We start from the raw sequence: 249,017 nt of genomic DNA, 5'->3' as shown, positions 1-249,017 counted from the left end.
CTGTTATGAATCGTAATGTAAATATCTGATATGCAGGATGTATTTTCATGTTACAAATTGAGCATAATTAAAGCACAGTGATTAATCACAAAAACAATATGTAATTATATATGTGGTTTCCGATGGTCTTAGGCCACCCCTGTGAAAGGGTCCTTCGACTCCCAAAGGGGTTGCGACCCACAGGTTGAGAACCGCTGCTGTAGAGCTTACTGGTCAAGACTAGTGCTTTGTTGGTCTTTATTTGTACCCCACACTGAGTTGTGTTCTGCGCAATTGTGTGACTAATGATCTTTATTTGATTTGGAAATGAAAAAATGTTCTCATTAAATACTTGATAGAGGAGTCATAGATACACTAGGGTGAGCTCTCAAGGTTCTTATCAGCTCAGAGATTCTTTAAATATAAAAATCGTTAGGTAACATATTGAACACATTATCTGGCAGGGCACTATGCAAATCACTTCACATGTATTGCCTCATCTAATTAAATACGAGCTTCCCATTACAGACTTAGACATGATTCCTGTATATCCCAACTTGATTTTCTCCTGATCTTTAGCTCTGGTGGATAATTGAATGCATTTGGAACAGTTTTCAAAGTAGTATGGCTAAGAAAAAAAGTCTTTAGATGTTTGGTTCCTACCTCGGGTATTATATGTCATGAAATTTGTAATATTGTAGAAATTGAGATAATGGATTATAGCAAGTTTGAAAGTAGAATAAAGGTCAAAGCACTTTGGCTTAAGCATGGAAATGGTCCATATCTTTAGATTTTGTAAGTTTCTGAAAAATAATGGGTTTTTTTGAGGTCAGCAATTTAGAAGTTTGGACCTTCCAGAAAAAGAAATAGATTAGATAAAGCTCTCTTGAAAAATAGTTACCAGTTATAATTGTACCTTGTTTTATGCCATACATGTTATTAAAAATGACATGCACAGATAATTTTTATATGGAATCTATTTTTCTGTTGATTTTAGAGTCATGGTTGTGAGCCATAAGATGTCAGATGTACAAGGGTGAAGCTCCAAGAAATTATCTAACCAAGTTACACAAGAAATTAATAGCTGAGCTGGGACTTAAGTCTCATGATTTTTAGTCCAAATACTTACATGGTCATATTTCAAGTAATCCTACAGAGAAAAAATATTTTAGTGCCTAAAAATACTTGGGAATTTAACAAACTTTGAAAAATCATAATTCTTACATTAATCCAACAAGTATTTATTGAATACCTACTACTTGTCAGGGACTGTTCCCAGTGTAAGGTGATTGCATGAGGTTATATTCTATTAGGAGAAGACAGACAAACCGATTGAAAACAAACACCCATGGAGAGAAATAAAGCAGGGAAAAATTGAGCATGGGAAGTGAGCTGAGTGGGTGGGCCTTGGTGCAGGAGTAGTTCTTTTGATGGGGTGTGCAGAGAAGCTTCTCTGACCAGGGGGCATTTGAGCAGACACCTGAAGCAAGTAAAGGAATGAGCCATGTGGATGTCTAGGGGAAGACCTAGGGAGGCAGGGGAAGCAGAAAATACAAAGGCTCCAAGAGAAGACCAGTGTTATGGATTATACCAGGCAGTACTGTTTAGTCAAAGCTTGGCTAAAGTCAGTATCATTTTATTTTTTTTAATGTATGTTTATTGATTTCAGAGAGGAAGAGAGAGATAGAAACATCAATGATGAGAGAGAATCATTGATCAGCTGCCTCCTGCACGCCCCCTACTGGGGATCAAGCCCGAAAACCGGGCATGTGTCCCTGACTGGAATCAAACTCAAGACCCTTTAGTCCGCAGGCTGACACTCTATCCACTGAGCCAAACCAGCTAGGGCAGTATCATTTTAAGGAGGGATATTTCTTTAGGACTTTTTTTCTGCCCCAAATAAATTAAACATGGTTTTCTTAAGCACCTGCTTCTTTTTTTTTTTTTTTTTTTTTTTTTAATTTAAAAAGAAATTTACTCTCCTGCCCAGCCGGCAGGCGTGGCTCAATGGTTGAGCATCCCCCTATGAACCTCTAGCTCATGGTTCAATTCTAGGTCAGAGCACATGCCTGGGTTTCGGGCTCAATCCCCAGTGTGGGGCATGCAGGAGGAAGCTGATCAATGATTCTTTCTCATCATGGATGTTTTCTCTCTCCCTCTCTGAAATTAATAAAAATTTATCTTAAAAAATTACTCTCCTATTACAGATAGTAGTATATAGTAGAGATGGAATTCTTTGCACTTAGGTTAAAGTAGAGGTGAGGCCCGGAGTGAATTTCCAAGGACTTTCTGTTAGTCTAAATTTTTGTTTCCTTTCCCCATAATCTTATCATAGAAGATTACTGGACAGACTCACCCCTAGAGCAACGTTTCCTCTAAGTTTTGGTGAATTTATCGACTCAAGCCTGCAGAATAAAAAATATAATAAAAGTAGAGTAAGAAAGAAGGGAAAGAAGGAAAAGAAAATCCAAAACAAGACTCCAAAAGGCACAATTATTAGTGTGGGAATCAGGAGGAAACTTCACTTTGGTAACATGGCCAAATGTAAGTTGAGTTAGGACTATAATTTATTTTATGTAATTATATTATTTTGAATTAATTGAGCAGAGACTTAAATGAGAATGTGAGGTGACTAGGTCAGAGTTATTTATGACATCACAGAAGTTAGTGGTTATGTGGCTGTACGGGTTTGGTCCCAATTTGGTTGAGGAAGACATACTGGGTCCTGGGAACCCTGGGGTCCCCCATCTATTACCCATTTTGGCCTTCCTCAGACTATCTGTGTCTAGGACAGGGGTGGGCAAACTTTTTGACTCGAGGGCCACAATGGGTTCTTAAACTGGACCGGAGGGCCGGAACAAAAGCATGGATGGAGTGTTTGTGTGAACTAATATAAATTCAAAGTAAACATCATTACATAAAAGGGTATGGTCTTTTTTTTTTTAGTTTTATTCATTTCAAACGTGGGCCGTAGTTTGCCCACAGCTGGTCTAAGATGACCTAGTATAAGGCCAAACCTCTCAAAATGTTTCCAAGCTCAAATTGAGAAATCTGTCCCGGCCAGTCAACTAACCAAGACTCAGTTCAAGGCTCATCCCCACAGTGAAGTCTTTCCTAATCCCTCTATCATTGGTAGAACTAGTTTGTAGAATATGTCTAAATTTGGGGACCACAGGGAGGCATCATCCTCCTAAACACATGGAAATGGGATAGTAACAATGCCCCTACATACTCTACAAAAAAATGGATGGAATAAATCACCTCAAAGGAGAAAGAATAGTTCCCAGGGTCAGTGTGAAGTCTCATGACAAAAAACATGGTCTCTCCTTCCCCTGCAATAACTGCCCAGAACTGCAATGGTGAAGTCCCGCCCCCGCCCCCTCCCCCCCCAACACACACTTTTTTTTTTTTTTTTTTTTTTTTTACAGAGGACATGGTAAGATTCCATAACTTTTCAGCTACTAAAAGTTTCATTTTGGCACTTAAGATTTCATTCAGGGATTTGGTATTAAGTACATTTTAAACTTCAATTTCAAAGTCAATCAACCTCCCTCTTTCTCCTCACCCTTCAGGCAACCTAGATCTGTCCCCAGCTCTGGTGGTTTGGGAAGTGGGAGGGAATTGGTGTTTTGCTATTTACACCCATCTCCTCTTTTTTGTAGGTACCAGCTCCAGTTGTCTTAGGATGAGCAGGGGCTGGAGAGGAAAAGGGCCGAGTTGAAGTCTACAATATTGGTCTCAAGTGCTGTTCTTGCTCTGTGTCTGTGGGCTTCATGAGGAGAGTGTTGGCTCCAACCTGCCCAACAAGGGGCTCTCTTCTAGGCACGCTCCTGCACAATAACAATCTCTTGTGAGAGACTGTGGGGACTAGAGGTTAGGAGTGTGGGCTCAGGAGCCAATTACCTGGGGTCAAATATTCTGCCACTTAATCCTATATAATAAAAGGCTAATATGCAAATTGACGGAATGGCAGAACGACTGCCCTAGCAGCAGTGGCAGGAGCCTCTCCTGCCTTTGCGGCAGCGCTACAGATGTCCCACTGCCGGCTTAGGCCCGCTCCCAGGGGCCTAAGCCGTCAATCGGACATCCCCCGAGGGCTCCAGGACTGTGAGAGGGTGCAGGCCAGGCTGAGGGACCCCCCAAGTGCACATATTTCATGCACCAGGCCTCTAGTAGCTATATAACCTTGAGCAACCTTTTTAACTTCTTGGTGCTTCCATTTATTTATATGTAAAGTGGGAATAACACAGTAGTATCTATCATGTAAGGATTGCATGAGTGAATAACATACTGCCTGGGACTTGGTAAGGACCCAATTAATGTTAGCTGTCATTACCATTTGACTAGCTGACCTCCAATTGATGAAAATGACACCCTTTAGTACGTGGGCATCTACTTACCTTGCTGCACTGATCCCTGCATAACTATGGTGCCACCGCTGATCAGGTTGAAAACCAGCTAAGGAACTAATCTTGTGCTCTATATGATTGTAGCTCTTTTACATAATTTTTATATTAGTACCTTCAGTAAGAGATTATTGTATAAAGGTTTGTTTTGTTTTTGTTTTTTTATCTTGGTAGAAATGATCAGTTGGGACTTCTAAAACCCAATTTAATGAAACTTTTTAGGGGAAAAACTTCAAGATAACAAAAGCTGACATCACTAAGAGCATGCTTTGGCAAAACTCTGCTATGAAATCTGTATTAAAGTGAGAGGCCAAAATTCTTTATGGAGCTGAGAGGCAGGGCTGAGTGGATACAAGAATTATAAATCTGGGAATAAAAATGTCCTAAAACAAATTAACCCTCAGATCTGTAAGAACTGTATAAAAATTGATAGCAGTACATCTAGCAGTTTATAAATTGAGGTGCTTTGGAAAACATCATCTTATCACTTACCAAACACCTCTGTGTGTAGAGCACTGGATATACATCTGAGGGCACAAAAGAATTAAGGCAACTACTTTTTTTATCTGATTATCCCAGGTTAAAGTATTCTCTCCTCCCTCTAAACACTGAATTATGTATTACATAATTCTTTGACAATTATGTACTAACCTTGTGATATTTTATCTCTTAAATTCTTGAATTGTTACTCAATATTTTGTAACTTTTTATGTCTGTTATTTATAATTTACCTCCCCACTAGAGTACTGTAATTGTTCCCCAGAGTGAAGGCAGGCAGCAATCTTTATGAAGACCAGATTCCTTCAAGCTCATCCTTACATTCAGGAGCAGCTCTTTGGAAACTCATAATCTGGAATTAGTTTAACAAACCCTCATCCTTGACAGAAGATGATTCTTTTGCCCTCTAGCCCCATCGGGTTGCCAAAAGTCTAGCCCAGTTTCAGCTGACTCTTGTAGATCAGCACACACTTGGAAGCAGAAGAAATCCAGGCACAAAGGCAAGAGAGAGAAAGCAACAGATGGCACACAACTAGGATGCTATTTAAATGCAAAAATATCAGTAATTACATTAAATATAAAAGGGCTAAATACTCCAGTTAAAGCTCAAAGATGATCAGACTGGATTAAAACCCAAACTCAAACCATATAATTTTCAAAGACATATATCTGAAACTAAAGGATATACCAGAGGTGGGCAAACTTTTTGACTTGAGGGCCACAATGGGTTCTTAAACTGGACCGGAGGGCCGGAACAAAAGCATGGATGGAGTATTTGTGTGAACTAATATAAATTCAAAGTAAACATCATTACATAAAAGGGTATGGTCTTTTTTTTTTTTTTTTTTTTTTTTTTTAGTTTTATTCATTTCAAACGGCCCACTGGCCGTAGTTTGCCCACGGCTGGGATATATAATGGTTGAAAGTAAAGGAGTGGAAAAGTTATATTGTGCAAGTGCTAACCAAAAGAAAGCCACTGTAGCAATATTAAGAACAGAAAAAATACCCACAACCCACACATATGCCCTTGATTGGAATTGAACTTGGGACCATTTAGTCCCCAGTCCGATGCTCTATCCACTGAGCTGCTGGAAGCTGGTCCATCCTTGCTGCTTGACACAGTCCCTGCAGGGAAGAAACATCTGCAGGACATATGTTTCAAGGGACCTGGCGTATATGGCATACTGTTCTTAATATGTTTGCTCCCCTTCCTGGCTCTATGTGTTTTAACCAAGGTCACCTCTCCGAGAAAGGTAGTTTCTCCAGGTAGGGATTTTTCCCTGAAGTTAGGGATGGAATAAAACCCCTTAACTAAGTGCCGGGTGGGTAGTTAATCACTTTAACTATGAACAATCACGCTTAAGCTACGTAATCTTTACTCCTTGGAATGGAGATAAGAAACGCCCTAACCTTTGGAATAGAAATTGATAGGATTAAAATCAACTGGTATAAATACAGATGTAACGAGACAGTAAAAAACAGAACCTGGAAAAAAGCCGTTTGGTTATTCGTTCGGGTGGTCTGTGCACTTAGCTCCTGGGCTGCGGCTCTTGTTTAGACAGCGGGAGCGGCATCACGGACTAAGAAGCGGCCTAAGACTTCGGCGTTGAGTGAAAGAAAATGGCCCGAACCAAGCAGACTGCTCGCAAATCCGCGGGTGGGAAAGCGCCCCGCAAACAGCTGGCCACTAAAGCTGCCAGGAAAAGCGCCCCCTCTATGGGCGGGGTGAAGAAGCCCCATCGCTACAGGCCCAGGACCGTCGCGCTTCGAGAGAAATCCGTTGTTACCAGAAATCCACCGAGCTTCTGATCCGGAAGCTGCCTTTCCAGAGGTTGGTCAGGGAGATCGCCCAGGATTTCAGAACCGACCTGAGGTTTCAAAGTGCAGCCATCGGTGCGCTGCAGGAGGCTAGCGAAGCGTACCTGGTGGGTTTATTTGAAGATACTAATCTGTGTGCCATCCATGCTAAGAGAGTCACCATCATGCCCAAAGACATCCAGTTGGCTCGCCGAATACGGGGAGAGAGAGCTTAAGGGAAAGCAGTTTTCACAGTGTTTTGTAGTAAATTCTGTAAAATACTTGGGTTTAATTTGTGACTTTTTTGGTAATAAAGTGTTTACAATATGTTGCATTTGTACTTAAGTCATTCCATCTTTCACTCGGGATGAATGCGAAAAGTGACTGTTCACAGACCTCAGTGATGTGAGCACTTGCTCAGGAGGGACAAGTTGCTAATATGCAGAAGGGATGCGTGATATTTCTTGCTTCTCATGATGCATGTTTCTTTTTTAAAAATTAAATCTTTATTATTCAGATTATTACAGTTCCTCATTTTCCCCCCATAGCTCCCCTCCACCTGTTTCTCACCCCCCCAACTTCACCCCCCTACTCCCCTCATCCATAGGTGCACGATTTTTGTTCAGTCTCTTCCCGCATCCCCCACACCCCTTTCCCCCCCAAGAATAGTCAGTCCACTCCCTTTCTATGCCCCTGATTCTATTATAATTACCAGTTTATTCTGTTCATCAGATTATTCACTTGATTTTTAGATTCACTTGTTGATAGATGTGTATTTGTTGTTCATAATTTGTATCTTTACAGTTTTCTTCTTCCTCTTCTTAAAGGATACCTTTCAGCATTTCATATAATACTGGTTTAGTGGTGATGAACTCCTTTAGCTTTTTCTGATCTGTGAAGCTCTTTATCTGACCTTCAATTCTGAATGCTAGCTTTGCTGGATAAAGTAATCTTGGTTGTAGGTTCTTGGCATTAAAAAAAAAAGAAAGAAAGAAAAAAGAATAGAAAAAACAAAGAGGCAGAAATCTTTGCTAACCATAAATTCATTTCACAAGAATAAAATATTTTATTCACTAGGAATATATGTATAATAATCCTAGATTTGTCTATGTACCTAAAACATGACCTTAAAATATGGAAAACAATATTAACAAAATTATAAGGAGAAATGGGTAAATCCATAATCATGATGGGATATTTTTATATTTTTTCTCAGTAATAGACCAAAGGAACAAAAAAATAATCAGTAAGAATATAGAATGTTTGGACAACATGAATAAGAAGCTTGAGACAAATAGACACATCATTCAAATTAAGACCTGATTCAGTCATCTTTCTTTTGTGGAAGAATACATATTTAGGGTCATGAGATCTTTTTTTCCCCTATCCATTCTTCCATGCAAGCAAAGATATGAAAAAGCCTCCAATACACCTGTTTCTACATCACACAAGAGAATATATTATACTCTGAATATGCACATTGTAAAATTAATTTTAATCCATCTCTATTTCCATCATCTTGGTATTAGTATTACAGATTGTGTTCTTTGCATTGCTTAATTTTGTGAATTAACTTTGATGACAACTATCTTATTGTCTAAACTTACTTCCATCGCCTGGGTTGTTAGGACATAGAAGTAAAAAAGTGCTAAATATTTTTTAAGTTACAGTAACTTAGTTAATTCTGTCATTCTAATGGGCAGGATTTAGGGACTGCTCAGGAGCTCTGGACTCACCATTTAAAACCTTTATGAGAAAAGCCTCAGATTTCAGATCAAGTAGTGCTATATAGATATGCAAAATTACTAGGTAGAAACTCCTTTGGATTTAAATGTAATTGCCATTGCCTTGCTAATAGTAATATTCTGCAAACAAAGGGTATATATTTAATGGGTATCTACACTAATAAAAGAGAAACATGGTAATTAGCGTACTACCGCTACCCTTCCCATTGGCTAATCAGCATATCCTTATGCAAATTAACTGGCAGCCAAGATGGCGGCCGGCAGCCAGGCAGCTGGAAGCGAACATGAGGCTTGCTTGCTCCAGTGACTGCAGACTCCAACGTTCCCCGCCTGCCTTGCCGGCCTCTGAGCTGGCAGTTTGAAACATTCTAACAAATATAGGCCGGGATCTCAGAGCTGGAGTTATACATTGTTTCAATTATAGAACCGAAACAAACCAGATACCTGCTCTCAGAGCTAGAGCCAGGGCTAAAGCTGGCCCAGAATAAAATAAAAAAAAGGAGCGGTTGGGAGCTTCAATCAACAACCGCCAGCCTGAAAGCAGCCCTCAGCCCCTCACCCAGACTGGCCAGGCACCCCAGTGGGGACCCCCACCCTGATCCAGGACACCCTTCAGGGCAAACCAGCCGGCCCCCAGGCCTCTATCCTATATAGTAAAAGGGTAATATGCCTCCCAGCACCGGGATCAGCGGAGCCGCGAGGCCTCCTGGCACCGGATCAGTGTGACGGGGGCAGCGCCCAAACCCCCTGATCGCCCTGTGGCTCTGTGTGTGACAGGGTGTGGCATCCCAACCCCCTGATCGGCCCTGCTCTGTGTGTGACAGGGTAGAGCCATAACCTCCCCATTGGCCCTGCCCTGAGTGTGACAGTGGCTGTGCCCCAACCCCCTGATCGGCTCTGCTCTGTGGGTGATAGAGGGCGGTGCCCTAACTCCCCTATCGGCCCTACTCTGTGCGTCACAGGGGGGAGCTCCCCTACCCCCTGATGGGCCCTGTTCTGTGCATAACAGGGGGAGCTCCTCATCCCCCTGATCGGCCCTGCTCTGTGCATGACAGGGGGGAGCTCCCCAACCCCCTGATTGGCCCTGCTCTGTGCGTGACAGGGGGTGGCGCTGCAACCTCCCCATTGACCCTGCCTTGAGTGTGATAGGGGGCGGTGCCCCAACCCCCCAATCAGCCATACCCTGAGCGTGACTGAGGGTGGCATCGAAACCTCCCAATCTGCCCTGCTCTGTGCATAACAGGGGGCAGCGCCCCAACTCCCCAATTGGGCCTGCTCTGAGCCTGACCAGGGGCTGCACCCAGGGATTGGGCCTGCCGTCTGCCACGCAGGAGCAGGCCTAAGCCAGCAGGTCGTTATCTCCCGAGGGGTCCCAGACTGCGAGAGGGCACAGGCCGGGCTGGGAGACCCCCCTTCCCCCCCCAGTGCACAAATTTTTGTGCACTGGGCCTCTAGTTTCTACTATAAAAGAAACTGCTTTTGGGGAAACAGTACTGCTATCTTCGGAGCAAGAAAGGTGGTGTGTGACAATACTGGAATTGACAAGGAGGATGGAGGAACATTTGATAATTTCTTTTAAAGAAGAATTTTTAAAATCTCCCTTTTCAACCTTTTCCATACATATTTGGTGAGTTGTTAGAAAAATGCCCATAATAAGTTTTTACAAAATATGAAATGGCTTTTCTTCTTTAAAGGGCGAAACCAAGGTTCAACCTGAAGAATACATTTTGCTCTGCGGTCATCTTTATTACAACCAATATAACTCCTATAACCAATATAGCACATAAAAAAACAAGTGAGGCAATGGCATTTGGAGGAATTCCATTTATTGTGGATGCATTTTCACAATATATACTTATTGCAGCGATCAGTTATCAGTGAAAAACATCAAGTGTTTATAAAATTTTTAGGAATGGCAGATTCACAGAACATGCTAGTCACCTTGCAGTTTTACCTCTTAAAGATAACACAGAGAATTGTAATCAGACAAGTAAACAATGGAATTTATTTTTTTCAAAAGATTAAATCCGAACTGAACAAAATTCTACCCTAAAACTTATTCCATCCAAATATCGGAATAAAAGTCAGGATCGATATATTCTCTTCTCAACTTTAGACTTTCTAGAAACAAATATATATACTAGTGATCAGGAGAAGCTCTTGTTCAAAATTACAACAAAGCAATGTTATATCGCCATGGGCCTTAATTCAAACTTCGATCCATGTCACTCCAGTGATGGGAGTCGATGCTAAATGAGGCACTACATGTGGGTTCTAGGTTATCTTATCATAGACTCATATCTATTCTGTCACGGGTGGATGATATGTGTGATCTTGGTGGTTTTCCTTCCTTTGGCCCAGGTGTGCTAAAAGCTAGAGAATTCAGCTACTCTTTACTGATTTTTGAAAAAAACAGACTCTGCAAGGCAGTAGTCACTGCTCATATCAGCCCTGCCCTGGCTGGCTCCTCCAGGGAAATACTGTAGGTTAGAAAATAGTCATTTGTGAGGCTCCCTCATTGTGGTAGAAATTGAGAGTAGGACACTTTTGGTTAAGTCAAATGAGGTATAAGTTTATAGAACTATCCTATATATCTCTATGCTAAAACATATTGCCAAGACAGAGGAGTACTCTTTTATCATCTATTGTGAAGAATAGATGAACACTTATAAGCTAAAGTAAGATCTGATGTCTAGATTACGTGTATAAAAAAAGATGATTTGATAAAGACTCTTGGGGAAAATAGTAAAACTACTAAAAGTTACATATATTTTTTGAAAGTTCAATACATTATCAACTTATGACAAGTACCAATGACTAATAAAAGTAGAAACTTTTAATTTAAAAAATGGTTTCGTATAATAAAGATGAAGGACTATCATGACTCTTAAATATTGGAATTTGCTTACTTCTCTTCTCTGCTTCCAGACATTAGCCAAAGCTGGTTTTTGCATACCCACACGTGGAATTTCGATCTGGACAATCTTGTCACTAAAATCCTCGTCTTTAAATTTTAGACAAAGAAGAGACCTCAGATATCCTCAAAGCCAACCGATTGTGAACTTGATTGCTAACAAAATAAAGTTCTCAGCAAGCTTTGAGTGTGATCCAGGTGGTAGTAAAATTCACATTGGACTTCAAGATTGCTTTTCATTATAAGCTAAATACTATGCTTTATAGAAAATATCAATTCATTTTGACATTTCAAATCTCTCTTTTTTTTCTTACAGTTTATCTATTGGGCATTGAAGATATATTGATACCTATTCTGCCATGTCTCTATTGGCAAATATGAATATTAATATAACGTGATTTTTAATTTTTTGAAAAGCTGTGATATTGGCTAGTTACAAGGACATACTGCTAAGTATAATAGTCTAGCACATAAAAGAAGCTTTCTACCATTAGTGTGTTTGTATACGTGTATGCACATACATACATGATCAGGTCATCTAAAATGTGGTTCACTATCACTACCAAAGAAATCCACAAAGCAACCAACCTAAAGATATCAGTACCACTGTCTTCTAACATCATCATCCAATTTAGATAATCATCAGCATGAAAAAAGTAATACCTTAACAGTACGTTTAAAAAAAAAAGACAATCATCATTGCAGAATCTCAAATCTGAAATGCATTACTTTCAGAAAGTGTTACAATTGCCTACTGAGATCATTTCTTCCATGCTTTATTCTAAAGTGCAGAAACAACATGACTTCTGTATGTAAAACAAAAAACAAAGAACAAAACCCCAAACCCCACTATGGTTTGTTTTTCTGGACACTGCACACATTCCTCAGGCAAATTTTCAGCTTGAACCTCCTCCTGCTCGACTTCCGACGTGGTTGATGTCACCGTTCAGAGTTAGGATGATCAGTAGAAAGTCTCTATTTCACAGCATGGGTTTCTTTAGAAACAGGCTCCTGTGCAAAGGCAGTACTTTTACCATGAACTTCTCTAGACTGTGATTATTAAATATAGTGAAAATATACATGGGTTTACTGGGATAATGAAAAATAAAACAAAAGGAAATTAACCCAATTTAGTAAATCAACATAAATATAGAACAGAGCACATTAACCCTCTTCAGCTGAGCTGGTCCAGCATCTTGAGTGGCTACTCTGGCTTCTTTCTTGAATGGTCTCACACCTGTTAAGAGAAGAGAGCTCTAAATCGGCAGGCCACAGTGTTTCAATCAGATGTTTATGTCAGAAGAAAAAAAAAAGATAATATGGCAGGAATAAATATTTATGAAAGGGAGGATTATTGTTGGCATTCTATTCAAATATGCTCCTCTTAGTCTTTCTCTTGTTGATTTTTTCCCCTTCCCTTCTCTCCCCTCCCCTCCTCTCCCCTCTCCTCCCCTCCCCTCCCCTCCCCTCCCCTCCCCTTTCCTTTCCTTTCCTTCCTACCTTTTTCTCTCTTTCCTTCCTTCCTCTCTTTCTGCTTTGTATTACCTTTTTTCTAACTTGATTTTTAGCCTTGCTCAGGGCATTCGGAGGCAGTTTTATTTTTAACACCACCCTAAGGGCCAGGAATCTATGGTGTGCATCCAGAACAGGCACACATGATGGAATGACAGTCTCGGCCAGACAAGGCAGGAGGGTGAAGTGGACTATGCTTACCTTTAGTTTTCTTCTGTTCTTTATTTCCTCCCCCCTGTACTTCTATCCCTACTGTTGAAACTTATCTGACATTTGACTCATAGTCTTATTTGTATATCATTTCTTTTCCCCAGCTAGCTGCTAAAAATCCTTGCTGAGGTGTTCACAAGTATTAAAGTACAGTTGTCCCTCAGTATCCTAGGGGGACTGGTTCCAGGCCTCCATGGACACCAAAATCTGTGGACACTCAAGTGTTTTATAGAAAATGGCATATTATTTGCGTATAAGCCGTATACTTTAAATCATCTCTCAGTTACTTATAATACCCAGTACAATGTAAATGCTGTATAAACAGTTGTTATACTGTATTATTCAGGGTATAATGATAAGAAAAAAGCCTGTACATGTTCAATACAGAAACAACCATCATAGGCCTAACTGCATAGTACACACTAGCAACAATGTAATTTTTTTCAAATATTTTTGATCTGGGGTTGGTTGAATCAGTGGTTGGTTGAATCCGCGGACGCAGAACCCGAGGACACTGATGGCCTAGTGTAGTATTGTGAATCTGCATGTTCAAATGTGTTGTGTGTGTTTTCACTTCAAATGAATCATTGCATGACATGTAGTGAGTCTGACATTTTGGAACAAAGGAGCTACCTACTCTGCTACCTCATAACCTCAGCTGTGGGCTTGGTGGTTATAGAATTATTACTGTAGGAAGGGTTTGTGGGCTAGATCAAGAAGGAGGGGGCAGAGCCTGTGAAGACTCACCCTGTCCCCCTCCCACCTTGTGCCACCATGCTGCACAGTTCCAGGGAGAGCCACCATTCCTGCTGTGTCGTATGTGAGTGGCGTTCTCTGGGTCCTACCATTCCAGATCATACCTTTACTCCACGTCCCGGAACCCTGGCTCAGGAGAATGTTACCTATGATGATGGACATTATACCTATGACGATGGGCAATGGACAGCTGACATTCTCTACTCCAAAAGGGGACTATAGAAACATTTGGACTGACATTACCTTGGCAGGGGTTGTGACCTTATCCACGGATTGCTTTTCCCAGAGGTTCCGCTTGCCAGATACGTCTCCTGGCCTCAAATCCTAATGAAGAGAAAGCAGAATAAAATTAATACGTGGCCCTATATATTCTCTGCCACGTCTAAATAAGTCACCACATCTGTGTTTGTTGGTTTGAATCGATTTCTTGTTAATACACTTTATCCTAGTGATCAGAAATGGATGGCATTGAAAGGACCATGAGCCATTGTTTTTATAATAGATCTGGACCAGGTTATGACATGAGAATGGGCTGGAACTATCCAGCCTTTAGGGCCTGTTCTTCATCAAGGACTTATTGCTTATGGATCAGTAAAATTGGAACACAGGCATATTTAAAATAATATAGCCTATTTTTAACTTTCTATGCTCTTAGAAGTGAATACAGTATAGGTTGGTTTTAAATACAATTGACTCTTGAACAACGTGGGGGTTAGGGGCGCCAACCCCTCCTCCCCACACCTCTGTGCAGTAGGAAATCTGCATCAAACTTCTAATGGCACTTCCCTCAGACGAAAGTAATTTTGTGTTTCCTCCGGAGTGAGTGGATAATTCAGAAGTGCATCGGTAGAACCTAGCCCCATCAGAGTAAACACTGACCACAAACTGCACCCGTAAGAGAAACTGACACTTAATAACATATGTGAGAACATGTGGAAATCTCTGGGAGAGAACAGTTATATAGCTTGGATTCTTTATTTGCTACCTCGAAATTAATTTGGTTTGGACAAGGAGCCACATTTCTGTTTCCATTTACTTTTCTTCCAGCATGTGCTTGGCAAAAGGTAGTTTGTAGAATATAAATGTGTTTTAACTGAAATAGTCATGTTTATTTTGGCACATCCTTTTCTCATTAGGAAGGCAAAGCGAACAGCAATTGCATTTATCCATGGACACCAGTCTAAATGGGCATGTTTTGACAGATAGTAGGGAGGGCTCAACACTGAAAGTGCACTGGTTAAATGGTACCATGTGAAGCATTTCAGATTTTTAATTTTAATTTTTTTTTTTTTGCATTTCAGATTTGCCTTAATCCTACTGAGTTTCTGGAGTTCCACTGTGGCACGAATTCCTGATATTCTATTAGAGAGCTACACCTATTTAACTTGGAACTAGTAAGCAACAAATCAGGTTGTTTTTGAAGGGTTCCACTACTTTTGCCAATGTAGGGAGAAGCTGCCAAATCGTCTGGAAGACTGTTTTAAAGTTTTGGAAACTATAATTAGGCACATGCTGATGGAAGCTCTGGAAAGTGGCTATTATTACTTTATTTATTTGATTCATAGAAGGCAAATATTTTTCTTTCACATGAATGTTCTACAGAAGAAAACGGACTGTAGTTCCCTTAAATCTCCCATATGAATCTTTTGAGATCAATTAAAGAGCTTATTTTAAGAAAATATGAACATCCAAGTGGTGAGTTGGCATTTTAAATCAAAGGGGAAATAGAAACGCAATTACCTGACCAGACTACATTTTAGACAAAGACCCAGTCCAGGAGAAGAGGGAGAAATGAAGGCAGGAGAGGCAGGTTTCCAGTCACCCAGAGATCAAAGAATGAAGAAGAGAATTCAGCTGAGAAAGACATGGTTGTTGTTGTTGTTTTATTTTAAACAAAAAGAAAGACAAATTAGCATTTTAATTTAGCTGCATGTAACATGTAGTTTAGACAACAAAGAACAGACAAACCAGCTAAAACAGGCATACTCAGAATTGAATTCTGGTTACAAAATTACACCGAAATCCCGTAAATTCTGCCCACAAATAGCAAAGCGATGCCCCAGGAAGGGATCAGATGTGGATCAATGTTTGTTTTTAAATAAGTTAATTTTCAGGCCCCCCCCCCCCCCGCCCCGCCCAATAATATTGGTTTGACAAACTATTTTGAGCACGTTTACTTCCTAGCATGTTTGGAAATTCTTATACAACTTGGTAAAGGATGGTTGTTCTGTCCAGTGAGTTTTGGAACTAAACACTCATCTCAAAAGAAACACTAATTTCCTTCCTCTTGAGGTTTCACTGGGTGAGGACCATTTCGGTGAAAGAATCTCCCTCTGTTTTTCTTCAATGGCCACCTGCCACATACCTGCAAACACAAGCCCAGGCTTTCCCCTCCAGCCACAGACACCAAGGAAGGTAAGCAAGGGACAGGGAATAAATCCCCTCGGGCCCAGGCTCAGACGGCACCTTCGGGGGCCTACCGTTTGCTGTTGTCTTTAGGCAACCTTAACATCGTGGGCTCAGAGCTCAGAGCTCAGAGTCAGTCTGGCTGGGGACCCAAAGGTGTCAAACTCAGAGGCCTGCCATGAAGGGCCAGGCTGGAAACGCAAAGGCCTGAAAAGGCTTGTTGTGAACAAATAAGGAAAAGAGGGAATCAACCTATTCAGGAGTACATGCCTCCACACTTCAAAAATGTGTTCAGATTACAATTTTTAAAAGGAAAATAAAACACAATGGTGTGGGTCAAACTACACAAATCTTAGCTTCGGGCCACTCCTGTGAGGCCCCTGATAAGACTCGGGGAAGATCTTCGCTTGACCTGCCTATTTATTTATTTATTTATTTATTTATTTACCTGCCTTTTTAAGCTGCATTGCTGGACTTAACCTTTGGCCAGCCAAGTTTTATGCATCTGTAGGACCCTTCTAGGCCTTTCTGCAGCTGGGAAGTGTCATCTTTTTCTGCTGGATCTGTAGTGTCTGTGAGTTACCCTCCTGCCTTCCTGGGTCCAGGCCACATCTTTCCCAGGGAGACTGCCATGCTGCTATTCAGATCTTGACAAGAGCTGGCTCTGTCACCCATGAACTGGGCACCAAGCTGAACGTTGCTGGTTAAGTTTATTCACACTGGCTTTTCATGTACAACAGCAACTACCTACTGCTCTCTTCCAATCCGGCTTTCACTCAGGAGGTTACCTTCGTCTGCAAAGTCCAGTGGGTCATAGAAAAAGAGATCACTACAACCTGTGTGAATTGCCACTCTTCTTTCCTTTGCCTTTTGTCCTTTAGGAGATGGTCTAGCACAGTGATGGCGAACCTTTTGAGCTCGGCGTGTCAGCATTTTGAAAAACCCTAACTTAACTCTGGTGCCGTGTCACATATAGAAATTTTTTGATATTCGCAACCGTAGTAACACAAAGACTTATATTTTTGATATTTATTTTATATATTTAAATGCCATTTAATAGAGAAAAATCAACCAAAAAAATGAGTTCGCGTGTCACCTCTGACACGCATGTCATAGGTTCGCCATCACTGGTCTGGCAACTCAGTCACTAACTGGTAGGTAAAGCAGGCAATGCTTTCCTAATTTCCCTGTCCTTTCCAAGACCTTTTTGTCCTGCCGTTTTTATGATGCTATCAGTTACTCCAGAGAATGGGGCTTTTTGTGGAAGCCTTGACATAATAACTGAACTGAATTTTTTTTTTAACTCTCCCATTAGGATGACATAGACGGTGATAGGCTTAGTAAAATCTGGTACAGAAATGAAATATGTCACAAGTAAAATAAACACAAAAAAGTGACCAGGTTCTCTAGCAATGTGCCAAATTCATCAAAGAGGAAAACACACCTCCCTCTCTTTATCGTTGCTAATTTGAGAGTTCTTCAGTGGGTCCATGAACTTCCGGAACTTGAGTGATATACATGTATTAGGGGAGAAGGCCCTCAGATTCATAGGTTTTCAAAAGGCTCCATAATTCAAAAAGGTTAATAATCACTGGTCTGGGGCCACAAAATTTACATAAATTTCCATTAAAAAATAACTTCTACTCTATATGTCACCTTGGGTTCGGGGCAATAAAGAGCAAACACCTTGTGGGTATGACCCCTCCCCCCTCGACTCTCTCCTTCTATAGCTTCCTTCCCCTCTATTTACCGGGAGAGGGGAAAATATATATTTTTCAATATATCAAGACTTTCTGATTGTAAATTGGGTTTGCATTAGTTTTATACCTCATGTGAGCCCTTATGCAAAAAATCCTGACTATTAATTAGGTGACTATAAGGGGTTGCACTCAAGAAGTGTAGACAATATTTCCATTTTTTCTTCTTAAATTGGAATTGATAACCTCTAGTGACTTTGGAGATTAAATATGGAGCCACTGGATACAATGAAACGCTCAGTGGCACAGAGGTCTAGGATTTGGAAAGCGTTACTCTACCTCTGCAATGGGATAGTTAGGACAGTTGAGTCTCTGCTCCTTTGGGCACCGAGGCATATATAAAAGCCAACTTAACAGAGAAAGCTCACCAATGTACACAGTAGGAGCTTAATAAGGCTCTTTATCATAATGATAAATGCAAGGCAATTATCATATACATTCAATGAAAAGGTTAAAAGAATATTTTTATAGTAAATAGTCACACTTAATAAATATTAAGAAAAATTTAGATTTCCAAAAATAACAAGCTCTTATAGTTTCCAGTTTTACTGTGTTTTTCAAAATGGCTTTTCTTTGGAGGTGTTGACAAAAAAAAAAATTATGGCAATTACTTCAACAACTACCTAAAAATGGTATTTTTTTTTTTTGTATTAAGTTACATAAATTAGGCAAATTAGAAACCATGGGTTCAAAATAGCCAACATACACTTCCTTTGGGGAATAAATTTAGAGGTGCTTTCCACAGAGAAGTGGCCAAGATAATTTGACATTTTCATTTTCTAATTCCCAGCTGTAATTTATAGAATAGGAGCTAAACACACAGACCAGGAAAGAGTGTAAATTTGAGCGGCCTCGGAGTTCTGGTTAATTACGGCCTCTGGGCGATTGTGGGGCAGCTGCTTGGGGCTGTTCTCTCTAAATCTGAACCCTTCCTTGTTTGTTCCTCAGCAAGGACAGCAGAGACAGGAGCACTGCCTTTCCCAGGCAAACAGACCAACAGCCTGATTTCTCCTGCTGCTGGGAGCTGAGAGCTCAAGGAAATCCAGAAAACCCGGAGCTACTTACCGACGGTTTGGGAGCAGGTGACCTGTTCCCGTCTGGGGTCTTAGTTAGCCATTCATTGATGCGGCTGGAAACCCCCACCTTCAAGCCAGCAGTTTCCTGCAAGGAGTCAACCATCCAATATTAAAGACAAAGACAAACTTTACCTGGAAAGAAATCTCCAAAGAAACCTCAAATAATACTATTGCTTATTATTTCATGTAACCATCCCGTAACACCAAGGAATGATTGCTCGTTATAATCAATATTTTGAGTGAAATGAACCTTAAACTTGATATTTAAAGAATGTTATCTGGTTTGCTTGCCGCCGCACCTCACCCTAACCCCACCCCACCCCACCCCACCCCAACCCCAAGATTGATGATTAATTTCAAGAACTCAATTTAGGAAAGTGGCCTGAGCGTAGGAGTACACACTGTCTAGCATCTGTGAACTTGCTTTTATGGTTGTTGCAAAAGAAAGTAAGAATGACACCTTCTCCGCTGCTTTTATAATGAGCTAATGTGGTTTGCTAAAAAGGAAAAAGAAAAGGAAAAGAAACCCACCCTCCAAAAGTAAAAGACGGAACTCCGGAGCTCACCTTGTTTGGCGTGCCTGACGCGGTGGGGGATGAAAACACATTCCCTTTCTCCCACATGCTCTTGATATTGCGGACACCCTCAGCAGGAACAGGAAGGTCCGAGGCTGCTGGCTTCGTGGGTTTTGCAGCTTTTGTCCCCTGAAGTGTGTGAATTATCTTTAGGATTGTGCTAAGTTTGTTCTTGTCAAGTACTCTCTTCCTCGACAGTATCATTTAAGAGTTATTGTCTAAATGCCTTCACCAAAAACTGCATTCTGATGACATATGTACCAAAAAATCCACCCTGAGATCTAGATCAGAGGGTCTTTCAAAAATGAAATATGCTTTTTTACTGGGATGCCATTTATTGTTTAAGTGATATTCTACTTCATTTCTTCAACAGATACCTCAGTGCCTACTGGGTGCAGGGCACTGGCGCTGGTGTTATAGTGGTACCCAAAATAAGACAGTCTGCTCTGTAAGCTGCAGTGGACTTACATTTTAATAGGACAGGAAGATAGTAATTGATGACATAAGTATTTATTTCACATTTCGGTGTGTTATGAAAGATAAATGTAGTGTCATAAAGCATGCCACAAGAGCACACAATAGGGGAATAATAATAATATAATAGGGAGCAAAAAAGGCTACTGTGAGGAAGTGACATTTAAACCCAGATTGATGGGAGACTTGGAAGTGGCTAGGTAAAAGGAGGCACACACACCATTCCATGCAGAGAGAACAGCATATGCAAAGGACCGGAGACAGGGACACGATAAAGGACTGACAGAGTGAGAGGCCACTTTATGGAGAATATCCTGGGAGGAGGAAAGAATGGATGTAAGGAAGAAAAGTGTGCATTTGAGATACTTTTCCGCAGTAGTGACGGGCATGCCCAGAATCATGCAATGTCCTGCCTGGTCCTGCTTTGTAACCGGTGGCCTGTGTGGTCAAGGTGGTCAGCCCTGGTGAGTGGCACCATCACCGGACCATGTAAAGGCTGAAGCCACAGTCTTGGCTTCATCAACCCTCTTAGAGCTTATAATAAATGTAACCACAGAAAATAACTATCTGCAATTTGTCTTATATTTTAGTGGACATTTAATCTTGTGAAAATCACCTCTTGAGTATTAGGACTTGGTTATTCATTTGATAAATCATTCAGATCTCATTTTTATTCCCTCATAATTTATTTGATTGTGAATTATTTTATACTTATGCCCACTCTGCAGTATAAAGGAGAGGAGGAAATCAAACCAAGCTTATCCAATTCCTTCAGAGCAGATGTTCTGACATAGAAGCGGGCTAAAATCAGTGCCTAGAGTCTACACAAAGGAGAAAAAACTAGGATCACACATGGATTAATGGGATCCTACCCTTTTAGAGCTTTGGTACTTGGAAATATACATTATTTCTAAATGTGGTAGAACCCCTGGGTCAACTTTGTGGGAAAAAGTTGGAATAGACAGAAGCATATAACTATGATCCTATAAGCATAAAATAATCAATTTGAAATTCATGGTGATTAAACTCTAGCTGGCAATCATCTTTATATTAACTCATACTATCACTATTACTGTTTGAACATAAAAGTATTTATAGACAAATAAGGATTAACCAAGGTTACATGGGACCTGTTTAACTACATATAGGAACATATTTTATAAGGAATTAATATTAGAGGATACACATACTAACATATAAATAACATAGTTGAATATCAATAAGCCTATTCCTTAAAAGAATAATATCTTCATTAAAGAATACTCAGGCCGAAGGTAGTAAACAATAATTTATTTAAAACCTTTCTATAATTTACCTTTATTACTGTTTAAAGCATTATTAATGTTCTAACACTAATGTGGTTATTAGACTTGCTTATTGTCCTAAATGTTTCTATGATCATTTACACAATCAGAGCTGATTTCTGTTTGAGCACAACCCTGCGGACATCGCTCACCTCAATGGCACTGGTGTATTGCTCCAGTCTGCTGTCAATCTTGGAAACAACAGCCGCTTGATGAGTTGATTTGACACCACTGTTAAGTAAATAAACACACAGAGAAAGATATGAGAGAAAAATCTTTCCATACATATGATGGCTGGTGATTCTCCAGTAAACAATCGACCATATTTACCTTTTCTGCACAGACTTATTCAAAAATTCTGCTCGCTCTTCTATCTAGGAATTAAAAAACAACAACAGTTAATATTTTCAGCTCATAAACAGTGTCCCTGACCCTGGTGAAGGAAAGCACCAAAGGGTGTCAAAGAGTTTTAATTCGGGTGCTGTGCCAGAGAGGAAAATGCATGTAAGGTGTTTGATCATGAGAGCTGAGAGATGAAAAAAAGATTGGCAGAGGATAGAGAAAGTGTGGAGAGAAATATGAAGTTCTGGAGGCAAACTGAAGACCAGACAGAAATGGAGTAAAAATGCCTTTGAGATCATTTAAATCAATGGTAAAATAATTGCATTTCATAGCAATAATTTCTTTTTTGCCTCCTGGCAGACTTTAAAATTTTTTCTACTTATTTCTTTATTAAGGTATAATTGACATGTAACATTATATTACTAGTAGTTTCAGGTGTACAACATAATGATTTAATATTTGAATATATTGCAAAATGATCACCACAATAAGTCTAGTTAATATCATCACCTGACAACATTGTTTTTTTTCTTTTTGTGATGAGAACTTTTAAGATCTACTTTCTTAGCAACAATTTAAAAAGCAATACATGCTGTTACCCTTTAGGACATGTTTTTATGAGTATAGATATACCATGCTCTTTGATTAAGAAAAACTTCCATAATGTTTTGACCATATATTTGGTATGTAATAGGGTCAAATAAGAAAGATAACCAGGGACTGGGAACTATTCACTCAGGGCCTAGTCTGGTTTTTGATTTGATAGCTGTCAAGCTGATTGCTGGACTTAATTTGCCCTGAAAGTAGAAGATGGGGTGGGGGTGGAGTGAGATCGGGGCACAGCTCATCAGTGATGGCTGAGGCCTCCCACAAAGCCCCCATTAGCCCAAATGGGAAACAAGAAAATAAGCTCCGAGAAACTGTGATGGATATACACTAGATGGGCAGTTCATTAGTCTTTAATATATTCTTTTTATTTTTTTAAAGCTAGGAACTTCTTTTTGCTAAAACTAAAGCTACTAAATCAAACATTACATTTCACTGAAATGGCACCACCTAAATCCAGATGTTCTTTATAGTCAGCAAATATCGTTGGCTCCTTGTGACACCCAGCTCCAGGCTGGGAGTAACCTCTGCCCCACACCACCTGTCAGTATTCGCAAACAGTTGTGACCAAGAAAGTGCTACAGGTGTCCCTGAGATTACGGGCTGTAGAGAATCTTAAATCTTAATTTGTTAGATTTTAATATAAACTTAGAACTTTAAACTAATATAAACTTCTAGAGAAAAAGTTCCCAGTTGAACAAGCCGAAATACACACAATGCCCTGGAATTTTTAATATTATCCATCCATCCATCCATCCATCCATCCATCCATCCATCCTACCTTTAACCTTGTCAGCCTATCAGTCAAACAACCAACCAATAAATTATGTTGAAATCCTACTACATAAAGTTCAACACCCAATGATGTATTAGATTCTTTAAAGAGAACACATTTTAGTAGGAGAGACTAGTAGAACCTAGAAATAAAATATTTAAAATTCAATGCTGGTACCATATTAAGGATAGGACAATGCTGTAGCTATGGGAGAAGTGACTACCTGGGCATGGGGGGTGGGTGGGGTGGGGGGGGGGGAGTAGAGAAGGTTTTTGAGATATTTTGATACCTGAGCTGAGATTTGTAGTTTATTGTTTACATAGTTTTATAAATGAGTTTATGAAAGTGAGGGTGGGAGTGCATGAGTTAAAGGGCAGAGGACATTTCTGGCAGACAGAAGCACAGTGGAGGGTGGTGCCAGAGGTGAGACTTATTCTTGGTAGCACTTCCAGCATCATTCTGAGTCAGGGATCATTTTGTTAACCTTGGCCATCACATATACTCAAACTACAGAGGTTCTCAGATTCCACCTTCTCCTTTCCTATCTACAATATTTAATACAGCTTGACTTCATTATCACATTTTGTCCGGCCTCCCATCTATTTACTGATGCACTCTTGTTGGAAAATTCCTGAACTTGGTGACTCTAGGTAATATAACAATACGTAAATTAAACGTTCTGTGTAATTTTAATGAGGAACATTGGTTCTTCTGAAGGCCAATGGTAGCAGTGTTGTCAGGATAAAACTCGGTGAAAAAGCATACTATTATTTTCTCCTTACTCCATACTCCCTCCACCACCAACATATGAAAACAGTAACAATAAAAACAAAATTTTAAATTTATTTTACTTAAAATTTATTCTTTGCATGTATTATGTAAAAAAAAAAAATCAAACCATCACTGCTAACATCATTGAACTACGAGCAACCAGGTTCAGGGTTTTCCAGACAATGAATAGAAGTCATGAGACTTAACAAAATACATTAGTTGATACTATTTTGAGGTCAAATATAATATGAAGTGTTTTTCCTCCCACTTGCATTCTAGAATGTTAACTTGTGACCAGTTATAAAAGTTGCAGGGTCAAGAGTATCAACAATTGCAAAAATTCAATTGTAGAATATGAAACTGTTACTGTTGTAATTAGCTAGTTATCAATATTAAAAAGGGAAAGGAGCAAAGGGAAGGCCAGACATTATAACAGTGATTCCCAAAGTGGGCGCTACCGCCCCCCGGTGGGCGCTGCAGCGATGGGGGGGGGGGGGGCGGTGATGGCCACAGGTGCATTTGGGGGCGATGAGTAACTGCTATTAAAATTTAAAGAAAATTAATTTCCAGGGGCGGAGTAATATTTTTTTCTGGAAAGGGGGCAGTAGGCCAAATAAGTTTGGGAACCACTGCATTATAAGCATGGTCATCTGGGCAGCTTCACCAGGAAGCTGCAACTTTACACTCCCAGGGAACCACTGGTCCATTCCCTGCAGTTCACTGTGGAAGGGATCGAACAAAGGGGAAGATGGATGCATGCGCAGTGAAGTCGGGGGTGACATAGGGAAGGTGTTTGCCTGTCAGTCTAACCTAGAAACAAAGATAATTGGTTAGAAGGGGTGGAGCCACTGTAAGCGTACGAAATCCTGAAGGATTAATTGGATAAGGCCGTGGTTAAAATCCCCAAACAGAAATACTCTCTCTCTCTCTCTCTCTCTCTCTCTCTCTCTCTCTCTCTCTCTCGTTCCACTTGCTTCGCTCTTGCTTCCTGACACTTGCTTTTTCCATGATCTGCGCTAGCCTGCCATGTGGCCTGAAGCAGTCGCATGGCTCATGGCCACGCGGACCCCATCTGCAATGGACTGCAGCTAGAACACAAGCTAGGCTAGCCAGATGCTGGACTGGACTGGGCTTCAACATGGAGCAGAGGCTCTGGGCAGTGGCTTTAATCCTAGCTCTGCTGTAGACAACATGGGACTTTTTCATGGTGGGATTAGGGAGATGGGATCCTGAAGGTGAACTCCCTTAATGTTACCTCATCATTAAAGCGTTCCATAATACCTCATCCTCCCGTGGGGGCCTCAGGAAATTCTTATTCCTGTGGCATCCCAAGAAGCCCACTTCTACCAGCAACAGGTTAGGAAATTAGAGGACACCCACCCATAACAAAAGCAGAGCCACACAAGCTCTTCAAAGCACACACTATGGTGCAAGGCAAGAAAATTGTCCATTTCTGAAAGCATGTCTCTGTTGTATAGAAGTTTAAAATGTTTTGCTTATGCAAATGCATCTACTTTGGCTGCTCACACATGCCTCTCTTCTAGAGGAAGTAGCTAAATGGCCCCCTGGGGGCCCAGGAGTCTGGTTGATGGAAAGACTAGAGAAGTAAGTTGAAAAACCTGGTTGAGAGGAGATATTTGAAGGAGGAGGATGGACCGTAGTTTCCCCTGAACAAAGAGAGTAGAAATGAGAAGTCTAGGTCACTACCATTTTCCAAGTGTTACCAAGACTGTCCAAGGAACGTTCAGCTTGGGTGGGATTTAGAGGGAGATAGAAAGAGAAAATGTGGCCCTAGCTATTATGCCTCAGTGGATAGAGCATTGGCCTGCAAACTGAAGGGTCCCAGGTTCGATTCTGGTCAAGGGCACATGCCCTGGTTGCGGGCTCAATTCCCAGTAGGGGGTGTGCAGGAGGGAGCCGATCAATGATTCTCATCATTGATGTTCTGTATCTCTCTCCCTCTCCCTTCCCTCTGAAATCAATAAAAATCTATTTTTTTTTAAAAATGTGGTTTTCTTTCAATATTGATGAGTCAGGAACAAAAGGGCCTGGATCAGGAGCAGAAAGGACACCAGTGGCTGCACGGAGGTAGCCTGAACCAAGCACGGTTCTGACTTGCAGGCCTTGCTTTTCACATAGCCTTCAAACTAAGAATGTTTTATATTGTCAAATGGTTGAAAAAAATCAAAAGAAGGATAATATTTTGTGACACAAAAAAATTCTGTGAAATTCAAATTTTGGCGTCCATAAATGAAGCTCACTTACTCTACAAAGCTGCCCGCTCCTCATTCTGTCAGCTCTGAGATCTCACTTCTGTGGTAGTCTGTATTAAATAATAACATTCCCCGGTGGCTTAGTTTGGATTCCCCCTCAAAAAGACCTTGCCCATAAGTAGTTTCTTTGAGATGTATCAGAACTATGAAGGGGCCCAAAAGAACATGAAGAGTAAGTGAGGTTATTTAGGGATAAAACATGCTGATTTTCATGTGAAACAGGTAATAACTGTAAAATGTAACTGTTTTTTGGTTGTTTTTGTGTGTCAAGTGATAAAACCTCACACACATTTATAGACACACACACACACACACACACACACACACTTTGACCGTCTGGAGCCTTGCTGTGATTCTGTACTGGCTTTGCCCATTGTCAAAGCTTTGTAACCTAACAAGGTTGATGGAAAATGAAGGTGAAACAAAAAGGTTAAAAGTTCCTATCTCTGGAGTCATTCATTCATATATCCATTCATTCATATATCCACATACTTATCTTCTATATATATAAAAGCCTAAGCAACTGGAGAGCATTATGCTAAGTGAAATAAGCCAGTCAATGAAGGAAAAATACCACATGATCTCACTCATTCATGGATAATAGAGACCATTATAAACTTTTGAACAATAATAGATACAGAGGCAGAACTGCCTCAAACAGATTGTCAAACTGCAGCGGGAAGGCCGGGGACGGTTGCGGGGCAGGAGGGAGGGGGGGTAAGAGATCAACCGAAGGACTTGTATGCATGCATATAAGCATAACCAATGGACATAAGACACTGAGGGGTAGGGGAGGCCAGGGGATTGTCAAGGGCGGGGAAGAAAAAAAAAGGACACATATGTAATACCCTTTGTAATACTTTAAGCAATAAAAAAATAAAATAAAATAAAAAGCACATTCTTCCTCAAAAAAAAAAAAAAAAAAAGCCTAAGCAACCATTACGCCAGGTTGACAAAATGACTGGTTGACTGGTCCCTATGATGCACACTAACCACCAGGGGCAGACGCTCAATGTAGGAGCTGCCCCCTGGTGGTCAGTGCACTCCCACAGCCAACCTCCCATGGCTGGCCAAACTCCCCCGCCCCCCCCCCCGCCCCCCCCCCAACTGGGTGAGATAGCCCCGATTGGCCCCAATTGCCTGCCAGGCCAAGGGACCCCACCCGTGCACAAATTTGTGTACTGGGCCTCTAGTTGAGTATATTAACTGTGCCAGGAGCTCAATGCATGTTAACTCTCATGAACAGAAAATATATTTAAAAGTAATGGCAGATTGAATGTAGATCATAGTACTTTCTTGAGTCTGTGCTCTTTTCCCTTCTCAACCCATTATTCCCTTAAGTCAGTTTTTCCCGCTTGTTCTCGTCTGTCAGCACTTCTGTCTGACGTCGATTAGGAGCTATGTTCCCTGAAGGCAGCAGTAGGACCAAACTCATCCTGGCAAAGGACCCTTCCAAGTCGCATTTCGTCTCCTCCCCTATAATAGCTTTCAAATTTGAACGGTACCATTTCCAGCTGCCCTGTTTTAATAATGACAAAGAAAAAATGATTGGCGAGTGTGAAAACAGCATAACTTTTACAATGTATTTGCCATTTTTATAAATGTTTCCCTTTCCAACTGCTCAAAGCAACGAGGCAGCTGGGGAGCATGGGTCAGTGAGATCCAGAGATAATCGCTGATGGCCTTTTTAATGTGTACCAAAGCATCTAATAAACAACAGATATACATTTCCCCACTTTATTTCTCTCTTTTGCATATGTTGAAAACAAAGGAAAGCTGTGAAATAGCTGAACGAAGGAGCAAAAAGATGAATGGAGCAAAGGCTTGGGATAATCAATAACTTAAAGGCTAAAATCAAGTTTCTAAGATACTATAGTAGCGGTATTAAAAGGAGGATTTTCTGGGGGGGAAAATACCTTGAGAGATGAACCTTTGGGAGTGAAACATTTGAAAGGTTTCTTGTCCTCGGCTAAGCCATCTTCGGGCATCTTCTGCCGTTTCTCAGCAGCTTCTGCCCTTCGCCTTTCAATCTCCTCCTTTAGCCTCCTCTTCTCTTCCTTAAGAGGGAAAGAGGAAGTAACAAGGACATCAACATCAGGTTCAAGGCCAGGGGAATGGGTGCTGTAGAAGAAAGGGCACAAGTCCCAGAGAAAAAAGACCCAGGTTCTAGAGTGAATGCAAGGGTGGTCACTAGAGGTTAAACCTGGTGCTGCCACTTCCCAACTGAGACCTTGACCACATTACTTATCTGCTCTGTGCCTCAGTCTCTTCATCTGTAAAATGGGCATAATAATAGAAACCACTGAACAGGGCTTTAATGAGCCCATGTAAAATGCTTAGACTAGTGCTCAGTATGGTGATCACCATTATCATCATCCTGTCAAGTCATTTAACATTGACCTTTCACTTCTGAATTATGTGAAATTCATATAAATATCTCACCTTCCTAGTTCCTAGGAGAGTGTGAAGACAAGTGAGACAACTTATGTGCAAAGTTATATAAATCTATGGAACCACATTTGTCAAATTGTACAAGAGATGATTTTATGGTTGTGCCCACCTCAACAGAGTAGATTATTTGACAAACCTGAAATGAGGTAGGTATTGCACCATAGTGGTGAAATCACAGATATTCACAACCTGTCTCATTACCCCTCTGTGCCTTCATTCCTGGCCTAAAATAGTGTCCCCTGCCTCTCTCTCAGGCAAAAACTCCAGATCTCTGATTAAGTCACACATCCTCTGTGAACGATTTTAAGAGATTTAGGTTGTCTTTTGTAATTTTCAAATTGTGAGATCTGTTTCACTGGATGTTCTCAAGAAGAGAATTTGTGTCCACCTGTCAGAGGATGTTGCAGAAGGATCCTGTGTGTTACAGACTATATGTTTGTGTCTCCCCAAAATTTATAGGTTGAAATCCTAACCCCCAGTATGACAGCATTAACAGGTGATTAGGTCTTGCAGGTGAAGCTCCCATGAGTGGGGTTAGTCCAGGGGTGGGCAAACTTTTTGACTCGAGGGCCACAATGGGTTTTTAAACTGGACCGGAGGGCTGGAACAAAAGCATGGATGGAGTGTTTGTGTGAACTAATATAAATTCAAAGTAAACATCATTACATAAAAGGGTACGGTCTTTTTTTTTTTTTTTTTTAGTTTTATTCATTTCAAACTGGCCGTAGTTTGCCCACGGCTGGGTTAGTCCCTTAAAAAAGACCCCAGAGAGCTCCCTGGCTCCTTCCACCACGTAAGGACACAGCGAGATAATGGCCATCTATGACCAGAGGCTTCCCCTCACGAGGCACAGAATCTGCAGGCCTCGTTCTTGGACTTCTCAGCCTCCAGAATTGTGAGAAATAATTTCTGTTGCTTTTAAGCCATGCAGTCTACGTTTTATTGACAGGAGGTGAGAAAAAATAATCTCCAACTCAATCCAATCCTAAGAATTCATTCTGCCTTCACTGGTAATCTCCTCTAACTAATAATAACAATGATAACAATGATTATAACTGCCACTTCCTCAGGGCCTATGAGGTACCAGGCGCTGTGAATACAATGACCTATTTAGTCATCACAACGATCCTGAAAGTAGGTGTTTCACAGATAAGGAAGAGAAGGCTCAGAGTCGTCTAGTAACTCTCCTAAGGTCCCAGCTTGCAAGCGCTGTCAGGATACGAGCCCAGGTATGTTTGGTTCTAACGCTCTGGTTCTAACGCTCTTTCATCCCCATTACTTCCCAACCAGAGATCATTGGTGCATGGACAGCTGGACTTGGAAGAGATTTTGGAACCATTTATCCAAACTTTCCACACAGTTTAGGGAATGTTTACATAGGACCCAAGTCAGAAAGAAACGAAGTCTTTCTGCATCTTTTGGATGATGGGAGATCAGTGTTCCCTAAGATTAGTGAGAAGAGTTCCAGGCTGCCAGAGTCCATTCATTGTCTTCACTAGCTGAGTTTAGACAGAGACCCCCAAAAGCTAGTAACCTTTGAAGTCCTAGCAAAGGTCAGAACTGTGCACCACCCAGTTAATCTAGGAACCACCCAGTTAATTTAGGTAATAATAGTTGAAGCATCATCCCCACCCTAGTTCACTTAATTCCTTAGATACTTATGTAGATCCTTGTTGATTATTGTTGATCAGATACTCTGCCTATTCCTGGAAATCATCTACTGATGAGCTAATCAGATACTTTGTCTATTCCTGGAAATTGTCTGCTGATCTGTGTGTCATTGAAACCTCCTTACCCTAAGGGCTACTCCAGATCAATAAAAGATTGGAGCAGCCTGAGCATGGGTGGAAGTCCTTCGGGACTTGCCCGCCTGGTCCTCCAATATTGCAAAATTACCTCGTGTCATTTCTCTCTCATTTGTTGTGCGGCTCCTCTTTCAGATACCGAACCCTACTCCACGCAGAACGTGGAGGGAGTGTTACTCGACACGGGCTAATGTGCAGAAGCTGGGTCCCAATACTGATCCGACCATGTATTAGTCAAGTAACTTCACACAAGCCACTCAAACCAATTTCACTGCAATGAGCTAATTATTAATATTAATAATAGGAAAGGAGCCAAGGGGAGGCCAGGCATGATAAGCATGGTCATCTGGGCAGCTTCACCAGGAAGCTGCAACTTCATGCTCCACAGTGAAACACCGATCTATTCCCTGCAAATCACTGGGGGACAAAGGAGAAGGAGGATGCATGTGCAGTAAAGTCGGGGTGACCGGGGTGACGTAGGGAAGGTGCTGTCTGGCAGTCTAACCTGGAAACAAAGATAATTGGCTGGAGGGCTGAAGCCACTTTAAGTGTGAAATTTTAGGTTAAAACCCTGAGGCAAAGGGATTCTCTCTTGTTTCTCTTGCTTTGCTCCTGCTTCTTGCACTCACCCATGTTCCCTCCATATTCACGTGGCCCTAGAAGCCACATGCATGGCCCACAAACATTCGAACCACACATGCAATGGACTGCAGCTGGGAACACAAGCTGAGCTAGCCTGGTGCTGGCCTGGACTGTGCAAACGGAACGGAAACTCTGGTCACTGGCCTTAATCCTCGCTCTGCTGAGGATGAAACGGGACTCTTTCCTTGGCGGATGGAGGGAGATGGGACCTTGGAAACTCAGGGGTTTAATTCCACAGAAATAAAACTTTCCACGATACCTCATCCTCCCATGGGGCCTCCGGAAATTCTTATTCCAGCTGCACCCCAAGAAGCCCACTTCTTTTGGCAACCAGTGGGGACACAGAGAGCACCCCACTGATAACAAAACGATTGGATTTCCATTTCTTTGCTCATAAAATGAGAATAATAATGTACCTCAGGATGAAAGAAAAATGGGCACCTTGTAAAAAAATAGCAATGTAAGTTGTAGGTGGTTAAGCACTTTTTCAGTTTTCAAAATAGCCTTTTGGTAACTTTATTTGTTGTTTTCAATTCTGTCTTAAAATATGGAACAAATTCATGGGCTCATGATTACTGGGTTCCTGCTACATGCCTGGCACTGTGTTTGTGTCCTGTGTATACAGCGATGAACAGAGCACATACTGTCCCCTGACTGAACATCTAGACTCTTCCACTAAAAAATCCCAAAACCTAATTTTAAAAACTTCTCTGTAAAAATTCTTCAAATGTCCAAAAAAACAACCATCATGTGACTCTTGATTCTTGTAACTAATCTGCAGACCCTTTTTCATCCTTCTCTGCTCTCTACAGTTCTTTATGGAGGGACAGTATAGGGTAACGGAGTAAGACAAGTGGGGCCTTGGGAAAATTACAAAACAAACAAACAGAAAAACATGTCTCTGTGCCTCACTTTACTCATCTGTAAAATGGGGACAAGACTACCTGTTCTGATGAGAATTGGATAAATTAATATGTATAAAGGTTTTGGGACCATGCTTAGCACACAGTTAAGTTTACTATCCTTAAAATGTATTCGTAGAGTCCATGCTCAAAAGAGCAGCAGCATTTCATTTCACCAGGGAAGAAATGGTCCTCTGGGCCAGAAGGGTCACCAGAGATAGGCATTCAGGGGCTGGAGTGAGTTGGGGTGCCGATGGCTGGGCGGGCTGCGCTCTCCTTACCTCCTCTCTGACTTTTCGCTCTGCTTCCTCCTGCTTCCTCCTCTGCTCTTCCTCCTCTAGGACCTTCCTTCGCTCCTCCCTCTTTTTCTTCAGCTCCTCCAGCTCCAGGGCTGCCTCTTGTTGCTTCTGTTTGAGCTTCTCAAACTCTTCGCTCTCAGTTTCCCCACGACGGCGGCGCAGCTCTTCCAGGCGCTTGCCAGCCTCCACTTGGGGAGCCCCTTCCGCCTCCTTGGCCTCGCTGGCCCTCCCTCCAGAGCGGCTGGTGGGGGGAGAGAAAGGGATGCAAAGGGGTTTGACACATGTCCGCCTGCAGCCTTTCCTGGAGGGAGGGGATGTGGGCCTGCAGGCTTGGCCTCCCACACAGAAATCTCCACTGTCCGTCATTGGGCAGGAGACCCTCACAGCGACCCAAGGGGTAGGCTGGGGCCCCGCTGGCATCTCCAGGTCTGAATCTGAGTCCCTGCGCTGCCACTTACCCTGGGTTTTCTCAGCTATACAATGGGGGCAAGTGGGATTGTGAGGTGGTGCAACCACTATGAAAAAAGTAGGGAGGCCCCTCAAAACATTAAAAACAGAACTCCCCTATGATCCCACAATTAAGGAAAACACTGATTCCAAACAATATCTGCACCCCCATGTTCACTGCAGCATTATTTACAACAGCCGAGATATGGAAACAACCTAAGTGTTCACTGATGGATGAATGGGTAAAAAAAAGTGGTACATATTTACAGTGGAATATTATTTAGCCATAAAAAATCTTATTTAAATACTCATGAACAAGTAGTGAGGGCATTCTTAACTAGATCTGAACATAGGTAGCCCGTGTCCAACACTTTTGTCGGAGTAACAGATGAATTACCACTGTCTAGCGCAGGGGTGGGCAAACTTTTTGACTCGAGGGCCACAATGGGTTCTTAAACTGGACCGGAGGGCCGGAACAAAAGCATGGATGGAGTGTCTGTGTGAACTAATATAAATTCAAAGTAAACATCATTACATAAAAGGGTACGGTCTTTTTTTTTTAAAGTTTTATTCATTTCAAACGGGCCAGATCCGGCCCGCGGGCCGTAGTTTGCCCACGGCTGGTCTAGCACCATTTATTCCATGTGGAGAATGGCACAGTGTTTCTAGCTAAGAAGCAAGAGGAAGAATAAAACAGAAAATAGTTCAAGATGACACAATTACTAATATTGATCTTATGTGTTCATCACATGCTTTTAAAACACTGAGGTTCTGAATATACTGTGCCCTTTAGAATGACGCTTTTCAAGCTGCAGGTCAGAAAATTAATTCAGTGGACTGTAATCAGCATTTACAAAAAATGAACTAGGAAACATCAGAGTGCATTGCAGAGAGCAAAGGAAATGACCGTTTCTTGACATGCTGGTTCCAGTTATGCATGTAGACATCACTGACTGGGTCATGATGTAAAATTTATTTCTTACTAAGAGCTGAGGTTAAAACGTTTAAAAATCGTATTCTAGCCCTGGCTGGTGTGGCTCAGTTGGTTGGGCATCGTCCCATGTATGGAAAGGTCTCTGGTTTGATACCTGGTCAGGGCACATGCCGATTGCTGACTCAGTCCCTAGTGGGGAATGTGCAGGAGGCAGCCAATCAATGTTTCACTCTTACATCGATGTTTTTCCCTCTCTTCCCTCTCCCTTCCCCTCTCTCTAAAATTCGATAATAAAAAAAATCTTATTCTAGGCACTTGATGGTTAAAAAAAAAGTAAATTCTTTTATTTTGGACTCAATCAAAGTTAGACGGCCCCTTAAAACTTGATGTTGCTCTTTCAGGTCTTCTAGGTTTATAGGCTTGTGACTTCAGAGAGGAAATCTGCTCTCTCAGTTAATCTAAGGTCTTTCCATCTTCAGAGACATTTGCTCTGTTGTGTTCATTATGTTAGTGCTCAATTGGACGAGCATAACACATGCCTTGCATAAACTTCTCTAGATTCCACTAGATGTCGCTCAGTCTTCATTTTGGACATTCAGAATGCAACCATTAGGGACTGGTTAAATAAATCACCATACTTCCATCCAGTGGAACAGGCTAACATCATTCGCTGTAGACTTATGTTTGTTGGTATAGAAGGCTAGCTAAGGTGCATTGCTATGCTAATGCAAGAATCAATTTAAAATGTAGATTTATAATTACACTCACATATACATGTTACCTATATATGAGTGTCTATTTTGAATGTATACACATAAAAAATATCTGCAAAAATGTTACTAATGTTATCTTTGGGTGGTGGGTACTTATTTTTGTACTTCTATTTTCTGAATGTTTTATAACGAGTACAATTTTTCCGATAATCAGAAACAACTTTAATTCCCACATAAAAAATAAAAAGAAAGCAAAACAAACGCTTGTTCTGTACTACCTATAAAACCATGGAATAATCTAGCTCTATAAACTTGTTCCTTGAATTGAGATTTTAATGTTATCTCTTAGAGAAAATGATCTAGTTATAAGAAAACAGAAATAGCAAAGGGGATAATAATTAAATCAAACACAGGAATTATGCTCAAAACAGGAACAAGAGTTTTGTCCATATTACCTCTGCTCACATGTGCTGGCATGCCCTCAGCATTAGGATGTCATGAGTAATATGAAAATTTCTTCTAGAAGGCTCTCTCTGCTACCCTTGGCTTCATTGGGTTTTAAGTCAAGAAGAACATCAGACCTTTCACCAATAAAAACACAGCTGTGTCCTGGCCGGTGTGGCTCAGTGGTAGAGCATCGGACTGCACACTGAAAGGGTTGTAAGTTTGATTCCCGGTCAAGGGCACGTACCTGGGTTGCAGGTTTGCTCCCCAGCCTGCCGGAGGCAACCACAAAGATGTTTCTCTCTCTCTTTCCCCCCTCCCTCCCTTCCACTCTCTCTAAAAATCAATGGAAAAAATATCCTCGGGTGAGGATTAACAAAAATAAATAAATAGCCCTAACCGGTTTGGCTCAGTGGATAGAGCATCGGCCTGTGGACTGAAGGGTCCCGGGTTTGATTCCAGTCAAGGGCATGTACCTCGGTTGCGGGTGCATCCCCAGTGGGGGGTGTGCAGGAGGCAGCTGATCGATGTTTCTCTCTCATCGATGTTTCTAACTCTCTATCCCTCTCCCTTCCTCTCTGTAAAAAATCAATAAAATATATTTTAAAAAAATAAATACATTTTCAAAAAACACACAGCTTGTTTTTAGTTAGGCTGGTAGACACTCTGCCAATCTAAATAGAGGCTCTTCCTCCCCAGCTCCTCACTTCATGGAGCAAAACCAGGCATTTCCGCTTCTATCATCACCGATTTCTATTGAAACTAAAACTAACACACGTTGGCAGCTAAACAAAAACTTTATGTTTCTGTCATTTTTGTCTGCCCAAAGATGAAAATCAAAGAGTTACATTTCAGAGTCCTCAGTGTGCAACGTGTCGGCATCCCTGCTGACTTTTCTCTTGGTGGAATTACCCAACTCCCTGGATTTCCACACAACGGACATGTTAATTATTAATTTGAATCTGGCTAAAGCTGGTTGGCAAGCTTGCTAATTGTTAACCAAACTTTCTACTGACAGATTTTTTTAAAGCATTATTTCTCTTAACAAAAAATGTGTTCATACCCACAAAACAGGTTTTAAACTATCAAACAACAAAACACTAACACTGTTAGGTAATGTTCATTGAACACGTCTCATGAACTTGACGCTGTTATAGGGCTTAAAAACATTAACCTGCTGACACTTAGCAAGCTCTGGGCTCGGCTTACCTGCCCGAATCAACTTGCTTTCTAGATTTTCCATAAATTCCTGATAAACTCTTAAGTTTTCATATCTACTTTCTTTTTCTTTTTAAATATATTTTATTGATTTTTTTACAGAGAGGAAGGGAGAGGGATAGAGTTAGAAACATCGATGAGAGAGAAACACCTATCAGCCGCCTCCTGCACACCCCCCACTGGAGATGTGCCCACAACCAAGGTACATGCCCCTGACTGGAATCGAACCTGGGACCCTTCAGTCTGCAGGCCGACGCTCTATCCACTGAGCCAAAACAGTTTGGGCTCATATCTACTTTCTTGTCAATTTAGGCTTTCTATTGGTTAAATGTGATGCGGTTTCTGCTCAAAGTTTTGTATAGAAAAATTGTTTGGGGGCAATTATGCTGACCCATCTCAGCTTCTTAGAGGGGCTGGAAACATCCCTCCCCAGGAGCCGTGCTTGCTTCTGTATGTGACAAAGGCTTCATTGTGAGGCCCACGTCTGACTTCTACACAATGCCTGCTTGGGACTTTCTTATTTGAAGTGTTCAGAAACACAGGGTCTACAGGGAAGGCTGCGTGGAAATCCACGGTATAGGGACCCAGACTCTTCCAGAACATGGGGCACAGCAGGAATGGGGCCCAGAGGTAGGAATGGGGCCCAGAGAATTGCCTGTAGTGGGCATCTGCAACTTGAGTCCTACAAAATTGGTTGGGAACTCTAAGTGTTCATTTACTTGTCCTAAAATCAGTTGCCCAGATTTTCAACATAATGGGATGAGGAGGAGAAGCTGAAGCTATGCAAGAGGGGTTCCCAAAGGGTACTAAATGGAGTATTAGTCGGGTGCCTTCTTCTTCCCCCTCAGAGGTTCCCAATACAAACTAACACCAAGTGCTTTCCAAGTCCAGTGGCAGAGAGAAATGATTGACTCAGTTTAACCGGATGTTTCCCAAATATTTGGCCATAGAACAATCCTAGTTTAATGCAATATTTATCCACAACCTTTAGAAAATACAATTTTGAAAATGGTATTGAGAAGGTCTCTTAGGAAGTCGCCTGGACCATACAGAGAATAAATCAAAGATATGAATTCCAGGCATACTGTTTTCTACTACACTGATCTTCCATGAGCGTATCAGGTCAGGGACAAAAGCTTGGATGCCAGGCCTAACCTACGTTGCTAAATTATGGGAAAGGTGGATTACACTTTGCCTGAGCAATGACCGTGGTCTTCTGTTAGTGATTGATAGCCCGGCCTGCTGACTGAGTATCCCTGAGACAATGGCCAATGACCTCACAACAAAAGCATGTTGCCTGTTCAGCACTTTCTGTCCAGAGGCACAGGATAGGAGGCTGATTTGTTTTTCACATGTGAACACAGTCACTGTGAGCCACTACATCTTACCTGAAGGTATTCTCCGTGTGTTTAAGCTTGGGGGTCATGAATTCTCCATTCTGCGACTTCACTTCTGTAAACCCCTTCTTTCCATCCAGGAAGCTCTTCACTTCTTCTCTGGGCTCTTTGTCCTTTTTAATCTTCTCATCTTTGATCTAACCAATGGTACACATCAGGAAGAAACATAACAATAAAAACCGTATTAGGTTTTGGTTGGTATCACCAAATGAGACCCCAGAGTGCTAGGAAGCCAGAAACCTCAGAAGTAAAACAAACCACCATCGAACAGTGTGGTAGAGATGGGGTCAGAGGAAATTCTTGGAGCATGAGCGACGGTTCTCCAGCCTCTGAGCAAAGACCTTGACCACAGTTTTAGGAAGTCAAGATCATTCCTGATTTCACTGGGGGCTTTATTTTAGAAAGCATTGGAGGTGTTACCATTGAAAACTATTACATTCTTAGAACTCCATTGACATGAGTGGTTTGCAGTCCCCAGTGGAAAGAACGATGATTGGGGTGGCTTTGATGGGAAAATGCCCAGGTTGCTTGCACAGGTTTCTTCTTGGGTGAAGAACACAAATGAGTTGAGGAGGAAAGAAGAGGAAACCTGACAGGTTAACCAGATCTGCCGAGCCAGTTTTAGCTGCTATCAGAGGAGGATGACCCTAGTATCCTAATAAAAAAAGTAACTAGGGCCCTGGCTGGTTTGGCTCAGTGCATAGGGCGTTGGCCTGTGGACTGAAGGGTCCTGTTTCGATTCTGGTCAAGGGCACATGCCTGGGTTGCGGACTTCTACCCCAATAGGGGGTGTGCAGGAGGCAGCCGATCAATGATTCTCTGTCATCATTGATGTTTGTATCTCTCTCTCTCTGAAATCAATAAAAATATATTTTTAAAAAAGTAACTAGGATCTTCAGGACAGAGGACACAAGGGGATGACTCAGAGGTCTGTGGGACTATGTTTGTAGTCTCTAAAGCACTAAGTTAGAATGGGATGGGAAACACTCCAGGGTTTACCTTGACTTCCAGTGCAGGCAATAATTTAGTCTACAGAAGTGGTTTTGTGATTCTTGTGGAACACAAAAGGTCATACATGAAGAACAGGTATTAACTAATATTTACTGGATTTCACGTTACAAGTTCCTCATGGTAAATAAGAGATTATTTCAAAGTAAACTGAATTTACATAGCCTTTTTTGGGGGTAAAGGAGTACAAATTACTTTGCCTATATCATCTCACCCATTCTTAAAAGATGAATGTGAAAATGGGGGAGGTTCCACATTGCTCTTTCCAAGAAAACAGAGAAAGCACTAATGTTCTAAAGGAGCCTACGGAGCAAGGGTGGGGCATAAGAGCTTAGGATTTTAGGTGCTGCTTAGATGGTCTCCCCTTCCCTGAGAACTCACTTCTGTCCAGTTATTCTTCAGATACCCCCTGAACATTTATTATTAATGTGCATGTTTTACTAAATAGAGTACTTAAAGAAAAAAAATCTTTACTGATGAGCCTTCAATAGTCCTTTCCCTGACTTCCTTCTTTGGGTATTATTTGATTAAATTACTATGGATGGACTATTCTGCAATAATTTAATGGGCAACTATCATGTTGCCCTAATTAGTTAAAACTTTAACCTTTCTCCAAGGGGTATGATATGATATCCCTTGGACATGCTCAAGAAGGGTGCTATTGTTTTGCCATGCTCTCTGAGAGTTTTGTCTGGAAGTCAGGAAACCTGAATTTTGGTTCCAGTGCTATTGACAAACTAGCTGTGTTACTTTGATTATGTCACCTAACTTCTCTGAGATGTTGACTCCACATACATAAAAAGTGGAGGTTAGGCTAGATGATTCCTTCCTAATCCTTCATCCTTTCATTTCTCTCCTATCCTCTCAGTTGTCATGAGGGGCTACAGAGAGGAGAAGGAAGCTCCTGGCTTGTTCTACAGCTTGGTGGCTGTCCTGGCCCAACCATAAATCAGTACCCATGGACAGGCAGGAGCTGGCAGGGTCTCTTCTTGTCTTAGTCTACCATTTTTGGATACAGCCCAGAAACCATGGACTGGATTATATATCTTGGTTAAGAAGTATCTGGGGATATAAATTTGGGGATGAGAGGGGTCCCATTTTAGAAAACTCATGAAACAAATGCGGAGTCAAATCTCATGGGTTGTGAAATAGTTGAAATACCCTTTAACTAACTTTTCCTATTTTGGAGTTAGAGACATTTCCATTCTTCCCAAATGCTTTATCTAATTTACTGACCAAAAATGTATGTAAAATAGATTTGTAAAACAATACATGTTTCCTTCAAGCTCTGCCTTTATTGGCAAAGGCTATGGTGGATGTTATGTTTATATTCTTTTTGGAAGACTTCCTTATGAAAATTCCCAGTGAAAGCATGATAATTTGAGTTTGCAAATTATTTTATCTTTTTGGGAAATGAATAAGTAAAGCAATTCCACAACGTATTTACATATTACTTTAAGGAGCACAGTGGATTGGATTGGATAGCAGATTTAACCCAAGCTCATGGGATTCTGAATCATTTGGGAAAAGCATTAGATCTAGGTCAGAATGTTATCATTCAGGAAATCTGTGCTGATGGATTAATGGGTAGCCAAGTATTCTGCAAAAGTTAATGTGCTTCATGGACAGATAACATTAGCAAATGAAAGGCTGGCCAAATATGATCATTTGGCTAAAACTGGGTATTTAGGATATCCAATGGGATAACACATGGGTGTGTGTGGGCGGGAATTCCAGCAACATGACCCTGTGCCAGAGACGTTCCAAGTGTCAAAAAGGACTGCTATGTCAGTCTTTGTGGTTTATTGTTTTGCATTATTTGATTCCAGAATAGTGACAAGAACGGGTGCAAGTTACTGTTCTTTTCAGGTTAGGTTTTAATGCACATTTGTTAGGCTCAGAAGCCTCAGTTCCTTCTTTGGGTCCAATATATAACTCATGAATGTTCTTGCTACTGAAAATCTGGTCCACGGACAACACAGACCTCACCAGAAGCTCAGACTCTACCCAGAGCCAGTGAGTCAGGTTCTGCGGTCCCTAAGATCTCCTGGTGACTCGCATGCACACCAGCGTTGGGGAGATTTGGACTAGATGCATGAATGTCAGTTTCAACATTGTAGGAACAACTTCCCCGGAAGCTGTTTTTCTGTTAGAGGTGGGCGAAGGCTGTGTGTGTGGGGAGGTTGGAGGATGGGGGAGGGAGAGAGCTTTAGGGTGAAGAACTAAAAAGAACTTTAATCAATAAAGAAAATAAAAGAAAGAATAATAATAATAATAAAAGAACTAAAAAGAGACATTTTATGATTGGAGAGGAGAACAAAAAAGCTACATTAAATTTCAAGGTTGGTGATCATCTGCCATCCATTGCCACAAGCAATAAAATGTTTCTACACTTAAAAAAAAAAGAGTTAAACCGCAGTGGGAGAAAGAAGATGCTCTGTAAGGTGTTGGAGCGACTTCTGGAAATGTTTTCTCTAAGAAGGCTTACATGATGTTTGTGTTTATCGTGGTTGACCGATCCTGCATTGCTCCTTGAAAGAAAAGGCTTCTTAATTTTTTTTTAACAAAAAGGAAATTAAAAAAAGGAGGAGGGTGTTTGAAATGGCTAAATCACGTAAAATAGGATTTAAAGTCGTCTATATAGAGCAACCACGCAGCTAGCTGGAGAGGGGAAAACCTAGTCATTCAGCTAGTAGTTTATGTACGCCACGTTAAAATAGGAATGGCAGATTAACAAAAAAAAATTTTTAATCCTGTGCAGAGGAGCTTATCTGGCCTCGTATAAAAAAGGGGCCACGGGTTTTGGGACAGTGGAATGTGCTATAGAGCAAACTGGGAAAGAGGCAGCTCTGAAGGCATTGTACTGGGGACAGTGTTGAATGGGGGGGGGGGGGGGGGGGGCCTTATCCGAAAGAGGCAAAGGGAGGATCTGGATGGCGGCGTGAGCTCTTCCCAGCTCCCACACAGCACACAGACCAGAATGCTCTGGTCACTGAAAGCCAATCAGAGCCTGTGAAATGAGTTACATTTAGAGTACAGAGTCCAAACGTGCTTTCCCAGCTCCCATCCCCAACATAAACTTAATCACTGAGCTATGGTCTCATGCCCTCTCCTTCCTGTAAAGATTTCCTCACCAAACGCTAGCTCTAGAGAAGAACCCTGTGGGACGTTTCAGCTTGAGTTTAGTGCCGAGGTAACTTGCATTTTTTTGTAGTGTTCTTCTGTTACAAAATGAGAACACTGTTTTCCCACATGTTCAACCATTTCCTTAGTTGCCTCATTTGAGCCAAATTCGGTTTTCCAGTTATTAGCATTTACGCTTTCTCCTTCCTTTAAATGGACAGAGTTCACATTCAGTGTTCACTCCCAAACCACCATGCATTCTTTTAGAAGCACGGAGGAACAGGCATCTTAAACAAAACAAATATAACAGAAACGAGGGGTTTTTACTTTTTACATGCATTTTAGAAAAAACGCTTAAAAAAACAATCACCCCCTATTTAATCTGGTTATCTATTTTCCAATTATGGATTTTTTTCCTGTTTCTTTTTATTTTATTTATTTTTATTTATTTTTTATTGATCTTTTTACAGAGAGAAAGGGAGAGGGATAGAGAGTTAGAAACATCGATGAGAGAGAAACATCGATCAGTTGCCTCCTGCACACCCCCCACTGGGGTTGTGCCTGCAACCAAGGTACGTGCCCTTGGCCGGAATCGAACCTGGGGCTCTTCAGTCCCCAGGCCAACGCTCTATCCAGTGAGCCAAACCGGCTAGGGCTTCCTATTTCTTAACATATGCCACAGTGGGTAGAGAAATGTAGCAAGACCCCATTTGAGTTGGCGCCCAATAGCTTCAGGTCAGCTCAGCCGGTGTGGCTCAGTGGTTGAGCGTTGACCCAGGAACTAAGAGGTTGCCAGTTCAATTCCCAGTCAGGGCACATGCCCAGGTTTTGGGCTTGATCCCCGGAGAGGGCCATGCAGAAGACAGCCGATCGATGATGTTCCTCTCTCATTGATGTTTCTATCTCTCTATCCCTCTCCCCTCCTCTCTCTCTAAAAAAAAAAAAAATCAATAAGAACATATTTAAAAACAATAGCTACAGGTCAGTCCACGGGCAAAGTGCTTAAACTCTTCCATTTTTGATAATTTAGTTTTACCATGTTCACATACGTTGACCTGATTAGATACTGTCGCACCTTTTAGGATTCCTTGGGGCTAACATAAGCACAATGGATAAAGCAAAACTGGGCATTGTGATGTGGCACTTCGAGGACATTAGGTCATGACCTTCTCTTTGCAGCAGCCTCTGGTCTGCTTATCGGTTACTTACCTATACAGTCCAACACCCTGGCACCAGTGCCTGTGTGTGCCTCAGAAATGCAATGCAGAACATTTTGCCCAAGTTTTCTTTCGGAAACCAAATATCATCTTCCATGCATCAAATTTTCTACTGAGATGTGGGGGGTGTTTTTCCTTTGAGAAGTTAAATCATTAATCAAAGCCAGTTGGAAATATTTCCTGATGGGAATGAAAGCAGGATGGCTCAAGGGGGTGGTGGGGAGGGATAGCCCTTAGAGGAATAGAAAGCGGGGAAGATTGAGCAGAGAAGCGTTTTTCAAGCTTTTGACTATGACCCACAGTACGAATGAAAATTTATGTCACTACGCAGTGCCTACCGCCTACAATGCTCTCTGACAGCTTCTATTTCTTTTTTTTTAAATGCCGGTGGACACATTTAACTACTTTTGAAATGCTCTAAGCTGATTTCACCATTCAATGAATCGTTGAGTCATGGCTTGAAAAACATCAGAGGTCATCCGACCTGAAATGCCATGCACACTCTCTCTACCGCTTTATCATTAATGAGGTCATTTCCCAATAATATTTACCTCTTCTTTTTTGAAGGCAGGCTTGTCATCTTGGGACTTTTCTCTTTTAAGCTGCACTTTAGCCCCCTTTTCTTCTTCCTTTTCATTTTCAAGAATGGTAAGATCACTCATGTAAAAGCAGCCCTTTCTAGCTCTTACTCGAGTGAGAAGGTGCTCAGGTCACTCGGCATGTGGCGCAGGCTGACTTCCCTTTTGCCGTGTCAGTGCTCACGTGGCCCCCGGTGGTTACAGACAGCAGCCGGGGGCATTTTCCTCCCGCCCCCGGTTGTTTTCCCGGGTGCCTGCCCTTGTGCTCACTGATATCTAGCGGGACATGGTGCTCCTTGGGCGTGTTTACAAATCTCGTGTGTGGTTTGGTGCATTTGGTTCCTAATCCTCTCCGTAGTGACTGTGTTCACGAGTCCCTCATAACAAGCAGGAGTGAAAGACCACTTCAGTGCAAAGCATACTTAGACAGAGCGTTCTTCTGGGAGGTGAGCATGCGAGCAGGTGGCGGTTAAGCACAGTGCTTTGAATGCAGACTTGCAGACAGAAAAACAAATCTCTTGCCGCTCACACCCCTCCCCTCAATTTCCACCCTTCCTCAGGCTATGCCCGTTTATGTGTCACTCAGATGGTAAAAGAAGCAACACCTATGCTTTTAATTACCCGTCAATTATAGACTGATGCCACCCCAGGTGACTGGCTTTCTGCAAGTTTACATTAAGCTCAGGTCTACATGATGCCAATCATGGTTTTGACATTTTTTAAAAAAGATCCTCAAACTGACTTCTTTCCCTCCTTTATTATCAGTTGATTGCGAGGGTTTTATATTTGCCTTCTTAAGATGCTATTTTCTGGTCATGATTCTCTTCTTGTCAGTTTCCCACCCCAACATGTGTAATTTCTTATTAAATGCCAAACCCATGGGTAAGGCTGAGGAGTTAAGATGCCTTTGCCTCATGTAGACCTATGGGTAGAAGTAAAGGTGTGAAAAGGAATGCGTTTAGATGCTGGCGCAGAACCACAAGCCAGCACAGCACCGCCACAGTTGACCACCTTTGGGTTCATTCATTTTTCTGGTGTTCATAACAAGCAAGCCCTGAACAACAGTAAATTTGGTTGACCGACTATTGGGCCAGCGATCGATCGCCTCATGCTTGCACAGTGCTATGGCCTAAAAAACCGAACAGCTTGCCAAATGATCAAGCACGTGGCTTATAGGAATGCGGCCTCAGCCCCAAATTTGATGTGCGTTACATTTCTCACATGTCGCAGGCATCACACACACACACGGTGCAAAATGTGTACTGTACCTGTTTCTTTTGGACAGCTGTCTGATGTTTGTCTTCTCGTCCTTTCTTTTCATTGACCCATTTCCCGTCTATTTTCTCTTCTCCCTTTTCCCCTCTGATCTTTTTCTCTTCTGGCTGCTCTGCACGGTTTTGCTCTTCTACCTTAGCCTTCTCGGCTTTCTCTGCCTCTGCTCTCTGCCTCTCCTCCTCCGCCCTTCTCGCCTCCTCCTCAGCCCTCTCCCTCTCCTCTGCCTCCCTCCTCTCTCTCTCTTGTGCAGCAGCCCGTTCTTCCGCTTCCCTTCTTGCTTTCTCCTCCGCTATCTTTTGGGCTTGCTCAGCTTCAATTCTTTCTCTTTCTTCTGCTTCCAACCTGACCCTCTCTGCCTGGGCCCTCTCCCTTTCCTCCTCCTCCATCTTTTCCTGAAGGGCAATCTCATCTGAGCCTTGTTCCCTCTCATCCTCTATTTTAGGCTCCTCTGCACCGATCTGCCCATTTTTCAAAGGCATTCCCACTGCTTCTTCTCGAGTTTCTACGGGTTTCTCTTCCACCGTCACCTCTACCTGATTTTCTTTGATGCTCCCTCGCTTTGGCTTCTCCTCTTCCTCCTTTTCTTGGTCTTCTTTCTTTTTCTCTTCTGCCTCCCTCCAGTCGTTCTTCTGGTAGGACTTGGTGACTATGTCTGTTTCCTCCATCTCGTATCTTTCTCGGCGACTTTCGCCTTTTTCTTCCTTCTCTGCCGAGTCATCTTCTGTCGTGTCGTTCCGCATCCTTCCCCCGGACAGAGACAAGCTGGCGTCGGTGATCGTGGGGTCCAGCTCCTTCTGCCGCTCCAGCGCCTCCTGCAGGCGTTTCTGGCGCCTCTCCTCCCGCCGAGCCAGGCGCTCCAGTAACGCGGCCTCGTCATCGCCCTCCACCTGTGTGTTGGAGGTGGTGGCGGCCTTGACCTCGTCCGGCACACTGCACGGCAGAAACAACACCAGAGACAGCGTGCTGCTGGTTAATCCGTCAGCGGATCCCCCGACCCACACTGGCCCTATGGCAGAGGCTGGCAGTGCCATGCCCATATACCCCCCTCTCCTCCCCTCCCTTCCCCTAACTGACAGCATGTGCAAGTCTGTGCCCGCCGTCTTTCTCTGGCCACTGCAGTCTACTCTACAGGCCAGACGTGCTTTGGATATGAACGTTTCCTGGGAGCAGACGTCATTGATGAGCACTGGTGTATACAGACCTCTGCTCCCCACACCTTTTGGGCTGTATCATTCTGAGTGCCTGTGCTGCCTGGATCTTAGAGTTCCCCGGGGAGAGAAGCTCCAGGTGCCCACAGTGGTCCCTTGCTTGGCAATGAAACCTTTCTTTGGCTGCCGTTCCTTCCCTGTGTCACTTCCCCACACCACTCCCAGTGTTTTCTGGGGTCATTTTACAAATAAACGACTTGTGGTCAAATCCTTGTTTCAGGATCTGCAGCTTGGGGAACTCAAACTAAGACAAGGACCAAACTGAAATAATAAGTGAATTCCTCTAGTATCATGCAGTATTTTCACATGTCACCAAGTCATCTAGAGTTCTTGAACTGGATTTGTGGGACACAAAGTACTTGGAGAGGGAGGGAATGTACTGTACATGATGGCATGGACATGTTATACTCACACCGAAGACCCCCGTGGAAGAGACATGTAACTGTCCACCACAAATCATGCTCTTCCTTCCATAGCCACAGGAAGAGGTTGTCGGTCAAATATTATATTCTCTACCCTCCCTTCTTCCTGGCACCTAGGTAGAGCCATGTGACCAATAATTTCCAGCTGAATGTGAGCAAAAGTGATGTGTCCAGACCAAGATAATTAGGAAGCAAGGGTGCATTCTCTACCCTCTCTCTCTCTGCTGGCTAGATCAGAGGGCTACAAAGCCCTAGGAATTGAGTCACAAGAGGAAAGAAAGTAGGTGACCAGTTCTACCTACTCGTCAGAAGCAACCACACCGGACTGGTATATATTATTGAATTAAACGACTAAAATGTGGGGGCTCATTGTTTTAGCAGCTGACATTCCCCTCACTTATATACACACCATCTATGTTCTTTGTTAAGATTTTCATGGATCTGGGGTCTTTTGCCCTTCTTTCCACAGTAGACAAAGAACAGTGAAATGTGATGTTTATTTAAAAAGAAAAGAAAATCTCTAAAAATCATGTTGTACCATGTCCATCACCTCACTCCCTATTGCAGGGCGCTGGACACTGCCTGAGCCAGGGGTGTTGGTCTCTGCTGGCAGGAAACAGCCAGCCATGTGATACCAGGAACTGTGGCCAGAGTTGGAAGAATATGTCTTGCAATGTTTAGAAACTCCATCAAATGTCATGGTTCATACTGAACTTGGCCCCTTTGAAGTTCAAGTTCACTTAATTTTGGAAAAACATGTTTCACATTTAACAACAAGAAATGGCAGAGCAAAGGCTAGATTTTAAACTTTCTTGGCCTTAGCTTGTTGCTACAGGACACTGTCTCCATGAATTGGACATGTAAGGATTACATGTCCCTGGAAATACAAATAGTTTAGAATTTAAGGGGGAAAGTCTATATACATAGGCATTTGGATCAACTGAATTTAAATAATTTTTAAAAGGTACCCCAAATTGTAAAGTGCTAGCCAGATGAAAGTACTCTGGAGTTAAGAAACCAACAGATTCTGCTGAATCTTTCTTCGCCTGTTTATAAATCATGACAGCAATCACCAGTAGTTAAGTACCAGTTAGGGTTGTTTACATTTTAGAGGTAAATCACACATGCTTTACTGAAAAAAGAAAAGAATTTTTTGTGTTCAACCAATAGCATGAAATAACTGTTATTAATAAAATGTGAAAAAGGAGAGAAACTCAAGTAGAAGAAATATTTGAAAAGCAAGAAAAACTATAGACCATGAGTAACTTTTTCAGCAATTGTTGATCATTCACTGATAACCAGATTCAGGCAAGAGCTATTTTAAAGCTCTTTTCCCCCTTCCATCCTCAGCTCAAAAGTCGGAAAGGCAGTGAATGACTATGCAGCCTTCCTCTGTAAGACTCTGACACCATCTTCCTAATAATAATTAAAACTAGGTGCCTACTCTGTGCAAAGCACTGTGCATTTTACATGTTCTATTATCTTATTCAAATTCAGCAATGTTCCTAAGAGAAAGGGATAATGTTCATTTCCATTCATTTAACTGAAGAAATACAGTTAGTGAAAGGCCAAGTTCAGATTCAAAGCCAAGTAGTGAACCTCAGAGAATATACCTACAACCCCTTTGCTATATTCTCTCCTATTTAGGATCTACTTCTCAAGAGACATGGTCTCTATTTCTCTACCTAATCATTAAGTTTTCTTACTGAATTCATTCTGCCTACCAGCATATTCAAGACTGCCTTCAGAAACCTTCTGTGTGCCCACTCAAATTTGGGCTAAAGAGGCCAGAACTCTTCCCATTCAGAATTTTCTAGATAGATTGAATTAAAGAAACTGTCAACAGTGCCCTTAAACACACAAAATAAAACAAACTAAAACCAAAACCACATACAAGATCTTATATGGTGGTTTCATTATATTTAATCAGTCCATAATTATACATTAATATTAACGTTTTCCCTCCCTTTTCCCCTTCTCATCTTTTCTACACCTTATGGCATATAAATGGCATACACTAATCATTGGCATAAGGGACTGTGTGACCTTGTATGTGTGAACTTGTAAAAGCCCTTTTAGAAGAAGTTGAATTTCTTAGGTGCTCTCAACTTTCTTCATTTCTATCCGGGCATGTATAGAAAAAAATGTAGAAGTAAACTCATAAGCTTGTTGGAATAATTACATTAAATTAAACAGGATTTTTGCACCTTGCTGAATATTGTAGTGATCACAGAATATCGATTCAGTCTGACCAAGACATTTGCAATTCATGACTATTTTTAAAATTAAAGTATTATTTGCTGTTGATAGGCACAGAAAACTACTGAGTTAATAAATCTTTAGCTCAAAACAGATAGCAATAGCTTAAAGAATGAATGTAAATAGTTCCCCTTATTTAAAGCTATAACCCACCATATTGAGTAAATAAAAATGATTAGATTATAAAATAAAATCATTCCATTGGGGTATGTTTGGGCTGGGGGGGGGGGGGGAGAGAAAGGAATAGTGGTGTCCTATAGCTGATAACAGTTTACTGTTCAATCTGATTAATTGCCTAAAATGGCCATGAAATAATTAAACAAATTAGACTGAAAAGAGTTGAGTTGGGCTGAGAAGGGAATGCTTTGCCCAACACATTCCATTCATCAAACAGGCTAAGAGGCAACTTAGACATTTTCTATTCTGAAGAGGACAGTACCTGTTCTGGGCGTGAACCTCCACCTGGTCGGTCACCTGCCCCAAGGATTCTTCCTCTTGCTTCTGCCGCAGCCTTTCCTGTCGGGCTCGCCGGCGCCGTTCCCGGGCAGCCTCTTCCTCATCATCATCATTCCTCTGGTAGGCGATTCTGCAACATCACAGAAACAACCTCTTGAGCATGCCAACTGCCAACCATGCTTACCATCTTCTTGGCAGGATCCGCCCCGAGTCGTTTTCTAAACTGGACTCCTATTGAACCACAGAGTTCTAAAAGGAAGGTTCCGTTCCTTACGTTTAGAGACCTAATCTCTAGTTTTCAAACTTTTACAGATCTGAAAAGCACTAACCCAATATCTACAGAAGATAATTTGCAACGATCAAATAAACAGCTTAAATTTAAAAACCTACACAAAAGCAAGCTGCCTTCAGAGACTACATTAGCATATGTGGTCTTTACTAAGCCCAGGACCAGCTTGTAAACTTTAGAGACAGAAACCCAAAGCATCAAAACACATTTGAAAATAATCAAAACACTTATTAAAAAGATTCAAAGCATGTTGTACTCATTATCTGTATAGACATTGTCACAAGGTCAGAAAAGAATCAAGTTGAGTAACCAAACCAGGACTTTGACATTAAAAAGCCCAAACCCCTAATTAAAATCGAGAGCAGAATAGCCTCTTTGCTTGGATTTTATATTTTCCTTTTAGTTCCTTTTCACAGGAGAGAGGTGACAACTGAAAGGAGGCCTCCAAGTCAGTGCAGTTCCCTCTAAGGCTCCTCTTTTGTTCTAAAAACATATGCCAGGCACATCATCGTAGCCCACACATGTGCATTTACGTAGACACTTAAGGGCTAGGGCAGGTAGAAGAGGCACAGAGGGCTACATATACATCTATTTTATTTAGCGTTCATAGTTTCAGCTGAAGCAAATGCCTATTTAGGAAAATGATACAATCAATACCATCATGTTAGATGTGTTTTCCTTATTCTCCAATAAAGAACCGGAGCTGGGAACGACAGATGCCCAGACTCAGGAGGAAATGACCTGAATGATTGACTTGAGTACATTTGAGAGATTAATGTGTATGGAGATACACAGTGCAGAGAAGGATGGATGTGCTGGCCCAGGGACACGCTGGCCTGATGGGCCCATGGGTTGGGATGGAGATGCGATGTGCAGAAGGCTGCTTTTTACATTAGTTAAAGTGCTTTTATTACAATACTAGAGACCCAATGCATGAAATTTGTGCAAGGACCTTGGCCCCCATCCGCCTTGGCTTTGTTCGGAAGGACATCTGGAAGGACATCAGGTCTAATTAGCATATTATGCTTTTATTATTATAGATTACTTACATATCTATAGATATCCTGATATGCAAAAGTTTCATGCTTGTACTTCTTATATAACAACAAAGCTAAAATAATGTACAAATGAAAGAAAATAAAAATATAAATTGTATGTGGAACCTTACAATTTATACCAACAACATGAACCTAATAACTGGGAGTGGTTTGCTGTGGTCAGTTTTACAAACCAGGCATGTTTAGGCGTAGATCCGAAGCGATTTGACTTCAGTAATACAAATGCTAAGAATTTTTTTTTCCACCTAGGTAGCTTATAAAACACAAAATGAACAAAACCTAAGGTTGGTTGGTTGGTTCTTTGCTACTTCAGAAAAATCTGACTTTATACTTACTAAAATCTGCTAGTGTGTAATACTCAAATTCTAATATAAATAAAATGTCACCAGCTGGTTTATTTCTGCAAATGTGGTGACAAGAGCAGTGTGATATAGTTGAAAGATAACTAGGTTAGAACTCAGATAACCTGGTTTCTAGAACTGGCTTCTCACTCTCTGGCCGCCCTTGATGAACCGGAGTGAAATTGCCTTGTCTGAAAGTGTGTGCGAGTCTAATGAAATCATGGGCGTTGTGGTAAGGCCTTCTCCAGCAGAGTATGTTATTGCTCTCAGGAAAGTGCAGTCGAGGAGCTGCTTTATGAGGAAAGATGAGTTCAATTTTAGACTCGTTGAACTTGAGGTGACAACATGACACAATTTGAATGTTCCCTTCTAATTAAATCACATTGTCGTTTGCAGTCAAAAGACCTTCCCAGTGGTTTGGCTTCAATCTTCAGATTCTTGGCCTAATATTCCTTTGGCTTATTTCTCAGTAGACAGCTTTAACCACAGCAGGGTCCTTAATGACTGCTTCCCAAGCCAATCAAACACAAAGTCTTAATTTGTTCCTCTAACATCTCTGGATCAGCCACGAGGTCTTGGCTATTACTGGGACCTTCCTTTTCCAAGATAAGCAAGAGACATAAAAGCTCCATATGGGACATCCTATGCTACAAACAGAACTAACCCCCTTTCCTGAATGGAATTTCATTTTTAGCCCTTAGTTTCCCACTATGCTTGAACAATGAGAGATGTTAGTGTCTTCCTCCCACCTACCCATGAGCTTCGCAGCTGGATGTTGTTGGCTTTTAGTTCTGACACAAACTTGATTTGCCACTGAGGCTAAATCACACTCGACCTTTCTTCATCTTAGAGTTCTCATTGGAGGAGTGGCCGGAACAACCAGATTATATACCCAGTCTCCTTTAATTCTTTTCACTTGGTAGAGCCTGAAATTTACAGTCAATCACTCTGCATCGGTAGCCCCTTGCCTAGGATATACAGTTACCAGAACTAGATTTTTAAGGATCTTTTATTACTACTGATGAATATGCAAATTAAAATTGTTTTCAAAGAACAAAAAAAGAGGTAAAAGGACTGCATGGCATTTTGAATCATAACATGCCCAGTTGCTGGCTCGATAACATATCAGTTACTTTGTAAGTAAAGTTGTGTCCATACCAAACGACTTGACATGCGTGGAAATTCTTCAAATGTGAGGCTCCCTGCATTAGTCCTTGGCGTGCAAAGCCAGGTAGTTTCCTGCTTTTAGGTCTGTCCCACAGCAACCTGCCTTTCACATAACTACACAGGTTTATATTTTTTCCTTCAAAATTGAAAAGAACTTAATTGTTCATTTCTCCTGATTCTAAAAGTAACATACACTTATTTTCTTAAATCAGACAATACAAAATATATAAAAGAGAAAGTGAAAATGTGTTCCTTAATCACACAACTCAGACATAGAAATGATTAATACTTGATGCGTCCTACCAGACATTTTCCCATGTATCACAGATGTTTTTTTTTAACAAAGTGGAATTATGTTTCATATATATATATGTGTATATATATATATATATATATACTTTATAAACAGTTTTAAATTTACCTCATTTATGATTATTTTTAACATACTAGTGAAATGTAATTTTCACAGCAACACAGTATTCTATGTACAGATGTATACAGTAATTATATAGATGTATTATAACCTATTTAACCCATTTTTTTCCTGATAAGATTTTTCCAAATTTATGTTCTTATAAACAATGCTGGGAAGGACATCATTATAGCTATACTTTTAGCACTTGTTCAATTACTCACCCAGGAAAAATTCTCCGAAGTTAGCATGTCTGTGTTTAAAAGTATGCTCACTTTAAAGGCTTTTTTTTTTTTTAAATATATTTTATTGATTTTCTACAGAGAGGAAGGGAGAGAGATAGAGAGCCAGAAACATTGACGAGAGAGAAACATCAATCAGCTGCCTCCTGCACACCCCCCACTGGGGATGTGCCCGCAACCCAGGTACATGCCCTTGACCGGAATCGAACCTGGGACCCTTCAGTCCGCAGGCCGACGCTCCATCCACTGAGCCAAACCGGTTTCAGCCACTTTAAAGGCTTTTGATACACACTGACAACTTGCCCTCCAGAAAGGCATGCAACACCAGCAATGTATGTGAGTGCTAATTTCATCATAAGTAGAATTTATTAAAAAAGACATCCAAATGCTAGCTCAACATCTAGCTTATGCTCCTGCTAAAGACAAAATGTTAAAATTTCTAACCTCCCACACACCAGATAAAATGTATTTGAAAGGCTGCTGACTAGTAAACATCAGACCTAACCACCCACTGGATTGTAATAAAAGCACAACAATCCATTCGTTCCTTCTGAGAAACGCCAGCAGACGCGGCATTAACCAGGGTACTGGTGCTCTCCACTACAAACAGCTGGTGTTCCCAGATGATTCAGAGGCAGTGTGGGGCCCGAACTTCCTCTGACTCATCTGGGAAAGACAAAACCATGTTGATTACAGTTTTAATTGAACGCATTTTATTTGAAAAAAGGTAACCCCAACTGATGTGTAAAGTACCTCTCTATTAAAAAAAAGTTTGACAAGAAGAATCCATGACTTCCCCCGCCCATGCTGAGTGTTAGCAGGTTTAGTATGGAATACCGTGCCCTGTTTTTTGGTAGCTGCCTTTGCTTGTCTGTGGAGGCATGAACACTCGGAGAAAGGTATGATCGAGCTTACTGCAGGGGGCCAATGCTGCATCTTATAAACCATTGCAATTAAACATACGGTATTTGCTTTTACTGCAGAGCAAAATGGCTCATCAAATATTCAGGGGGAAAGAAAGAGAAATGGGGTGTGTGTGTGTGTGTGTGTGTGTGTGTATGCATGAATAAGTGTTAAACAGCCTCAAAAGTCCCTAATAATTACGTGATGTTATTTGACTGTCAGTGGTATGAACAAAGTAGAGAGAACTGGCTTTTCTTCCATTCCCAGAACCACTGCTAGAAGGCTCTGGTGTTAAATTATAAGAAAAAACAGACCTATGCGATGGGAAAACTCTCTTGGAATGCTGTGGCTTTCACAGCAAAGAGGTACTCTACCACCAGGGCGCTGCAGCCTCAGTATATTCAAGTCATAAGACAATCATGTTACACGCTGTACCTTTTAGATAGAAAGTTCAAATAAATGAAAGTATTGCAGATATGGGGGGAAAAGGTATTGCAGATGTGGCAAAGAAGGGACTCTCTGAGGAACTGGTGTCTTTATGTCTGGATGGGCCAGGATCTAAATGTACATCGATGACAGGAAGAGGAAGTAACAGGAGCTCCCACAGCTAAGACATTGGAGCGGGCACTCCTTGTCACCTTGCCTGTGCCCTCCTCACCCCCTCCTCCTTCCCCATCACAGATTTCTTAAGGCTTGTGCAACATTGGCAGCATGTCATCTACAATAAAGGTGGTTTTATTTTGGTTTCACCTCATGTTCCCCAGGGTTTGAAGAATGTTGTTCTTATTTCCTTTCATTTTGTCTTCTTTCCATTTTGTTATTTTCTGATTTGAGACGATAGTACATGATCCTTGAACTTTCCAAGTAAAAATGCTGGCAATAGTATTTTATTAACAAAACAAGATCTCTTATCAGGAAACCATGTTTAAAAATAGAGTAAGAAAAAGTAATAGCCATTTTTAAATGTCTTTATTGATTTTTAGAGCGAGAGGAAGGGGGAGGAATAGAGTGATGGAAACATCAAGCCCACAACCCAGGCATGCGCCCTGACCAGGAATCGAATCAGTGACCTCTTGACTCATGGGTTGACACTCAACCACTGAGCAACACTGGCTGGGCAGTAATAGGAAGATTGATTTTTATGAGGAAGATTGATTTTATTACATGTTAAGAGCATTAAAGACCCAGAGAGAATGGGGGTAAAGTGGTTGTCTATACTGAGTGCAAATTTACTCACTTTATGTTGACATTCACAGTACTACTCTGAGTAATTAATTGGATAGCTAAATAGTTCATCAAGTTTGGATTTGTAATCTTGCTATCCTATTTTTTTACATACATATATGACATAATTATTTTACAATTAAAAAATTTAATAACATGTTTGATGCTTTTTCAAATTCACTCCACCAAGACATCACTTCTTTCTGTCACTTTCTGTAGAGGATCCCACAGTTAATGTTACCATTCTCCTATTGATAGGCATTTGGTTCCCCAACTTTTCTCTACCATATACAGTGCTATAACACCTTGGGCACACGTGTTTCTCTAGGGTAGATAGTGTGAAGTGGAATAGTATATGTTCATTTAAATGTAAAAGATCCTGTCAGATTCCCCAACACAATAGTTGTTTCAACTTACACCCCTATGCTCTGTCACTTCAAATAACCTGGTTGGATTAACATATAGTGATACAGTCCTCTGCTAACTGACAAGAGTCAGAGAAAAATTTAATCTTTTACATCTTATATAGCAGTAATTTCTAACATTTGAAGGATGAGGATCCTTTTAAAATATCAAGAAAAAAATTAAGGTAACACGACAATTGCTTATACTTTTGTTATTTATGAATAAAATGTTCTGTGAAGTGCCTGTAACATCCATAATGCATTAAAAGGAACCTGTATCTTATAAAACATTGCATTTATATTTAGACATATTTGAAGAACAGTCCTTCACTCCTGAAACAGTTGTTTGCCAGACTACAGAAAATACTTGGTATGGATATAAACTTGGGAATCTCTTTCAATGACTTTACCACTAGAGATCTACTGTGGATAGAAAGATTTCCAGAGCCACTGAACAGACTTTGAATTGCCACCTTCAAATCCTTTTGTGTTCTTTGACATCCCTCATGTTTGGTAAGCACACATACATGTGCAGACACACATGCAGACTCATAGGTTATGTGAGGAAAATCTGGGAGAAAGAAAAGGCTCAATCCCTAAAATGAGGCCAATTTATGAAAGACTCATGGACGTCCCATCCGGATAAAGGTTCCCAAGTCTCTTTTTCTTTCATTGTTTTTTCAATGTCCTATATTTTAAAAAGAGAATGTTGCACCCAAAATTGCAACATTAAATAGTTAGCTGCACCCTAAGACCAGCTCCCATCTCTCTGCCTCGCACTGTACCTCCACTTTCATGTAAGGAGTCGTTTGAAGAAGGTGGCATTTGTTGAAGGAGTGATCACAGGATGTAAGTGAGCCACTCAACCCCAAACATGATCCTGTCCCAGCTTTCTGCAGCGGGACACTTCCCACGCAGGCCTCACCCAGGAGGAAGACAGCCTGGGGTTCACGGACACTCAGGACAACTTCTTAGTCAATTACTTTTCTTTGATTTCCATCATTCTTGGTTCTGCCACTATCATTGTCTTAACCTGGGTCTTAAGATGGGATCCAACTTAAAGAGTTAACATATCATGTGGGTTGAAAATGTGCTGGTCCACCGTTAGAAGGCAAAGTGACTCATGTCCTTTCATTATTCCTTGTCATGTACCAAACCTCCCCAGTAATCTTCTCTCAAAACATGAAATGCAAGCAGATTCTCCAAAGTATCCAGTCAAATCTGTGAATTGCTCACACGCTCTCAGCAAAATCTCAGGCCATGCCGTGATCAGGAGGGAAAAATCCTGAGCTACTGAAATGAGTCATATTCGCCCCATAGATTTACTGTATGTTTGAAAGTTAAAAGAGGTTTATAGAAACATTCAAGGTTCTTTTTTTATTTTTTATTTTTTTTTTATTTTTCACTTAAAGTATTACAAAGGGTATTACATAAGTATCCTTCCCCCCCCCCCCTTGACAAACCCCTACCCTCCCTTACCCCCCAGTGTCTTATGTCCATTAGTTATGCTTATATGCATGCATACAAGTCCTTCGGTTGATCTCTTACTCCCCTCCCTCCTGCCCCCCAACTCTCTCTGGCCTTCCCACTGCAGTTTGACAATCAGTTTGAGGCAGCTCTGCCTCTGTATCTATTATTGTTCAAAAGTTTGTAATGGTCTTTATTATCCATGAATGTGTGAGATCATGTGGTATTTTTCCTTCATTGACTGGCTTGTTTCACTTAGCATAATGCTCTCCAGTTCCATCCATGATGTTGCAAATGGTAGGAGTTCCTTCTTTTTAACAGCAGCATAGTATTCCATCGTGTAGATGTACCACAGTTTTCTAATCCATTCATCTACTGATGGGCACTTAGGCTGTTTCCAGATCTTAGCTATGGTGAATTGTGCTGCTATGAACATCTGGGTGCATATATCCTTTCTGATTGGTGTTTCTGGTTTCTTGGGATATATTCCTAGGAGTGGGATCACAGGGTCAAATGGGAGTTCCATTTCCAATTTTTTGAGGAACCTCCATACTGCCTTCCATAGTGGCTGCACCAGTCTGCATTCCCACCAGCAGTGCACAAGTGTTCCTTTTTCTCCACATCCTCTCCAGCACTTGTCGTTTATTGATTTGTTGATGATGGCCATTCTGACAGGTGTGAGATGGTACCTCATTGTTGTTTTGATTTGCATCTCTCGGATGATTAGTGACTTTGAGCATGTTTTCATATGTCTCTTGGCTTTCTGAATGTCCTCTTTTGAAAGGTGTCTATTTAGATCCTTTGCCCATTTTTTGATTGGATTGTTTATCTTCTTTTTGTTAAGTTGTAACATTCAAGGTTCTTAACTATGATTTTGCTTATGTGTGGTGCCTGCAAAATGTTGTGGTTTCATTTAATGCACATGAGGCCTAATTCTGAATTTTTCCCCCTTGGATTCCTTGGAAAAAAGGCATTAAAAATTATAATGGAGGAAAAAAAATCCAGAAAATAAAAATATTTTTCAGGTCAGAATATGTTTAGAAATGGATTGGCAGCCAATCAACAATTGGTCTGTTATTAATATAAAATAGAATGAAAGAAAACCCTCCTGATTTATAAAATCAGGAGGGTTTTCTTTCATTCTATTTTATATATATATTTAATGGGGGAAGGAATGTCAAAATATGCTGAATTTCACTGTAGAATGTGTTGCTGTATGTGTTCCTGTATCAAAGGTGTGCCTTTTACTTGGTGAAGACATGTGAGGTGATACGTTATTATGAAGAAATTTACCTAGGAAGAGAGGCATGCCTCACTTCATCTATTTCCCCTTCTGCCACCACATCTCCGCATACATACACACATCTGAGAATTACTAAAGTTGCAAACCAACCATACATTTATGGTTCTCTATAGCAAGAGGTTGTGTGCTTCACATGTTGGTGTTCTCTTATATGCTGTCACCACAAGTTTTCACCACCAGCCTACCATATGCTTTATACAGTGGTGTCATCCCATAATCGCATGAGTTTCTGTAACCACAGACCATGGTGGGTAAACATGTGCTCTGAGCAGAGGAGAAAGAAACATCAGACAGTGGAAGAAAAACCTCTTTGCTCGCCTCTGTACACTATCGCAGCAGGCCAGTTCTTAGCGTCTTTATGATTGCAACGCCCTGTCAAAAGAATAGGTTAGGTCTGATTGATCATGGAGGTGAGAAGAGTTCTGTGAGTTCTGATTCTGACTCAAGGCAGTGTGGCTTACTAAGGTTTACTGGAACATAGTTCTCAGAATGGTCCTGCTCTAGGGCAGGCAGAGCCCTAAACTTAGTGACTCATTTCCAAATCAGTAGTACAGGTGGTCACAGGAAATATTTATATATATATATTTACTTACTTACTAGAGGCCCGGTGCACGAATTCGTGCACCAGTGGAGCCCCTCAGCCTGGCCTGCAGGATCGGGCTGAGACTGGTGCTCACATCCCCCAAGGGGTCCCAGATTGTGAGAGGGTACAGGCCAGGCCATGGGACCCCACCTGTGCAAGTTCAGGGCCGGGGAGGGATGTGGAAGGTTGGCCAGCTGGGGAGGGAGCGTGGGAGGGCTCCAGGATGTGTCCGGCCTGTCTCGCTCAGTCCTGATCAGCCGGACCCCAGCAGAAAGCTAACCTACTGGTTGGAGTGTCTGCGCCCTGGTGATCAGTGCACATCATAGCAACTGGTCAACCAGTTGACTGTCTGCCCCCTGGTGGTCAGTGCACATCATAGCCAGTGGTTGAGCAGCCTTAGCATATCATTAGCATATTATGCTTTGATTGGTTGAATAGACGACTAGACACTTAGAATATTAGGCTTTTATTATATAGGATTTATTTATTTATTTTAAATATATTTTTTATTGATTTCAGAAAGGAAGGGAGAGAGATAGAGAGATAGAAACATCAATGATGAAAGAGAATCACTGACTGGCTGCCTCCTGCATGCCCCCTACTAGGGGGGATTGAGCCTACAACCTGGGCATATCCCCCTGGCAGGAATCAAACCTGGGACCCTTTAGTCCACAGGCCGATGCTCTACGCCCTGAGCAAAACCAGCTAGGGCCACAGGAAACTTTTTAAACAATGGGTTCTAATTGTTTTGGATCAATATTTTAAATTAAAAATATGTTTAGTATGAAACATACTGTGCCTATAAATGAAGGTGTAGTACATGACCATTTTAAATAACTAGAGGCCCAGCCCACCCTAATCAGGGTCAACTGGGCCAGGTTGGCCAGGGGGAGGGGACGCAGGAGGTTGGCCGGCCGGCCCTGCCCCTGATCAGGGTGGGTGGGGCGATTGGGGGTGAGGCTGGACAGGGGAAGGGGTCATGGGCTGTTGGCCAGCCGGCCCTGCCCCCTGGTTGAACTCCCAGTAGAGGGGACAATTTGCATATTAACCTTTTATTTTTATTTTAAGTAATAATACCCATGTGCCTACTACCCAACTTAAATAGTGTGAGCACCTTGGAGATTCTTATGTGCCCCTTTCAATCCCATCCCTATTTCTTTTTATGCCACTAAATAACCTCTAGCCTGAATTTGGTATTATTTTAATTGTTCTCTTGATTTTCCTTGTAGTTTTACCCCCAAAGTATGTATCCTTAAATGATTCAATTTTTAGATTTGCCTTCTCAGAAGCTTATATAATCATACTGTATGCATTATATTTCTGAGATTCTCCATGTTTAAATAAATAGCTGTAGCTTATAATAATAGATGAGGCACAGGATTTCCAAGCATTTCTTTTTAAAAAAAAATAATTCTCTAGTTTCATTTTTTAATTAAATTTATTGGGGTGACATTGGTTAATAAATATGTAGGTTTCAGGTGTTTAATTCTATAATACATCATTTGCATACTGTATTGTGTATTCACACCCCAAGTCAAGTCTCCTTCCATTTCCATTTATCCTCCTGTGTCCTTTATATCTCCCACATTTCTTGAGAGCATAGTTTGGATAAGATAAATGTCTAACTTTTTACTTAACTGGTCTCATTTTCTTTTTAAAAGTCCATAGATAGTTTGTGATATTTGGTAGAAATAAAATGAATAGACTCTGGATTTACTTTCTTATTGAATTGCTACATTTCCCCAATTTATTTTTAAAAAGAACAGTGCATCTGCCAAACCTATTAAATACAGATTTTGGAGGGTAAGTTCATGACCGATCCCCGAGATAAACTAAAATCTATTCATTTTGCCACAGATAGGACTGGATTTGTATCACTCCCGCTATTCTACCCCATAAAAGCAATAAGTGTGGCCTGATAGAAACAGTTCACTTTTTAATTTATAAATGTTTAGAAAGGGGAGGTATGGAAAGAGAAGGTTGATGTTGGAGAAGACACATCTTCCCTTTCACTTGGTTATTCACGTTAAACTTTGGTTGAAATGAATGAAAAGAAGTGAGAAATGTTTAAGTGGCCAGTAAGATAATTAAAATAAAGCAATCAAACTCTCTTCTCTTTCAACCCTTATTTAAGATTCAACTGGTAAAAAGATGTGGCTGATAGAGATAAACTCAATTACTATCTGAGTTTTCATAAACATTACTTTTCTTCATCTCCAATCTAGGATTTTTTTTCTTTTGTCTACTAAGAATCAAATAAATATTATCATCAGTAAACTTAGACTTTAAAAAATGCTGTGAATCAAAAGGAAAATCTGAATTGGGGTTATTTTCTGACTGTTGTAGCTACTAAAGGACAATCTTGCTTTAATGCACGTTGTAGATGTGGACAATAAACCTTGGGCTTTTTTATTAAAAAAAGTAAAACATGATAAGGCAATTCAGATCCAGGTGTCAATGACTTGGCAATACTTTATCTCTCTCTCTCTCTCTCTCTCTCTCTCTCTCTCTCTCTCTCATATAGGTCTGGACCTGGATATACAACCAGCTTAGCAACTGTCCCAGACTAGGGTGCAGGGTAACCTCCACATTCCTACTGGCTCATTTAGATGCAACTGCCTCTGACCACAGATATATAAACAGATTCTTTTCATAGTCCAAGACAGTCTCCTAGAAGCAGAAATTTCCATCTCTCTCTTCAAATCTAAAAAATGTGAACACATTTTAGACGAGCCTTACACCTAGTGTGATCTAGAAATTCAAGTCTTGCCACCAAATCTGAAATATTTGTGCAATGCAGTACAATGGTCCACAATGTCATGTGGTGGAGCTTCAAATTAGGGGACCCTATCGCACTGGTAAACATTTAGAGAAAGAAATGAAGTGATTGGAAAAATGAAAACAAGATGTCCGTGAGTGGGGAGATTACGAACCTGTGACTAATTAAAGGATCCCTGTGAGGGGAGAGTGGTATTGCAGACAAGCCGATGGGAAAGTACACGCATGTGGAGATGCTAACTAAAGTCGCATGTCCCGTGTCAGCTGAGAGGATTCTCCGCAGCCTCTGCAGACAAGCAGTGCCTAATGCAAGGAAATTTATGTGTAATGGATTTTCATAACAGGCTTTTTATGATCCTCCCGCCCCCCGCCAAAGTGCCCTCTGGAGCTTTCCTGCTTCCACTCTCATTTTTCTTAATTGGAAAAAGATTTACTATTCATTTCCTCTTCCTCGGTCCTCTCTTTTGGCTCCATTTCTTGCTATTCGGGTGGCATAGCTTTCCATTGTTTTTTTTTTTTTTGCCTCTTTTCTCTTCTATTTCATTTTATTTTATTTATTATTTTATTTTATATTTTATTTTATTTTATTTTATTTTCATGGGCCAAGGCTAGCAGCCTGTGCTTTTCTTTAAGTTTATTTTTTGTTGTTGATAGTTATTACAGATGGCCCCTATTCCCCCCCTGTCCCCCCACTTCCCTCCTCTACCCAACCTCGCCCCAATGCAGGCCTTCACCTCTTCTTTAGAAACACAAAGCTCAAATATACTGATAGGATGACACTGGAGTTTTGTTTCCAGCACCTCTGGTAAAAGAAGTGACTGTCATTCTAACAGGAAAGCACATTTTGGGGTGATTGCTACCTCCCTGGCTTGAGAGGTACTGCGGCAAACTTCCCTCACATCCAGCTGGCTCCCAGCTCCCCCCCACGCGCTAGAACTGCATGCAGAGTTTGTTTACAAGCAGTAGCAAATAGAAAGACAAACCTTGAGTGGAGACAGGAAATGAACGCTGAAGGGCCAAATCCTGGACATTTGGCTCTTTGGAAACAACATTTATTCTTGCAGGGGACCTGGGAGCCAACCACTGCGAATGGGTCCAACCTCCCTACTGTTGGGAAAGGAAGTCACGGAGTCTTCCCAAGTCAACGGAAACCTTACCTAAGACGGGGCCTGCTCCACGCGAGGGGAACAAGCAGACACCCACTGGCAGTGACTTGGTAGAAAGCCAGCCTGCCCAAACCAAACCAAATAATAACCTTCCACACTAAGGCTCCCTTTGGATTAACAGGAGACCCCCATAGAAATGGGGATATTTTAGCAGGTACAGTAATATGAAATAGCTGAGCACTTAGATTTGGGTGTGTTAATTGAATTAGAATCATCAACAGCTTAAGAGCCAGACAGCCAGGGCTCTGAGAGGGAGGACCTGGCCTGTCTACACCTGCAGATTTCTATCCCAGCATTAGATTATTAACCAGCGAGGCTCAGGTGTCTCCTGACTAGATCTCAGTGCAATCACTAGTTCCTTAAAATTGTTACCTAGACAGGAGACACTGTTTCAGTAGGGGAGATAACCTACTTTATTCTTAAAAGTGTCCTATCTTCTAATTACAAATTACAAAGTTACAGCACTGGCATTGGCTTAAGGCAGCGGTTCTCAACCTGTGGGTCGCAACCCCTTTGGGGGTCGAACGACCCTTTCACAGGGGTCGCCTAAGACCATCGGAAAACACATATATAATTACATATTGTTTTTGTGATTAATCACTATGCTTTAATTATGTTCAATTTGTAACAATGAAAATACATCCTGCATATCAGATATTTACATGACGATTCATAACAGTAGCCAAATTACAGTTATGAAGTAGCAACGAAAATAATTTTGTGGTTGGGGGTCACCACAACATGAGGAACTGTATGAAAGGGTTGTGGCATTAGGAAGGTTGAGAACCACTGGCTTAAGGGCTTCTAATCGTATGTACCTTCCTCTCCCCAACCAACCCACCAAAGCTTCTAGTCTTTGAGGGGAGGTCAGTTCAGTTCAAGTGGGACATCAGAGTGGAGAACTCTGGGCAGCACTGGGGGCTGCATCAGTGGCTTAGGTTCTGAGGATGAGGTGGTGGGCAATGAAGGTGGAGTCTTAACTTGTGACCGTGGGATGCTGGTGGGCAATGCCGCTCCAACATGCAAACTGACACCCAGGTGGCCGGAATTAGCACATCCATTCAACAGCTATTTGTCGAGCATTTACAATATCCAACCACTGAGGGTGAAAATCAAGATGCATTAAACTCCTGAAAGGCATTTATAATCTGGTAGGGAAGCTAAGACACGTGGTCAATGCCATAGGAGACTTATTGGTAAAGTGATTTAAAGTTTAGAGGAGGAAGGAGACAATTCCAGCTAAGGGCTCAGAGAAGACTTCATGGAGAAAGTAGTATTTGAGCTGGGTCTTTGAGGATTCTGGGCTAGGAGAGGGGGTAGGGGGTGGTGGAGAGGAGAGAAGAGGACTTTTCCACACACAGAGAGCTCAAATAGCAAGGCTGCGGAGTCAGGAAATATGGACATGGAAAAGCAAACAGTTCAGTCTGGCCGGGGCGTGGAGTGCATGGAGGGCATTAGGAAAGCTGCAGTTGTGCTTGGCACACAGGCGGCCAGCCTCTAATAAATGGAGAGTAAACCAACCGTTTCCCTCAGCGGAAGGAGAGGCTCCTTCCGAGGCGGTGGCCCTAGCAAGTCCACAGGCAGGATTTTCTAGTTTCAGTCTCTACTCCAGGTGTTTCATGTCACTCTGCAGCTTTCCCCATGAAATAAAGGGCCAGCTACCCAATATCAAGGGCTCCATCAATCCTAGCTGCAAGAGGAGACTTCAGTTCAGCAAATCCTACCATCACTTAGAACAGAAGCACTGTAGAGGATCCTCCATGAGCAGTAACTCCGACTTCCCACTTTTCAGAATGGCATGGATAGCCCTTCCTGTTCTTACCATCTTCTCCACTTTCTTGTACTCACTGTGCCCACAAAGAATTAAACCAGATTTTCACTTATTCTGCCTCTCAATCAGACCCCAGGTGAAACCTGCACTGTGGTGATACTAGAACTACAGAATAATTCAACTAGAAGGGATTGTGGAGGTGATTTTCAATCCAAGTGCCACATGTCATACATGGTAACCCGGGGTCTGAGAGGCGAAGTGACTCACACAGTCAGGACCAGACCCAGGTCTTTAGTTCCCATACCTGTCTGCTTTCTAAACTATGTCACCGCATGAGCTTTCTTAGGGTGCTCTGCAGATTAACAAAGAGCTTCAGTCATCTGGGCCAGGGAACTGGCTCAAGGGCCAAATCCAGCCCACATCCTGTTTTTGTAAATAAACTTTTATTGGAACACAGCCATGCCCAGATCGTCTATGGCTGCTTTCACACTCCAATGCCACATTCCAGTAGTTATGACCGTAGGTAAAAAAAGTTTGCAGATCCCTGATCTAAGCCAATGTCTTAAATTTTTTATATCGTACCACTATCAGTCAAAAAAATTAGGCATGCTCTCCTCTCCTCTCCATTTTTACCTAGAGTGATCTTCTGTCTCCACAAGGCCAGCTCAAATGCTACACTCTTCTGTGATGTCTTACAAGATACAATGAAGGTCAACTGGAAGGAACTCTTTTCCTGTGTCCCACATATTTGACATACGTTGCCTTAATCTTGTTATGTGTGTTATCATTTTGTCTCCCATATTATGTCATGTTTGTTGAAAGCAACATGACCAGTACTGGTTAGCTACTGTACATTAAAACACACCCATGCTGAAGCCTGGAATACTACTATGGCATTCTTAAAGGAATACCTTTTAAGAGTATCCTGACTCCCTTCACTCCATTTCTCTGTTTATCAAAGATTGATGATAACCTATAACGGGGTCTTTTTCTTTGTTCGAACCTGTCTCTCTTCCTCCACCCCTATTCTCTCAATAGGGAGGACCCTGTATAAATTATGAAGATGGTAATTTTGCCAGTTATATTTACTGTTAATTAATAAATTACCTTTCTAGTTTGAAAGAAAATTCTCAGTCATATCATCCTATCTTTGCAACAGATAGCAATTTCACATCTTAGGATGTGAACGTGGCTTACTATTAAAAGAAAAGTCAAAATATTGGCACACAAACTCGCAGTCACAGGCACTTACCTTGGGCTCTGGCAAAGGGATAGAGGCTCGAGGGGTGCCAGGGACATACAGGGAAAAACCGAGTTGTGTGGCTTAGAGGTAAGAGCTGGAGGAACAGCCGCCATGGTCCCTGTGTTGAGCCTTCCTCCCCTGCTGCGGATGGATGCCATCTTTCCAGTGTTGAGCTCTCCCAACACAGAGCAAATCCGAACTCCTCTAACTCCACCCTGATGACCTGAGACCCTGCCCTATCAAACACGAACATGGCCCTAGGCTCTTTCAGCAGCAACCAGCCGCAGCCTGCGTTGCAGGCTTTCTTAGAAAACTCTTGAGGAATTCCATCAAGACCAAGGGATGCCAGAGACCAAGAGGGAAAAACTGAGGGAGGGATGTATACCACTGCCCCTGTGTTGAGCTCCCCTCCCACACTGGCCAGATTTGATTCTGCATTAGGCTACTGAACACCCTGAAGACTGCCTGAGACCCTGCCCCACCCAATGGCACAAGACCTAACGCTCTTTGGGCAGCAACCAGCCTGGGCTTGCATTGCAGTCTTTCTTAAAAAACTCTCGAGGAATTCTGTCATGTTCAGGGATGACAGAGACACACAGGGAAAAACTGAGTTGTGTGGCTTCAGGGTGAGGGTTGGAGGGACACATACCATTGTCCCTATGTTGAACCCTCCCCGCATGTGACCAAGTCTGAATCCGCATTAGCCTGGTGAACTCCACTAGCTCCACCCTGACCATTCCCCGAGACCCTTTTCAGGCGGCGGCAGCTGGCCCTGGTGTACTCTGAGACTTTTTTACTGAATGTCTCTGCCTACACTGGCACCAAATCTGAATCTGTATTAATCTGGTGAACAATATTCACCCCACACTGGTGACTCCCTGAAACCCTGTCTCACCCAATTCATATACCACCCGAGGCTCTTTCATCGACTGAGCTTTTTAGGCAGCTGGCAGGGGTTGGTAGGTCTTGTGGTGCCTTGGTCCTTTTGCTGACTGACCCTAGGCCCATACTGTAGGTAGTCAGCCTTGGTCCTCAGCATGGCCCTTCCCAAGTGCATCCAGATCCTGCATAGGCAGCTACCAACTGTAGATTACTTTGCATCTACTAACAGGTAGCCTTGGGCTGCTCACAGACAATATCTGACATTGACCTGCAAGGGAGTCCTTCTCAAGTGGCACCAGAATCAATACACCTGCTGGCAGGCTTCAGACCACAACAGCATACCACCTAATTAATTCCACAGTGGCGCTCCCAAAGAGAGGTCTTGGCAGACATCAGAACCTAATGGGACAAATCCCACTGCATGTCAGGCCCTGCACAGCAGCTCATATGCTGTGGTTGTGGCGAATCCTCACAGTCAGCCAGCCTGAGGGTCAATCACATTAACTGATGTAGCAACAGTAATCAAGGTTCAACTACAACAAGAAGGCACATACAACCCACACAAGAGACACCTCTGAAGCATCCAACTAAGGTGATCAGGGAGACTCTGCTACTGGGTCTCACAGGACACCTATTATATAAGACCACACTGCTAAGACTGGGAGCCATAACAGATATACATCTAGTTTGTTTCTAAAACATAGAAACAGACACAGAGAAGCAACCAAAATGAAGAGTCAAAGAAACATGTCCAAATGAAAAAACAGAAGACATATCCAGAAAACAAAATACATGAAATGGAAGCAAGAAATCTACCAGAAACGGAATTAAAACCAAAGGTTATAAGGATGCTGTAGAAACTCTAGGGGAAGAATAGAAAAACTCACTGAGGACTTCAACAAAGAGATGGTAAACACAAAAAAGGACATAGAAATGAAGAATACAATAACAAAATGAAGAATACACTAGAATAAATCAATAGCAGATTAGATAAAGCAGAGGACTGAAACAACAATTTGGAAGACAAGGTAGCAGAAAACATCCAATCAGAACAGCAAAAAGAAAAAAGAATTTAAAAAAGAGGATAGTTTAAGGGACCACTAAGACAATATTGAGCATAACAATATTTGCATCATAAGGGTACCAGAAGAGAGAAGCTAGGGATTGAGAACCTATTCAAAGAAATAATGACTGAAAACTTCCCTCACCTAGTAAAGGAAAAGACATACTCATTCAGGTAGCACAGAGAGTCCTAAATAAAAGGAACCCAAAGCAGCCTACACCAAGGCACATCATAATTAAAATGGCAAAGTTAAAAGACAAAGAGAGAATCTTAAAAGCAGCAAGAGAGACGCCAAAACCGGTTTGGCTCAGTGGATAGAGCGTCGGCCTGCGGACTGAAGGGTCCCAGGTTCGATTCCGGTCAAGGGCATGTACCTGGGGTTGCGGGCACATCCCCAGTGGGGGATGTGCAGGAGGCAGCTGATCGATGTTTCTCTCTCATCGATGTTTCTAACTCTCTATCTCTCTCCCTTCCTCTCTGTAAAAAATCAATAAAATATATTAAAAAAAAAAAAAAAAAAAAAAGCAGCAAGAGAAAAACTGTTAGTTACCCACAAGGGAGCTCACATAAGACTGTCAGCTGATTTTTAAACAGAAACATGTCAAGCCAGAAGGGAGTGGAACAAAATATTCAAAATGATGAAAAGCAAGGACCTATAACCAAGATTACTCTACCCAGTAAAGCTATCATTTAGAATTGAAGGACTGATAAAGAGCTTCCTAGACAAGAAAAACCTAAAGGATTTCATCACTACCAAACCAGTATTACAAGAAATGTTAAAGACTCTTTAAGAAGAGAGAGAAAAAAAGATCAAATATATGAATAATAAAATAGAAATAAATACATATCTATCAACAATTACTTCAAATGCAAATAGATTAAATATGCCAGTCAAAAGACATAGGGTAGCTGAATAGATAAGAAAACAGACCCAAGCCCTGGCCAGGGTGACTCATTTGGATGGAGCATTGTCCTATGGACTGAAGGGTCATGGGTTCGATTCCCAGTCAGGATACATACCCAAGTTGTGGGTTTGATCCCCAATCAGGGTGTGTATGAGAGGAGGCCGATTGTTGTCTACCCTATTTTTCCCTCTCCTTTTCTCTCTAAAAAAAATTAATACAATAAAAAGAAAACAAGGCTCCTATATATCTTGTCTAGAAGAGACCCACTTCAGATAGAAAGACACATAGACTAAAAGTAAACAAATGGAAAAGGATATTTCATACAAATGGAAAGAGAAAAACACTGGGGGAGCAATACTTACATCAGACAAAATAGCCTTTAAAACAAAGGTTATAATAAGAGACAAAGGACATTACTTAATGATAAAGGGGTCAATTCAACAAGAGGATATAACCCTTGTAAACGTTTATGCATGCAACATAGGAGGACCTAAATATACAAAGCAAATATTAATATACATAAAGGGAGAGAGCTATAGTATTAGGCACAGTAGAGGACTTATACACACCATTGATATCAATGGATAGATTTGCCAGACAGACAATCAAGAAGGAAACAGCAGCCTTATATAACGCCTTAGACTGGATGGATTTATTTGATATTTTTAGAGCATTTCACCCCAAAGCAAAAGAAAACTGAAAAACACAAAAATATATGGAAGCCAAATAACATATTACTAAATAATGAATGGGTTAACAATGAGATCAAATCAGAAATAAAGATACCTTGAGAAAAATGTAAATGAAAATACAACAACCCAAGATCTATGGGAAACAGCAAAAGCAGTTATAAGATGGAAATTCATAATAATACAGGCCTACCTCAAGGAACAAGAAACAAGAAAATTCTCATACAATCTAACCTTACACCTAAAAAAGACTAGTAAAATATCAATTAACAGAGCCCAAAGAGAGTAGAAGAAAGGACATAAATAAACAAAATACTCTAAAGAAATACACAAGATCAATGAAACCAAAAGCCAGTTCTTTGAAAAGATAAACATGATTAATAAACTATTAACCAGACTCATCAAGAAAAAAAGAGAGAAGACCCAAATAAATAAAATCAGAATTAAAGAGAAGAAGTGACCACTGATACCACAGAAATACAAAGGATGGTAATAAAATGCTACTAATAATTATATGCCAATAAATTGGACAATCTGGAATAAATGGATAAATTGCTAGAAACACACCTTTCAAGACTGAATCAAGAAGAAACAGAAATTTGAACAGACCGATTACTATCTACAAAATTGAATGAGAAATAAAAACAACTCTTAACAAAACCTTAAGATTCTATCAAAAAACTACTAGAACAGATAAATGAATTCAGTAAAGTAGCAGGATACAAAATTAATATTCAGAAATTAGTTGCAATTTTATCCATCGGTATGTCATAAGCATCTATAGACGCAAGCAGCGGACCTTTTTAATTAAACTCAAAATATCATGGCAGTTAACTGGTTACACATCAATAATGAGCTATCAGAAAGATAAATTAAGAAAACAATCTCATTTACAATTGCATCAAAAAATAAAATATATAGGAATAAATTTAACTAAAGAGGTAAAAGACCTGTACTTGAAAAATTAGAAGACATTGAAGAAAGAAACTGAAGAAGATACAAATAAATGAAAGCATATACTAAATTCATGATAAGAAGAATGAATATCATTAAAATGTCCATACTACCCAAAGCAATCTATAGATTCAATGTAACCCCTATCAAAATACAAATGGCATTCTTCACAGAACTAGGACAAATAATCCTAAAATTTTTATGGAACCATAAAAGACCCCAAATGGCCACAGCTATCTTGAGAAAGAAGAACAAATTTGGAGGTATCACACTGTATGATATCAAAGTATACAACAAGGCTATAGCATGGACTGGCATAAAAACAGACACCTCAACCAATGGCACAGAATAGGGAGCTCAGAAATAATTCCAAGCCTACATGGTAAATTAACATATGATAAAGGACATGAAGCCATAAAACTCATAGCATAGAAGAAAATATAGGCAGTAAACTCTCAAACATTTCTCTCAGTAATATGTTTCCTGATATACCTCCTCAGGCAAGGGAAACAAAAGAAAAAATAAACAAATGGGAGTATATCGAGCTAAAAATTTTGCACAGCAAAGGAAGCCATCAACAAAATGAAAAGACAATCGACTGAATGGGACAACATATTTGCCAATGATACATCTGATAAGGGGTTAATGTCCAAAATTTATAAAGAACTCATACAATTCAACACCCAACATACAAACAATCCAATTAAAAAAATGGGCTCAGGACCTGAATAGACACTTCTCCAAAGAGGACATTCAGATTGACAATAGATATATGAAAAGACGCTAATGTCACTAATCATCAGAGAAATGTAAATTAAAATCACAATGAGATACCACCTCACACTTGTCAGAATATCTATCTCCAATAAAATCAATAAATGACAAATGTTGGCGTGGATGTGGAGAAAAGGGAACCCTGGTGCACTGTTGGTGGGATTGAAAATTGCTGCAGCCCCTATGGAAAACAGTATGAAGTTTCCTCAAAAAATTAAAAATTGGCCCTGGCTGGTGTAGCTCAGTAGGGTAGTGTTGGCCTGCACACCACACAGTCCTTGGGTGAAGTTTAAAAAAAAATGTAAAAAATTGAACTACCATACAATCCAACAATTCCACTTCTGGGTATATATCCAAAGAAATCCAAAACACTAATTCGAAAATATATATACACCCTTATTTTCATTGAAGCATTATTTACAATAGTCAAGATATGGAAGCAACCCAAGTGCCCATCAATAGATGAGTGGATAAAGAAGTGGTACATATATACAATGGAATATTACTCGGCCATAAAAAAGAATTAAATCTTACTATTTGCAACTACCTGGGAAGACCTAGAGGGTATTATATTAAGTGAAATAAGTCAGACAGAGAAAGAGAAATACCATATGATTTAATTTCTATGTGGAATCTAAAGAACAAAACAAACAAAATAGAAACAGACTCATAGATACAGAGAACAAATTGAGGGCTGCCAGATGGGAGGGAGTTGGGGATGCTGAGTGAAAAAGGTGAAGGAACTAAGAAGTACTAATTGGTAGTTACAAAACAGTCCCGGGGATGTAGACCACAGAATAGGGAATAAAGTGAAATGATACTGTAATAACTATGTATGATGCTAGGTGGGGACTAGAATTACCTGGGGATCATTTTGTAAATTATAGAATTATCTAACCACTATGCTACACACCTGAAATTAATATAGAATAATATTGAATGTTAACTGTAATCCTATCTAATAAAGACAGAATATGCAAATTGACCGTCACTCTGCGACAAAGATGACAGTGCCCATAGCCACAAGATGTCAGCGCCCAATCCCCTCAGCACCACCGGAGTGCCCCAGTCCGTTAAGCCCTCACTGTGGGAGTGAGGGGAAAGCAGCGCCCCAGTCCCCCGCAGTGAGCAAACAGCAGGGCGCTGCTTGCCCCTTGCTGTGGCGCCAAAGGACAAGCAGGCCCCCACAGAGAGCAGACAGCAGGGCCTGCGGTGGTGTTGAGCAGGCAGGTCCACAGAGAGCAGAGAACCATGGGGAGTGGGCCTAAGCCATCAGTAGGACACCCCCTGAAGGCTCCCAGATTGAAGAGGGTGCAGGTCGGGCTGAGGGACCTCCCCCCCTCATGCATGAATTTCGTGCACTAGTTGAAAAATAAAATTTAAAAAAGAAAGACTAGCACAAAATAAAACAGTTGGCAACAGACATGACCAACCATGACATGATCTGTAAACGTTTTATCTATAGAACAAAGTCTGGTTAAGAACACTGTAATATAACCAAGAAAACCATCAAATAATAATTTGTCTGAGGTAACAAGGTTTCTTTATTGTTCTATATACATTCTAGACAAAGAAGAATACACAAAGTGAGCATTTGTTGCTATGCCTTTCCTGTAGGATGGTTCTCATGCTATAATTCTCATGACCAGTACTGGTTAGCTACTGTACATTAAAACACACCCATGCTGAAGCCTGGAATACTACCATGGCATTCTTAAAGGAATACCTTTGAAGAGTATCCTGACTCCCTTCACTCCATTTCTCTGTTTATCAAAGATTGATGATAACCTATAATGGGGTCTTTTTCTTTGTCCGAACCTGTCTCTCTTCCTCCACCCCCATTCTCTCTATATAAATTATGAAGATGGTAATTTTGCCAGTTATATTTACTGTTAATTAATAAATTACCTTTCCAGTTTGAAAGAAAATTCTCAGTCATATCATCCTATCCTTGCAACAGATAGCAATTTCACATTTTAGGATGTGAACGTGGCTTAATATGAAAAGAAAAGCCAAAATATTGGGGGAACACTTTGTAAAGTATGTGATTGTCTATGCTGTATATCTGAAAACAATACAAAATAATATTGAAAGTAAACTGTAATTAAAAAAATTAAAAAGCAAAATAAAGAAGTATTTATTAATTAAATACCGAGGGATGAATAACTTGCATAAACACAGAGAAAATATTAAAAATATATCTTCATTATTTCTGGATTTGAAACGGATATACTGTTTTTCAATTATTTGGCTGAGAATTTTACCCCTTACATGCATGGGAAGTAAGGTTTAAACAATTCCAATGTGTCTAGAAAGAAGTTGATTTTGAAAGCACAATTCTCTACTGTTAGGTTTTAAAAAACTGGATTGAACCTATGACCTGAGAAGAAACCCATCTAACTTGTTTATTTATATATATATATATATATATATATATATATATATATATATATATATATATGGTATGTTCTTTAAAGGTTTCAAAAACTCAGGAAGAAAAGGAGCCTGGAAGCTGGGGGATATAATAGAAGAAGCATTTAGAGCAGTGGCTGTCAGCCTTGGCTGCACATCAGAATCACCTGGGGGAGCTTTCAAAAATCCCTCTGCCCGGGCTGTGTCCCAGACCAATTAAATCAGACCCACTGGGGGTATGAGCCAGGCATTAAGGCTCCCCACGTGATTCCAGTCTGCAGCCGGGATGACACACACTGATTCATAATGAGTGAACCGTCCCAGCCAGAGGCAGTTATGGCAATGGCAGTGTAGAGTCATTCAGAACATAGAGTGCAGAGAGCAGTCATGGGCAAGTAAAGGTAGATGAAGCCACTCACCCTTATGATCCTAAATGCTGGGCTCTTTTTGCTTTATTTATTTATTTTTTAATTGGGGAATATCAATATTTACCAGCAGAAAGTAATATTGTTGTACAGATCAAAATTTTAAACTTATTAAACATTGGTTAAATACATTGTGTGGTATTTCCCTTGTTCTCTCCATGACCAAATTTGACTGAGTCTGACACCACCACCTTCATTCGCTGGTGGCAGTCCCTGGAGTGCCAGGCCTGGTGCCTGGGAGGGTTTAACCTATAACTTTAACCTCCTTTTGTGACAAAAACATCCTATAACCCCCAGTCCCTATCTTTCCCCCATCAGGGGTAATTTGCGTCAGGATGCTATTCTCAAAGCTCAGCTAAGGATCCATGAGAAAACAACTGTTAAGAGTCTGTTTCATGGAATTTGAACTGTAAAAAAAGAGAAAAAATGAGGTCAGGACCCAGCCAAACCAACAAGGTACCTGCCAAACCACACCTTATCCTCCTCAATCAGCAAAAATATCATCCACCGCCTGACTCCTCTTACCTCACCATTAGGAGCTCATTCATTCCCTTATTAGGACACTGGCAGTGGGGAGAGGGACTGCTCGTGTCTGAGGCCCAGGAGTGGCCTCCACAACATGTGCAGCTCATCAAAGACGAGAAGAGGGTAACAGCCACTGAGGGAGGAGACTGGAAAAATTACATCCTCGCTGCATGGAGGACAATCCATCTTGGTAGGCCATAATTATGGTTTTGGATTAAAAAATTTTTTTTGAAGGCCAAACCAAAAAAAAAAAATCAATCCTAATATATTTTTTTTAAATGCATTTTTTCCCAGAAGGGGTTTCGCCGTAGAAATGCAGTCAAGGAATTTCAAGTTGAATGCTTCTGGGGAGTTGACTACGTAGTCAATGAGTTCCTGGTCTTACCCTTCTAGAAGGACTGGGCTTGGATGGCTTCTCCAGTTCTAGAGCACACACCTGAACCTAGCAGTGTCATTTGCTTTTTTATTTTATTTTTTTAAACCCTGTAACAATAAAAGCCCTGTCCCCCTTCTGTATTTCTGCTTCTCATATGTCTAAAAGGTCCTCTCTCCATGTTCTGACCCTTGTCTTAGCTTACCGCTTCTTTTTTTCTCTCACAATATAGCACCATTCACACCAGGCTTTTTTCTATGATATTGGAGTAGCTTCCAAATCAAAATAAGAAGCCTCCCTGTTATGATCTGTGTCAGCAGGGCTGTCCTGTTAATCCCATCCTGTTTAGTGGCTAAGCTGTTTTCAGAGCCAACTCATGAACTCACATCCATTCAAGCAATAACAGATGACAATTCTAACTTTCTAGAATTTACAAAACACGTCCATCGTGGGCATGCTCTGATATGATTGCTAGAACACCAGTGAGAGAGACACTATTATTCCTACTTCGCAGCTGAAGAAGTAGGCTTGGCAGAGCTGGGCGGTTTGCAATCGGCCAGGACATCAGTAGAATTTGGGGCTTTTCTGACTGGTGCTCTCACCCACCTCAAGGATGTCATAACCGTGTGGTTCTGCTCAGACAAGGAGCTCTGAAACTACCAGAGAGAATTTACATCTTCAAGTTCCCCAGGTTCCTTTACTAGTAAATGAAGGGTGTTCAGGTCCCTGGAAGATTGTGGGAGGCCCCAGGACTCACGTCACTCCTCTGGGGTTGGCCTGCTTGCCGCTAAAATTGACTCCTTGTTCAAGTTGTAGTAACATTTCTAAAGCTAAAAAGTTGAACACAGCAGCCACTGTCTATTTAAAAACAAACAGTAACAATGGTGATTAAAAACTAAGTAAATAAAAGAGGAACGTATTAGACCAGCCAACCTTGACTTTGAATGAGTGAAGCAAATGAACAAATTGTTTAAAAGGACGAGGATGCTTATTTAATGGTGATTAATTCCCATGTGTGCAGTACTTCTTACCTGCCAGGCAATCGACCGGATTTCATCTAATCCTTACAATAGCATTGAATAGACATGATTATTCTTTTTCCCCCACCCCACAAACAGGATTTTCTATTTGTCACCATTAAAAGTCTGAATTTTAAACAGATGCTTGGACTGAGGATGCATATCCATCAACTCGTTCAACTTGAGCACCTGTCTTATCCCCAGTAACTTTTCCAGAACTATCTTCACCATGAAGCGCCATGAGTTTTCCTAGTTCAAACTTAGACTTCTTCAGCCTTCTGACTTTTCTAACAAAGACATCATAGAGCTGACAGTAGATTGGCAAGCCTTTTCTGTGTCTTTTCCATTGCTATCTGGATTTCAAGTCATTAGTCTACAACTCTCGGGTCACAATTTCCATCATCCTCTTCCAGATTTGGCAGACATGTTGATGCTGAGCATCAGAGGTCATCTGAATCTGATGGTTGTGTTTTTTTTTTTTTTTTAGTAAAACCAACATAGAATAGATGAAGCAAATAACCATCAGTAGTCTTGACATTAACGCGAGCTTCAATCATGGTCTGCCATTTTTTGACCATGGAGCACAGTTTGTCTCCACTGGGAAGATCCATGCCATGGAAATTACTCAGGCAGTTTTTGCCCTGAACATCCTCAGTATTTAGCTTGAATTTTCCAAGTGCAACTTAATCATTCTGCAGATCAGCTAGGCTCACTTCAAAAACATGACCCTTGATACCATCAGATGTAATTTTGGTTCCTAGAATTCCCCTGACTGGTGCTTTTCCAGCGTTTCTTATACTGAACACAGCCAGTGCTTTCACATCATGCCAATCTTCCTTAGAAAATGGATCAACCACTTTCTTCTTGGTTCCCTTTTTAGACATGATTACTCTTATTTTAAGTCTAGATGAGCAAACCTGGAACAAATCACTTGCCCAGGATTACACGTAGGATTTTAGCTACCATGTGGCTGACTCAAAAGTGTAGGCTGTTTGTACCGCTACAATATAGCATATCTATTTTTTTTCCTCAGGCCTCAGTTTTTTGACTTTGACAGGACAAGACTTAAAAGTTAAGATCTGGAGAAGTTTAAAGTTATTCAAAGAGTTTACTTTCTTTTAATTGACATAAGAAAGTCACGCGATATTATTAACAATGAAATGAGAGGAGTTGCTAGTGGTTTGGAAGTCCAGCTCTCCCGCTGGGGGAAGAGGTACACTCATTGCCTCTTCATAGGACTGGTGAGGCAGTATGTCGTCCTCTGGACTGGTTATTGAAGGGAATGCATCACGAAAGTTCAAAGACCCTCTCCAGACCCTCCTCTCACCCTCTCTTGGCCTGTTCTGCCAGAAGGAGAAGCTTGCTCATCAAGCAGGATCTGATGTCATATTATAATTGCTGCCAGATTCTCCCACTCACAGACCAGAGGTGAGAGCTGTGAAAGCACAGGCAGGGAATAACATCCGCTAAGTGTTAAGCTGGAGACAGTGAGGGAGCTACCAGAAGCAGCGGCAGGCCTGGAGCCAGGAGCCAGTCCACACACACACCCGGGCAGGGAGGAGGTGGGCCAGTCAATCAACCTCTCTGGCCTCATTTTCCTCATCTGTAAAATGGAGCTGGTGATACTTGTAGTGTTGTTGGAGGGTTAAGTGAACTAATATTTGCAACGAACTTAGAACTGCATTTGGCACATAGTAAGTAATACGAGTGTTAGCCGTTTTTATTGTTTTGTTTATTGTTATGAGCCCCCTTCTCTCCCTCCTCCTCATTATATGGGAAATAGGTCTTCCAAGGTATGCTATCTTTCCAAACATGAAGGGGAGAACTGGGCACTAAAAATACTTCTGACTCGGGATTATAAATTCCTCTTCATTGAAAATATTAACACCAGAGAATACTGAGAAATGCAGAATAAATGTAGGGGAAATTCTTATCTTTTGTTGGTAGTCCCTTATTCTTCCTTTCTCTCTTGTTCTCCTTCCTCCCTTCCTCCCTTCCTCCCTTCCTCCCTCCCTTCCTTCCTTCCTTCCTTCTTTCCTTCCTTCCTTCCTTCCTTCCTTCCTTCCTTCCTTCCTTCCTCCCTCCCTCCCTCCCTCCCTCTCTCCATTCCTTCCTTCTTTCCTTCCTTCCTTCCTTCCTTCCTTCCTTCCTTCCTTCCTTCCTTATCCTTACCCAATTGATTTTTAGAGAGAGAGGAAAGAAGAGAGAGAGAGGAGAGAGAGAGAGAGAGAAACATCGATGTGAGAGGAACATTAATTGGTTGCCTCCTGTAAGTGCCTCTAACCCAGGATCAAACTAGCAACCTAGGTATGTGCCCTGTCTGGGAATGGAACCTGCACCCTTTTGGTGCATGGGATGACGCTCCAACCAGCTGAGCCATCCAGCCAGGGGTATCTGTCTTTCTTTTTTGAGCAGTGAGGAGGGGGGGGGGGGGGGGGGGGGGGACACGTGTTATAGCTAAAACGTCCAAAAATGCTTTTTATCTCTCATTTTCTCTGTCTCTCTCTTACTCCATGTCACCTCTCATTAAAATGTGAAGGGAAATTTATCATCAGACAGCCTTATCTTCCCGTGCCAGAAAATGCACGTCTCCTGGCCGAAGAGGATACTGCCCTATTCTATTCTTCTTTGGGGCTGGCTTAACACCCAAACTTAGAGGAGAGTTGGTGGATCAGAGTTCTAGGCATGGAGGTTGCTCTGACCCTCACTGGAGCGACTTTAGACAGATTGCCTGGCAGCAGAGCATCCACATGTCCCCACCGTCCCACTACCTTTCAGCCAGCAGGCATCCTAATTGTACTCGAAAATTATTCTACTCATTGCTTGTGAATTCAACTACAAAATGTGATGTCAAGGTACTTGAACTCTTTCTGGACTTGTTATGGGTTGAGTTGTGCCCTTTAAAAATGAAATGTTGACACCCTAACTCCCAGGACCTCCGAATGTGATCTCATTTGGAAATAAGGCCTTTATGGAGGTAATCAAGTTATGATGAGGTTGTAAGGGTAGGCCCTCTGCCAATGTGACTCGTGTCCTTATAGAAAGGGGGAACTTTGGACATAGACAGACATACATGGAAGGTAGACTATGTGAAGAAACACAGAGAAAACGCCTTGTGAAGGCTGAGGATCGGAGTGATGAATCTACATGCAAAGCCACTAAAGACCGCTAGCAAACCACTAGCAGCTAGGAGAGAGGCATGGAACAGCCTTCAGAAAGGAACAACCCTGCCTGTTACTTTAAGATACCTAGTACGTAGGTCTTCGTTACCGCAACCCTAGGAAACTAATACAGTTCTCAGTTTAAGGATCGAATGGTTCTACTTTAGTAATACATTTTTTCCCGACAATTTCTAGCACCTTCTACTGCCTATTTAGGTGAGTGGTTCATCACATTGAACCAGCAGCCCATCTGATTCATGAAGATGCCTTCCGTTGTAACTCGTACCTCATTCTCTCCTATGCTCAGATTTCACCTTTGCTATGTTCCTTTGCTTCTCTGGTATCTGGGGATCTTGGTTGGAGATTTACCCGTAGCTCTGAGGTGGGCTCATAAAACTCTAGCCTTCTCAGGCTCCCAGGGGCAGCCGGTGACAGAGCCTCCGTTCTCTGGGTGGCGGAATATTTCATAGGATCTCCCTCCCAGCCCATAAATCGTTGGGAGAGGCAGACTCATAATACTTCCCTACGTCAAGTAACATCAGAAAATTTAAAACGTATGTAGGGGAGGGAGAGTACAGTAAGTGGGAAACAAATCTTTCGCAGGATACTAATTCCTTACAGACCTGGGGCGGTTCAGTCTATGAGTTCAAGGCTGTTCCCCTTGGGATGTGTAGAGATTGTACGTACTTCCTGGGTACCCTTCACTCAGTGAGGTTACAGAATAGTCCCTGTCTATGCTTGAGTCTACGGAGCTTTTGTCCTTTTGTAGCTAGGGAGTATCCACTACTTACCTGACTGACATCAGAATACCATTCATTTCGCATCAGGCCTCCCCGGGATGTATAGGGTTTGCCCAACTTGTGGAGACCTCAGCAAACGGAAACGTAGAGGTGAGGGCCAGGTTTGTTGCACTGAATTCTAGGAAGTCTGTATGCTCATATTATGGGTCGAACTGTACCCCCTCCAAAAATATGTTGTAGGTTGCGTTGGTGGTATAGTGGTGAGCATAGCTGCCTTCCAAAAATATGTTGAGGTTCTAACTTCTAGTACCTCAGGATGTGACCTTATTTGGAAACAAGATCTTTACAGATGTAATGGAGTTAAAATGAGGTCATTAGGGTGGAGCCTAATCCAATATGAGCGGTGTTCTTATAAAAAGGAGAAATTTGGACACAGAGCAGGACACACAGAGGGCAGATGATGGGAAAAGAAGCAGGGAGAATGTCATGTGAAGTAATGGAAGCATAGGAGCTATGCTGCCACAAACCCAGGGGCACTTAGGACGCCCAGGATCTGGAAGTGGCAAGGAAGGCTCCTCTCCTTACAGGACTCAGAGGGACCATGGCCCTGGTGACACCTTGACTTCCCGAGACAATAAGTTTCTATTGTTCTAAGCCTCCCAGTTTGCGGCAGTTTGTTATGGCAGCCCCAGGAAATTAACACGACTCTCCACAGTCCTTCATGCTTTTGTGATTACCCGAAAGCTAGGATTCATGCCCCAGGCACCCAGTTCATGCCAGTAGTTACCATTGTTAATCAACACCGCCCCCAACACACCCCTTTGAGTGCTGACTCAGTGCCAGTCACTGTGCTAACCACTTTACATATGTTTTCCTCTTTTTGTAGAGAAATAAACTAAGAAACCCAGTGAGAATTAATAATTTGCTCAAGGTTGTATGATTAATAAGATGATGCAAATAAAATCTGAATCTGAGTTTACCTGGAATTCGAATTCTGAATTTATACTCTCCTCACCTGTGAAGATTCCTTCAAGAGTGGTGGCATCCAAATCCCTGGCAAACAAACTCTTACTTCTTACTACACCCTCCTTCACAATGGATGTGGTTTAGGCCAACTACGAAAAATAGCATTTCTATACTTTCCCCCAAAGTCCATTTTCAGCAAGTTTCATTCAACGTCAGAGTGTAGCAGTGGGTTATCCTTTCTAAGCAGTAAGTAAATGCAACAACTAACATCCAGATGACAAGCTCCTCTGAGTTTTCTAAAGTAGATGGATGTTTTCATGAACACATGTCAATCCCAAACTGAATTGAGCTGCCTTTCGCCCCGGCATCAGTCGTCGTGTTGGCATAAGCCGTGTCTCCTCTGGGGGCCTGAGGAAGGGGAGTGAAGAAGGAAGGAAAGGGCAGCAAATGTGTCACTGACTAAGCAACCACGGTGGTCTACACACATCCACGTAGCTCGTTCCTTCAATTTTCACTAACCCTGCAAGACAGGGATTACACTTGTGTTTTACAGATGAAGAAACTCAGGCACAGAGAAATCAAACGACTTGACCTGCTCAAGGTTCCACACTTGGTAATGTGGCAGTCAGGGATCTGGCTCTGGCTCCTCATCTGGGAGGAATGTGCCTGTTCTGTGCTCTGAAGGGTGGGTCTGGCCCTGGGAGGACTGAGCCCCCTTTTCCAACAAGCAGGGCCACCGCACTCCAGAAAGGCTGCCTGCGAGATGGCAGAGGGGAGGGCCGGGCTCCTCGCTAAAGCCATTCCTTTCGCTCCTAAGGTTCCGTGTACCTGAGCCCCAGGCCTCACTCACTCATTCAAAAGTTGCACGAACACAGTCTTTTTCAATTAAATTCTTAGGCATATCATAACAATGTATTAAATAGCTGTGAAAATTATCTACGCAAAAGCTACAAATGTCATGAAATCACATTAAAACTAGGTGTTAAAAAACTACTTAAATTTTACACCTTTTATGTATTTTTCTCTGGAAACTATGCAGAGTAGTTATGAGCTGTGGCCTTTGGTGGGTACTGCTGATCTGTGTAAAGAATGCTTTTGCTATTTAAAGAGTAAAGGTGGCAAATTTATTTCCTTCTCTTTGGGGTGAATATAGTCTTTCTTTTATTCTATCATTATTTTATATGACCTCTGCTACATACAAAGGGAGTGATTTGGAGAATCAAGTTCTAGGAAAGGTGAGTGTAGACATTCCTTGCAAAGATCAGAAAGTCAGGGAAAGGTAAAGAAAAGACACGGAGAGCAGGCAGAGCTAACCTCTAAGAGACAAATGTCCAGTATGGGTTAGGCCCTAAAGCAGTTCATCGGCATAAAAAATATCAGACAAAAATACTACTTTCACCCTGGCTGGTGTGGCTCAGTTGGTTGAGCATCATCCTGTGCCCCATAAGGTCACCGGTTCGATCCTGGTCAGGGCACATGCCCAGGTTGCGGGCTCGATCCCTGGTCAGAGTGCGTGCGGGAGGCAGTTGATCTATGTTTCTTTCTCTCTCTTCCCCCCTCTCCTTTCCTCTCTCTCTAAATTAAATAAATAAAGAAAGAAAAATACCAGGCCCTATATAGGAAATTCAGGACTTGAATGAAATATTCTAATCAATGTCAATGTGACATGAAGTTTATAATACATTTCTAAAGAAAAAGTGAAACATGAATGAGAAAAGTACCATAATTTCTCTAGCAATTTATATGTCTTAATAAAAGTATCTCCTTTACCGGTTACTTTTGTCAGTTGTTTTTAATAAAAAGTCATCTTAAAACAGTGGGAATTAGTGTTTATAAACCCAGTGGGCAAGAGCAAATACCAGGCAAAGCATACTCCTTCCAACCTGGCTCCTGCGTGAAAAACCCACTGACCACCTAGCTGCTTCCTTGAGTGTATAACCGGGAAAAGTATTTAAGGGCGGAGGAGTGAGGGTGACCTGACTGAGCTTCTAGTTACGACATCATGAACAAATGCCACTCGGAGATTTCTATCTATGAAGTTGCATAATGTTATAGCCTGTGCAAGAATCTTTTCCCAACTCGACAAAAACAAATGGTCTCTCTAAGTTGTTCCTCTGATCTTAAATTTTATTTGGGAAAAATAAGGCTCTTTAATAATAACGTTCATTTGTCTTAGACTTAATATCTTCCTGTATCCTTGAATGCATGTCATTTTAATGGCGGCCTTGACACGCTGCACGTTACACAAGCAGGATGAGCCTGTCCATTTTGCAGCTGTGCCGCAGGGAGATGAAGTGACTTCACAGAGCTGTTTATTAAAGGAGCTAGGCCAGAATCCAGACCCTCTGATTCCCACACGCAAAGCCTCTCCTTGCAGCTCCGGGCTGACCCCTGAGCGGGCTGACCCGGAGCAGGGAGCCAGGGGCTCACCGGCCAGCGGAGCTTCCTAAGCTGCTCTGAAGGCAGGGACCAGGATACCGAGATTACGCAGTAAGCTCAGTGGTTTTCAAACTTCAGTCTGCAGCTCCTGAAATCTCTTTAGTAGGTTGTGACCACCATTTTTAAATGAAATAAAAACACACACAAACATATAGAGAAAATATCAGACAGCAGGAAACTAAATAAAAAAGATATCTGTATTCCCACATTTTTGTAGCATGATTCACAATAGCCAAGGTATGGAAACAACCTACATGTCTGTCAACCTATGAATGAATTAAAAAAATGTGTGTGTGTGTGTGTGTGTGTATATATATATATATATATATATATACACACACATATATACATAGTATATACACACACATATACATGGTGGGGCATAAGTGGGTTTACAGTACATGAAACACAGTTTATTTTTGTATTATTATTTATTATTGTATTATTTTCCAGACGACCAACTGTAAACCTACTTTTGCCCTACCATGTATATACATATTTATAATACATATGATGGAATATTATTCAGCCTTATAAGAGGATGAAATCATTTGCAATGTGGATAAATCTAGAGGACATTATGCTAGGTGATAAAAGCCGGACAGAGTGAAACAACAACTGTATGGTATCACTTTTGTGTAGAACTAAAAATAAAAATGTCAAACTAGAATGGTGTTTACCAGGGGTTGGAGTTTTGGGGAAATAGAGAGAGGCTGGTAAAAGGATACAAACTTTCAGTTACAAGATGAATAAAGTCTGAAGATCTACTGGTAATGTACAGCATGGTGATGATAGCTGATAATACTTTATTATATAACTGGGATGTGCTAAGAGACTAAACTTACGTGTTCTCACCAAAAAAAGAAAGAGAAAACAAAGTAAATATGGGAAGTGATGAATGTGTTAATTAACTTGATGGTGGGAATCCTTTCACAAGGTATAGATATATCAAACCATCATATTGTACACTTTACCGACAAAGCTAAAACAAAATCTGCAGTAAAACATAAAAAATATCAGGGGCATTGCACATAGCAAGAGTGAGCACTGTTTTGTGAAATATTTGTTTCAAATACATATGTGTGTATGTGTATGTATATACACTGAGTGGCCAGATTATTATGACCACCCCATCAGTACTTCATTGACACTTCCAAAAATACTGAATATTGAAAACTTCCTAAGCAAATACTCTCAAGGTTTTATTATTATTATTATTTGCATAACTAATTCACTTCATTGTACTGATGGGGTGGTCATAATAATCTGGCCACTCAGTGTATATAGTACTGAGTCACAATATAAATTTAAGTTTATTACATTTAAAGTTATTTTAATTTAAGTATAAGTTAAAAGAAACTTGCATTTCCTTCAGAGGATCAGAGGCAAAAAGAAAACTGGAAAAGACTGATGTAGCTAATGCCTGATCAGAGGCTGTGCTGGGTCTGAGAGCCGCCACGGTCCCAAAGGGAGTAAGGAGCTTTGGGTGGTGAGTGTGGGGAGAGGATAGAAGAAAGATGCCTGCAGTGGGCGGGAGGTGAAAAGATTAGGTAATCTTAAAGCTTGAGCCTGTGTTTTATCTTTTTGTGTTCTTAGTGCCTAGTCCAGCAGCACCAACGGGCACAGGAAAAGCCTTCATGAATATTTGTTGAGTAAATGCATAGAAATGAGTGAGGTTTACAGATTTTTTTCAGGCTTCTCTTAAGAATTCAGTTAGGCTTGGAAATGAATCCAGGCAGTCCTGCATTTATGAAAAGTTTGTTTCAAGAACCTTAATTTGCAAATTAGTTTTTGGAACTTCAAACATCATTACACATGGCAGCTGGGATCTCAGGCCAGCCCACAATCACCTTTTTAGACCCAAGTTATAGCGCAGGCTGGTATGAGAACTGAAGCTACGCTTTTTAATGGGAAAAACACATCCTCGCGGGTCCAGTCAGGGAGGCCAGGAGCAAATTAGCCTCCAGATGGCAGAGGAGCACCTCTCCAGCCCCCAGTCCTCTTGCTGTGGTTAGACCTGCAGCTGCAAAGCCATTTCTGATGGGCTGGGAGAGATGTGAGAAGCAGCAGGAAGTGAGGGCTCATTTCAAGGACACGCAGAGGTCAAAGGTAAGGAGAGGGAAAGAGAAAGGAGCAGTGCCAATAGCATCAACAAGGAGGGAAAAGGCTGGGGCCACCGACCACCTAGCCCAGTGGTCGGCAAACTGCGGCTCACGAGTCACATGCGGCTCTTCGGCCCCTTAAGTGTGGGTCTTCCACAAAATACCAACTTCTATGCATGGGCCATGAAGTTTCAATTGCACAGTACATGCGCGCCCGCACGTGGTATTTTGTGGAAGAGCCACACTCAAGGGGCCAAAGAGCCGCATGTGGCTTGCAAGCCGCAGTTTGCTGACCACTGACCTAGCCAAGTGTGATTGTGGCCTGGTGGCCAGAAAGACACATGGAGAAAGGTGAGGTCACCTCCATACGGAGTTGGTGTTGCCATCGCACAAGCAAGTCAGTGATATTATGTAACAGAGTGCCCAGTATGTGGAAAGCACAATTACCTGTTTCTCTGACTGTCTTTCTTATTTTTTCATCCATAAACAGCAAGTAATAATTTCACTCTTCACCAGGTCAGAGACCCAGAAGAGTCCATCATTTAAAACCAACCATTGAACCTCAAAGTGAGCAAACATGGCCTGTTTGGTAAGTACAGCAAGAGTCACAAAACTCACTTGCCCTTTACATTGTAGGAGAGAAGGCCCCTCGCTGCTCCTCCATCTAGACCAGTGGTTCTCAACCTTCTGGCCTTTTAAATACAGTTCCTCATGTTGTGACCCAACCATAAAATTATTTTCGTCGCTACTTCATTACTGTAATGTTGCTACTGTTATGAATCGTAATGTAAATATCTGATATGCAGGATGGTCTTAGGCGACCCCTGTGAAAGGGTCGTTCGACCACCAAAGAGGTCGCAACCCACAAGTTGAGAACCGCTGATCTAGACTATTGACTTATACTTTGAACATAATTCTAACAAACGGGGTTTCCTGATTCCTTGGCTACAGCAGAACAGAGAGTGGGGTCCTAGAGGTGGGCGCTTTACCAGCAATTAGAAGAAACAAAAGGCATAATGAGAAGAGGGAGGATATTCCTTAATAACTGCATCCACTTTGGGATGGGAGTCTTGTTATCCAAGGAGGTATCACTGTTTCATAGCATGATTAAAAAAAACATATTCATAATGACAATCCTCACCAATTGGAGAGCGTTTCAAATGTGTTATAATATCTAATTTAAAGAAGGGAAAGAGGGAGTTTCTATTAAACGTTGCTTTTTTTTTTTTTTTTTTTTATCAGCACAGAAGTCTTTTTTATTTTTTCCCACTTATCATGCCATGAATTCTTAGGGAATGGGTTCCAGCAGCTCTGGCTCCCTTCCATTGGTTCTCACAAAGTGTGCTTCTCTGGGTGGAGCAGGCTGACGCTTCAGTTGAACCCAGGTACCTTTCTCTTTGGCTTCCTTCTTTTTGTGATCATTTTCCTTCACACATTTCAGGAAGCTATCTCAGCTCTCTGTGTGCTTAATATGCTCAATACGTACATTCATTCTCTTGGCAAGAATCTTGCTCTTAACTTGCTTGCTCACAATAATGCCCACTGCATGCTGGGTGACACTGTAGACTCTTCCAGTTTTGCCTTGGTAACACTGTAGGGCATTCCTTTTGAGCAGCGCCCATTCCCTTGATGTCCACATTATCACCTTTCTTGTAGATTCGCATGTATGTGGCCAAAGGAACAAGTCCATGTTTTCTAAGAGGCCTAGAGAACATATGGCGGGTGCCTCTCCTCTTTCCCTTTGTGTTAGTCATTTTGGTGAATTACTGCAAGATGGCGGTTCCGGCCAAAAGGAAGCAAACGTTGCTTTTTTGTTATAAAATTTAGCAGGCTGGAACACTGCCATCTACATTCCCCAATAAGATTGGATAATCTAGGTATTCCTATACTTTTTACAAATCTGAACATTTTTATGTACATTTCTTCTATCATTTCTGCTGAATCTTATATAATTATGCCAATCACTTAGTTCCCTGCCATGTTTTTATCTTCGTTTCCTTAGAAAACAGTGGGATGAACTAATTCCCTATGTTTCTTTGATTGCATGGTTTTAAAATTTACATACCCTTCCACATTTGTTCCAAAGTGTTGCACAAAAATAAAACTTTTTCATTCTCAGGATACATCAGAGCATACTGGTTTATGAGTTTAACTGTTAATGGACTCTAAAGCATGAAGATTAACAAGAAACCCAAAATCTTGACTCAAGAAGACTTACCAGGGCTTTGAGAAAATGAGAAAGGTAGTGGTGAAAATATTAAGACTATAAGTGACAGAATCTCTCAATAATCTTACAAGAAACAAATTAAGCAGCATCTTGAATTCTAAAGAACTGAAGAGCCATTCACACCTGCTCCTAAAGATAACATGGCTCTGTGTAGGTTTTGACATGTAGGAATTTTAATGTGTTTCATTAAAAAAAAAAAAACAGACAAAAAACACTGCCAATCTTGCAGCTGTAGGTGATGACACTGATAATTATCTGATGCAAATGCAAAGGGAATTAGAATTCATTTTGTTGGGCACCTGCTTTGGCATTTAACCTACTACTGCTTTCAAAGCAAAAGGTGCAGAGGCTTTGTGTGTTCAAATGACTCAAACGAAAAGTGTGAACTTAGATGAGCTGCTTTGTTTATCTAATAACAGGAAACTTAACGAAGGTATTTTGAGCATCAGCATCATGCTGGAAACTGAAGGTTTAAAGATTCAAAATGGTTCCTGCCCGCAAATGAATTACCATCTATTAGGGAGAGAACAGACATGTTCACCACTAACTTTAGTGCAAGGCTAATAATAGGAGGATGAACAAGGGTTGTTAGCATGGAGAAAAAAGAGGAACTGAAGAAGGCTTGTGGAGGAAAGTAGCATTTGATCAGGGCCTTGAAGGACAGGAAGGAAGTCAGAAGCAGAAGAGGTAGATAGAGTTTTTCATCACCCCCTTCATACACACACACACACACACACACACACACAGTCCTCATCTCTTCACTCCCATAGACCCTACCCACTCCACCAAAACTTCCTTAGAATCCAAGTTCTGCATTGAACAGTTCAGAAACCTAATCTTATTTAATGTCTCTATTTCCAATGAGGAAACCGAGGCACATAGGGTGTTCCTCATGTAGGGAATTGAGGGGGCCAAGGAATGGAATTGGTTTGTACATGATGAGTTTGGGGAGCAGCAATGAGTGGTCCAATTTGGCCAGAGGACGGGGCGGTAAGAATGGGAAGAAACATTAAAGGCAGATTGTGGAGAACTTTGAATACCATATTAACAAGAGTGGGCTCTATCCTCAAAGGTAGGAGGAGGCGGGGCAGCAGGGACAGGATCTGAAAAGGGAGAGAGACTGAGGCTGGGACCAGATGAGAGGCAACTGCAATTGTCCAGATGGGAGGCAATGACTGTTGAAATTCAGGAAATGACAGAGTGAGCTGAGAAGAGATAGAGACACGAAGAAAGTACAGTGATAGAACCACGGATCCACACGGATGATGGGGTGGAGAAAAAGTTGGGAGAGAGAGAGAGAGAGAGAGAGAGAGAGAGAGAGAGAGAGAGAGAAAAGAAGAAGAAGAAGAAGAAGAAGAAGAAGAAGAAGAAGAAGAAGAAGAAGAAGGAGAAGGAGAAGAAGAAGAAGAAGAAGAAGAAGAAGAAGAAGAAGAAGAAGAAGAAGAAAGAAGAAGAGGAAGAAGAAGAAGAGGAAGAAGAAGAAGAAGAAGAAGAAGAAGAAGAAGAAGAAGAAGAAGAAGAAGAAGAAGGAGGGATCTTTTCCTAGAATTCCAGGCTCTGTTGTTGACCAGCTGTGTAGCACTGGGAAAGCCTTTCACGCACCATGTGCCCCAGTTTCCTCATTAAAAATGGAGGCATTAAACAAGATCAGTGATTTCTGAACTGTTCCATGAAGACCTAGGATTCCCAGAAAGCTTTGATGCAGTGGGTAGGGTGGGTGGGTAGAGAAGGGGTCCCCAGGGAGTGTGGGGGGTGAGCAATGGGGCGTGACTGGAAAGTGTAGTGGAATGAGGAGCTCTAGATCCACCTATTTAACAGAGCATCTCCTTTTTGGAACAGAAGTCCTCATAACATTAAATTTCTAACAGAAACCCCCAAACAAACAAAAAAGCCCAACTAGTTTGATAACCACTGAATGACACAGATAACCTCTCAAATCCCTTTGAGCTGACCACAGAAACTGGTTATCCAAGAGACCTGCTAATATAGTAGACGTGGGTCTCATTTTTAAGACCCCGTGTGTTCCTCTGTTTATTTGATTAACTGCTGCACAAATGCTGGAAACAACTGGAACAGCAATTGTCGTGCTGAATCAGTGCCAAAACTCTCAAAAATGGGAAAGATTTACTGAAAGGCCACTTGGTGTTCTTACTCTCGAGCGCGGTACCTTTTTCCAGGACTCAGTAAGTTTCCCAAACCTCACAAGCGCCAGTGTGAAGAAGTACCTGGCCTAGGAGTACAAAAACACGGCTTCACTGCTGACTGCTGTCAGGCTCTGGGTAAGCTGAGTTACAGCTCTGGGTTCCGTTTCCTTGTCTGTAGAATGAGAGCCTTGCAGCAAACAATCCTAGAGGCCCCTTCCAGCTTCAACATTCCAGGATTTCATGATCCTAAACCTTGGAGCCTCTTATCTCAGCAATTCCCAGATCAAGAGCATGTGCTCTCAATCTCTCTCTGTCACAGTCAGATGGTCAGTATATTAAGGGCTTTGGGCTGTTGACTTTAAGGATTGGGCAATGTGTGCTTTAGCCAAATCTGAGTCCTGCAAATGGATCATTCTGAGCAGAGGGCTCAGGTCTAAATTAACAGCAGATCTTCAGACACACAATGCTTTGTGGGCCAGTATTTGGAGTAGAGAAACCCTGTGCCTAGGGAAAAACCCCCCATAAAAATGGAAACCAATCAGAACAGCTGCAAAGTTTAGACCAGAAAGTCTCACACAGGTCTGAAACTCACATACTCGCTGCCTCCCTTTGCCTGCTGATTTCTCTTTTTTCCCCTCCCACTCCCACAATTAAACACAAATTTTTCTTTTACAACAACAATTCCTTTGTAAAAAAAAAAAGAGAGAGAGAGAAAAAGAGGGAGAAAGTTAAACCAAAGAGGCAAGGGAACACTCACTGGGAGAGCGCGGCCAGGCTGTGTCTTCCCTTCGAACCGGATCCCCTGAGCATGTCTGCAGCTGGAAGGGGCGGAGGTGCTGGAGGTGCTGAGACCCTCTGGGCGGTCAGGGTTGGGGCCGGGCCCCATGAGGTGCCATGTTATCTGTGGCTGAAGTGCCGTGTGCAGGATGCTCCCGCGTTTTCCCTTTGTGTTAACACTTTTTGGTCTGTCCCTGTGACGAAAGTCTGGGCTTGTCCTCTGCCAAATCTACTCCTCCCCACCCTTCCCTCAGCATAGGATCATCAGAGAGCTGATTGTTATTTTTTACTGTAATGTCTCTAATAGAAGCCCATCACGTTTAGTTGGGAAAGGGCACCGTTTGCTTGGAGATTTCCAGAATGTTATTACTGAGTAGCAGGGGCCAGGATCCCCAGAAGCTTTCATGATGAAGACTTTATATGATTAATGACAATGAATTATTCCAAGGCAGAGAACTGCTTAAAGGAAAAGACGCTGATCCATGTGGAAAACAGGGATCATGGTATGACTTGCATACACGATCCAATTCTGAAGAGATCAACGGAAGTCAGCCCACCGAAAAGTTCACGGGGTGCAGTTCTCAGGCCCTCATTCTGAGCTCTGTTCTCAATTAGCATCGGTGTAGGTGGCGTCCAAAGCAAACAGTTCCCACTGAGAAATCAAATCTGAGAAACTCCTCTTATCCCTTTTATTCCAGGGAAAGATGCAGGATATAAAAATGCGAGGCAAAGGCAAAGGGAAGAAGAGAGACTGCCAATCAGCGATACACTGGGTTATGCAGGACGTTGGGTGCTCCTGCCCCTCCGTGAAATGAGGGCGGCAGCCTGCCTAGCATATGTTGCAACAGCGGCCCAGTCTGCACCCATGGCGCTCTGATAGTGATCTCATCAGCCACGCTGAGCAAGGGAGCCGGGTCAGTAACAGCTTGGAAAGCAACCAAATTTGAGCCCCTGAGGATGGGGTGGTGTTGGCTCTACCTGGAGATGACCCTCATCTCGGCCCGAGTTATGGCTACATTTCTTTATCTCTAATAAGCAATGAACAGATTGGTGCTGGGGCACTGAGCTGCTTATGGGACTGGCTTCCTGTCAAAGGAGAACAACCCAGATCTTCACAATGGAAGGTTGAGACGGTCCTTTCGGGAAGTAGCAGGAGAAGCAATCAGCTTCACACACCGAGGGCCCCTTTACAGAATGAAAAACATCTTCGAGGGCTACAGCTTTGTCACAAACAAGGACACAGAAGCACAGAACATTAAACAATTTGCTTCATGTTATGGAGAACTTCAGTAGCTCCTCCTGTGCTCAACGTAAAGACGTTTAATTTAATTAGGTGAAATGCTCTCTTCACTTCAACGGCCTAGAAAATTTTGGTTGTTTTCCTACTTAAATACTAGGCTGTCATCACAGTCATAATTTATAGAGTAAATACAGTTTAATGAACTTCAGAGTTAACTATTTCAATATATCATGATGCACATACACATTTACATATCTTTTTGATCATGTATATTGTCATTCAACATATACTGACTATGTAACGTAAAGGAAGGCACTCACACTCACTGACTTGGCATGAGTTTATCGCTCCAGAGCTGAGAGAGAAACGTGTCAAGGCATTTTGCTACTCTCCTTTCTACCGAATTTTGCCCATTTCATTTTTTTCCCTTCAAAAACTTCAGGGGCTTGCTGTGGCGGGCAGAATAATGTTCTCCCAAAGACATTCATGCCCTAATCCCCAGGGTTTGTGAATATGTTACTTTACATGGCCAGAGACTTTAGATGTGATTAAATCAAAGGCTTCGAGATGGAGAGATTATCCTGGATTAATCCAGATGTGCTCAATCTAATCACATGAGTCTTCAAAGTCAGAGAACCCTCGGGCCGTGGTCTGAGGGAGATAGGACTACCAGGAAAGAAGAATGGCCAGAGAGATACACCCCTCGCTGGCGCTGAAGGCAGAGGAAGGGGGCCAAGAGTCCAGGAGTGTGGCAGGATCTAGAACAGGGATGGCGAACCTTTTGAGCTCGGCGTGTCAGCATTTTGAAAAACCCTAACTTAACTCTGGTGCCGTGTCACATGTAGAAATTTTTTGATATTTGCAACCATAGTAAAACAAAGACTTATATTTTTGATATTTATTTTATATATTTAAATGCCATTTAACAAAGAAAAATCAACCAAAAAAACGAGTTCGCGTGTCATAGGTTCGCCATCACTGGTCTAGGCTAGATTCTAAGCTGGAAAGGCAAGGGAATGGATTCTCCCCTAGAGCCAGAGCCTCCGGAGAGGAATGCAGCCCTGCCCACACCTTGATTACAGCCCAGCAGCCCTGCCCTGGACTTGTAACCTTTACAACAGTGGATAACAAGTTTATGCTGTTTGAAGTCACCAAGGTTGCGGTTACGTGTTCCAGCAGCGATAGAAAATGAATACATTTGCTTATGGGGCTCCTTTGAGCTTGGGAGTACACTTCATCTCCCGATCCTCCATCCCCTCCCAATTCTGAGGTGACAAATGTAGTTTTGGCACATTCAAAATAAGCCCATAAGATCGTGTGAAAAATCCTGTGGTTCTTTCAGGGCAGTCAGATTCCCACCTCCCAACCTCCACCACCACCACACACATACATGCTTCTTAACTCTCCACAGAGGAGGGCAAGAATTTAGTAACTTCTGCCACTATGCAGGCATTCAGGTACTAAAAGTATGCTGATGGCCAGCTGTATAAAGCCACCCACCAAGCTATTGTCCAAGTCGTAAGGACAGGGAGAAGGAAGTCCCAGGAACCCTGAGTTGGCCCCTTGTCATTAAGGGAATGAATTCATCTGGGAAGTAGCTGTCTGCCTTTAGTTTGAGATAGCAAAACTCATGGGTGTCCAAACTCATGCTAGCTGGCAGGGAACTGACATAACAAGAGTGAAGAGAGAAGCCCTAGCTGGTTTGGCTCAGTGGATAGAGCGTCAGCCTATGGACGGAGGGTTCCTGGGTTTGATTCTGGTCAAGGGCACATGCCCGGGTTGTGGGCTCCATCCCCAGTGTGGGGCGAGCAGGGGGCAGCTACATGGGAGAGGCAGGGGATAAGAGCAGGCTGGAGTGGGCCACAGCTTCTAAGGAGCCCCTGAGGTCCGCTGGCTGGGGCAGAGAGGCAAGGTGAGAGAAATTAGGAAGGACATACCAGAAGGTAATTTGTGAACAGAGTTCAGATCCTGCAGAGACCGACAGGAATACATGCTTTCATTGTGTAGCACAAACGGGTGGGTGCTCAGAGTCCCGCTTCCAGAACTGTCTCTGAGAACTGAATTAATGATCTTCTATTGGCACCATGAACAACTGGGCCCATCATCCTTCAGCAAGATAGTAAGTGGCACACATACGCCATTTCAGGACTGACTAAAGGGGAAACGGGCGTCTGGGCCACGCTCACAGCACCCTTTATTTCTGGATATTTTTGTCCAATTTTTCATGAAAGAGATTCTGAATTAGGAATGTTTGAGGGAGGTCAGTGAAATAGAAAGGAATAGCTCCTACCACGGGGTGGTCCTTCATTAATAAAATATGATGAAAAATAACTTTCCTTCATGGAGGTAGGAGACTGGGCCACATGATCTGTTCCAGACTTTACCGTCTGCAGTGGTGGAGAACAGCTTCCACCTTGGAGCAACTCCCCAGGGAGGGGAGAGGTATGTGGGAGGTGCCCGCATGCACTTAACACACACACACACACACACACACACACACACACACTCACACAGCTGCTTACCTCCTACAGAAACTCAACTTACACCCAAAGAAAATCTACTCAACAGTTCAAGTAATATAAAGGCATTTTGTAAAAAGGCTCTTAAGGAAAATTTTTCTTATAAAGAAATTCATAGACTTTATACTCTTAGCATGAGGCTAAAGACCTTGCCCCAGACAGCTGCTCGCCATGGGCTGAATAGGGATGGAGGTGAGGGGCTAACTACATAATGGCAGGCAGAACCTCTTTCGTCCTTTCCTTGGCCCTTAATAGTCTTTCTTCCCCAGCTGATGATGTCTCTCCCTCCCCCCAGTCCCTACCTCAGGCACTGGACATATTCATTGAAACTATATTGCTTCGTGGTGTCCTGTGATATTGCTTTTCTAATGGGTCCTCCTAACAAGTCTTCTCATGAAATACTCTTCCCTTTATCCATCTTCCTGTGCAGAAAGACAGACTCGTCTCTATCTTCTTTCCTTCCTCTCCTTCCCCATCTTCTCTGCTATTGTCTTCGTGGTTTCACTGTATGTTCCTTTAGGAATATGTGGTGGGCTGGGAGGGGTGGAGGAATGAATGTATGGAAAGTCATTGCTTATCCCTCATCTTAGTCTTCCTGTGTCACCCCCTGTCCTTGGCTAGAGTCCTTAAGGCGTCTGCTGACAAATTCTCTGAATCATTCTTTGCCTGGCCTTTGTCTAGGCCCATAACGTCTCCAGTTGCTACACTGTCCTATCTCCCCTACAATGGTGTCCATGGTTTTGTCCCAGCATGCTCCCCCAGCAAGTCGTCTAGTTAAGTGCTGTGGAGGATCCAAAGATAAGAAGGTCAGACCTAAATGGAGATATGTATACAAAAATTTTAATACAAGATGGCAAATGACCATACTCTGAAAGCAGGAGAGCTAAAGTCCTACGCTTCAAAGGTGACCTCCTGTTTCCAAGGTGCCAGTGTTTGACCACCTTTACGCTAATTTATTCTGCTGTTGAACTAGACTTCCCATTGCCGAAATAGAAGTCCACTTATCTCTATTATGGCCACAGGAATGAAGTCATCCTTTAGTCTCATCTTTTCTAGGCTAGATGCCAATGCCGACTTTCCATTCTTTTAATATCAGCCTGAACTATAACAACCCTTCCAACGAGAAACCAAAATCGGAGACAATAAAGGCTGACCAAGGTTGCATGTGCCTGGACGAAGTCCCAGTGCTGCCCGCCACGTTCCTGTTAACACATCCTAACAGCGTTTCGTACTGACAACAGCGTCTCTTACAGAAATCATTCATTCATTTTTGTGCTGAATCCAGGTTTCTCCTACTTAGTCTATTTCCAGTATTTATCTTAAAGCAATTTTTGTTATTATTTGCTTTTAATAATAGAGAATGTCCTACTGTTTAGAGGCCCATTTTCCCACTCTTCCACGATACTCTGTATTGCATTTGTCATGTCTGACTAAGCTCTTGGTAACATAAATAGAAAACTGAGGAACACATAACCCGATTTCAAAAAGGGAGGACAAACCTTTCAAAGAGCCCCTCCCTGAATTTCAATCTGTGGAAAGTCCAATGATCTATTTGAGGCAACATAGAGTTCAAGTTTCTAGATTGCACTAATACTGTGCTTATATATTTTTGTCTCCCTATAGCAGCGGTTCTCAACCTGTGGGTCGTGATCCCTTTGGGGGTCGAACGACCCTTTCACAGGGGTCGCCTAAGACCATCGGAAAACACATATATAATTACATATTGTTTTTGTGATTAATCCCTATGCTTTAATTATGTTCAATTTGTAACAATGACAATACATCCTGCATATCAGATATTTACATTATGATTCATAACAGTAGCAAAATTATAGTTATGAAGTAGCAACGAAAATAATGTTATGGTTGGGGGTCACTACAACATGAGGAACTGTATTAAAGGGTCGCGGCATTAGGAAGGTTGAGAACCACTGCCCTATAGGCTGGAGCTCTTACTCATCTGTGTGAACCTCTCTCACCCCTGTTAGCACAATACCTGGTACAGCCAGCCATGGGCAAACTATGGCCCGCGGGCTGGATCCGGCCCGTTTGAAATGAATAAAACTAAAAAAAAAAAAGACCGTACCCTTTTATGTAATGATGTTTACTTTGAATTTATATTAGTTCACACAAACACTCCATCCATGCTTTTGTTCCGGCCCTCCGGTCCAGTTTAAGAACCCATTGTGGCCCTCGAGTCAAAAAGTTTGCCCACCCCTAGAATAGGCCTTCTGTAATAGATGTGCTGCATAAAGGAATTAATGCACATGGCTTCATGCCACTAACGGCCTTGACCAAGTTAACTTATTTTCTTCTGTGATTGAGGTTAAGTGATGTGAATGGTGGCCTCGCCTCAAGTTTAGCTGTGCCCTCCATTGGCACTGTATGTCTGAGTGCTGGGTGGGCCTAGGGAGGCAACTTGCAGGGGGGCCTGGGGAGCTATCTGCCCTGGCATTGGTCCCTCAGCCCAGCCCCACTGCCCTATGTCTGTGAAACGTAGGCTGCAGGGAAGCAGAGGCTGTTTCACAGTGTTTCCTGAGCCGAGGCCAAGCCTTGATGTGCAGTTGACCAAGAGTCACAGAGCAGAGGAGAGAGTCACTAGTCCTGCTTCAGCACACAGCAAGCACAGCATGGTTTCGGAATTCTGCAGGACTAGAAGGAATGCACGGCCGCTGTGGAATCTTGAAAGATTGTATCTATCACAAGGGCATGAGACAGAGTGACTCAGAGGCCCAGGGTCAGGTGGGCCCCAGGGCAGTGGCACTGGAGGGTCCTGCGCAAATGACTCCATGACAGAGGGGGGCAGGGCCTCACTGACGCAGGGGCCCAGCAGCAGGAAGCCATGGAGATGACACATGGTGGTGGAGCGTACCATTCGTGAGCTTGTGCGAGACAGACTCCCAGAAGCAATCAGAGGGGACTTCTTCAAAAGCATTTTTCTTGGGGCTGTGGTGGTAGTCCTGCAGGAGCAGGTAGCACTCAGAATTATGTTATTTATGGAATTATGTGGGGTTCTACTGATAGCCAGGGGCAGATTCTAATGGAAGGCACATGGGCGACAGCTATAAGATTTCTGTACCTTTTTAAAATGAGATTTTATTTTGAAATCTTTTAAACAAGCTAAAAGGAATAAGGAAACTATAACAAACATCTGGGTGCTCACCATGCAGCCTAAGAAAAAACCGTTCACAGTAACTGAGCCCTGTGTGCTCTTCTAGGCCAGCTTTTCCTGCTGCCCACCCGGGGGTAGCTGTTCTCCTGAATCTGCTTTCTGCCCACTTTCTTCCCCTCCACTGTCCCTCCCATCTCTGCTCTCACCCCCGGGGACCACCATCAAGGCCACCAGAGTGTGGATTTGGCTCTAGGATGAGACAGGATGGGAGTGTGGGAGTGAGATGTCCTTTCGCCCTGTCTGGATGCTTTTGTATTTTTCATGGTGAAATGCAGGTTCCCTGATCATGATACTACCGTTTAGGTAAAAAAAAAAAAGGGGGGGGCATTTTTTTTCCCTTTCCCAGGCCAAACTTTGAGTCCCAGCATTCCTTTGCTAATTCTTCCCCTTAGCCATACCCTGACCTCCGGTTAGATCCCCACTGGCCATCGAACACACATCTTCAATCAGTGCAATACACCCGAACATCTACCTAAAGGGAACATTTGTTCAGGGAAAAGTTTATTGGCATTTGCCACCATTTGCCTCATAGTTCCTGAAGCTTTATGCCCTTATGCGACAAAGGTAGTCCTTCTCTTTTTGCCAAGATCCTTTGCTTCTCTGAACTATAGTAATTCTAAAAGAACCAGTATCTGGCCCCACCTCTATGAAGTCTTTCTAGGTTTGATGGTATTTCTTTGTAATTTATCCTCTTAGGAGGATCGAGGAGAAGGTTTGAGCCACTCGTGTTTGCATGCATTTGGTAAAGTTATGTTGTCATGTATGAATCGGCCCCTCCAACTAACTTGCAGGGAGGACACTCATTTCTGTTTAAACTCTTATAACAGTGATGTAGGTCTACTGTCTAAGCTCTTTTTAAAATCTGGGTTTTTGTTGTTGTTTTTTACCAGCTGAATTATTTCCTTTTTCTGGAGAGAGAGGTTTCTCTGTTGAAGGAGCGTGCCTCCAACTCCCATCTGCCCTCCAGCTGGAAGCACATCTTCAATACAATGAAACAGAAGTAGATTCTGAGTTCCAGTCAAGACCGTGGAGTAAGTGGACACTGCACTCACCTCCTCCCGTGACACATTGAAAATGACAGCGAAGTTATAAAAAATCAACCTGGATAAGCATCTGAACAGAAGATCCATGACCAAGGATATAAAGAGAAAGTCACATCAAGACTGGTAGGGAGGTCTGGCCTGTGTGGCTCAGGGGTTGAGCGACGACCAAGAGGTCACCATTTTCATTCCAGGTCAGAGTACATGCCCGGATTGTGGGCTCGATCCCCAGTAGGGGTGTGCAAGAGGCAGACGATCGATGTTTCTCTCTCATGGATGTTTCTATCTCTCTATCCCTTCCCCTTCCCCTCTGTCTAGAATCAATAAAAACAGAAGCTGCTGGAACCCCAGGTGTGCTCTGAAAACACCAGCACCAAAACTGTGGCTCCCAGGCACTCACCTTAGGCTCCTGCGGAGGCGGAGGGGCAGTGGCTCCAGGGGCGCCAGAGACACACAGGGAGAAACTGCGTTGTGTGACTCCGGGGTGAGGGCTGGAGGGACAGCTGCCATTGTCGCTGGACTGAGCCTCTCTCCTGGGTGGCCAAATCTGAGCCTGCATTAACCTTGTGAATTCCACTAGCTCCACCCTCAGGACTACCTGAGACCCAGCCCTACCCAACCTGCACATGGCCCCAGGTTCTTTCGGAGATAACAGGCCTGGGCCCGCATTGCAGTCTTTCTTCAAAAACACTCAAGGAATTCTGACAAGTATAGGGGGTGTCAGGCACAAACTGGGAGAAACTCAGTTGTGTGGCTTCAGGGTGAGGGCTGGCGGGACAGCTGCCAGTGTCCCTATGTTGAGCTCTCCTCCCATGTGACCAAATATAAATCTGCACCAGCCTGATTAACTCCACTAGCTCCACCCTGAAGACTCTGAGACCCCACCCCACCACAAAGGGTAGCAGGCCCCAGGCAAGTGGCAGCTGGCAACAATGTACCCTGCAACATTTCTTTTTTTTTTTAGTTTTTTAAAATTTATTTCTATTATTTCATTATTTTTTAAATTTATCTTTATTGTTGAAAGTATTACAGGTGTCTCTTTTCTTTTCCTCCACTGAGAGAGAGGGAGGGAGCGGGAGAAACAATGTGAGAGAGAAACATCCATCACTTGCCTCCTGTACGCACCTCGACTAGGGATCGAACCCACCAACTCAGTATGTGCCCTGACTGGGAATCGGACCTGCCACCTTTGGTGTAGAGGACAATACTCCAACCAACGGAGTCACACTGGCCAGGGCTATCCTGAAATTTCTGATGAGTGGCCACAGGCCCAGAACTGGTATCAAATCTGAATCTGTATTAACTTGGTGAACACCACTCACCCAACCCTGGTGACTCCACGAGACCCTGACGCACCCAACTCACGTTCTGCCCAAGGCTCTGTTCAGCAGCGGAGCCTATGGAGTGCCGGCAGGCAGTGGCAGTGGCAGATCTCAAGGTGCCTTTGGCTTTTGCTGACCTATCCCAGATGCAGTACCCCAGTAGTTGGCCTCGGTTTATTGTGTGGCCTCTCCAACGTGCATCCAGGCCCAGCAAAAGCAGCTACCAACTGCAGATTGCTTTGTAGCTCCCAACAGATAACCTCAGGCCAGTCATAGGCAGCATCTGACATAATCTGCACTGGAGTCCCTCCCAAGAGACCTAAAATGCCTGGTGGCTGGCTTCAGACTCCAACAGAGCACCACTCAACTGGCTCCATAAGGGACAGACCCAAAGGGAGGTCCTGGCAGGCACCAGATCCAGTTGGGGCAAATTACACTCTGTGGTGGCAGCCCCCACACAGCAGATCCTATGCTATGGTTGTGGCCAGTCCTCACAGCCAGCCAACCTGAGTGTCAATCCCACCCACTGAAGTGCCAACAGCAATCAAAGTTCACCTACAACAGGAAGGCACACACAGGGACACTCTTTAACTAGACTTATCAAGAAAAAAGAGAGAAGGCCCAAATAATAAAATCAGGAATGAAAGAGGAGAATTAAAAATGACACCACAGAAATATGAAAGTTTATAAAAAAATACTAGCAACAATTATATGTCAACAAACTGGACAATCTGGAAGAAATGAATAAATTCCTAGAAACACAATATTCTAAGACTGGATCAGGAAGAAACAGAAAATCTGAACAGACTGATTACTACCACAAAATAGAATCTGTATAAAAAAAAACAACACCCCAATAATCAAAAGTTTTGGACTAGAATGGTTTCACAGGTGAATTTTACCAAACATCCAAAGAAGAATTAACACCTATCCTTCTCAAACTATTCCAAAAAAAATTCAAGAGAAGGGAAAGCTCCCAAGCTCATTTTATGAGGCCACCATTATCCTGATTCCAAAAAATATACAAACATACTATAAAAAAAACGAAATTTATAGGCCAATATCCCAATGATCATTGTTGCAAAAATCCTCAACAAAACATTATCATACCAAATACATTAAAAAGATCATACACCATGATCAAGTGGGTTTTGTTTCTGGGATGCAAGGCTGGTTCAATATCTGCAATCAGTTAACATGATATACCACATAAGCAAAATGAAGGATAAAAATCATATGATCATATCAAGAGAGGAAGAAAAAGCATTTGACAAAATCCAGCACCCATCCTATATAAGAAAAGCCAATACGCTAAGTGTCTGGTGGACCGGTTGGCCATTCAACCAATCAAAGCATAATATGCTAATGATATGCTAAGGTTGCCCAAGCACTCGCTATGACATGCACTGACCACCAGGGGGCAGACAATTGACCAGTCAACCAGTGGCTATGACATGCACTGACCACCAGGGGGCAGATGCTCTGACCGGTATGTTAACTTGCTGCTGGGGTCCAGCCAATTGGGACTGAGCAAGATGGGCTGGAGCCCTCCTGTGGTCCCTCCCTGGCTGGCCAACTTACTGTGTCCCCCCCCCCCCCCCCCCCCCCCCCAGCCCTGATCGTGCACCGGTGGGGTACCTCAGCCTGGCCTGTGCCCTCTTGCAATCTGGGCCCCCTTGGGGGATGGTGGAGAGTTGGTTTCAGCCCGATCCCACAGGCCAGGCTGAGGGACCCCACTGGTGCACGAATTCGTGCACCAGGCTTCTAGTTTATGATAAAAACTCTAAATAAAGCAGGAATACAGCAAACATACCCCAACATAATAAAGGCCATATATGACAAATACACAGCTAACATTATACTCTTTAGGGAAAAACTAAAAGCAGTTTTCTTAAGATTAAGAACAAAAAGGGTTGTCTACTTTCACCACTTTTATTTAACATACTGTTGGAAGTCCTAGCCACTGCAATCAGACAAGAAAAAGAAATAAAAGGCATCCAAATTAGAAAAGAAGTAAAACTGTCATTATTTGCAAAGGGCATAATACGATATAGAGAAAACACTAAAGATTTATCCAAAAAACTATTAGAATTGACAAATGAATTCAGTAAAGTAGCAGAATACTAAATTAATATTCAGAAATTGGTTGCATTTTTATACACCAATAATTAACTACCAGAAAGAGAACTTTAAAAACAATCCCATTTATAATTGCATCGAAGAATACCTAGGAGATAAAAGACCTATACTCAGAAAATTATAAAACATTGAAAATAGAAACTGAAGAAGATACAATTAAATGGAAGCATATACCATGTTCATGAATAGGAAGAAAGAAATAACATTGTCAAATGTCTATACTGCCCAAAGCAATCTTTAGATTCAATGCAATCCTTACCAAAATACCAATGACACTTTTCACAGAAGTAGAACAAATATTCCTAAAATTTATATAGAACCACAAAAGACCCCAAATGGCCACAGTAATCTTGAGGTAGGAGAACAAAGTTGGAGGTATCATGCTATCTGATATTAAACTATACTACAGGGTTATAATAATCAAAACAGCATCATTTTGGCATAAAAACATTCATAGATCAATGAAACAGAATAGAGAGCCCAGAAATAAGCCTACACCAATATGGTCAATTTATTTATGACAAAGGAGGCAAGAACATACAATGGGATAAAGACAGAAACATTGAACAGACTGTCAAACTACAGCGGGAAGTGGGAAGGTGAGGGGTGGATGTTGGGGGGGGGGGGTAAGAGATCAACTGAAGGACTTGTATGCATGCATATAAGCACAACCAACAGACACAAGACACCGGTGTGTGTGTGTGTGTGTGTGTGTGTGTGTGTGTGTGAAGGCAAGTACCGGGGGGTAGGAGGGGAGGTTAATGAGGGAGGGGGAGGGAGACATATGTACTACTATTTGTAAAACCTTAAACAATAAAATAAAATAAAAAAAAAGAGATGCTAAGGAAAAAAGAGAGATGCTAAGAAAAAAAGATAGTCTATTCAATAAATGGTGTTAAGAAAATTGGATATAAGCAAAAAAATGAAACTAGGTCACCTTCTTATACCATATATAAGAATAAACTAAAAATGGATTAAAGACTTAGATGTAAGACCCCAAACCATAAAACTCCTAGAAAAAAACATAGGCAGTAAACTTTTGGACATTTCTGTGATATATTTTCTAGCGCAGGGGTGGGGGACATTAAGCCCGGGGACATATAAAGCCTGCAAAATCATTTGGTCTGGCCCTGCCAAGGCATTAGGGTGAGTTAATTAAATGTTTGACCAAATATAGCAGGCTAATTTTTAAAAAAAATATTTTTATTGATTTCAGAGAGGAAGGGAGAGGGAGAGAGAGATAGAAACATCAATGATGAGAGAGAATCATCAATCGGCTGCCTCCTGCATGACCCCTCCTGGGGGTCGAGCCTGCAACCTGGGGAAGGGGCCCTGACCAGAATTGAACCCGGGACCCTTCAGTCCACAGGCCAAACCAGCTAGGGCTAATTTTTAAGTTGATAATTTTGTATGGCCCGTGAATGATGTTATTAATATCCAAATGGCCCCTGGCAGTAAAAAGGTTCCCACTCCTGTTCTAGGGTGAGGCAAACAAAAGAAAAAAGAAACAAATGGGACTATATCAAACTAAAAAATTTTGCACAGCACAGGAAACCATTAACAAAACAAAAAGCAAACCTACTCAATGATGCCTCTGATAAGGGGTTAATATCCACAATTTATAAAGAATTCATGCGACTCAACACCCCAAAATCAAACAACCCAATTAAAAAATAAGCAGAGGACCTGGAAAGACACTTCTTCAAACAGGACATACACATGGCCAACAGACATATAAAAAGATCCTGAATTTCAGTGATTATCAGAGAAATATAAATTAAAACAGTGAGAAATCACCTCACACTTGTCAGAATGGCTATCAGCAATAAATCAACAAACAGCAAGTATTGGCGACGATGTGAAGAAAAGAGAGCTCTCGTACTATTTGTGGGATTGTAAATTGGCGGAGTCACTATGGAAAACAGTGTGGAGGTTCCTCAAAAAATTAAAGAAAACTAACTACCTTATGACTCAGTAGTTCCACTTTTGGGTATACAGTGGGGCCTTGACTTACGAGTGTCCCGACTAATGAGTTTTTTGAGATACCAGCTGTCTCTCGGCCGATTTTTTGCATTGCGTGGTCTGGGAACGAATTAAACTCGTAAGTCAAGGCCCCACTGTATATCCGAAGAAATCCAAAACACTAATTTGAAAAGATATATGCTCCCCTGTGTTTATTGCAGCATCATTTATAATAGCCAAGATATGGAAGTAACCCATGTGCCCATCAATAGATGAGTAGATAAGAAAGATGTATATTACTCAGGCATAAAAAAGAATGAAATCTTACCATTTGTAACAACATAGATGGAACTATAGGGTATTATACTAAGTGAAATAAGTCAGACAAAGACAAATACGTTCCTTATGATTTCACTTATATGGGGAATCTAAAGAACAAAATAAGTGAACAAACAAAACTGAAACAGCCTCATAGATGCAGAGAACAAACTGAGGGTTGCCAGACAGGGCTGGGTGAAAAAGGTGAAGGGATTGAGAACGATAAATTAGTTACAAAACAGTCATGGTGATGTAACGCTCAGTATACAGAATAAAGTCAATAATATTGTAATAACTATGTATGGTGTCAGGTGGGTATGAGAATGATTGGGGGATGACTTCATAAATTTTATAATTTTTTAATCACTATGCTTAACACCTGAAACTAATATAAAATAACTAGAGGCCCGGTGCACAAAAATTTGTGCACTGGGGGGGGGGGTCCCCCAGCCCGGCCTGTGCCCTCTCGCAGTCTGGGACCCCTCGGGAGATAACGACCTGCTGGCTTAGGCCTGCTCCCAGGTGGCAGAGGGCAGGCCCAATCCCTAGGTGCAGCCCCTGGTCAGGCTCAGAGCAGGGCTGATTGGGGAGTTGGGGCGCCGCCCCCGTCATGCACAGAGCAGGGCGGATCGGGAGGTTGCGATGCCACCCTCAGTCATGCTCAGGGTAGGGCCGATTGGGGGGTTGGGGCACCGCCCCCTGTCACACTCAAGGCAGGGTCGATGGGGAGGTTGCAGCGCCACCCCCTGTCACGCACAGAGCAGGGCCGATCAGGGGGTTGGGGCGCCACCCCCTGTCACTCACAGAGCAGGGCCAATCAGGGGGTTGGGGCGCTGCCCCCTGTCACACACAGAGCAGGGCCCATCAGGGGTGTTGGGGCACCGCCCCCTGTCACACACAGAGCAAGGCGGATAAGGGGGTTGGGGTGCCACACCCTGTCACACTCAGGGCAGGGCCAATGGAGAGGTTATGGCTCTACCCTGTCACACACAGAGCAAGGCCTGTGGAGGGGGGTTGGGGCGCCACCCTCTATCACCCACAGAGCAGGGCCGATCAGGGGGTTGGGGCGCCGCCACTGTCACACTTGGGGCAGGGCCGATGGAGAGGTTATGGCTCTACCCTGTCACACACAGAGCAGGGCCCGTGGGGGGGGGAGGGGTTGGGGTGCCTCACCCTGTCACACACAGAGCAGGGCCGATCAGGGGGTTGGTGCGCTGCACCCTGTCAAACACAGAGCCACAGGGCAATCGGAGGATTGGGGAGCTCCCCCCCATCAGGCACAGAGGAGGGTGGATAGGGAGGTTGTGGTCCCGCCCCCTGTCACACACAGAGCTGCAGGGTGATCAGGGGGTTTGGGCGCTGCCCCCTGTCACGCTGATCCTGGTGCCGGGAGGCATATTACCCTTTTACTATATAGAATAGAGGCCTGGTGTATGGGTGGGAGCCGGCTGGTTTGCCCTGAAGGGTGTCCTGGATCAGGGTGGGGGTCCCCACTGGGGTGCCTGGCCAGTCTGGGTGAGGGGCTGAGGGCTGTTTTCCGGAAGCGAGTGACTGAAGCTTCCAACCGCTCCTTGTTTTCTTTTTTTTTTTTTTATTCTGGGCCAGCTTTAGCTCTGAGGCCTCACCTCTGAAAACATCAATACAATGTTGCTAAAGCCCGGCTGAATGAAAGCCGGTTTCTGGTGTTTTGTTTATCTTCTTATTTGCAACATAGTACATAGTTTCTTAGAGTTGTAGCTCAGAGGCCGGCTAGTGAGGTGGGGAACGTTGGAGTCCTCCTTCACTGCAGCAAGCAAGCCTCATGTTCGCTTCCAGCTGCCTGGCTGCCGGCCGCCATCTTGGCTGACAGTTAATTTGCATAAGGATATGCTGATTAGCCAATGGGAAGGGTAGCGGTCGTACGCTAATTACCATGTTTCTCTTTTATTAGTGTAGATATCAAATGTCAACTATAATTGAAAAATATTTTTTTATATGTTTATTGATTTCAGGGGGGAAAGGAGAGGGAGAGAGAGATAGAAACATCAATGATGAAAGAGAATCATTGATTGGCTGCCTCCTGCACCCCTCCTCCCCCACTGGGGGGGTCGAGCCAGCAACCCAGGCATGTGCCCTGATTGGGAATCGAACTGTGACCTTCTGGGTCATAGGTTGAGGCTCAACCACTGAGGCATGCTGGCTGGGCGAAAAATATATTTTTTAAAGAAGTCAATTCTCTCTATCGCCCCCCAAAATAAAACAGTAAAACAATGCTTCAAAATAATACTGCTCTGACATCAGTTTCTTGAATGAATGGTTGCTGGTGTATGTCCATATAACCCTGAGGCTGTCTCAGTGAAAACAATAATTCTAGGAAAGAAGTTTATATACGAAGGATATAATTTCTATCCATAGGAAACTGAATCTAGGCCTTTGTGACACACTTTAGAATATAGATTTAATTATAGATACAATTAAACTGTGAAGGAAAAATAATAAAGTTATCATGGGGACTCTAAGAATATGTTTTTAGTGCAGAGGAAAGGCCAGATCTTCAAGGAAGCGTAATCATTCACAAGCCACAGAAACCTCAACATGTACTGCTCTTGTTAAAAGTATCTAAGTATTTCTATTCCATAAACTTATTTTCTGCTGTTCACTTTATGCATCTGGATAATAAATTTACACATGACTTTTATAGCTGGAATCAAATCCTGGTTTTTTTCCTGTTATACCATAAAATGTCTAAATAAATATTGATTTCTTTTCTGGGAAGGTCAGACCTGGATGAAAGCATATATTTATTCTTATTGCTAGAGAAATAGTCCATTATGTGCTTTGGCTATTTTGAGTATAGTGTTTATTATTTATCTTATATATATGACACTTTGTTAGGTGCTGTCCTATTTTGTAATTAATAGATCACACAGATCGGTATATGATTATGATTTCTATGTATAGGAACAAAAAGAGAAATGGATTCACCATCTTACGTATCCATTGTCCATGTGTATATATCTTTTCTCACTAAAGTAAATTATAATCTTTTTGCATGCAGGGATATTTTCTAACACCTCTTTTGCATCTGATACAGCCTGGAATAGTGTTCATTCAGCATGTAGCAGATGCTCAATAAATACTTGTCATTTGTTGTCTAGGTTCAAAAGGGACAATAATGGATAGAGGTGCCCAAGAAGGCCCGTTGGCTGGTGCTCCCAGAGGCTCCCATGGAGTGGCCTTTTTTGGAATATTTATCATGGTAAGCATCTAGAAGCTCTGCTGCACCAGCAAATGGAATTTGGGAGTTCTTAAAGTTGACACTGATTGGCTCACAGACTCATAAGAGACTGATGTATACATCAGAATGACAAATAATGCCCATAAATGCCAGTTAATTAAGATAGACCACTCTTCAGTGCTCGGAGAGCTTTCATTTGCCAACCAGGCACCACCGTTCCCCAAGTCAGAGTGAGGAAGACTCATAGTCATCAGAGACTGCAACAGGAGTGTGGAGTCAGAGAAAAGGGAGGTGAAATCTCACCTAAGCTAATCTCACCTCCCTTTGTGGAGAGCATACTTATCATGTCACAAGGCTGAACGAGCCCTGAGGTGCAAGGTCTAGCTATCTAATCTGGACATTCCTGGATGCCCAGTGCCAACCCTGGTCTTAGACTTGGCATTGATACAGACCTCTTCTACTGGCCCATTCATTCTTCAGATTTACTAATGACATAGATGATTTGGACTGAAGGTTTGAGTCCCCCAAAATTCATATGTTGAAATCCTAACCCCCAATGTGTTAATAATAGGAAGTGGGGCCTTTGGGATGCAATTAGGTCATGAGGGTGAAATCCTCCAGAATGGGATTAATGTCCCTCTAATAAGAGACATGTGGAATCTTGCTTTTCGCTCTCCACCATGTGAGGTTACAAGAAGACAGCCAACTGCAAACGAGGAAGTTGGCCCTCATCAGACACAGGGTTCTGCCAGGACCTCGATCCTCAATTTCCCAGCCTCGACAACTGTAAGAAATAAAAGTTTCTTTTTTAAGCCACCCCATCTATGGTATTCTGTTTAGCAGCCCAAACTGACTAAGACAACAGATTTCAGTTATACTCCACTTGCTAACATCTGGGAGACCTACCACGCTAGGACACTTATGTGTTGAATTTATTTGAAATGTTTTTTGGTAGAATTCTTGGGTGCTTTTATGGTGGCAGCTTAAGAAGAGAATAGAAATAGACTAGGAGAAAGCTTTTCCGCTTTAGGATACTGTGTTAGTTTGAAGTTACTGAGCAATGAAACCAATTTATTATTAGGATCAAGGAAGGAAAAGCAAATGGAGCTCTTCTCTGCTCATTAATTGATAGAATAGAACCAGGCAGGTTTTCTAGTGAAAACATTTAATAAGAAAAATCATTTTCGTTTTTCTTATTTAAAGGCCAAAAGCCATCTGGAAAGCTTTTTAATTTTAAGACCTCATGAAGACAGCAAAGAAAGTAAAATAGATGACACTTATACAAAAAGTAGCAGACAGTCACTTCTAATTTGAAAGCCAGTGACCTGAAATATGCATTCAGCTTTCTAAAACATGTTGCAAAGTAGCGAGGGCTGATGTAATTCGAGATTCTCCTAGGTATTTTAGAATTCCGAGTCTTCCTAGGATAACTTCAAATTATCTTTCCTTCTGACTCTTTCCCAGTGGGTAAAAGAATTAAAAACGAAAAGCTTGAATTCTAAGGCTATTTTATAGTGTTTCTAGGTGTTTCGGTTCACTAAATTTATTTTAATTACAAATTTTAGGGTAACAAATTAACCAAAAGGTATACCTGTATAATTAAGAAACTCAATGCCTCGTATAGAACATAAATATCATACGTAGTCAATGTTAGCTGAATTAATCTGAATTATAATTTAGAGATTTGACTAATAGTTACTTAGAAATATTCCTTTCTCTTCTAAACAGTACTTTTTGTGGTTCATAAACACTATGAAAGCAAAAAAAATATTGCTCCATTTTATAAAAAAAAAAAAAGATCAACCCCCCCATATCTTGGTTAAAAAATCTTGGGTTCTGCCCTGGCCAGGTGGCTCAGCTGGTTGGAGCATAGTCCCACACACCAAAAGGTTGCAGGTTCAATTCCAGGTCAGAGCACATACATAGGTGGGGGGTTCCATTGCTGGTCGGGGAGTGGATGGGAGGCAACCAATTGATGTTTCTCTCTCTCTCTCTCCCCCTTCTTTTCTCCTTAAAATCAATAAAAACATATCCTCAGGTGAGGATTTAAAACAAATCTTGGGTCCTAATACTTTTCGTTATTCCATTAAAAAAAAATTGATGTATTACTACATCCCAATACTAGAAAACAATCCACTAGTTAGAGTTTAAACTTGAGACCCAACTTGTATGTTAAGCATTCTCTATTTCAGAAAAAAAAACACCAAAAAAAAACTGGTCTGAGGTTGACCATCCTGGGATTAACTGAAGAAGTTTACTCCTCCAGACCACAAACTTGGTCTTTCATTAGAGAAATTTTCTACTATACAGTTTGTTCACTGTTGGACTTCTGAGAGTTTGGTATAAACCCTGTAATTTGGTGATTATCTGGTCTTACAATGCCCATGTTAATTGCAAATAACACTAGAGACTTGAGTATTAGAGCAAATGGGCCAACTAAAGGGAATTGACTCACCATATGAACATCATTTGCCTTCATGATGCAACTAAATAAGCATAATGGTCAAAATTATCTGATGTAGAGGTCCAATGACTTATAATAATAAAAGTGTAATATGCAAATTGACCGAATGGCCGAACAGCAGAATGACCATCCAGACATTCTTCTGGATGACCTTCTGGACGAAGCCGGGACTGTGAGGGCCGAGGCAGCCAGGGCTGCGAGGTGGTAGGGCCTGTGAGGCAGCTGGGTCTGCGAAGGCCTACTCTTGCACGAATTTTGTGCATTGGGCCTCTAGTTCTTAATAAAAAGATAAATACATGAGATGAGTTTCTTCATATCTAGAGAAAGAGATATGAAGTCAAAATTCCAGTGACTCAGCAGGGGAAGGATGGAATTCCAAGGAAGGGGTGGGTAGTGTTAGTGCACGGGGAATTCCACAAAGGTCGATAACATTTCCGCCTCCCCGTAACCAGCTTAGCAAATAGAGCAAAGCTCTGCCTGGATACACAGATAGGGTTTGAAGTATCTGTTCATTCCTTCATTCAACATTGCATACTGGCCTTTGGGGAAATAAAAGTGAATAAAATGTAGTGTTGTTTTTTAAAATCTAGAGTTGCCTTCAATTTGTCAGGGAAAACAGACCTGTGAACAAATAAATATACCAAGTAAGTGATAATAATTAACATAGATAAAAGGTGCTATGGGAAATCCAAGGTGAGAAATCAGTTGCTTTGACGGGGGACCTCTGGGAAGGTATTTTCCAGAGGATGACTATTGAGCTGGACTTTTGGGGTGAGTAAAAAAGCCATCATTTAAAATCTTTTGAATTTTCTCCTCAATTTATGACTACAGGGAAAGAAAAGATAAAATGGCTTTGCTTCTTCTAATCTGCAGTTGGCATCCTAAGTCCTCTCTAGGGGCGATAGGCTCTAGGGAGAGTGACAGGTAACATTTTATAGCATTTTTTCTGTCTGACTTTTGAAAGCCTGGAGTGCCTGAGCATAAGATAGAGTGAGAGGTGTGAAAGCACAGGATATGGCTAGAAAGGAATTTGCGACTCCATATAGAGTTAAATAGAAGTGAATCTGATTTAAATGAATCACACATGATTCTTGTGCACCATCCTTTACCCTTTGGATGGCATTTGTCCATACCTCATTTAATTTTCTCAACTACCCTGAGAAGTGGTAGTTCTGTTTTACAGATGAGGAAGCCCAGATCTGCTAAATCTTTATCCAAAGTCAGAGTAAAAGACAAGGTTTCCAGATTTAACCCTGCTACTGTGCATTCCTGGATGTGTTACTTTACAAGGCTGGGCCCAATGATGGATGTCCAAACCCTTTTCAGAGAAGTGGGAGAGACAGCCTTCATTTCTGACCACATAACCCAACAGGATACCAGAGTTTGTCTCCTAGCAGTAATTCCGCAATTCAGGCAGAGTTCCCACGGTAAACTAACTCCTTTCTGAAGGGTATGCCTCCCCAGTTCAGCTCTACCATAGCGCTGACAAATGCCTTAATGAGATGGAATTTATGTTCATGAAAGAATCAGGAATTTCCATCCTGCCTCAGCCCTGAGTTTTACAAACATATCATCCTGTTCTGTTTACAAACTATGGAACTTCTGTATTAATGATGCTTCTGAGGATGCTGACTCAGAAGACATACATTTGGAATGTTTGGCTTTCATGGTTACGTGGGAAGAATTAAAGACTCTAAAAAGGGCAGTAGCAGGAAGGAAGAGCATCAGACAGCAACACTTTCTGTATCACAATTTTTGTCCAAACGAGGCCCCTAAACGGTAGTTTCCCATCTTCTTCATAAAGGAAAGAGAAATGGTGAGGGAGTATTAGATCCTCCCTAGTGGGTCCCCACTAAAAAAAAATAAAAAATCAGGAACTACACAACAGTACTGATTAGAGAAACAGCAGGGCTGTTCAAGGAAGGAGTGGGCAGAGGTGCACACCTACTGCAGTTGCAAGGGTGCCTTGGGAAGGAGGCGGTGGAATTATAGTTGCTGAGGTTGCTTGTCTCCGAACCAGCACGATAGCCCATCCTGCTCCTCTGTTTGTTCGCTTCCTGTTTAGTTATTTCCCATATTAGTCCCTGGAGTTGTCCAGAAAGACCTGCCAACAAAGCAAGGTTTTCTGTGGGAATCGAACATGGGCGGGCTGCTGTTATTCTAAGCAAGCACAGGAGAGCAACCGGCTCCGGAAATAAAGGACTCTTTCATTACCTAGTGGCTGGTGCCGGCTCTGGGAGTCATCAAGCTTTCGTTTGGAGAGCCCTGAAGTGTGCAAAATTCCCACTGCATAGCAAGGCCGGAGAGCCTTCGGAAAATAAGAGCACATACTGAGCCATCTTCGGCATCTCCCAGCTGGATTCCTGAGCGGCCCAGGAAGATGGAAGCCGGAGCGGTGAAGATGTGACACGGGATAGTGTATGTCACTCACAGTGGAAAATATGAACATCGAAAGAATTTCCTATTCTAAACAATGTGCAGTTTATAATACACTCCCCGGAGACGCTCCTGAATGTACAGGCTGACGGCTGCTATTTATAGTGGCTGATGTGTACTTTACCGAGATTTTTATTCCAACAAAGGAACTGTATGTGATGCAGGGAGTTATTAACATGGAAAATAAACCCTCATATTTTTAACTTAGTCCATTGGTACTAATCTCAACTACAACATCACTGTTCACTGATCTACACTAGCTGGAAGGAAGGCCAGGGCTAATTATGAAATCTGTTACAAGAAATTCAGTTTTGAAAATATGTTCAGTCTACCTGGTGACTTCTGCCAGGCTAGCAAAACATTAAAAACTTGTTTAAAAACTGCATAGATAAAACTGATTTATAATGAGCAAATTAGGCTTTTAAATGTAAATGTGAATGCTTCCAAAGTTTTTTTAAAAAGTTTTAAAAACTAAGTGTTTTTAAAATTCAAGTGTTTAAAAACTACACCGTGGAATGTAGCTTACATATTTAACATGCTAATCAAATCCTTTACTTATAAATAGTGTAAAGTTATACTTTTCTACGATCTCAGAATAAATGATAAAAATAAAAAAATGGAGGAATCTGAATTACTGAAGACTTACAATAGACTGAAACTGGTTTTCCAACTGCTGATGAGCGCTGCTATAGTTAGCAAACTAGTGAAAAGCACTGATTTTAGTCACAAATTATGCACATGATTCCTCTTTAACCTCATTCACAGATGAAGGAGAATCTATTTACATAGCCAAACCATTCCAACATGCTCATGTGTTATGCCCAGTGGTACTTTTTTTTTAAAATAAATTTTTATTAATTTCAGAGAGGAAGGGAGAGGGAGAGAGAGACAGAAACATCAATGATGAGAGATCAATCATTGATTGGCTGCCTCCTGCATGCTCCCTCCTGGGGATCAAGCCTGCAATCCAGGCATGTGCCCTTGACCAGAAACGAACCCAGGATCCTTCAGTCTGCAGGCCGATGCTTTATCCACTGAACCAAACCAGCTAGGGCATCAGTGATACTTTCTTGTAACACTGTTAAGGACCTTTGGAATAATAAAGATCAAGAACTTCCCCAGAAGACTTCAAGTCAATTGAGGTAGATTTCCCTTGACCAAGAATTTGAAATAGTCTAATCATTCCCATCTGCCATTCCCACCTGGCCACATGATGGCTACAAATGCAGACCTCCTCTACCTGGTTTATCAGTGAGAAAACCAACAGGCAGGGTAGATACAGTCAGCATACATATTTGATAGTCTTCATTCCATTTTTATTTGATTTTGATGAGAATTCTTTGCTCGTCAGACTTCTTCTAATACTTCTCCAAATTTCCCAGCTTGAGACAGCAGAAGGACCCCTTTGGTCCAGTGTGTTTAGAAAGGCAGGCTTCTTGTCCTCTCTAAAGCAGTAACGAAAGTCTCTCAACAATATATATATATAAACTCGTACTAATAATATAGAGAAAGTTGTGTGCCTGGTTCCCGCTGCAGGGAGTTCCACTGGTGTTGGAAATGCTCTAGTTCTTAAGCTAAGTGTTAAGTTTACAGTGTATGCATTTTAATGATTTATAACTTCCATGTACATTACATATTATATGTATTGGCTTTTTCATTATTAGAATGAATAAAATCAGTAATGTAGACTAAAATGGCTAAAAGTCATTTTGCAAAAACTAGGCACATCTTTCTTTATTAGGACAGTACTTAAATATAAATTGTTGAGAGGCCTTTGGTTACTGCTTTTGTGGTACTGAAACCATAATTATGTAATATGGAAAAAGAAATAATTCCACAAGGCAAATAAACTATTTGAAATATATGATTAATTGAATAATAGATGTATAGATGATTGAGAAAAAGGCCTTGATGTGTTAGATACCAAACTATCCTGCATTTTTATCTTGATTTTAAACCAGGAGGGGAAATGAGGGAAGAGTCTTAAAAGCAAGGAGCAGGTTTTCTTTTCAGTATAGAGACTTCATATCCATAATTCTCCCATCATGTTCAAGGTGGCTGCCAAAACAGGTTTAAACAAAGCAGAGATCAGACACCAGATTGTCTGAAGATATGGGGACTGGGCCCATGTTCAGTGATTCAGAAACCCCAGAAGGAAGCTGCTGAGGAGCTGAGTTTCTTAGGAGATGACACTGGAGAGAGCTTTTCTGATAGCACCTCCCTTACCATGTCCTCTACTCAGCTGAAAATAGCGACAACAGGTAACATTAATGAGCACTAATCATATATTCATATATAGCTATAATAATAAAAGCATAATATGCACATCGACCAAACGGCCGAACAGCGGAATGACCATCCAGAAGACTTTCTGGATGAAACCCGGGCTGTGAGGGCCGCTGAGGCAGTCGGGGCTGCGAAGGCCTACTCTTGCATGAATTTTGTGCATCAGGCCTTTAGTATCATATATTACCTAATCATCCATCCATCCATCCATCCATTTATTTCAATCTATCTAGTGCTTTATAGTCTACATGAAACTTTATGAGGGAGAACTGTTATAATGGCCATTTTCCTGATGGAGGAAATGGGCTTAGAAAGACTAAGTAGAGTTATCCTTGGTGACCCACCTGGGATTCAAACCCAGGTCTGAATGATCCTGCTTTCTGGAAGGCAACATGTCTGTGTCCGTTCCCATCTGCCCTATCCTCCCAAAGACAGTAGCAGTAAAGGTAAAACACCAATCCTCTTAGGATTCAAGTCAGTTTTTATTTCTTTCATATTTAGAGAGAAATATCCTTTGAATTACTAAAATGAAACTGGTAAGGATGAAGAAATCCTACATAATAACTAAGTATCATAATTAAGCTTTGTTTAAAGAAATCTTGCCAAGACCACATAGATCAAATAAAAGACTTCCAAAATTGATGGCAAATCAGGTTCTATTAGCAAAATGATCACAGTTTTTTTCCCCTTCTTGACTCTGATGGCAAAGTCTAATTCCCAGTTTCCTACCAGTTAACTGTTTTCACTCTGCGTAGCCACTTACTTTTCTTTGCTTTTCATTTTATTCACCATGAAGTAATCTGAACTAACCTCCTTTTATTTAGAAATATCCATAAACTTTTTAAATAAAAAAATTCTACATGCAATACACTGTAGTATGCACTATTTATCCTAAAAACATGCTCTATTTTCCTAATCAATAGCCATGGCATTTCTTTCTTTCTTTTTTTTTTTTTTTTTTTAACAGACAGATCCATTCATTCAGGGTCTGCTCTGTGCAGGCAGTCTCTGCCTCGGCTTAGCTGCCTCTGCTTATCTTGAACAGGTCATCATCCCTAGACTTAAGTTTCTTCATATGTAAGATGAAACGTTTAAAATTCATTAGATCAAGGATTTTTGGCCCAGAGTTCGTGGGCCCCCAGAAGGTCTGTGGATGGAGGTCCATGACACCACTGAAAAGAAGTGCCAAGTTTTGTGGGTGCGTGTGTGCGTGTTTCTTGGAGGAGAGTCTATGGCTTTCATCAGAGACTCAAAGTAGTGTGTGGTCCCAAAATGAAAAAGCAGCCTTCACAGCAGAAGATTATCTATCAGGTCATTGACAGCCTTAAGCCTTTCTGAGTGATGATGTGACTAAGTCCCTGTCCTAATGGCGAATCCAGTCTCGCTGAGAGAAATCCAGAGGAAAGCCAGGAACAGTTATGCCAACAGCCTTCTTCGGCTTGAGGGGGAAAACTTGATCTTCTCTGTTTTTGTTTTTCTGTGAAATGGGAATATCATGGGAGATTTTTTGAGGGTAGACAAAACAATGACTGTCTACACATGCAAGCAATTTACCTGAATGACCACAAAGAACAGTGCAATTAGGCCCAATAGCTTCATTTAGTCTGTGGCCACAAAACTGCTTTAAATGATTTTTTCCCCCCATCTTAGGGAGTTACTTGGAACCTTCAACCAAGACAACCACGGAAAAATTCTGTTGATCAATTTATTATAGCGGAAAGGTTTTTTTAAAAAAATATATTTTATTGATTTTTTTACAGAGAGGAAGGGAAAGAGATAGAGAGTTAGAAACATCGATGAGAGAGAAACATCGATCAGCTGCCTCGTGCACATCTCCTATGGGGGATGTGCCCGCAACCCAGGTACATGCCCTTGACCGGAATCGAACCTGGGACCTTTCAGTCCGCAGGCCGATGCTCTAGCCACTGAGCCAAACCGGTTTTGGCTAGCGGAAAGGTTTTGAGATTTGGGATAGGCAAACCAGATTGCACTCCCTAGTGATACGAAGGTAGATATGTTAATTAATCTTTCAGACCTATAGATTCCTCAACTGTAAAATAGGGCTAAAAATAGCCATGTCTACTGTGGACTGAATGTTTGTGTCCCCCCAAGTTCATATGTTAAAACCAGACCCCCAATGTGATGACCTTTTGGGAGGTGAGTAGGCGGAATAAGTGCCCTTATAAAAGCGACTCCAGAGAGCTCCCTTGCGTCTCGGCCAAGAAAGGACACCGTGAAAAGATAGCTGTCTATGCACCAGTAAGTGGACCCTCACCAGACACTGAGTCTGTCAGCACCTTGGACTTGGACTTCCCAGCCTCCAGACCCACGAGGAATACATTTCTGTTATTTGTAAGTCACTCGGTCTATGCTATTCTGTTAGAGGTGCCTGAGGAGACTAAGATAAAATCATAGGGTTGTTTTGACAATTAAATGATATAAAGTGCATCACTTCTCCCAGCACTTGGTTGATGCCAATCAAATAATGGTTCCTTTACTGTCCAACACTAGATGAAAAATCTGTCCGATACTTTTTTCCACTTAAGAACTAACTATTTTTGCTGAACTGCACTCTTCAGGTGAAATTCTGATTTATGTTTATATACTATACTTAAAGTAAATGATATATCATTGATGACTTAGAAATTAACCATATGGTTACAATATGTGATTTTAAAATCCTCATATGCCAATTATATTTGTGTGGTCCACTTCGATGTGACCAAAAGATTGAACTCTTTCCCAACCTTAATAGAAACATCTTAGAATGTATCAAGGTCAATGTAGGAAAGAAGCTTTGTAGTGAGGGTGCAGCAAATTATAATGACCGAAGACAAATGAGTACAAATTCAAAATCTGTAAAATATTATTTTGTACCAAATGTGGTTTGAATAACAACATTAAACATTTGTTGAGCATGTACTACGTGCCAGGCATTGGGTTGATTTCTCTGTGTGGGTTAACTATCTTAACCTTTACAATGACTTTGTGAGGCAGAATAATTATTTGCATTGTTATACATAAAGAAATAGAAGCAAGAGATGTTTAAGTAATTAGACACAAGGTCACCCAACTAGTAGGTTGCCAAATTCAGGATTCGAACCCAGGTCTGTTAGACTGCGTCATCCACACACGACACATCATCCTACCTTTCCTTAGGTGACGGAAGATTTATAATTATAAGTGTCACATATACAGACTGTAAAAATAAATTCACTGCTGCTTTAAACTGTAAGTGTATTAATCCATAGGTATGCCACATTTTTTCCAGCTAGGAATGAAGCTATGGGCCAGCATGTGAGATACTTAATCTAGATTTTCAATTTTTATTAAATGAATGTCACCTTGGGTGGGTCCTGGACTCCTGGTGCTCCACTGATCACCATAAAGTGGGTGCTTTTAGGACCAGAGGAGTTGTTAGGTCAGTGAAAACTGGTCTGAAGGGAAGTTTTGGACAAATTTAGCTACTCTAATAATTCAGACAGTTTTAAAGGAATATGTTATTAACTTCCTAATGGAAAATAATTTTCTGATTACAGAATAACAAAACATTGCATGTGAAAAGATTCTGATTTACAGTTTCAAGGTCACAGTGCTAAGCATTGTGACTAAAATGTTTTTGTGTGTGCATGCATGCTGCATAGTCATTGATTGGCCATGCTATTAAATCATGTAAAAGATTTTGGTGATAGCATTCTGGGAAAGGACAACTTAGAGCCCATGGATTGTTGAAAACTGTTGTTGTTTTTCCAGTGTAGTATAAATGTTTACTTTTGCATGTCTAACCATCAGTATTTCAGAGGCCCATAAAAATGTATGAACGGTGACAACAGCGAGAGTGTTTTCATTCCCTTGATTTATGTCTGTGAGCCTCTGACTCTGATAACCCAATTCTACAATAGAGCCCTTTCTTCTGATCAGAAAGAGAAACTCACATTGGGTGTGGAGAGCATGAGCTGGGAATGTAATGAGTTCACGTCTTGAAAAGTGAGAGAGCTGCTTGTTGTGAAAGCAAACCCAGCACTGGGAGCAGTAACATGTGTGAGTCCAGATCTCTTCATGGATAAAACGGCACTGCAGGTTCCCGGCAGACACGCCAGAGCTCAAACATCTCTTTGGCCAAATGTAAAAGAAGAGCTCAACTTGAAATGATGTGAACTCTTCTAGCTGAGACAATGCAGTCCTTCCTCAGACTGGTTACCAGTCACACTCACTCAAAACGTCACTCAATAGCAAATTCCTGCTCTCCATCTTCTTAAACTCTGTATCTCTGATAAGTATAGAAAGAAAGGCTCCATGTTTTGTTTTTGTTCTTTGTTTTTTAATCCTCACAGGAGGATATTTTTTCCATTGATCATTAGAGAGTGAAAGGGAACTAGGAAGGGGGGAGAGAGAGAGAAACATCAATGTGAGAGAGACACATCTATTGGTTGCTTCCTGTGTGTGTTCTGACCAGGGCCAGGGATCAAACCTGCAGCAGAGGTATGTGCCCTTGACCAGGAATCTAACCCACGACCCCTTGGTCAGAGGGCCAACGCTCTAACCACTGAGCAACCAGCCAGGGTGAAAACTTTCATGTTTTGTTTTGTTTTATGGTAAATAGAAAAATATATCTTTAATTCTTTGTGTGTTGCAGGGAATTAAAATAGGTCATAGTAATAACTAATAGTGATAATTATTGAATCCTATATAATAAAACCCTAATATGCAAATTGGCTGAATGGCGGAACGACCAGTCACTATGACATGCACTGACCACCAGGGGGCAGATGTTCAATGCAGGAGCTGCCCCCAGCCCACAGAATCCTACCGGCGACAGCAGCAGCGGGGGGGCGGGGCTGGCGAGCGGGCTGCACCAGGCCAGCCAAGGCAGGTGCCAGTGGTGCCTCCCAATCGCACCACTGGTCGCCCCGCAGATTGGCCCTGATCGCCGGCCAGGCCTAGGGACCCTACCCATGCACGAATTTCGTGCACCAGGCCTCTAGTAAATAAATAATAACAGTAATAATTCAATAATAATGATATACTATATTATATAATATATGTAATATATTATATAATATATTACATATTACATATTATCTAATAAACACTAGATGATTAGCATTGTTACTACTTTCACGTATTATCTCTTTTTATTCTCACACAACTCCTATGAGATGGGTACTATTATTTTTCCCCATTTTATAGATGAGGAAAACGGCAGACCTGGTATATGAGAGCACAGCTGCCTAATGCAACAGTCCATGCTCTTAATGGTAAGCTTTTTACTACTTCCCACCATTATGATTCTCTGTGTTCCTTCAATGATACAGAACATATATGTTCTATTCAGACTTACCTATTGTTGGTGCTGTGATCAGTTCATCTTTGCAGATACACATAAAAGGCCTAGCATGCTTTTGTACTTGTTGCCTAGGAAGAGAGGTGAATTTGAGCCCTTTGAAATTGTTCCTCCTTCCCCTACCAAAAGTATCCCTTGAGGATACTAAAACAGGTGCCTACATAATCCAGAGCAGACAGATTAGGTGCATGGATGGGAGGACATATGAAAACAAGCCAATAAGTGTTGAAGACGCACATGGACCAGAGCAACATACATTAAGACGCACTGAGAAATACAGAGACAAAGGCAGAGAGGGATTTAGATAAAACACAGTAACAGAAAGAGAAGCAGAATATACCTATTAATTTTTTCTTCCCATGAGATAGGTGCAGAATAATAAACAGCAAAACTAGTTAGTTCTTTGTATCTTCAAATACGTAAACGATTAAAAGATATAGTTCAATTTGTGATGTGTACAAATAGCGTCTTTTTGCCAATTTTTTTCTGTCTCTTTTGGTAAAGATTGCTCTAAAGCAGTGATTTCCAACTGGTGTGCCACAAGAATTTTTAAAAAATGTAATACCTGACTACTTAGGCAGGGGTACTAAATTCCTTTCCCTTAGATAGTCTATTAATAACAAAATGACAACAGCTAACACAACAATACCTTTTTTTGGGTCAGATCGGCAAAAAATATATATTTTTTGGTGTGCCACAGAATTTTAGCAATTAGTTAATGTGTGCCATGAGATTAAAAAGATTGAAAATCATTGCTCCAAAGTTCTGATCCACCTAGAATATGAGCTCGGTGACTACTGGGACGTTGCCTGGACTGTCCACTCATCGCTATGGGTCAGTACAGTGTCTTGTACTTTGTAGGTATTCACATATATATTTTTGATGACCGAATGAAGTACCTTCTACCAATCTAAAGACCTCATCTGAAGGACTCAGTGGGAGAGCCAAATGAAGGACAGGAAAAGACGAATAGCAAAAAGATGCACAGGCTAAGGCTCAGGACAAAGAAGGGAAGATGGTGTTATTAACTAGGTTTGCAGGCTAGATTATAGAAAGCTGGATGACTTGAAATGGACTGGACTGTAACTCTCAGAAAGAGGTGTGTGTGCACCAGTTTTAGGGCAGCCATGATGCGGTGAGTAATTGCCAAGCACGTGAAAGCCAGCATGGCATGAAGATCTGTTTCTGAGGAATAACATATATGAGAGTCTGGCTTATTTTAATTTGTGGTTATAACATCTGGTGAGAGTACAAGTTTTAAATTATTTATCATTGCAAAGTAGAACTGCACCTGCTAGTCAAACTCAATAACAACTAATTAAAACAACAGGGCATTTTTATTTGGAAAGCCTTTGTGGGTAACAGATGGAAAATCACAGCCTTTCTTTCCCCACACAGTCTACAGGGGTACAGCACATATATATGTTTTTGTTGATTTTAGAGGAAAGGTGAGGGGGAGAGAGAAACATCCATCACCATCTCCTGCACACCCCCTACAGGAGATCAAGCCCACAACTCAGGTATGTGCCCTAACTGGGAATGGAACATGCAACCTCTCAATATATAGGATGACACTCAACCAACTGAGCCACACTGGCCAGGACCATATTATATTTGAAGATATAAAAATGTAGTTTCTTGATCACCACTTGGTTTTATAAAGGCTGAAAAGCATTATGCACACTCTTCCCAATTCTGTCATTCTGTTGCTCTGTCCTCAGTGCTCAAAATAGAAATTGGAGCTGAGTAGATGCCCAATAAAAATTTGTTGAATGAGTGTGTGAATAAATGAACCTGCAGCTCCAAGCCTTGGGGCCACTGTACTTCTGCTAATTTACTCCACCACCACTCCAGATTGGGGTTGAGTTCTTTCTTAATTTCCCTAAATCCAAAGGAAAGTTAAGTTTTCTTAAGCATAATATGTAGGACCATAGAATCACATTTTCCAAAATATAAAATTGCCTTATTGTTTTGTTTTTAACTTGAGTAATATATGATCATTGTAAAAGAAACTTAGATAATACCAAAAGTAAAAGGAAAGTAAAAATTACCACCAATCCCCCAAAGAAAACGCCGACTCCTACTACAGATGAGAAAGCCAAAGTCTAAAGGTAAAGGAAAAGGGACTTGCCCAAGGTCTTACATGCCCTTTATCTTCAGATCAAAACCACGATTTTAGGCAGCCCTTGACTTCTGGTTCTGGCCATCTGTTTCCTGTACACACCCTCAACTTTCCCCTCAAAGTTGGCTGGACCACAAAGCCTGACCTTCACTATTCCCATAAATGATCAGATTTTACAAAATCCCAAAAGGTAAACATGGGCTTACATACCAGAACCCAGTATATTAGAATGAGAAGGTTCACCTTGAAACATGAAATAATAAACTTAGTACCAATATAAGAACTTACTTAAGTACTTCTCTAAAAAAAGAAAGAAAAGAAATCAGATGGAATATAATACCCCAAAGAACTAATATAGACAGTTAAACAAGGTTAGGATACATTTGTATAAATTTATTTTAGGTTATTAAGGGTACCTACCTACCTAAGATTCCCCGAGTACATTCCTTTTAAGATTGACATTAAAGAAAGACAGGAAGACATATCCTTCCACATAAAACAAAAAAAAACTGGAAGGAATGAACTATGCAGCTGTGTGGAAAATTCTTAGGCAAACTGCTAGTTCTAAAGAGCCCTGGCTTATTCACTCTAATCACAGTATGGCTCTAACCACAGCAAGTTAGTTCTAACATTCCTCTCACATGGATTCCCTGTCTCTTTATTCACATATGAAGCAAAGAAACTGATGACACTGATCTAGCCTGATGCCCAATTTCCTGCCCTCATTCCTGAGCCCCTCTCACCCCCATTCTGGCCTGGCCTGATTTCTGACCCTGCTGTGCTTTGGTTTCCTAGCTTACCATGAGGGACATGAGGGCAGAAACCATATCTATTTATACCTCACCATTATTTTCCCCGTCCCTAACACAGACACTGAAACTTGGTTGGTGCTTAATAAATCTTTGTTGGGTAAAGATATTTTGTGGACTTGCAGGAGAACCAGAGGCCAAATACCACCTTGTTGGAGAGAATAAGAGGTGTGCTCCACTGGGTCTGGGTGCTGCCTACATGGCCTCAATGTCCACTCAAAACTGGCGCCCCCATACTCTCCCTGGTTCTCCCTACGTCATTGATTTTGTTGGGTCTTCTTGGATGGCTTCCATTATGTCTTTATAGCCTCTTGCTCTCTCTACACTTGTTTTCTCATCAGCATCACTGCCATCCATCTTCAGCTTTTGTACTACTACTGGCATACTAAGTGTGCCCAAACTTATTTCTCTAACTAGAGGCCTGGTGCATGAAATTTGTGCATGGGGAGGGGGTTCCCTCAGCCCAGCCTGCACCCTCTCCAATCCAGGAACCCTTAGGAGATGCCCGACTCCTGGGGATCGGGTCTAAACTGGCAGTCGGACATCCCTCTCACAATCCAGGACCGCTGGCTCCTAACTGCTCACCTGCCTGCCTGCCTGATTGCCCTTAACTGGCCCCCCTGCCACCCTGATCATCCCTAACCACCTCTGCCTGCCAACCTGATCGCCCCTAACTACCCCCCCGCTCTCCCGCCGCCTGCCTGGTTGCCCCATGCAGCCTGCTGCTTAGTCATTTGGTCACCCCTCACTAACCCCCCTGCTGGCCTGGTCACCCCACACAGCCTGCTGCTCAGTTGTTTGGTCGTCCCTCACTAACCCCTCTGCTGGCCTGGTCACCCCACGCAGCCTGTTTGGTCATCTGTTCAGTTGTTTCGGTTGTGACGGTCGCTTAGGCTTTTATATACATAGATAGTAATCTCTCTCCTTTTCTGAACAAACATTGAAACTTTCTATCGCCAAAGGCCTGTAGGAAATCCCCACTTGTATGTAGTTTCTAGAGGAAATTAAACACTCCCTCCCATACTTATCCAAGAATGGAACCCATCCCAGTTTCCCAACTGGGACAATGCAGAGACCTTTCCAGCTCCTCAGACTTATATTCCTTGGAATTGTCTTTGAGTTTCTCCCTCTCCTGATTGGTTAGCTAATTCTCCTGCTATAAAGACTATCATATTCGATCTTTGTTTTCATACTCGCTACCCTGAGTCAGACTCTCATTACTGTATGTTTAATACTAGCTCTTCAGTGCTGGTATCGCCATACTCTAGCTCATTGTAGATAACGTTTTCTAACATTTCATCACACACTGCTCCCCTGATGAGTCTGTCTATTGCTCTTTGTGTGAAATAGAAACATCCAATAGGTGCAAGTCCCACTTACTCTTCCCCAAGTACTCAACAATTTCTTGCACCAGGAGTCTTAGTTCCACCTCTAGGCTTTTGCTGGTGTGATTCCCTCACCTACATGGCTCCCTTCTCACTCTGTCTACATCGTGGCTTTCCCCATGGCTTACCACTTTCCAGGAGCGTTGCCTGGCTAGTTTCATCACAGAATGAGGACTGCTTTTCCTTCTCCTGGAGTTCATGTTTAGTTCTAGCTATACTGATATTTTGTTTCTTACGTATTTAGCTAGTGCTACTGGTTAAAAAAGAGTAATAACTACCATTTATAGAAGCCTCCTATGTGCCAGGGACTGAGCTAAGTCATTTATGAAGTTCCATAATCTTCACAAGCACACAAACTATGTAGATATTATGCCTATTTTACAAATAAGGTAACTGTGACTGAGAGACAAGTCACTTGCTCATTCATGCTCACACAGCTCAGAAGTGGCAGAGCTGGGATTTGAACCCACAGAGCCCAGGTACCATGCATGTATGTGCATAAACATTTCATGAATGGCAGCCTACTCTGATTAAGTTCATCAAAGGCAGTAATTTCACCTTCTTCTTTTGCATTCTCTAGACAAATAAGTAGAGCCTATGGACCCCAAAACTTTTTGTTTTAGGTGTAAGCTCCAGTTTTCTCCTGCAGAATCCCTAAGGTATCACCTTATTAACAACTTTTCATTTGTGCACTGGAATTACTGTGAGGCAACATTGATTTGATTTTAAGATCATCGTTTAACATTTTTCTTCCTGCGAATGCCAACTCCACTTTCTCTAAAGACCCTCTGGGTTAAGCCACTTTTAATGCCACTGTCCTTAGCTCTGAGGTCAAAAATTTAAAATATGCATTTATATTCCGTGCTTCACATGGCATTGTTTCATTTCCCCAACCTGCCCTTAAAGTCATCACAACAGAGGCCTCCCACAAGGTAGCAGCTTCCAACTGGACTCAAAATCTGCACGGTAACATACCCACCGGCTACAAACCCATAATTCACAGTTTCCTGCATTTACATGCTTTTCTAATAAGAATAAAAATGTGCCACAAGATCCAGCTCCTATTTACTACCTTTACTTTTTTAAACCAAGGACTCCCATTTCCTGAATACTTTCAATATTCAATTCTTGTCATTTTTATGTCATTTTAACAGTATACCTGCTTCTGAAACTTTTCTCCACACATTGCCTTTGTCATTTAAAAATTCCACTCTGAAAGGCACTGAGTAAATGCAACTATTTGGTTCTTCTCCAGTCTCTCTTTTTTCTTGATGTTTGTTTGTTTTTTAAGGCAGAATTTGGAGGACTAACGGGAAAACTTTCCATAACCACTGCTGCAAGCATTTCAGTGTGCCACACACTTGGCCCTGCAGCGTGATGATCTGTGAGGCCTGAAACCAACATTGGCAACAACACAATACAAAAATATTTTTTAGATCCTTACCTTTCTGCTTCCAGGCGCATCTCTTCCCGCTTTTGCCTCCTCAGTTCCCTGCGACGTTCAAAATCATCCATGGTGTGGTTTCAGGTTTAGGGAGACCAGATGATGTCTGGATCTACAGAGGAGGAGGTAGAATCAATATCATCGATGAGTCGGAGTTACTATCTCCCATGAATTGCTCTGGCCACCCCCACCGTTTTTTCATTCCCTCATTTTTTTCTTTACGCTTAAGAAAAACACCTTAGAAGTCGGATCCTGTAGCCACGGATCAATTTCTGACTCCCGAGCTGAGTCCTTTCTGTGTGAAATTCGGTCTCATTCATGCAACTATTTGAGGCAAATAAGTAAGATTCCAGGATTATAGTTAAAAAAAAAAAAAAAAAAGACCTCAGGAGTCAGAGAGGTTTTGAAGACTAGAAATATCGATGGGACCACTTAAGAGGTACTGAAAGGTTTTGTTCTTTGTGACTTGCTGAGCCACACACAGACAAAAGTTATGGAAGAGTGAACAAAGAGGAAAAGAAAGTTAGAGGGAAAACAGAAAAGTGGCAAGAAAGGGAACATGTAGGAACGAAGAGAAAAATAAAAGACAAATAAAATCATACGACTACCCAGGCGTAATTTGCATATCCTAAAAAAATATTAGCATCAGAATGATGATAAAGACCGCAGCAATAATACCACGAATAAACATAACGCAGCAGCATTTTTGTAAAAGCGGTTACGTTAGGATCAAGCTGTTTCCAGAGCTTAAAAGTCCCGGCTCCTGGTAACGCAGGGTTTTATCCTCCCCTACCTCCTCTGTGATGGTTTTAATCCCAGAAAGATCCTCCCTTTCCAGCTCTTCAGCTGCGGAGCCCGCTTCCCCTGCGCTTCGGTGCCATGGAGTCAAGTATTCCAGAATTCCCCTGCAGCCCCCGAACCCAAAATGACTACCAGAAAAGGGGAAGCGGGCTCTTTTTGTCCTTGCTTTGTTTACAGAGCTGTCAGTGGTTAGTTAAACTCGGCCTGGAATCTGGCATTTAAGGCCTGCTTGAAGATTGTTTCCTGTGTGGAGCGGGAGGCCTCCACTTCCTCTGGAATCCTAGACTCTCTGCTGCACTCAGATCACAAAAAATATTTTCCAGCCTTTCTGTGCACATGAGACGAGCCATTTGCTCTGCGCAGGAAAATAAGGAGCCTCGCACAGCCTAGAGCCATCCCCGAGTGCAACTTGGTTGGAGGGAGCAAAACTGAGATTTTGAAGCCAAGTCAGTGCCCTCCTTAAATGAATTGTCAGGTTTTCTTCTTTCTTTTCAAGCATTCCTCTCCCCACCCCCACCTGCCTTCAAAAACCCCACGCAAACAAAAACAAAACCTCAGCCAACAAAAACAAAACGATCCAATGTTTGGATGTTTCTCTTTTCTCCTCCCCCAGGGTATTACTTATACTGCTTATAAATCTTTTAGAAATTTGAATTCTGGTGTTTATTTGGGGCTTTTACATTGGAAGGTGTTTTTCTATCTTGCTCCTACAGAAGGTACATTTCTAAAATGTTGCTTGTTATGAAGGAAAGGATCAATTTTCCTTTTTACAAAAAAAAAAATTATTTCATTAACCATAAAGAAATTTTTCTACATTTCCCAGCCTGGTCTCATCATAGGAATCAGAATGAAAAAAAAAAAGTGAGTTGCGGGTCCCTGGGATGGGCTCTTGTTCTGGGCGCAGTGCAGTGAGAGAGTCAACGCTGCTCTTTCCTCTCTTAAATAAAGCCTTTTGTTGTCTACAAGCCACTTCTCAATAACTATAGCAACAGCAAACAGAAATGGGGAAAGAGGCCTGTCCGGAGGCAAACAATTCGACTTTTCTTAATTTATCCAAGTAGCTTGAAGAGCATCTTCTGAGCCTCCGCTCCTCCCTTATCCGAGCTAAGCAGTCGGCCAGCCCTTTGGGAGCCACAGGGGTTCAGCTTCTCTGCCGGTACCTCCAGGGGAGGTGCTAATGGGCAGGGGAAGAAGGAGTCCGAGCCGGGAAGAGGCGCGGGTGGCGTCTTGGAGGACTCCAAGGGGAGGGAGACTGACCAACCTCCTGTGGGCACTTCGGCTGGGCAGCTCCCTGGCTTTCTAGTCGCACAAATTCTCTTTCTCCTCCCCATCCTTTTCTTCCCACTCCTCACCTTTCATTACTTACTAATCATTTTTCTTTTCCAACCAGAGAAAAATTCTATTCCTATCTAATTATTTACTCATTTAAATGCTGCTGATTATATATGTGGGGCACTTCAGGGGTAGGGAGAGAAAGAGAGAGAGAGAGAAAGAGAGAGAGAGAGAGAGAGAGAGAGAGAGAGAGAAGGAGAGAGTCAGTCTACATAGACAAGTGCCTTTCTGTGTTACCCTTTGTAGACATGTGGTGAGTCTATCTGAGGGAGAGGAGACAGCACATCTGGGTACCATGTGATGTGACTCTCCATTGGAGTGTGTGTATGTGTGTGTGTGTGTGTACGTGTGTGTGTATGTGTGTGTGCGTGCATGTGCAGGTGAAAATGGTTCCTGGTTGGTCTCACACCAGCATGGAGTTGAAGATCTTTCTTAATCCTCACACCCTATATCGCAGAACTTCTGAACTTTGCTGGCATGTTCTTATATGAGGTGAGCCACGTCTGGGTAGAATTGTGAGTGACTTCCCCACCCCTCCCTCTTCTGAGAGCAGTAGCTTCCATGTCCCCAGCTAGTAATCTCTCATTTCCTCCCCTAACCCCAGTCAAGGCCGAATTCCTTCCAGCAACATTGATTAGGAAACAGATTCTCAACCAATGAAGTGATAAAATGTCAAGGCAGAGAGATTCTTCAAACTGTGGCGCTCCTGAGTGTCACGAATGGACAGGAGCAGCCTGAAAGAGACATGCCAATGAATGGGACAGATGGGTTCTTGAAAAGTTTTATGAAAAGCTAGATTTTTGTGCTGGGGGGATTGTAGTCATGCTACTGAAAGAACTCTGATGCGACTTCTTTTGTAAAGGGGAAAAAGCACTTCACAAAGGCAAATGAACCATTACTTATTGATATATCTGTCTTTTCAATATGGGTTCTCAAATATGGGATTCTCTTAAAACAGGGCACACCAGCCCTGGCCAGTTTGGCTCAGTGGATAGAATGTTGGCCTGTGGACTGAAGGGTCCTGGGTTCAATTCCAGTCAAGGGCATGTGTGGGAGGCAACCAATTGACATGTCTCTCTCACAGCAATGTTTTTCTCTCCGTCTCTCCCACTCCCTTCCACTCTCTCTAAAAAGCAATGGAAAAATATCCTCAGGTGAGGATTAACAATAACAACAACAAAAACAACCAGGGCACACCCAGGCTGCCATAATCTATACTAATAATAGCCTAGGGCCATAACGACCTAAATGACCAGATGGATGACCGGTCAGCAGGAAGTGCATGGAGCACCTCTCAGTCCTTCCCCCACGGTCCACAGGCTCCTATCACAGCAAGGCTGGTGACAGGCGGTGGGTGGGGTGGTGGGGGGTGGGCGGGGAGGGATGGGGATCAGGCCTGTATATAGGCCTGGAGAGAGAGGCAGGTCCTGATCAGCAGCTGCTGCGGAGGCTATGGATCAGGCCCAGAGATAGGCCTGGAGAGAAAGGCAGGGCCTGATTCACAGCCATTGAGGAGGCTGTAGATCAGGCCCGGAGATAGGTCCGAGAGAGAGAGAGAGAGAGAGAGAGAGAGAGAGAGAGAGAGAGATAGCTGGAATTCCCAGAAGAGTCAATGGCTGCCTAGGAGGTGGAGCTTTTGATGCTGACTGGCATAGAAACCAACCAATCAGAACCAAGTCTGGGTGAACTGCGAGGAGCCAATGGCTGCCTAGGAGGTGGAGCTTTTGATGCTGACTGGCATAGAAACTGACCAATCAGAACCTAATCTGGGTGAACTGCAAAGGCAGAACCTAAGGTGGGGGCTGAGGAGGGATTTTAAGGGCAACAGCTGTTTGGTGTGAGGTGTAAGAAAGTGGTTCAATTTTTTAATAACTGGTTTGGCAGTATAGTGCATATGGCTGGCTATCAGTCCAGATATAGGGATTATGTATTTTTGTCTGCAAAGAGCATCTCCTCCTGCTGAAAAAGGCCCCCCCCCCCCCCATTTAAGCAATCCTATCCTATATAATGTATCTATTCTAATAAAAGGGTAATATGCTAATTAGACTGGGTCAACAGGCCATCTTCCAGATGTCCGACTTCCTTCCAGACAAAGCCATGGTGGTGGGGGCCAAGGCAGAGGCAGTTAGAGGGGATCGGGCCGGCAGGGAAGGGCAGTTGGGAGCGAGATCAGGCCGGCAGGGGGTTAGGGGCAATCAGGCCAGCAGGGGAGGGCAGTTGGGGGTGAGATCAGGCAGGCAAGGGAGGGCAGTTAGGATGATCAGGCAGGCAGAGGCAGTTAGGGGCGATCAGGCCAGCAGGGGAGAGCAGTTAGGGGTGACCAGGCTGGTGGGGGGGCAGTTAGGGGCAACCAGGCAGGCAGGGGAGAGCAGTTGGGGGCAATCAGGCAGGCAGACAGAGTGGTTAGGAATGATCAGGCAGGCAGGCAGGTGAGCTGTTCGGAGCCAGTGGTCCCAGATTGTGAGAGGGATGTCTGATTTGAGAGGGTGCAGGCTGGACTGAGGGACCCCCCCCCCCCACCCCCGTGCATGAATTTCATGCACCGGGCCTCTAGTTATTAAGTCAGTGTTACAGTTTTCAAATCACTTAAACACGCTGTCCTTCCTTTTGGTAATGACACTGTAAGTACTCAGTTATTAGGGGGAGAATCATGTGGTAAAAACTAAGTCTTATCTACCCTCAAATTATCATACACTGAATGGTGAGCGGGTGGGGGAAAAGTCTTTGGGGACAGTACCAATATTGGTCTTGAAATACATCAAGAATAAAACCTGTAGTCACAGGGACTTTGAATAAGTTAATTGAGTTCTAAAATAACTAACATTTACTGAACATGTACTATGTGCTGGGACTTTTTAAAAACTTCTATTTAAATCAATTAATTTTATTTCTTAGAGTAGATTTAGGCTTTAAAAAATATGAACAGAAAGTACCAAGTTCCCGTATATTCCCTTTCCTTCACCTCTACCCACAATTTCTTCCATATTTGCATTGAATTGTGTACTCCCGGTTAGGGTAGAAATCCTGACTCCCAGTATCTCCAAATGTGACCTTATTTGGAAATAGAGTCTTTGCACATGTAGTCAAGTTAAGATGAGGTATGGGCTCTAATCCCATATGACTGGGATAGTCCCTCCATTCATTCATCCTTCCCTTCCTCCCCCACCCCAACCTGTGGCAACCATTGATCTTGTCATTGTTTCTATATCTTTGCCTTTTCCAGAATGGCATATACTGGTAGTTGGAATCATACAGCATGTAGCCATTTCAGACTGTTTTTTTTTTTTTTTTTTTTACTCAGCAATATGCATTTATGTTTCCTCTATTTTTTTTTTTTTTTTTTTTTTTTTTTTTTGTGTGTGGCTTGATAGCTTGCTGAGACATTTTAAAATATGTAATCTTATTTTATCTATATAATAAACCTATGAGGTAGCTATTATAATCCCTATTTTACAGTATGTGCTCTTAACCATGATAATATTCTTGGACTAAGCCACTATTTCCTTTTGGGAATTGTTTTTCCTTTCAAGGAATAAGTAAGAGCACTACAGGGAATTCCTGAGAATATTATTGCCAGTGATCTCTGGATTAATTCATTCAATCATATAAATTCGGGTATGAAGTGATCTTTAAAATTACCCATGCCTCTTTAATTTCAAACCCATATGGAAAATCATAAAATTATCATGTCTCAGAGGCATTAATTAAATTAAACTTTGCAGATATGTATTAAGCCCTTATAATTTTATTGTTACTTCTTTTTTTCTTTATTGATTAAGGTATTACATATGTGTCCTTACCCCCCACTGCCCGCCCCCATTGTTACTTTTTTGTGAGATTCATAGATTAGAATGGCCATATCCTGGAGAGCATCCTTGCATACTTTTTTTTGAGATGTTAAGAGTTTTTTCTCTTGGATTGCACCTTCCTCAATACATGCCTTTCTCCTCTGACCCACTATACCCTCATTCACAACATAACAATTTCTCTGTTATTGCAAGGAACTCTAGTCTTTCAACACTCCTAACCATTATTAGACAGATCCTTTCTGACTATTCATCGTACTGTGTCTACTATAAGTTGCATGGTCCAACTACCTCAATGAAACCTCATGACAATATTTATACCTTCAATATTCAATGACTATTTACTGAACATTTATTATGTACTGGGTTCTGCTCTAGACACTGGGGATTCAACAGTGAACAAGATTGAAAAGGTCCCTGCCTATCTGGAACTTATAGTTCAGACTTTCTTGCTTCTTTAAGCTTCTACCAGGCCTATCAGACACAGCTCCCACCTTGGGCCACACCCATCACTGGCTTTTTGTGTTTTGTTCATGAGATTTGGGGGCTTGGGAAGGAAAGTCAGGGACCATGTTTTGTCTCTCCTAAAGGTCTGAGCTAGTTTTAGTTGGGTCATCACTGTAACTCAGTGATGCTTCTCTTCATACTACACATACTGAGTAATTTCTGGGTGTAACATAATCAGATTCCCCAACCTCTGCTCTTCAAATTATCTTCACTCACCCCAAATACTTCCATTGTTCTCCTCTACAAATCCCTGGCAATCAATGACCTGGACTCAGAGTTAGGAGACCTACTGACCCTCTTCAAGCTTTTCTTCTTTGGAAAATGAGATGATTGGACCAGATGATGCCCATGGGGTTTCATTCGACCCCATGTAAAAGCATGGGTCTATACGTACTCTCTAATCCAGCAAAGATGGTTGCATCAAACAGGGCATGTCTATGTTTCTTCCTTTTCAGGCCCAAATGCTTTGATATCTAAGTGCATTCTTTTCTAATTTGCTGATTTAGAAAGCATTAACCTTCTTTCAAGCAGATCATCCCATGGCATTCTAGGTAAAAATATTTTATTGCCTCTCAAATGTGTCATATAATTTTTCCCTCTGTGCTTTCATTTTTAACTAGAGGCCCGATGCATGAAAATTCATGCAAGAGTAGGTCTTCCTTCCCCCAGCTGCCAGCACCAGCTTCCCTCCGACACCCGGGACCCAGGCTTCCCTCCTCCGGCCGCCAGCAGGCACTCAGGACTTGGACTTGCTTCCTTCCAGCACTGGCTTTGTCAGGAAGGACGTCTGGTCTAATGAGCATATTACCCTTTTATTATTATAGATACTATTCCAGCCACGGGATGGGCTCCTTATTGTCTTCACTGTTCATATTCAGCCATGAATTTTTGGCTCAGATTCACTTCCTTCATGATGCCTTTTCTGAGGACTCTAACTTGGAAGTGATAGCTCCCTCCTCGAACATCTATCATTCATTTTGTTAATTAATAAGATACCGCCTTGCCGTAGCTCCTCAATTACTCTAGCTGGTACTTAAATATTTTATTGATATTTTATTTTCTACATGCTTTGTTCTTAAGTCCATTTATGAATAGATTCAGTCTTTAAAAAATCTTTTCACTATTGAAACATGATAGGCACTCAGGAATTATAGCTGATTTGAACCATTAGACTTTTATTATAGAGTTTATCATTCTGAGTATAAAAAATGTAACTCAAGCTGATTCATCTCGGTATTTTATTGATTGATCAGTGTTTACAAAAAGAATTAAAGACCTTGGTAATAGATTAAATATGACTCGCAAAGTTGAATAAACCCACATTTGCAGTAGTTACACAGTAAATCTGGCAGTGTTTTCTTTCTGACTGTAGAAAATGAACTTTTGTCCTTTAAAAAAAATTCAATTTATCAACCTGCTTTGCTCTTTTCTGAACCAAATGGTTCATTTGGGACTCAAAAACCAAATAAACACATGGATTCTAACATATAGTTTGGACTTAACTTGAGCTCAACCTTCACCATCTTGTTCCAAAAATCTGTGCTACTTTAAAAAAAATACATGAAATCACCAAGGCACATCTGTGAAGTCCAGCAACACAGAAATAAGAGTGAATGAGATCAACCTGAGGAACTCTGCCTTCTCCAGTTGTTTCTTTTCTCTAATCGGTGGAATCTAGAACACAAAGCCCTACTAAAAACTAAAAGGTGATGTCCTGTTTCTTCTTTCTTTCCCTACTCAGCCTTTTATCATTACCTTTTCTCTATTTATATTTTCCATTTGTAAAACATCAGAACTGACAGACTTACGTTACTAAAACCAATGTCTGTGTGCCTTGTTTGTCCTATTTAGTGAACACTTCAGGCATTTTAATTTTTTAATACGTTTTTTATTGATTTCAAAAAGAGGAAGGAAGAGGGAGAGAGATAGAAACATCAATGATGAGAGAGAATCATTGATCTGCTGCCTTCCGTACACACCCTACTGGGCATCAAGCCTGCAATCCAGGCATGTGCCCCTACCAGGAATCAAACCGTGACTCCCTGGTTCATGGGCTAATGCTCAACCACTGAGCAACACTGGGCAGGCAATACTTCAGGCATTTTAGATTTGTAAAATGATGGTGTTTATATATACTGACTTCAACACTTGGGAAGACACCACATTTAGAAATTGTAGTTGCATCTTAAAATTTTATCACAAATACTACAACCTTATTCAGAGCACTTTTTATTATTCAAAACACCATGGCTATCATTGTTTGGGCCTCCCAAGTAAGAAAAATAGATATATCTCCATTTAAAGAAAGGCGACTAAGACATACAGAACTTTGGCATCAGCTCCTTAACTACAGCCAATCGGTGGAAAACCAGGATTGCTATTTGGACTGGTCTCTAAATCAACTGAAGGGTTTTCCTAGACGAGGGAGGAGAAATGACAATTTGGAACACAGTTCCTTCTGTGCCCTTTTAAAGAGTTAAAAATACTTTTCCCTGGCAAAGTCAAGGAGAATTAGAGTGAAAGACACGGGTTAATACCAAATCAGAATAGACATGTGGCCACTGCTGCTCTCTTGGACCCCAGAGAAGAGCAAAAGGCATAGAGGTAGACCTTTAGGCAAAAATGGAGATTTCCCAACCTGTGTCTGTGTGAGAAAAAACCACACACGTAGCTTTGCTAAAAATAAATAAATAAAAGGTATAAATGTGCTTCTAAAGGTATGCCTGATAACAGAGGCTAGTTCTGATGTGGTGAGGCTGGTTGTTCTGGCCCCACCAGAATTCTCTGACAATGGGTAGGGCTGCTGAGAAAGTGTGAACCCCTATTACTGGAAATAGGTAGAGGTGAAATGACCGTCTGTTTAGGACTGTAGTGAAAGATATTTTTAAGATTCTATTGATGTGCCGTCCAATCAGTAGCCTCTAGTCACATGAAGCAATTTAAATTAAAATTAATTAAAATAAAATAAAACTAGAAATTCAGTTCCTCAGCTTCGTTAGTCCATTTCAAGTGCTCTATGGTCATGTGTGTGTAGTGGCTTCCATAGAAGACAGTACAGAGAACATTTATGTCATTACAAAGAGTTTGGTTGGATAGTCCTGCTATAAGGCTTCATTGTACTGTGTGAAGTAATGTTATGTAGTTCAGAGGCATGAAGGTCTGTAAGACGTGGTGTCTGTTTTCAAAGACCTTATAATCTCCTCGAAAAGCTGGAATAAAATGTGTGGTGTGGCACAGGTCAGCATCTCACAGCATGGATGTGGTCATCTAATACCATCATTAGTAACCTATCTCTTTTCCTGTTGAGGGTCAATCTCACTGTGACTGGGGCTGGCTACTAAGACAGTGAAATGCCTGGCAAATGCAAAAGAAATTCAGAGCCTGTCTGAAGAGAGATCACACTTCAAGTTGCATAGTAAGGCCTAAGAGTGGTTTATTTGGAACAAAAATCAGTGGTCAGAGGTCTTTATCAATCATAAACATGGTATAGGGATTGTAATATTTTACATAATAGCAATTATGCTTGTACATGACCCTTGGGCCTTTCTGGTCTACTCAGCTGTAAGTACCTATGAGTCTGCTTTTTGTGATTGGTTTTTTAACTAACCCTTCCAATTACTGATTAAAAATAAGATCCAGAGCCTTAGTCAGCTATCTTGTTAATACAAGATTATGGCAAGGTGAGGGAGCTTAGATGGCCTAATGCAAATCCATTTACACTGTTGGAAACAATTCAAAGGTATGTCCTGAAGGTACTTTGTCAAAGGCAACATTTTGGACATGAAGGATATGTTATTATTGACCAGGGACTAATTACTCCCTGGTGAAATTTTTTCAACATCTATTCATCATGGTTATCAAATGCATTTATTGAGCTCTGGTATCATGAAGCAAGTTAGAGACAATCTTCTAGGACTTTATAATCTAAGATGAAAAGCTTTGAAACAAAACCAAGAGACATTATCCATTATGTTCCTTGGACATAATAGATACATAATTTAAACATATATATTTACACAGCAGTCAAATAATAAATTGAAAAGCACCTAGACTGCTTCCTTTTTGTTTTCACATGAATCATTTAGGTGGTCGTTTCAGCAGTTTGTTAGTTTGGGGATTCCTGGACTATTCTTCATGTCAGGAATGGCTCACAGTATAGGCTTAAGACTATCTGACATGAGTTTGCCCTGATACCCACATTATACTTCTACTGCAATACTTAGTCTGTGGCTTGTATTTTAATTACTAAGGACATAGCTGTCTTTCTTAGAAGATTGTAATCCTTCAAAGATCTGACTGTTATATCTTATAGTCAGCATTGGTTCACATTTATCGAATGGAAATGGATTCCAGGGCAGTCCTTATTCAAAGGACTTAACCGGTAAACAGACAAACTCTGCTAACACATGATCAAAATGCCATGTCTCCATCTGAGCTCTTAGTAACCTTGGGGACGGTGGCGGTTCGCTATGGAGCTCCATTTTATGTAGTGATTTGGAATTGCTGTTTTCCTCTAGTGAAGTGGTCGGCAAACTCATTAGTCAACAGAGCCAAATATCAACAGTACAACGATTGATATTTCTTTTGAGAGCCAAATTTTTTAAACTTAAAATATATAAGTAGGTACACTGTTATTAACTTAATTAGGGTACTCCTAAGGCTTAGGAAGAGCCACACTCAAGGGGCCAAAGAGCCGCATGTGGCTCGCGAGCCGTAGTTTGCCGACCACGGCTCTAGTGGGAAAGAGCCTTGTCCTAGAAAGACATTCTGATTTCAGGAAGAGGGGTGTTAGGCATTACTGACGGGGGGGGGGGGGGGGGGGGGGATATGTTTGTTCTGGGACATTCAAAGAGAAAGAAGGACAAAGCAGACATATGATGAATAAGAAACTGTAAGAATCAGGGTTGATCTGAAACACCCCAAATTTCCCAGGCCTTTGGAGATTCCTTGCCACTCCTCCATCATAATTAGAAAATACTGACATTCAGAGCTGATTTAAATGCTTCCATCAGTCTCGAAAGAAGTGTTGCCTGATTTGGCTCCCTAACCATGCTCAGTAATTAGAAACAGAAGGCCCTGTTCTGGATGTTTGCTTGGGAACCTACCCTTCCCAGGCTGTGTCACTACCCATTGGCTATAGGACTTTTATCTTTTCTCACCATCTCTCTCAGGAGCCCAAGCCCAGGTCACAGGAAGAGTATGGGGCCATGGGCATTCCTGGAAAAACTGGAGACCTTCGGCGCCACTTCAGACTTGAAAATATGAGAAAGAAACTCATTTTGCCTGCCCACTGCTTGCCGAAGCTCTATGAATCTGTATTATATTTGAAAGGCAGATAGTTCAAGTATGGTAAGGTACATATCCAAATCAAAAGAGACAAAAAGGGGGATCTTTGTGACAACCGGCTTGAAATGGCATCCTTGTTTGTTTCTGAGAACAAGAAAGCTGTCCTGACGGCTGAGGCTAGAGTTCCTCACACTCTTGCTGGAAAACCATGACCTTGAAAAATCTAGGATTAGAATATAATCTAAGAAGCAGCAGCAGCAACAGCAGCAGCATTTTACTTCTGACAAAATCCACAAAGAAAACAGAAAAATACTGTAATCAAGGACTTCAGCAGACACCTAGCCTGTCAAATTAAAACATGTGGCAACCACCTGTTAAGCATCTTGAGAAAAATGTCACCTTCTTGTTTTTCTACCTGACCTAAAATCTCTTTGGAGCACATTTGCATTTCCCAATTTTTCACACTTAAACAATGCTGTCCACACTATGTATAAAGATGACTAAGCAATTTTGCATTAAGTAACCAAAGTGAGTTCTGCCAATTTTAGAATAATTAAGTTTCTGCAGTCTAATATAAACAGTTCCAAGAACTAAATGTGGCCTACCAAAAGTATATATTACAAGTAGTCAACGCGGTGGCCAGCTGGCAGGCAGATCAATCTATTAAAGTAGAATTGTTCAGAATTCAGAGTATTATTTTTCTTTTCTCTCATTCTTTTTTCTGCATCCAACTTTGTTTCTTTGGGAATGTTTTCAAGTATACAAAGCAAGAAACTATTGTGGAATAGCACCTCTTGTAAACTAATGAGCATTTCTCTAGAGAGCCTTTGGAACTCACAAATCATTCCCATTTCAACCCCGTCTACACAGGCAGCCAGAGCAAAAATGGAGCAAGTGAATCCAGTTTGTTCCCACTCAAGATGAAATGTTTATATTTTGTGTGACCTCCAAAAAGGTCTACAGGGACCACTAGACAAATGAATGTACATATTAAGCCATTTGCCCTCCCCGCTGGCACCCCAAACATCTTTCTGACCAGAGATCCTTGCACTGCCTTTACTGGCTGGTTTGGTGGGCCAAAATTTAGCTAATATGGCTGAAGCTATAGGTTTAATTCCACTAGCAATTAGTTAACTATTTGAGAGAAAATAAATCCTAAATTTCCACGTGTTATGGCAGATATAGCCTGACAACTTTGAGAACATAGAGATGGTTAGACCAACCCACCCCACCATGACCTTTGGTAGAGTGTATGGTCAAATGAATGTATGTCATCACACAAAAGGCCCCTTTATATTCAAGTGCATTATAAGCCCTGTTGTTCTCCTCATTGTGTTTAAACTCATATATAGTTAAGAGTGGTTAAGGCTCTACAACCATGAAAACTTGGTTGTTTCATAATGAAAACTTCATTAAAAACATTCAACAAGTGTTTTGAAGTACCACTCATATAGCAGCCACATTGTTTGGTGGGGCACATAAGTTGTGACTACGACTATCCTGCCCTTATCATGCTGGTAGTCTGACGGTGGAGACAGGTGACAAATAGCATACACATTGGGATAAGGGTTACATAAGGAAAAACATAAACTGCAATGAGAGAGAATGACAGGAATGACCTAATAGTTTTGGGGGGGCTAGAATAAGACATAGGTAGTAATAGCTTTCAGGAATGATATGAACACACATACAGATGTGCACTCACACAGGGAGCATGAAGACCAGAGTTTGTACTCATTAAGCAAATACATATCGATTCTGTTATGTGCCAGACACTCACTCTCCTCGGTGCTGATAAATCAAACTCCTCTCCACTTTTCTCTCCTAAAGAAGTGGGTGAGGAGTGAAGTAGTCAGACAGGTTTGCGGGATGGCGAACTATTCTCACCCCTTCTTTCCCACCTCAGGTCCCATGTGAGTAATATAAAAGTAATGATTTATCAGTTGCTGTCGGCTGGAATTTATACTGACAGCGAATTCACGTTAGGCATTATCTTCACGTAGCTCAAGTAGGAGGCAGAGTGGGGCATCTTTCTAGAAGCCATCCAGCGCAGGGACCTTCTGACAGTACAAGCACGCTTCTCACCCACCATCAAGCAGAAATTTGCTGATTTAAGCGAAGCTGGTCCACTTATTTTTTCAAACTTTGGTTCATGATTCCAAGAAACAAATAGTCCACAATAAATCTCCCCCAGTGGCAGAGCAACTCACAACCAGCTCTTCCACTTTGAATGCCGCAAACAGACCTTTTATTTGTTGACACACAGCCTCTGGACATTCATGAAAACAAGATGTTCCCTTGCTGCTTTTTAAGTTAAACAGATTTAAGTCAGGGTCTCAGCTGAATTTCAAAAACAGATGTTAAACAGTAGAAGGGCTGAACTGACCCCAGCAATGAGAGGCTATTTCACTTGAACTTGAATATTCTTTCTTAGTAGGAGAAGCGATCGAAGAAGCTTTCAACTGGAATCAGGAGCAACCCAAGGTTTACTACTGTGTCCATTCAGTGACTGCCTTGTGGGTCTGGGAAGCTATTGGGCATCTGGGACTCTTGGTTTGGTTTTAGAGAAGAAGGATGATCTTTCTTCCACATGCCACCATCCTGTTTCTCAGTAGACCTCAGAAGTCCTCCATGGACTGGCTCCACCACTGTATCCATCACCTGGTTCCTCTCCTTACCCCACCCTCACATGCGAACACAAGCCAGGACAATTCCTTCGTCCTGCAATAATCTAGCCCTCATTTCTGCCTCTGGGCCTTTGTTCCTGCTTCCTCTCTTCTATAACCCAAAGTGCCCTCCACTCCTGCAAATCCCATCTATTTTTCTAGGGTCTAACTCAGTCCTACCTTTATTCTAGACCCATCCTCTCTTTCAACTGCAACATTGCTATTGCTGTTCTTTTTGGTGATACATACTATATGGCTTTTTTATTCAAATGTTCAGAACATCTCCTCCAGAGCAAATCTGAAGCTACTCAGTGTCAGGGCCTACATCTCCTTTGCTACCCCCTCACAGTGTTGGGTTATTTGCTGCGCCTCTATAGATACATGGAAATATTGACTGAGTTGAACTTACTGAAAAGCTTCTGGCATGAGAATCCAAGTTCCAAATAATGCCACAGCGGTGACATCAGTGCTGGTTGTCCTATGTTTCTGTTTTGTTCTGGGCACATTATTGAATGGTACTTGCTGGCCTCCTTGTGGTCAGCTGGGGCCAAGTGACTAGTCCTGGCCAATGAACTGTGAACAGAAGTGTCATATCACTTCTGGGACAGACCATTAATTGTTGGTGTGAGACCCTTCAGAGATTTCTTCTCCCTACTGCAGTGAGCAGCAATATCCCCAGACAGCAGCTTTCAGCTGAGGTGCCCAAGTAAAGATGACAACAAGATGGACTTGAGACCCTTGCCTATCCAGGGTTAGAGAGAAAGCATGAGTGACAAACCTTTTTTGTTTAAGTCACTGAGCTTTTGAGTTGCTCCTGACCCCAGCATGATCTTGCTTGTCATGACCGATATAGCCTCAGTCAACTCGGCCCATGATGAATATGATCTTCTGACATTAGGTAGCGCACATCTCTGTTTCAAACAGGTTCTTATTCAAGTTATTTTTTTATTTCACTTTTTTATTTTCCATTTTTTATTTCACTTTTGTGACTTTCAGTATAGATACAGGGATGGGGAGGTCAATTGGAACACTGCAGGCAGGGCCTCAGGGAGTGAAAGTGGCTCACATGGAACCTCCTTGTTGGCACCATCTCCCTGCTCCCAATATAGGGGCCATAACTGTGGGCATCTTCACACGTGTTCATCCCTTTACATCAGGAATGACAAATTCAAATGCTTTCAAGGACCAAAGTGGTCAATATTTGGGGAGTGGTGGCCTATGGGGAAATGAAGAATGTGTGCATCCCTAAGAGCATTCAACTACAAATTTAAAAAAATCTATGCTGGGCAAAGGAAGCACATTTGCAGGTCAATGTGGGCCTTAGGCTGCAGGTCTGTGACCCTTGGTCTAGGGAGTCCTTCATTAATGGCTGATCATGGGGCGGGCCAGGCACTGTGCAGAGTTGCAAGGGTGAACTCACAGTGAACACATATCGGGTTACAGTCCAGATGGAGAAGTTTACTTATTCATGCAATGGTAATGTAGCATTTACTATTTACTAAGCCCACTCCTAACAACTTTATGAATATCGTTTTAAATCTTTATAACAATCTTTTAAAAAAAATATCTTTCTTTATTGATTTAAGAGAGGAAGGGAGAGGGAGGAAGAGATAGAAACATCAATGATGAAAGAGAATCATTGATTGGCTGCCTTCTGTTCGGCCCCTACTGGGGATCAAGCCCGCAACCCAGGCATGTGCCCTTGGCCGGAATCAAACCCAGGACCTTCCAGTCCGCAGGCCGACGCTCTATCCACTGAGCCAAAACGGCTAGGGCTATAACAATCTTATTGTTTCCATTTTATAGATAAAAAGACTGAGGCCCTGAGAAGGCGAGTCTTTGCTCAAGATCACAGATCTAGTAAATGGTAGAGCTAGAATTTACATCCAGGCAGCCTGGCCCCCAGAGTCTGTGCTTCTAATCACAGTCCTATGCTCCATCTCACAAGACCTGCAAATGCATAATACAGGGCAGATTGTGGCTAGAAGCGCAAGGATGAAATGATCGTGGTCGCCTGGAAGGATTTCTGCTCCTCTACTAACGCCCCTTCCTAAGAGGGTTTGGCCTGCTCCATGTTAGGGTGAGTTCATATTTGATGTTTAGAAATGAAGTAAAAATTAGTGTTCTGTTTATGTCCACTTGTGCCTTGGCAAACTGAGTTATTATTTCATTTAAGTGGGTTTTGCTTTAGAAAACCAGTTGAATTCATTCTAAAACCTTAAAAAAAACCAATTTACACTTCACAGTGTTAACCAAGTCTTTGTTTTACTTATTTAATTACCTATAGACATTATGCTGAATCACCTAAGTTTATCTGTTTGTGTCCGTCTCAGGGCAGACCCAGGTTTTGTGGGACCTGAACATGACTTGGGAGGCCTTCTTTAAGAAAGAGAACACACTATGAAATGTAAAAAGTTAGGCAGCAGGAATCTGTCCAAGGGAAAGGCCTTACGGCTCAAGCTCCATTGGATTCATAGCAAATCCACTTTGAGTCTCTCACCTTTGATTCTTATGAGCATTCCATAAAACTATCACAGCACCCTTACTTTGACTTTAATTTTCAATTACTTCAAAACTACAGTTATATCTCCCCTTTAAAAAAATGTTTCATGAAAACCAGAATTTAGAAAACCTAGCATCAGGGGCAATTATGCATCATTCTTCAAAGCTATTTTCAGAAAAGTAGAATTACAGATATAGCCAGTGCATTTGCAGTGTTTTGCCTACAAACCACATAATTAAGTATGATAGGTAGATGAGGGGGCAGAGAAATTTAAAATATTATGACTCTTTGCCAAGATGAGGCCAATGAAAAACAAATAAAAGTATCAAAAATCACAATTTACGTCAATGAATGCATTATTGGATTCACCAAATTTTCCATTGCATTGAACAAAACAAGAGTCCATTTGATAGGAGAGCATGAAGGAACACTAGAATTGCTAATGCAGCCCAGACCTAATACAGCACCTGGGTTGGAGAAGGTCCAATTCAATACAGGGTGAATAAATTAATGAGTGGCTGAATATATGTTGGAAGAACAAGAAAAAAGACAGATGGTGCTAATAGTGGTTCCAAGTCTCCCCGACAACCCTAACTTACAACTGCATCTTTTATTTCTAAACCATTAGCAAGCAATCTGGGGGAGGCAGTTAGATGTGTCCCCAGAGTCTGTCATTGTAACAAATGTCTTTATGTTTATAAAGTTTGTAAGCCTGTGATGGAATCAGATTCACAGTCATGGGCATAACATACATATGAGTGGAATTCTTTGAAGAACTGGGAGAAAATGCTTTTAGAAGCACTCCTTCCTTCCGCCCCCCTCCCCCCACCCCTGCATCTCTGGATATGATCAACACACTTTTTCCCAAACTCAGGATGCTCCACTTCATGGTATATCATTTTGGGTCATTAAATAACAGGACTCAATATTAATGTTGGCCTTTTCCATCCCTCTTGAACAAAGTGTGTTCAGCCAAAAATATTAAACTAGTCAACCGCTCTTTTCCCCTGTCAGAGAAACAGCCAGCATCCTGAAATCACAGTTCATTTGTACCACAGGGGCGTGAATATTCAGACTCCATTTGTCTCCAGCTCTTAAAGGCTGGTGTTAGAGTGAATGATAGACGTTTTGTTTTGAATTAGCAAAAAGGAGAGAGAAAAAAACCCTAAGAAATAAGTTTGGCCTAAAATATCTATTTCAGGGAATGCAGCTCTGCCATCTCCTCTAGTAAATGTTAATTTTAAAAATCTAGATTTAATTTGACATTAAGCTGGACCAGGGAAAGAGAGAATAGTGGGGAGGAAAATGTCGCAGATTTTCCCCCTACCCGGATTGAGTGCTTGTTCTACTGCATCCCACCGGAGGTCTGTTGCACGGAATAGTGCAAGATGTTCACAACTCTGTTTTGTTGAACATCCCAAAGCAGCGCTTGGAAGCAGTTGAGTCTGTGTCTTTTAACTGTACAAACTCTTCACGGTGGGAACCTTGGATAAGACTTGATAGTTTGGGTTGAAAACTATACAGCACAACCATTCTGTCCCTCTTTACGGAACACTCGTGCTTATTGGAACTAAAGGCTGGAAGTTCTAGAAGAACTTCGCCTGTTTTCCTCCCTGCTATCTTTGACTCCCACCTCTTAACCCTTTGAGTGCCAACCAATAGCCTAGGAATTATGCTAAAATTGCCAAGGCATTTTTGCTGACTTTACCGCAGTTTAGGAAAAAAATTATGACTCGCAAGTAAATAAAGTTACATATTCAAAACCTTAAGGAAACCTTTACTACATAAGTAATCTGTACTTAGGTGCCATCTGTCAATAAAGAGTGAACTACTAGCATCTAATAGTGACACTGCAGGAGGAGCGCCATAGTGCTCCCGGCACTTTCGGCGAAAGACAGGAGGAGCGTGGTTGCGCTCCCTGGTACTCTAGGGGTTAAGGCCAGGTGTAATTCCCTGGCCAGGAAAATGCCATCATTTGGCCAAAGTTTAAAAATCGGTATGTGGTAATGCTGGAATGTCCTCTTACCCTCTTTACTATGAAGGTCTCCGGAATGTCAGGAAACCTTGGGAATCCGCCGTGTTCCTCATGTCCGCTCAATCCCTCACATGAGCCCAGTGTATATTTTCCTCCTTTGGCCTCATGACAAAAATCTGAAAGCAGTGCCCTTGGGGTAAGACTCTTAAGGAAGTAGTGCAGTGGTTCTCAACCTTCCTAATGTCGCGACCCTTTAATACAGTTCCTCATGTTGTGGTGACCCCCAACCATAAAATTATTTTCGTTGCTACTTCATAACTGTAATTTTGCTACTGTAAACAATATGTAATTATATATGTGTTTTCCGATGGTCTTAGGCAACCCCTGTGAAAGGGCCATTCGACCCCCAAAGGAGTCGAGACCCACAGGTTGAGAACCGCTGAAGTAGTGGATTCAAGGCTTTCTCACCTATGAGCTTTGTTCTACAACCACAATCAGAAACTCATAGAAAAGACTCCTAGTGTGATAAAGACCCCTTTCTATCTTATTCTAAGAAGTGTTGGCCCATTTGCACTGAACAGAAGACCCAACACTTTGTCAAGGGTGTCCAGGGAGGCTTGTTCAGCAAAACTCAAGGAAAAGGGAAGAAAAAAACCTTCTCTTTCCACTCCATCTGGAGTTTCAAGGGACTCCAAAAATATTGGCCCACAGTGATTATAAAAATCTCCCATTTATGCTGTTCTAAAACAAGGGCAAAGCCTCACACAACTCAAAACACTTCTTTTAAATGTTCATAGGAAAATTATCTTTCTCTCCAAGTCCTTTAGCTGGCTGAAATTAATGAAACACTGGCCACCATTCATTTGGAACACCCCACCTAGGCCATTCATAGATTGCAGAACAGTTTTCTCTTGACTTCAAAATTTCTCCTTTCTCCTTATATGCTGGAAGCCGATCCACCCTTGCTGCTTGATGCAGTCGCTGCAGGGATGTTTCAAGGGACCTGGCGTATATGACATACTGTTCTTAATATGTTTGCTCCCACTCTTAACGCTATGTGTTTTAAACAGGACCACCTCTCTGAGAAAGGTTGTTTCCCCAGGTGAGGATTTTTATCAGTAAAACCCCTTAACTAAGTGCCAGGCGGGTAGTTAATCACTTTAACTACAACAATCACGCGTAAACTACATAAATCTTTACTTAGAATAACCTCCTTAGGACAATAGAGTAACCTTGGAATGGAGATAAGAAATCTTTGGAATAGAATGGATAGGATTAAGATCAAATAGTATAAATATAGATGTAAAAGGACAATAAAGGGAGGAACCTGGCTAAGAGGAACCTCGCCATGGTGATCACCTGAACTCGGCCTCCGTGTCTTTCCTTCCTCGCCTACTCCGTCCACACCTTGGGGAACACCTGGACCTGTTGGGGCTGGATCCCAACAGTTATACTAGTAGGTAAATAACAACTTGCATAAAAATCACTGACGCAGGTGTCATTGACATTTTGGGTAACTATGAGAAAACCGGCATTTTTTTCCTGGCTACTCAAAGAACACCAAGAGGAAAGTAGAGAAGGAGGTACCTGAAAGAGCTGATATCTCCAAGTTCATTATTTAAAAAATGGGTGGGGTTATGCCAACAAGGAGGAGGAAGCTTCCAGACCTCTGATAGCCTCTTTTGCTAACAATCAGATAATCCAAAGGAAGATCAAGGTTTCTGCTAAGGAAAGAGAACTAAAGGAGAGAGAAAAAGAAAAAAGAAAAAAAAAAAGAAAGGAGAGAACTTAAAGGAAAAGAGATAACACTTTAGAAAATAAAAGAGAAACAAATATCTTTTCCCTTTTTACTTGCATCACTGGAAGGAGAAAAAATTATGGAAATTCAGTGCTGGGGTAAACATGACCCCAATAGATAGTGGAGCCCAGAGAGAAGTTCGTTATGGCTGTCATGACCCATGGCCCATCTATACTCACTAGCTTCTATTCTGGCCATGCTGTGAACCCTAAGCTATTTCCAATGCTTCTTCTAAAGCACATGTGGTGCAGAGAGACTAGCAGGGACCAATGAACTAAGGAGGGAGTTCAGGGAGCAAAAGAGGTACATTTCCCCCAACTTGCCTCTTTACTGTCTGGACAAGACAATATTCCATGGCACCTGACTCTGAAAAGGACCTGCCTTCTGTCTTTTGGACATTAAAGGGCTAGTCCTGGGCCTCTCCCACAGTCCAGTCTGATCAGTTCTCATTGGCTGATGAAGAAAATGGTCCCAAAGGAAGGTATTGATGTGTGAGACTCCTGGAGAGGAAGCTGGGGAGCCAAACACATGCTCATGAGTGGAGTTAGCTAGAAGGGTAGGGTAAGCCCCCAGAATGGTTTGAGGCATATCCCACAGAAGTGAGGAAAGGAGAAGGAATAAAACAGGACCAAGACATTAGAGGAGAGAGAAATAGATAGACATATACATTAGAAGTAGCCTGAAGATTTCTTTCTCCTGCCCTAGCTGGTTTGGCTCAGTGGATAGTGTGTCAGCCTGCAGACTGAAGAATCCTGAGTTTGATTCCAGTCAAGGGCACATGCCTGGGTTTCAGGCTCGATTCCCCAGTAGGGGGCATGCAGGAGGCAGCGGATCAATGAATCTCTTGTCATTGCTGTTTCTATCTCTCTCTTCCTCTCCCTTCCTCTCTGAAATCAATAAAAAAATAAAAATGAAAACAAAAAATAAGATTTCTTTCTTCTGTCATTTATCAGTGAAACTTCTTACGTACAATTTTTGGTGGCATTTTTTAAACCACAGCTCTTCTCCCTCCACATATTCTCTCTGGGTGGCCTCACCCACTGTCACGATTTTAATTCCTAAGTATAGGTTCTGACTGTGAACATCTCTGTCTCTAGTTCTCACCTGAACTTCAGACTTGCATATCTCTTATGTTCTATACATATGTCCTTGGATGTCCTTTCAAACTCAATGAGTCTCAGTGAAAACTCACTGCTCTTCCCTCTTGGTTCCCAAACAGTGTCCTCAAGAAAAATGACCTTATCTGGGCAAATTCATGCTATTTTCGGTCTCTTGCCTACCTCTCTGAGGAGAGCAGTAACTCTCCTGCTATCAGTTAATCAAGTTTCTTTCGGCCCTCTCCAGCCTTGACCTTGACTACTTCTATCTGTTGTGGGGACAGAAGGGTGGCAAGTGAAGGGAAAGCACCACTAGTAATCATTCAGAGATAGTCTTAAAGCAAATAAATTGTAGTTCAAAGGTTCCATCTAATCCATTCATTTATTCATTCAGTTAGTCAGTCGTTTAATCAATATTATTAGATGTCTATTGTATACCAACCTTCTTCTGGTGCTCTGAGAAATGTAAAAGGCACACTCTTCAATTTCAAAAATTATGAAATGTCGATGGGAAATGACAGCTTTACATACAAAGGACTATAACAAACTGCAGAAAAGACAAATGCTCTGAGAGTGATATAAATGCTAAGGGAGTTCAGATGAGGAGAATTAGAGAGAGGTCCATGTGCAATAAGCTACACATCAGCATACTCGTGAAAGAATGATGATGGGGTGTTATGGACTGAACTGTGTTCCTCCCAGATCCACATGTTGAAGTCTTAATCCCCAGCAGCTGAGAACAGGACTGTATTTGGAGATCAGGTCTTCAAAGAAGTGATTATGTTAAAATTAGGTAATTGGGGTGGGCCCTAACCTGATATGACTGGTGTCTTTTAAGAAGAGGAAATTTGGAGAGAGAGACGTCTGACATATACATGCAGCGGGATGGTCATGTGAAGGCACAGGGAGAAGATGGCCACCTGTAAGTCAAGGACAGAGCTCTCACAAGAAAACAAACCTGCTTGACATTTTTTTTTAAATCCTCACTGGAGGATATATTTATGTTGATTTTGAGAGAGATAGGAAGGGAGAGAGAAACACTGATGTGAGAAACATCGATCAGTTGCCTCCCATACACATGCTGAGTATCGAATCCACAAACTAGGTATGTGACCTGACTGGGAATGAAACCCATGTTCTTTTGGTGCATGGGGCGACTCTCCAACCAACTGAACCACCCAGCCAAGGCTGCTGACATCTTTATCTTGGACTTCTAGCCTCCAGAACTCTGAGAAAATAAATCTCTGTTGTTTCAGCCACCCAGTCTGTGGTATTTTGCTATGGTAGCCATAGCAAACTAATACAGGGTGTAACTGATATAATCCTGCAATAATATTTGCCTGAGAACCATGCTAAATTCCTTAAAAAACTTTCATCCTACTGATGCCCACTTTGGTAAAATTGTGAACAAGTGAAGTTTCCTTTAGTTTCTCCAACCCTTGTCTTTTAAAATCCCCTCTTCCTGCTCCCCAGGTAGACTTTCTGCTGGTAGAAGTTCTCCCCCAGCTGAGAAGAATTTGCCGAAAGTGAGGGGTACTTAATGCTCCTGACATCATCAGTGTTTGTGCAAAGGGAGCTATTCCCCCTGAAAAACTGACTCATCTTCTCTTCATTACCTCAAGTCATCAGCATTCTTTGCAGGAAGTAAGGACTTCATTATTGAAAGGGGACTGTTTTGCTTAAGATATTATATATGCAAGAAAAAATAAAAAATAAAGCAAAAAAACTTATTCCAAAACAATTCCTTCCGAACTTGATAGATTGCCTGGTAAATAAATGATGAGGGGCATTGCAGAAAGCTTGGCTTCTCGCAGTGCATCTTTAGGTCCAAGAATCAGGCAGAGGGGCTATATAATTGATAAGAGCAGAGTACCAATCCTGCCCCCAGTCACATAAACTCTACTCACAGTTAAGCAATCAGATATCCACGTCTGAGCCTTCTTGTTGATCACCAATCCCTGTGGAATTGGATTGGGTGAACTTGGAATGTTTTAATGATACCTGGCATAAAAGGAAAATGGAAACATAATTAAGAGAATGAACTTTTGTTAATATAGACAATATATTATAAAATATCACTTTTACTCATGTACTAGTGTTAGAACTTAAAGGGGAAATGAGGCATAGCTATAAATATATATTGTGCATTTTAAAGAAAATAAATAGAATTATTACAGAATCAATCCCTAAATTATTCTAAATAATAGGGCAGAGAAGGTGGTATAGTTAATACAAAACAGAGAGTACTACACATGCCAATAGTCCAAGGTAAATGCCTTAGAACAAGGTCAAGGACACCCCCTCTCTAAGCTCAACCTTCAAGCCTTCTAAGCTTCAGACTTCAAAGACCCTTTGCTTTGCCCAAGTTCTTCTGCTGTTGATGGTTAGGGACTCAACCAGTTGGTAGAAGAGGAGGTACTGGAAGGTTAAACATAACTATAGAAATATGCTAGTAGATAATCTAGAGTTAACTCTCTTGCAACTTGAAACACAGCAATAAATATTTAACATTAGACCAAAGAAATAATAACTGTGACAGTAAGTCACCATCACACTGCTAAACCTGCCCCAACACGATACCACAAGGGATGCAAATGAGTATGGGTGTGGGAACGGCAGCTTTGGCCTTTTAATGCTTGCCTTTCATTCAGTAGAATAATGTGAGTCTCAACTGGATCTTAAGAACATATCTTGCTTTCCCCCACCCCTACCCCACCTCTGTCATTTTACACGGGAAGAAAATCGAAGTTCACAGAGATCAAGGGATTAGCTCGAAATAGCACTGCTAGAGATTGGTCCTGGAGTCCTAGACTCTCATTTCAGGTTTCACAGGTAAACAAACAAACAGCAAATCAAACTAAAACCTGCCTAGTGTGTTACCTATGGTTTGTATGTATCTGAGGAAGGCTGGTTTGCAAACTAGGAATCAGGGCTCCTAAATTAGTCAGCAAATCCAGGTGCCACCCTTTCCTTACTCCGAGGAGTCACTCGGGCTACCTTTAGCTCCCTTCCCTGAATACCTACCATCTCTCCCTACTCATCCCAAATGCCTGCGCCAATTATTGTATTGTCGATGCAGCTAATGTACCCTGCTTAGCATACAGGGATATGGGCCCTGCCTTAACAGAGCCAGAAATCTAGTTAGAGTGATAAAACATATAATTATACTTCTAAGTTACAAAGCCAGAAAGTGGTAAGAACTCCAAATCCCATTTAAATTCCTTTCCTTCTACCGTGGGCCAAATTTTGGAGGCCTTTTCTATAAATCTGAGAAGGGGACAAGAAAACCCATGAGCCATCCCCATCTGGAAAGCTTGCCTAAACCTGGTTCATAATCTGGTTCCTTTCAGCTCTGAGCCCCCTGCCAGCGCCCAGTAGGGCATTACAAAATGAGTATTGAGCGAATGAATAAACAGAAACCACGAACGAGTTTCAGGGAAGATTGTGAATTCCCCGAAACTGTAGGCCAAATTTTGTGTGTTTAAGCTTTCATTAGCTTTTGCTGATTTCCCAAAGCAGTCTCGGCTCCTTCCCTGCCCCCTCCCCCAACTAAGAACCACTTGCTCAGTGATTTGAAGGGTAGTAGAGGATGGAATTTAGATAAGACAAATTACAAAGTGTGTTCCTATGAGTAAATGTATAAACAAATATGGATTTAGTGCCCTCTACGTGCCAAGAACGGGGCGTACAACAAGGAGCAATTAGCCGTTGTATTTGGCCTGGTGGCACTTATGCTGGGCTGTCACCCTAAATGGGGATTCTCAGACTGGCTGCATATCAGCATCTTCCGGGGATATTTCTTTAAAAAAAAAATACACCAAAATATATGGGACACACCTCAGAGGTGCCCAGGAATTTGCACCTTAAATAATTCCCTACATTGGAATGCTGGTGCAGATGATAGCACCCACCCCAGGAGGCCTCCCACCCTTGACCCTCAGACTGCAGTGAAGGCTAGGAGATCAGAAGAAAGCAAGGAGTGATCTGTCTGGATTGTAAAGGAACACACAGAAAGACACTGAAATTTGTAAAGAAAAAATTCACAGTACCTTTGAGGGGGAACTCAAGAGGTTAAAAATTTTTAGCTTTGGTTATACAGTTAATAGACTTGGTGATTAATGCACTAGAAAGCCATTGTTCCAGCAACCTTTGTGCCCCAGGAGGACTGCAAGCAACCAAGATGGTATCTAAGTCAGTGTGCTCCAGGGAGAGAACGTCCAGTCAGCAGCCCAGGACACAGATAAGGAATCACTGGTCAGCAGATGAAGGGATGCTAGCAAAAGCGCCAGACTGCAGCTTTTATCTGATTCACCCTTTTCCCTGAATTCCAACCCCCTTACCTACTTTTCTTCTGAATTCCAAACCCTTTACCTACACTTTTCTTCTCCCTATAGAAAAGGTTGGCTTGAAATGAGATATAAGACAGTCTTTAGGACACATATTCCTCCATCTTCTCAGATCTCTAGCCATCTGAATAAAGCGCCCATAAAGATCACTTCTAGGAATATATCCCAAGAAACTAGAAACACCCATCAGAAAGGATATAGGCACCCCTATGTTCATAGCAGCACAATTTACCATAGCTAAGATTTGGAAACAGCCTAAGTGCCCATCAGCACATGAGTGGATTAAAAAACTGTGGTACATCTACACAATGGAATACTATGCTGCGGTAAAAAAAGAAGGAATTCTTACCATTTGCAACAGCATGGATAGAACTGGAGAGCATTATGCTAAGCAAAATAAGCCAGTCAGAGAAAGATAAATATTACATGATCTCACTCATTTGTGGAATATAATGAACAACATAAACTGATGAACAAAAACAGATCCAGAGACAGAGAAGCATCGATCAGACCGTCAAACCTCAGAGGGAAGGTAGGGGAGGGTGGGGGTAAGGGGAAGAGATCAACCAAAGGACTTGTATGCATGCATATAAGCCTAACCAGTGGATACAGACACCAGGGGGGTTAGGGCATGAGAGGAGGGGTGGGGGGGAAATGGGGGAGATAAGGACACATACGTAATACCTTAATCAATAAAGGAAAAAACAAAACAAAACAAAAAGATTCAATCCTTTTCTCTACTTATTGGTTCTGGTAGTGACAGGTAGCACAAATGCTGACTTTTCCGGTGTCACCTTCCCCAAACACTGAGAGGGTCAGTATTTATTTGCCTAATTTTCCTTTCCCTGCTTTCTATTTCCTCAAAATTTTTATTTTAAAATTTGGGGATGAATACAGAAAAAATAGAGGAAGAAAATGGTATCAGTAGAAAAACATATTTTTGGTCTATAGAGTCTGTGTATATGCTTAGGAACTATCTTGTTAGTGAGACAAAGCTTGAAAGGCTTTTAAGAGAAACCATAAAGTGAATGGCAAAGTGACTAAGAATGGAGTTGGTCTTCAGATATACTTTCCTTTCTATTTTCAGATTTAGGATCAAAGGGCCAGGAAGTTGATAAAACTCTCACCCTTTGCTTTAAGATCTTTCTCTACCACCAGTTAGCTTACAACTTCAAATAGATCCCTTAGTCCACAGGGTTTAATTCACTAGCCAACACACAGATTGTGGCTGACCTGGCTCAGAGATAGTCGCTAAAGTTCTCTGCAGGCAAGGCCTGGTCGAGACTGGACATGGTAAGGAAGGAAAGACCTTGATGAAGGAAGAGAGAGAGAGAGAGAGAGAGAGAGAGAGCGAGCTGGGCTGAATTAGGCAAATGAGTGGGTCTTCCTTCCCAGCCAGTGACAAACAGCCAGGGGCTAGTCACTGCTCCTTTGCTTGAGCCAGCAGTACGTGGGGAAATTTGGGTTTTGTGTGAACATTTATTCACTGTGGGAGAATCGAGGTGTAATAAAGGAAAGGAGGCCTCTCTCTCCTCCCAGTGAGATTCCTAGTCCTCCAAGAGCTGTGATTTTCTGAAAACCCTCAGGATGCCTCCAGCCAAAGCCACTCAGTAGCCCAAGAAACAGAAAGTAGCACCTTCCTGGATGACACAAATGGAAAACGTTGCCACTACCTACGTAGTCGTAAAATGTGTTTAAAATTCTACTTTGAAATTCTGATCACAAGTGTTCACAGAAAGATAGCATTTTCCAAATGGATACCAAGGGGTTGGGTGAAGGAAGCCATCCTGAAGGATCATTTATTATAACAGGGAGTTATCACACAGGTTGAACTAGGGATCCTTTATAAAAATGAATAACTTTGTATAGCCAACAGGAAGAACCCGATTTTCATTCATTTAAAAATTTGCCTTATGTGATTGAATTAGGACCCTTTGATTTCAACTTTAATATTTATATACCTTCATGACTCTTTTTTAAATAATATGGTCTATGGACATAGTGATAACTACTGTTCCTTAAGGTCCTGTTCTAAGCACATTGCACACGTCTATCTTATTTAACCACTATAACAACCTAGTGAGATACACACTTTTATCTTAGGATAAGCACTGAGGAGTTCCTTGTATTTAAGTCGTTTGTTTAATTCACCCAGCGAGTAAGTAGCGAAGCCACTATTGAAACCCAGCCTGATGGTTGTATTGGAAGGATACATGCCCACATGCACTTATTCTAAGCCAGACTGGGACACTGTGATGAGCAAGGACTCTGCCTTCACAGAGTGTACATTCTGGTGGGGTACAGACGACACACACGTTTCCTATAGTGAGTAAATACATGCGCGTGCTGTGATAGAGGGCCACTGGAGGTTGGATGGTGAGGGATGGTCTATACGAAGAGGAGACATCTAGGCTGAAAATAGCATTTTCCAAATGGATACCAAGGGGTTGGGTGAAGGAAGCCATCTTGAAGGATCATTTATTATAACCGGGAGTTATCACAAAGGTTGAATTAAGGATCCTTTATAAAAATGAATAACTTCGTATGGCCAACAGGAAGAACCCGGTTTTCATTCATTTAAAAATTTGCCTTATGTGATTGAATTAGGACCCTTTGATTTCAAGAGTAACCCATGGGAAGATCTGGGGAAAGAATGTCCCATGAGGAGCCCTTGGGAATCCTGGTGTGAGGTAGAGGCTTTTATAAAACGACTGTGTGCTCTGTGATCATGAAACTCTTCCAAGTTATTTGAACCACATGGAATTCAGGCTTATTTGTCCTTGAGTAGAATACATGCTGCTAAAATGTGTGCTAAACGAAGGGGCTTACCAAAAAATGATTCTCAAAGTGTTGCTTTTGCTGGAAAGCATGAGGGTGATGGCAATGCTGGTAACCTGCCCTTCCCATAGAGGAGGCCAGTGCCCAGACGGTAGAGGTCCTGAGCCCCCTTTCAGTTGGTAAACTTGAAAAGAGCTGCTTTCTGTGGGTTTTTGTGAGCTCTTCTCTGTCTTATGCATTGGAGGGTAAGACAGACTATTTCTTAATGATAGGGAGAGAAAGAAAAGCTACAGGACATATCGTTGGAATGGGAAAGGAATGGTAAGTAGCTATTTCAGTCTTAGTTGGCAGGAAGTCACATAATTTGTGTGGATAGAAATTAAAATAAAATATTTAAAAAAATAAATCTATGGGTTTTAGAATGAGCCAGTAACAATAAAACATTAATAATTGTCTCTTGAGAATTGTCTCTGTTTTACATTTACAGTTGACTATGGGAGCAAAGAGTATTTTAGAAGGGAAGAAATATGTGATCTTAGGGGAATTTGGGTCACTTAAATAAATACTAACGAATGAATTGACCTTGACAAAGTCATTTAATGACTCTTGGCCCCTCAATTCTTTCATCTGTAACATGAAGCATTTGGAATAGATTTTTCAAGATCGCGCCAACTCAGATGGTTTGTGTATAATTCTATGATCTTTTAAGGAAAAAAGCATTGTGTATGTCTTGTTACAATTGTGAATAAAGAAAGTTCAATCAAGTTCACTGTTCACAACATCTAACAGGGTGCTCAGAGAAGGGTATTGCTTTCCCACCCCTTCCCCATCATTTCTAAGAGATGAGTGTAAGCCCCAAGAGAAATAACATATTACATAATAATATCTATAAGTTATTGAATACCTACTATGTGCAGGGTACTTGATCTGTTATCTCATTAATCTTCAAAAGAAAACTGTAAAGCCAGTTGTTTTTATCATCTCCATTTGAAAGAAAGGAAACAGATTCAGAGTCCCTGTCATATAAGTAATAAGTAGCAGAGTTGGAATTGGAATCCGTTGTTTGACTACAAAGCTCTTTCTATGATTGAGCACTTGGAGTAATAATAGCTGCCAACAATGACATTTCTTTTACCCTTTGAGACCTATACCAATGAAAAAAATTTGGAAGAGAGTCTTACTGAGCCTGTTTAATGTAGATAGACTGACTCAGGTATTTGCCTATAATGCAATATCTTGTGGCAGTCCAATGCTCTCACTGAGAACATCTAGAAAGTCTGGATAAAATTCCAAAAACCAAACTCTGAAGGCACCAGAGAGCTGCTGCAGTAACTAGAGTTTCAGGGGATGACATCTGGAGAGAAAAATTTCTGGAAAAGTGACCTCACATTCAGTGATTCCTCCCTCAAGGCGTTTGATGAATCCTTAAGGTACAAAGGACAAGTGGAGAAGAAAGAATAAAGTTCATGAAACGCACAGCAGTTTTCAACATCTCTTGCAGCTGAGTAGGAAAAACTTCAAGTTCAAGAAGGAAGAACTATTTTGAAGTTGGAAGAGCTGTTTTATATCCAACTGTGGTTGTAGTTATACAATTGTATGCATTTGTCAAAATTTAAAGAAATGTACACTAAAAAGAGTAGGTTTTATTCTATGTAAATTATACTTCAATTTTAAAAAATGGAAACAAGAAAGAGAAAAAAAAAGAATGTATTTTGGGATATAATCTCAGTAGAGGACCTTTGGAGAGTTCACCCACAGAAAGGGAGCAAACAAAAGGTTCATAGCTTCATATAAAAAAAAATTGATGTTTTGTAGGGCAATTTAGAAGTGCTTGGTAACATTGAATGTGTGTATTATAGTCCATAATCCAGTTCCACTTTTAGGAATACATTACAAAAATAATCCTGCAAAGGATATATAAAATGACACATTCAAGGACACTCACTGCAGCAAAGAATTGGGTGGAAATCTTATGATAAAGAGATGGTGAAATGAACATAGGGTACATGTAGATAAAACTGAACTCGTTCACCAAATACTGTGTTTTAAATTCAATCTCATATAATAAGGCAGAATAGAATCTTAAAACACAATGCTTAGTAAGAAGAAAAAAGAAAAGAAAAAGGAGAAGAAACAGAACAAGATGTACATTACAATATTGTCCTGAAATGTAAAACACACAAAATAATATAATATACTGATCCTGGATACAAATGTGTGTAAATAAAGAAATTAAGGGGAAAAACTGGCAGAGTTTCAAATCATCTCAGCCCGAATATAACTAAAGTGGCTTCCCCAACTCTATTAATAAACTACCAGAAGAATAGGTAACTTTATTGGAGGAAGTAATGTAATCCAGCACATCAATTAAATATCCATATAGAAAAAAAGAAAACAAAACCTTGACTTCTATTTAACACTATCCCTCCCCAACCCCCCACATCCCAACTTGATTATAGATGTAAGTGTGAAAACTTATATACTAGAAATTTTAGAATAAAGTAAAAGATCTTGGGATAGGCAAAGAGTTTGTAAACAGGACATAAAAACCACTAACTATGAAGGATTACACTTGAGAAATTGTACTGCCTTAAAATTAAGAACAATAAAATGAAAAGGCAAGCCACAGATTGAGAAAAATATATTAGTAATACATACAGTATATCTGACAAAGGACTTGTATCCAGAATACATAAAGAATTTCCACAAATCAATAATGAAAAGAGAGTTGACTCTAAAAGAGAATGGGTAGACTTCAATAAGCACATCACAGAAGAGGATATTAAAATGGCCGATAAGGATATGAAAAGTGTTCACTCTCATTACTCATTAGAAAAATTCAAATTTAAACTACACACTACTAGAACAGCTAAAATGTAAAAAACTGACAATTCAAAGTGTTGGCATGCGACTAGAACTCTCATGCACTGCTGTGAAAATGTAAATTAGTACAATCACTGTCTTAGGAGATATGTTTGGTAGTATTTGCTGAAGCTGAATATTTGTATATCCTGTGCCCCAGAAACCTTACTTCTAGGTAAATACACAACAAAAATCATATATACATTTATCAAATAACATGAGCTATAATGCTCAAAGCCAGCACTATTCATAATAGCCACAAACTGGAAATCACTTCAATGTTTATCAATAGTAAAATGCATAAATCATGGAAGGCAAACAATAAAATACTATGTAGCAATTAGAATGATCGAAATACTGCTCAGGCAGCAAATGTCAGAAACATAATCCTATCTAATAAAAGGGTGATATGCAAATTAACCATCACTCCATCACAAAGATGGTGGTGCCCATAGCCACAAGATGGCAGCGCCCAGTCCTCTCAGCCCCGCCGGAGTCCCCTAGTCCCGGGGGGGCGGCTGCTGAGAGTGGGCAGCATGAGTGGCCTGGCGAATGCTTGCTTCGTCACTGTGGTGACTAGACAAGTGTTCTACACCCAGCCGTGGATGGGTCTCTGGCCAGGCCGGGGTGTGGGTGGGCCTCTGGGCCATGGAGAGCCTTTGGGCAGCGGGCGTGGAATGGCCAGGCCCTGCAGAGAGCTACTGGTGCATGGATTTGTGTGCAAGTCTACTAGTGTTAAATAACAGAAGTCTCTCTCTCTCTCACACACACACACACACACACACACACAAATTATAAGATTCCATCAATATGAAATTCAAAAACTGCTGGGGTCCAACCCCAGTAGGTCCAGGGGTCCCCAAAGGTGTGCACAGAGTCAGCAAAGAAGGAATGACATGGAGACAGCCTTCAGTTGATCAGCAGCCTAGCCAGGATCTCCAGCCAAGTTCTGGTTAGGATCTCCAGCGAAGTTCTGGTGTTAGGTTCTCCAGCCAGGTTCTATCCAGGTTCTTTTGCCATGTTCTGTCTAGGTTCTCCAGCAAAGTTCTGTAGCCAGGTTCTGTCCAGGATCTTTTGCCATGTTCTCTTGCTAGGTTCTGTCTCTAGGTTCTGTGTAGGATCTCCAGCCAAGTTCTGTCTCTAGGTTCTGTGTAGGATCTTCAGCCAAGTCCTGTCCAGGTTCTGTCTCTCTCTAGGTTCTGTGTCTAGGTTCTGAGTCTAGGTTCTGTCTTGGATCTCCAGCCAAGTCCTGTCTCTAGGTTCTGTTTCTAGGTTCTGTCTCTAGGTTCTATCTCTAGGTTCTGTCGCCAGGTTCTGTGCAGGATCTCCAGCGAAGTTCTGTCTCTTGGTTCTCTAGGTTCTTCAGCCAGGTTCTCTCGCTAGGTTCTGTCTGTAGGTTCTGTCTCTAGGTTCTTCAGTCAGGTTCTCTCGCTAGGTTCTGTCTCTAGGTTCTTCTGCCAGGTTCTCTCGCTAGGTTCTGTTTCTAGGTTTTGTTTCTTGCTGGGGTCCAATCCCAGCGGGTCCAGGGGTCCCCAAAGGTGTGGACAGAGTCGGCAAAGAAGGAATGACACGAAGACAGCCTTCAGTTGATCAGCAGCCTAGTCAGGACCTATAGTCGGGATCTCCAGCCAAAGTTCTGGTCGGAGTTCTGGTTAGGAACTGATGAGGATCTGATGAGGATCTGATGAGGATCTGATGTTTATTGTCTTGTTACATCCATATTTATACCAGCCGATTTTAATCCTGTCAATTTCTATTACAAAGGTTAGGGCGTTTCTTATCTCCATTCCAGGGAGTAAAGATTATGTAGCTTAACTACCCGCCTGGCACTTAATTAAGGGGTTGTATCTCCTCCCTAACCTCAGGGAAAAATCCCCACCTGGGGAAACAACCTTTCTCGGAGAGGTGACCTTGGTTAAAACACATGGCGCTAAGGAGAGCAAACATATTAAGAACAGTATGCTATATATGCCAGGTCCCTTGAAACATATGCTGTGTAGATGTTTCTTTCCTGCAGCGACTGTGTCAAGCAGCAAGGATGGACCGGCTTCCGGCAAAAAACAAGACAAAACTAATGCTTGGTATTAGAAATAAGAATAATGGCTATCCTGGGGCAGTGGTGGGGAGGGAAGAGATATGACTGAGAGGGGTGGAGTTTCGGGGTACTAATAATGTTCTATTTCTAATCTGGGTGCTGACTACCCCATGGTATTCATTTTTGAACATTCATCATGCTGTAGAATTATGATTTGTATACTCTTCTGTATGTTCTACATCAATAAAAGCATTGCTTTTTATAACATCCTATATAATAAAAGCATGGTATGCAAACTGTCCCCTCAACTGGAGTTCTTCTGGGAGTTCTACTGGGGGGCGGGCCAGCTGGGGGAAGAGAGGGAGGCCCCGACCAGTGGCAGCAGCTGCTAGGGACCCTACCAGTGCACGAATTTCATGCACTGGGCCTCTAGCATGAATAGAAAAAGATAAAGTCCCAGTCTGTACAGGGAATTTATGAGCTCAAAATACATAAAATCATAAAAGTTCAGTATCCCTGGTCATATATTATGCCAGCAGGAAAATAAAATAACAACAAAAAAAGAAAGACAAACAATGAGAGAAAGCAATAAGGTGATACAAATCAATGTACTCTGCAGGGGAAAATTATAGTCAGGAAGGCTGGGATCAATTTGGCCAGTTATTTCTAGATTAAAAGTCAACACTGGATTATTTACCAATGACTTAGTGAACTTTCCATATATATATTTTGGCTTACTACATCTTAAAAGGGAAATATTAAATGTTTTTGCAAGTGGCCCATACTAAAACAATTCAAATACAGGACTACTTATCATCTTAAGATGCTGGGAAACTTTGCAATGCATTCATCCCCTTGCTTGCTAACCACACTTTCTCCTCCTAACTTTCCACCACACACCTTCCAAAATATGTCTTCAGTGGCTCATCTGGGCATCAAGCCCTTGTACAGGTTTCCTCTTTACATTTTTAAATTGTATATTTCCATTTAAGTCTTTGCCTGTGTATCCTGAGTAATATTATCCATAGTATGCTTATATTTTAGGGTATATTTTTATGCTATGGGAGAATTTCTTGATATTCATGGAATGCATTTTTCATGTTACTGTAGAATTATGCATATGGATATATACACAGATGAATAAACTGGAGAGATCTACTACACAGCATAACTTTAGGCATCCTATATAATAAAAGCAGAATATGCAAATCAACCGAATGGTGGAATGACCTGTCGATATGATGCACACTGGCCACCAGGGGGCAGACGCTCAATGCAGGAGCTGCCCCCTGGTGGTCAGTGCGCTCCCACAGGGGTGCGCCACTCAGCCAGAAGCTGGGCTGATGGCTGGCGAGTGCAGCGGTGGTGGTGGGAGCCTCTCCTGCCTCCGCTGCAGGCAGGCAGTAAGGAGCGAGGGGTCTGGGACTGCGAGAGCCCTGGACTGTGAGAGGGATGTCCACCTGCCAGCTAGGCTCAATCCTGGGGGGAGGGGAGGGAGAGAAGATTGGGCCTAAGCCGGCAAGTGGACATCCCCTGAGGGGTCCCACACTGCAAGAGGGCACAGGCCGAGCTGAGGGGACTCCCCCACCCCCCAGTGCACGAATCTCGTGTATTGGGCCTATAGTATAAAATAAGTTTAATAATTATTAGTTTAACTCAATTGAATTCCTTTTATTTCAGTATACTCTCAATTTATTTACAATCTCATCGATGAAACTGGGACTCAGGAATTCTGCATATTCACAAAAAGCAATGTCCTAATTCAGTACTTTCTGGTTGAGACTACAGGTCAACAAAGCAATTGAATTTTTTTTTTTTTTTTCAATTCAATCAACCCAGTGGAAAATTTAAGCACACGTTATTGATTTAGTGAACTTGTTTTCATATTCTTGTTACCTGATATGTATTTGTTTGTTTAAAGTATTATTCTCCAAACTTTTCCCAGTGTTAGTTTCGACTACCGATTAAAATTTAACTACCCAAGGACAGCGCTGTATATTATATTTCTTTTATGGCCAGTTGCTTAATATGAGCAAAAACACAAAGCAAAATAACACCCGAAGTGGAATGATCCTGTTCCTCTTCTGCTCACCTCTCCTCCACCCCAGAGCTGTGAGCCAAGACCTAATCCAGAGCCTCAAGCTTGGTCACTGTGAAGCACAAAACTCTGACGCAGGGAATTTGGGCAGTGGTAGGGCTCAGGGCTCAGGGCTCAGAATCTAGAATCACCTTGTCCTGCCCATGTAACAAAAAGCAAAACCATCAGTGTGTGCGCTGCTCTGAAAAAATTCACTGGTTGGTATCATTCCTCAGCTTTGGAAAGAAAGTCTGCCTCTGCGCTCTCTATTTACACTTCCAACGGAAAGGGGAGCCAGGGACGGCTGCAATCCCAGGGACGAGACACAGAGGCCTTTGCTCCAGAAAACTGGTATATCCTCACACTCACTGTCTGTTTATCATCACCCAGTTATCGGTCTGTTATTGTCTTGGAAACTGTGGACATCAGCAAACACAGCAAAATAACAATGCACAGGGGACCATTTTGTGCACAGGGCCCTGGGAAGGGCCAGTGGAATTCCTCTGATCAGTCTCCTTTTGACTTTTTCCCATAGATGCTGGTCCCACAATAAAATGCCTGGAATGCTTGGTAGGGACAAAGCGGGTTGGTCACAGGGCAGTTATGCTTCTGTCGTCAGTGAGATCAGCCGTTTTGTGGACTGATTTCCAAGTGACTCGTGGTATCACGAACGGGTTAAGAATACAAATACACGGGATTTTTACAGTAAACGGAGCTTTCACATCCCTTTTCTCAAGCGGTTTTCATGGCAACCCTGGAGGTCGGTAAGACAAATATTATTGGCGACATTTTGCAAATGGGACCTAGAGAAGCCTAGAGAGGTTAAATGGTTTACCCAAGGCCTCTCAGCGAGTGGTGGGTAGATCTGGGTCCCCAAATCTGTTCTCTCTGCAGAACACCATTCTGTCTCTATCTGGTTACTTAACAACCAAGTTCGTTTAGCGGGAGTTGGTTATTTTTATTTTAAGACAAATCAATCACTATATTTGTTTTTGAAAATCAGGTCAATCCACCGCTTGATCCCCAACTGCTATCAAGAGCTAAAATTTTTCAAAATAACCATCTTGAGATTTGATTCTTTGTGGCCCTTGGAATTTGGACCGTCTTTGCAGTAATCACAGAGGGGAGAGTCTAACAAGTAATAAATCCTTCAAGCACTTGAACATCAAAATACATCTGTCAGGAAACGGTGGCCCACCACTGGCTTTCCACAGTGTCAGTCACAGCACTATTACTAGTGATATGTGTCCTCAGAAATTAGAGATTCCACATGGTTTATTTTTTTTCAATATTAGGAAGGATTTGAGATTATTCCTATAAACTTGACTCTCATTCAACTACAATCTAGGACTATTTCTTGAGTAGAAGAAAAAGGCCTACCTATGTGTGTTCCTATGAGCGGGTCTTTCCTATGAATATCATTCCTCACGTATATCACATTAAGAAAAAAAATTTAGATTTGCTTTTCTACTATTCCAATCTCTTGAGACAAAATGTCAGTTCCATTTGGGATTCTATTTCCAGTTATTGAATGGAAGTTGCTAAGGATACAACAGAGATGAAGAGAGACAAGCTGTCTGCCCTCACATAGCTAACTCCCTCGGGGGAAATAAATATTTTTGCTTTTTTTAAAATATATTTTATTGATTTTCTACAGAGAGGAAGGGAGAGAGAGAGAGTCAGAAACATCGATGAGAGAGAAACATCGATCAGCTACCTCCTGCACATCTCCCACTGGGGATGTGCCCGCAACCCAGGTACATGCCCTTGACCGGAATCGAACCCAGGACCTTTCAGTCCGCAGGCCGACACTCTATCCACTGAGCCAAACCGGTTTCGGCAAAATATTAAACTATTTATGTCTTATTTACTAGTACTTATTTTTTATTTTTATTTTTATAACCTGTGATGTTTTATTCACATAGTTCTGAGCACATTTGTTTCTCAATAAATACGTGCTAAGTGAAGAAATAAATGAGGTCCCCAGGTGTTCAAACTTTTATTTCTAAATCTTGATTCATTGTCCAGTGTCTTTCTCTCCAGGACCAGGCTGGAAGCAGACACCAGGTGGATAACCAGAATCGCACTAAAGCCTTTACTGACATTTTAACTAGCAATTATAATAGAAGGTTGATGGTAATGTGGACAATATCTTGTCTTCAATCTGTTGTAGCCACAAACTTACACCCAGGCTGCTATCTTTTAAAAAATTAAGTGTGTTATTAACCAAATGGAGGATGGAGTGAAGATACAGATGGGTCGATGAAACCCATGGCCACATTAATTCAATATTTCAAATTGGACACCCCATAACAAATAAGGATAGCATTTTTAAAACATAGCAATGCCTCTATTCATATGCCAACAAAAATACCAACAGAAGCCTCACCACGGCCAACATTTATAGCTGAGTTGATTGAATTAAATGAAAAGGATAAATTAGTTTAATAAAACCTATTGGGCAATTGTCTCCACATAATTATTGGGAAGCTCTCTGTCCTTTTTGAAATGACAATTCTGGCAGGATGAAGGCACAATTATAGGCTGAGCAGAACTTATACACATAACCGTAAAACAGATTTTGCAGCTTCATAAGGAAAAATTCCAAAATAACCTTTTCGGAGATGACAACGATTTCGTATGTTTGAAACATTGAAATGTGATTGTGACATATTACTGGGAAAGAATGAAAAACAAATGACTGTGAATAACTTGAACCATCTAAGCTCACATACAAATGCCATCCCAGAACCTTGACCAGAACGACAAATACATGATGTGAAATATACTGGAAAATTATTGATTCCTGAGTGAAATACTGATGGTTTTCATGACTACTTTTGTTTCTTTTTATTTTCTTGCAAAAGATCCCAAATCATCACATCTGTGAAGTCAGGCCTATCTCTGAATGCTATACGACATACCTCTTTATAATTGTATATTATAAGCAATATACCATTATGCATTTCTCTATAAAAATACAGAAATATATGTAAAAACATTTTTCAGTCAAAGTTGAAATAGTATTTGCACTGATTTTTATGTTACAGCATAACACATATGCTAAAGGCTTCAAGCATCCTATCCATTTATTGCCAAGGTATAGTACATTAAAAACTGTTGTGTTAGATATGCAGATCTTTAATATATTAACCTTCATGTTATTTGTTTCTTTAGCTCTGTTATTTATCTTCATGTACCACTACAATGTGTAATGACATTTATGTTCGGGTGCCTCTTTATTTAATGTTTGTGTCTTTCCTACAGACTGAAAACTTCATAATGGCATGTCTGGTTTTGGGTTGTTTTTGCCATTGATTCCTTCAAGCAGGGGTGGGGAACCTTTTTCTTCCAAGGGCCATTTGGATATTTATTTATTTATTTATTTATTTATTTTTTTTATTGCTAAAAGCATTACAAAGGGTATTACATATGTATCCTTTTTCCCCCCCCCACCCTTGACAAGCCCCTGCCCTCCCTTACCCCCCAGTGTCTTATGTCCATTAGTTATGGTTATATGGATGCATACAAGTCCTTCGGTTGATCTCTTACTCCCCTCCCTCCTGTCCCCCAACCCTCCCTGGCCTTACCACTGAAGTCCGACAATCGGTTTGAGGCAGCTCTGCCACTGTATTTATTATTGTTCAAAAGTTTGTAATGGTCTTAATTATCCATGAAAGAATGAGATCATGTGGTATTTTTCCTTCATTGACTGGCTTGTTTCACTTAGCATAATGCTCTCCAGTTCCATCCATGCTGTTGCAAATGGTAAGAGTTCCTTCTTTTTAACAGCAGCATAGTATTCCATCGTGTAGATGTACCACAGTTTTCTAATCCATTCATCTACTGATGGGCACTTAGGCTGTTTCCAGATCTTAGCTATGGTGAATTGTGCTGCTATGAACATCTGGGTGCATATATCCTTTCTGATTGGTGTTTCTGGTTTCTTGGGATATATTCCTAGAAGTGGGATCACAGGGTCAAATGGGAGTTCCATTTCCAATTTTTTGAGGAACCTCCATACTGCCTTCCATAGTGGCTGCACCAGTCTGCATTCCCACCAGCAGTGCACAAGTGTTCCTTTTTCTCCACATCCTCTCCAGCACTTGTCGTTTGTTGATTTGTTGATGATGGCCATTCTGACAGGTGTGAGATGGTACCTCATTGTTGTTTTGATTTGCATCTCTCGGATGATTAGTGACTTTGAGCATGTTTTCATATGTCTCTTGGCTTTCTGAATGTCCTCTTTTGAAAGGTGTCTATTTAGATCCTTTGCCCATTTTTTGATTGAATTGTTTATCTTCTTTTTGTTAAGTTGTATGAGTTCCCTATAAATTTTGGAGATTAAGCCCTTATCAGATATGACGTTGGCAAATATGTTTTCCCACGAGGTGGGTTTTCTTGTTGTTTTGTTGATGGTTTCTTTTGCTGTGCAGAAGCTTTTTATTTTGATGTAGTCCCATTTGTTCATTTTCTCTTTAGTTTCAAGTGCCCTAGGAGCTGTATCAGTGAAGAAATTGTTTTGGCATATGTCTGAGATTTTGTTGCCTTTGTATTCTTCTAGAATTTTTATGGTTTCCTGTCGTACATTTAAGTCCTTTATCCATTTTGAGTTTATTCTTGTGTATGGTGTAAGTTGGTGGTCTAGTTTCATTTTCTTGCATATGTCTGTCCAATTTTCCCAACACCATTTATTGAAGAGACTATCTTGGCTCCATTGTATGTTCATGCCTCCTTTGTCAAAAATTAATTGAGCATATTGGTTCGGGCTAATTTCTGGACTCTCTTTCTATTCCACTGATCTATATGTCTGTTCTTGTGCCAGTACCAGGCAGTTTTGAGAACAGTGGCTTTGTAATACAGCTTGATATCTGGCATTGAGATCCCACCTACTTTGTTCTTTCTCAGGATCGTTGCAGCTATTCGGGGTCTTTTTTTATTCCAGATGAATTTTTGGAGAGTTCGTTCTAGATCTTTGAAGAAGGCCATTGGTATTTTAATGGGAAGTGCGTTGAATGTATAGATTGCTTTGGGTAGTATGGACATTTTAATGATGTTGATTCTACCAATCCAAGAACATGGTATGTTCTTCCATCTGTTTATGTCTTCCTCTATCTTTTTTTTCAACGTCCTGTAGTTTTCTGAGTAGAGGTCTTTAACCTCTTTAGTTAAGTTTATTCCTAGGTATCTTAATTTTTTTGGTGCGATGGTAAATGGGATTGTTTTTCTGATCTCCCTTTCTGAAAGTTCACTATTGGTGTATAGAAATGCCTCAGATTTCTTGGGGTTAATTTTGTATCCTGCTACATTGCCAAATTCATGTATTAAGTCTAGTAGCTTTTTGATGGAGTCTCTAGGGTTTTGTATGTATAATATCATGTCATCTGCAAATAAGGACAGTTTTACTTCCTCTTTTCCAATTTGGATGCCTTTTATTTCTTCTTCTTGCCTAATTGCAATGGCTAATACTTCCAGTACTATGTTGAACAGGAGTGGTGAGAGTGGGCATCCCTGTCTTGTTCCTGTTCTTAGGGGAAATGGTGTTAGTTTTTGTCCATTGAGTATGATGTTGGCTGTGGGCCTGTCATATATGGCTTTTATTATGTTGAGGTATGATCCTTCTATTCCCACCTTTCTGAGAGTTTTTATCAAAAATGGGTGTTGGATTTTGTCGAATGCTTTTTCTGCATCAATTGATATGACCATGTGGTTTTTTTCTTTCAATTTGTTTATGTGATGTATCACATTTATTGATTTACAGATGTTGTACCATCCTTGCATCTCTGGGATAAATCCTACTTGGTCATGGTGTATGATCCTTCTGATGTACTGCTGGATCCGATTTGCTAAGATTTTGTTGAGGATTTTGGCATCTATGTTCATGAGGGATATTGGCCTGTAATTCTCTTTCATTGTGATGTCTTTACCTGGTTTTGGTATTAGGGTGATGCTGGCTTCATAGAATGAACTTGGAAGCGTTCCTTCCTCTTGAATTTTTTGTAGTAGTCTGAGGAGGGTAGGTTTTAGTTCTTCCTTGAATGTTTGGTAGAACTCCCCTGTGAAGCCGTCTGGCCCTGGGCTTTTGTTTGCTGGAAGCTTTCTGATGACTGCTTCAATTTCTTCCATAGTTATTGGCCTATTGAGGTTTTTAGATTCTTCCTGATTGAGTTTTGGAATGTTGTATTTTTCTAGGAATTTGTCCATTTCCTCCAGGTTGTCTAGTTTGTTGGAGTAGAGTTGCCCGTAGTATTGTTTAACAATCATTTGTATTTCTGTGGGGTCTGTTGTTATTTCGCCTCTATCATTTCTGATTTGGTTTGTTTGGGACCTCTCTCTTTGCTTCTTGGTGAGCCTGGCTAGGGGTTTGTCAATCTTGTTTATCCTTTCAAAGAACCAGCTCTTGGTTTCATTGATTTTCTGTATTGTTTTTTTGGTCTCTATTTCATTGATTTCTGCTCTAATCTTTATTATCTCCTTCCTTCTGCTCACTCTGGGGTTTTCTTGTTGCTCTCTTTCTAATTCTTTGAGTTGTAGAGTTAGATGATTGACTACCATTTTTTCTTGTTTTTTGAGATAGGCCTGTAGAGCTATAAACTTTCCTCTCAGGACTGCTTTCATTGTGTCCCAGAGGTTTTGGATTGTTGTGTTTTCATTGTCATTAGTGTCCAGGATGTTTTTAATTTCTTCTTTGATGTCATTGGTAACTCAATCAATATTTAATAACATGCTATTCAGCTTCCAAGTGTTTGAGTATTTTGGGTTGTTTTTATTGTAGTTTATTTCTAACATTATGCCATCGTGGTCTGCGAAGAAGCTTTTTATGATTTCAATCTTCTTGAATTTGTGGAGACTTTGCTTGTGACCCAATATGTGGTCTATTTTTGAATATGTCCCATGAGCACCTGAGAGAAATGTATATTCCGCAGCTGTGGGGTGAAGTGTTCTGAAGATGTCAATTAAGTCCATCTGATCTAGTGAGTCATTTAGGATTGCTGTTTCTTTGCTGAGTTTTTGTCTAGCGGATTTATCCAGTGATGTCAGTGGTGTATTAAAGTCCCCTACTATGATTGTATTGTTGTCGATCTCTCCCCTGATATCTTCCAGAAGTTTTCTTATGTATGTGGGTGCTCCTGCATTGGGTGCATATATGTTTACCAGGGTTATATCTTCTTGTTGTATTGATCCCTTTAGTATTATGAAGTGGCCTTCCTTATCTCTGGTTATGGCCTTCACTTTGAGATGTATTTTGTCAGATATAAGTATTGCTACCCCAGCTTTCTTTTCCTTTCCATTTGCGTGAAAGATATTTTTCCATCCCTTCACTTTCAGTCTGTGTGAGTCCCTTCTAATGAGGTGGGTCTCTTGTAGACAGCAGATGTATGGGTCATGTTTTTTTATCCATTCAGCCACTCGATGTCTTTTGGTTGGAGCATTTAGTCCATTTACATTTAAAGTTATTATTGAAAGGTACTTGTTTGTAGCCATTTCTTTTTTTGTGTGTGTGTGTGGCTGTTTTCTTTCTGAGCTTGATATTTCTTCTTTTTACACCAGTCCCTTTAGCATTTCTTGCATGGCTGGCTTGGTGGTGATAAACTCCCTTAGCCCTTTTTTGTCTGTGAAGCTTCTTATTTCCCCTTCAATTTTGAATGATAGCCTTGCTGGATAGAGTATTCTTGGATTCAGTCCTTTGCTTTGCATCACTTTGTAGATTTCCGTCCATTCTTTTCTGGCCTGATGTGTTTCTGTTGAGAAATCATTTGATAATCTAATGGGAGATCCCGTGTATGTTACTTTCCATCTCTCTCTTGCAGCCTGTAAGATTCTCTCTTTATCCTGAACATTTGCCATGGTAATTATGATGTGTCTTGGTGTGGGTCTTTTCGGGTTCACCTTGTTTGGGACTCTCTGGGCTTGTGTGACTTTTTTCTTCCCCACCTCAGGGAAGTTTTCTGATATTATTTCTTCGAATAGGTTTTCTAATCCATGTTCATCTTTCTGTTGTTCTGGCACCCCTATTATTCGTATGTTGTTTCGTTTCATGTTGTCCCAAAGCTCCCTTAGGCTCTACTCTTGTCTTTTAATTTTTTTCTCCATTTGCTGTACAGTTTGAGTGTGTTTTGCTTCCTTGTCTTCTAATTCACTAATTCGGTCCTCCGCTTCTCCCAGTCTACTGTTGATACTTTCAATGGAGTTTTTTATTGAAGCTATGTCGCTCTTCATTTCTTCTTGGGACTTACTTAAGTTGTTGATTTTTTCATCTGTTTCTTCTAGCTTCTTGCATAAGTAGTTGAGTTTTTCATCTGTTTCTTCTTGCTTCTTGAACATCTGGTGCATGTACTCTAGGAACCTTATTCTGAATTCTTTTTCCGTCATGTTGCATATCTCTGTCTCACTTAGCTGCTTTTCTGGCGAGTCCTCCTTTTCTTTCCTTTGGGGGTTTCTTTGCCTACCCATGTTTGATCTCGCTGACATATGTAGATGTTGAGATGTTCAGTGGCTGCTCCCTGGGTGGCAGGGGCTCCTTGGGTTGTGGTTGCTGCTCAGACGGTTGCAGTAGCAGCTGCTTTCCAGTTGGCAGCAGCTCCTCTGGTGGGTGTTGTTCACAGCTGTGTTGGCTCTTCTGGCTGGTGGGGGGAGGCTTCACGTACAGCTGCTGTTCCACAGACAGAGGGTGTGGTGATCAGGAGGCTGTGGTGATCAGGAGGCTGCGGTGATCAGGGGGCTGCTGTTGCTTGGATCTGTCTGTTTGCTCCGGGACAAGACCTGGGACGCGTCTGCCTATATCGCCGCCATCTTGCTTCTCCTCCCCATTTGGATATTTATAACATCATTCATGGGCCATGCAAAATTATCAACTTAAAAATTAGCCTGCTAGCATTATTTACAATAGCTAAGGTCTGAAAACAGCCCAAGTGCTCACCAGTATATGAATGGATTAAAAAACCGTGGTGCATTTACACAATGGAATACTAAGCAGCTGTGAAAAAGAAGGATCTCTTACCCTTTGAGACAGCATGGAGGGACTTGGAGAGTATTATGCTAAGCGAAATAAGCCAGTCAGAGAAAGACAAGTATCACATGATCTCACTCATATGGGGAATCTAATGAACAAAATAAACTGATGAACAAAACAGATCCAGAGACATTGAAACATGCAACAGACTGATGTATTTCAGAAGGGGGGGAGAGGACGGGAAGAGATTAAACAAAGAACTTATATACATATATGCATAGCCCACAAACAAACAATAGTGTGAGGAAGGCCTGGGGAGCAGACAGGAGCAAGGTGGAGGAGGTCAGTGGGGGAAGAGGGTGGACATTTGTGATACTTTCAATAATAAAGTTTAAAAAAATTAGCCTGCAATATTAGTCAAACATTTAATTAACTCACCCCTAATGCCTTGGCAGGGCCAGACCAAATGATTTCACAGGCCTTATATGGCCCAAGGGCCGGATATTCCCCATCCCTGCCTTAGAGCTTTGCAGTTACCTAAAATAGAACAGTCACTAAACAAATACGTATGTAATAAATTAAGTGGCCAACAAACAGCCAAAATACGTCAAAAACTCTAAGGATAAGACGGTCAGGGAAGCTCTACAAGTTTATCATCTATTTGCAGAGAGGATACTTATTAAGAGTTTGGCATTTGCTGAGTGATAGATAAACTAAATAAATGAATGGGTATATGGATGTTTGTAGCTGTCAGGGTAAAATATGGTAAGTTCTGAATGAAGGACAGACGAGTACACCAAAGCAACCAGTTACATGACCTAAATGTTATTTTCTCTGCCGCTACAACTGTTCTCCACAAGTTGTGCTTTGAAAGAGAAAGTAGGGAAAGCACACAAATATGCTTTGCGTTGTAATAACTGAATCGTGCACTATCTCGTTTGACTCTCCACAGAACCCTGGGAGGTAGATAGTCCATCATCTCCATGTGACAAAGAAATTAAGTTCAGTGTCTACAATTACCCAGCGTGTAGTAGACTCAGAACTCAAATGCTGGCTTCCTAACCCTAGAGACCAAGCAAGAAGAGCAAGAGAGGAAAACCATGGCAGAGCTGATGTGCTTTCGTTCTGACTTCCTCCCCTGTGAGAAAGATTTTAATAAATGGATACAGCCTTCCAATGAGAAACAAATACCCAAGTCTTTCCAAGTCTCCCAGCTTAAAAATCTGATTTTGGTCTCCGCTGCTATTCCTAATATACTTGGGGGATCAGTGAGATTTTATTTTTCCTTCCAGCCATATCTCAAAGTATACTCTGAGCTACACTTGTCTCTATTCCTTTTAAAACAGTGAAAAAAGGCCCACAAGAAAATTGCCTCGGGACAGAGTACCTACTCATCCACCAGCCTTGAGATTGGCTTATATCCCTATAACCTAATATGGCTAAGAAAATGTTTGACTGGAACTGAGTGAGGATTGCCAAACTTAACAACTTTTTTTTTTTGTAAGAAAAGTGCCACTGAGTCCATTGTTTAGACGTAACTTCAGTTCAGATACAGTGCTGATCCGTTCACATCAACGAAACCGTAACTGCACTTCTGCGCAGTAACGAAAACCAGACACCTGCCCCCTTTGCCCACTCACAGGCAAGATGAATAAATAAAAGTTGCCCAAAAAGGCTCCTGGGGATAGTCTATTGAACATGTTGCCCTTCTTGGGATATGAAAGCTGAGTGACTGGGGATGCCCAGTTCAGATGCCAAGGTCCTCAGAGTTTGTGTAAAATTAAAGAGCTTTCAGCAGAAGCAGGGCTGAAAGGAAATTCACCTCCTCCATCTCCCACCTCAGGCCCATCATGGATTTCCCATCATCTTCTTCCAATAGCACCTCTGACTGACATTACTATTTTTTCTGACTCCCAGGACTCTGATGTATTTGAAATGCCACTATGATCTTAAATATCACCCTTTCTCTCATCACAAATACAATTGACAGTAATCAAATCTGAGGGTTCTACTTGGGCTGTTTGGGTCATGATGGCTTTCCTTGCTTCCATTCCCACTATTATTCCCTTCATTCGTACACTTTCTTGCACCTAGACCATTACAGTTGTCAGCTGGTAAGTGGCACTGCAATTTCTTTAGTTGTTTGGAGGCATGGCAAAGATTTTAAAGTCAGACAGATCTGACTTTTAATTCTGGATCTGTCACTTATTTGATTAGTTTTGCAAATTGTTTAGTTTCTCTGTTAAAGTGTAAACTGTACCTTGCACCATTATTGAGAGAATTAAATGAGGAGACATGCAGTAGAATGGTACCAGACATGAAGAGAAGACAATCCTCAGTTAACAGCACCAAACTCCATGTCCTGCCTCTATCATCTTCCTGATCCTGATACATTCTGCACAACACTGCTCGATTTTTTTTCTTTCAACCATGTACGCAGAAATTGAAAGGGAAAAACATACCCATTGACTCCTGAGATGAGATGGTCAGTGAGGATGGGAGTTGCTGCCTAAAGATTCTATCTGGCCCAAGTTAAAGAAAAATTAATGTCAAAAATGTGTTGCTTCTTAGAGTTACTAAGGGCATAAGCTCAGGGTAGAGGACGATTTTGTTTTGTAAACATTTCAACCTTCCTTTGTGGTTGTAAAAGGTGAACCGTACCCCTAAAATGCTTGGGAGAAAATTAAGCCAAAGAGCTAAAATGCAGCTTTTCCCCTCAGCCATACACACTTAGCCCCGTTCCTCTGTCGGCCCCACTGACCACTTGCCTAATATTTAATTTTTGACTGTGATCCAGTCAAACCATTCATCAAAGTCTGTTAAACACAGCAGCTTTGTAGGGACAAGGGGAAAAAGAACTTTTCCATGCTCAGGATGAAACCCAGAGAGATTGGAAGAGATGGGCAACTGTAAGAGGTGACAGGGGTTTGGAGCAGGATGTGACAAAAAAGCATGAGCATTCCCACCATTTTGTCTCTTGCTCGGGGAGTCCCAGAAATATTGAGATGGAAGCCCCAATAATTTCATCCTAATATATAAAGAGACAGGGTCCGTAACGTCCAAAATGACCGGGCGACCGAACGCCAGGCTGTGCACGCAGCAGGCTCGGGTGGGCGGGGACTGGCAAGCGGGCTGAACTGCTGACCTCTCGGTCCCTCCTGGGTCGCGGGCACTGTGGCAACCCAGCACTCACTGCCACTGCCAAGGCGGGTGCGATGTGATTGGTCGGGGGGCCTGGCCATCGCCCCACGATTGCCCTGTAGAGGGAGGCCCAGGCCACCAGCCAGGGGGCTCCATGATCGTCCCTAAGAGGGAGGCCCAGGCTACCTGGCCGGTGGCAGTGAGTGGGACAATCAATCTCGGGGCTCCTGGACTGTAAGAGGGTGCAGGCCAGGCTGAAAGAACCCCCCCCCCCCCCCACAAGTGCACAAATTTCGTGCACTGGGCCTTTAGTTTGAATATAAAAGGAAAGAGTAACCTAGGAAGAACTTGGTTATTTCCAGTTACATACTTATGAACAATTATCCAACAATACAAAAACAACATTATAAGTAAAATGCAGGTTGTCAGGATTAGTTTAAGGAATTCGGACAACAGTTATGTACTAAAAAGTAGAGACTGGTGTTAAAAGTCTTTGATTTTAAGTTCTGGTGGCCCTCCTGAACTAGCTATGTGACTGTGGGCAAGTCACAGACTCTGCAGGCCTCAGTCTCTTCAACTGAAAAAAGATGAAGAATAGACTAGAAAAACTGTGATTTATTGATTCGATGGGTTGCAATACTTGGGAGAGGTTTCAAAAAGAAGATTGGCTCTTAGAGAAACATTAATATTCTGATCATTAGAAAGGAAGAGTGAGGTATTTCATTCTAGGAAAAGAGCAAAGTCATTTGAACAGAAAGGCACAGCGTGTACTCATGGGTGACATTTAATAGCCTGTCTGGGAGAACTTCAGGAAGTGGATTATATTAATTATATACTTGAATGTCAATTTTGCACTTAATCTTTGGAGTAGACAGTAGGGACTAGGATTTTTTCATGTAAATGGTAGTTTGGGAAGATTCAAAATGTATATAATGAGATAGAGCAAGAAGGGGACTAAACTAGAAGTATGTAAAATAAGTTTGGAGATTCTTGAAACCTGAATTAAGATGGTGACAATAAAACCTCGGAGGAAAACATAGTCAATGAAGAATCTAGAAATGTGCATATCTTTCTCCCTAACTTATCCCAGTCTCCTCTGATTAGTCTGTGGAGGGATCCCCTCCCAGATGCAACACTGAACTCTGACCCTAATTCTAAGAATTGTGCTATTAATGATTAATAAATCATTTGGAGGATTAATCTACAGGAAGGACCAAGATCATTTTTTATTGTAACTATAGAATGACCTTGGGATATTTTGTAATTAGAGGTCTTTAAATTAATTGCATAATTGAATATAATTTTGTAAATTGTACAACAATCAATTCCAAGTGACTTCACTGAAGGAGAAATCTCTGTTATTTTGAAAGAATATACATATTATAAGTCCTCCACAAATCTCAAAGTTAGGCTATGAAATTATCCTTAAACAGGGAAAAATATACTCATTTCTCTTCCTCTTTAATACTTAGATGTTTTAGAGCAATTTAAAGTCCTTGAACTACCCTACTTACTCATTAAAAGGCTTTGAAAGAGGAAATCCAAAATTAACTTTTTGGTAGCATAAAAAAGTTAGCAAAGCAAATTTGCTTCAACTGGGTATATAACATCCTTTTAATAACTCTAAGCACTAGAATGAGACAGAACTGGAATTGAAGTTCAAGTCTTCCTGAATGTATCAGCCCATTCATTTTCTATTAAACTTGGCTGTCATCTTGCAGATGTTAGTTAATTTGTCCTTTTCCCATCCTGCATTTCCTGCTTTATCTTAATTTTAATGTTTTGAAATGATATTTTCAGGTTAAATACTAGAATAACTTCTTTATATTATAGGTAGTAAACACTGGAATACATTAGGTATTGGAATCAGGCTAAAAATGTATATAGGTTCAAGAGTTTAGAGACATTATGGGATGATAGATATAAAAGGGCCTCTGAAGGAAAGGAAAAGATGATTGTAAGATAACATTAAGTTCTGGAGCTTTTGAAAATCTCAGGGAATAACAGAAATTCCAACAATAGTCACTTCTTGCCATCATCAGAGACACTGGGCTCTAGAACTTAGATTTGACCAAGTGGGATATATCTTACATTATAATATTATATTTATAATAGTTGAATAGATCAAGTGTCAAATATTCTCTTCTTTTTGTTTTGCTTTGTTGAGAAGTTCCCATCACAATGGAAAATGGAAAAGCAGAGACTCCATGTGTGCAACTGAGAGAGAACTAGGAAGAAATTTACATTTATTGTGTACCAAGTGTGTATCAAATGCCACATTATTTAATATTTCCAACAAACCCATGAGGTGAGTGTTCTTTTTCTCCATTATAGATGAAAAAAATGGAGGCTTGAGTAGTTACAAAATTTGTAAGCATCATCTAGAGGTGAAAGAATTGGAATCAGTATCCAAATCTTAATCTATCCTCTTTCTACCATTCCAAAGGGCAACTGTCAAAGAGAGAGAGAGAGAGAGAGAATCCAGAGATCCAGTTATTTCATTCACTATTGTTTGAACAGAAGCAATTGATATTTTTAATCAATCTGATCAACTGAACAAAAGCTTGTTGTTTGAATTTTTAAAACAGATTTGATTGAAAACCAGTTGTTTCAGTGGCCATATGTAGAACCGGACTTACTAAATGACCACCTTTGAGTCCCTCAGCTGGAAGAGCACAAAAGAACCCGGAGGCAAGTCAATGGCAAATTGCCACCCCAAACAAATTGCAGTATGTAAGCTCTGAAACTTGAATTACCCTTCAAGGATTAAGGTTCAAGACTGTGAAAAATTAAAAAGGCTGCTTAGCCTAGGAAATGGCATATGAATCAAAAATATCATTACTAAGCTTAACTGCACTCCTAATCTTCCACTTTCATGACATCTAAACTGTTTTGTTATTCTTAATGGACCAAATCCCCTTCTGGTAAGGTTCTGGAAATTCTATTTTTGTGGTAATTTAAAAAATTATATGGCATGTTCTTTATATTTGGTTTATGTAGGAGTTCAGACCACTTCAAACATACTTTTCTTTCTTAGTCTGATGGCTATTTAATATTGTGTCATTCACTGGTTGAAATAAAATCAGGTTATCTGCAAAAATACATGAACACCCAAAAAGGATTGAATTGTATCTTTGAGAAATGATTTTTTTTTTCAAAGTCAGACATCAAAGTCTGCATATAGCTGAAAGTTTATTTTGAGAAGCTTTAGTCAAAACAGTTTGGAAACTATGACATGAGTCATTTTTTTTTTTTCTTAAAGAAATGTAACTTTGTCTATTCCCACTGCATTTTTGGGTTGGTAGGAGACATCTTTATTCCACAGGATTTTAAAAGCAAGTTTAAGATTCCATAGGTTTAGTATTACATCACTAATGGTTTCTAATGAGATCCAGGCAATAGCAAGAAGGGGGAAAAGAACAGCACAAAAGCTGAATTCTACAACACCACGTACCATGTAAAATGTGAAAAAGTCTCCATGCTTTATCTATGGCTGAAGCCATCTGGTTAAAAAGGGGGAATTCACATTCTATCAACCAGATGTGGATGACATGATATCTAATGTTTGGCTATTTGGAATCAGTCATCAAAGAGGCTGAATTTTTTTAGTTTTCATGCAGATATTTGCTGCCCTATGGTTATGGTCAAAATGAATCAGTGAAACATGAAAATATCTAGATATTGTGTTTATTCTATTGCGTGCTTAAGGCCTCAGCTACTCGCCTGATTATGTTCCCATAAACACCTTTTGGAGAAAAATTACACAAATTTTACTTTTGAGGTGATGTCTATGTATATATAGAAGGAGAATGCTAAAAATAAATCTTCCCCAAGCCTTCAGAAACTCTGGCATTTCAAGGAAGGTAGATGGGGGGACCATTGGGTGGGCAGGATGATCCATGGAGGTTGTACTACTCCAGAGGAGATCAGTTTATTTGGTGAATGATAATGGGTAAGTGGGATGAGTGGAGACTTTCTAGAATTTTTGCTTAAGGGCTCTGAAGTTAAACTTTCCAACCTAGGGATGGGTGTGATAATAATCACTAACACCAGTTTAGAACTTTACAGTATCAATACTTCTTTCACCTTTATGATCACATTTGATCCTTAGCAAAGGCCTATTATATAGGTTAAAGTTTTCTGTAGACCCATCCGTCAATTTCATTTCAAGTCAACTCAACAATTATTGACTTAAGTACAGACCTTTCATATGTAAAGTACTATACTAGTCACAATGCAGAGATCAAAGGTAAATTAAGGCATGGTTTTGGCTTCAAAGAACTTACAATCTATCTAGTCAGGGAGATAGACACAACTAACAAAAGAGAAATTGTGTATTAAAAAGGCAATAAAATGAAGTAGGACAAGTTTTAGGATTTGGGGAGAAAGTCTGAAAAAGAGATGGTAAGAGGAGATATTTTAGAAATTTGAAATACTTTGGAAGTATCAAAGTCATAAATTATTTATAGTGTCAACATTCATTCAACAACAATTATCAAATACCTACAACATCAAGGAGTATGCTAGGTAAGTTAGTTTTTTTTTTAAAAAAAAATTTTGCAACATCAAATTTTGTCAAGTTTCTTATGAAAATCAGTATATTATGACATTCGACTGAAGAATAAAACCTTGGTCAGTCTACTAAATGTCTTGTTTATTCCCTGTTGGGTAATAAGTTTGACAGTGGAACTGGTCAAATTTATGTCTTGTTCAGACACATGATTCTAGAAATTCTAACAAGTCTCCCTTCATCCCATTTACCCATTATCATTCACCAAATAAATTGTCAGTAGAAAGCAAGGGAATATAACATTTTCCTATATATCTGGCAAGCTTTATTTTGAGCCCAGACGTTGGCATAGTAAAAGACAGTTATTGGCACCTTACCAAACAGGCAATTCTAAAAGTGAACATTTCTGATTTCCCTTCAACGTATAACTTCAACTTAGCAAGCAGTTCTGTGCCCAGAATAATATAGAGTTGCCCAAGGACTGGCACTGCCTTGAGCAAGACTTTGGTGAAAAGCCACAAAGTTGTCAGTTGTTTCATGAATATAGTCTCAACAGTTTTATTAATAGTTTCAGACTTTCCCCTATAAGTGTCTGGCCAACAGAATTCAGTGTGTCGCAGTGTACCCATTTTTATAAGAATTAATTGCTAAATCTTTGATGGAAACAAGGAGATGATACATAGATGGATAGTTGATTCATAGATAGATTAGATAGATAGATGGATAGATAGATAGATAGAAAAGTAATAAATAGACAGACAGACAGATAGACAGATAAATAGATAGGTAGGCTGGAGTTATAATTGTTATTTGAACTATAGATGCCATTTTTAGACATTATTTGACTTTACTATAAAACATAAGGAAATTTGTATACTTACATTTTTTCTTACAGTTGCTCCCTCCCCCATTTTAAGTGATATCATTATTTTTTACACTGTTAAAGTAATAACATTTACATTTTATAATAATACCAGCAGTTGCATAGCTTTCGTTTTGTATTTAAACAAATTAAGTACAATAATTGAAAACAATTGCATTCTAGTGACTAAAGGCAAATAAATAGTTTGCAGCACTTTTCTTTTTCCCTCCTCTCTAATGGTTATTGTGGTTTTATGTAACCATTTAAAATTTTCTAGGAATGAATCCCATTGTCCACATGTTTAAATAATAAAAATGCTAATATATATTTTAAAGTCAAAACTTCCACAGTTCTTCACCACCCCTGCTTCTTCCCACCCCACCTCCCAGAAGAAAATATTTGGTCAATATTGCAGAATTTATGAGGGAGCTATGGACATCTAGTGTTTACAGAGAATCTCAGTTATATTAATTAAGGTGCAAGGTAGATAGATCATCTAAACATTTTTAGTGGATAATATGGTCAAAAAGCCATCTTCCAGGAGCAGCAAAAATTATTTTTCCCCTTGTACTATGACCTTTCTGCCAATAATTTGTATATCCCAAAGTAGTATCCAGATAAACTGTAAATATGAGAGACATTGTCCGAGTCCTATTAAGTCTGCAGTCTAGTAGGGATATGAATACTAAATATCACAACACAGTGTGATAATCTTGCTCTAGAGAAAGTATGGGGCATTGTCAGAGCACAGAGAAAGGGAATTAGCCGAACTTGAGTCTGTTCAGCTTTCCCAAGCAAGTGATATCTGGGGTGAGACTTCAGGTAGCTGAGTGAGAGGGTATGGAATGCAGTGGAGAATCCTTAATTTCTCAGAGAGTGTCATTCATGTCTCAAGTGTGTTCTCTAGTCTAGGCCTTGATTTTTTTCTCCTGGGCCTCATCTGGGGTCACTACGCCTTCTGGTCAGATTCCCTGTTCTCTGTCCCTCCTGCTTTGTGCAAAATCAGAAGAGCTCACAGAGGAGACAGGAGGAGAAGACATTCATCTGGATTTGGGATCTGGATTGCTGTCTTTCCTTTCAAAGAAAGGCCCTCTGTGGAGTGGCCAGTTTGGATTTTCCTCGCTGACCAAACACGATCGAAATCTCTACCACATACCCCCGGCACCCAGTCTCCTGTTTTTACCTCCTAACGTTTTCCATTACAAATAAACAAAAATGTTGGCATGTGGGCTCCTGCCACGGGTTGACTGCTTGGTTTCGATCTTGGAGGGCGTCATAGATGCCAACTTCACATTGTGTCCAGCTGCCTCTCGGAGCACAGCTGCCATCTGACCTGCTTCTGTGGTGACCCACAGAAGCTCTGGCACAGTGGTGGCTCGCTGAGTTACATTTTCCAGAGTGGAGTGACACTTGCAAGACTTACTGAGCACAGAAATATGACCCATTACATTCAGCCTAAAAATAATTTTTTCCCCGAAAAAAGAAAATCTAATTACCTTGTTCTCCACTATGAAACATTGGGTTCATCTGGGGAAGGGGACATGGAACCTTCCTTTGAAGTAGGCCATACACTCCAAAATATCTCTGGCAGTGGCTGAGGTCTGCTTCTGATTAGATAATTGACATAAACCCTCCTCAAATAAACATTGACCCCCTCAAAAAGAGAAGCACATGAATAAAATGCGTCCATGTTTTAAGTAGAAGGCCCTCTGCAATAATTAGTTATCAGAAAGCAGCTTACTTTTCCTTTTATCAACCAGTGTTAAGAACTAAGATGCAAAAAGTGTCAGATGAAATTCTAGTTGAAACTTCGAATCAGTCTTCAATCTGGTCTAGAATCTAGACTCTAGAATGGTATCGGGTTCACTGTTGACCTTAAGGGAGTACTTCCACATTTGTGTTCTAGCCTTGCTTGGCAAAACTAAATTCATTACTAATTCAAAACTACATTCATGATCTTGAAAATGGAAATATTGTGTTCCCCTCAGAATATTTTGCTGTTTGGACTCAGAATAGTGTAAGTATATAGCGGTAAACAAAATAAAACAACGCAACTCTGTGAATGCGTGTGTGTGTGTATATATGTGTGTGTTGCCTCCTTTTACAAGGACCGTGAGCTTTGCATACACAACTCAAAAACAGTTAAAAGGAAAAGGGAGAAAAGGGTAAACTCTGGTGGCTTCATTACAGATGAAATTATAGCTAAATGGTTGAAAGTTACTGTGAGGAACACTATTGTTTGAAATTTCCAATCTTGCTGCCACATACCTGTGACTTTTCAGGCAAATCCTAGACGGGGGAAAATAAAAAAACGGTATCTTCCATCTTGAAAGACTTCTTAAATAGTGAATGAGTGAGTAAGAGAATTCCTGCTCCCCTTAAATTCCTAAATACTTTGTGCCAACTGATTTCTGCCTTCCCATGTGGTTTGGCCATTTAGCTTTTGTACACTTTGTGAAATGGAACAATGACTGTGCTCTGTCCTTAACAGGTTGGACTTCATGAAGACGATCTTTTAGAGAAAACGTATTTTTTAAAAAGAGCTGAGTTGAGCCCTGGCCAATGTTGCTCAGTTGGTTGAGCATCATCCCGTGCATTGAGACTTGCCAGTTAGATTCCTGGTCAGGGCACATGCCTGGGTTGCAGGCTCAATTCCTAGTAGGAGTTGTGCAGGAGGCAGTTGATCAATGTTTCTCTTTCATCGATGCTTTTATCTCTCTCCCTCTCCCTTCCTCTCTCTTAAAAAATCAATAATAAAAACATTTTTTTTTTTTAAAAAAAGAGCTCAGTTGAAGGTGAGTTTGTCTCTTCAAAGTGTGGAAAATTGCCCAATAAACAAAACCCAGGTACTTCCCTGTAAAGGGAAGGCTGTGGTTGTTCTGAATTACCTCTTGTTTGAAAAAGTCCTTCCTATCTGAAGATCGGCGGGTTGTACCAATGTCAGTTTCTCGGGTTTTAATAAAGTACTGTAGTTATGTAAGATATGAGCACTGGGGAGAACTGGGTGAAGGGTCCTTGGGGCTGCTGTGTACTATTTTTGTAACTTCCTGCTAGTCTATAATTATTTCAAAATAGAAAGCTAAAAAATGAAAAATATTAAAATTAATGTCAGCGGTCAAAAAGGGCAAATACAGAAAAAAGTCCTTTTCAACCAGCTCAAGCCAGCACATGTCTGTCTGTTGAGACTATAACTATTTGTATAGAACCCCTCTTTAACACAGTCTTATGGAAACACCCCCCCTCCCCCCCGTCCCCCCCCCCCCCCCCCCCCCAGCAAACTTGCCCGCCTTGTACTACTCCAGAGGTGCGTTCTTGGCAAGTTTGACCCCACATAAATATGCTAGAGATAAAAAACAATAAGATAAAAAGAAAACGGAAGCAATCACAAGTTCCTGGCAATGTAAACAGCACTTGATTGCTCTGGTGTCAACACTAACGTTCTCTACAACAGGTAATCCAGCTCGATGAATCCTGCCTCTATTCCTATAACAGCCACTTTTCCAAAACAAAAGGTAAATGACTATTTATAAAGCCAGAAAGAAAACAGATTCCATTAGAAAAGTTCAAAGAAACTTAGTTCATTGTTCTACCTTCTGACTTAGCCACGGAACTGTCAATCAAATGTAACCAGCGTTGGAAGCACTGGAGTTGTCTTCTCCAGTTTTTGGCTGAAGATGTTGATCATATGCCAGCATAGTTCACTTCAAAGTGTCCTTAGTCTCTAAATTTTACCCATTCATTTGAAGACTCTATAAATCCTCCAAAATGCCAGTTCAGTCAAAGCAGCAACATAAACATGAATCTTCCAAACTAATTGATGTTGTACATACAAAATAGCCAACTGCTAGCTTAAATGAGCTGAACAGGAAGAGACCGTTCAGGAATGGTTTTGTTTCTGAGAATGTACACACGATCTAAGAATGGCATCATAAGCTCTTTCAAATATTTTGGAGTAGCTTTTAATAGAATTAGTCAAGTTACCACCTTCTCCAGTATGTGAAAATTAATAAATGGAATATGCAGGAATTCCAGCCATTTCCGGCAATAAATGGTTGTTAATTGATAAACTGTGAGAGGCTTGGGCTGCAGGCCATGGCAAGAGTCTTTGTGCTCCTCAGCCTTACTTAGCACAGAGCTGGGAACACATCTGCTCATTTGAAATACTACACATATGACCATATACTGAGATCAACTCTATTTGGATGTAAATTTGGTTTTATTTTCAAACACTATAGTTCATATTTGTGCACACAGGCATTATATCTTTTCGGAAAAATACAATATTAGGGCTGAAGGATGATTGCCATTGGAAGGAAGTTATCTAACTGAACTAAATTAGCAAACCCTTAGCGACACTGAGAGAAAACAGAATCAGCACCGAGCAAACTAATATTCTAAATCTGATCAAGAAGACATTAGACAAATTCACAAATGAATGAACCTGGATAGTAACTAAAGAAAAGATTCTTAAGGAATTAATAATTTTCAAAAGGAATATACTGTATATGCCAACTGGAGGATACGCTTAAAAAACACTTTGTCTTCTTTGAGAACTAATTTAAAAATGTTTTATTTGATAACAAGTTCCTTTGAGACTATCCTACATTTATAAATCATGGTAAGTATTCTATCTCTCCATTCTTTCTATGCATTTGATTCAAACACCAGATTTCTTAGTTTAACTACTTCACTAGATTGGCTCAGTCTACTTAAAACCCTAGGACCAGCCAGCTTCTGGAAGCTAAAATAAAACTCTGGACTGGGATCTCATAAGCCTAGACATTCCCTCAACTTCAGAAACCATAAGAAATGATGAGGGTCACCCCTCTAAACCAGTGATAAGAACTTAACATTGATGTCCCAGCAGGAGCAGGTGAGGACATCACAGCGGCTCATTGGAGGGACACTGCTGGTCATGAAGACCCAGAAGAGGCTGGGAGGACTCCCAGCATGGGAGGCAGTCTGACCTTTGTGAAGGAGGAAAGAAGGCAGGTGGGGTGGGAGTGTCTGAGACTAGAGTCAGGCAAGGCCCGGGGGAGTCCTCAAAACAAAGTTGCCCCATCAGAGGAATCCCACATCTCCCAGGAAGGAGGCTGCTTATTATCCCCTCCGAGCTCCATTGGAGGTGTGGCTTCATGAAAGTGGGGCTTCAGCAGGAACATGGATTTTAATTGCAGCTGCTGAGGCATCTGTCAGCTACACTCCCGACAGTAGACCCAATAGGCCATTTTCATAACCACTACTATTGACTCACCATACCTTGCATTACTCCCGAATATTCATTCACCTTCCACTGTCATCAGGTCAGTACATTCTCCATATAGTCTCACAATAATGTCTGTGTTGTTGTGATGTAAATACTTTCATCCAACATATTTTATTTTACTTTCTGAACCAATGATAAGAATTTAACATTGATGTCTTAATCCTACTTAACCAGTAGCAAGTATTTAACAAGTAAGTCTTATTCCTACTTAAGCTTTAAGGCCCAGTTGAAACCCGTCTCCTCCAGATGTCTTACTGGATCATAATGGTTCTCGTTTAACCTCCCATATTCTGTCTAGGTCAGGGGTGGGCAAACTTTTTGACTCGAGGGCCACAATGGGTTCTTAAACTGGACCGGAGGGCCGGAACAAAAGCATGGATGGAGTGTTTGTGTGAACTAATATAAATTCAAAGTAAACATCATTACATAAAAGGGGACGGTCTTTTTTTTTTTTTTTTTAGTTTTATTCATTTCAAACGGGCCGGATCCGGCCCGCGGGCCATAGTTTGCCCACAGCTGGTCTAAAGTCTACCTTCTATCATTAATTACATACCATTTGACCCCACTATTTATGGTTTTATGTGTGATCATTAGTTTTACCCACATTTTAACAATCTCAAAACCCCTGACTTTGCTCCTCTTTTTAATCTTCTCAGAGCTCATTACAGTGTGACAACATATATGGTTAATTGAAAATAAATATCATTCTTAGAAAGACAGACGATTCTAAATGTAGAATTTAAACCTTTTAAATAGATCTTAATTAGTATAAGACACATCAAATTCCCTAAGCTATCCATCATATTCCCTCCAAGAGTTCTCAAGTTGAAGCCTCCTGAAGCTAACTAGAATTACTATTCCCGTACAAAACAAGATAGCGCCATTGAACTGAGTATACACTGAAGAACAGCAGTCATGGACAATGCTTGTTTCAGGTAGAAAGCAGGAGCTTGCTTTTGTGGGCCACTGAAGTCAGCCCAGGTAGTTCACCAGGAGCTCGTCCTAAATACATCGGTGAATGGGCAAGTCTTGTGCTCAGGCAAGATGATCTCTCAGAGTTTGGTAAGCAGTGAGGTGAGCCAGGGTGAGGGGAGTTAGGGCTTGGTAATTGGATTCATCTATTGGGGTTACACCTAGTAATAGATGATAATGAAGCCCAGTCAGAAAGACAGAGGGCAAGGGTTTGGGCTGAGACTGCAAGTGGGAGTCAAGAGTCTAGTGAGTTCAAAATTCAGGAGGGAGAAGTCTTTCAAGGAGAGATCTAGGATGGGAGCAGAAGCTGCTTCTCACTTTGTTTGATATTTTGCTTCCCCCCTCCCCACATTGCTAAGTCATTAGAGATTTACCATTCATTCAGATCTTGTTCATTCATTCATTCATCCATTTACATTCCTGAGCTTATTACAGTAGAATTCCAGGGTTAGGGATACAGACATGAAGCAGATAAAGTTCAAGTTGTGAGGAAGACTGTCAAGTAAACAAGTTATTAAACCATGGTGAGATAAGTGCTGAAAAGAGGGAATGATTGTTATGCATGAGTGAAGGTGGTCTCTACAGCCCTGTGTGCTCCAGTAAACAACCGATCCCCAAACCCCCACTGAGCTCTCAGCAGGAGTGAAAAAACACACACCCAGAATTCTCCATGTTCCTGAAAGGAAATCCCTCCCTCTTCATAACAGTCTCACTCTCATGATCACAGCCTCCATGTGAGACGTCAGGACTGATTGTATCATGCCCTACATTCTGCAGACTCCCAAGACTTCCAGATCCTCCTGCAGCACCCATATTCCCATGCTCAACTGGCTCTATGCATCTCCTGCTTTGATCTCACATCATACACCTTCCTTGACGTTTCTAGAACTCAGGATCAGTCATCAGCCAAGACCCTATATCTTAAACTCTTCTTTGAATGTTTTGTCCAACTCCATGTTTCTTATATCTCCTTTCAATTTACAGTCCTTCTGACATCCGTACCCTTGTACCATAGAGCCTGGAGGTGGAGGAGATGTCCTCCTTATTCCTCTTTGCCATTTTTCATCCCTTATTTTTTTCTCTAAAATACTACCCACTACCCCTCCTTGTTTCAGTCAGTTACTGATCCATGCATTACTCCCCTTTATTTCTAGAAGGTTTTAGCTCCTGGTTGTAACTTTTTTCAATACAACGTCTGCCATGATTCTCAGTAATTTCAAATAGTCATGTACGTGATCCTTCTAATACCTTGGCTTCTTACTTTCTTGAGCTCCTTTCCTCTAATGATCTTGTCCTTCAATATACCTCAGCTATCCGCCTCCTTTCCCAGTAACATCAGATGATTCATCACTAAACACTACTGGGTATAGCAGCTGGCAGCAGAACCCAACTGCAGGAAAACTCACAGCAAACTGACTGGTTTTACTTAAAATTCATTACCATTAATGTCACGTGGGTCCTTAGTGCTATCTGGCAATTCTATGTTTCCCAAGTTCAAATATCCTCTCTTCTAAAATCTCCTCTTCTACTATGCTCAGCTGATAAACTTCATTAAAGAAAATATGGAGGCAATCAGATGAAAACTTCACAGGCTCCCACCACCGTCTTTTCCAATTGATCTAGAGCTGAATCCAGATAATTTAAACTTCTTTCCTGCTGCAATGAAACCTTCTTTGTCCAGGCTCCTACCCAAGGCCAACCTTTCCACTTAAATCTGGCTTCCATCCTGACACCTTACCCAAAGGTTATTGTTCTAGCAATTGTCCCATCTGCATCATCAGTGTCTCTCTCTCCACTGGATTATTCCCATCATCAGACAAGCACACCTACATATATCTCATCTTATATTAAGAAAAGAAAAAAAGAACTGAAGGTGCATGACTCACCAGCAACTATTCCAGCCCTCTCCTCCTCTTTCAGCAAAAATTCTGGGAAGAGTTGTCTCTACTGATCAGGATTCCCACCCCCCCACCCCCCCACCCCCCCACCACCTTTTTTTTCAAGATCATTAATATTTCTACATTGCTAAATCCAATGATCAATTCTCAGTTATTATCTTATATAACCTATTCGCATCTGACATAGTCTATCATTTCTTTTTGGAAGTCCTTCCTTCATTAGGCTTCAAGCACATCGTACCCTCCCACTTCTCCTTCTATTATTGGCTGTTTTTCTTGGTCTCCTCTGCTGGTTCCTGGTCCTCACTCTGATCTTTAAAGGTTGGAGGACTCCAGAAATTGTCCTGGACTGTGTTTCTCTAACAAATTGCCCTGATCTCATCTCGTCTCTTGGCATTAAATATCATGCCAATACTGATGACTCTCAAATATACGTATATCTTCACCCAGGACCTCTCCCCGAACTCCAGAATTATACATCCAACTGCCTATTATCAGTTCCAATCAGGTGTATAATTGTCATATCTGATCTGAAATATATCAAACTGAACTACTGATTTCCACCGCCACATCTCCTCCTTCTCTATTTTTCCTGAACTTGGTAAATGAAAACTCCATTTTCCAGTTTCTTAAACCAAAAAACTTTGAGCTCATTTTTGACTCCTCTTCCAAGTGGTGTGCTGGTAAATGTGCAGCAGCAGCTCTCAGCTCTGAAGGGTGGGTCATAGGGGAAGACCCAACTTTCTTGTGTAAATATTCCCACCATTATCCATCTCTAGCTACACATGTCACACCGTTGAACACTGAGTTGGAAAGAAATGCACAGAGGCACACCGTTATATAATGTTTCCATGATACAGAAACAAAGGATATAAATAATTTCAAGGGCACAAATAATTGTAAATGTAGTAAATAATTAGGGAGTGATAAATTTTTAGTATGTATTACCTTTTGTTTTAATATAATATTTAACTAGAAGTTTACATAATTTAATTTGTGGTATGGCTTATGTTTAACAACTGGCTCACCAAATTCCTAAAGATTTAACTATCAGTTCCCACAAGTTCCAATGAGCTGGCTCCAGAACACCACTGCCTCTTTCTCTTTCACTCCAATTCGTTAGCAAATCCTGATGACCCATGTTCAAAATGCGTATCTAGACTATGATTGTTTTTCACTACTTCCACCAGTGCCACCCTAGCCTGAGCCATCATTATCTTTCAGTTACATCAGCTCCCCCACTGCCCCCTCACCCCACCATTTTGTTCTCAACATAGAAGCCAGAGGTAAACTCTAAGTCACAACTTTCCAATTGCTTCCTGATTCATCTATCTATATATAAAAGGCTAATATGCAAAGTATCCACTTGGGAGTTCTACCGGGAGACTGGGAGTTTGATTGCTCTCTACCTCATGCACTGACCACCAGGGGGCAGCACAGAACAAAGGAAGGCCCAGGCTGGCAGCTGGCAGCTGGGGAAGGAAGGCCCCACCAGCAGCCAGAAGGCCCCGATCAGCCCTGATCGCCGGCCAGCCCCAGGGATCCTACCCATGCATGAATTTTGTGCACCGGACCTCTAGTATAGAATAAAATCCAAAGTTTAGCAAGTGGCCTACAAGCTACTACCTGGAAGAATGAAAAAAGGAGGGAGGGGAAAGAAGAGAAATGGAAGGAAAGGGAGAAGGAAAAAAAGAAAGTAAGGAAAAGACAAGAAATGATGGTGGCATGGACATGTGCTCTTGTGAGAACACAAGAGGCATGTAACTCAGACAGGAGTGAGGGGAAATTTCCTGGAGGATGGGCCCTTAAGTGGTCCTTAGGAACAGCATATACACAATTAAATAAACTCCAAGTTTGCATTCTGCTTGTTCTGTCATTCTGTGTAGTTCCAACTTTGGGAGAAGTAGTTAAAAGAATCGGGGGCTGCAGTCTTCTTTTTTCTTTATAGAAAATAAAAACAGCATTCCACCATACCAAGCTAAAATGATAATCAAAAGAAGCAGCAGAGTAATACTGCATATGCCAGGAACACTGTCCTATGACATCCCCAGTTACAGTCTGGTCTCAGAAAAATGGCTAATGGCAAATATTAATAAGTGCTTAAAAGTTTTCCCCAAAGCTCCAAACCCTAGGGGAAGATAGAGTGTTCCCAGGCCAGACTAAAACCTTTTAACCTTAAGTCCCTTAAACATAAATATGTTGCCAAGATGCCGAGTGGATATTTAAATCATCCACTTCCTGTTTCAGTGCTATCTCTCTGTTTTGGAGAGGGACCAAAAATATTTCATTCCTTTTGGCACTGCTTTCTTCATTTAAAAAGAATTTATACTTCAGGGGTTTTGACTCCAGGGAAAAAAATAAGCACATATTTTGGATGTCAGATTTTGAACGTTTTGACCCTTTCAAACAAAAACGCACTACTCTGTAGCCAGTGGGGCGAGAGACCAGATCAGGGAGAGAACGTGTCCAAATGGGCTTCTGAAGTGACAGGCGAAGAGGGAACATTGGCCCACTACAGTCTTAGTGTTTAGGAAACATTAAAAATAGCCCATCTAAGGAGCCCATTTTTAATAGACTGCTCGTGAATGATTTTGTTTAAATGCAATTTAAGATAACCTAAGTATTTCCATCATGTCTGAGCTATCAGTCGATTAAACTTCACGTGTGATGAAAATGCATCCATGGCTAGTTTGATGCAGTTTCATAAAATGAATAGAAGGTTCTTAATGATGTCTCTTGGATGGAGAGGCTTCTTTGAAAGTCCTCAACCAGGACGAGGCTTGGTGAGGAGTGAGCAGGGACAATTTCAGAGCATCCTGAGTAGCCTTTTCGAACAACCACACTATCAGCCGGTGTGTTTACAAAACTCTGATTGTACTTGGCAACCCCTCTCCCCAGGTAAAATTTCCAGGCAGGTAGGATAGTATTAGAAAAATTAATACGGTATCAATGCACATTCCTATCTTCAATTAGTTGAATCCAGTTCAGCATCTGTTGACCTTGTGCTTGAGGTTGTGCTTGGCAGTGAAGACAGGATATAGAGGTTAATGAAGCTTGTCCCTGCCCGATGGTGAAGTAGAGGGAACAATAATAGTACACCCTGATGTCAGAGATAATACACAGACAATAAGCTGTGGGAACTCAGGAGGAGAAGCATTCATTCTGACTGGAACAATGAGGAGGTGGTGGTGAGTTGAATCTGGAATGATGGATTGACTTTCAATCAGTGGAGAGTGAATGGAAAAGCACCTAAGACCAAAGAAACAGGCTTCTTAGCTGGACAGCTCATGTTGACAGACATGTTCTCGGGGAAATATGTATGCAACCTTGGTGGTAAGTCATTCCTGTGTGGGCCAGGAGCTGCCCAGGAAGCTTGCCCACACACACGGACCGGCTGCATTGTCAGCTAAAAGAGAATGGGGAGGCCCTCACAGGCTGAGAATGCAAAGGCTGAGAACAGAATGAAGGCCATGGCAGACTTCACAGGTAAACTGTGGGTTTCATTACTGTCATTGTTTCAAAAATTGGCACACACTTGGGTGCAGGAAAAGAGAAAGCCTTCTTCCACCACAAGGGGGAACACTCAGGAAGAAGTCAATGGTTTGATCCTCTCATTCCTCTCATTAGCCTGTTCAATGGTTGCAGACTAGCTTCTCACCCCCGTTAAACATCTCAGAAGGCACACTGTTGTCCTAAGATGCTGGGCAAGAGTATATTAACTACCGGAAAAAACAATATGCATCAATCCTACTGATAGTGAGTTCATAGCACATATTCTTGTAAATAAATCATGCATAATTATAACCAACTGGGGAAAGAAAGAATAGATCCCTCACCAGGCATAATCTGGCAGTTTAAAGGTGTGCTGTGTCAGAAACTGAGAGTATTTAGAAAACACCGATTAAGGCAGCTGAGAGTAAACCATTGGACCATTGGCCATCTCCAACCATTTGATTTATTTCATATGGATAGGATGTAAGTTTATGTGCTGAAAATGCAGGATTAGGCCAATTGGGCCGATAAGACAGCAATTGACAACTAGTCATAATATGTTTACTTTTAGTAAGCATTTATGATTCTTAAGTTTATGTTACTTCTGAGAATAATATTCATCAATTTAAAACCTTTTATAAAAATGCAATATCTACTAAGTATTTGGGTGACCTTACTATATCTGTAAGCCATCCAAGATTCCTTTTAAAACTTTATAGTCTTTGGTTTTATAAATATTGTCAAAAGATGGGGGAAAAGGCCTTAAACTCGAGGGTGTTCTTGTGGAATTTGGCTCCCATGTCCCATTTCTGTCTGTATAGCTTAATTTTTTTTTAGCAATGAAGATATGTTCTCATCACCTCTGCAATACAAAGCAAAACGTTGGCTCCCAGCCCTTTGCAATTGTGACTAAGCTGTCAAGGCATTAATATTTGAGTGGCTCCAAAGCTGAGTTGAGGGAATTTTAATCTTATTTTCTTTGTTTTCCAATGTGACTACTCTAAACCTCTCTTTTCATGTTGGAAAATAAAAAACGACAGACATGACTAAAACTGACAGTCAAAACAGAGACAACTGTACCCTGCTGAATGTACATTTTGTTCTAGATGAAGGTGTTCACTTGGAAAAGACATGAGCTAAAAGTAACATATATCAACTCGGCAGTGTGTGTGTGTGTTGGGGGGGTGGGGTGGGAATTACGGCTATGAGAGGAGAGAACTAACATTTATTGAATCTCTATGAGCTCTGTGCTAAGTTATTTATATTATTTCACTTAGTTCTTATACCACCCATCCCCACCTCTTTATAGGGGAGGAAATGGAAGCTCAAAAGGGTTCAGTATTTTACGTAAGCCTGACAGACAGTAGAGACTCCATGCCTTTTGCCCTGCACCCAGTTCTCCCTTGTCTATCAATTCTAATCTACCAGCTTTAGCTGCTTGGAATACTGAGTTGAAGAGAATTCTGAAGCTATTTAATTAGCAATGTCAGTCAATGGCCAGAAGCAAGATTAGTAGCAGATATATTATTTGTGTCCCCAATATTATACACGAACTTGCATTGGTGATTTTAGCTTGAAAGTAGGAGGCTTGGAGGAATATAAAATCCTCACTGATTCTAGCTTTCATATTATTTCTTCATATATTTAGTAAAAATATAGATTTCCTATGAGTTAGTCTTTCCCCCTGGATGTACTATTTTCTTCTTATTTTATTTTCATCTAAAATCTGTAACTACTTTTTTTATCCCATGGGAATGAGTTCCTCATCACCTATATTCAGAGACTTAGCTCAGTGTTATATCATTGGAAATGCATTTTTAAGTACTCCAGTGTGGACAGTGTATGCATGTGTGTGTAAATTAACTCTAATCTGGAACCTAGATACTATTGTTAGTTACTATATGAAGGACTCTAGTCAGGGGTACACACTCCAGAAAGCATAAGATTGGTGTTTTAAATACCACTACCTAAATTCATACCTGAAGGTCTGTTAAAGAGCAATACGGATGTAGAAATAGTTTTTCACTTGGCAAAGGGATGAATGTTCAATATCTGTGATTTGTTGGCTAGAAATGCTTGTACAGGCATCTCCATCCTTGTGTGTATAAGGATTAAGAATCTGGCAAGCCCTGATCTGGAAGAGTGCCCTAGACTATGCCCATTTGAATGACCTATTGGCACCTGGCTGGAAGGGAAGCAGATCCTGCTGCCATCAGATTATCGTAGCATTTTCAGGGGTGAACCTTTTGCTTAAGGTGCTTGTCACAGGAATAAAAAGGACAGAGAGAACTTTCCCAAGTGTACAGAACAAGTTCTTAAATTGTCTTCATGCCACTGGGTAATTAATGAATGACTGCCTGTGTGCAGAGATTAATTTCTGACACTTGTTCCCATTGTAACTCACCAGTCATGTAGCACTGAACTCATTTGGAAGGAAGTAAGACCTATATCTAATCATTGGAAGCTATCAACATTCATCATAAAGAGGCAGGCAGTTAGCTTAGGTCATTTTCCAACAATCAATTACTGTAGGAAGTCCAGGAGAGACCTGGCTTCTTCCTCTTCTCCCTCCAGGTTACTCACTGGAATGAAGAAGGGGAAGTTGTACAAGAGTCACAGCCCTACAACTGTGATCCACTAGACTCTGTTCCCAGGGACAGCGGGGTGGAGGTGGAAGAAGAGCTTTGAATCAGATATGAGATGAGATTTCAATTTTAAAATTAAGAGACTCCTGTACCTACTGATAAAAGGAAGTTTGACATAGAACAGTTAAGGGTACTAATAGGAAAATATATAAAATCATTTATCTTTATATCCCCAAGGAATTGAGACTTCTTAATAACCAGCCATATATATGTATGTATATGTGTGTATATATATATATATATATATATATATATATATATATATATATATGGCTAATATGCAAAGTATCCCCTCGAGAGTTCGACTGGGAGACCAGGAGTTCGATCACTTGCTATGATGTGCACTGACCACCAGGGGTTGGCGCAGAACGAAGGGAGGCCCTGGCCGGCAGCCAGCAGCTGGGGAAGGGAGGCCCTGGCTGGCAGCAGGAAGGAAGGCCCCAATCAACCCTGATCGCCAGCCAGGCCTAGGGACCCTACCCGTGCACAAATTTCATGCACCGGGCCTCTAGTGTTATTATAAAAAGAATTTGGTATGGTTAAGCTAATACTTTGATATATATACAATCTCCAGATGGCATATTCCTCATAATCCTCAAGGAGTAAGATTTCCATTTCTCCCATTAGAAAAGTCACTCCTATTTAAGAGGTTGAGCATGAAAAAATAGAAGGGCCAGGGCTAGCTCTTCTGACCATCATGATGGTTCTCTACTTGAACACAAATACAGATCATTGCCTTTCTCGGTATCTTCCTCCCACCATACTTATCATCTCAGGAGGCAACAGATTATCTTTCAAAATATATTCAAGGCTAAATCTCCACTCGGCTAGTATAATTTTCTTCAATTGATAATGCAAACTGAATGAAGAGAGAGGTGAAAATTTGAAAGCTAAAAAAGAAAAGAAAAAAAAAAGGAGGCAGTGGCTACTGGGATATTCCAAAGCATTCAGTTGTATCTGTTTTATCTATCAAATTTATTGTTTAGAATCCAGGTTATGATAAGAAAAACTATCTGAAAAAATATTTCCCATTTGGCTAACATCCCAAAATTACCAGTTTATCTAGAGATTTAAACTAATTGATATACAATACATAGAAAGATAATACTATAAGAATTCTAATAGGAAAGCATTTTAATACATAAAATTCAATGGCTAAGGATTGGTAACACATACAAACAACCTTAGAGATTGTCATTTGCTCTAAGAGACAAGAATTTAGATTCAATTACTTAGTCTGTCATGTTGCATTTTTGTTCAACGTGGTGGACTAAGCACATCCCAGAAGTGTTCCTACTCTGCTTCAAACACATACATGTTGCAGAAAAAAAGTAAGAAAAACATATAGAAACACATAAATCAGCTTGAAAGCAAGAGAAAAACATCTTTAGGTTACTGAATATAGAGAGAATTCAAAGACCAAAAGGTGAGCCTGAGTTAAAGGTGTGGTAGCATTCATTGATAACATGGCAGAACACTACAACTGGGCTCCTTCATAGAGCCAAGAGCTAGGAAGGTCGTGTTCCTTCTATGAGCCGAAATAGGAATACTCTAACCATGATAACCTACCAAATGGGAAGCAAACTATTATCAAGAGATAAACGAAGGGCTGAGGGGGAGAAAACCTCTTTCTGTGTGAGGGAATGAGATCCAAATCCAAACTACCTGCTTAGAAATTCCAGCCAAGAAACTAATGTGAAACACAATCTAAAAATGGTGAAATTGACAGGGACCAGGGAAGGCGAATAGGAAACTAGCCCAGGGGGCCGCCTTCACAACCTAGGCAATGCCCTAAGACTTCTCAGAATGTGGGACTTAGCCTTCTACCACTAGGAAGAGATTGTGAAAGTCATCTTTGGATAAACTTGTTCAAGGAAAATGATCTAGAGATACAGATATTTGATGATTGTTCTTTAAAAAAAAAACAAAAAACTGACCCATTTCTGCAGTTAGCCCATTAGTGCCCTTGTGTCCAAAGCTTCTAATCAGCTTTATTGCTTTACACCTATATACGGACAGCCAGCCAGCCCGGGATCACCAGGATTCTGAGGAAAGAATGAAAAACAGAGACCAGCACAAACAACAGAAAATAGGAACACCAGAGAAAATACAGGTGAGGCAGGAACAGAAAAGCACTTACTTAAAAATATGAATGATATTTCCAAGGAGATAGGAGAATTATTGTATCTCTGGAAAAAAATTAGTGTCTTTTTGAAAAAAAAATCAGTATATTATAAAAGGAACATCTTAAACAAAAACAATAAAAGAACTAATGGAAATTAAAAATACTAAGGTCAAAAACAATGAATATAAAGCCAAAATTAAGGAAATCTCCCAGATATTATCATAAGACACAGAAAAGTAAAAGTAATTATTTAAGAAAATACAAAATCAAAAGATCAGTTTAGGAGATCCAGAAGAGAGAGGGAAAACACAGAATATAGTAAGAAAAAAATTATCCCCAAAATGATACAAGAAAATTTCCTATAACTAAAAGATGTATTTTTCTAGATTGACCAGGCCCACTAAGTATTCAACAGAATGCATAAAAATCTAAATGATACCAGGAAGCATGGTCATAAAATTTCAGAATATTAAAGAAAAATAGAAGATTTCATATACTTCCAGAGAGGAAAAAACTCGGGAATATACAAATATCCAGGAATCCAAATGGCATCAGACTTTTTAAGATCAACATTGAAATCTAGAAGATAATGCAGGTACATTTTGAGAAGTTTTAGAGAAAATAATTTCCTGCCTAGAATCCTATGCCCAGCCAAATAATTAATCAAAGCATGAGCTAAATAAAAAACATTAAAAACTTTTGTCTCCTCTGTACCCATGTTCAGGAATTTAGTAGATAATCTTTCCCATCAAAATAGGGGTCTAAAGAAATAGGAATAATGGGATCAAGGAAACAGAAGATTCAGATTTCAGTCCACATGCAAAAGAAATTCTTCTCAATCCTAGGAAGGAAATTCCTAAGATGACTGTAAAGTAAAGGTTTTGAACAGCTAGGTGTGCAACAAACCTAGAAAATCCTAGGAAGTTTCCAAGAAGAATATCTTTTTTAAAAAAATCACCTAATTTGCTTGACCATATTGAAAAGGGTTGATGTCACTTTAATGACAGGAAACTGTCATTAAAGAGGAGGAAGGTAGTAGTATAAAACATAATATGTAATCATAGTATACTATGCAGTCAGTTAGCAGCAATATTTATACAGCTATAATGATTTTGGAAAGATGAGAAGATGGTGTGTATTTCTGCAGTTTCTTTTCTGTCTCACAGGTCTATTTGTCTATTCTTACACCAATATGAAATGGTCTTGACCATGTGGCTTTACTAATGTTAGACATTAACTTTCTACTATTGGAGATAAAAATGTAGCACTTTTATATTGTAGGTTGTACATCAAATAATAGAAATCTCTCTTACTATATGTAGAAATTTATCTACATATTACTTATGAGAGATCCATTTTAAATAATTCACAGAAGTATTAAAAATAAAAGGTTTAAAGTTATATAATAAGTAAATAATAATAGAAAGATGTTGTAGGAACATTGCTAGCAGACAAAATAGAAATTAATGATAAAAGAAATTCCCCATCAGGAAGATTTAAAAATCATGAACATACGTGTATCAAACAACATAGCCTTGAAACATATGACTAATTTTAACAACAATGATGGCTAATTTTAAAGTAGAAATGACAGATTCACAATTTTTGTAGTAGGTAATTGACGCAGCTCTCTTGGAAATTAATAGATTAAGAAATTTTACTATACAGATTTGAACAATAAAGTTAAAATAAATCAAAAAGGCTTTAAGCAAATGAGAAGTCAAGTAGCAGTGTTCAAACCAGGTTCTGATCAAAATGGCAGAGAGGAGGACATTGTATTCACCTCCTCCCATGACCACACCAAAATTACAACAAACTCCAGAACAACCAACCTGGATAACCATTTGAAGATAAGCTGAAAAGAAGTCCTGTGACCAAGGATATAAAGAAGAATCCATGTCAAGACTGGTAAGAGGGGTGAAGATGTAAAATGAGCTGGCCCCAAACCCACATGTAGGGATACCTCAGCTGTAGAGGTCTTTTCTAAAAAGCAAGGGGAATCAACCCAGCCTAGACACCAGGGCTGAGAAGAGGAGCACACATAACATCTGCCTGTGAAAATCAGTGGGGATTCCATTCATCCAGGTGAGACAGAAGGCTGCTAAAAAACCAGTCATGCTCCTAAAGGCCCAGATAAAAACTCGCTTGCAGACACTCACCTTGGATCCGGTGAAGGAACAGTAGTTCGAGGCATGCCAGAGCCATGCAAGGAGAAGCTGAGTTGTGTGGCTTCAAGATGATGGCTGGAAGGACAACTGCCAATGACCCTGTGTTGAGCCCGCCCTCCACAAAGCTAAATATAAACCTGCATTAGCCTGGTAAACTTCACTAGTTCTACCCTGATGACTCCCTGAGACCTCACTCCACCTAAGGTGCCCATGGTCAGGCTCTTTTGGTGGCAACCACCCTAGGCCTGTATTGCAGTCCTTCCTAAAAAACTCTTCAGAAATTCTGTCAAGCTTGGGGGTATCAGAGACAAACAGAGAGACACTAAGAAGTATGGATTCAGGGTGAGAGTTGGAGGGATGGCTGACATTGTCCCTGTATTGAGCTCTCCCCCAACCTGACTAATTCTGAATCTGCATTAGCTGGTGAACTCCACTAGTTCCACCCTGATGAATTTCTAAGACCCTACCCCACCACAAAGGTTCGAGGCCCCAGGCAGGTGGCAGCTAGCCTTGGTGTACCCTAAGGTTTTTGCTGAGTAGCATCAGGCCTAGTACTGGCACCAAATCTGAATCTATATTAACCTGGTGAACACCTCTTGCCCTACCCTGGTGACTCCCTGAGACCCTGTCTCATCCAACTTGCATTCTGCCAGAGGATCTTTCAGCAGTTGAGCCTTATGGGAAGCCAACAAACAGTGGCAGGTCTCAGGGGGCCTTGGGCATTGGGCATTTTGCTGACATTCCTCAGGCCCAGCACTCGTGGGAGCCAATCTTGGTTTGCAGTATGCCCCCCCTCCCCGCCCCCCAATGTGCATCCAGACCCAGCATAGGCAGCTACAAGCCACAGATCATTTTGTAACTCTTAACAGGTATCCCTGAGCTAGTCACAGGCAGCAACTGACATTGACCTGCATCAGAGTCCCTCCAGAACCAACATACCTGATGGCCAGCTTCAGATCACAACAGAGCACCATCTGATTAGCTCTAAATGTGGCTCACCCAAAGGGAGGTTTTGGCAGGGACCAGACCCTGCTGAGGCACACTCTGATCTGTGGAGTCAGTCCTCACATAGCAGTTATTAAGCTGTGGTCATGGCCAATCCTCACAGCTAGTCATCCCACCCACTGAAATGCCAACAGCAATCAAGGCTCAACTGCAACAGGAGGGCACACACACAACACACACAACAGATACTCTTAGACACTCCCAGCTCAAGTGATTATGGAAACTGAGCCAATGGGTGCACAGGATTCCTAATATAAAAGGACATCCTAAACCATTTTCCCTCAGAACAGAAACAAGACAGGGATGTCCGCTTTTACCACTCTTGTTCAACATAATACTGGAAGTCCTAGCCATAGCAATCAGATAAGGAGAAAATATAAAAGGCATCCAAATTGGAAAGGAGGAAGTAAAACTGTCATTATTTGCAGATGACATGTTATTGTACATAGAAAACCCTAAAGATGCCACCAAAAAAACTACTAGATTTAATAAGTGAATTTGGCAATGTAGCAGGATACAAAATGAACACCAAGAAACTGATGGCATTCTTTATACACCAATAATGAACTCCCAGAAAGAGAAACTAAAAAAACAATCCCATTTACCATAGCAACAAAAATGTTAAGATACCTAAGATAAACATAACAAAGGAGATAAAAGACCTGTACTCAGAAAACGACAGGACACTGAAAAAAGAAATAGAGGAAGATATAAACAAGTGGAAGAATATATCGTGTTCATGGATAAAAAGAAATAACATCAATAAAACATCCATACTACCCAAAGCAATCTATAGATTCAACATAATCCTTATTAAAATACCAATGGCATATTTCACAGATCTAGAATAAATACTCTAAAAATTTATATGGAACCAAAAAAAGACCCCTAAATAGTCACAGTAATTTTGAGAAAGAAAAACAAAGTAGGAGGAATCACCATATCAAATATCAAAGTATATTACAAAGCCATTGTGATCAAACCTGCCTCATATTGGCACAAAAACAGACATATAGACCAATGGAACAGAACAGAAAACCCAGAAATCGAACCAAGCCATACACTTAATTAATATTTGACAAAGGAGGCAAGAGCATACAATGGAGTAAAGACAGTCTCTTCATTAAATGGTGCTGGGAAAATTGGACAGGTACATCTAAAAAAATGAAACTAGACTACCATCTTATACCATACACAAGAATAATCTCAAAATGGATAGAAGATTTAAATGTAAGTCCTGAAACCATAAAAGTCTTAGAAGAAACCAGAGGGAGCAAAGTCTCAGACATCTCTTGTAGCAATATGTTTGTGGATACATCTCCTAGGGCAAAGGAAACTAAGGAGAAAATAAACAAATGGGACTACACCAAAAGAAAAAGCTTCTGCACTGCAAAAGAAAGCACCATCAAAATCCAAAGGGAATCCATGGTATGGGAGAACCTATTTGCCAATGATACATCAGATAAGGAGTTAATTTCCAAAATATATAAAGAAGTCATACAACTTAACAAAAGGAAGACAATCCAATTTATAAAATGGGCAAAGGACCTAAGTAGACACTTCTCCAGAGAGGACATGCAGATGGCCAAGAGCTATATGAAAAAATGCTCAGTCAGTAATCATCAGAGAGAGGCAAATCAAAATGACAATGAAGTATTATCTTACACTGCCAGCATGGCTACCATCAACAAATCTACAAACAAGTGCTGGCAAGGATGTGGAGAAAAGGGAACCCTAGTACACTGCTAGTGGGAATGCAGACTGGTGCAGCCACTATAGAAAACAGTATAGTGTTTCTTCAAAAAATTAAAAATGAAATTGCCATTTGATCTAGTGATTCCACTTCTAGGAATATATCCTAAGAATCCTGAAATGCCAATCAGAAAGAATGTAAGCAGCGCTATTTACAATAGCTAAAATCTGGAAACAGCTCAAGTGCCCATCAGTAGGTGAGTGGATAAAAAAGCTGTGGTAGCCCTAGTTGGTTTGACTCAGTGGATAGAGTGTTGGCCTGCAGACTGAGGGTCCTGGGTTCAATTCCGGTCAGGGCCCATGACCAGAATGTGGGTTCTATCCTCAGTAGGGGGTATGCAGGAGGCAGCCAATCAATGATTCTCTCTCATCATTGATGTTTCTATCTCTCTGACCCTTCCCCTCTGAAATACATAAAAATATATTTTTTAAAAAGCTGTGGTACATTTACATAATGGAATACTATGCAGCAGCAAAAAAAAGGGGGTATCTCTTACCCTTTGAGACAGCATGGAGAAACCTGGATAGTATTATGCTAAGCAAAATAAGCCAGACAGAGAAAGACAAGTATCACATGATCTCACTTATATGTAGAATCTAATGAACAAAATAAACTGATGAACAAAATAGAAACAGAAACATGGAAGGATGGAAACAGACTGACGAATTTCAGTGCGAAGCGGGAATGGTGTGTGGGGGGGGCACTGGAGGAGCTTAGCTAAAAAAATCTACTAGTACATGCATATATGCATAACCCACAGACAATAGCTTGATGAAGGCATGGGAGGAGGAGGGAGTGAGGCTGAGGGGGTCAAAAGGAGAACATTTGTAATATTTTCAATAATAAAGATAATTTAGCCGAAACCGGTTTGGCTCAGTGGATAGAGCATCGGCCTGCGGACTGAAGGATCCCAGGTTCGATTCCGGTCAAGGGCATGTACCTGGGTTGCGGGCACATCCCCAGTAGGAGATGTACAGGAGGCAGCTGATCGATGTTTCTCTCTCATCGATGTTTCTAACTCTCTATCTCTCTCCCTTCCTCTCTGTAAAAAATCAATAAAATATATTTTTTTTTAAAAAAAGATAATTTAAAAAAAAAGAAGTACAAATTGGTAATTCCAAAATAGTCATGTGGATATAGAGTACAGCATAGGGAATATAGTCACTAATATTGCTAATAACTATGTATGGTGCCTGGGTTGTAACTAGAAATGTCAAAGGGACCACTTCATAAATAATATAATTGTCTAACCACTATGCTGTTCACCTGAAAGAAAAATATAATAATATTGAATGTCAACTGTAATTGAAAAATAAAATCATGAAAATTTTTTAAAATAAGATGAAACCATTTGTGTTACTTATTGACACAAAGTTAATCAACATTTTAACTCTTTTTGTAAATGCTCTGCAATTTACCAAGTTAATCTTTTTTTTAGTTTATTGATTTTGAAAGAGAGAGGGAGAGAGAGAGAAACATCGATTTGTTGTTCCACTTATTCATGCATTTATTGGTTGATTCTTGTATGTGCCCTGACCAGGGATCAAACCCACAACCTGGAAGTATTGGTTGACAGTCTAAGCAACTGAGCTACTCACCCGGGGCCCGAGTTAATCTTTTTTATAGGCCTGACTTTCGACCTGGCTGTCTGTGCCATTTTAAGAGATATTTGCCTCTTTAGTTCAACCAATTCTACTCTTTTTCATCTTTCTTCTTGTGTGTGTGTGTGTTTTTTCCACCAGTCTCCTAATCATTTTCATCCTTTTGGCCCTCTCCTATCTGATGCTGAGAGACTTTATAAATATTTATGAATTGTTCCTTGTCTTTCTTGATGAAGGAAAACACATAAACACTACTTCCATCTATTCACCAGCTATTTCCTCTGCGTGCAAACTGGAACTGCTTTGCCTGATCACTCTGATGGTATTGGCTACCAACTCTTTTATAAAAATACTAAATAGTGCATTTTTTCACGTTGTGCCCCAAGTGAAGCAAGTTTCTTTTATATACCAGTGGCCAATCCAAATGACACGTGTTTGCTTTATCAACCTCTGTGAAAGTCTAGTGGTAATTTATATTGATTACATAATGAGAAACTCCATCCCTAGTACAACATGTTCTTTCAGCTGCAGAGCCACACCTGTAGAAATGCGAACTCACATCTGGTTCCATAAATCTGTTCTTTCTGATCCTCTGGAGAGATACTTTATGTAAACTATACAGCTACACGTGGAACGGGGAAGACTAAAGCAGATGGCTAACCCTAGTAACCATTTGTACCCCAAGTCCTGAGCTTCTTCCTCTCTTCCTTGACTTTGATGTCTTCCTATGTGAGAATCAATTCAATCACTCCTCTTATGAAAGGTATCTCTTACCTGCTGTGCGTATACTTAGATAACCAGTGCAAAGTGCTGATTTTGTTGCTATTAGGAGGTTTTAAGGACTACCTCGGAGTCAAAAATATTAGTTTCACTCATTGGTAAGTAGATTCCTCCAATTAATTTTTTTGATACGAAGATAGGATGATAGCTACATTTCCTCGTCATTATATATTTTCATCTTTATTGATTCCATTGCATGTGTTATATTGTGTCTCTACATAAAAAGTTAACTTTAAAAACAAACCAACTGTTATAAATCAAATAGTTACCTTGAAGACAATTCATTTGTACTTACTATTTAAGCTAAAATTAATTTTTCTCCTCTTTAAAGTGATTGTCAGTAAAATCACAACAACGTTAAGAAAGTATCCTTGATACAAAGAAGCAATAAGCCTTATGCGGGACAGTTTTAAAGCCACAAATCCAAACGAGGTTAGTGTAAGGAGAGATCACATCTAATCCAACCCCTTCATCACAAGAATTGAGGCTCCAGAAGACTGAGTCACCTGCCTGACACCATCAAGTCGCTCAAAAGCAGCAGCTGAATTAAACAGATTTTTTTCTATCGTCTGCTGCTCACCCATATTTCAAAAAACGCTTGGAAGCTCAGTATCCGGGAGGATTCTGTTCAGATGATTTCTATAAAGCAAGCCCTCCACCACTGATCTGTTAGTAACAGATATTTTTCATCAATAGTGGTGTTTGGAAACAAATCCTATAGGTTTCAAGATTTGGGAAAACATGGACCAGGTCTTCTTTTTACCTTCATTAATGTCAAAGCTGTTCCAAGTCAGTGTGGTGCCGTGCAACCTAAGGGCAGAGTTTCAGCAGCTCACTGGTCAGGTGAACACTTACTAACACATTTGCCTTAACCTGTAGAATGGGAGTGAGTGCAAGGTGCTGCTGACCTTACCATCTGCCTGGAGTGACCAGCCTCTGACAGCCACTGTAGGGCTCCAGCACCTGGCAGCAGGTGAGCAGGCTGAGGAATCTGCTAATGCCCTCACGGGGAACAAACCAGAGGCCAGAGAAAAGAGTTCAAGAAAAGAGTCTGCTTATGCAATTTTCACTCAAGGTCACTTTCTTAACGTTGTTGTCATTTTACTGACAATCACTTTATCCATTAATTTATCCATAAGGTACAAATGTTTACTATATAAAACATGATTCTGTTTTAAGGGCTTAAACATAAAGGACTTTAGGCAAAACCTAAGGTGATCCAAATAAAGTAAGGAGCTTTGTTAATAATAATGTATCAATATTGTTCCATTGGTTGCTACAGATGTGCATAGTAATGTTAACAATGAAGAAAATTGGGTGTGGATATAGAGAACTCTGTAATATTCCTGCACCTCTCCTATAAATCTAAAACTTATTCTAAAATAAAAGTATTTTTAAAATAATACAAATAAACACTCCGTCTGATTGCTTGTTCAACTTGCTAATAGCAAACATGCTTGTCTTCTACTCTTCCTCTTAAGTTCTTAGAGCATTTTAAAATTTTAATATATGCAGCTACAGATACCAAAATCAACGACATTACAAAGTATACAATTTACCTATGTGATCTCACGTATTAGAAATTTAGATGCCAGTGAAAGACAAGTTGAGTGAATCTGAAGGGAACATAATTCTAAGTAAGATCTGCAGGTGTTTGCTGTGTGCTTCCATTGTAGATAAAACTTTAAAAACCTTCCCTGACTACATTCCAGGAAAGGCTAACAGTGGATGTTGATCTGTCCTAGGCATCCTTTTTCAGCACTTTGAAGTTTCAGATTGTCTCCAAACAAGATGATAGTCAATATTGCTTTTAAAGGCGAGGATGGGAAAGAAATATAATTGCCCCAGAAGCAAAAAAAGAAAAAGGAAGAAAAAGGAAAGTCTGAAATGGGGGTTGGGCAGCCCCAGAAGGAGTCCGATGAAGCCCTCGTGCATGGGATCATTTCTGAAAATCTCAAATTCTAAACTTTGAATCTAGAGTTTCCTTTATGAATACATGACTTACATGTCCCCCCAAAATCCAACCAGCAAAGATCTTCATATTTCAAAAGAAAAAGAAAGGAAAATAGTGTCTTAAAGATATAACACCATCAAAAATGTCCTTATATTCAAGATTTCATCACTCCTTACGTGGGTGTTCTAGGGAAGGGACAGGTTACCAGTTGTGGACATGAGGGAGGAACTGGGCACTTTTCGGTTAGACCACCTCCTGAAATCTGAGGACCTTGCAAAATAGAAAAGCCAAGATATCAAGAACTTTAAACTTTATTGCAAACACTCTCAGGAAAAAGAATTAGCAAACTAGAAAGTATTCCCAATGGAAGGAGTAATTGTTTTCTTTTCTTAACATATCTAAGAGCAGAAATAGGGAAAGGCACAGACGTTTTAAAAGATTCTCCTACACTCCTCATTTCCTATTCACTCAAACACAGGTGGGTCATCAGTTCTGGGCTGGCCGACTTACTCACTCTACCCAGTATGGGGGCAAGAGAGCGTTCCTTGGTAGATATTCCCATTCCACAATTGCCAAAACTATATTCCTTCCCTGCAGAGTGTGGTTGAAGTATTTTGATTTTTCCTTTAAAAAAAAAATCAGCAATCTTAAAAAAAAAGATATATCTAAGCAAGAGAGACATAAAGCCATCATGGTCAAAGCATAAAAGCCCCACAGCAACAGAACATTTCCAACTGCATAAATCTCAAGAGAGAAGAAACCAAAAATAGAAAGAGGAGGAAAAGTGGGAGGGAGAGAGGGAGGAGGGAGAGAAGGGGTAGAAAGAAGGAAGGGGGGAGAAAGGGAGGGGAGGACGGAGGGAGGGAGGGACAGAACTTCCACAGAACCCTACTTCCTTTCATAAAGTATCTTCTTCCACTGTTTTGCTTCCATTCATTAATTGTTAGGGTACTTGCAAAAAAGGAGAGAAAACAAATTATTACAGTAAGTAAACAACTCAATAAAAAGGATGAGAACAGCCTTTTCCAGCTGACACAGGGCCACCCTGTCAGTATGTCAGACATCTGGGGACCGTGTCCAGTGAACTGCGGGAGGAACACGCTCGCCTTGCTTGTGCTGCAGCCTCTCACGTGACCCGGACGGATAATGGAAGTGATTCTTCAGAATGAACCCGAAGTTGCAGATGATCGAATCATAACAGAACTACACTTGAAAGGGACTTAAGTCAATGTTTATTCTTTCTTTTGGCCTCAAAGTTTATTTCTACTTATGCTAAACCTATAGCAGCCATGGCTAGGCCTTTGGTACATATTACTGAAAAGAATAAAATAACCCAGATTGCTGAAATCATATTGAAGGCAATGCTCAGTTAGCTTTAACTATCATTTTCTTTTTCAAGCATTAGGTTTTCAACTCTAAGTGTACACATGCACACATGTCAGACACATGGCCTGTAAGATCCCAGACACATGCCCGGAACATGTCTGTGTGGTAGTTTTAGGCATGGCTGCTTACACGGCGCAGGGATTGTTCTAGTCTCTGGAAGGGGTGCTGGAGCGGTGGGTCACCCAATAAGGGCTCATCTGAGACCCAAAGCAGGTTGTAACATTTGATGGTGGTATTGCGCGCACGCGCGTGTGTGCGTGTGTGCGTGTGTGTGCAGCTGTCTCAGAAGCGCAGGGAATCTGTCCTGCGTGTAGTATGGCAGACAGCTGTGGCCTCCTGGAGATGCAGGAAGGGAAGGGGAAGAGGAATTCAAGTGGTGAGACAAGACCCAGAATAAAGTAGGAGAGAAGTGAGGAGGGATAAGGGAAAATAGAAGTGCATTGACAAAAATATATAAAGGTTATTGGGGTGGATAACAAAAAAGAATCAGGACCTAAAAGTTTGCTGTTGTTGTTGTTTAAGGTACAGGAACAGAGGGAGGGTTGCTAGGTGAAGTGAGATGGATGGAGGCAGAAACCGCATCCGTCCCAGGTTACTGGGGACTGGCCCCCGTTAGAACTGTTATCTTAGGGAAATTCTCACTAGCTCCCCTTTTCCCTCTCAAGGGCCCTAATATGGATAATAATGATATAGTCACCTTCTCCATAGACCACCTCTGGCCCAGGACAGCAAGAAGTGGCCATATCACGACTAAGGCTGGGAAACAGACACCAAGAAGAGCTTTCAGGAAGGGGGAAAAGGGAGACCGTGGCGGAAGAAAAAAGGGGGAAAGGAGACAAGGTACAATGCCTGGGCTGTTTATAACCAACCATGCCAAACACGCATAACGACAGAAGGGCCATTGACAGGAAAAGTGTATAAAAATGTACGGATGGGTGGAGAAGAGCTAGAAGGAAACAGAGACAAGAGGCACATGATTCACAGCCCAACTATGTGTAGGCTCCTAGTATGTCCCCCTGCGTTTGGAGATCAGTGGTTATGATCACCGTGTATGAAAATGACTGGAAACCACCATCCTCGCCTTCCACCCTGTGCAGGCACAGGCAGCCTCATCTGTTGTTGCCTCCTGGGCCAGCCAGCTGCTCCGAAGTTGCTCACCTCCTCCTAGTGCTGGGCCTCTCAGACTGGCAGGCAGCCTGGGCTGAGCCCCCCGCTCCGAGCCTCCTCCCGCACCTCTGATGGCCACATACCAGACTGTCTGCCCCCGTGGTTTCTCAGGCTTCCGCAGATAGGCCACAGCACATGAAGCTGCCCTGCAGTGCGTCATTTCAGAGACCTCTTTTGACTTTTTTGCTGTACCAGCATTTTGTGTTGGGAAAAGCAGAGAGTAAATGTCAAGGGCAAGTGCAAAAGGCGAAGTAATTTTTAGCTAAGCTTTCCCCAGACCTAGAGGGAAGAGGGAATGCCACCAGCAATAGGGCCTTTGGTACTTAGGGCTTCAGAAAGTATGCCATATGGGTTTCTGCTATCATTTTGAATTGGGGCATCGTATGCGTTGAAGTGTGTCTCCCTCAACATTCTTATGCTGAAGTCCTAACCCCTGTACCTCAGAATGTGACCGTATTTGGAGATAGGGCCTTTACAGAGGTACGAGGGTTAAAAATGAGGTCATTAGGGTGGGCACTAGTCTAATGTGACTAATTTATAAGAGGAGAAAATTTGGGCACAGACACACATTCAGGGAGAATGCTACCTGAACATGAAGACAGCCATCTACATGCCAAGAAGAGAGTCGGGGCAGCCTTCCCTCTGAGCACTTAGAAGAAACCAACCCTGCTGACACCCTGATATTGGACTTGGAGCTTCCAGAACTGTAAGACAGTATGTTTGCATTGTTTAAGCCATCCACTTTGTGGTCTTTTGTTCCGGCAGCCCCAGTAAAACTAACACCCCAAATGCAGTCTGTGTAAGGATGGGAGATAAGAGAAGTGGACCAGAATTTTTATAGATTTGTCTCTTTCCCTGGGAAGACTAAGCAATTCTTCGTTGAGCTACCCAAAAGATCAGGCACCTCTATGGCAAGATTGTATTGGCTGATTCTGAGTAAATAATTTCAACTGCTCATGCCTCAGTTTCTCCCTCCTCCATGAAGTCAGGTGCGCAGCCATGTTCTGAAGTTTCCACTGTGCCTGATTATTAAGGCAAAGGTCAAACTTAAATAGGAAGCCAGATTGAGAAATACTGTGTTTGAGACTGGCTGGCCAAGCGAGGGGACTCTCATTACACAGAGAGGTCTAGTCCTCGACTTCCCACCCGCTCCTCACAGAATCAGCTCTGACCTGGCCTTCTGAATAGCTAAGTTTGACACAATCAAACACTAAAACAACTTAATGTATCTGGACAAAGAGTCTAACCCAGGGGTGGGCAAACTTTTTGACTAGAGGGCCACAATAGGTTCTTAAACTGGACCCGAGGACCGGAACAAAAGCATGGATGGAGTGTTTGTGTGAACTAATATAAATTCAAAGTAAACATCATTACATAAAAGGGTACGGTCTTTTTTTTTTTTTTTTTTAGTTTTATTCATTTCAAACGGGCCGGATCCAGCCCTCGGGCCGTAGTTTGCCCAGGGCTGGACCCTTCAGTACCTAATTCCAGAACATCTCTCCTTGAGTTGGGGAAAAGTTGTAAAACCTGCTTGTTAAAGGACCTCTGCTACCAGGGAAAACCCCACAAAAGTATTTCTACTGCTTTCTTTCTCTTCTTCTTTTTTAAAAACTGCTCTAGGCCTAGACTCTGGTCCAGTCTAACTGCCTTGAGTAAGCCCTGGAGTCAGTAGTGGGAGAAACGCTGTTTAGCCCGCTTCCTTATATGGCAGCGAATGACAGCGTGCTTGTCCATTTGAGCTGCAGCGTGGCTCTCTGACAAGTTATAATGATTGGTTATGGAAAGCTCCTGCTCTGGTTTCCATCGCCTTCCTCGGGAAAGACACCGAACAGACAGCTGTAGGGACATGGAGAGGTTTGAAGTCAGGGAGCCGGGTGGAATCCAGCTCTGCCATTTGCCAGTGTGTGACTTGGGCAAGTTATTTACTTTACTGCCCTGAGGGACCAGGTAGTCATCTTCCACTCAACAGTGCCTGTCACACAGCTGTGTGTCCTCGAGGCAGCTGGATGAGCTAGCTAATCTTCTCCACCACCTACCAGGGTGCAGTATAACTTCCATTTCTACTCCCTCTTCCTCCCAAGTTCAGTCCTTTTTCTCCAGATAAAGTCTCAATCTTCTCTCTCCCTCTTTCATTCAAGGTCTGAAACACTAAAAACTGACATAACAATCCAGCCTCAGGTGTAATAAAACCCCTTTGCCATACTAGATAAAGGTTATTTAGAATGGTTAAGGCAGCACAGATCCAATGATAAGGGTTGGGGAGAAAACTCTGGTTGAAGGGATGAGGGAGGTTGCCTGCTTCTGCAGAGTAGACTGTTGAGTTAGAAAATGCTTATGCTGATCAGAAACAGGGTTTCCTAAATCTGGTATCTATTGTCCAAGTTGGCTCCTTTTATCCCATCTGTTATGACCATGGAAGAGGCAACTTGGGAGAGTGTGTGGCCAAGGGCGTAGGGACTAAAGGGAGCCTTGAGCCTACAGAGAGCCTCCATAGGAAGTCATGGATGATAGCTACTCATGTGCATAGTTTAGCGATATTACTTCTGATCCTTATAACACCCACAAAAGGAAGGAATAATCATACCCTTTCTGTAGGTGAAGAAACAGGCTAGAAAATGGTAAATTTTCAAATCAAGTCTTCCTGATTCCAGTCTGTTCTCAAATGGGTCGCACCTCCAGAGCCACACACGAAACAGGAGTTTCCATCAATTGGAGTGGTTAGCAATAGATAGCACAGCGTGGTGGTTGAGCACAGGGATGATGGAGCCAGGTTTGAATCTTGGCTCTGCCACTTAGGAGCTGTGTGGCCTTAGATGTGTTATTTAACCTAATTGTAATTCAGTTTCTCCATCTACAAATTGGGTTGTTATGAAGAATATCTATTTGATTTTTATCTAATAAATATGTATATGCTACTCAGCATGGGCCAGGTACGGTTCCAAGCACTCAGTAATGATATAATTAGAGAGGGATCATTGAGTTCAAACATGAACATCGGCTTCAGCTTTCTTATCAAGAAGAAATCAAGGACATTGATTCCTTTACTCATTTAACTCACATAATAAGCACCTACTAAGTGTGGGGCAAGGCACTTTTTTAGACTCAAGTCACAGCCCAGAAAACCCCCACAAGGTTCCTGATTTCATGATGCTTATGTTCTAGAAGCTTAAGAAATAACAGATGAGAAAACAAATAAGTATTTAATCATAAACATTCATTATGAATAACATTAAACAATAGAGGTATTCTGATTGGCTCTCCTGTGTAGAAGCTAATTTTACCAACTTGAAGCCGTAGGGTCAGTGGTCTGCTAGTAAATATTTGGCAACTAGCTCTGGGGGTGGGGGTGGGAGGTGGAGAGAGGAGTCTGATTTGTGGCATTTGCAAATTTCCGTAGTATAAATGGTTGATCTCAAGCTCCCAAGGTACCATCAATGAACAAAGAATTGGGAAGAAGTTCATTTGCACAGCATCCTATAGTATTTCCATCATACAGACACCATAAACGTAACTAACCTCCAGAGAGCATAGGTAATAGTAAAACATAGTAAAATAATTAGGAAGGGATGAGTTTGGGGGATTTATTACCTTGGTTTTTTAAAAATATATATATATTTTTTTGATTTCAGAAAGAAAGGGAGAGAGAGAGAGAGAGAAACATCAATGATGAGAGAGAATCATTGATCGGCTGCCTCCTGCACGCCCCCTACTGGGGATTGAGCCCGAAACCCTGGCATATGCCCTTGACCAGAATCGAACCTGGGAACCTTCAGTCTTCAGGCTGACACTCTATCCACTGAGCCAATCCAGCTAGGGCTTACCTTGGTTTTTAATATTTGATTTAATTTTAAATAATTTAATTTTTTTAAATGACGGTTCAACCACTGGTTCTCAAAAACTTGAAAATTTAACAACTGGCTTTTGGGAGCTGGTCTGAGCTGGCTCCACACACCACTATTTAGGATGCGTGGACGGGGGCCGGTGTCAGAGGGAAAGGAGACTGAGTCAGTATGGTGTCATTATGCAGACGGGAATCCTAATCTCATTCCTTTTTAGCTGCTCCTCTCCAGCAAGCCTGCTTTCATGGACACAGTGGGAGCACAGCTTTGTAAACCAAATAGCACCGGTACAAATATAGTAGCGATCTGACATTTTCATTGTACCGGGTCGCTCATGCAGAGAGGTTTGTAGCTGCACAATCCTGAGTGACTATGACTTATGTACTCGGCGCTCTGAATATGGTAGGTTCTGCTGTGCAACACAGAGGATGTAACTCCTGACCGCCGAATAAAGGAAGACCCTACAGAGGGACTCGCTGTCCACCCCTTTCCCTCGTCTCTTAGGGCTCACATGCTTCCCTAAGGGCCGCCAAGGAAGCAGCTAAGCCAGAGGAGATGTGGGGTGAAGGTGGAGGAATTTCTCCCCTGTTCCCACCCAGGACTGGTACACTCCTTCCCACAAAGTGGAAAACAGAGGGGTGGGGGGGAATCTTCTGTTTTCCTTGGTAAGTTACATTTCTAGAGTAACATCTTAAAGACAGAGCTACTTAAAGAGAAAATCTGTCCTGATTCACCCTTCCCCTGAAGCCTAAATTTCACTTAGTAATGGTGCCTGGAACAGGAAGTGGAAATACCATGAGAAATTTTATTCTTGCCACATTTCCAGTGCTTTACAAAAGCAGACACTGGAAATCTCATCAGAGAACTTGACCTTACAGGGTTGATAGCTTCGTGCCCAAACCAAAGGAGTATGGGAAGCCGGGGGATGTTCACATACGTGATCTAGCCCTTCTGGGGAGACTTCACAAAACTGATGATTTGGATTACACAGCTGTGACTTTTAGAAAGAAATTATTCAAAACTAAACAACTGGGCTTCTGAGGAATAAGTTACTCCATAATCTACGATAAATGAAGCAGAGAGGCACAGAGTTAACATTAGCCTCTACGCAGGAGAGCCAATCAGAATGCCTCTGTTGTTTAGTTGCATTCATAATGGATGCTTATGATTGCATATTTATTTGTTTACTCATCGGTGGTTTCTGAGTCAGGGTGTTTTAGCAGCATCACCAGGGAGTTTTCACACCTGCAGATGCTGGGCCCCCAGACCTACGGAATCAGAGTCTTCAGGGAGTGGGTCTCAGGGATACATGTTTCCAAAAGCCCTACACTTGATTCTGATTAAGACACTGGTTAAAACCGACTGGATGATAGGCAAACGGGGCTGCATCGTATAAAACGCAATCCATGAAATGTTAAAATGGAACCCTCTCTTGCTAGCAGAAGAAATAAACTGGTTGGTGTGCTGAAAAGGTTAACAGCCTGGGACTTAGGAATCGTGTGTTCTGGAACCACCTGTGCCACAAATGAACTGGGAGACCTTGGTCAAGTCACTTGCTTTGTTCTTTCATTTAATAGATATTTATTGGGCTTCTGGGATGTACCAGGCAGTGGGTGCACAGTAATGGGAAAAAAAATAGATGTTTCCTGCCTTTAGAATCTTACTGATATTTTATCAAAGAAACCTACAAATACAAGTATAATTTTACTTGCTGTGGCTAGAAAGATGAAAAATAAATCGTTGGCTCATGATTTTTTTCTTTTTTTTTTTTTTAAAGAATTTCTTGTTAAGATCCCAAATGTCTTGCACAACCTTCCCACACACAATATAATTATTTGTTTTAGGTCCCCTGGTTGAGAAAACGCAATACCAAAAGCTACTATGAACTCAGTAACTACGTAAAGTAAACGAACATTTCATTATCATAATGCATCTATAACCTTAGAAAAATAGTAGCACAATATTATGTAAGATGTGCTATTTACTTAGTTTGTCAAAAATATTTGCTGCATGTATATGCGTTCGTTTACATCTTGCAATGACTTTGTGGACTCTCAGGGAGCCGAGGGCCAGAGGTTAGAAACCTACCTATGGTTCACATAAATGACAAAATGCCTGGCACTTGAGTAGCAACGGCCCTTTTCTTCCACAAGACATCACTATCCGTGAGAGCACGTTCCAACCCTGGGAAGCATAGACTCAGCCTCAGAATCCTTCTCAACACAGTGCTCCAGATGGCCACTGCCAATTGTCTGGAGGTGGCGAACAGATGAAAAATTATTTGTACTCTCTGGGCTAAATGACTCCTAAGGCCCTGCTCATCCTTTTTTTCCCTAAAGAACATCTATGAATCTGTGTGGATTCAGTCCTACTGTTTTGAGAAACACAAATGCCATCTCCCCTTTTTACATAAAAGTTCTCCCAATTTTTGAAGACATCCACGTGGCCCCTACATTTTCTTTCCTTTGGGATAAACAGCTCCAGATCCCTTATCTGTTCCTCATATTCTGTTCTCCTGACCTTGGACGTTCAGCCCTGGCTTCACATTTGTCAGTGCGTCTGCGAAGAATGAGCTCAGAACAGGGTGCGTTCTTTTTTTCCGTTCTTAACAATGAGACAGGTGTTCAGTGAATGAAAGATTACATTGGGAACATTGCCGAGAGCTGAAATTTTCAGTGATAAAGAGAACACTACCTTTGATGCAGTAATCCTACTAAGTATTGTGATTTACATTGAAATGTAGTAGGCTTTATTTATTAACATTATTAAGTCATTATTTATTGAATTTTAAAGATTGCCTTAGTTTTGGGGGGGAGCATTATCATATCTTTGACTCATATGAAGCTTCTTGCCAACAAAATCACCCGAGTGTTTTTCTTTAGCATCTCTCTAACATGATTATCCATAATTCTTATCTTTTCAATTATCAGTGGTGTAAGCTTCCAGGCTAACTTCCCTCAAGACTGGTCTATCAGGCCATGCCAAAGCGGTCATTAAGTGCTATACTCCATGACCCTGACATTGGGTGATTGCCTCTCTAGAAATTCAGTCACACACACACACACACAAAATTAAACGATATTCATTGACAGCTGTTGGACATTTTAGCTAATTTGCCTTCCCTGCCTAACTTTCTCTTCTAACTAGATTTGCCCACCAGGCTTTCCCCCTACTGCTGCCAGAGCCGCTGGTAATTTATCCATAGGCATGCCAGTAAACTCTGATGGCCCCTAAAAATTTTGCCAAAGACAATAGCTATTAGCCGAACCAATCAGATCTCTTCTTTCAGAATTTGACCAGGAAGCACAGAAGGAATTTTCCAGTCTGTAGAACAGCAGAGAGAATCAGCCACATGTGCTACAGCTGAGACACATTAATGGGAGCTCACAGACGTCTGCTGTGATCCTCGACCCACCTTGATTCCAACCCTACTCTCGGCGGACCCTGCTCCTTGCTTGGCTTCTGTTCATGGATTTCCTTGTGATTCCATCCCTTTATTCATCCACATGTATCTTGTACTCCTGTCCCTTTACTGGAGCTACTGAAGCTTTTTAACATAAGGGTCTATTGGTTCTGAGCACTGTGCCAAGCGCTCTCACATATGTCACTCTACCTGTCCATAGCCTGCCTTGCTCACCAAACTCTTGGTTTCTAAACCTCTGCCTGGCGTCTGATTTTTGCTGTTTCTCTTTCACTCAGTCTAGTCCATTGTTATATCCATCTGGCTTAGTCCCTTCCCTGACTCCAATGGAACTAATGTCCTTAATGCTCCAGGACCTGGGACCCCCTGGGCACTCGGCCCTAGGCCTGCCCATCTTTAGCACATAGGTGACATCTGCCTAGTTCCACAGTTTGGGAATGTTACATGTGGGTGTAAAAGGAACTAATTACATATTCCTACTTAATCTGTCTCTCTCCAAGTGAGACATATCCTTAAAGTCAAGTGTTTCCATCCGCATTTTCACAGAACAAGCATTTTCACAGAACAACGCCAAAAGCCTCAGGAAATGATTAAAAAGGAATTTATCTTCATGTTATCCCTCACTGATCTACATATACATTTTAAAGAAAAGCCATGTACTAAAATGATTATTTACTAAGAACACCCAATTCACTTACAATATTGAAAAAAAATATTCTCCTTCAACTATCCCTTCATTGCTGCTTACCCATCCTTTCATTAAGCTCTCGGTATCCTCTCAGCAACACTCATCAGCAGCCATTCCTGATTTCTTCAGCCCCTAAATCAGTGGTTCTCAACTTTCTGGCCCTTTAAGTACAGTTCCTCATGTTGTGACCCAACCATAAAATTATTTTCGTTGCTACTTCATAACTGTAATGTTGCTACTGTTTTGAATCGTAATGTAAATATCTGATATGCAGGATGGTCTTAGGCGACCCCTGTGAAAGGGTCATTCGACCGCCAAAGGGGTCGCGACCCACAGGTTGGGAACCGCTGCCCTAAATCTTTAGAAATGATCTCCTTTTCTTTGAAATGGAGGCCATTGGAGGTCATCTCCTTCTATACATCTGTGTATTTCTGCCATCCTTCCTTCCTTCCAAAGAACCAGGGAAACAAGAAAGAACACCCCTACTCATGTTCTGATCCATCCACCCCTTGACTCCAATGGAATGACAAGACTTTCTACCGCTCCCATCCGAACCTTCCCCAGTTCAAGGGTTTCTCCCTGGACAGTTACAAAGAGTGGGTTCACAAAGGACCTTCGGGATTTAGGGACTTTACAGATTCCCAAAGATATTCATAACAACAGCAACAACCGGAAAGAACACCTGGCAGGGCCAACCTCATCACCTCCCCTTCATGGCCATGCCTCCTCTTACAACACGCACCCTCCTCCTGCCAACTGTGAGTTTGGGGGTGAGAAGCAGAATGGCTCTTTTCCACAAAAATTGCTCTAACACAGTGATGGCGAACCTTTTGAGCTCGGCGTGTCAGCATTTTGAAAAACCCTAACTTAACTCTGGTGCCGTGTCACATATAGAAATTTTTTGATATCTGCAACCATAGTAAAACAAAGACTTATATTTTTGATATTTATTTTATATATTTAAATGCCATTTAACAAAGAAAAATCAACCAAAAAAATGAGTTCGCGTGTCACCTCTGACACGCGTGTCATAGGTTCGCCATCACTGCTCTAACATCAACTCTGGCTGTTCTAACTTTTCTCCTTCGGTCTTATAGAGTGAAAAGGTTTTCCCCTATCTCGAACCCATCTGGGCTTGACCCTGTGCTGTTCTCTGAGCCTCATCCTAGAGCTGGGCCATTGCAAATTGTCAGTGTTGGTTCAGGAAAGCCTCCTTTTGACCTGAGGATGGAGGAGCTGGCGAAGGTGGTAGAGGTGGAGGACTGGGGGTTGGGAAGTTAAGGATGCCACCAGTAGTCAGTTACAGGAGAGCCAGCTGGGGATACTAAAGACTGAAGCAAACAGAGGTGAGAGGCCAGATCCACCGAGCAGCCTGGTCTCAATAGCAACAGGAACCACAGCCAGGTGCTCCTGATTAGCTCACCCTCCCTGCAAGGCCCAGGCTTGACATGCTGGGATTAGTTCCATGCTTTTGGCTGGAGGCAGAGAAGCTGCCTCATTTACTAAGGCCTTTCCGTTGTCAGCACCTTGTCATCGGTCTTCAACTCAACTGAATCTTCAGATTTCCTGATTCCTGGATATGGCCTTGCACCACGGATGACCCATCTTGTTCTACCTCCTGATACTTGTGTCTTTTTGTCTTTGAGTATCAAAGCCAAAATCAAGACAACATTGGGGGTGGACCAGCATTCCCTAGTTCTAGAAAGAGCTAGGACCCATAAAGTACCAGGCAAGGATCCTCAAATATGAGGAAGGAGCAGTTAACTAGGGATACTAGGTAAGAAGTGGGGATGAGACCAGCCAAGATGAGCATAATGTTCAGAAGACTCACATTGCTGACAGTTTGGAGGAAATAGCCTATTCAGAAGGTGGGGTCTCATCTCATTGGACACCTTAACCACTGTGGGAGGTAGGAGAAGCATAAAAATGCCCATGAGATAGATGAGGTCGAAGAGTGGATGGCTTCCTCCTGGAAGGCCAGGCTATTTAAGGAGGAGAACCAGAGTGGAGACGAAGCTCTCACAGCGGTGCTCATGAGTTAAGCCTGAACTACAAGCATCTCTTTAAATTACCCAGTTACTCAGAACCTGTGGGCTTCTCTCCAATAACAAACTTGGATTAGCCCAGCGGTTCTCAACCTGTGGGTCGCGACCCCTTCGGCGGTCGAACAACCCTTTCACTGGGGTCGCCTAAGACCATGCTGCATATCAGATATTTACATTACGATTCATAACAGTAGCAACATTACAGTTATGAAGTAGCAATGAAAATAATTTTATGGTTGGGTCACAACATGAGGAACTGTATTTAAAGGGCCAGAAGGTTGAGAACCACTGGATTAGCCTGACAAATGAGGGACTTTCAGTGAGGAGCTAATGATTCTATTTCCAGGCTCCGAGAGAATTTACCCAGAAAACTCTGTTTTAAAATCTGAAAATTCTTTGGCAGCATCTTTCTAACCTCTTCCTTAGTCCTACCATGCTATTTGCATACCACTTGGTCAGCGTTTTCCCCTGTCCCCCCACCGTGGCCTCACCCCACCACATTTCTGAGACATGCAGGCAGATGGGGGCCGAGCTAATCCCTTTTCATGCCCATCTATAAGTCAGTTTTTGTCTTGCTGAAGAATGACAGACTAGTGAATATGCTACCGTGAAAATGACAAATGGAGACAACTATATGTGTTTCTAAGAAAAGACTTACTGAGATGCCTTTTACTTAACAGAAAAGAGAATATCCAGGCTGGATTCTGGAACTTTCCATGGCTGGACAAAGGACCAACCTATTGCCCCAGAGTAGAAGATCCCCAGGCCAGTCACAGGAGCCAACTAGAATTATTAATAGCCTCACTGTGGGAGAATGCTTATATGTATCTCATTTAAATCATTTAAGCTGCAATCCAAACCTGGTTCTCCTCTTTAATTAAAGAATTGTATCTGTTTAAAGCAATCTTTTTATCTGAATTATTTAAGTCGCACATTTCTATTGGCTTTGAACAATGGAAACAACCCAGTGTGTTACCTATGGTTTAATCCATTGTATATTCCTGGTGTGTACGCCAATGTATTTCTCTTTATTAAATGATTTTAATAAAATGAAAATCCTTGCACTGTGGTTCCACTGAGTCCTGTTTACCTCCCTGCTTGGGGAGATGCATTCTAGCTACTATTTAACAGGAAGAAAGTGGTGCAAAGAGCTGCCTAAAGTTCAACATCAAGTAAAATATCAAATCCCTTTGCTCCATCACTATATACAGTAGAACACTTAAAGCATTATTTTTTTAAATAATGTTTTTTGGGGAGGTGGGGAGCATACGAGAGGAGAGAGTGGTGGTAGGAAATTCTGAATTGTCGGGGACTTGGAGATGTTGGTCTCGAAGTGGAATCTATCCTCAGATACCAAGATTATAGATTCCCTTCCAAACTGCATTCCCTACATGGTTTCGAGGACAGTTGAAAAAGAAATTGCTCTCCATCTTTTGATTGACAGGAAAAACACTGTGGAAATAGTTTGGAACTTGATCTCTTCAAGGGAAGGATGATAATCAAACTATAGCTCTCGCCTGCAGCCTTTCTCTCACACTTACTCAGAACCGTTCCAGGAAAAGAAACTCACAGGGAATTCTGTTATCATATATCACTTCTGGGAGGAGAGAGAGGCATTTTCAAGAAAACGATCCCCCAACTCCTCAATACAAAGAGAAGAGACGATTTCACGAATCTCAACACAAAAACCACCTCACTCCATGGAATAAAATCAAATGGGGCCAGTCGCTTGGAGCTGGAAACCTTGAATGTCCAAGGTTTTCTTTAAAAATGATCAGGTTCACCCTTTTTGCCACTAGTCTTCACTTAAGTTCCAGTCCTGGGTGTCTGGTTTTGCCAAGCACAGGAGAAAGACTTTACTATTTCGGTTTACAAGTCCATCTGCACAGCCCTGTGAACAGAAGGATACCAAGCACTTTGTACTCCTCCAGTTTTTTGACCATGTATTGCCACGGTCCTAAAATCCCCTCCACCCCTCACAATCAGCTCTTTCTAAAAGGAGTCTCAGGCTACTACCAACCAGCTGCCTTGTACTACTGTTGGAGATGCCCAAATATGTCTGACTCTCTCGAAATGAAAGACTGTGTCCTCCCTTTCTACCGGCAGCTTCTCAAATAATCCAGTCACACTCAGGCACACTTTCCAACAGAAAGTAAAATTTCTCAAGAAATAGTTTGGTGGGATGTTGAAAGTGAGTTCTTAAAAACACACCCACCAGCGCCTGCATTCTCGCATTATTGGGTTTTATAGGAAACAGATCGCGGTAGGCATCTTCTGTCTTAGCAAATATCAGATCAGTTACATTAGGCCCCCCCTCCTCCCCCCCCAACCAGCGCTCAATGCCCGTGCTCTTTCTACCTCTGACCTTATCGCTTGGCAGCTCTAGAAGTCTAGTCTCCAGCGCGGGTAGCAGAATAAAATGCAAATGCCTTTGGTTAAAAAGCATCACTTGTTTGGCTTCTCAGCCACCTAAAAAGTTGTGGTTAAAAGCAAAACCTCCTTTAAATCTCTGATAACAGAGGATGCAGGAGAGACCGCTGGTGTGAGCAGAGAGCACAGCGCGCCCGTGTCAGTAGGCGACCAGGTACAACCCCCCTCGCCCTCCTAAACAAAAGGCTCCTCTCCTCAAAGTTACCGCTGGTCCCTGCACAGGCGCCTCTATGGATCGCCCCTCGCGTCCCAGCTCGAAGAACAGAACTTGAAACCCCATCCTTGTTTGTCTTCCGGGAACATCTGCAGGGCAGCGAGGCAGGGTCTGGCTCTGAACATTTGCAGGGCTTATGGGCTTTCCCAGCCTCGCGTCCCCGGCTACCTGGGCCAGGAATGGTGAATGGAACCCGGAGGGAGATCGTCCCCAGCCGTCCGGGGAAGAGACGAGAAGAAAGTCCTCTGTGCCTTACCTCCTAGGCGGCAGCTTCTTCCCGGGGACCGAGCGGGAGAGGAAGGACCGACTTCTTTCCGCGGGAGCACAGCGAGAGGGCAGGCGGGCCGGCAGCGCGGCACACACTGCTCTATTCAATAAAACTGCAGACCGCCCTTCCCCGGCCCCGCCCCGAAGTCCGCGCTCCGGGAACACACACCCCCTGTGTTTACAGTCGGCAGTCGGTGGTATGCATTGTCCTGTAGGGTTTTCTAATAGGCAGCCAATGACGACACCGCGGCCGAGGTGGATGCAGCCTGCCCGTGGAGATGCCTGTCATTCCCTAGGCATGCTCAGGAAATCACTCATCAGAAAAACCAAGACCTAAAAAGCTCAGAAACTGCGCGCAGGCTGCCAAAACCAGCCCGCTCCATGCCCTTTTTTGGTTATCCTTCGCAGGGCCTCTGGAAGTGAATCCATTGTCAGGAACAATCATAAGAAATGTTAATCTTGGAGAAAGAGGCTGTCTTGTGGAACACCAATGGAACTTTCAAAAAAGAAGGCACAGTCTATGGAACGAAAAGTTCACAGTCCATAAGTTTGCTGGGGGGTGAGGGTGGGGGTGGGGTGGGGAAGGGGTTTTAATTGAGGGAGCCTTAATAGTATATTTCTTGTAAAAGTGGCTGTAAATGCGAAATGAAATACAATCATTATGTAATTTTTAAAGGCTGAAATGACTGGGACCCAGGACTGGTGTACAGGCTAAATTCTAACCCGAGAGAGGCACAGCCCCCTAAAATGTGTCTACACTTGTTTTAAAAACAACTGACCAAAAAAAGCTGGCGCAGGTAATGTTTGCCAGAATAAGTGTGGCACCAGAAACTCAGCGAGGTAGGGTCCTACCGGCTTGGCTATCCTCATTGGTTTCCCACATCCCCTCCCTCTCCCTTGCCCCTCTGTTTCCTCAGATTTGTCCATGGGGAACTATTGCAAGAAACTATGCACAGAGGGCATGGAAAGCCAGCACCTACTCTGGGGCTGGTGTAGGCAAATGCATATGCCCACAGAGGTGACACTAATGTTCTAGTGCAGTGGTTCTCAACCTTGGCTGCACATTAGAATCACCTGGGAATCTTTTTAAAATCCTGATTTCTGGGCCTCGTCCTCCAGAAATTCTGTTTCTTTGTTACTAATGTTGTGGCCCCACCTCATAACAAAGAAACAGAATTTCCGGAGGACGAGGCCCAGAAATCAGGATTTTAAAAAAAGATTCCCAGGTGATTCTAATGTGCAGCCAAGGTTGAGAACCACTGTTCTAGTGACTTCTTGAAAGTACTCTGACCAACTAACTCTTCATTGGTAGAAGGTGTGCTATGGGAGGGTCAGAACTAGGAGATGCTGAATTAGAATCAAGTAGGCTGGCACACGTGTGCGTTCAATCTGCGGTCTTGTGCTTTTAAATATAAAATTCACTCATTTAGAACTTGATTCAACAATGACGAAAAATTATGAGCACCTACTATTTGTCAGGTCTGGGGCCAGGTGCTAGATGTATGCCTTTTTATTGCCATGTGTTTGGAGACTATTTCATCACTGACAAAGAAGAGTTAACATATTTTCCTTGGCTACTTGCAAGTCCAGAAGCTCGGTCTTAAAAAATCTGGGGTTTTACTGTGTAGGGCTTTCTCTATATGTGAAGATCTGACTTGGACATGATCTCTACTTAGGAAAAAGTCTCTTGACCTCTGTGCCTCATGCAGAAGAACGAGAACTGACTGGTCCAAATGGACGGTGTCCTTCTTCAGCCCTCCCGCATGAGTAAGTTACCCAGAGGCGTCTGTATCCATCTGAGACCCATCTTGTGAGGAGTGTCTCCCGGCAGTATGGCCCATAACTCTTGGGAAGGCCACCCCGTCCCCTCTCCCCAGCTGCTACCGCAGTACAGCCTAAAAAAGCTACAGTGAAGGCTGCCAGGCGCAGGGAGAGGTGAGCTACAGGCATCCCAAGTTGGAACTCAGAATGCACTTTCCCAGAGAAACAAAATAAATAATGGCTGGCGGGAATGGTGCAGTCAAGGCCACGTTTCAAGTCCACTGTGGCTCAACCAGGCATTTGTGCAGCACCCTCGTTTGTAACATTGTTCCTATGGGAAAATGCCTTCTGAACCCAAATGACTGATTTGGAAATAAACTTGGAGGACACAGAGTTGCTGCAGGGGACGTTCCATATCTGGACTGATTGTCAAGGTAGAATAGATACTTTTTAGTCTGCTAAACTGCTGGGCCTGAAGACAGTGTAGGGCAGACATCAATGAGCTCTGAAAGCAACTCAGTCCGTGACGTCTGGGCGAAGATATGAGCTGGGTCCAGAGATGTTTGGGGCCCGTGTTTCCCGGCAGGATGGTCCATAACTCAGCGAGGCCTGTTTTAACGTGCCGTTTTACACGGCCACTGCTGATTGTATCCTAGGCAGCATTCTCCCAGCGTGTATGAGTAATGTCTTCTGCTTGTACAGCATCAGGGCGTAATTTGCAATCTATGAATAAAATAAGTACCAGCTTCCCAGAGGAAAGAAAAGTTGCACTACAAATGGGGAAAATATTATCAGCAGGAAACATGGGAAGGACATGCATTTTATATGGTTTTTGGAAGATAAATGGCTAAATATTTTTGGGTTCATGTTTATAGAAAAGAGAAGTATGTTTCCCTAGATAAATTCTAAATACCTCATATGCAGGGTATGGTGGATGAGCAGCCACTCAGCCTATTTTGTGTATTTGAAAACAGACTTGTTGTGGAGGAACTATATAGTTGGAAGAATAACTTAGCAAATTAATACACACCATAAACATTATTTTTTTATTGTCTTCGTTTTTTTTTTTTTTAAATTCAGTAAGAATAAAAAAGACAGGAAAGGGACTAAAAAGAAAGAAAAAGGTAAAGGTTGCCAATTTCTGCCATGGGAAACTTAACTCTCATAGTACTTACTTTTTCCAGAGGTCATTTGTAAACAACACTAAAAATACACAGGATTTATATAGGAAGTTTCTGTGGAATATATTTCCCACTTGGATCATCTCAGATAAAGAACAGCTTGTCTGGCATAGGCTATCTCTGCCTAATGAACCATAACAAATCTAACGAGACATTTGGAAACATCTGGATGACTCATATTTTTTCAGTTCCAGCTGACTATTTGTAATCATGTAGATCAGTAGTGAGCAATTATATTTTGCTTGTGTGTCAATTTGGGAAAAGTAAAGTTAGGCCATACTTTTTCATTTAAATTGAAATCACTTCATGTAGTTCCATTGAAAACATACATTCTTCTTGCTTAAAATATCTACTTTGCTGAACAGAACAGATATTTTGAACATTTTAAAAGGCAGCAGAACACCCCCACGCTCTGCCCTCCACACACACACCTTCTTTTATTCAAATTAAGTATTTCCAGATACTCACATTTCTAAAACAATAAAATCAGACCGGTAGAATGAACAACAAAGACAGTACAAAGAGAGAGAGACACACACAGACACAGAGAATTATACTAAGTGTACTTATAAACCTAGATGAAAAAATTAGCATATTGAATCCAATAGTGTAAAAAAAGATAATGCAGAAATGATTAAAATATAGAAATCTATTGATGCATTATACAATATTAGTGGTTTAAAAGTAAAAAATAAATATAAAAAAGAAGAGAGATTATTTTGATAGGTAAAGAATAATACTTGGTAAACTTCTTAATCACTTATAGAAAAAAAGGAGCTCTTAAAAAACTAGCAACAAAATCTTTACACTCATAATGAGAGACGTTTACCAGAAACCTACAGCAAAAATCATGCTTAATGATGAAATGTTAAAAAATATTCCCATTATAATAAATGAAAAGATGAGGATGACTGTCTCTTCTACAAGTGAAAAAAAGAGCTGCAAGTTCTAGCCAAATAAAAAGAACAAGAGCTGCTGAAACCGGTTTGGCTCAGTGGATAGAGCGTCGGCCTGCGGACGGAAAGGTCCCAGGTTCGATTCCGGTCAAGGGCATGTGCCTTGGTTGCGTGCACATCCCCAGTGGGAGATGTGCAGGAGGCAGCTGATCGATGTTTCTCTCTCGTCAATGTTTCTAACTCTCTATCTCTCTCCCTTCCTCTCTGTAAAAAAATCAATAAAATATATTTAAAAAAAAAAAAAAGAACAAGAGCTACTGGAATTAGAAGGAAAAAAATCTTTATTTGCTATGATGTGATTATCTGTGTAGAAAATACAAGAGAATCAACAAATATATTAGAACTAATATAAGAGTTCATTACAAGATTTTTGGGATCAAGTTTAGTATAGAAAAGTCCAAAGATCCTATAAACAGCCATCTCTAATTTGAAAATATAATGGAAAAATATACTATTCAGATTGATAACAAAAGTGTGATTATCTTGGAATAAGCATAACAAAATATGTGCAAGAAAATTACTAAACTGGAGTTAAGGATGTAAAAGGCCTGTATAAATGGTAAAATATGTTACTTTTCTGAATGGCAAACCTCAAAATTATGAAGATGTGAATTCTCCTCATATTAACCTATGCTTTTATTATTCCAACTAAAATCTCTAAATGTTATATTTTGTAGAACTTGACAAAGTAATCTTAAAATTCATTTGGAAAAGTAAAGATCTAATAATAAGTTCTGAGATACTCTAGAGCAGGGGTGGGCAAACTTTTTGACTCGAGGGCCACAATGGGTTCTTAAACTGGACCAGAGGGCTGGAACAAAAGCATGGATGGAGTGTTTGTGTGAACTAATATAAATTTAAAGTAAACATCATTACATAAAAGGGGACGGTCTTTTTTTTTTTAGTTTTATTCATTTCAAACAGGCCGGATCCGGCCTGCGGGCCGTAGTTTGCCCACGGCTGCTCTAGAGCATCTCTAATTAAGATATGCGTTATTGACCCAGGAATAGACAAATAGGTCAATAGAACAAAGGAGAAAGCCTCGGAACTGTCCCAAACATGTGTGGGAACTCCTAAAATAATAGCAGCGGCATTACAGATCAGAAGGGAAGGGTAGACTATTCTCTTAATGCAAGGTTGCAATTAATTGTGTGGAAACAATAAAATCAGTTTCAAAATTCCCACCCAACACTAAAGGAAACTAGGTTGCATGAAAAGCAAAACTTGAAAACAATGAGGAAAAACTGTCGGTGAATATCTTAACGATAGATATGATGTGGAAGGCTTCTTAAAATAATAAAAAACAGAACTTACGAATGAGATGGAAAACAATGGAGGACATGGTTATACACAGCAGATAAAATGCACAGCACTCGTTTATTTCTGCCGTTTGCCCAAACCTCACCAAAAAAATGATAGTAAAGAAATAAAAAAGCATAAATAAATCTCACAAGACAGAGTGTTGGAATGAAGTCAACACAGGGTTCAGATGTCAGCCAACTTTTGCAATATGGAAAATGGACGAATGGTTGGTAATTGACTTAACAGAGCTGAGAAACTGAACTCTGGCCCCGTGGAGTGCACGGCCAGGGACAAGAAAGTAGCTGAAACGAGACTCAGAAGCAGAAAAACTCAGGATTGGGAAGCCCTGGGAACCTCTGAAGGCGAGAGATGGAGCAGAAAACAGGTCTGATTGGACATATGAGTAAGGAACAGTGAAAAGCCCATCCATCTTTCCCACCCGCGCACAAACGAACACGCGAGCAAAAATCCTACCCGTGCGCAACCAGGTGAACCCTGCTCTCCCAACCGGATGGCATAGCCAGAAACGGGAGAATATTCTCTGAAGAGAAGTGCTGGCCTCAGAACGTCAGGCGGTGGGCAGGTAAGAGGCTGCGTACTGACAACAAACTTTTCAATGAAAGTGTAACACTGAGTTACCCCCCAGTCTCCTCACTCTGGGGGCTCCGGGACACGGACAGTCAGGTTTATAGTCCACAGAAAGGAAATTGGAAGATTTCACTCCAGGGAGACTGGAGTGCCCATGGATAAAAGATCCAAAGGCACATTTGAGGGTCCCCTGCAACGCCTGGCCCATTACCCAAGGCCCTTTAGTGAACTCATGATCAGGAACTTTCCGTGGGCTGTTTAACACCTCGCTCTTAAATATGAACATCAAGTTAAGAAAAGGCTCTGAAAGAGCCATCAGAAGTACAGAAAAGGGAAACTCAGGAAAAGTGAGGCAGGGTGAGAAACAAAGCACTTCAAGAAAACTATAATTACCGATAGCGTCAAGAAAACTGTAATTATTATTCTCAGAGAGGGAAGATATTGTAGCCACAAAACAAGAGAAAGAGGCTTTAAGAAGGCACTTTTAGAGAACAGGTAAGAACTCTTGTAAATGAAAAATATTATGACAAATTTATAAAGATTCAATTCAAGTAATAGAAGATAAAGTGTAGGAAAAAACTCTTCTCTAAAAGTAGGAGGAAAATGCCCTGGTCAGGATGCTCAGTTGGTTGGAGCATCGGTCCATACACCAAAAGGTGGTGGGTTCGATCCCCGGTCAGGGTACATTTCTCTCTCACATTGATGTTTCTTTTTTAAAAAAAGTAAGAGAAAAGACAAGATGAAAAAAATGAGAGAAAAGATAAGAACATTAGGGAATCAATTAAAAATCCAACAACATCTGAGTGTTCCAGAAAAAGAGGACAGAGAAAATTGTGAGAAGGAAATTATCAAAGAAACAATACATTAGAATTTCCTCAGACTTCAGGATGCAAGTTTCCAGATTCAAAGGGCCCACTGGGCATCTTGTACAATGAATGAAAACATATTTCATTCTAAAGTTATCAAGTTCTTGCCCCACACAAAGGAAAAAAATAGTTGGGGTTGAAACTAGAAACCAAGAAGGAAGACAAGGATCAGAAAATACAGGGTGTAAACTCATAATAGAGTTGGTTTGGTCCCATAATGATGCTGAATGAAAATTCCATGACAATATCTGGTCCCAAAAGCAACCAGCAGAGATTGGAATAGAGGACTCCAGGAAGAATGTTTTAAGGAAAAGTCAAGATAGATTACCTGGTATGTTCTTGGGGGAAAGCATTTGTGCTAGGTACACAGAAAATCGGTAAATGTGAGATGGAGATCATTTTAATTTCAAGAAAAATAAAATGTGTGTGTGAAAGGAAAAGTGATCATTGCACCTCTATAGTTCAACTGTGAGAAAAATGTACCCTGTCATAACAATGTAAATGCTGCATATTGATTTCAGTAAAACAATGATGATGTAATTAGATACAAGGATAACAGGCAAGAACATGTTAGCAGGATGATGGTGGATAAGAGAGCTAAATATAGTTAATAATTTACTTTTGAAATTTTAATATATAGTAGAATTAGCCTATTATGTAGGAAAACAAATACCACTTCCCCCAAATAGTTCATTCATTCACTGAACAAATATTTATTGAGTGTCCACCACATGCCTGGGCCTGTTCTAGGCATTGTAAACAAAATACATTTTTTTAAAAAAATATATTTTATTGATTTTTTACAGAGAGGAAGGGAGAGGGATAGGGAGTTAGAAACATCGATGAAAGAGAAACATCAATCAGCTGCCTCCTGCACACCCCCTACTGGGGATGTGCCCGCAACCAAGGTACATGCCCTTGACTGGAATCGAACCCGGGACCCTTGAGTCTGCAGGCCGACGCTCTATCCATTGAGCCAAACCGGTCAGGGCAACAAAATACATTTTGATGAAGAGTCATGGAACATTAACTAACAGATAAATATATAATGTCAAGCAGTGAAAAGTGCTATAAAGAAAAAAATAAGTAAGAGTTGAGGACTATTGAAAAGCAGGGAGGTCATCTCTTAAGGCAGTGGTTCTCAACCTTCTGGCCCTTTAAATACAGTTCCTCATGTTGTGACCCAACCATAAAATTATTTTCATTGCTACTTCATAACTGTAATGTTGCTACTGTTATGAATCGTAATGTAAATATCTGATATGCAAGATGGTCTTAGGCGACCCCAGTGAAAGGGTCGTTCGACCGCCAAAGGGGTTGCGACCCACAGGTTGAGAACCGCTGTTTAAGGTTTTCAATAGGGAGATGAATAAAATAAAGAAGTAAGCAGAATATATGAAGGAGGGCATTTCTGACAGCAAGAAATTGGAGAGGAGTAATTGCCATTATTGGCCAGATCCAATCATCCAGATCCTTATAGCCACGGTAAGAACTTTGGGTTTTATTCTAAGTAAGATGGAAAGTCACTGGAAGATTTGAGCAGAGAGAAAACTCACGCTGGCTGTCCTGTATAGAACAGATCGCAAGTGTAGAGGCAGGAAGAGGTTAATGCCTGCTCATAGGCAAGAGATGCTGCTTGGACTAGGGTAGTTGTGGTCAGGAGACTGAGGAATTATTGAATTTTGGACACATGAAGACTCACTCATGTTTGGATGAGGGATGTGAGAAAAAATAGAGAAATCACGGATGCCTTCTTTTATGGTCTGAATAACTGAGTGAATGGAAGTGTTATTTAATGAAATGACCATCAATGGAAGTGTAGATTTTCAGGGAAAGGTGGAAATCATATTAGACAAGATGAACCCAAAGAGGCCCACACCAGGACACATCATAATTAAAATGCCAAAGTTTAAAGACAAAGGGAGAATCTTAAAAGCAGCAGAACAGAAGCAGTCAGTTACCTACAAGGGAGCACCTGTATGACTGCAGCTGACTTCTGAACAGAAACTTTGCTGGCCAGAAGGGGTGGCACAAAGTATTCAAAGTGATGAAAAGCCAGGGCCTACAACCAAGGTTACTCTTCCTAGCAAATCTATCATTTAGAATCAAAGGACACATAAAGAGCTTCCCAGACAATAAAAAGCTAAAGGAGTTCATCACCATCAAACCAGTATTACAAGAAATGTTAAAAGGTCTTCTTTAAGAAGAAGAGAAGAAAAAAGATAAAAAGATAAATAATAAATGGCCATAAAACAGAATGAAAGCATACCATTTGTGACAGCATGGATGGACCTAGAGGGTATCATGCTAAGTGAAATAAGTCAGCCAGAGAAAGACAAATATCATATGATTTCAATTATATGTGGACTCTAAAGAACAACATAAATGAACAAACAGAACGGAAACAGTTCACTGATACAGAGAACAGACTGAGGGTTGGCAGAGGGGAGGGGCTTAGGGAACTGGGTGAAAAGGGTGAAGGGATTGAGAAATACAGGTTGATAGTTACAAAATAGTCATAGGGATGTAAAGTACAGCATGGGAAATATAGTCAATAATATTGTAATAACTGTGTATGGTGCCAGGTGAGTACTCGAAGTATTGGGGGGAACACTTGTAAAGTATATGACTGTCTAACCACTATGCTGTACACCTGAAACAAGTACAAAATAATGTTGAATATAAACTAGAATTAAAAAAAACAATTAAAAATAATAAAATGTAGGTCTTTGGTTAAAAAAGAAAAAGGCAGAGGGAGATTTGAGACACCCACGACCCGGAGGAGAGGGGGATGTGACGACAGAGGCAGACCGGAGTGATGCATGTACAACCAAGGAATGCTAAGGATTGCCAGTGACCACGAGGGGAGAGTCCTGGGACAGATTCTGCCTCAGAGCCTCCAGGAACAGCTAACACTCCGTCAGCACCTTGATTGTGGACTTCTGAACGATGGGAGAATAAACTTCTGTTGTGTAAGCCACCCAGCTTGTGGTCATTTGTTACAACAGCGCAGAAAAGACCATGGCTACTCTTCAGCTGGAGTTCCAGACCGAGGAGACACGGGGCGCTGTGCTGGCCTCCGAGCCCAGCCAGGACGAGCAGCGTCGCTGCTGACCCAGACCTCGTGTAAAAAGACTAAGATGTAAATGTTTGTTGTTGTAACACACTGAGATTTTTGGATCATTTTTCAGCAAGAAAAGGCTAAATAATATTTATATACATTAAGTAAAAATTAAACTAAAGAAATAAAGTTAAACGGAAGACAATTTGGCTACTTCAACAGATAAAACTTCTGTTCAACAAAAACTACTTTAGACAAAGTAAAAAGCTAAGCCAAGAGAAAATGTGTAATATATACAGCAAAGATTAGAATCTAGGATGGTAAAAATGCCTAAGATTAATGAGAGAGAGAGAGAGAGAGAGAGAGAGAGAGAGAGAGAGAGAGAAAAAAAATAGGACTAGGATATAACAATCCACAGAAGAGAAAATACAAAGGCCAAAAACCTTGAAATGATGTTCAACCTCATTAGCAGTAAGCAGAACAATGCAAGTTAAAACACTGTGGCCAGTTCATAGCCAACAGAAAAGACATTTAATCTTGCAAAACTCCATGTTGTTGATAATGTGCGGAAAGAAATTCTTCTACATGCTGGATAAGAGAGCGAACTGGTACATTCACTATCTGGAGTGATTTGGCAATATCTCAGGGATGCTCAGCACCTGCATTCCTTATCCAGCAATCCCACTTTTGGGACTATCCTCTCGGGAGACTCATACCCTTCAGCACCCTTTTAGCAAGGGGACATGTAAAAGCCAGCTCATTAAAGTATTGTCTATAATAAAAATGCCATTTTCAAAAATACCAATGGCGATCAGCAGGGAAGAGGCTATCAGCCGTGGGCAAACTACGGCCCGCGGGCAGGATCCGGCCTGTTTGAAATGAATAAAACTAAAAAAAAAAAGGACGGAACCTTTTATGTAATGATGTTTACTTTGAATTTATATTAGTTCATACAAACACTCCATCCATGCTTTTGTTCCGGCCCTCCGGTCCAGTTTAAGAACCCATTGTGGCCCTCGAGTCAAAAAGTTTGCCCACCCCTGGGCTACATCAACTATTGCATAGATAGAATACTATATAGACGCGAAAATGAGTGGACAAGATGCACTTGGATCTCAAAAACACAAGGTTCAGTGGGAACGATTCCATTCATGTAAACTATTTGTGGATCCGTATAACAATCGATTGGAACTATACCAACTTCCATTTTGATGGGGCGCGGCAGGAAGAAAGCGAGGCTGGTCTCTGGGGGCAGCGGGTGGAAGAAGAAAGGCATTGGCTGTCTGGGGTAAGGGTGGGGACCTGGTGAAATGGAAAGAGAGCATCAGAGAAAACCCAGAAAGGAGGAAGCAGCATCTGAGACAAATGGTACCTCTCCCACACTCCCACTGCACAGGACTGGCCAACTCCCTGTCTCCCTACAGGAAATCTCTGCCTCCTTATTTCTGGAGCTGTGGAGGACAACTGGATATCTCTATGGTTTCCACTATCCCCATATTTATTGCTATTGTATTTGCTCTAGTCTCTGAAAAAGCAAAAGGTTGCATCTATGAGAAATTCCTGTTGGATTCCAATGGGTATCTGAGTCACTCAGAGCCTTAACTGGATTTTTCTCAGTTTCATTCATTCATTCAACCAACCTCAGAGCATCTATCTGCAGTGTTTAGTGTTAAGCTCTGTGCCTTTTATAATCTTGTAAAAACACTGCGGCTGCTTTTCAAAAACCACCCTACTGATGGAGCAGCTCAGATACCTGCACAGGATGGGCTCCCAGATGGCAGGTGCTAAGAGACCCAGCTGTGTGTGTTTCCTCTTCCCGGCCCAGGCTTAATAAAGACTGTCTGAAATCCCACCAAGACCACGCGGGGAGACCTGGTGTCCCCTCCCAACCATAAAACATATCCTCCACTCATTTCAGGAAAAAGAAATGCCAATCTCATAATTGGCTTTGCATTGCAGGCATATTTGTGAGGGGAGCAAATAAAGAAAACATTTAAAATATTTGATCTATTTTGGGTGAGGTTCTGTAGCTTTGGTCTAAAAGAATGTCATCTGAGAGGCAGTGCTTTCTCTTGGGGGGCAGACTATTTTTGAGATCAAAAAAAAAGAAGAAGAAAAAACGTATTTGCCAAGAGATAGCTGACTCTGGTGATGTATAGGGAAAGATGGCTGTTTGGAACAAGCGAAGTAACGGTGTAAGGCGGATTCAGCTAACCACTGACCAAGCTGTGCTGGAGGGCGGAGCACTTTGTGAGTGAGACAGAGTGAGTGGGAGGGACCTGAGATAGCTTTGCAGCTCCACGTCTCCTCTTCTGGAGCCTTCACTTGGGTGGCAGGTTCATCTCACCTCACGCTGCCTCACGAGCTCCTCTTCTCCCGTTGGTAACAGCCCTCTGTGGATAATCATGCCCAGGCGTGGGGGGGAGGGGATTCCTTTGACAAACTCTTGTTTCTTTTAGCTTCACTCTTCTCTTTTCATTTTGCGTCAGATTTCTCCAAATGATGGATTTATGCTGGGCCCCTCCCTCCTTTTTCCATGAGATCCAAACTTTATTTAGCCTTTTAAAGTGATCTACAATCACCCCTCTTCTTGCCTCTCCTCTGATTCCCGACACAACCCCGCTCCCCCTCCTCTCTGATTGTGGAATGCACCCTCTGCCTCAGTGACTTCAGCCAGGTGGCTTTTCCCACTTCACACTCACCTGAGGTCTCTCCAGTCAGCGCCAGCTCCAGCTCCATCTGAAAACCATCCCTTAAATCTCAGACCTCAGTCAGTCATCCTTCTCGAGCTATCTACGGAAACTGCTGTCAGACTTGCTCACTTTCTATTTATCAATTGCTTACTTGAATTATTTGATTTAATTTAGATATATATGTACAATTTCCCTAATTAATAACTAGTCAACTCAACAGTTATTTAATTAAAAGTTAATTAATTATAATTAACAAATATCGAGTGCTTGCTAAGCATTGTCAATTCTATTATGTCCTAATGACATAGTAGTAACAAGACAGAACTTTTAAAAATAGGGGCCATATCTTAAAATCACCAGCCATATATTACACCCATTTCTCTCTCCCTTTTATCTTCTCTTTTGGGTCCGAATTAAAAAACAAAAAAAAATATTAAGATATTTTGATGAAAACGATTTCTGTTCAACTGTTCACACGATCAGTACCAAAACTGAGCATTCAAGTCAGTGCTTGGGGAACGATGAGTGTGCATTTGGGTCAGGGCCATGAACCCTGGAGTCTCCTTGCTGCTACCCTAATTAAGAGGTGCAGGTGGCTGAGGGAGGGGAACCAAGGACTGCAGTCTGCCCAGGTGCTCATGAATACCAGGCATACTTCAAACACAACTATCCATGTATGGACTTTTGGGGATGCATGGTTCACGTGATACTTCTGGAAGGCAGAGAAGAATAGCCATAATAAAAATAACAAACAAATAGGTATGGCCAGAGTATATGATATAGAAGCTAGAGTGCCAATTTACTCTCGTAAAGTGGAAAATATATTCTGATACAGAAAACTGAGGTAGGCATTTGAACCAAGGCTCCTGTCCAATGGCCACTGTGGAGGGATGATGCCAGCAGTCTGTGGTGGCTGATAAATTGCTCCTCTTTAGGAATATTTCTGCCTAAAGAATCAAACTCTATTGCTGGTAGAACTATTGGAGAAATACTGGTACATTCTTCTTCCCAAAGCTCTAAAATACCAGATTTCTCTTTGCCTATTATACCATCTATCTTGCCTTCTTTCAAGGTATAGGTCTCAAGTCTATGCATTATTTTTAATTGAATATCTCTTCATATCCTATATGAATTTATGTCCTTAGAATTTATCTCCTTAGACCACTTCTATATCTCTTTCTTACTCTATTGAATGGCTAATTTCTGGAAAGTTTTCATTTAAACTAATTATTCACAGTACTCATATCTATATCTCAGCACCTGTCATAATGCCTAACACAAAATGCCATGGAATGAATGAATAAATTTTAGAGGTTCATAGAGTGGGAACTGTTGGCTAGGAGATCTTTTAGCAACTATCCCAATACAGCGCTCTAACACTCCTCTCTTCCTTCAAAACCCATGCTAGATATCAGTCAAGTTCAAGGAGAATGGCAGGGCAACACCCTCCAGGGACAAGGGGCTAACGCCTTAGGGCAGATCTATTTGGGGTCAGATGCTCTACTGTGACCGAGCTGGAGTAGTAAGGAGAGCTGGGGTCATACTCACTTAGGAGAGTGCTTAGCTGTTCTCTTCCACTCCCTTCTTCACATACTGCCTCTTAATTTTTCTGGCTGATGGAGTTTGGACTAGCCTTCTTTAAGATGGAAGATGCATGTGTAGATTCCATTGTAGGCAAGCTAAACTCACTTGGGGGATACCCTGGATTTGGGGCCAAGGCTTCAGCTAGAAGGTGAAACGATCTTTCATCCAACACTGGATTCTGTCGTTATTTTCCTTGGGAAAGCCATGGAGAATGCTGCCCAATGGTGGGGGTCCAGTTTGGGAGTTCCCAGATACCTGCTAAAAGACCTGACTGCAAATATTTCAAAAAAAATAATAAATACATATAAATAATGGTATCTATCTATATACATACATATATTCATTTTCACATAAAGTATATATTAATTTTTATACATTATTTATTAATTTATTTTACACAGTAATGTATACTTTATTAATTTAATACATCTATTATGTGTTAATGTATTTAATGTTTTAATAATTATAATTAATTAAAGACATAATTTGATTCATTAAATATATTGCCTTTTAAAATCAACAACTTTATAATTATGTATTGATTTATTTAGCACTTTTACTACAAGTAACCATGCCATCCATGTTATCACCACTTTCCTCTGATACATGCCCATAAAGTGAATTGGCAAATGTTATAATGTTCACTTCTGGGAAGAAATCAGGGACAGTTTAAGAATCTTCCCTGAGAACACAGAAAGAGTCCAGACTACAAGTTAAGCAACCGTAATGAGTCATTCAATTTCCCTGAGTTTTAGTTTCCTCATTTGTAAAATAGCTGCCTTGAAGAGTTGATATGAAGTTCAAATAGATTAATAAATGTAAACATGCTTTATAAACTGTTAAGAGGTACTTAGCTATGAGTGATTACCACTATCAACATAGAACCGAGATAAAACCCAAGTAGCCTCCTGACTGCCAGCTTTATTTCTTTAACTTTAAATTAATCTACTGCAAATTTTCTGCCTATGAGACCTTGCATCTCCATAGATTATGGAACAGTGGTTTCAGCAGCCACAGAACTTTTTCTGATTCTTGTCATTCCAAAGAAATTGGTGAAATTCCACTGTGCACAGAAAGGAAAACACCAAAGTTTTTCTTAAATGTTGGAATAAGATATCTTTTGGAAAACTGGGTTGGAGCAGGGAGTGGGGCTGGGGCGAAGCAAAAATAAAATTTGTTGATGCTGTTTTTATAACATTCTCTTATTTCACTTATCTGTGCTGTAGGCCACTGTTCTCTCTGTTTACTTTGCATATTTTGTATTGCATGTCTTTTCCCCGAGTTTATGAGTATTGTTTTGTGTGCATTCATTTTTAATTTAATATAATATAATTTTAATATAAATTATATTGTGCTAAATATATAATCTGTTTCTTATGTTTCTCATTAAATGCAATGCTTTTAAGATCAAAATAGCATTTGCTTTGACAAGATTGTCAATTCTTTAAACTTAAAAGAGATACGATGATTGGGAAAACTTCAGACAATGTGCAAGTTGTGGGAAAGTATTTGGGAACCAAGGCAGAGTGCCCCTTAGTATCCTTCCACGTCCTCTCTCTTCTGCCTCTAACCTGTAGCATGTCCCACTGCCATTGCCTAGTTTAGGTTGTCAACATTGCGCATCTGGTTTTCTGCAATAAAATTGGTCTTCCTGCCTACGCTGGCTCCCCATTCCCAACCTCTTCCTCAATCCATTCTTCTTCTGCAGCTAGAACTATACCAACAGGGCCATGCCACCTCCCTGTTGAAAACTCTCCTTTGATTCCCCATCACAGTGAGAATAAAATCTGACAAGTCCCTCTGTCATCTTCCCCCTCCACCTCTCAGATTTCATTTCCTACCACTCCAATCCTCTCTCCCCCTGCTTTAGGCAGAATGGCCTCCGGGTTATTCCTACAACGTAACAAGCACATGGCTGTTCCAGCCCTTCACATGTGCTGCTCCCTCTGCCCTGTAAAGATTTGCATGATTCCATCTTGCACTTCAGATGTCCTTGGAAAGCCACCATATCAAAGGGCCTCACTGGCTGCTGGTTCATTGACTTCCACCCTTTGCTAGAACAGAATATCATTGAGGACACGTTCTTTGTTTTATTTGTTGCTTTATCCCCAGCACTCTTTCTTGGTGCATGGTAAATATTCAACAAAATGTGTTGAGTGAATGAATGATTCATGGATAAAGTTTACTCATCTATAAAGGACTAACAAGGCCATCACTGAATAATCTAGCTCCTATCTTTCCAGTAGCATCTTAGTCATCTCCCCTCCCTCTCAGCACAGACATTCTCACACCCTTCAGTCTATGCTCAAAAGATTGAATGTTTTTCATTTTCTTCAATGTGCTTTGCTCCCTCTTGTCCTCATGTGTTCACACATACTGTTTTCTCTTCATTGAACATTGTTCCCCCACATCTGTGTCCAGCTAGCTCTCCCAGGCCTTCCTTCCTCTAGGAAGCCATTCTGACTGTCCACATCTGAGTTTTATACTTCTCCTAGCCCACAACATGGTGAACTTCCAATATAATTGCACTTATTCTACTGTATTGCAATTGCCTCTTTACTTATCAGTACCTACCATGCACTTTGAGCTTGAAGACAGGGACAGATCTATCTTTTTATCATAATCTCTATAATTCCAGTACTGTGCCTCAATGAATATTTATGGAATTATTGGTCTCTCAACAGTACATTTACAGGCTCTAAGTTGCTGGAGGGCATAGCCTACAGCTTTAATTGAATCCTAGTGTCTCTTAATAACAATAATGGGGATATACTTGGCACTGAAGCCTACATGGGGTGTCACAATGCATTTGCTAAAAAAGAGCTACAGAATCTCGAGGTATTATTTTACATTCAGAAATAGCCACGTGGGGATGTGCCTAATCCAGTGTCCCCTGGGATTGATTTGGGGGATTTCCACGTGACATCAGTCTCATCTGTGTGAAAGACCCCGGGGCTGGAAGAGAAGGGAATAGAAGAGGGTACTGAGCTCAGTGCCAGATAGTTAACTGGATCTTGTGGGTTATTTTAAGTAAGTATTTCCAGGAAGAGAATGTCAAGCTCTATGTGAACTCAGTTTTCTCACATCTCAACATGAGAACAGCAGTAAAGATAGTCTCCTTCCCAGCATTCCTTTGAAGAATAATAAATAAATGTGATAAGAAAATGCTTCACAAAATAAAACAAACTTTGAAGTAAAAAGCAGCCAGCCAGAATTGTTCATGTAGCTGAAAATTATTCCACATTATAGCCATTCCTATCAGTCTAATTCAGTGATGGCGAACCTATGACACGTGTGTCAGAGGTAACACGTGAACTCATTTTTTTGGTTGATTTTTCTTTGTTAAATGGCATTTAAATATATAAAATAAATATCAAAAATATAAATCTTTGTTTTACTATGGTTGCAAATATCAAAAAATTTCTATATGTGACACGGCACCAGAGTTAAGTTAGGGTTTTTTAAAATGCTGACACGCTGAGCTCAAAAGGTTCGCCATCACTGGTTTAATAGGTGGTAGTCAGTAACCTCTTCAACCTCACATTCTTATAATTGTATACACACACACACACACACACACACACATACACACACACACACACACTAGGTGCTATGAAAAGGTTACAGACAGGAGGACTAACTTCATGTGTTTATAAATATATTTTGATTCTTATCCCAAATGATCATTTAAAGTTTAAATATTCATTTATTCACTATTAATATATTTAATATGATTATACATATAACCAAGTCAAGTCAACGAGGCAGTTATCCCAGTTTCAAAATGAGATGGTTAGACTAGAAGATCTCTGATGAATTCTCAGTTCTAAGAATCAATGAGTTTTGACTTTGAGTTTGCTTTCTCTCACACATGCTTTGATAAAGACGAACAAAGCTGCACATGACAGTTTGAATAAGCCAGTATTACTCAAAAGTATTGGCATGTGGAATATACTCACTGAAAGTTTCTGGGTGGTAGATGTGGACTGTGCTTGCTACACTGAGCAGAATTCTTGCACCACAAGCTTGATTCCAGATGCAACCCTTCCACTGTCATCAATAGATGCTCCTGCATTGTCAACAGTGAGTGACAAGTGCGAGTGAGCAAGCTATCATCCTAAGTAGACATTCTAAAAACAGGTAGCTCTTTCTAGTTAAAAAATATATTGACAAAGAAAGGGTATTGGGGTGGAAGGAGAACAGTAGTGTGCACTGCACAAGTCCAGGGAGTCATGCACATTCTACTCTATGTGCTGGGTGCTTCCTGGAGAGAAGGGAGAGCAACGCAAGCATAGTTTTCATCCCATTGGTCTGTATGGAAAGCAAATATGCACAATACTTCAGCTAGTTGTGTTTTTATAACCAATAACCAAATAACTAAGTCTTGAGTTTAAATGAATCCCAAAGAAAGACAATTAAATTGACTCAAGTTTTCTGGCTAAGAAAGCCAGATTCATGCCAAGTTCTAATATCTTATATCTTAAAGCAAAGAGAGCAAAATAGCTGCTCTGAATGAAGCAAATTAGTAAAGTGCAAGGGAAAAAAAGCATAAATGATGCTTTTAATGTTTAGCCTAGTACTAGCTTCATTCATCTTTGAAATATTTATTCAATGCCTGCTATTCGTCAGACTGTGATATTCCGATGCGTTCTACATTTTAGGTTCTTACAGCGCCATGGAATAACACATGATTACAATATCTTTGGACTCTTATTGCAAGCAATCAATTCATTTAAAGTTAAAAGACATATTCATTAATTTTTATTAATTTACTATGTATGTAGTTAAATCAGATTAAGAGCTTTCAAGTCAAGCGTAATTTTCAGGAACAAATAAAACAAGTTAGCCCTGACCGATTAGGCTCAGTGGATAGAGCATTGGCCTGTGGACTCAAGGGTCCCTGGTTCGATTCCGGTCAAGGGCATGTACCTTGGTTGCGGGCACATCCCCAGTAGAGAGTGTGCAGGAGGCAGCTGATCGATGTTTCTCTCTCATCGATGTTTCTAACTTTCTATCCACCTCCCTTCCTCTCTGTAAAAAATCAATAAAATACATTAAAAAAAACAAACCACAACAAGTTGGCTATTTAACTGAGCACCAGGATCTTGTGTCTAAGAATCATGTAAGATCTACCAGTTCTAACACTTACATTTATAACAGTATCTAAGGAGGGGTCTTCAGTGTAGGGTCTTTATAAAGATGACAGATTATTGAGAATGATGAAACCTCCTTTTAAAAGTAAGAGATCTATATAATTTATAATACATAGTTTTTCTAACATCAAGTTGTATACTATAGATTAAAAATCAATGTACACTAGATTTTTCTTTTAACATCAACCTCTCACTTATTAATAGACAGTGATAACACTTGAGTACTGTAGTTAAATGAATAATTTCTCCAAATATTATTTTAATCAAAGGGATTGAATGCAGAGCCCCAAAATGGACTCCTGAATATAGGAAAAAAGTATATAATAAAGGTAGTATTTTAGATAAGAAAAAAGAATGTCTATCCAATAATTTGTTGGGACTATTGGTCATCCACTAGAGAAAAAAATGTTTAGATCCCTTTATCACACCATTCACTAATAATTTTCATATACATTAAAGATATAAGCATGGAAAAACTATAAAAGCAATCAGAGGAAGTAAAAAAATGTTGTAATACCTTGGATAGGAAAGACCATTAAAAAAAAGACTAAGAAGGCAAACAACACAAAGAAAAAGAACAATAGATATAATTTTTTAAAAAAATGACTTCATCACTATGAAAAATAACCCAAGCAAAGTTAAAAGACAAGAAACAGGATTAAGGATTAAAATATTTACATAAGACATTACAAACAAATTTAAGAATTGCCAGGTATGACTGCATAGGTTGTGCTCTGCGTACCAGGGGAGCCATTCAAGTAGACTACAAGGTGAATGGTGCCTCTGAAGTGCCCTGATCAAAGTCAATATATATAAAGCACCTCTATATCAATAAGAAGAAAAGATCGAAAAGCCATCCAATGGAAAAGTAGGCAAAGGATGTGAAAAGTGAAATCATGGAGGAGGAAACCCAAGTAACAATAAGCATATAGTATACAAAGATGTTCAATCTTGTTTGTAATAAAGTAAATGCACATTGAATATATGTACTTCAATTGAATAATATGCACTTCCATTCTGTGCTTGTACCTTAAGACAGGGTGGTAATAAAAAGTCACAAAGAGGACATACAGTGGGGCCTTGACTTACGAGTTTAATTCGTTCCATGACGGAGCTCGTAACTCAAATTACTCGTATGTCAAATCAATTTTCACCATTACAATGACACGTGATGCTGGGCTGATGTTGTGGTGTTCACTGTGACGTTCGCTGCGCCAATTAGTGGTGGGGTATCTGAAGCTGGCTCATAACCCGAATTTTAGCTTGCAACTCAAAGCAAAAAATCAGCCGAGAGACGGCTATATCTCAAAAAACTTGTTAGTCCGGACACTCATAAGTCAAGGCCCCACTGTATTGCAGAATTTTAAAAATGACAATGGCAGTTGTACAAGCTACAATAGCCAAGACTGACATTTTACTACACACCTAAAGTTTACCTAAAGAAGATTGCATTACTTGTCATCATTTCTCCCCAACACCCCCCTCTACCCCCTATCTCCCCCCCCACAGACATCCTTCCCTTTATGATGTTCCTCTTTTTCATATCTCAGGCCCCTGCTTGGGAACCTAGCTCCTGCTCACCTTGGCTTCTTCTCTCTCCCTCTGTTATGATTTCCCTACTCAGTATTCAAACCCAGGCTGGTCTGATCCAGAATTGCATTGCTGATGTCTCCTGCAAAAAAAGAAGACTGCTATCTAGATGAACAGGCCTGGACCTCACCCCATCCTACAGAAGTCTCATGCTTAATAAATATATTCAGGGGCTATCTATGAAAGATCCCCAGCCTTCTGCCCTGACTGAGAAAGCTGAGTCAGATACCTGCCTCAAGTCGATGCAGCTACAAGAGCTTGTAAAGGCAGTTGGGAAATCAGGAGGCCAGAGTTTGCAAGAGTGGACAAGCACCAAGCACTCAGAAGGAAAATACAAACTTTGGGAGTCAGAGCAGGCTGGAGAGGGACCAGTAGGTACCTGGGAATCAAGAGCATGAAACTGCAGGCAACAGATGATAATTTATAGTCAAGGACCAATGCTACAAGGTGGGAGCATAAAGAATGTGGAGGCAGCAACAGTGGGGAAAAACCCACATTGTGGCCCTGATCGCATCCCTGTCAATGGATTTTGCCACAGTTCTCTTGAGGTAGGAGCCACTCCCAAGGCAGGTAACCCCGAGCCACTTCTTACCTCGTGTGCTTCTAAAAAGCTAGTGATGCCCAGGCTGCATCACATTCCAATTAAGCTAACATTTCTCAGGTAGAGACAGCCATTAATAATGTTTTCTGGAAGAATTAAGATGCCTTCTCTCATTATTTTCTCACAGGAGAGCTCAGGCTCCAGGTTCATAAAGTCATCACAGCTTCTGGGTCTAGACTGAACATTTTCTTCAGAGCTAAGTCTTCTTCAGACAGACTCTCCATCCCATCCCAACCTCCAAAAGATTTTGCAATATAGACCCAACATGACATTCCACTGTTTATTTTCTCTCTGAAACTAATATATCAAGATTATAGAGCATATTTTTGATAATTGGGGCAACAACTCGATTTATAGTCCTACCTGGCATAAATTAGCCTCAAAATTTATTGGCAGAAATGTAAGTTGCATAATTACTCGGTAGTGGTTAAGCATTCTTGATATGTTTATTGGCTAGAACCTGAACTCTGTACATGCATGGACACGTGTGAAATTCCCCACTCTGGGTGCCTCTTCTCTGGTTCTTGGGGGTAGGTTTATGAAGGTATTACAATACAATATACTGTATAGTTTTACTTTTATAATTTGGTTAGTTTGGGATAGCCAAGAGAAGAAGCTAAACCTTTACATGCTGAAATAATAATTTATTCCTTTGAGAACATTGGGCTTTATGTGCAAATACAAACACAAAATAAAAAATAAGTTAACTTGGAAATTATTTGACTGATTACTGTTGCTATATAACAATTCTTTGGCATTCTGCAGATGGCTCCATTTTCTGACAGTATCAAGATGCCCAACTTAATGTACATGAAATAAGCATTCTGTCTATGTCGCATACCCAAGATGGATCACGGAGCTCTTAAAAGTTATTCCCTTAAGTTCTCAGGTCTGCTCTCCTGATTCCTCTGCCACCTGAAGATCTCTATTAACTTGCTTCTGGAAATCTGAAGTCTAAAATCCTTTATGAATAATATTACCCGAAAGAAACTATGAGGCCATGGGCAAGGAATGGTACTCCATTGCTTAAATGATGGGCTTATAATTTTCTCTAACCGCCTTCACCCCCCCCCCCAAAAAAAACGGCTTTGAAGAGAAAGAAAGATCTGCAGTTGAATGTCCCAATAGAGATTTGAAAATCTCTCTAATGAGAAACAAGATTTAAAAGAAAAAACTATGGTTTTAGGTATTGGAATAAATGATGGGTTCTTAGCTAGGGAAAGATATTGATCAGAAACTAGATGAAATGATTGAAAAACTTTAAATTAAATAAAGAAGGAGAGGGAGAAAATTGCCTTGATAAACCTATGAAAGTGGTTCCTGTAGAGGACAACAATATAAGATGAGAAAATGAATAAGAATATGAGAGGTGCCTAGTGTCTTAACCCCAAAAATATTGGAGGGGAAATGGGAGATGGAAATAATGCAGCCCCAAAATCTTTATACTAATAATAGCTGTTATTGATTATTTACTATGTACATATCACTTTTAAACTTAAGGACAACCTTATAAAGTAGGTACTAATTACTTTCATATTACAGATGGAGCAAATGAGGCCTATAGAAGCTGAGTAACTTGAACAAGGACACACAGCTGGTAGTGGGAAAACAAGAATTTAGATATGAGCAATCCAATCCAGAGCCCACACAAACCAGCCCAATGTGTGTTGTAAACAAAGTAAGCTTGAGATGATAGTATAATGTGATTTTTGAGACATGGTAGGTATTTTGACCACCACAGGTCAAAATACAGTGGTGGAAAAGCATGTCCTATCCCATATAATAAAGAGCTAATATGCTAATTAGACTGGATGGTGGAATGACCTTCCGGAACAACCAGTGGAGGGGGGGGAGGGCAGGGCCGCAGGGCCATGGGGCTGTGAAGCAACCAGGGCTGTGAGGGCCAAGCCCCTTGCACAAATTTCATGCATCAGGCCTCTAGTTCTCAGATAATAGGCCTATAATAACAGGAGACTGACATCCTGGCTGGTGTGGTTCAGTTGGTTGGAGAGTCATTCTGTAAACCAACGGGTGGCAGGTTCCATTCCCAGTCAGGGCACATACCCAGGTTATGAGTTTGATCGCCGGGTGGTGTGGGCAGGAGGCAACTGATCTCTCTCTCTCTCTCTCTCATATCAAATTTTTAAAAAGGGAGACTGGATGGTACTACATGTCAAGAAGGGATTCACCTGAGCAACCTGCCAATGGAAACCCTGTAGCAAATGAGTGAGTTAGAGAAGAACACGAACGACTTGTTTTGGAACTTTGCTATGGGCCACCTGGTCAGAAAAAGAAAATTAATTACATATTTCTGACAGATAAAACTAGTATAGGAGATCTAGGATTGACCATTGACTATATAGTGGTAGGCTGCTCTTGACTTGTCTTCACTTTAATAAAGTGGAAGTAGGTTTCTCTATTTCAATAACTAGGAATGAACCGGTAAGCATAATCACACATGTGCCTTAGACTTTAGGAAGGCAGAATTGTTTAAAGTCTAGGAAAGAAAGGCATAGTTCTCCTTCCAAGAAATGTGCCTAGAAAGGCCACAGATACAATTCTAGCGGTACTCAAAAATACATGATTACGATAGAAAAGAACCAGAACTATATCCTTAGGAACGTTAAGGTGAGTGTGCCAGTCATTACGGTGTTACCTCTCAACTCCAGATCCACCCTTCTCTATTTGGCTCTGCATAGCAAGCACGGTTCTGCTTGGATCTCAGGGTCCCCTCTTTGATGAGCCAATAGGGGGCGCCAGAGAGAGACCGCTGGGCTGACTGGAGGAAGGGACGGGGCTTGCTCCTGTATGCTCACAGGTCTTGAAGTCATGGGAGCAATAGCAGCTTCTTCTAGAAGCAGCAGCTGAATCTAGTTTGCAGTTTTTCCAACACTTGCCACATCAGCCCTCCACCCAATCCCCGAAGACAGCTGATCTGTGCTCCCTCCTCAGAAATCTAGGTCTCCTGAGGTCACTCTTCCAAGCTCAGAGACACCAGCACCAGCCAAGGAGCCTCTTCCCAGAAATCTGAATTCCAGCTCTGTGGGAGCCCTCCTTTCAGTTTCTAAGTTTTAATAGCCTCCATTCTTCCTTTTGTTCTTTCAGTCCAAGGAGTGACAGCTGCTTCAGTTGTTACTTCCTCCGTGATATCTTAGAGTTCTCTTGGTACCCTTTTGCTGACCTTGTTAACTATTTTCTAATTTATTAACAGTTTTCATACATTAAATTCTCTTTGTTCAAGTGACTAGTAGAGGTTTTTGTCTCCTGGAAGGGCCCTAATTGACAGAAAAAGCAGAAGGAATGAATGCTAAAGCCCTGAATGAGTAGAAAGAAAAGAAAAGAAAAAAGTCCAAGGCAATCAGTGGAGTTTTTAAAAGGATTTTCCTGCTTAAGAAGGAGACCAAGGAATGGCCGGATGTTTGGAGGGGATGGTAAAGTGCTAAGTGTCCTTTTATTGGAGGATTTGAACCCAGGCTGGAACGTCAATGGGCAGAAACGTGGCAGAGGAAGTCGTGGATTGGAGGGGTGTTGACTCAGATGCTTGTTGAGTTGCAGATTCTGAGGGACAGCACCTGGCACCACCCCATAGCTTTCAGTGCTCTCCTGTTATCAGAACACTTGCCTTAGGATTTCTGAAGGGGCCTTCCTCAAGCTTCTCTCTCTTCTTCACACTCTCTAGTATCAGAGACATCTACCTACTCATTGCCTCTAGAGCAGCGGTTCTCAACCTGTGGGTCGCGACCCCTTTGGGGGTCAAACGACCCTTTCACAGGGGTCACCTAAGACCATGGGAAAACACATATGTAATTACATATTGTTTTTGTGATTAATCACTATGTTTTTTTTTTTTTTAATATATTTTATTGATTTTCTACAGAGAGGAAGGGAGAGAGACAGAGAGCTAGAAACATCGATGAGAGAGAAACATCGATCAGCTGCCTCCCGCACATCTCCCACTGGGGATGTGCCCGCAACCCAGGTACACGCCCTTGACCGGAATCGAACCTGGGACCCCTCAGTCCGCAGGCCGACGCTCCATCCACTGAGCCAAACCGGCTTCGGCATCACTATGCTTTAATTATGCTCAATTTGTAACAATGAAATTGGGGGTCACCACAACATGAGGAACTGTATTAAAGGGTCGCAGCATTAGGAAGGTTGAGAACCACTGCTCTAGAGGGCTATTCCTTACTATTCCCTACAGAGGCCGGAGAATCTGCTCTTTCTCTGAGATCAAGAACCTCTTTGTCTGACCCTGAGCTCTAGAAAGAAACCTATGTCTGTTCTTTAAATTTCATTACAGAAATAGAGTCCACCTGGCACGTCTGGTACCCCAGAAATCCATGTATTTCCTTGGCACACCTGAACTTTCCTGCTGTCTGTGGCACTTTGAAAAGCCCCCTCTAGGGTTGGCTAAACAGAATTCCTTCACAATGTTAGAATAATCAGCTGGGTCCCTGGCTGCATGCATCTTGACCTTCTGCATCCAGAAATTCTCCAAGGTTAGATCCATTCTAACATCTGCCCTTTATCTCAATCTTCTGGCCTTGTCCCTTAAAAGTACCATTTCCTGCTCCACATCCTTGCCTCACCTCCATTGTTAGTTGCCGGCATGACAGGTATTTCTTTGTATTTGTGAAGAAAAATAAAGTCACTTTTTTTTTATTTCTCTAGCCTTACTAGACTAATTGACCTTTTTTTTTTTTTTCATTCAGCCATTTTTTCTCACCACCTTCCTCCATTCCCAAAAGTCCAAATAAGAGAATATCCAAATGATAGAATCTAAGCTCTGAGCCATGAAGGTATCATTGCTAGAAATTCCAGCCCAATTAAGCTCTTCCCACTGACTGCCCCATAGGTTTTCTCCAGTCATCCTGAACGAATAGCAGTTGCTTCATCCGTCCCACACAATCATGACATAACATGATCCACCACAAATGAGAAATAAATTCAACCGTCACCACAACAAAAAAAAGTTTTCCAAAGTCTTCCAAAACTTTTGGACACTGAGCAAAAGAGACAGGCATTGAATTCCTTCTTTTCCAACTTTCTCTTTTCTTCTTCTTCTCATTTTCTACTATTTGCTCTTCATCTTCTCATTACTTAAGAGTCAGACCACAACACACCAGGTATTATATAGAACAATCAGGAGATGAAAGGCATACTATCTAGGACACTAAAAGGAGACAATGTATACTTTAAATCACCATTTCTAAGGAATGGCAAAAAAAAATCCCCTTTTTAAAAAATGTAGCCAAGGGAAATTTATCAGAGAAGATAGGTCCAAGGAGTGAGAGCTGAGTGGCAACTGCCCCTTGCATATGTTTTGATTTAAAATAGTTACCTTTTGTTCAGCTTAGCTCTCAGCTCTCACATCTTTCTGCTTTCAATTCCTCAAGGAAGGCACCCCTGAGTACAGTGTGAGGGAGGGAGGCACTTTAATTCAGAGTTCTTGAGAACAGCTTGCTATTTTCAACTAAATCCAGTAGCTAGTGGAATGCAGGCTTCACTGGCCCCACCCTATTTCTCCCACCCAGATATTTTTCCTTTTTGTCCAGCAAAGTGTCATGTGTTCCTAAGAAAAAAGAAAAAGAAAAATGTTTACTTAAACTATGACGCTCTAAACTGCTCAGTCCATTCTGGCCAAATTGAAGATGCTTGGGATTGAGTTGTGACGGAGAAAAGAAGAGACGGATTTATCTGACATTTAGAGGAGTTCAAACGTTCTTTTATCCCCTGTAGAACGTGTAGGTTGCAGGCTACTGCTGTGCAGGAGGTCTGGCTTTGGATGCACTCATTGCATTAATAAACCCACACTCATTGTGTGCCTTTTAGCACAGTGCCTACAAGGTGCCGTGCTCAATAATGGGAAGGCACACAATCAGATATATCAGAGATCTTGCCTTCCAGGAGCCTACAAATCAGATGCAATAAGACATGAACATAACTTGCTCTGATATGTGGCATAATGAAATCCGTGCCATAAAGAAGTAGAAGTTCTATGAGAGTCCAGAGAAAGTGTGTGTGGGGAAGGGGGGTGGGGGAGGATCATCACTTCCTTTCTTCAAGAAAGGCTTCCTGGAGGAAGGGGCAGTTGAAATGCAAAAGAGCAAAAAGAGAAGGGCCTTCAGAAGCTTAGGCAGGGCAGGAACAATGGGGTGGGTGAGTCAAGGGAAGGGAAAGGTCCTTTGAGGAGACTCGCAGATGGTTATAGTGACCAGGAAGACTCAGAGGTAATATTTACTGAAGAACCTTATTCTAGTGAGCTTACTTGGATTAGTGTTCTTCGATTTTGCCTACTTTCAGAGTAATTCAGGTAATGTCTGCACAATCAGTGAAGATTCTGTGCTTTCAACATGCCCATAAAATTTCTTACATAAAATTCTGTAATCAATCTTGCTTGCTCTCGCTCACTCTTTCTCTCTCTCTCTCTCTCTCCCTCCACACGCATATATTTTGTGATAGAATAGAAGAGAATATTTAAAGCCAACTCTAAAAAGCAGGGCCTCTGATTTTCTGCATTAAACTCTGAGCTACACACTCACTCCATCAGAAACATATGGACTTGGTCCCTGGTCTTGCTTCCTGGGAATGAGGTCAAAGACTTCAGGCCTGAGACCAGGCTTGAAAAATACTTCCTCAGCCACTTTCCTTTGCCTAAAAAGTGACAGCTTTGCATAACACCACCCACTGCAAGCTTTAATAAAGTATTTCTCATTACTTTGAAGCAGGCTGATCCACTACTAGAGGAAAAAGTTTCCCATTGGTCAAGAGCTTAACCATGGAGCTTTGTTCTTTCATCGTCCCTCCTTGACTTCCCGCTTGTTACAAGGTAAACTGAAGCTTATTAAATTTTTAGATTTTTGAGCAAAAATCGAAAATCAGGCAGCACCATACAAACCGGAAATAGCTAAGAATGTTCCACCAGCAGGACTGGGGAAAGACTTTATAGATAAGATATGGAAGCAAAGCAAGGAAATTACCCGATTGGCTGTAGCATAAGAGGTTGCCTGATCTGGGAAAGCCTAGTTGGCTGTGATTGCTTGTGCTTAGGTTTTGATTTCTTAACCTTGGGGCATTGCAGGCTTAGGTTTTGGGTAGCTTATATAGGCTACCAAGGCTTTAAGGCCATCTCCGTCTAATGGCCTCATTGTTTAACTAATTTAATTCCTTCAAATATGAGTGCTGCAGGAAAAGAGGGGTCTGGGGTTTGATAGACCTTAGCACATCCTGCTTATTTTTTAAATGATAGTAAACAACTGATCTGATTGGCCATTTTTTGTTGAATTTATCAGAGGGCTGCGTTGAGGAAACTAATCAACCGCATGAAAATGATGCAAAATATTCAATTTTATGGATGTTAATTTTTCTGTTCAAGGAAACAAGTGATTTCTACCATGCCATTGCATAAATAAATTAGATTTCAGTCCTATATTTGTGAGAAACTCTACGAATAAAGTTATGCAAATCTCAAAAGGTATTTCAACACAAGGTGAACAGGAATTAGTCTACAGCACTGTCACAGATTATATTAGGATGCAGATATTTTAATAACCATTAGAGTTATTTGTTTATTTATTTGTTGTTGTTGTTAATTCTCACCAGAGGATATTTTTTCCATTGCTTTTAAGAGATAGTGAAAGGGAGAGAGGGAGGGGGAGAGAGATAAACAACGATATGAGAGAGACACATCAACTGGTTGCCTCCCCCACGTGCCCTGAAAGGGGGCAGGGAGCGAACCCCCCAACCCAAGTGTGTGCCCTTGACTGGGAAGCAAACCAGTGACCCTTTCATTTTGGGGCTGATGCTCTAACCACTGAACACATCAGCCAGAGCCCATTAGGGATTTTTAGATCAGTTCTAAGGTAATGTTTCCCAGTACATGCTGCTTGTGTTCATTAATAAAATACTACCTGAGTGATTGTACAGAGAACATCTCCATGTGGAAAGAGACGGCCAGCAAAAGAGCAAAATCATTTTACCAGGCATCAAAGAGAAGAAGCTAAGTATTTTCTGGGATTTCAGGAAGAGAAATGAACTCAAATCCCCACTCCCTTAGATTTGCACAGGATTGTCAAGAGCTGAAAAACTTCAAAGTATAATAAAAGT

At 41.3% G+C, this 249,017-nt stretch overlaps 1 protein-coding gene and 3 pseudogenes across 6 annotated transcripts; 1 reads left to right on the top strand and 3 right to left on the bottom strand.

Annotated features, from left to right (window-relative positions):
* The first annotated feature begins 6,463 nt into the window (after window positions 1-6,463).
* Window positions 6,464-6,916, top strand: LOC139016874 (histone H3.3A-like; annotated as a pseudogene).
* Window positions 6,917-10,234: 3,318 nt separating this feature from the next.
* CALD1 (caldesmon 1) lies at window positions 10,235-219,832 on the bottom strand. 6 transcript variants are annotated; one of them, XM_070423926.1, is made up of 15 exons: window positions 219,562-219,830; window positions 148,800-148,893; window positions 125,122-125,233; window positions 48,958-49,104; window positions 44,623-45,559; window positions 43,328-43,405; window positions 37,420-37,565; window positions 32,258-32,516; window positions 28,093-28,233; window positions 21,740-21,783; window positions 21,562-21,640; window positions 19,623-19,760; window positions 19,046-19,141; window positions 14,061-14,141; window positions 10,235-12,576 (listed from the first exon to the last, which is right to left on the bottom strand). In XM_070423926.1, the coding sequence occupies exons 3-15, from the start codon at window positions 125,190-125,192 to the stop codon at window positions 12,571-12,573; spliced, it is 2,223 nt and encodes a 740-aa protein (XP_070280027.1). In that variant the 5' UTR covers window positions 125,193-125,233; window positions 148,800-148,893; window positions 219,562-219,830; the 3' UTR covers window positions 10,235-12,570. The 6 variants fall into 6 exon arrangements, with proteins under 6 accessions (XP_070280027.1, XP_070280032.1, XP_070280033.1 ...); XM_070423931.1 differs by lacking the exon at window positions 43,328-43,405 and having other exon boundaries at window positions 219,562-219,832; XM_070423932.1 differs by lacking the exon at window positions 43,328-43,405 and having other exon boundaries at window positions 45,163-45,559; window positions 219,562-219,820.
* Window positions 75,217-76,426, bottom strand: LOC139016873 (small ribosomal subunit protein eS1-like; annotated as a pseudogene).
* LOC139016872 (large ribosomal subunit protein eL21-like) lies at window positions 84,976-86,853 on the bottom strand (annotated as a pseudogene).
* Window positions 219,833-249,017: the final 29,185 nt, after the last annotated feature.

Source organism: Myotis yumanensis, unplaced genomic scaffold (genome assembly GCF_028538775.1).
Source record: "Myotis yumanensis isolate MYYU_CA2020_CCGP unplaced genomic scaffold, mMyoYum1.0.hap1 SCAF_9, whole genome shotgun sequence".
Lineage (NCBI taxonomy): Eukaryota > Metazoa > Chordata > Mammalia > Chiroptera > Vespertilionidae > Myotis > Myotis yumanensis.
This window is presented reverse-complemented; position numbering and strand designations above follow the sequence as displayed.

Bases quoted from the DNA above. Each gene is read 5' to 3' on its own strand.
- CALD1 (XM_070423926.1), bottom strand. From the start codon at position 125,192: ATGGATGATTTTGAACGTCGCAGGGAACTGAGGAGGCAAAAGCGGGAA. The intron at 21,641-21,739 runs GTAAATATGGTC...TTTACTTAACAG, and splicing joins AATAAGTCTGTGCAGAAAAG to TGGTGTCAAATCAACTCATC. The intron at 19,761-21,561 runs GTGAGCGATGTC...CACACACTTCAG, and splicing joins AATACACCAGTGCCATTGAG to GGGACAAAAGCTGCAAAACC.